The 288,358-nt window shown below is 52.0% G+C and overlaps 2 protein-coding genes across 4 annotated transcripts in view; both read right to left on the bottom strand.

Annotated features, from left to right (window-relative positions):
- LOC144723083 (NADH-cytochrome b5 reductase 3-like) overlaps positions 1-6,764 on the bottom strand; it is a 12,169-nt gene extending 5,405 nt beyond the window's left edge. Inside the window, exons 1-4 of the mRNA XM_078601661.1 lie at positions 6,531-6,764; positions 3,365-3,514; positions 2,681-2,753; positions 1,926-2,032 (exon numbers count right to left, since the gene is read on the bottom strand). Of these exons, the coding sequence (XP_078457787.1) occupies positions 1,926-2,032; positions 2,681-2,753; positions 3,365-3,514; positions 6,531-6,545 (345 nt within the window). The 5' untranslated portion in view covers positions 6,546-6,764. The remainder of the gene's footprint in view (positions 1-1,925; positions 2,033-2,680; positions 2,754-3,364; positions 3,515-6,530) is intronic.
- Positions 6,765-134,164: 127,400 nt separating this feature from the next.
- FBXO3 (F-box protein 3) lies at positions 134,165-255,668 on the bottom strand. 3 transcript variants are annotated; one of them, XM_078601659.1, is made up of 11 exons: positions 255,433-255,666; positions 248,710-248,799; positions 240,984-241,141; positions 228,493-228,607; positions 203,950-204,160; positions 187,090-187,129; positions 184,693-184,777; positions 171,052-171,174; positions 154,830-154,945; positions 139,260-139,450; positions 134,165-135,285 (listed from the first exon to the last, which is right to left on the bottom strand). In XM_078601659.1, exons 1-11 carry the CDS (start codon positions 255,609-255,611, stop codon positions 135,274-135,276), a joined length of 1,320 nt encoding a protein of 439 aa, XP_078457785.1. In that variant the 5' UTR covers positions 255,612-255,666; the 3' UTR covers positions 134,165-135,273. The 3 variants fall into 3 exon arrangements, with proteins under 3 accessions (XP_078457785.1, XP_078457786.1, XP_078457784.1); XM_078601658.1 differs by lacking the exon at positions 134,165-135,285 and adding an exon at positions 136,440-136,566 and having other exon boundaries at positions 255,433-255,667; XM_078601660.1 differs by lacking the exons at positions 134,165-135,285; positions 171,052-171,174 and adding an exon at positions 136,439-136,566 and having other exon boundaries at positions 255,433-255,668.
- Positions 255,669-288,358: the final 32,690 nt, after the last annotated feature.

Below are 288,358 nucleotides of genomic sequence, written 5' to 3'. Positions count from 1 at the left end.
GGTTTTCTTCATCTGGTTACCGTTAATTCAAAAACAACATTAACAAACCCAGCTTTATGTTCTGTGTAATCTGAAAAAAAGTGCTACAATTAAAGAGTTGCACGGAGAAAAGTAAAAGTGCTCCGGAAAACCTTTTGCCCTCTCTTTGGAAGACAGCGTCATCTTGTTAGCTGTTTGTGTTATTTATTTATTTGTTAAAAGGTAATGAGATACATCGTTTATTTATTTCTTTCAACATGGGTGCAATTATGCCTAGCTTGTGTAATGAAGCACATGCATTGGGATATACAGCGAGCAAAAGCTGGACTCTTAAAGTGGTTTGCATTTCGCTCGACCGCAGTTGAGAGATGTACGCTTTGCGGTGCCCAGGATGGTTGCGAGCGGCTCGCCAATCACGAAGGTTGCGACTTCAAATCCTGACTGGGGGGGGGGGGGGGGGGGGCAGTCGAAATAGTCCATCATCCCTTCGGGGGTCCAGAAAATGAATGCCACTTTGTGGAGAAGTCAGTGGTTTTCCTCCTATGGCAAGACCAGGGGTCGGCAACCAAAACAACAAGGGCAGACATCTTTTGTCGAATTCTGTACACGAAGCAGAGGTCGCAATCGGGTACCCGATACCCGTACCCTACCCGATACCCGGCTACCCGTTTGCAACCCTGGTGCGGCCGGGTACGGAATCAAAACCCGCTTGCGACCTCTGACACGAAGATCCTCAAAAAATAACATCACAAAGCAATCCTTAAAGAGCCGCATGCGGCTCCGAAACTACAGGTGGCCAACCCCTGCCCATGGTGAACTGGACTCCCATGGTCAGAGGTCAGCAATCAAAATAACAAGAAGAGCCATTCTTTTCGAATTTCAAGGGCCGCACTGCCATCCTTAAAGAGCCGCAGGTTGCGGACCCCCTGGGCTAGACTCACCCCCCCTACCCCCATAGGAATGTGGATTTCCCACCACTGGCTCATGGCAGTAAACAGGATATGAGCACTGCTTCGATGCTAATTTCAGCAGGAAATCACAGACTTTTGACACAGGAGCACACAAAATTAAAACCTGCAGGAGCCTACAAGCTCAAAACATGGGAGCCTGTATGCAAAACCTGAGAAGGCTTTGTGTAGAATCTACACAAATCTACACAGTAGATACTTCTAAGCATTTCATCGTTTCGTCAATTCAACAATTTTTAGTCAAATTTTTTGCCTTCCATACGTGTCACTTCTCTTTTCTTTCGCATCGCTTCATATATATGTTTTTTGCGCCTTTAGCCTAAATGTAACTTCAACATACCATTTACATTTAATCGTACATTATTGATCTAACAACGCAATAGGACACATGTATTGTAAAGCCGAAGAATCAACTTCAATCAATGCAATCAATGCATCTTTCCATGTCTCGCGTGAATCCAATATTGGTGTTTGCCCTCGAGTCATGTCATATTTTTTTCATTTTCAAACAGTTAGGACCTATAAATTAAATCTCAACACCTCCACTTTGGCTGTAATCTTGTTAATCGAATTGGGTCACATGCCTCACTTGAAACGTGGCTTATTGGATTTTAGGATAGATTTTTTTTATATACATGTATGTGGAGGCACTTTGATCAGGATGCAAGTTGTGCTTTCTAGAAATAATCATTTATTTATTCATTAACTGCACAGCACAAATAAACATTGATTCATAAATGATTGGGTTAAGCCTCAATGATGTGGCCCAATTTGTGTTGCAAGACCATCCCACCACCCAACATACTCAAACCAAATAAAACTTCCACGTTGACAGACGTTACATTTTTCTGGCTACGTCGGGTGGCGGAGGGTCTTACAACAAAGTTTGGCCAGATCATTACGTGGCCAAAACCAAAAAAAATCTATCATGAGCCATGACATTGCTTGCAAGTGCTCACAGGTTCACGTGACATTCACCTTGACGACGAGGTCAACGTAACCCTTGTTGTCGTCGCTCGTTACGGGCGTGTAAGGGCGCACCACCAGGTTCCCGTCGATCGTGGCCGACAGGTAGATGTGTTGACCTGTGAGTACAACAGACAAGCAGAGACACCAGCCAGAGTGGTCTTACTCCTCCTCCTGCAAGCATCCACACGACCGCAACCACTTGTAAATAAACTTGGCGAGGGCTTACCGAGTTGTAGCTCGGTAAGCCCTTACACAAACACCTCATCCTCGGCTCTAAATCTGAATACATACGCAAGGGCCCTGTAAAGCTTTCCAACATGCATTTGTGTCCCTCCAAATTAATGAATTAGCAACGATGACGTTACGTTTCAAGCCGCACAACATGATGACGTTGCACGTGATGCGGTCTCGCGAGGAGAGGGGGGGGACGCCCGTTCATGTCAGCCAAGAGCGCCGACACCGAGGCGGGTCGCTTAATGACTGGTTTTAGTCTCCAAAAGGTTGTGCAACCCTTTAAAGGGCTTTGGCCAGTGTTCAACAGAGTAAATCCCTGATCGTGAAGCCACTTTATACAACACCGGATAAACAGATGTTGGTGGACCCTCGCTTAATGTATTCGTGACGGACAGCGTTAATGCAATTTTTTCAATCTTAGTTTGGAGGGCATTAGCAAGTTTAAAGAAACTGTAAATCTTGATTGACAGAGAGAGTGAGAGAGACTTCTTGGTGGTGGCGGCGGTGAAACCACGAGTCTGTGTGCGTACCCACGGGCAGGCCCAGAATGTGCCGTGGAGTTGGCAGAGCGAAGCGGAAACGTCGCGTGTCATGGCTGATGATCTGCGGTGGAGGGGGGGGGGATGGAACATTTGACATTTACAGAAAATGCACGCGAATATCTGCACTCCAGCGCGGTTGGTTGACGGACACTTCTTGGGAACGGGAGAATATTTTTAGGCCAGCCGTCCAGCACCTCTATTAGACACTGGCTCCAGTGCTCGGCAGATTAATTTCGCTTGAGGGCGAGGGGGTGGTTAGTTTCCATAATCGCTGTATTCGGACTGTCCCAGGCTAGACATCTACAACCCAAACCGCCTTAAAGACTAATCTCATTATATCAGAAATTCTGAACAAGCTGCCCTGGCAATGTATCCAGCGCACCCTGAATGAATAACCAATGAAGTGTCCAAATCACCTTTCACTCTTCTGCAGGTACAACCAAATTAGAAATCAAAGCAGATAAGCGAAGTAACAATTGGCATGCTTTCGTCACAGTACCGATTACTGTTTTTGTGACCACCAAATTTCCATCAATTTTAAGAGCAAAAGTGCCACACACCATCCCTCCCGCGAGGCTACCAAGTGCCCAAGACAAGCGTGCAGCCAGTTTACGTCCGTTAGTTAGCTCCCCGCCAGCCACGAGCACGGTAACATCCGTGTGCAAGCTTCACCTCCTTGTCAACGAGACGCAGCGGGTACTTGATGGCCGGGTCTTTGAGGAGTACAGGCGACTTGCGCTTGCGAGCGTTCCACAGGGTGTAAGCCACCACGCCCGCGGTCGTCAGAGCGATCACCCCGAGGGCCACCACCACGCTCGTCGTCTGTGGGTGGCGGTTTGTGGGAAGCAGGAGGGGACGTTAAATGCAGGTGCATACCACCGCCCCGCGTACGTGGCACAGCCGCACTGAGGTGTACGTCACAAACACGTGCTTCCAGGGAATTTATGGTTACAATCACCCAAATTTGTTTGAAATGCATAGAGATAAAATAAATCAATCACCCAAAGCCAGCCTCTGGTAGGCAAGTGTAACTCAACTTTTCTCATAGCTTTGGGGTTCAGAAGGAGTTCAAACATTTTATAAAGCAAAAGCAAACTAAAGGCAGTTCAAACAGACCAAATATAAAAATCAATACCACACAGATAACCTCTCATACTGTTCGATGAAAAGGTCGTGAGAATCAGTCAGGTTAAATAATCCAAGGAATCCATGTCATTCCAAGCAATAAGCACCAACCGAAATCTTTACTCTTGTAGCACAATGGTAGAACGCTCGTCATTATAAACTTCACCCCTGGTGTGCATACCACCAATCAGCAAACCCTGAGGCTGTTGAAAGTCTTCAGGATGTGTGTGGAGATGAAGAGATGCCTCAACGAGACACAAGGCTGATTTTTTTAAAGAGGTGCAACTAAGATCATTATCAGTCGGCGATTCCACAATTTAGACGTCATTGTCAAAAGTTCTAAAATCACTCACAATACACACGAGTCATTGTGATGGTTATCTACAGATTTAGAAAACATGGCTTATTTACGTAATAAGTCAGCAGTTTGACACAACACAAAATGCACCAAAATAAATTAGCAAGCTAAATAAAGGCTCTGCTTTGACATTCGTCCATGCTCTGGTCCCCAACCAGACGAAAGTGCGAGGTATTCCTGTACCCGCAGGTTGGCATCCTGAACTAACAAATAATATCCGCTGGAGTGTAGTGGATACGAGAAGTTTCTGTTGCCGAGCCAGCCGAGTAAGAGTGTAACAACAGCAAGCGCCCGTCGGCGGAAAATCTGCAAACACACTGGTCCCAACAGACATCGACGAAATCAAATTCAAGTCCACGCCCAGACCACAAGGAGAGCACACGCCAAAGGGCGGGGTGGGAGGACGAATTCCTTTTAAATTGAGCATCTTCCTGTTACGAGATTTGCCAAGGGGCCTGAAAGGCAGGGGCGGTCCACTTTGGGTGGGAACTCAAACAAGCCACGAACATCGTTCCATATCCAAAACGCCTGCAGCGAGCTCCTTTCATTCACCGTGTGACAGTCACACCTCGAGAGAGAAAAAAGGGCTGCCACCTCCACAACTACCTCCATGTATTTAGCAAACTCATAGAACAGCGGCTAAACACAACTCCGATTAGCACGGTTGGTTACGCACCATGCGAAAGAAGTTCAACACACGTACAATTTAGTGATGGGCGATCCGATTATTTAAGTGGAAGATTATTCTCCGTTGTATTGCTTACTTGAATAATAACATGGAAATAACTGGGGGGGGGGGGGGGTCATCACAACAACGTTCCCACGTGTGTTGCTGGACGGGAGGTGATGGGCGGGGCTTGATGAACCCGCACTGCATAGTGGGCGTGGTCTGTGGGGGGGGGGGTTCCTGCCTTCGGGAGGCTTCCAATCCATCGACTCACCGTTCCAGTTATAAACATAAGCATCTGTAATTAGCTCAGCCTACTCCTCTTGCAGTGTTTAGATTATTGTGCCGCTATAAATATCCACGTGATAAGCCACATTCGTTGAGCTACCATTCTTGGCCAGCTTGCTCCTGGCTTTACCTGGTAAGACAACAAAAGTTTAATTGGTAGAATGTGAAGCGATTTGTTTACCTTTGTTGTTGGAACGTTCTGACCTGCCCCGACTGGATTTGTGAAAAAGGAGCTTTATCGCTCATCGCATTCCTCCAAAGACAAATACATATTCTGATTCTGAGATGGCTCCCTATGACACTGTACAAGCTAAATATCATCTGTCCGCACTCACGCCTGAGGGCAACTCTAAAAATACCGTAGCAAGACGTGCAGACCTTCCTTTTGAGGATAGATGCAGGCGTTTGTGAGTTGAAAAACACATTTCTTCTAAGGCACTGTCCTCGACGAATACGTCTGTTGTGCAACTGCTCTCTTACTAAACAGCGTGCCATTCAATTTACGAGGGGAATCAATACCCACTGAGTATTTATTTGTTTATATATCTGTATATTTACAGAATCCACTCCGAATGCAGTAGTCGAATGTGTACATCGTCTGCCTTGTTAATGGTTAAGCTCTGCCTCTATAAAGCATGACGATATTAATGTCCTGAAGGCGAATCTGCTCCAAAATGCGGACATTCATTCTCAATGACACCAACAATTTAAATTCAACGCCGCAGTAAGTTGTTACCGTACAAGGCATTATTATTATTATCATTTCCCACCAGCACCACCATCGACACAAGCATCTCCTCACCATCATCTCCCATCACCATCACGCACCCCATCGGCTCAGGCAACGCCTCATTGCCCCCCTGGCCCCCCAAACCATTGCGAGAGGAAAATGTGTGGACCAGAGCACTGGGCGTGGGCGCGCCGTCGCCGTAATTAAACACCAAGTGGAAACACAGAAGAAGGCGCGAGAGAGACGACGCGCATTGACCGTTTGCTATAAGTAAAACACAGCAAACAAAAGCAACTGTACAACAAGAACCACCACTACCACTACCACCACCAACCACACCTTCTCAAGAGGGCCCACCGTGGTCGGGCCTGACCGGCCCTGCCACCCCCACAGAGCACACGCGACAACCCGCCCCGGGATAAACTAAAATCAATAAAATAAGAACACATTTACGCCACAAGCCGCATGCGTACTCGCTTTAAAATGCACACGGGGGCGGGCAATTCGTGCGTCTCGTTAAAAGTAAAATACTCCTTTAAGAATGTGAGAGGGTTCTTAGGAAAAAAAACCGAGGACGGTGCCAGGCAAGGTCAAGTGAAGTTGGTGCCGAGACGCCCCAGCGATGGCGATGCGGACACCACCGAAAAGGGCCCTCAAATCGACGCCTTACCGTGCTGCTAATCATGGCTGGCGCCTGCCCTCTGCGTTACCCGTTGGGTGCCGAAGTTGAATGAACAGCGGCGTTAATGGAACCAAAGAGGCTGTTAACGGCAACCCAACGGCAGCCTTCAAACGACGACTACAACAACAAACACCACCAGCACCACCAGCACAACACTCTCGCTACAGCTGATGATGCTGCTGCTGCGCCTCCGTTTTTATGGCGCAATTCTGGAAGATGAATTCCGCTTCCGGAAGATGGATGTTCGCTTCCGGAAGATGTAAGATACCTTCTGGAAGATGGATGTTGCCTTCTGGAAGATGGATGTTGCCTTCTGGAAGATGGATGCTATTTCGAAGGGAAATAATAAAATAATACAAATAAAACATAATAAAATTCTCAAGCAGCTGCTTGTCGAAACGTCGTTGCCGAAAAGTCGTGAGAATTTTATTTTATTATGTTTTATTTTTATTCTTTTATTATTTCCCTTCTACGTGACTTTACCGAAAGAACCAAGAATTTGGCTGTTATCGTCCGAATGATGGTTGTTACCTTCCGGATGATTCTACCAAGCCAGAAGACGCTTATTTTATTTTGTGCCTCTACCGGTAGTCAATGTTGCGTCTTCCAGAAGCGGCAGTCTCTACCGGAGTGACCCCGAACTGCCCAGTTGAATCACAACAGATTCACAATCTTTATACTGGTAGGAACCTCCTGGTTACACCAGCCCACAGGGGATTATTGTGTCCGTCCGTCGTGCAGGGAGGGGCTGGGTGTGGAGGGAGGGGCTGGGTGGGGAGGGGCTGGTGGGGAGGGTGGGGAGGGGCTGGGTGGGTAGGGTGGGGCTGGGAGGGGAGGGTGGGGAGGGGCTGGGTGAAGGGTGGGAGGGGTGGGGCTGGGTGGGGGGAGGGGCTGGTCACCCCGTGGTGCCCTTATAAAACTCAACGTTTAACCTACTCACGCCGGCTTGTGCCCGCCCTCACAGTCGGGCATATTTGCGGAATACACCACGCCGCCGTTGACCCTGGCCATTGACCGAGCAACCCAACGTTCCTACCAGCTCCCTTCCCTCCGCAGGAGTGTGTTAGACTGCAGGAGAATCCGATGAGCTGTAAAGCTCTGTTTCACAGATGTTTAGAAGGGGCAGGTCATAACGTTATAATAACAAACAATCACAAAACACGATAGGAGTGAAAAGTATAGGAAATACATAACTAAATAAATATATACAAATAAATCTAAACTATGTTTTTAGCTAACCAGGTAGGGTCCACTGCCTCAGTAGCAGACCATGCTTTCCCACCTGATGACGGATGCTTGTGTTGCACCCGAAACGTCGTGATTTATTTTATTTAACATCTACGTGACTTTACCGAAAGAACCAAAGAGTACAGAAAAATAATCTAGACGCTGCCCCCTACTGGACATCTGTAGCAAAGAGCTTCACAGCTAATCAGATTCTGATCGTCCCAATGCTAATGAGATCTTCAAATCTTCCGGCGGCCGTAGAAGAAAACAAAAAAAATCCTACAAAACAACTGCGATTCTTCCAGAAGATCTTAGCTGCCGCCGTTGCCACGGTGACGAGGCCTACTCAATTACTCTTACAACAATTCGGCCCCTTAATTATAATTACGAGTAATTAGCAGAGCCCAGACACTTTGGCGGCTTATTTTGCAATTTGCAGTCCTAATGGCCGCCCTGGGCTTCTGAGGGTCACGTGAACAATTTTCATTAACTTTAAATCCGTGGCGTAGCTAATGGAGCATGCTCCAATGTACACAGTTTGTCATCTTTAATGCTAATGTATGATGCACCACTATATGGCATATTTAATACATTGCTAAGTGAGATTAAATCTCGTTGCCTGCTTGTAAAATGTTCATTCCACTTTTCACCACTTGGGAAATATGCAATTAATAACACTGCATTGCCCTGTACTTAATCCAGCAAAGGCTCACTTGAGTCTCAATACTGATTTCTTAGGATGGTCTTGCATTAGGATGTTTGGCAAATGACATTAAAGAGTAGTTTGATTTTCTTGCAGGAGTCACGGTTATTTATGTCTGAACTAGTTTGCACGTTCATTTGCTTGAAGCCATCTCCTGGCCACTTCGCAACCCAGGCTTACAACACACATAAATCTTACAGACCAACATAGACCCATAGTATCACACAGAGAGCCATAGTCTCACAGAAAAACCCATGGACACACAGTCGCCCACAACATCCCACATGGAGACCAACAGAGTCACAGAGACCGGCTTGCACAACGCCAGGCTCAAACCTGCTTAGCTTCCAAGGTCTGACTAAATTGAGCATATTCAAGTAATTTAGACACATACTCTTTGTAACTCAGTGGGCTGGGTAGTTTCACAAATGCACTGCGTGATCCACCAACCATTGCCATAGAAGGTGATGGCACCATCCATATGCACTTTGGCACAACAGATATCCGCCCACTTTTGGATATACTTAGAGAATTAAATCCCACTGATCTACCACCTGTAATGAATAAGTAGAGGGTCAAGCTACAAAACGTGTGTCCATGTCTTTCACCGCCACATCCTTGAAACCAGGGAACCACAGCCCCCTTTACAGGGGCCCCTGGGTCCACTAACCTCGGGCGACAGTCCCCCACTGATGAGGATCATGCGACATCTGTTGCCGAAGTTTCCGCCATCCTAGTGCCTCTTCCACAGCATCACTCCACATTTCATCGGGTCGCCTCGCTGCCTCTTGTTTGTCCTCTGTAATTCCACCGCACGAAATGAATTAATAATGTTGGATCGCTCCACTGGCGCTCATCCAATGCACGTCACCAAACACTGTTGTACCCTTGTGGATTTCAAAACTTAATTCGAGTTCTGATCAGCACGATCAGCATTGTGGACAGAGCCGCCTCGAGTCATGGCCAGTGCAGAGGCACCATCATTTATCGTATACAAAATCAAGATTTGGCCACAAATTCCTTGCCCTCCTCTGCAACCGTCACTTGGATTAAACGAGCTCCATCTCTCGTCACAGTTTGCGGATGGCTTTTTCGGGGAAACTGATGATAAGACTCGGTTGTGCCAGAGTTACGGGTTGAAACTTGAAAGCACACGATGAGTTTCCAGCTACGGATATTAATGATGCCGAGCTAGATGTTGATGTTACTGATCGCCCTTGTAGTTCGAGTTATCTCTCGTGTGACTTCATCCCTTGAAAGCCTTGCCAAAGGCCCTCAAAACACAAAGACACAAACATGGTTTCCATCCAGGCAGCAATTACCAGAAAGCCAAATTTTATCTCTCGTTTTTTTTCTTCTCTCCAAATGTTATCAAAATATGCTATCGGCGTAAAAATTTAAGAGGCGAAATGTTGAGCTGGTACTCCTGCAGGTCAGTGCCGTAGTGGTAGACAATGGCCTGCGGGTGTTTTTACGTACACATGAAAGTTGAACTTCTTTAGCACCGTACCTAGCCAACTATACCCTCTTTAATGCACATACCAGTGGTCGCTGCACATCCGCGCACACCCCGCGCACAGAGGGATGTCCATTGTGTGGAAGTCAAACAGTTTATTTTCAATTTTTCGAGCTGGAATGTTAGCGACACTAAGTAAAGAAGCGAACATAATGCACTGCAGTGGGTTTTAAGTGGTGACAGGGCTGACACCGTAACCTCACTAAACGTTAGAGCCTATGTTCATCGCGAGTGGCAGAAACACAGAGTTGAACCCAGGCTCTCGGTGGTTGCGGCCTCAGCATCTCTTGACAATCTGAGATACCCGACCATTTTCGGGAGTCATTTGATCTCCCTTGGTGGCACCTACGATAAAGATGAGGGAAAAATCAAAAAGTTAGAAACTATTTCATCTACCACAATGGCCCTTGAATATGGAATAATATTGCATTCCTTTTACATTTAGATGGATTGAAAATGATAACTTTGATTTAATGGAAAAATAATATTCGTTACTTTGTCAACGTAAATGTAAGTGCTATGCAGCTACGGCCGTGCACACAGAGGTGGAAACAAGCCGGAACGCCGTGGTGCGAGTCAACATTTGAATCCGAATTCATTCCGGAATGAAAAAGTGACAAGTGTAATGATGGGTCGTCTGAGATAGGAAAAAATCCGCAAACGTCCATACATCACGTTTTACATCTCCCAACATACACGCAATTGTGTGACAAGTCATCATGTATTCTTTGTTATCTTAACGAACTTGCTCAAACAGACAATATGAATGTGAATTTGTTCGTCATTGCAATTGGCGTTATGGGGATCTTTAACATCCATCATGAAGTGGACGGCGCAGACTGTCATTACGGTAAAATACTCCCCCAGTGATAACCAGGGTGGCCGATGGTGTAGAGAGTCATTACGGTAAAATACTCCGGCAGTGTTGACCAGGGTGGGCGATGGTGTAGAGAGTCATTACGGTAAAATACTCCCGCAGTGATGACCAGGGTGGCCGCTACATTCCACCCGTGAACGTCTGCAAGAAGCGCCACCGCCAAGGCCCCATTTACGCCCGATGTGCGCCAAAATGCGCGCACACACACAGAGAACGAAGCGTGAACGCGCAATCAACCCATGTCACCAAAACCCTAAAACAAAGCCCCGTTTATTAGTTATATTATTGATCTCTTTTCATCACACAAATTGGACAAAGCGAGCTCGTTGAGAAGTGCCCAGGGCTTCTGCGCTGTAGATGTCTGGTGCTGACACGCTGCGGTGATGTGAATGAAGGCTGCGAAACCCACATCTAAGGGGGTGGGGGTGTGTTTCTGTTGGCATGGGAAAACAGCTGTCGTGCCTTTTTGAGGCACGAGCTGCTTTTGGAGTCGCTTTGCCTGGAGGTGACATAAAACCCACAAAGGGGCGGATGATCTGAAAACTTGCATGCTAATTTAAGATTGATACGCTTTGGTTCTTTCGGTAAAGTCACGTAGGTATAAAATACAATAAATCACGACGTTTCGATGGCAACACAAGCAATCATCATCAGGTGGGAAAACCACAGCAATAATTAGTTTTTTTGCTGAAGTGGGAGAGAGATGCCGTGGTAAGAGGTTATGTAGGTAAGAAAGGGGGAGGGGCAAGGGGGGAGGGGGAGCGCTGCGTGGACGCCAGGAGAGGGACGTGAGGCAGTGGGGGGGGGGGGGGTAAGTGGGCGGGGCTGGAAGTGGGAGGCCGAGAGAGCTGGGGATGTAGAGGGGGGGGGGAAGTTATCTTGGAAAAATAGACGCGTAGTAGTACCCAGCAGATATGATAGACAACCATACAGCAGTTAGGGCTTTACCTGGTTAATAACATCCTTCCAATGGTATCCATGGATACACTTTGTATCCAGCAATTTGTATCCAGATTCCATGGTATCCATGGATACAAATTGTTGTCTATTATATCTGCCGGGTACTACTACTAGTCTGTATTTCCGAGTTACCCCCCCCCGCATCCCCCAGCTCTCTCGGCCTCCCACTTCCAGCCCCGCCCACTTACCCCCCCCCCCCCCCCACTGCCTCACGTCCCTCTCCTCGCGTCCACGCAGCGCTCCCCTACCCCCCCCCTCTCTCCCCCCTTGCCCCTCCCCCCTTTCTTACTTATATAACCTCTTACCACGGCATTTCTCTCCCACTTCAGCAAAAAAATAATCTTGCTGTGGTTTTCCCACTTGATGATGATTGCTTGTGTTGCAATCGAAACGTCGTGATTTATTTTATTTTCTACCTACGTGACTTTACCGAAAGAACAAAAGAGTATGGATTCCTGCAGTCACGAAAGCTTCAAGTTGAAATTAAAGGTTTGTTCCAAGATGTAAGCTGAACTATTTGAAAAATAAAGGAGGGAGGGGGTGAGCGCGGGTGATGCTGCAAGGTTTATTGTATCGATCAGTTGGCACAAACCAATCTGAAGCCACAACATCAAAATGAACGTCAAAGACTTGGGACTTCCTAAGCGCTGAGATTCCCGTGCCAATGCGTGGCGATGGTGACAGGAGGAGCCGCTGCTGTTGGCTGAACAGCAGTGGCAGCATTGCGATTATCGTGCCCCTTATTAGCATGATTTATTGGAAGGCAGCACAGACACCACAATTCCATGGGAGTTGTCGGGGTGCTGCAAAGGAGCCGCTTAAAATCTCAGCGACTCCTACACGAGGGAGAAATCTGACGAACGGGGCTCGACTCGACAGCCAAGGGACATCATCAACATTCGTATCATCATCAAAAGTATCAGCAACCGTGGTCCATCCACTGCTGCAACGAACGCCTCCACAAGCCGTCACAATATCTCACAACCCTTTGATGTAATAAAAAATCAGCATTATTAAAATAATAGAAACATTATTAAAATAATATAAACCGCCAATAAGTGGCGGTGACGTCAATCTGGATTTGAAGCTTTCGTGACTGCAGGAATCCATACTCTTTGGTTCTTTCGGTAAAGTCACGTAGGTATAAATTTTTATTTAAAAATATATAAATAAAGATTTTTATTTTATTCCTACGTGACTTTACCGAAAGAACCAAAGAGCATGGCGGTGACGTCACTACGGCGCTTTGACAGGTTAGGTGCACTTGGAGGCCACGTGAAGTTTCGAAGGTCCGCAGGCAGGAGGTCACGGGACAGACCCAGCAGGTGCCACGGGTTGACTGACTGAGACGACCGGCAGATGCACCAACTGTGCTCCCCCACTCTGCCAATTTGCCGCGTTTAAATCCGCGCGGCGCTCTGCTCGTTGTTATGAGCGTCGCGGTAATTGTAGTAATCCACCCAGTACAAGCGCTAGATATGTTTCCTCGCTCCACCTTTTTCGCGGAGGTGCTCTCGATACGGATTGCATTCCTCAGCTGCCGCTGCGTAATCATTCATGACCATCGTTCATCATAGCTTCGATCAACGCGTCTTGCCGAAGTCAACTTAACTTTTCTCAATACGTAGTTTAGAGTTTAACACGCAGGCTTTCGCGGCCAATATGCTATATGCTATGACCCCTTGTGCGTGCTCTAATCCGCGCGCGCTCCTCGTTCCGTTTCTCAATGTAATGTCAAGCGTCATATCTGCATGCTTTGGAGCTACAGGGTTCATTGTTGCTGAGAATGGTCTCATAGTCACAGTAAATGACCAAGGCTAAATTAATGACATTATCAGCTACCATAAATATACCTCCCCAATATACCGTGTCAATAACGGAATTAATGGTAGCAGGAATTGCCGTAGATTAATTGATACAAGTGAATGAATCCTAGACGATGTCATTAATTTTTAATTTAATATCAATTCTGCTTGACTTCCTCCATGTATCATTGCCCCGTTGCGTGGCAGGAGACAATGATAGACATTTTACGCTCGCACAGTGATTATTAATATAGGACATGCAGTCGTTGCAATATTAAACATGCCTCTCCCTGCCGAGAATGTAATATTTAATTAACAGGGCACTCAATACTCGTGAACAGATATTAATAATTCAGTGCAAGATCCATCAATTATTACTGTTGACAAAAAATATCTTGTCATCTTTTCAAGTGAGATTTAATGTAGCGTGTGTGTTTTCTTTCTCTCCAAAAGTTGAAGCGAGTTCAATTGATTGCTTATTTATTCTAGAGGCACAGCTCTCAATAAAAAAAAATCTCGCATCGATTTATTTGATTCTTTACACGCGTGTACATTCCAAAGAGAGGCTTTTAGGTCGAGACGTCAATGATAATCGTCGGCAATAGACGAGCCATTTCAGCGGTCATCCACGTTAACCTAAAAAGACATTCTCGACGTGTTCGTAAGCAACACCGTGTGTGAGTGTGGGTCGCCTTCAAAAGTGGCGAGCAGTAGCACAGCGGTGAGCGCGCTGCGCGTGGGCTGCCAACCCGGCATCCCGAGTTCGATTCCCGCTCACGGCCCGCACCAGTGACGATTATCTGAACCGGTCATGGGCCTCCCCGAGGTCGATTTATCCTTAATTGAGTGCCTGTGCGGTGTGTAAACATCGCCACTGGGGAGACAAATGCGGTCGGGCGTGGTGCTGTCCACCCCACCCCCTCGCTAACAGCCCTTGCTGCTACAGTCTGTGCAGGCGAAACGGCGGATATTTGAACCTCATGGCCGTACCCCGGGGTCCCGAATAAACGGAAGTAAAAATCGTAATTAACTGATTTATTTTTGGCGACTCCGTCCCACCGCGCACGTAAACGCCGCGACCCGCCTGGCGCAGGTCGTTCTGTTCTCGTGTCGTGTCCAAGCGCAGCAGCGGCGAGGACGAATGCGCACAAGAGCTGAACAAGCGAATGCGCTCCATGCTCGGGTATGGGCAGGATCATGAGTCTTACCCAAAGCTGCTCAAACTGCCTACACGACTTAAGTCCTTTATTTGTTATAACGGTATGTATAATACAGTGAAACTGCTCTCTTATCTTCATTATTATTTCTGACCTACTAATGTCTGCAGTGAGGATCAATCGATGACAATCCTATTACCTGCAGATATTTAACAGATGAGATGCGTCGCACCGTTAATTCATCCTGTTTGATAATACTTTCTTGTCCGTATGCATCTGTGCAGATAGGTTTTTTCTGCGGTTAAGCCATAGTCCCCTCATACCGCTCGTAGCAATGCTGATAAGAGGAGTGGCGACCCACTACTCTGTAAAGTAACATTGTTATAAACGCTTGTTACAATATCAACAGCGCATTGAAAACGCGTACTATTTTATGTACTGTTTACAAAATGTGTTCACAAATTATTCTTTCTATAGTGTATTTAAATAGAGGTACTGCAGGTAAGTAGCTTTCAGTTTTAAAGGCGACATAGTTTAACAAGACAACAAGTGCCACCATCATTCAAACCCATTGGTGAAAAAGAGCTAAGTGAGCCACTGGCTTCTGGGGCCCCGGGGTCCCGCCATAGGTTCAGTTGTTATCGTGGCCTTACAAGGAAAACAATCACGTGATAGGCGGCGTTTCAGGCGATAGCCCTTCTTCATGATCGTGCATCAACAGAGAGGCCTTAGGGATAGAGGGGACAGAGGGGATAATGAGTGTCGCGTTACCAAACGACGACACGTGTGTGTGTGCGTGTTAAACAAAAATTAAAACTAAATTAAATCCGCCGACTGGAAGCACATTGAATACGCGTTCGTGAAGTGTTACGAGGATTTCATTAAAAAATACGACAAAAAACGTCGCGATTTCGCGTCCCAAGCTCCGTTCTCCGCGCGTGTGCCGTGGACCACAATCGTGGGCCATGGGGTCAGCACAGCCATTAACGAGACGGCATTTCGTGAAATTGCTTCACCCGACTCCGCCGTGAAGTCACGTGGAGGCGCGTGAAGTCACGGCCGGTTTGTGCGGCGGGGCAGGCGGCGTGCGGCAGGCGGGAGAGCGTCCTGCGTGAAGGTTCGAGTCCAGGGACGCGGCCACGGTGGGTGTCGTGGGGGGTCCGGACACTCCACCCCCCCCCCCCCCCCGAACACTACAGTGTTAAGATGTGGCTATATGGCCCCTTCATCTTTCGTATTGCCGATGTAGATGCAGAGCCACAGCTACAATTTCACATCGAGGTGCTCAAGCTCAGACAACCGCGTCAGGAGCAGTAGCGGCGGAGTGTATCGCTGTGATGTCTCCCTCGTATCTGTGGATCGGGCACCGCGTCGTTGTACGATGTATGGTCTGTTCTAGATGACCACAGTCGCACACGACTGGAGAGTTTTGTGCATCCGGTATCATCCGCATCTACTGCCACTCTTTGTGCAGTGGATACGCTTCTGGGTGGACCATGAGCTTCGTCAAGAGGCAGCTGCAACATTGCGGACGAAGCTCGCGGTACGTTTAAGTATCCGACGCTTTCTCTCCCTCCCTCTCGCTCTCTCTCGTCCGATTGTGTACCACGAGCAGAGCACGCAAATAAACAAATCCGACGGACACTTTCTTGAGACATCGAGATCTCGCAGAGGCTCGAGCTTCGCACCGCTAAGGAGGTGCACGAGGCGGGCTGAGAGGCGACAGGACGTGCCCCGCATGGCGATGTGGGACGAGGCGGCGGGGAGGTTGCCCGGCTGCTCCCGCGAGCCGAGACGCGTCAAGCCAAGCAGCTAATGAGCGCTCCGTCAAGTCGCAGCGCTAATGGTGGCCCCATGTGCTGTGATTCAGGGCCGTTGCCCGAAACGTCGCCTATTCTATACTTGGTTCTTTATAAAGGGCACGCAGTGTTCATAGCGAATGTGTTGGGGTTTTTTGTGGATTTTTTTTCATGGAGGGAGGGCGAGATGCCGTCGAGTCAAGGAGGTTTATATATATATTTAAACGTATATATATTAACTTCTATATTTCAACTTTTACATATATGAACTTTTATATCTATAAGTTCGAATTCCCCTCCACCCCACGCCGTATTTAGCCGGGAGGTGGTGGTGGTGGCTACGCTGCACGTAGCTGCCTGTAATCCAGCGCTGTGGCGGCGGCAGCAGCGGCGGCGGCGGCGGCGGCGGCGGCGGCGGCGGCGGCGGCGGCGGCGGCGGCGGCGGCGGCGGCGGCGGCGGCGGCGGCGGCGGCGGCGGCGGCGGCGGCGGCGGCGGCGGCGGCGGCGGCGGCGGCGGCGGCGGCGGCGGCGGCGGCGGCGGCGGCGGCGGCGGCGGCGGCGGCGGCGGCGGCGGCGGCGGCGGCGGCGGCGGCGGCGGCGGCGGCGGCGGCGGCGGCGGCGGCGGCGGCGGCGGCGGCGGCGGCGGCGGCGGCGGCGGCGGCGGCGGCGGCGGCGGCGGCGGCGGCGGCGGCGGCGGCGGCGGCGGCGGCGGCGGCGGCGGCGGCGGCGCCCTCTCCTGGCTCTGCCAGGAGAGGGCGCCACAGCAAAGTGCGGACTGTTATCAATTGTCGCATCTGCATGATGGGGTTGAGTTGAGCATTGCCTCCCTCGCACGCGTGGGGTTTTCTACCCGCGCTCCGGTTTCCTGGCACACGTATAAACAACCTATTGCCTGAAAACAACTCAATATATTGAGAACCGCAGAGCTTGGAATTCGTTGGTAGCGCCGGCTACTCGCCGCCGCATGTCCGCTGCCTGCGAGGCTCTGTCCGTGGTTCCGCGGCGATTACGAGACGCACTTTACATGAGCGGCTAGGCAACACATAAACTAAAGAATTAAAATTGTGTTCTGTGGCGCTGTGCTCATATTTACGATCATACTCCACTGTGACTGCACATGCAATGCAATGTTCTGCACTAGAATGGAACGGAACGATAACGGCTCGCAGCCACGCATGTTTCTTTTGTCATGAGAACGAAATAAATGTAATATCATAATCATTATCAACCATGGTCAATCCTCTGCTCCCCAAGCCGTCGCCGCCCTGTCGCGATCTTGCTATGCAACAAACAGTCCTCTCTCAAACACGGTCCGTTCCTTAGCTTACTAAACATATAGTGAATGTAGTATTTTATCAGTTAAAAACTATTTTTTTTATTTTACCAGGTAAAGCCCACTGAGCTATATAGCTCCTTTTCAGAAGCATTAACAATTTGAGTAGAGCCGTGGCGCAGTGGTGAGTGCGCTATGAAATGATTCTGGCATCCTGAGTCCGATTCGGGCCACGGGTAACATCAGTGGCGAGTGATTTCAGAGCCGGTCCTGTGCACCCCCCTTCCCAACTCCTTCACCAACCCGCACTGACCGTGGTGGAGAAGTATGGTCGAAGGACCCCCGTGGGGAGACCAACAGTGGATCGACAAAGTTCTGTAAACAACGAATCGAAATATTGACCCAAATATCACAAACATTTAGCAATGCACTGCTCGATGAAGGACCGTCCACGCGACATGGGAGTTGCGTGAATTTATTGCCACACTGCTTAGTGCGTGTTGGCGAATGGAGGCAGCACTGGCCACCGATGATATCCGTGGCTGGGAATCGAACGTAGATGGCCAGGTGTTAACGGCGATAGCCATTGCACCACCGCTCCCCTATTAAACGTAGCAACCTCCTAACTCTGATGCGAGCGCAGTGTTCTAAGCCCATAAACATGCGCACAATATATGCGAACGTCTCTGCTGTTTGGTATCTCATTAGCAAAATATATTGAGCACCCATTGTTTACGCTAAATATTGATGCGCAACTGTTAAGGCCGAGCAAATTTAATGAGCTGATGAGAGCCAAAAGGTCGAAACGAGTAGAGAGTTGTTTTGTTTAAATTAACACTGTCTGGGTAATAGTGAGCGCTGCGAAATAGAGGAGGTGATATTGGTTGGAACCGCACTGCGCTATGAACCCGGCGACCTGAGTTTGTTTCGCTCTGGCGACGGCAAACATCAGTGGCGAGGGGTACACCCCTCCACCCCCCCTTCCCCCCCACACACACTTCCACCAAACCTCCCTGCCCAGCGTGGTGAAGTATAGTCAAACAACCCCACGACTGATACGGTGTGGGGAGGCATTCATCCAGCAGTAGATTGACAAGGGGGCTGCATATTATTACTCAGTTATACTTGTGGTATTGGTTCAGAGAACTCATAAGCTGCATAATTACGATATATCATAGATACGGAAGGAAGGTGTGTTTACACTGCGTCGCATATAGTTGTTCACATTTGTTCTGTGGGCCTATACAGCTCCGCCCGATGTACTTTCGAAGTGCACCACGTGTTGTTCGCCAACGATGTCCGACGTTTCGCTGCACGTCCTCGACAACTAGAAGGTCCCAGCAGTTTCCGCAGAAGCGCCCAGCACGTGCAGCGAAGCGTCGGACATTTAGGCTGAGAAACGCGCGGTGCCACCCAATGATGCAGAAGGCTACTCCGTGTTTATTTATTGAATGTAACGTAATCGCCATATAATGGATTTCCAAACTCAACATACAGCAGTTATAACCTCGTCCGCTGCTTCCCGGCAATCTTACGAGAGCAACACAATAATACTCTCATAATAAATATAAAACGTAATCAGTATTCACGAACTCGTGAAAGTGTTGCCCATTTAACGGAAACACGGGCCAACATTGCGCAGTCATCATAGCCAACAACAACAACAACAAATCCTCAACACAATTGACAATAACATCACTCATATGTGTAAAATGGCCCTTCTCCAATTACGCTCTCTCCATGTGCTACGCAGGATTATTGGTCCGAAACGTCGCACATTACACATATAATTATATTAAAGTCACACACGATTGTTGACGAGTGTGTTGATTTTAGGGTTTTTCTGTGCTGGGCAGCGCAAACTAAATCTCCGCATCAAATTATGAATTAATCCGTCTCTGGCAGCGTGCGATGAGAGGATGCGGTTTCAAATCTCCGTTGGGCATCGGCCGACTCAAAACTAAAACAGTTTCTATTTTATTTTACCAGAAAAGGCCCACTGAGCGATGTAGCTCTTATTCAGAAGAGACCTGGCCACAAGTGATAGCTCAACGAAGTGGCTTATCATGTGGACATTTATCGCGGCCAAATCCTCTAAGCGCACGTTTCCAAATGTGGAGGGGAAAACCGGAGGACCCGGAGAAAATTCCATGCGACCACAGTGAGAGAAACACGCAAACTCCAAATATACAGCAGCAGGCGTCAGAGTCGGGATCAAACACACGACCTCCTGCATACCAGGCGAAGGAGTTAACATCTCCTAGCCACGGCAGCGCCTTTCCTCAATCCTGCTGCAAGTTTCATATCCCAGTTTTCGATAGAACTCCCCCATCCCCCCGGTGCAGGACGTCAATCATTCATCACTTCAGAAGGCTCGCGGGACGGTCATCTCGGGCAAAGACACTGAAGTTTGACAGGCGTAAGTGGGTTAAAGGCACGGTTATAAATTAACAACAACACACACGCAACACACTCCTCTCTTTCTCTTCCTTGCGAGTCCCGGCCTGAAAGTGGGAGGCAATAAATAACACATAATACGGGAGACTAATTTATTGCCACCTTTCCCAAGAAATATAGAGAAATAACAAATAAAATATTCGGTCAGCCCACCTCCACCTCCCCCACCCCCCATATGCTGCTTGGTCCAATGTTCGCTGGCAGCATTTTGATAAAGCAGGCAGACGGAACGTACAAAAATAAAAATGTGAAAATTGCAAGGAGGCTTGTGTCCTTGTTTGTTGAGTGTTAACGCCAGCCAGAGACAGTCCGGAACACAGTTGTTCCGGGAACAATGTTTGGTTTCGCCAGCCAAATCCGACTCGCCCCGATCTGTCTCTTCTCTTGATCCTGCAGTATCAGAGGATTAAAGGAATCTATGGGGCACAATGGGCAGTGTCTTTTGGCTCCAGTGGTAGTGCCTTAGGCCAATAATCCCACTTCAGAGTCAGCTCAGCAGCGTTCCAGGAACTATCGAGTAAGAAATGAATCCTCGGTTATGATAACTATTAATGTCATTGTCTATAATCTTGATTTTGCACTCTAGCGGCAGAGTGCAAATATAAGACGACTGACAGAGGCATACTTTGTTCATGCACTTTGTGTGTGATTATTTGATGAAAGCAGGGCTCTATGGAGATATCATCATTTGTTTTACATCCGATAATCAACAACACAATCTCTTGACCAAATAACCCGCAGCGCAACCAACCCTAAGCCAAGCTAGCCAAGCTAAGCGGGGCTTGAGCCTGGATATTGTTGGGATGCCACCACCATTGCCGTGGAAAAACGAGGTTCATACCACAAAGTAGCCACGGGGGCTACTTTGTGGTGGGCAGCCAGAGGGCAGTACAGAAAAAGCCACTGTTGTACTGCATCTCTATGCTTCCACGTCCAGGCTCCTTCACTTTCACCAACCAGCATAGGCGAGCGTGGTGAAGTATGATCATATCACCATCACGACCTGCAAAAACACGGACATGCCTTCATGCTAGCAGCGGCTTGCGTCTGCTGTTATTCTAAATTCCCCACATGACAAACAAAGAAAAATATCCCCCATATAGCCTTAACAGATGGCGGGGCAAGTGCTGTTAGCGAGAACCTGTAAAGGCCGGAAACGGCATACGAGGGGAGGGGGTGGCCAGCACCACGCCCAGCCGCATTTGTCTCCCAAGTGGCGACGTTTACACATCATACCAGGTACTCATTTGAGGCTGAGTCGACCTAGGGGATGCCCAGGACCAGTTGAGATAATCGTCACTGGTGTTGGTGGCCGTGGGCGGGAATCGAACTCGCGCGCCGGGTTCGATGCGCAGCGTAGCGCTAACCACCACACCACCGCTCCCCACATGACAAACACACACGCACGACGCGCATGCGTGTTGTAGATATATGCGTGTGTATGGCATGTTGTTGTTGTTGTTATTATTTTTGCAGGAGCCGAGTGGTTACCGGCTAGATCACAACACTCCTCCCCCCCCCCTTGTCAATCAGAGAAGCGGGGCTCGCTGCCAAGTGACCGCTGACCTCTGTGCCTCCCTCGTGAAGGTCACCTGTGACCAGGTGTCGCCGATAGAGATGAGGCGCGTGCGGCAGCGGGCGGGGGGGGGGCAGTGGGGGGAGCGAGTGGGGAGGGGAGGGGCGGGCATCCGTCGACGCGCGGTGACCCACGGGGTCAGCCGTGCCACCTCGTGCCCTTATTTTCTCTCTCTCCACGGCATTTGATTGATTGCCGCGCTCCGCCAATAATAATCTCGACCGTGCGACGGCGGCGCACCTAATTAAAGCCACCCCTGGGCAGCGGCGAGTTGGGAATTGTGTGGCTTTTTGTTTTTTAAATGTTAGTAATGAAATTGTGTACGGCCACCCCCAACCCACAACTCCACTGCCCCCTCCTCTCCACCCCCACCCCGTCTATCTCCCTCCCACTTCTCCCTCTCCGACTCCCCCGTCCAACGATCCCAACAAGCGAGTGTGTAACGCAACGCGACGCGGTCGTGTGCGGTGGTGGGAAGGGAACGGTGGACGTGGGAAGACATTTGAGCGCAGGTGAAGCATGCGGCTGGGAATTATAAACAATCCGTGCAGTTTTTGTCAAATAACTATCACGTAAATATAAATGCGTCGTTAACCCGCCACCACTCGACACGGCCAATTACTAATGTTGGTCAACGTAAACAAAAGGTGCCATTGAGTTACTACTTCAGCACACCGGTGCGTTGGAGAGTAAACCCACGACCTCCTGTGTACCAGGCGAGGTAGTTAACAACTCGCCACCGAGATGCTCACGACCCTCTGCGCCCATCACGCGAGTGCGGGGCCGTTGCAGCCAAGTCGGCAATTGCTCCTCGCGCGACCAGGGGTGGGTGGTGGGCGAGAATATTCGCAGCGGTTCGGAATAGGCGGCAGTCAAATCAGTTAATGAGCAGAGCGAAGGCAGGCGTCAGGAAATCAATGGGGTGAAATGGAGAAGCGATAATCCTTTAGTCAAGAAGTGCGGCAGCCTTGGAAGAGAAAAACAGGTGACAGCCAGCCGATGATCGGCGGCTCGTTCCGGACACACGCCATCAATTGTTCAGCTCACGACGCAGGCATCGAATCGCGCGTGTGAGAATCAAATGGGTCACAATTCATGATAATCATACTATTTAATTAACACTAATTCTGGAATTAGTTTTTCGATCGTAACTTAACTACCCTTCTCATACCAGGTAGCTAAGTTGTGTAACTTCAGAGACAAAGTGTAAACATCGCCACTGGGGAGACAAAGGCGGTCGGGCGTTGTGCTGACCACCTATCCCTTCGTGTACCGTTCCGGCCTTTATCGGCGCTGCTCGCTAACAGCACTTGCCCCAACAGTCTGATAACGCTATACGGGGAGGGGAGTCGTTGTCTTAATGTAACTACTCAAGTAATCGTATCGCGCGCGTAAATTACACAGCCGAAGCTGATAGCGGCCGAAGCGAGCCGCCACCCTCCTCCCTCCGACCCTCCCCCCCTCCTCCTCCATCCACTTCGTAGGCCTCGCTCGGTCGGCGTGGGCTCACAAATGAGGCAGCAGCTAGCCCCAGGCACCGTCCACAGCCGTCGTGGTGGCCGCCGTGGGCGAGGGGAGGCGAGCCAGTAGGTGGCTCTGTGAATGCGCTGTCCGCTTTTCTGCGCGGGGCAATTCCGCGAAGAAAAAAAAACTTGCGGCCGCCGTTTTCATTCGCGGAGTCGGCGGGGCCGGTGGTGGCTCAATGCTGCTCCCACGGACAACATTGACAAATATAACAACAAATATTCCACGTGTCACTAATTTTCAATTGCCACGTGGTTGTGCTGGATACATGGGGTGCGGTGAGCGCGCTACTGCGCTACGAACCCGGCACGGCCGAGTTCGACTCCCGCTCACGGCCACCAACACCAGTGGCGATTGTCTGAACCGGTCATGGGTCTCCCCTTCCCCTATGTCGACTCAGCCTCAAAGGGATATCTGGTGCGGTGTGTAAACATGGCCACTAGGGGAGACAAAGGCGGCCGGGCATGGTGCTGACCACCTACCTCCTCGTGTGCCGTGCCGCCATTCATATGGACTACTCGCTAACATCACTTTCCCCAACTGCACGTTGTTAACGCGATGCGGGGGATATTTGTGTTTTATATTTGCGATATACTGCGCTACGGTTGGGTGTTCTGGTTATGCCGCGTGTTGTTCGACACGATGCCCGACGGTTTACTGCAGTTCCTGAAGAAACTCGCTCCAAAGACGTGAAGCGTAACGTCAGACAACCCTTGTTTTTACTCCCACAAAGCGGTACTCGTTTTATCGACCGACCATTGAGGAAATGATGATGGTCTGAGTCAACCCCCTCCAACAGAACTTGAACTTGCAACATCCCAAATTGCGAGCCACTCGCTCTTCTGCTGAGCCACCAAGGGTCCCTGTGTGGAATGTGGTAGCTGCTTTGGGCACTGGAGCGAAACGTCGGGCATAGTGCCGAACAACCCTCGATAACCACCACAACAAGCTGCCGTGACGTTCCCCGCGCTGATCTGAGTTGGCTCTTAAATGTCACTTCACCAGCACTAACAACTCCTAAATGTGCCCCCTCAGCCCCCTGCCACCCCCCGCTACGCCACCGCCCCCCCCGCCCCCCGCCCCCCACGGCCACTGCATCGCGAGACGTGGCGCTCAGCACGGACCGCCAGTTTTGACAAATCTGTTCGCTGTGTCTTGTGTCAACAGCTATTCACGGCACAGCGAACCCCGCGATTAAAATGCATGCGTGCGCATGCGCGATCGGGTCACAGCGTCGAGCAAGAACCAAGGTGTGTGTGTGTGTACGTGTGTGTGTGTGTACGTGTGTGTACGTGTGTGTGTGTGTACGTGTGTGTGTGTACGTGTGTGTGTGTGTCGGCTCAGCATCAAATGAGTACCTGGTGCGGTGTGTAGTAAACATCGTCACTGGTGAGACAAAGACGGTCGGGCGTGGTGCTGCCCACCCATCCCCTCGTGCGCTGAGGAGGCCTCCATAGGCAATGGCTAACATAACTTGCCCAAAAAGTCTGTTCAGGATATAATGGGGATGTGTTTGTTATTTCATTTGTCGGGAGCGGTGGCGCAATGATTAGCGCACTGCGCTAGGAGCCCCCCTGTGGCCAGAGCCGCAAGTTCGATTCCCGGCCACTTCTGACATCAGGGGTGAGTATTCGAACTAGTCTTGGGCCTCCGCTTGCTCAATACATCAACAAAAGAATAATATAACCCCACGTATGTAAACACACGTGTGTGCATTTGTGTGTACGCTTGGGGAGCGGTATTGTAGTGGTTAGCGTACAGCGCTCCGATCTCAGCGCGCCAAGTTTGATACCTGGCCACGGCTAATGTCAGTGATGATTATCCGCATCTGTTCTGGCCCTCCCCTAGATCGACTCAGCTTTAAAACGGGGAAGACAAAGGCAGCCGTGGTGGTGCTGACCCACATCTCGACCCTCGTGCCATCCTTCAATAAGTGTTCACCACCTGTGCTTGCCCCAACAGTCTGTATGTGCTATACCGGGGAGGATCTTTATAAACTAAACTATGTTTAAACATTTTAGCAGGTAAGGCCCACTGAGCTGTATAGCTCTTTTTCAAAAGCGACCTGGCCACAAATGATAGCCCAATAAAGTGGTTTATCATTTAGAAATTCATAACAGCAAAATAGTGTAAACGCATGCTACTAAATGTGAAGGGGAAAGCCTGAAGACCCAGAGAAAAAATCCACGCGACCACGAGGAGAGAGAGACACGCAAACTCCAAGTATACTGCAGGCGTCAGGGTCGAGATCGAACCCACGACCTCCTGTATACCAGGCGAGGAAGTTAACATCTCGCCACAGTGGCGACTTATCTTCATGTGGCAGAGGTGAGGGGAGTGTGTTTAGGGGACTACACACGGGAGGTAAATTGATGGCTATCGTGTGGACGGATGCTCAATCCACGACTGGCACAGAGGAATGTAGTCGGAGGAGCACTGACGGGGGGGGGGGGGCGGTGAGCGAGGCACGAGCTGGCAAATGCCAGCGCGCACGAACCACCACCTCCTCCTCCTCTGTGTTCTTTGGGTGACAGACGGAGCGAAGAGGAGGGGGGAGCCGTGCCTGCGTGAGAAATGGCTCTTGTCCCAGGGCAGCCCGACTCGCCAACCTGTCTCCCCGTGCCTCCCACTGCATTCTTCAGTCGCAGCTTGCGTAGAGGGAGGGTGGGAGAGAGAGAACGCGGTCTAATGTCAAGCCAAAGAACAGTCAAAGTGACTTCATGCTCAAGCAAGCGTGCGGACGAGTTCATCTCATTGATGTGTGTATGTATGTTGAACTTCGTTCGCACCGTACGCAGCCAACCGCACTCATCGGTGGAAATTCCACATTCGTATGCCAGGGATCGGGCATTCCATAGGATAACAAATGTTCTCGATCTACAATAGTCTCCTTATTGTATGGTCCCCCGATTTAATGTATGCCAGAAATACATAATAACAATTATTTAGTTAGAAAAGAATCACGTTAATTGTTGTTGTTGTTGTTCTGCTTAGTTTATTGATTTCCACTACCCTCCAATGTCGGGAAGCTGCCGCCACTGCCCACTTTCTTGGGCTGTGATCGATGAGCCTCAATGTGCCTCTGTGGCTCTCTTTGTAACTCTATGGATATCTACATAACCCTTTGCATCTCTATGTAACGCCACGAATCTCCATGCAACTATATGGATCTTTACGTTCTCTATGTAACTCTGTGCATCTCGATGTACTTGTGCATCATTATCTAACTCTATGCAACTCTAAGGATCCCTATGTAACTCTGTGGAATCGCGATATCCTGTGGTGACTCCTGCCGATAAATCTTGGACTGTGGCCGTCCTTGCAACAGAGCCGCTTTAGCTTCCATAAACCAACACGAACTCTCTCGCTCTCTCTCTCTTGAAGCCCTCTCGCTGTGGCCATCATCAGATCTCGACATTGGCGTTAAGCCCCTGAACCACATGGGTGGCGTCATGCGCGAGAATAGAACAGCAGAAACAATCACATTCGAGTCTGAATTTCGGATGATTTTGTCGAAGGAAAACTTTTAAAAAAACTGAGATAACCCTCGGTCCGGAATCGAACTCGCGATCCTCAAAACGATTGGTCACACTCCTTCCACCACTGCACTGCCGTGGCTGCGTGACCCTCACGGTAATAACCGTAAGAGTCACCGAGCCGTGGCTCTCCCGGGTTTATTTTTCATTGCGACGACGACGACGACGACGATGGTGATGGTGATGATGATGATTCTATCCACTTGAATTAAAGACCCTCGGCGGCTCACGCTCCGCGCGTGCGGGAGAGGGCGAAGGGGTTTTGTTGTTGTTGTTGTCGTCGTCGTTGAATTCGCACGTTTGGATGACTCTTTAGCCGTGACAAATGGTGCTTCAGACCTACACAATGGCCCATTGCCAAGGGACGCATCATTGGCTCTCACCGAGAGCCCCCTGTGGACTAACACCTCACACCCCCCCCCCCCCGCAACTCCCTTTACCAACCAGACGAGCAAACAATAGCGAGAGAGAGAGGGGGGGGGGCATTGAGAGGCAGGGCCCAAATGTTGCCAGTGACACCAGCGCCGAGCCGAACAATAGGTGGCCGTGACGTAATCGCGCCTTAAACCACACGACCGCCAAAGACAAAGGTTCCCCGTAAAGGGTGAACAGACTGTTGGGGCAAGTGCTGTTAGCGAGCACCTATGAAGGCCGGAAACGGATAGGGTGGGTGGCTAGCACCACGCGCGGCCGCATTTGTGTCCACAGTGGCGATGTTTACACACCGCACCAGGTACTCATTTGAGGCTGAATCGTTGTAGGGGAGGCCCAGGACCGGTTCGGATGATCGTCAACACTCCTGTTGGCCATGAGCGGGAATCGGATTCCGGCCGCCGGTTTCATAGCACAGCACGCGAACCGCTGCACCACCACCACCATCACCACCACGTGTCACTGAATCAGTGAACCTTGACTCCGATAATGAGTCATTATCTTTGAATAGTGAACACGGTTGCTATCATTAATACGGACCAGACGTGGATAATATTTAAATCAAAAGTCAAAGGCAAGATGACTTGTTGCTACATTTGGGAGCGGTATTGTAGTGGTTAGCGCGCTGCGCTACAAACCCCGGATTAAACGAGTTCGATTCCAGCTCACGGCCAACATCGGTGACGAACATATGAACAGCTCCTGGGCCTCCCCCTAGGTCGACTCAGCCTCAAATGAGTACCTGGTGCGTTGTGTAGTAAACATCGCCAACGGGGAGACAAAAGCGGCCGAGCGTGGTGCTGGGCCACCCTCCCCCTCGTGTGTCACGTGCCGGCCTTCATAGGTCCTTCTCGCGAGCAGCACTTACACCACGAAGTCAGCGAAGGCTAAACGGGGGATATTTGTCTTTGTTGTTTGTACGACGGTGCCACGTGTGATCATGATAAGTGAAAACATTTGCATCGGTGGCGAGCGCTGACGTGGCCGCCTCACGTCGGTCTCGGGTAATTCAGAACCTCCGGTCGAGGAAGAGAGAGAAAAAAAAACTGCGGCCGGGAAATATTTCTCACTTAGCCCTAATGGCTCCGTTACGCCACGGGCAAATTGATTCAGCATCTACACCCCCCACCCCACCCCCCAACCCCGCTCCCACACCGCCTTCATCCACATCCCTGCCATAACAACGTTAGGTTAAATTACACGCAACTTAGAGCTTTATAAATGCGGAGTACATGCGAGAAAAGTTGATTTTCCACCGGAGAGTTATGACGGCGCCGTGTGCGGTTTGCTTTTATTATCTCTGTGATTTATCGGATGGGGCACGTGCCGCGGGTGATGGAGATCGCTGCGGCGTTCGTAGCGACGTCAGCACGCGCGGAGATTACCGATCTCTCTCTCTCTCCCTCCCTCCCTCGCCATCTCTACATCGGGGTCGACCCAAGCATTTACAACCAATGTAAAACCCCTATAGAAAAACCCCATCACGGACCACTATGCATTAATAGCAATATATCTAGACATCTACGTAGATCAGCCCCAGCCTCCCCCATGATGCACGTGACCCACCCACCGTGAGCCCCTCCCCTCTCCCCGCCCTCTGTGGAAACAGACGCCGATGCAGCCACTTCCTCATCGTCCTCGTCTCTCGCGACCTCTTGCTCCCGTTTCTCGCTTCCTATTCCATCAATGGCCTCCTCTCATCTCCCCCCTTGCTCTCTATTTCCCCTGTGCATTGACATCCGCGACTCGACTACCCTTCCCGTCGTTTGTGTCACGGATGCGACGTCACTGTTATTGGCCATGCATCGCAATTATAAATGATAGCAGCACTTGAAAACTTCTCAATTGGGATGACGCACAGCACAAACAGCATGGCCCCCTTACTGCAGACATTTGTTAGGACACTCTTTAAGAATAAAAAACACTGAGACTCAGTGAGCCTTTCCAAGGTAAACAAAGCACAATAATAATAACTAAGATAAACTAAAGCTCATCAGCAGTAAGCAATGGCAGAAATACCCCGATTCGATCAGTAGCCTGCTGTGCTTGGTGAGTCACGAATAGATAGAAATGGTTGTGAAATCGGCAGAAAATGACCGTCGTTTTTCGTGAAAACAAATCCCATCTGCAACACATTTCGGGCAGACGACCTTCCCACCACGGCATTGCGGTACAGCAGCGGTCCACTAAGCCACAGGTTCGGATGCCCTGGTCTAGGCCACGAACCCCCCCCCCCTCCTCCTGGCCCCCCAACTCACCTACGTGGCAGTAATTGCAATCGCCTACAGCTGTATATTTGGGACCCCTTTTTTCCAGTATCAAGATGATGAGAAATAAAACAGAATAGGCTTCACCCTTTCCAGAAAAGATTGCAGGTGTCAAGACGTTCAGACACCAAATATCACCGAGAGGTGGCCAAACAACGGCGCGTTATTGTAGGGCCAGAGAGCTCGGGGTGAATGTTAGCAGGAGCCGGTTCTGGCTGTCCGTGGTGTATCCCCGCGCCTCCCGTGTGAAAATTGCGTGCGTTGCAAATTCGAGTACGTTTTGAGAAGTGCTCTGCACGAATGACAACGCAATCCGCGAAATAAATAGAACGTAAAACATCATCATCATTGTCATCACGTCTTCCGTCGACAACCTGGCTATCAACCAAGACCTCAAACCTCGCCACTGACTACTGAATTCCCCCATCTCCCTTCTGGGATCGCGCTGCTGCTGCTTCTGCTGCTGCTTCTGCTGCTGCTGCTGCTTCTGCTGCTGCTTCTGCTGCTGCTTCTGCTGCTGCTTCTGCTGCTGCTGCTTCTGCTGCTGCTGCTGCTGCTGCTGCTTCTGCTGCTGCTTCTGCTGCTGCTGCTGCTGCTGCTGCTTCTGCTGCTGCTGCTTCTGCTGCTGCTGCTTCTGCTGCTGCTGCTTCTGCTGCTGCTGCTTCTGCTGCTGCTGCTGCTGCTGCTTCTGCTGCTGCTGCTTCTGCTGCTGCTGCTTCTGCTGCTGCTGCTGCTGCTTCTGCTGCTGCTGCTTCTGCTGCTGCTGCTTCTGCTGCTGCTGCTTCTGCTGCTGCTGCTGCTTCTGCTGCTTCTGCTGCTGCTGCTGCTTCTGCTGCTGCTGCTTCTGCTGCTGCTGCTGCTTCTGCTGCTGCTGCTTCTGCTGCTGCTTCTGCTGCTGCTGCTTCTGCTGCTGCTGCTGCTTCTGCTGCTGCTGCTGCTTCTGCTGCTGCTGCTGCTGCTGCTTCTGCTGCTGCTGCTGCTGCTGCTTCTGCTGCTGCTGCTACTTCTGCTGCTGCTGCTTCTGCTGCTGCTGCTTCTGCTGCTGCTGCTTCTGCTGCTGCTGCTGCTTCTGCTGCTGCTGCTTCTGCTGCTGCTGCTTCTGCTGCTGCTGCTTCTGCTGCTGCTGCTTCTGCTGCTGCTGCTGCTGCTTCTGCTGCTGCTGCTTCTGCTGCTGCTGCTGCTTCTGCTGCTGCTGCTTCTGCTGCTGCTGCTGCTTCTGCTGCTTCTGCTGCTGCTTCTGCTGCTGCTGCTGCTTCTGCTGCTGCTGCTTCTGCTGCTGCTGCTTCTGCTGCTGCTGCTGCTTCTGCTGCTGCTGCTTCTGCTGCTGCTGCTTCTGCTGCTGCTGCTTCTGCTGCTGCTGCTGCTTCTGCTGCTGCTGCTTCTGCTGCTGCTGCTTCTGCTGCTGCTGCTGCTTCTGCTGCTGCTGCTTCTGCTGCTGCTGCTTCTGCTGCTGCTGCTTCTGCTGCTGCTGCTTCTGCTGCTGCTGCTGCTTCTGCTGCTGCTGCTTCTGCTGCTGCTGCTGCTTCTGCTGCTGCTTCTGCTGCTGCTGCTTCTGCTGCTGCTGCTGCTTCTGCTGCTGCTGCTTCTGCTGCTGCTTCTGCTGCTGCTGCTGCTTCTGCTGCTGCTGCTTCTGCTGCTGCTGCTTCTGCTGCTTCTGCTGCTGCTGCTTCTGCTGCTGCTGCTGCTTCTGCTGCTGCTTCTGCTGCTGCTGCTTCTGCTGCTGCTGCTTCTGCTGCTGCTGCTTCTGCTGCTGCTTCTGCTGCTGCTGCTTCTGCTGCTGCTGCTTCTGCTGCTGCTTCTGCTGCTGCTGCTTCTGCTGCTGCTTCTGCTGCTGCTTCTGCTGCTGCTGCTGCTGCTGCTTCTGCTGCTGCTTCTGCTGCTGCCACCGTCCGAGAATCTCTCCCAGCTCAGCAAGAACGCTGCTGCTGCTGCTGTGCGAACCACAGTGGCACAACGGGGGCGCCCAAAGTAATAAACACCTCCTCGGTCGAGACCCAAACATCATCGCTTTTCCTCGTCGAAGACACCGCTTGAACCATCATCACCCGCATCAGAAACATCATCAACAGCAGGCCGCTGCGCACAGCTCCATCATGAATAGAATAAAGACGCAACCACAGTGGTGCGATTGTGGCCATGCAAACCAATCTATGCACCATATAGTAAACCCACAGAGATCCATAAACTCATAGACTCAGAGACTCACTAGTGGATATATAGAGACACACGGGGACGCATAGAGACCCCCATACAGACACAGCGATATACATAGAGACCCACAGACTCATAGAGATACATAGAGATCCACAGACTCCTTGAAACACAGAGATCCACAGACTCATAGAGATACATAGAGATCCACAGACTCCTAGAGATACATAGAGATCAACAGACTCATAGAGATACATAGAGATCCACATACTCATAGAGATACATAGATATCCACAGACTCATAGAGATACATAGAGATCCACAGACTCATAGAGATACATAGAGATCCACAGACTCATAGAGATAGATAGAGATCCACAGACTCATAGAGATACATAGAGATCAACAGACTCATAGAGATACATAGAGATCCACAGACTCATAGAGATACATAGATATCCACAGACTCATAGAGATACATAGAGATCCACAGACTCATAGAGATACATAGAGATCCACAGACTCATAGAGATACATAGAGAGCCACAGACTCCTAGAGATACATAGAGATCAACAGACTCATAGAGATACATAGAGATCCACAGACTCATAGAGATACATAGATATCCACAGACTCATAGAGATACATAGATATCCACAGACTCATAGAGATACATAGAGATCCACAGACTCATAGAGATACATAGAGATCCACAGACTCATAGAGATACATAGAGATCCACAGAGATACATCAATGACGAGTCGTGGTAGTGCGCCTGTGGCCATGCGGCCCACACTTTGGGCCCGCACAGTGAACCCACTGTGGCCTGCGCTCCTTCAACGGAGGTCGAGGAACAGCGACACGACACCAACTCTCTCTCCTGAAGCCATCTCGACAACGGCATTCATCTCCTGAGCATATGCAAGAATATAAATTGTGATTACTTATTATTACTTATTATAATGACCTCTGTACGTCTATAATCACGAACATGATCATCGTGAGCCATGACTTAGGACTCGTCAAGCCATCGTAATCTTCGATATTAAACACATTACTTGGCGATGCTGCGAATCTCCAATATATAATCCTTAAAACCTTGATAATAATGAGAAAAGTAATTGACAGCCCCTCCGTAGGCGTCACGTCACGAGGACTCCGTTTGGATCTTCTCGCCGAGCAGGGCAGCAGCCCTTCGCGTTAGAGAACGACCCGCAGAAGAGGATATCACAGAGCCACCTTTGACATCCCATCATGTGACTTCTGTTCCACACGGTTAGGAGGCAGCGATTTGCCATTCCGCCTGTGCATACTGACTCATGTTCGTCCATGGGTGGTGGTGGTGGTTGTGGTAACGCTGCACGTGGTGGCCTTAAATCCACCACTGTGGATTGAAGGCTCACCGCACACACACACACATGTTGTGAAACTCCCTTCCCGTGGGTTTCGAGGAAGTGCCGTTCCCCCTGACTTGCCAGGAGAAGACGGTACAACAAAAATAGCACGGATGTATACGTACGGTGAGAAAAAAGTTCAAAATACGTGCATACGAAATATGGACTGCGCTTGTTCCATCTGTATGGGATATAGTGTTGCCCCGTCGCACGCGTGGGTCTTTTCGGGGTGCTCTGGTTTCCTCCCACATATATCAGCACGCATTAATTGGCTGAAAGCATCTCAGGAAATAGAGGACCGCAGAGCTTGGGCAATTGTTGTCTTCAGACAAAGTGTGGCCAAATGAAGCGCGAAGCATAATTGTACCAGATGTTTTTTGTGTGTTTTTTTGTGTTGGCCTTGGTGACCGGGCTGAGACTTAATCCACTCACTACTCGTGATTATCCAGGGCCTAGTGCCTGGCTTCGAACCTAGGCTTCTCATCAGTGCCAGCCACAGTGCTCTGACCTCTCAGCCAGCCAACCCGACAGGCCCTCCTCTCTCACTCGTGTTTCATTACTGCGGCTACGAGATGTTAACTACCTCGCTTGATATACAGGAGGTCGTGGGTTCGATCCCGAACCTGACGCCTGCTGCTGTATATTTGGAGTTTCCGTGTCTCCCTCCCCTTGGTCGCGTGGATTTTTCTCCGGGACCTCCGGTTTTTACATCCACATTTACAAACTTTAGAGTATTTGGCTCCAATACATTTCCACACGTTCATAAGCCACTTCGTTGAGCTAACAGTTGTGACCAGGTCGCTTCTAAAAATAGAGTAAAATGAAAAAAATAAGTAACTCGTAAACTTACTAGAATCCGCGCACATGCGCGCACGCGCGCCTCCTGTCCGCATTGTTTACACCGCACCTGACGAACGGGCGCAGGTGGCCGTCTGCCGCAACGTCGGACAATGTCTCACCTGCGTGGAAACCGCGGACGAATGTCCACGATCTGCTGGACCTCTGCGAAGACGGCTCAGCTGCGACCTCCGAAAACCAAGACGGACGCTCTCACCACACACTTCGACAAGTCCTGCCATTGGGGGGTGGGGGGGGAGGTTCTGAAAGCCACCGCCGATCTGACAGCAGCGCTAACTTAGCATCGTTAACTCTGCGGGTCACGGCAACCCGCCACCATAGCAACTGTTGAAGGGATCAGCTGAAAGTGAAGCTTCACACGGAGGAGGGGCGGGAGGAGGGGGCGAGGGGGGGTTGTGAGGGACCAACCTTCACAACATCCCTAGGCGCATACCGTGGTATCCATTTGAAGGTGATTATATTTATAGCAGTGATGATGATGGTGGCGATGTTGATGATCATAGCAGCACATGCATGGCTGCACCTTTGTAAATGTCTCGCTCAAGACACTCCTGGCAGGAAAGGCCTCCAACTAAACGGAGCTCTATTGAGAGCCCCCCACCCTCTCTTGGAAGAGGTGTAAATACCCAACACTTTAGCGCACCGCACGCGCGCGAAACTAATTGGGGTGTACACTTTTATATTTCTGTGTGGGAAGAGGTGCTGGGGGGGGGGGTAAAAACTGTTTTGACTGCGGCGCCGGGAGTTTGAAGCGGCGGAATTCAAGTCCAGCGTGCTGACCGCCAGACAGACCGCCGTGGTGGCATCATCGCGATGTATATTCTTAGGTTTTTCGGTAAAGTCACTTAGTTAAAATTATTATAATATCGATTCAAAGCTGTCGTGACTGCAGAGATTCATCTTCTTGGTTCTTTCGGTAAAGTCACGTAGAATGGAAATAATGAAATAATAAAACATAATAAAATAATTCTCACGACGTTTCGGCCACAACGCAAGCAGCCGTCCTCAAGCTCTTAAATACAAGTTGAGGACGGTTGCTTGCGTTGTGGCCGAAACGTCGTGAGAATTATTTTATTATGTTTTATTTTTATTATTTTATTATTTCCATTCTACGTGACTTTACCGAAAGAACCAAGAAGATTATTATAGTAAATAATATAATTGAAAAAATAATATAAATAAAATAATAAATCACGACGTTTCGGAGGACAAAAAAAATAAAAAAAATAAAAAAAATAATAGAAATAATAATAGAAATAAAATAATAAATCACGACGTTTTGGAGGCAACACAAGTCTCCGTCATCAGGTGGGACCGTCACAGCTAGATTTACTGTCTCAAGTGAGGCAAAATTCCAAGAGTCAAGCTCTTAAATACAAGTTAAGGGGGGGGAGGGGCTTATCTGAATGTGGTAGCCAGGAAATAATATTATTTATTTTTTACCTACTGACTTTTACCGAAAAACCTAAGAGTGTGAATCCTTGCAGTCACGAAAGCTTCAAATCTAGAATCATCGCGATGGTCAACTGATGGCATTTGCCTATCAAGAAAAGCCCTCGCCGAGTCTCAGGATTCGTTTTCAGGAGCGCCCTGCTGCCCTGCGCTGTGATGGTCGGGATAGTCTGTGCCAACGAGAGCTTGTCTGGCCTCCCGTGTGTCGCAGGTAACCGGAGAGCCCGGGAGAAACCCCCACAGTTGCAGACGAGGAGCGAAGGGGTGGGGGGGTAACGCTTAGAGAGATTCACGCAAGAATCAATTGCTGCAGAATCTCATATCTCCTGACCACTCCACAGCCCACGGCGCTTGGTATCCCAAGCGATCATCAGTCCAAGGATGGCAAGAGTGGACGTGGCATCGGAGGCATTTGGCGGTGATTGACAGCCTGACATCTTGACCCCGTGGTGACATCTCCGACACTGGAGCAGCGTGGTTAGCGCAACACTCCACGCACCCGCGACCTGAGATTTTATTTCTCGTTCACATAGAAAAAAGATTAAAAATAACAGTGGTGAGTGACATCTGCACGGGTCCTGAGCCGCTCCCTTCATAAACACGCACTGACCAGCGTGGTGAAGTATGGTCAAACAATCCCTTCCCCACCCATGATCGACACGGCATAGGGAGGCCTTCATCCAGCAGTGGATTGACACAGGGCTTAAAATCATGAACGCTGCCTTTGTAACCGGGGATTAATTTCAGCTTGGTCTCTCGGGGTGCGCGAAATATGTATGTGCCCGGCACCCCACATCAAGTATAGCTCTTGCTATGGCCGTGGCAACTTACTAGCCGTCTGTCCCCGTTAAGTCGATCAGCATTGCAAAAAATATTCCGCGAGAAACCAAGTCCTGCTTGAAGCTAAATAATCAACAAATACACACAACCTGTCAATACGCTTCCTTTATACATCCGTCCCTACGCATAAAAATACACATTCCATCAGCCACACAGCCTTCAAGCCTGACTGCTGATGAGCCACTGAATGTCGAAACCGGTCCCGATTTTGATTGTGTTAAATCAATGCTGCTGAAATGTATCACTCCCAGAAGGCCGTGTTGCTAATGTAACGCGTAAACAAAAAATACTTAGATGTTTCACATGGAATGACAGATTTGTGAAGCACACAGATTGTCTACTTCATTATTTTGTAAAGCATAACCTGACCAGTTCATTTACTTTCAGATCAATGTTTAGTTATTTTCATGTAACAAAAACATTCGTGTGGCACGGAGAGTCTCTGTTCCAGTCAGACAATTTCAACCGAATCCATTACGGGTTTTACTGATCTCCCAGCCAGGTGCATTTGGTGGAGTTAATTAAAATTGAAGCGCCGCTGATGAGTCAACACTCAACTGTTCCCCATTGTGTGCGTGCACCTGGTGGTGGCAATCACGACAGTCCGAATTGGATCACGGGCAACATGTGGACTGGACTTCAAAAATACAAAGATACCCGGCATAGCGTTGATAAACTTATTTTTACAAGTGCCGTTTGTGAGCACCTATCAAGGTCACCACGATGCACGAGGGAGTAGTGGGCCGGCACACCGCCCGACCGCCTTTGTCTTCCTAATTACGATGTTTACACACCGCACAGTTGCTCATTTGAGGCTGAGTCAACCTAGGGGAGGCCCAGGACCGGTTTAGATAATCGTCACTGGTGTTGGCCGTGAGCGGGAATCGAACCCGGGTCGCTAGGTTCATAGCGCAGCGCGCTAACCGCTACACTACCACTCACCCCATGTCGTAGCACGGACACACACACACAGACACACAAAATCCATGGCTATAAACAAGAAACAAATTAGAATCCGTTCAGTCAATTCGTTGAGAACGCCCTCCCTGCGGACGATGCAATGCGTTACCCGCTAATTAAGTAAGCGCTCCGAAGTCCATTTTTATAGACTCGCCCGAAATTGGGTCGGCCGAACACATAAGCAGATTGATTGTGTGCAGTGTTCTGTGACCTGGTTACGTGGTGAGCGTTCTCTCTTCTGTCGTGGGGGCTGGGAGTGGTGGGCTGGGAGGGGGGGCTGGGGGCTGGGAGGGGGGGGGGGGTTTGTCCGATTGTTTATTGTTGTTGCTGGGCACCGGTACAGGGTCTAGTCGACGCTAGTTCCCGTTGAATTCCGTCGCGTCCAATGAACTCGCCGTTGAAGCGGCCGGTTGAGGCCGAAGTGGGGAGTGGCGTGCTGCTGCGGTGTCACGATCCACAGGTCACCGGTTGGCTTTGTATACTGTAACGATAATAATATTTAGGGTTTTTTTTTATATAACGAGCGCTACGGTTTATGCAAACGGGATCTCTCACAATCGACTAGGAGCGAACAAAACACGTGCTGGAACGCAGCAGCATCAGCCAAGCTAAACTAAAAACTGATTTTATTTGAGCAGGTAAGGCCAGAAGCGACGTGGTCACAAATGATAGCTCAACGAAGGTGGCTCATCATCATCATCGTGTGGAAATGTCTCGCAGCCAACTAATCGAGCGGTGAGTCGTCGGCGCTCGCGTCAATCCCCGAAGCTCTGCGGTCCTCTATATATGCAGCTGGGGCTGCACTCTACTGGGGTACGTCTGTGGGGTTCCTCCCGCGTGAAGCGAAAGGGGCTACAACGCCGAACAGAGAGTAGGGGATCGTCCATAAATTACGTCACGCACCTAAGGGGGGGGGGTGGTCAGACATTTGTGACGATGTGTGACGAGGGGGGAGGTTTGAGAAATGTGACGTCACATCAAAATGCGCAACTTAAAATAAATATAGAATTGTTATGACAACACTAAATGTTATAACAACATTCCTACAACATCAGAGTACAGCAGCGCCACATTAAATACGCACGACAATGACAACAGTTAAACGCGATTTGAAGCATGTTTTATTTTCAAAATGGAAATATGGTTTGGGGGGGGTGGGCAGAGCTTTGTGACGTCACATTTGAGGGGGGGGGTCTGACTTTTTGTGACGCCGTGTGACGAGGGGGGGGGGTAAAAAATCGTCCAAAATCGCGTGACGTCATTTATGGACGGCCCCTAGCGCGTTCACCGCTTGGCAGTCAGAGGCTCGCGCAGTGAATTTACCCACAGATCGGAACGGGTAGGCCATTGTTTGTGTCGGCTTCACGCCCCGATAGCACGACACAGAGCGACCCACGCAGCAATCACGGCCACCTACTGCTGGCAGGCCGCTGCTCTGCTGTGGGCTCGAGCTGGTGAGCGGGCCAGTAGATGGCAGCAAATTAGTGGGTTATTGAAATATCTGTGTGGAGCTTTGAGTGTATGTCCCCCTAAAGAAACAATGCCATATAAAACAGGCGACGTTTCGTGCGACGGCCCTTCTTCGTGGCACATGAATAGAAAAAATCCGAATCTTGATTTATCCTCGAGGAATGCGATGAGCTATACAGCTTCTTTTCGCAGATGTCCAGTAGGGGCGGGTCCTGAAGCCACAACAACAAACAATGCACAAAAACAACCCCAATAGGAGGGACATGTACAAGAAATGTAAGCAAGTCACTATAAAAATCAATAAGTGAAAATAAACACGTGATATAAGCCACTAAAAATCAATAATTGAAAATAAACGTGGTATAAGTCACTATAAAAATCAATAAGTGAAAATAAACACGTGATATAAGCCACTAAAAATCAATAATTGAAAATAAACGTGGTATAAGTCACTATAAAAATCAATAAGTGAAAATAAACACGTGATATAAGCCACTAAAAATCAATAATTGAAAATAAACGTGGAATAAGTCACTATAAAAATCAATAAGTGAAAATAAACACGTGATATAAGTCACTAAAAATCAATAATTGAAAATAAACGTGGTATAAGTCACTAAAAATAAATAAGTGAAAATAAACACGTGATATAAGCCACTAAAAATCAATAAGTGAAAATAAACACGTGATATTCGTCACTAAAAACCAATAAGTGAAAATAAACACGTGATATCAGTCACACAAAGTAAATAAATTAAAATAAACACGTGATATAACCACTAAAAATCAATAAGTGAAAATAAACACGTGATATACGTCACTAAAAATCAATAAGTGAAAATAAACACGTGATATCAGTCACTAAAAACCAATAAGTGAAAATAAACACGTGATATCAGTCACAAAAAGTAAATAAATGAAAATAAACACGTGATATAAGCCACTAAAAATCAATAAGTGAAAATAAACACGTGATATACGTCACTAAAAATCAATAAGTGAAAATAAACACGTGATATCAGTCACTAAAAATCAATAAGTGAAAATAAACACGTGAAATAAGCCACTAAAAATCAATAAGTGAAAATAAACACGTGATATACGTCACTAAAAATCAATAAGCGACAATAAACACGTTATATGAGTCACTAAAAATCAATAAGTGATAATAAACACGCGATATAAGCCGCTAAAAATCAAAAATGTTAAATAAACACGTGATATAAGTCACAAAAAATCAACAAGTGAAAATAAACACGCGATATAAGCCACAAAAAATCAAAATGTAAAATAAACACGTGATATAAGTCACTAAAAATCAACAAGTGAAAATAAACACGCGATATAAGTTTTGCGTAGGAGCGCCGAGACTTTGCGGCGATTTATGATTTCCGGACAAAAGTGATGTAATTTAAGACAACAGTAGCACCTGTGCATCCCCAGGTGCTACTTTTCGATAATTACAATTCCCTACAATTGCTGCGGTTGAAAATGTCTAATTTGCGCAGATTAAACCGAAGTACTTTATAAACGTGTGTGTATATATATATAAAACAAATACAAAGTTTACCCGTATAGCCTTGAACAGACTGTTGGGGCGAGTGCTGTGAGCGAGCAATGCAACCGAACGACATCACAGATCGGCATTCGCGTGCGGCGAGGTAGAGTGTGGCTCCTCCCCCGCCCTCCAAAGAAGTCTAGCCAGCGTGGAAGAATGAGTCCAATTACATCGGGGCTCTAAGAGCTCCCTCTATTGCATGCATGTTGAACTTCTTTCGCGCCGTACGTAGCCAACCGCGCTCAATGGATTCCCCTTCCGCCCACAGGGACGTGAGCGAGCAGTGGGCAGGGCAGCCCTCCTCATCGTCCGGAGACTCCTTCGATGAGTCTCAACATTATGTTTCAGCAGGGCCCTGCACTCAGAAGTTTGGTCAATTCCATTGGGAATACGTTTGTCTTGGCAGGCAACCAGATAAAACGCATGCAGTACGTACGTCTGCACAGATGAGTTCATGAATCCATGTTAACTTCCTCGCCTGGTATACACGAGGTCATGGCTTCAATCCCGACCGTGACGCCTGCTGTATATTTGGAGTTTGCGTGTCTCTCTCTCTCTCCGTGGTCGCGTGGATTTTTCTCTGGGTCCTCCGATTCCACCCCCCCTCCCACCCCACATTTAGAATCAGAACGCGTTTAGAGTATTTGACTGCTATACATTTCCACGTGGTGATAAGCCGCTTCGTGGAGCCATCATTTGTGATAGCCAGGTCGCTTCTGAAAAAGAGCTACAAAGCCCAGTGGGCCTTACCTGCTAAAATAAAAAAAGTGACATTGTATCGGTGTTTATAGTTGCGAAGCCCAAACTCGACAAGACCAACCAACCCAACCATCCGTGCAAGCCAAGGCAAGCCATTCTCCGTCTGCTGCTGGCTGCCTCTCCACCTCCACCACCACCACCATCATCATCCTGCGCACGGTCCAGTGCATCTGTCATCCGTCTCGCTCCCTCGTGCTCTTTGATTACATCGCTCAACGTTTAGAGAGCGCTCGCTCGCTCGCTCTCCTCGGTGGCGTGCTCGCGACAGCCCCCCCGCCCCCACCCCGTCCTCCCTCGATGTCCCAGACGCACCGGAATCGAACGAGCATATGGCCGAGCGTCTCCTGCAGATGCTCGGGGTTAATGGCGAGAGAATGCTGCAACTAATTTGTTTCATCAGACAAATAGTCGGCGTGAATGAACAGCCACGATTTCCTTTTCATTCCTGCCATGCGTTTGATAAAGAAACAGCTCGTCCGAAATAACGTAAAAAAACACCCCCCCCCCCTCTCTCCTACAGCTGTCACACTCGCAAGGTTTTACGAGCGTATACATTGACGTACAAAGATTGCTGAACATAGGCCCAGAGAAACAACATGCCAAAGAGCCAACGATGACTTTCATCTTACTCACCATCATCTTTCTTTAGCAGCAGCCATGTTCAATCTGCCGCTCGATGTCGGCCTCCCCAAAGTCGCCGCCACCTCCTCGCGATCATGCGGTGCGATTCGTGTCCCGCTGCTTTATACTGCAAGGCCTCACTGAGTCTCAAGACTCTTATTCACGAGGGTCTTGCCAAGTTGTCGCAGTAGACGAGCGATGCTGCTGCTGCTGCTACTGCAGCTGCCTCTGCTACTGCTGAGTGTGATCCCAGTTGAGTAGATTTCGCGAGTGATGTTCCAGCAGCGGATTGTTTTGGTCAACATCAGAATCTGAATATGTATTTATACTGGAGGAATCCGATGAGCTATAAAGCTCACAGATATCCAGTAGGAATGTGTGAGAAAGTTACAACAACAAACAATATAAAAACATGATGGGAGATACACTGTATGTGGCGTTTTATATTGTTGTAGCTTTGGGAGGAAAGCGGATAACCCGGAGGATATCCTTGCAGAATAGCGAGAGAACTTACAAACCCCACACAGACAGGCGCCCGGGTCGGGAATCAAACCCAGCTGCGTTATTATTGATGTTCTAAGGCGGAAGCGCGGTGCGCTGCCACCACACTGCCGCCCGATAATAACAATAGCAATGCTGCTTGTGCCCGCAATCAAACTGAATGTATCGATCCATCTCCTCACCTGACGGCCCTCCCACGGAAGCAGTTCCATCCCTTGGTTCATGAATCGCGATTTCTGAGCACGGGCCGCCCTAAACAAAATACGTCGTCACATTTTGCGATGTCTCATGTCGGGGTGTTGCAAGTGATGCCCTGCGGCAGTTTAACCTGAGGCCCACCCCGTGCCGGCCTTCAAGGAGCAGTGGGTGATGGAGGAGGCCGTGTGCTCGGTGGCAGATGACGGGGAGCTCTGCATGCTGATATGAGCTACCCGTCGGAGGCCGTCGGACTGCGAGAAGGGCTGCGTGCAGAGCGAGAGAGAGCGAGAGAGTGAGCGAGAGGTGGGGGTTTACATAAAGCAAAGTAAAAAAAAAATTACGAAATGATGAACGAAGCAAAGTGCCGAATACACCGAGCATCTTCTTGTTTCCACTGATCGTAAACAAAAAAAAAGGAGATTGTCCTAACCCGTGCACCTCTAAGACGGACGGACGCTCAAATCGCATCGTGAACTGGCAACGCAACGCGTGAACGGCCTCAACGCAGCGCGCTATAAAACCCGCAGGGGCCACGTGCATCGCAACATGTATACAGACACAGATCCCCCCCGTATAGCCTGCAGAGACTGTTGGGGCAAGTGCTGTTAGCGAGCACGTAAGAAGGCCGGGACGGTGCACGAGGGGGTGGGTGGCCAGCACCACGCCCGGCCGCCTTTGTCTCCCCAGTGGCGATGTTTACTACGCACCGCACGAGGTCGTCACTTGATGCTGAGTCGACCAAGGGGAGGCCAAGGACCGGTTCAGATAATCGTCACTGGTGTCAGTGGCCGTGAGCGGGAATGGAACTCGGGTCCACACGCACACGCAACGCACACGGGGCGCAGCGCTGTAACACTTATATGGGACTATCGTTTTTAATGGAAAAAGAAGGGATAATACACGGTAACATGATAACGAATGTACGTTTATAGCTTCAAAAAGTCAAAGAGTCTCCACTTGTTCGCCATCGTTGTCAACAAATGCCTGTAGGCGGCACATTTCTCGTGGCATTGTTGCACATTCTCAAAAGTGTTCAAAACATCTCGAAGCACCCTGTATATAATACGTGTATTGTTGACCAATGGCTCTCTCTCCACGCGGCTGCTCTCCGGCAGAGTAATCCACTTCGCAGGAGGCAGGGCGCTGTGATCTGCGTGCGCGCCTTGGCCACGCAAGGAGCACGAGTCGTCGACCCCTCCTCGCTACGCAGGGCGCCTCCGCATCGCCGCCTGCGGATTTCATGTCTCGGTTGGATTCCGTTTGATTTGGCCCCGAGATGCCAGATCGCCTCCCTGCTTTCTCCAGTAGCCACCGCTTGACCGATGACCGGATGCACACAAACGCAGGCAGCCGGCGAGTGGAGGTGGTGGTGGTGGTGGTGGAGGTGGTAAGTAAGCGTGTTGAACTTCTTTCTCACCGTATGTAGCCAACCGCGCTAATCGGAGGCGGTGGTGGCAGCGCTGCACGTGGTTCTCTGTAAACCGCCGCTGTGCGTGCAGGCGGCGGCGAGGGTTGGTGGACCACCGCACTCATCGTTGTGACACTTCCTTTGCCGTGGGTGCCCTGCCTCTGCCTGCCAGGAGAAGGCGTTACGGCAAACAAAATGTCGACTCCACCTGTTCCGTCTGTATGGGATAGAGTGCTCCCCCTCGCACGTGTGGGCTATCTCATTAGTTGGTACGTTAACAAAACCTTCACAACATACAGAGGACAGCAGAGCTTGGGCAATCGTTGCTACTGCCGCCTTTCCGTGTGGATGCTGCTGCTGCTGCCTTCCCGATCGTAAGTGGTTGATCATCCCGGCGCCTCTGAGTCGTCCTCCCTCTCTCTCTCTCCGAGTCGTCTTCTCTCTCCGAGTCGTCCTCTCTCTCTGAGTCGTCCTCTCTCTTTGAGTCGTCCTCTCCCTCTCTCTCTCTGAGTCGTCCTCTCTCTCCGAGTCGCCCTCTCTCTCTGAGTCGTCCTCTCTCTCTGAGTCGTCCTCTCTCCCTCTCTCTCTGAGTCGTCCTCTCTCTCCGATTCGCCCTCTCTCTCTGAGTCGTCCTCTCTCTCTGAGTCGTCCTCTCCCACTCTCTCTCTGAGTCGTCCTCTCTCTCCGAGTCGCCCTCTCTCTCTGAGTCGTCCTCTCTCTCTGAGTCGTCCTCTCTCTCTGAGTCGTCCTCTCTCCCTCTCTCTCTCTCTGAGTCGTCCTCTCTCTCCGAGTCGCCCTCTCTCTCTGAGTCGTCCTCTCTCTCTGAGTCGTCCTCTCTCCCTCTCTGAGTCGTCTTCTCTCTCTCTACAAGAGCGAGCGTATACCGTTCAGTGGCGGCGCAGTTTTAATAAGTTGACATGATGTAACAAAAACACAAATATAACAACGCTCGCACAGCCCCAATGTTCCTGCGCGCACAGAACAGCAAACGCGATGCGCCAAGACAAGCAGCTTCCACTGGCACGCGAGTTGCAAAGAATCCCACTGGGGTGACTGTTGCGCCGAAACGGTTTCATTAATTGGCCTCGGTGGCCGCATCAGCCGAAGAGATGAGGGATCCCAACTTCAGCCAGCCGCCCGTCACCCCCGCTGGGTTGTACCCTCCCCCTGCCCTCGTTTGCTGCCCCCCTCCTCCTCCTCATCCACGGCGAGAGATGGCCCCTGGGTTGGCGACCCCGGAGGAGGCCACAAACCGAGAGACAAGACGGACATCACGCGGCGCTGCTGCTGCTTCTGCTTGAGGCCAACGCGGGCAGGCGCAGCGGCGGTGGTGCCGTAAGGGGGGGGGGTGGGGTGGAGGGGGAGCAGGCGGGCAGAGCAGGGAGCCGAAATACTGACAACGCTCGTTGGAAATTGTGGCATGTGCAGAACTTTTTGAAAAAAAAAGTGTCGGGTTTCAAGTGGGGGTGGAGGGGGGGGGGTGAAGTGTGGAACACGGCGGCGTCGTCCGTACAGATAATTAGGCGCACCACCATCAGCTCGCTGCGGGCTAAATGGGCCGCGGGACGCTGCCAATGACTCTGGGTCGCGCTTCACGCCCTCAGAGATGGCGACTGGCAAGTGGCCGCGTGGGTTGAAGCCTCCCCCCCCCCCCGCCGGCTGTGGGTGCCCGTGGCGTGTGCGAGACTCCGGGGCGCCGCGTCTCCACGCACCCGGCAGCTGAAGTGGCGCTCGAGGCCTTGACGTGAGCAGACACGCGGCCTCCTCTGCTTTGTTGACCGCTCGTGACCTTGCGTTCGTGTATGCCAAGGTCGCCTTTCAAACACAACAGACGTCTCGTATGAACCTCGCCTCACATTAAGTACGCGGACACATCTTCTGCGTCCTCCTCCTCTTCCTCCTCTTCCTCCTCCTCTTCTACCGAGTATTTGTCCCACGAAGTTGGGTTGCGAATTCCACGGTCTTCGTTCTGTCGCCAGCTCCACGGGAACTCTGCCACGCACTCTCAGCTCCTCCTTGACAACTCGTTCCGTCTCCCACCACCCTCTGTCTCTGTCCCGCGTCTTCTGGGCCACGCGTCCGAGCCGTCTCCGTCTCGTCTCACTCCACTTCTCCCTCTGGCGACGACGCTACCTTTTAACTCCTCGCGCGTTCCTCTTCGCTTCTCGAACGATCTTTCGCACCTCCGATTAGCACGGTTGGCTACGTACGGTGCGATAGAAATTCAAGATACTAAACATTGTTTATTTTTACATTTGATCAGGTAAGGTCCACCGAGCTATATAGATCTTTTTTTAGACCCGGCCTGGCCACAAATGATAGCTCAACAAAGTGGCTTGTGAAGTGGAAATGTCAATGTCCTCCAGTGTCGGCCCTTGAATAGTTGGTGAGATGTCATCAATGTGGCCCCACAGGTGATCAGGAAGTACTACCTAGAGTTGAATATGTTCGCATGAATTATAGTATTTACGTAAATTATTATAGATCATGTTAAACATATCCTTGTTCATGCTGCCAGTGAAAAGGTGTTGTGTTTTATGTCCAGTGCCGAATCTTTCCCCGCATATCTCTGCCAATTTCTCCGTGACTCGACCAGCGTGGTGAAGTATGGTCAAACAACCACGGTGATTAACGCGGCGTGGGGAGGGCCCTCAGTCTGATAGTTGTCATTACCGTGAGCGGCAATCGAACTCGGGTTGCCGGGGGTTCGTAGCGCAGCGCGCTCACCGCCACACTCCCGCTCCCACGCCCGCCACCGCCACCTCCTCCACCCTCGCCCCCGCGATGGGAGCACACGCACAGCCGCACCACGCGCGCACGTCCGCGCGTGCGTGTGCGCGTTCGGCGCACGATGTTTAATTGAGTCTGCATCCAACAGATTCATCTAATAACCGGATTAGATGACTGCCCCCGTGGGCCCTCTACTCGCTGTGCGCGTGGTTTACTTAAGTAGACGGCCGCCCAACGCCACGCACAGACTACGGAGTGAAGTTGGGAGCGAAGGCTGTGCCCACAGAGGTGTCATGGATGGACGATGTCTCTGGTCTTGCGTTCTCGAATAGCCCCCCTCCCATTACCCCTCTCCCACCGATCTCACCCACCCACACTCCCCGCCGCTTTCATTGCTGCATTATTGTTGCAATCCAGAGGTTGGCATTTTTTTAAGTTTTAATTCGAGGCAGTTGAAACAATGGGTTCAAGTTCATCAAATCCTTCTCTTCTAAACCCCACACCTCCCTCGCCTCCGTTCCCCCTGGATGCCAAACGTATTTCGGGACCCGTCCGTCAGCAGACAAGCGCTGAGCACAACACAGCTGGTGCCTCGAGAGGAGTTCGCGTTGTGGTGCGGTAAAGTGTGGGTGCTTCCATCTCTCCATAGACACATCTGCCCAGGGTGGAAGAGGAGGCCAATGTACCGCCTAGAGAGGCTCTCCTGAGCTTCCTCTAGAGCTGAGGTTCTCGTGTCCACGGTGGCGGGAGGCGAGCAATTGCGGAGCTTCGCCGTCTCAGCAAGAAACTACTTTTGACTCTGACGATTGAATACAATCTCATTTCCGCACTCCCAAAATATACCCAATGCATGCAGTGAGTGGCGCGTACAGGCAGTTGCAGGTCTGCGCCTTCAGCTTTACAGATACTCACGGAGGAGTCTCATCAGGATGGGCCCGGCACGAGTGTGTTGTGTGTACAGTATATATAGAGAGTATATGTATACTGTACAGAGTGTATACATACTGTGTATATGCTCGCATGTATATCCTCGCGCGTGCTAATAGCTGCTCACTCCTCGTCTACCCGCCGTGATGTATTACCCTGTCACGTCCGTGCATTGGCTAGGGAAGCCTTTGTCTTCCCTGAAGCTGCGTGAACGCAACATGCGCGTGTGTGTACGCGTGTACGCGTGTGTGCGCGTGTGTGTGCGCGTGTGTGCGCGTGTGTGTACGCGTGTACGCGTGTGTGTGTGCGCGTGTGTGTGCGCGTGTGTGCGCGTGTGTGTACGCGTGTGCGTGTGTGTGTAGCGGTTAGCGCGCTGCACTACGAAGCTGGCGACCCGGGCTCGATTTCCGATCACGAACAACACCAGTGATGATCATCTGAACCGGTCGTGGGCCTCCCCTAGGTAGACTCAGCCTCAAATAAGTATCTGTGCGGTGTGTAAATATCGCCACTAGGAAAACAAAGACGGCCGGGCGTGGCATTGGTCACCCAACCCCTCGTGTGCCGTGGCGGCCTTCATAGGTGCTCGCTAACAGCACTTGCCCCAACATTCTGTTAAGTCTACACGGGGGAATCTTTATAAGTGTGTGTGTGTGAGGAGCGGTAGTGTAGCGTTAGGAACCCGGCCTCCCGAGTTCGATTCCCTCTAACGGCCAACACCAGTGACGATTGTCTGAACGGGTCCTGGGCCTCCCCTAGGTCGACTCAGCCTCAAGTGAGTACGGGATTCTACCGTGGGATTCAGTCGTGGGAATCGGTCGAAAACCACCACCGCTTCCACCGAACGGCCAGTCCGTGAATGCGCACGTGTGGAAATAATTGCCGGTGAAAGAAACAAAAAAAATCCATTACATCATTACAAAATAAATCTTCACTTAGAATTCGAGCCGACCATGTAATTCACAGCCGAAAGACTTAAAACAGATTATGTGACTCGGACGCCATCAAATTACAAGGGTGTAATTGTATTACTTTGCTATTGCGAGTCGTGCTGTACTTCATATATTTCAGTGTAACAGATCAATTTGAATTTTAATTTGTACACACTCTCGCGCAGCCCAGCAGAGCCATGCCGAGCCGTCGCGGAAATCTAATTTGATGGGTTCGACAACGTGCGCCCCGCGTGGCTACATTGGTCATCAGCTGCCGAGCGCAAGAATTAGCGATTTATAATTAACGCTTCTTAGGCTTCGCGCGTTCCTCTCTATTCTTCTTCTTGCGTTGCCGCTGATGTAGGTGCAAACGTGCCGGGCCCTTCCTGATGAGACCCCCCCCCCCCCCCGCGAGTATCTTGACAGCGAAAAGCGCAGTTCTGCATTCGTTCACCCTCCCGCCACTGTTGGCAGAATGAACTTCGCTATCGAGCAAACTCGGGAGAGCCTAAATTTCGATTTAAAGCTTTCGTGACTGCAGGGATTCATCTTCTTGGTTCTTTCGGTAAAGTCACGTAGAAGGGAAGTAATAAAATCATAAAAATAAAACATAATAAAATAATTCTCACGACGTTTCGGCCACAACGCAAGCAGCCGTCCTCAGGTGAAGACCAGGTCTGTCGGGAAGACAGCGTCTGAATGAAACACCACCACGCTTGGAGCGTATATTTAAGCTGGGTTGGAAGGGGGGAAGGGCGCCTTGACAAAATAATTTGCATATCAAAAGGAATTTAGCATATTTATGGGAAATGCAGGTATGTGATTAGTACTACTAGATCGGGAGAGCCTCTCTAGGTGGTACGTTGGCCTCCTCTTGCACGCTGGCCAGAGATGTCTAGGAAGAGGTGATGCCAAATTCAGAGCGCGCGGGGGGCCTTAATGTCTCGCTGAATATCCGCAAGAGTTGCTGTTAGACTGGAGTAGGTCTCACCTGATGTGAACTACCTCGCCTGGTATACAGGAGGTCGAGGTTTCGACTCCAACCCTGACACCTGGATATTTGGAGCTTGCATGTTCTCCCCGTGGTCGTGTGGTTTTGTCTCCGGGTCCTCCGATTTTCCCCTCCACATTTAGAATCAACATCACGCGTTTAGAATATTTGGCTGCTATACATGTCCACACGATAAGCCACTTCGTTGAGCGATGATCTGTGGCCAGGTAGCTTCTGAATAAGAGCTATATAGCTTCGTGGGCCTTACCTTGTAAAATACAAATAGCAAATACTACTGGTCTCCCCGTAGGAAGACGTTTGTGGCATGCCCCGGATGTTAAAATGTGTCTGTGTTTTGCTGGCAAATTGGAGCACGTGGCCACAGCAGCCACGGCCATATCGAGATGTATACTAGATGTGGTGCACCGTGTGCAGAGCCAATGTAAAACACCAATTTTTCTCAATATTTTCCAGGTAGCTAAAGTAGACTGCTGGTCGGTGAAACGTGACGCAACAGTAGCCACAGCTTTGAAGGTGAAGTTAAAGGCGCAGCCCTGCAAATGCATGCTCACGCCACTGCTGGATTGAAAGGCCTCTAACAGAGGGAGCTCTTTAGAGCGTTCTAGCCATACGCATTTTTTTCTTACCATATACCTCACGGCATTGCGAACCCAGAACAGACCACGGAACCTATGATGACTCAAAAAATACGGAGGAGGAGGCATCATCACAGCGGTGCACCCCTCGGCTACTCCTGACGCAATCATCTGGCTCGTCCACCTCAATGTAAAAAATAAATATTATTTAAAATTACTTTTTTTTAAACACGCTTTAATGAAATGTACCCGACTAGTAATGGCAGAACTCCACGACTCCAGGAAGTGGCCGCAAAGCTTGCCATAACGTAAGGGGGCCGTGGTGATTTACAGCAAACGTCAGTTGAGCGTGGACAATTAGACCCAAGCCGAAACATAACATATAAAAATCAATTTTTTTTTTATAGTATATAGTATTGTCATCAGTATGCCATAAGTATACCAAGTTTGCAGTCGATACCCCATTGGGAAGTGGGTTAAAATTGAATTACAAGATTTGAGGATACGACAACAACAACAGACAGAGTTCATAAAAAGCATGTAAAAAGATAGTTAAACATTTTTTTGTTTATTTTTTATGATAGAATATAGTATTGTCATCAGTATGACATAAGTATACCAAGTTTGCAGGTGATACCACATTGAAAAGTTGGTTAGAATTGAGTTACAAGATTTGAGGATACGACAACAACAACAACAGACAGAGTGAGTTAAATAAAATCGTGTAATAACAGCTGTTGTTCTACATCCACATCAGCCGCACGAAGAAGACAGAGGTCTATAGATTAACACTCAGACTCCTAGACTCACACAGGTATCCATAGATTCACATACAGAACCTTCCACTCACACACAGACCCAGAGGCTCACACAGAGACCTCGAGATTCACATACAGCACCATAGACTCCCATAGAGAGAGACCCATACGAAGGAGGAGGCATTATCACAGCGATGCGCCACTCCGCTGCTCCTGACGCAATCATCTGGCACGACCACCGCGATTTAAAAGCACGGCCGTTGGCTCTGCATCAACATCGGTTAGTGCGAAAAATGTCTCGCCGGACACGTTCCGAGACTCGAACTCTGGTCGCCGAGCTCACATCTCAACGCCCTGACCGCTAGACGAGACCCCCGCCTCTCTCTCTCTCTCTCCCCCCCCCGCCCCCTCCACACCGCATGGGATTCGTACGCGCGAGTCAAAAAATAAAACAAAAGACGACGCGAGTCTGAAGTGACGAAGTGAGACGCATTGGAACGGCGTCAGATCAGAGGCCGCTCTGGTTGCCGCAATTAAACCATCTCACGTGCTGTTATTTCCGCGCAAGATTAATACAGCCGTACAACTATATATATATGCGTGTTTCGTTATTATTGTCAAGTAATTATTGCTTTTGTTGAGAGATGCAGGTCAATTCTGGCCCCATTCTTTTGCCACAAACATGTTAATATCCCTGGGAACACTTAACCGTAATGGCATGAAAACGGGCGCACTAATTTACTGAGTGGTCAGCTATTAAACTCGGACGCTACATTACACTGGGAACGTGCTCTGCAAGCTGTTCTGCGGTCATTTGAATTTATTGGGGGGTAGGTGGTGGGGGGGTAGATGGGGGGGGGACGTGGGTGGAGGGAGGGAGGGAGAGGGTGGTGTGACATAACGAAGTGTTAATTTCACTGTGTTAATAGCCCGAGCTTATTAATGCAATACGAGTTCAGTTAATTACGACAGCCTGTGTGCGCGCGTGTATGCGGTTGTGTTTTTGAAGGTGTTAGAGGAGCGACGCTCACAACAACGAGCGAAGTGCCGGGCGCATAAACAAAAAAAACACGCAGGCAGGTTGTTGCAGTGGGAGGCACAGGTGCTGCATCTGCCTGGTCATCTCGGTCAGTCAACCCACGGCACCTGGGTCTGTGCCGTGACCTCCTGCCAGCAGCGAGCCTTCCACACTTCACGTGACGGCCTCAATGTGCACCTGGCCTGGGATCGGCAGTGGTGGCGGTGGTAGTGGTGGTGGTGGCGGCGGTGGTGGTGGCGGTGGTGGTGGCGGTGGTGGTGGCGGTGGTGGTGGTGGCGGCGGTGGTAGTGGTGGTGGTGGCGGCGGTGGTGGTGGCGGCGGTGGTGGTGGTGGCGGCGGTGGTGGCGGTGGTGGTGGTAGTGGGGGTGGTGGGGTGGTGGTGGTGGGGGGGGGGGGGGGGTGGTGGTGGTGGTGGTGGTGGGGGGGGTGGTGGCGGCGGTGGTGGTGGCGGTGGTGGCGGTGGCGGTGGTGGTGCAATGGGATGGCAGCCGGCGCCACGTTCCGATAGCCGCACGATCCCCAACGGTTTTAAGGGAACACGCGCAACGACTTGGGTTAGATCGATGTGAAATAAAAACGTTAGTGGGGTTTCTGTGTATTTTAAAAATAAATATCTGCTCTTATTTCGATTTAATTCCTTGGGTGCAAAACAATTCCCCATTCCATGTTTTCTGTAGTAAACTGTAGAGAAAATATGAACTATAACATATTCTTTGGTTCTTTCGGTAAAGTCGCGTAGATACAAAAAAATTAATAAAAAATAATAAAAATCTATTTTTTAATAAAAAACAAAACTCACGATGTTTCGATCGCAACACAAGCGGTCATTTTCTTTCTTTTTTTCGACCGTTTGTGTTGCGATCGAAACGTCGTGAGTTTTAGTTTTTTGTAAATGTAATTTTTATATTATTTTTACTTTATTATTTTCTATGGCAGTACAGCAAGTGAATAAATTTCCATCTGTTTCCATCTGTACGGGGATAGTGTTTCCTGCCTCGTGACGCAAGGTGCGAGTTTTCTCTGGGTGCTCCAGTTTCCTCCTCCGCACGTGAATAATGACGACGATGATAAACCCGACTCAATGTTAATTGGGGCTGAAAAAACATAAAAAATAAACACCCCAATGCAGCAGCGGCAGCAGGACCCTCCTGAAACACAGCCCTACGACTCAGCGGGGCTCTCCTGGATAAATACGTAAAACAAGAAATCCTCATAGCATTAATTATAATAATGAATTTAATTAATTTTTGTTTGTGCGGTAATTGGTGACACGGCTGCTATGGTCACGTGACTATACTCGAGAACCCAGTTTAATCATGCGTGATTAGAAGTTGGATTTAAACCCAGATTCTCAGCGGTACCAGCTCAGTGCCTGTGACATGATTTTATCCCTCTCCACCTACTCCACCTCCTCCCGCAAGTCTGGGAGCAGTATTGAATGTTGGCAAACATGAATTGTAACTTGGTGAACTCATAAAATGCCGGTCATAAGGCCTTAACTACGTTCAAATTCGACATCAGGAACTTTCCCGTTTCGTAACTCAATATCAGCCGCGAAATCATTTACTCCCACCCACTGTTACCTTGCCGGCAAAGTGGTCGGCACCGTGTTCACACTGGGGGCTGTGGGGTGACAAGGGCTGTGGGTGGACATGGCGATGAGGATTTTACACGGGGTCAGCCCTTCCGATTGTGCTCCTAACACAGCGAGAGCTCCACCAGCACCGCGAGTGTACGAACTTCAAAACACTCCACCAACACCGCGAGTGCACGAACTTCAAAACACTCCACCAGCACCGCGAGTGTACGAACTTCAAAACACTCCACCAACACCGCGAGTGTACGAACTTCAAAACACTCCACCAGCACCGCGAGTGTACGAACTTCAAAACACTCCACCAACACCGCGAGTGTACGAACTTCAAAACACTCCACCAGCACCGCGAGTGTACGAACTTCAAAACACTCCACCAACACCGCGAGTGTACGAACTTCAAAACACTCCACCAGCACCGCGAGTGCACGAACTTCAAAACACTCCACCAGCACCGCGAGTGTACGAACTTCAAAACACTCCACCAGCACCGCGAGTGTACGAACTTCAAAACACTCCACCAGCACCGTGAGTGTACGAACTTCAAAACACTCCACCAGCACCGCGAGTGTACGAACTTCAAAACACTCCACCAGCACCGCGAGTGTACGAACTTCAAAACACTCCACCAGCACCGTGAGTGTACGAACTTCAAAACACTCCACCAGCACCGTGAGTGTACGAACTTCAAAACACTCCACCAACACCGCGAGTGTACGAACTTCAAAACACTCCACCAACACCGCGAGTGTACGAACTTCAAAACACTCCACCAACACCGCGAGTGTACGAACTTCAAAACACTCCACCAACACCGCGAGTGTACGAACTTCAAAACACTCCACCAACACCGCGAGTGTACGAACTTCAAAACACTCCACCAACACCGCGAGTGTACGAACTTCAAAACACTCCACCAACACCGCGAGTGTACGAACCTCAAAACACTCCACCAACACCGCGAGTGTACGAACTTCAAAACACTCCACCAACACCGCGAGTGTACGAACTTCAAAACACTCCACCAACACCGCGAGTGTACGAACTTCAAAACACTCCACCAGCACCGCGAGTGTACGAACTTCAAAACACTCCACCAACACCGCGAGTGTACGAACTTCAAAACACTCCACCAACACCGCGAGTGTACGAACTTCAAAACACTCCACCAACACCGCGAGTGCACGAACTTCAAAACACTCCACCAACACCGCGAGTGCACGAACTTCAAAACACTCCACCAGCACCGCGAGTGCACGAACTTCAAAACACTCCACCAACACCGCGAGTGTACGAACTTCAAAACACTCCACCAACACCGCGAGTGCACGAACTTCAAAACACTCCACCAACACCGCGAGTGCACGAACTTCAAAACACTCCACCAGCACCGCGAGTGCACGAACTTCAAAACACTCCACCAACACCGCGAGTGCACGAACTTCAAAACACTCCACCAGCACCGTGAGATCACGAACCTCAAAACACTCCACCAGCACCGTGAGAACACGAACCTCAAAACACTCCACCAGCACCGTGAGAACACGAACCTCAAAACACTCCACCAGCACCGTGAGATCACGAACCTCAAAACACTCCACCAGCACCGTGAGGTCACGAACCTCAAAACACTCCACCAGCACCGCGAGTGTACGAACTTCAAAACACTCCACCAGCACCGCGAGTGTACGAACTTCAAAACACTCCACCAGCACCGTGAGAACACGAACCTCAAAACACTCCACCAGCACCGTGAGAACACGAACCTCAAAACACTCCACCAGCACCGTGAGATCACGAACCTCAAAACACTCCACCAGCACCGTGAGAACACGAACCTCAAAACACTCCACCAGCACCGTGAGAACACGAACCTCAAAACACTCCACCAGCACCGTGAGATCACGAACCTCAAAACACTCCACCAGCACCGTGAGGTCACGAACCTCAAAACACTCCATCAGCACCGTGAGAACAGAAACTTCAAAACACTCCACCAGCACCGTGAGAACACGAACCTCAAAACACTCCACCAGCACCGTGAGATCACGAACCTCAAAACACTCCACCAGCACCGTGAGGTCACGAACCTCAAAACACTCCATCAGCACCGTGAGAACAGAAACTTCAAAACACTCCACCAGCACCGTGAGAACACGAACCTCAAAACACTCCACCAGCACCGTGAGATCACGAACCTCAAAACACTCCACCAGCACCGTGAGGTCACGAACCTCAAAACACTCCATCAGCACCGTGAGAACAGAAACTTCAAAACACTCCACCAGCACCGTGAGATCGCGAAACTCAAAACCTGGGCACGTTTTGCTGCCCGTGACTCAACGCAGTGATGACTCGGATATGCAACTGCAAGTGTCGTTACGTGTGAGCGCAGATCTAATATGTAGGGGATTCCACTTTTAAAATTATCAAATTATTATGCCAAATAGATAATGAAATCAGGCAATCAAAGTCTAAGTTCCCCCGATATTATCCCGTAAGTGTGCACTCTTATTCGCGGGGGTCAAATGCGGACGACGTGGGACGGGGTTCGTCATCGAATGGGATGTTTGTAGCGTGACAGAGGCCTTGAATGTTGTTGACATCGTGAGAAAGTGTGTAATTGAAAAATTAAGTGTATGATTTTATATGTAATTAAATAATAGATATTAAAAATGTTTATTTTGGCTCTGCAGTTAAAGACACCGAGCCAACGTCGCTGACAATCTGCTTTCGAAAACAGCTTCGAGCCGACTGATTTTCAGTCAAGTAATGATTAAAATGTAAGGGAGATAAAAGGGGAAAAACCCCGAGAGATGGAGAGATGAGAGAGCTGGAGACGAGAGATAAAGATGACGGAGAGATGAATGCGAGATAGACAGGAGAGAGATACCGATTAGGGGGTCGTGTACAGATGTCGTGACATGGCGTGTACCCACCAGCACACGCGTGTTGAACTATGCAGCTCGCTACAACGTAATAGTTCAAGATCCCGGATTTAAGTGAATCTTCGCCACTTCCATTAGACGGGCTGGTAACCCCCCACCCCCCTCCCCCCACGCTGAAGATGTTGAAACAGCACCCAACGAGGACGCGACAATTCTAGTAATGCCACCTGCAAGTTAATTGACATTTACAGAATTTACTCCATTAGGATGAAATGTATTTAGATATAAGAACAACAACCCTCCTCGCATTGTTTGGTAATTGTAGCACTCGAGCGAGTCGCGCCGGCTATCTGGGAGAGAGCGTTGAGGTTTTTTTTCCTCCTCCTCGTCTGCGAGATGAGTTCTGCCGACGCTCAGGTAGCCCGCCTCGCACCGCCACTCCGCCGCGCCGAGCGTAAAATCAGGCCCGCAGCTCGCCACGCCACTCACACTCAATGCGGCGGGGACATGACGATGTTAGAGCGGCACTCCGGTGAGAGAGAGCGGAGAGAGAGAGCGGAGAGATGGGGGCACAAACTTTTAATGTGGCGTCAGTGTTTGGGGAGTTGTAAGGAAGAGACGTGGAGGCCCCTTGCCATCGGCACTCATAAACGAGGGGCTGCGATGCGGGCTCACGGCCCCATCGCCCCACGGAGAACAGGCTGGTCTCCTCCCCGAGTCGCCCGGCTTTCGTTGAGCAGGTTCCTTGCAACCCCCACCCAACCCACCACCCATCCCCGCCCCCCCCCCCCCCCCCCAATACGAGACACGTTTGTCTCTTTTTTTTTTTTAGACTGCATGTTCATTTTATTTTCTAATGTATTCGAATGACCAGTTGGTTTTATGTGAATATCAGCGCATCAAGAGTTGCCGAACAGTAGCGCGTGAGTAACTATTCATATACCAATTTAAAATAAAAAAACTGGTCATCAGAAAACGTTTTGAAAATAAAATGCAGGCCCCATGGTGTAAAGTGCATTCTCAAACCTTTATAATCATGTACTTATCTTTCTGGCCTCTCCACTAATGGTTCATGAAGAAGCGCCATTGGCCACTTAAAAAAAATAAAATATATTTAAAGTTCGGTCCACGCAATGTGATTGTTTCTACCCTCGCATTGCGAGTGAAGAACGGACGACGCCTTGACGACCCAGAGGTCACCACCGAGGTGCTGGCTCCGAGTGACCCGTGAGTGAAGTCGCGGCTCAAGCTTAGCGAGTTCCTGAAACTCGACTTGCTCACAAAAGTACACACGCAAAAACACAGTTGATTAGATTTATTTTTGTCTCACTGCAGGCATCTGTCCGCATGTTCACCGTGAATGCATCACGGATCTCCGGTGTTCACTAAGACTTTCGGGGGTTTTTGTTGGTAGAGAAATTTTTTCCTTTGCGTGTTTCTGATGTATGTGCCATGAAGAAGGTCCCATTGCCAGAAACGTCGCCGACTTTCTACATCTCTCTCTGTCTCACTTAGTTTTAAGACCGCACAGTGTCATTGATTAATGTGTACTTTGTTTATTGCGGCGCAGCTAAAGTGTTTTGGTGTTGAGGTTCTGCGTTATACACGATCGCCAGTGCGATTGATATTTGGCTCCACGTGGCCGCTTGTAATTCTCCAGCACTGTGGAGGCAGCAGCAGGTGGTGGGGGGGGGTTGGTGGGTCACCGCGCATCACGGCTGGCCAGGAGCAGGCGGTGCAAACACACATGTGGAATCCCACGTGTTCCGCCTGCATGGGACACAGTGTTTCCCCCAAAACACGCGTGGGTTTTCTCAAAGGCTTTAAGGTTTCATCCCACATGTAAACACTCGTTGATTGGTCGAAAACACCTTCATCATATATAGAGGACCGCAGAGCTTGGACAATTGTTGGTAGCGCCAGCTCATCACCGCGTGGCTGCTGCAGCTGCCATCCTGCCCCTCGTCTGTGGTTCCTCCTCCTGGCGCCTCTGAGTCGTCCTCTTTCTCTGAATCGCCCCCTCTCTCTCTCTCTGAGTCATCCTCTCTCTCTGAGTCGTCATTTCTCTCTATCTGAGTTGTCCTCTCTCTCTGAGTTATCCTCTCTCCGAGTCGTCCTCTCTCTCTGAGTCGTCCTATCTCTCTCTCTTTGAGTCGTAATTTATCTCTCTCTGAGTCGCCCTTTCTCTCTCTCCGAGTCGTCCTCTCTCTCTCTCTCAACGAGAGCGATGAGCGGATACCGTGCAGCGGCGGTTGCGCAGTGTCACGAGTGTAAACGATCATGATTATAAATAGATGTGTGTGTGTGTGGGCGATAGCAGTGAAAGTAAACATGTAAAGATGCATCCCTGGTACAACGAGCAAAGCAACTGCGTTAGCACTTTCCCCGGGTTCCCTCTGAGCCCTGCTGATGACGACCGGAGAGAGAGAAAAACAAAACCCATAACAGGCGAGGGGACATCCGACGTTTTAGACGAGCAGCCTCGACTCCGCTGGAGCAGAGAGCCGGCACGCATTAGAGACAGACGTCATCATCACCATTATCATTGTTATCGATATCTTCTGAGATATTTCACCCAGATATTCACACTGACACGTGCATGGCAAGCGTGTAACGACGAGCGTATTAAAGCACGTTACATAAACAACTTAAACTGTATGGTGATGTAGCAGTCTACTTTCTCGACTGCCTCCAGTAATGAGATACTCGTGTGGGTGTGCGTGCGTCTGGCGGACGTAGTCTACGAGTGATCCACCTACCTGGATGCCACGTCACACGTGCCGGGCACACGCACGGCACACAAATATATATATCCCCCGTATAGCGCTAATAAACTGTAGGGGCAAGTGCTGTTAGCGAGCACGTATGAAGGCCGGCACGGCACACGATGGAGAGGGTAGCCAGCACCACGCCCGGCCGCCTTTGTCTCCCCAGTGGCGATGTTTACACACCGCACCAGTTACTCATTTGAGACTGAGTCGACCTAGGGGAGGCCCGGGACCGGTTCAGATAATCGTCACTGGTGTTGGCCGTGAGCTGGAATCGAACCCGTGTCGCCGAATTCGTAGCGCAGCGCGCTAACCGCTACACTACATCACACACACACGCAGTGTGTATCACACACACACACACAGTGTGTATCACACACACACAGTGTGTATCACACACACACAGTGTGTATCACACACACACACACAGTGTGTATCACACACACCACACAGTGTGTATGTGACACACACACAGTGTGTATGTGACACACACACACAGTGTGTATGTGACACACACACACAGTGTGTATGTGACACACACACACAGTGTGTATGTGACACACACACACAGTGTGTATGTGACACACACACACAGTGTGTATGTGACACACACACACAGTGTGTATGTGACACACACACACAGTGTGTATGTGACACACACACACAGTGTGTGTGTGACACACACACACAGTGTGTGTGTGACACACACACACAGTGTGTGTGTCACACACACACACAGTGTGTATCACACACACACAGTGTGTATCACACACACACACACAGTGTGTAACACACACACACACAGTGTGTATCACACACACACACACAGTGTGTATCACACACACACACACACAGTGTGCATCACACACACACAGTGTGTATCACACACACACACACACAGTGTGCATCACACACACAGTGTGTATCACACACACAGTACACATAGAGGCTGTGTGTGTGTGTAGTTCGCATGTACCTATCACAGTGGTCTTTGACGAGGGTGGTGGGGGCTGGCTGAGTGTGGGGGATGCGTGAGTGACGGGGCGGAGAGTGGTGGGAGGGTGGGGGGTGAGGTGGGGGGAGAGTGGGGGTGAGGTGGGGGAGGGTGGGGGTGAGGTGGGGAAAGGGTGGGGGTGAGGTGGGGGTGAGGTGGAGGGGTGAGGTGGAGGAGGCTGGGTGGTGAGGTGGGGGGAGGGTGGGGGTGTGGGGGGAGGGTGGGGGTGATGTGTGAGGTGGGGGAGGGTGGGGGAAGGATGGGGGTGTGGGGGGGTGAGGTGTGAGGTGGGGAAGGGTGGGCATAGGGAGTGGGTAAGGAGTTAAGTTGTTGTAGGGGGGGGGTGGAGGGATGTGGGGGGGGCGAGGTGGGGGGGGGGGCAGTTAATAAAAGGCAAAGAGTCACGCGACCTCGGCTGAGGCGTTCGTGATTTCTGCAGAAAATCCTCTTTTAAACATCAGGGGAGCGTGAGTGACATTCTGGAATCCATTTCTTATGGGGAAGGGGACTTAGGCGGTAATCTCGCGGGAGGGTTTTGGGGGAGAATGAAATGAGGCGGGCCGCGCTACACCACTTCAATCGAGCCCCGCCGAGTCGTCACGTGACGTGCCCCCCACAGACACCCCCCCCACCTCACCCCCCTCCTTCCCCCCAAATGGATGTCTTCCTTATCTTCAAAGCCACAGGTAAGCCGGTGCCCCCACCCACCATCCAGCCCCACCCAGCCACCAGTCAGTCTGTCTCCCCACCCATCCTCGTTCTCACCACGCCACAACAACACCACCATCACAACAACACCACCACCACGCCACAACACCACCACCACAACAACACCACCACCACCACAACACCACCACCACCACCACAACAACACCACCACCACTCGTGCCGCTGTCACCAAAAGCACAGCGCCCACTGCCAGTCTCACACCACAGACATCACCACCACCGCCACCATCATCACCGCTACCTTCACCACCGCCACAAGAATCATCATCATTACCGCCACCATCTCCACCCCCACACCCCACTATGCGCCCGCACAGGGTCAGGGGGCACCTATTGAGACCGAATCTCAAGAACAAGGCGCGGTGGGTGGCCAGCACCTCGCCCGGCCGCCTTTATCTCCCCAGTGGCGATGTTTACACACCGCCCCAAATACTCATCCAGGCTGACTCATGAAGGCTGAGTGACCAGATATCAGTCGCCATTGATGTGAGCTGTGGCCGGCAGTCAATCCCTGGGCGCTGGGTGCCTACATCACACACACGTGCGAACATCACACACACAGACACACGTGTGTACATCACACACACAGACACACGTTTGTACATCACACACACAGACACACGTGTGTACATCACACACACAGACACACGTGTGTACATCACACACACAGACACACGTGTGTACATCACACACACAGACACACGTGTGTACATCACACACACAGACACACGTGTGTACATCACACACACAGACACACGTGTGTACATCACACACACAGACACACGTGTGTACATCACACACACATACATCACACACAAGTGCGTACATCACACACACAGACACACACATCACACACGCGCGCGCGTGTGCGTACATCACACACGCATCACACACGCAGACACACGCAGACACACGCATCACACATCACACACACAGACACACACATCACACACACACAGACACACACACAGACACACACATCACACACAGACACACGTGTGTACATCACACACGCCAAACCCTGAGCCCCATCAATTCTTGTAAAGTGTTGCAGACACTCGCTATGAGCGCGCGCGCGTTCGCGCGGTGGGGGAGGAGAGGACGAGAGAGTGGAGAGAGAGAGAGCGAGCGAGAGAGAGAGAAAGAGAGCGACAGAGAGAGAAGCAAGGGAGGCGTGAAAATGGCACAATCGGGTGAGTGTCAGTGCCACACAAAAAAAAGCGCGCCCCTTTGTTTCAAAAGAGAGCCCCCGTCAGACAGAAAACAAAGCCACAAGATTACAACCTTGGCCGTCTGAATGCCTCTTCCATATGGTGCTCAGCTCAGCTCCATATTCAGCGACATGCACAAGTAAGCCGTATCGAGCTGCGGAGAGAGAGAGTCTGAGAGCGAGAGAGGCAGGCCCCTTGCCTCTCATTTCCTTTGTGTGTGTGTGAATATATATCTATCTATATATGTGCTCCCTCACACACAGACACACACGGGTGTACGTTAGATTAAATTTTTACAATGGATGAATTGTAGGGTGGGATATCTGGAAGGCTTGGGCTCTCTGCATAATTCATGGTGGGGGTGTGGGGTGCGGGGGGGGTAGCCAAACTGCGCATAATTCCATAACCATGCGAGCTCACGCGTCTAGAAGTGCTGGGGTAACTTTACCCCCCACCGCAACCACGTGGGAGGCAGTGGGAAGGGAAATTTAGAGCAACAGCTGTATAATAGATCAAGAGGTCATGACGGCAGATATTCATTGATGCCCGCCGCCACGATCCACCCCCACCCCTCACGGAGATTCCATCGCCTGCTCTTCTCCGAGCCCCGCCCGGCCGCTGCAAAGTGGACATCCGAAGTGTGGACAGATCATCGCAGTCAAGTGCAACACACACACACCGCGTGCCATCTCGTCCACCCGCTCGCTCGCTCGCTAGCTTGCCAGATCGCGCGCTGTCAGCCGCCGTTGTTCTCGAACTGGGGGATCCAAATATTGAAGGGGTGGGGGGGGGAGTCCGTAATCACCTGGGCAGTTCACCAGCCAGGCTCGCATGGTTCATGCGACCTCGGCTCGGCAGGTGTCGCGCTGAATGTCGACAACGGTTCCAGAGTGTTGCTCGTCTTGAACCAATGCTGCTGAATTTACGCACTCACGGAAGGCCGTGCGGTTGTTAAAATATATTCCGTAGAATCAAATATAATTTGTTGTTATTTACATGGAGAACCGGATATATGAAGGACACGTCCTGCTGACTACCTCCCTTGCCTCGCCGTACGTAGCCAACCGCGCTGATCGCGGAGGTGCGGGCGAAGGACAACAAGCTCAACACAAACAGCAGTTCTCAATAAATGCGTTTGTCAATCTAGATGATGATGATGATTTAAAAGTGCATAGCTCCAGTGGCTTCCTAATATCGACAGGAAGAGCGTTCCAGGCGGCCGCAGAAGCGTTCCTTCCTCAGCTCCTGAAACTCTTAATCGGTGGACATCAAAGACGTCAAGAGGTCAACACCACGCACATCCCACTCCATCGCTCCCCCCTCCCGCTCGGTCCTGTCACCCTCCTCGACCATCCAAACTCCGCTCACTTCAACTGCAGTGCTCCGCTGGGGGACAGCTGCTGGGCAGCAGCCACTCGGGCACGTCAATCTGCTGCTGGCTAACAATGAGATTGATACTTGAAACGTGTTTTTTGTGATAATTTATGGTACGGGTGCGCAGGTGATGTACGTGCCAGTCGTCGCAGTCAGTGAACCCCTGGCACCTGGGTCTGTTCCGTGACCTCCTTCTGCCAGCGAGCCTTCGACACTTCACGCGACCTCAAAGTGCACTTAGCCTGGCACGAAGCACAGTGGTGACTTCACAGCCACTTTGGTTTCGGGGGAATAATTTGTGTATGCTGGAAAGCCACACTAAGTTCAATTACTTGTTTTTTTAACGAGGATCCTCCTACATTGGGTTTTAGAGCTAAGATGTTGTCAGCCAATGGGAAGTGTTTATCTGCACGGAAGGAAACCGGAGTACCCGGAAAAAAAACACAACGCGTGCAAGGCGGCAACAACACTACGTCCCCGTACAGATGAAAACAGATGGAAACTAGTCAACTTAATTTCCTGCATTCTGCTGGCCTGCACTGTGCTGCATTATTCCAGTACTGTGCAGGCGTCAAGAAGGTGCCATACTCTGGCTCGCCAGGAGAAGGCAGTAGAGCAAAGTGCGGACTAATGTCATGGGTCCCTTCTGTATGGGATACAGTGTTGCTCCCTCGCATGTGTGAGCTCTTTTTTCCGGGCGCTCCGATTTCCTCCCACATGGATGTATACATGTTGAAGATCATTTGCACCGTACGTAGCCAACCGTGCTAATCCGAGGCGCGATGTATCATAAACGACTTGTTAATTGGCTAAAAACGTATTGAATATATAGAGGAGCGCAGAGCCTTTGCAATTGTTGGTAGTCTCGATTCCTCTTGCTGCTGCTGTCATCCCTGCTCCTCGTCTGTGGTTCCCCGGTGTTTGTGAGATGCACTTTGCGCGAACGCCGAGGTGATTTATACAACTAGATACACACAGCAAGAGCATTCGCCCACTGCTCCACCGCTCTGCAACCGCCGCTCCTGTATGAATATAAATATACATGTAATATATATGTGCGTGCACTTATATTAATAACCGAGCTGTCTCTAACAATACCAACACGTCTTTCCCCGGGCGGGGGGAGCGGGGGGCAAAATGCAAAGCCTGGCACTCGCCTCTCTGCTAACGTTGCCCTGTCGTATATGTGTCACAAAGTTTTATCGCTTTAACACGACTGGTAAACTTTGGAGTACTTTACCACATTCTAGATGCACTCTGGCTCACATCCTCCTCTTGCTGCTGCTGCTGCCAGCCGAATATACGATCCGCCAGCGTTAATAATAACTACCACTCGGGCAACACCTGCATATTCAGTATGCTCTCAATTTAAAAGTTGAGTGGCCGAAGATCCGTGCTTGCTCTTTAGCGCTTGCCGACTGCGAGGAATTTGCACGAAGAGACTGGCAGATGAAGAGCAACGTGTGGATTAGGGATTATTTTTAGCGCCGTTCAAGTTGTTAATGAAGGTGAGCGGGGGGGGGGGGGGCTTGGGCAGGAGAGGTCGAGGTTAGAAGGAATCTGAGATGGTCGATGGCGAAATATAACAATGACGGGAGTGGAGTGGAGGCCACGGCAAGGTGTGGAGTGCATCAACGGAGGAGATGGAGCGATTAAATCAATAAATTAATGTGCAGCGGGCCGGGGGGGGGGGGCTTACGTGAATAGGTCGATGAATCTCGAGAGTTGGCTGGCAATGGCTTGCCGGAGATTTTTTTTTTATTATCTCGCAGTGGATTGCTAAGCCAAGCTATTAAATGTTTTATTTTACCAGGTAAGGCTCACTGGGCAATGTAGCTCTTTTTCAAAGGCGACCTGATCGAAACTGATAACTCAACGAAGTGGCTTAGCATCGTCACGTGTAAATGTACAGCAGCCACATACTCTAAACGTGCTGATTCTAAATGGAGGAAAAAAACCGGAGGACCCGGAGAAAAATCCACGCGTCCACGGGGAAAGAGAGCGTGCAAACTCCACACACACACGCGTCAGGGTCGGGATCGAACCCACGACCTCCTCCTGTACACCGGGCGAGGTAGCGAACGTCTCGCCACCGTGACCCAGGTTGATGCCGATGGCAAACTACGTGTGAAGTTATTCATGCGCTAGCTCCGTGCATCCGTCTGCAACACGGAGATGACGATCGCTCCCGTCGAGAAGATCCGAAGCGAACGGAACTTGAGTGCAAGGCTCTGCTCGAGGGGCTTTGCACGAGAGACGCTTTGCAAAATATGCGCGTGAGAACGAAAACAAATGCACGCGGTTGGATCCGAGAGAACAGGGTAAACATCCCTAACGCAGTGCAATAACCACGTGAATAAGTAACGCGTGCATCTTCCTCCTCCTCCTCGTCTCCCTCCTCCCCGCGTGTAGAATTCTTCCAGCAGCTATCCGAGCGCGCAGCGTGCGATGGCTCACAGCAGGCCAGCACCGCGTTAGTGTCAGCACATTGCGGCGATGTGCTAGTTAAAAAAACAGACATGATACGTACGCGTCTGTGTTTATGTATGTAGGTCGACTCAACCTCAAATGACTACCTGGGTGTGATGCGTAAACATCGCCACCTGGGAGACAAAGGCGTCCGAGCGTGGTGCTGGCCAACTACCTCCAAATATGTCGTGCCGGCCTTCATAGGTGCTCGCTAACAGCATTTGCCCCTACAGTCTGTTCAAGGCTATGCGGTGAAATCTCTGCCTTTGCACGTGCGCGTGTGCACGCGCGTGTGCCTTGCGCTGTATATTCTCGAAGAAGAATCCGACGCTTGCCGAGGTCACGTGACTCGCGAGTCAATATGAAGGATTTGCTCCGGATTTCTGCTTGTTGTACTGTGTTCGGATCTAATGCGATTCTCTCCCCCCCGACCCCCTCCTCGTCTCTCGCGTCATTGGTTCCGATCGCGGTCACTTACCGCAGGTCGCATTGGGCGCGCTCGAAACGGCGCGCTCGGACCAGCCACGGGCAGCAGCAACAACAGTCGCAGAAGCAGCAGCAGCCCATTGATTTCCCATTTTACGTGGCAATGCGCGGTGCTCGAGGGCCCCTTTCCTTTGTGTGAGGCCCTGGGGCAGTAATTTGCCCCAGGGCTTCACACAAAAGAGGTTCCCCGCAACGGGAGTGTTAATTGTCGTGTGTGTGTGCGTGCCTAATGTGTGTGTGCGTGCGTAATGTGTGTGTGTGTAATGTGTGTGTGTGCGTAATGTGTGTGTGCGTAATGTGTGTGTGTGTAATGTGTGTGTGTGCGTAATGTGTGTGTGTGTGCGTAATGTGTGTGTGTGCGCGTAATGTATGTGTTTGTGTGCGTAATACGTGTGTGTGCGCGTAATGTGTGTGCGCGTAATGTGTGTGTACGCGTCCTGTGTGTGTGTAATGTGTGTGTGTGCGCGTAATGTGTGTGTACGCGTCCTGTGTGTGTGTAATGTGTGTGTGTGCGCGTCCTGTGTGTGTGTAATGTGTGTGTGTGCGCGTAATGTGTGTGTGCGCGTCCTGTGTGTGTGTAATGTGTGTGTGTGCGCGTAATGTGTGTGTGTAATGTGTGTGTGTGTAATGTGTGTGTGTGCGCGTCCTGTGTGTGTGTATACAGGTACAGTAGAGCCAAGAGGAGCGGGCGTGCAGTGGTTAGCGCGCTCCTCGACAAACCGAGTTCAATTTCCGCTCACGGCCTACACCAGTGGCGATCATCTGAATCTGTCCTGGGCCTCCCCTAGGTCGACTCAGCCTAAACACAAACACTAACTTTTGTGTTTAGTTTGTTGTCCTTCCCCCGCCCCTACGATTGGCACGGTTGGCTAGGTTCGGTGCGAAAGAAGTTCAGCAAACATTTAAAAAAAGAATGGTACCTGGTGTAAAACATCGCCACTAGGGAGATAAAGGCGGCCGGGCGTGGTGCTGACCACCCACCCTCTCGTGTGCCGTTCCCGCCTTCATAGGTGCTACTCGCTAGCAACACTTGCCCCAGTAGTCTAGCAAGGCTAGACGGGGGATCTTTGTCTTTGTATCGTCAAACACCTGCACCGGCGACGACGATGATGATGATGATGATGCTCGAGGTAATCTCTGGTGAAACGTCGTCAAACTTGACTCGCTCATCAACATTCCTCCCCCACCTGTGCTGTTGCTGATACATCAAGTCAATTGGAATATTTGCAACGTACGGCGCGAAAGAAGTCCTACATACATACATACATGACTTGATTAGCTCTGTCGGGTGGTGAGGATACATTTGTAAATTGGCATCATACCTACACAATTATGCAACCCAAATTAAACGAGTTTTGATGAATTCTACTTCTCTGGCCTGTCTATGTGGTGCATTGTCCAAAATGTCGCCAATCAATTCCAAGATGTTTCTTTTTTAATCCACAGTAATATTGACGAATGTTTAGAGTTTTATTTTTGTTGAACTGTACGTTTGTTTTGTCTTTTGTTCTTGAATCAAGTAAAGATGCAGGCCAACAAACCAAGATACAAAAATAAAGAACTAAAGAATGACTGCCGATGTCACGTGCGCTGACCTATTAGACGCGAGTATGGCGATTCGTTGGTGACAATAAAAAGAAAGACTTTAAAGTTATGGTTAGATGTGGAATCGTAGCGATCGAGTGTACTGGAATACGAAAAACATTGACATCACAAGTCACCCTTACATTGGTGGGAGGCTCAACCTAGTCACGTGGCTGAGCTGGCAGCCCCGCCCCTCTCCGTTAGCAACGCCCACTTTTACGTGACCACGCCCACTCCGTCACTAGCCCCCACGCGCACATTGAGTGGCCTGAACACTGCGAGTCAGTGGCACAGAATCACAATATTTATTTATACTGCACGAGGAATCCGATGAGCTCTAAAGCTCTTTTTCACAGAACGTTACAACAACAAACAATACAACACGATAGTTGTGCAAAGTACAAGAAAGGTAAACAAATCACCCAAACACAGACAAATACAGAACTACACCATCCACATCCTACCAGACAAAGCCCGCTGAGGCATTCACTTATTTCTCAGAAGCGACCCGGCTGCAAACGATAGCTCAACAAAGTGGCCCATCATTTGGACATTTATAGCACCGAAATAATCTGCACAATCTCATTGCATGTTTGTAAATGTGGAGGAGGAAAAGCGAAGCACCCGGATAAAAACAAATTCCACGCGACCACGAGGAGAGAGACACACGCAAACTCCAAATATACAGCAGGTGTCAGGGTCGGGATCGAACACCGACCTCCTGCATATCAGGCGAGGTAGTAAACATCTCATAGCCACCGTGGCGCGCCCCTTTAATAAATAAATAAAGTACATATATACGAACAAGACCGGTTAGATTCTATATTTGAAGTTTTCGTGACTGCAAGGATCTATACTCAGTTTTTTTGGGTAGAGTCACGTAGGTAATTTTGTATTTATTTAGTTGTTTTCATTTTTTATTCATTTCATTTTTGACCTACTTGACTTTACAGAAAAAAACCAAAGAGTAAAGACCGGTTAGAGGAAAACATATCACGGCTGGTATTTTGCTCGGATACGAGCTATGGGCGAGATGTGTGCGAATAAAATGGGGTTGCCACCTGTGATGAACAAAAACGCAGTTGCATATCATGAGAAGACCACTCAATGCCACCTACATATAAATATATAACGCGTGTCTTGTCTCGAGTGGTAAATTATCGTTATTATTATTACGACGCTAACAAGAAGTAGGACTTGTATTGTCCCGGGAAGAATTACAGATTGCCCACAGCAGCGACTGCAAAGCAGCGGCGTTCCAGAAAGAAAGAAACAAACAGGACACGAGGCAACGCATGAGGTGCCAGGGTGGCTCAGAGGTCAGAGTGATCAGCTGTGACCGCAGAGGGCCCTGAGTTCGAAGCCAGGCAGCTGCCAGTGTTTACACCGGTTCCTCGAGTGTAGTGAGTCTTGGTTGGTCTCGACCCAGTCGCAAATAACTGCACGGAAAAAAAAACCCCGTAACATTAAATTCGATTCTGCGGTTGATTCGGCTGAATTTCAGCTCTGAGAGTTCCGTGACCGATGCACGTTCCTCTCGCTTTGCAAAGCAGGTGGGAAAGTGATGCCCTCTACTGTGCGTGCACAAAAGTGTCACTCGAAGGAGGAGGAGGCCGGATCTCAGACGAAGCTCTGTGATATCCACTTCCGTGGGGCGTTCGCCGACACGAAGGGGTTTGTTTCGGGACTCTCGCGTGAGATCCAAATGGATTCCTCTCACACCGATGGCACAATTGTGGTAAATTCGGGTGGAAATATGACAACATAAAATAGTAATAATAACAAAGAGAGAGAGAGATAGCACGTGTGTGTGTGTGTTTCTGGTGTGCACACACGCGCCCATCAGCCGCTAGCCACAGCGCCGCACACAGCTGCAGCTGGGTCAAGGCAGATGCCTCCTCAATCATCTGCTTCCAGCACGGTTATGTGGCGGGGTGTTTTTTTTGCTCTTTCCCTCCCTCTCCGCGGCTCTGTTTTGTTTGTCTATGTTCCATCATTTATTACTCAATCAACTCATCCATTCTCATTCTCTGTTTGCGCGTCAACTCGATATATCTCCGGCTTATAGTTGTTGGGGCAAATCCCCTCCCCTTGCCTCTGTACCAACGCCATCAACACGCCCGCACCCATTCTACCTAGAATATTTACACACACGGCACTTTGTCAGTCCTCTGCAGGAGGGAAGTCTCCCCGCTGTAGGGATTGTTTGACCAAACTTCTCCACGCTCGTCATCATTGCGAGTTGGTGAAGCGGGATGGGCGCGGAAGCAGGGCCGCGATCAGATATCGCTCACCGCCGATGTTTAGCCGCGGTCAGGAATCTAACGCAGCGGCTAACGGCGCGCTAACTGCTGCGCCACCACTCCACGCGCACATCCCGAGCTGGTAAAAATTTAACTCTCATTCGAAGCCGAGATAATTTCTAAATTAAGGCCATTTGGACAAAAATTCAGATTTCTCCTCTCCTCTCGGTGACAGCAAAAAATATTGCTATTATTTTTAATTAACACGTTATACTGAGAGGCTATCTATATAACGGAATTTAATTACATACCCTCGTACGGCTGTAGGATATATTTAATTGCACGTAACGTAATAAATGTCATACAATGTAAAATGCATTTTTTAATGATAGAAGAAATAATTTCTATCACGTGATATTTTTCAAATGTATTTAATGCCAGGATGTGCATGCAGTAGGATAGGGCAAAGGGACTTGGAAGTTTGGAAATAAAATGTGTCTGGACGGCGTCGCGGGTGTGACTCGGAGGAGGTTATGACGGGTTCGACACGTGGTGTGCAGGGTAGTGGAGGGCAGGTTACCCCGCACCTCCGATGAGCACGCTTGGCTACGTACGGTGTGAAAGAAGTCCGACATATATACCCAGAGGTCTGCGACCAAGGGGTAGAAGAGACCCAAAGCCACACGGTGGTGGTGGTGGTGGTGAAACGTTAAGACGAACATTAACGGTGGTCAGGTGCCCGCATTGCAGAAACGATAATCTAGCAGAGTGGAGGAAGTGATGGCGAGGTTTGCCAGCACCACGCACATCCAATGAGCACGGTAGGCTACGTACGGTGCGAAAGAAGTTAAAAATACCCGTATGCATCAACACCGTTGTGAGAGATGACCTCTATGCTTTGACTTTGAAAATTAAAGTAACGACTTTGAATCTGTTGCTGCGTTATGAACGTCTCATTTTCTGCGGAGCTCAGACGATCGTTAAGACTTCCGCCGTGTGCATAATCAATCACAGAGTCTGGAACAATGACCGCTAAATCTCCCCCGACGGAACGACACTCCCGGCCACCTTTGTCTCTCCACTATCGATGTTGACACACCGCACCAGGTATTCGTCTTAGTCAGCTGCGGGGAAGGCCAGGGCAGGTGCGAACACAACCAAGTAACATTCCATGCACCTCATCTCGTTGTATCTCAGAAGCTAAGCAGTTGTTGAGCCTGGTTGGTACGTGGATGGGTGACCATCACCAGGGCTTGCTGGGTGTTGTAGGTCGAGGCGAGGATAGGGTCACGCCTCCTGGTATTCAGGATTCATCCTACAGCCAAACACTCATTGACAGCGGCAGGACCCTCCTGATCATTAGTCTTGAAATATTGAAATATAATTTGCTACCGACGTCATCTTGTGGCCGGGAATCGAACTCAGGTGAGTAAGGATCGTCACGGCGCACGATGGGGCGGTGTGGCCAGAACCACGCCCGGCCGCCTTTGTCTCCTCGCTATCGATGCTTACACATCGCACCAGGTACTCATTTGAGGCCGAGTCGGCCTAGGGGAGGCCCAGGACAGGTTCAGATAACCGTCACCGGTGTTGGCCGTGAGCGAGAATTGAACTCGGAACGCCGAGTTCGTAGCGTAGCGCGCTCACCGCTGCACTGCCGCTCCATACCCCACACACACAAACACGAGCATGTATATTTATAACGCTTTGATAATAGATGTGTGTGTGTGTGAGTGGAGTGTGTGTGGTGTTCACTCTCCGCCTGAAGATAACGCGCATCACCAGCCCGGGCTCCCACATTGGTTCTGCTCAACCCCTGGTGACCCCACCCGAACACCTGCTCAATAACCTCCCTCTAACGCATCCCCGTCTTCCCGTCCATCAATCACATTATCCTCTTGTTTCAAGCCCCGTGCTCTCTCGCTCTCTCTCTCTCTCCCTGCTCGCTGCTCTTTGACAGCCCACGCTGCACCGGAGGGAGAACGACGTGGAAATTTGGTGGGCGAAACTGCGGGTTACCTCTCTCGCCCGCCCGCCCGCTCGCTCTCCCCGTTCCCGTCTGTCGGGTCGTCGCATGGCGACTGCTGATGGTGAGGCTGGTCCATCTTCTTCCTTTCCTCTCCCTCTCCCTCTCTCTGGTCACGGTCATCGCTAATTCTCGACCCAAAGACAAGTTCCCCCGTACGGTCTTCACAGACTGTTGGGGCAAGTGCTGTTAGGGAGTAGCGCCAATGAAGGCCGGAACGGCACACGAGGGAGTGGGTGGCCAGCACCACCCCCTGCCACATTTGTCTCTCTAGTCGCAATGTTTACACATCGCACCAGCTACTCATTTGAGGCTGAGTCGCCCCGAAGTGAGGTTCAAGGACCGGTGTAGGTAATCGTCACAGGTCTTGGTGGCCGTGAGCGGGAATCGAACTCGGGTTGCTGGGTTCGTTGTACACACACTACGCTGGCAGTCCGTGGTTTCTGAAGGCGGGGAGGAGAGACGTGGGAGCAGAGATGTGCAGGGCACAATGACGCATTATCCACGCCGCAACAAAGCCCCGCAGACGCCTCCAGATGCGTGCGTCTTGAATCAATTCACCGCCCCGAATTTTGAATTTAATTACTGCGTGGAAGGGGCCCGGGGTGTAGTGGCCCGCACGCCGTGCAACACAATACCGGCGGGGTTGATTCATGGACGAGCGGCTCTTGAGTTGAGCTCGTCGCATGAATATAATGCCACACCACCCGGCACAGCGAATCACATCGAGGTGTCACGTCATGGGCAAATATTCGAATTGATTTGGTTCATCGGCGGAGGTGGGCGGAGCAGGAGAATGGTTGAGGAGTAAGAAAGATCTTCTTGGTTCTTTCGGTAAAGTCACGTAGAAGGGAAATAATACAATAATAAAAATAAAACATAATAAGATACAATTCTCACGACGTTTCGGCCACAACGCAAGCAGCCGAAACGTCGTGAGAATTGTACCTTATTATGTTTTATTTTTATTATTGTATTATTTCCCTTCTACGTGACTTTACAGAAAGAACCAAGAAGATGAATCCCTGCAGTCACGAAAGCTTTAAATCGAAATTTAAAGAGTAAGAAAGATCTTGACGATGATCACGATGATGATGATGATGCTGGATGTAATCCCCAGCGAAGCGTCAAACGTTGTCAAAAATGTTGCATGAGCTTTTAAACATTCCCTCCTCCTTATCCCCCTCCGCTGTTGCTGATCCACTAAACCAGTGGGAACATTTGCCCATTACGTGACACATTGATTCGATTGGCTCTGTCGGGTGGTGGAGGGTTACAGTAAAAAAAAACCTCATTATGCCCACACGACGATCTATATTCTGACCCAAAAGAAGGTCATTACGAATCATTATAGTGATCGAGAAATCCTACACACACATATATATAATTGTATTCACTAACAATCTCAAGACGATCCGCACGAAGCAGCCAAGCGAGATGGTGGCGACTTGGGGAGGCCTTCATCCAGCAGTGGATTGACCATGGCCACTGATGGTGCTGATGACAAACCAGTGATGGAATTGGCTACATTCCATATCAGCAGGACTCGCCTCTTCAAAGGAATCCCATTGAGGCTCTCCTGTACACATTAGCAAAAGTCAAGATCCATCATCATCTTCATCAGCCATGATCAACCCATTGCTGCATGAAGTCATCCCCAAAGCTTCCACCGCTGTCGGAACTTCTCATGATCCTGCGATGCAACAATCGACCATCAGCTCCGCGCAGACGAACTCTCTTCATCGCTCCATCTCCGCACGTCACGTGGTGAGAGCGTGCACCCCGCACGTCACGCGGGGCCACGCTGTCAGGTCTTGGTTGGGGTTGGAGTCTTGGTGGAGGGGTTCACAATCGGCGTGAGTGTGGAGGTGGGTAGGTAGGTGGGTATGTGGGGGTAAGATAATGCTAGGTAGTAATAATTATAATAATCATTTGTTATTGATACCGACGCCTTCCAGCAATACGCGGTGGCGTCACGTCGCCACAGCTCCTGTCCACACATTTTAAAGGGGCACCCCCATTGGCAACTGTCCGTAGGCGGGCACAAAGTGACTAAGAATTAATAATAAAACTGAGTCGTACGGCTGCTTGGAGGGTCATGCCGCTGCTGCTACCTCGAGGTTTTTGTCTTTAGATGTTTTCAGCTCAATTAATGACGAGTTGTGTTAATTATTATTATTATGATGATCATTCACGTGCGGAGGAAGAAACCGGAGCACCCGGAGAAAACGCACACCTTGCGCGAGGGGGCAACCCTCTATCCCCGCACAGATGGAAACAGATGGCGATTAGTCAACATTCAGTACCGCCTTCTCCTGGCGAGCCAGGGTACGGCACCTCCTCCTCGACTCCCACGAGTTAGGGAAGTTTCACAACATCTGTGTGTGTGTGTGTGACCCACCAACCCTCGCCGCTTGCCTCCCACAGCGCTGGATTGCAGGCAGCCACATGCAGCAGCGTCGCTACCGCCGCTGGGAGGCGAGAGGGGGCGATGATTGCCACGCCGAATCCAAATCGAGTCCCTTTCCGGGTTAATTGTTGGAATGTAAAAAAAAGTAGATCAAGGACTCCGGAACATAATGGCCTGCTCCTATCGAACGACGTCACGCGATCTTGAACAGCCAGCGCGTTAGCAAACGCCGCGTAGTAATTCCAATCGATGTATTTATGTATTTACTTATTCACGATTACTGTTGACGCAAAGCACCGCAGTGATAACCAGGCCGGCCCACCGGAATTCCAACCGCGAACCTCTTGCAACAGAACAACAACAACAACAAGCGGCGGAACGCAACAATTGATGAAGCTACGGGGGAAGGGGGTGATGCGAGAGAGGGTGAAGGGTGGGGGGTGGAGGAGGAGGCGATGGAGCGAGGGGGGCTGGGGGGGGGGGGTTGGAGGCGAGGGAGGTGGCGTGTGTCGGGCCAGGCACGTCGCGTAATGGATGGGAGAGGGTCACGCAGTCGCACCTGCGGCCTAATAAGATGGATTGCTCGTCCCCAGAGAGATTCCTCGCGTGCTCCCTCCTCCTCCTCCTCCTCCTCCGGCAGGGCTCGCCGTGCTGCCTCGCGCTCTAATTTTCGCCCTCGCTCTTTGTCTTAATTTCCCACCTGCGAGCGAGGAGCGAGGAGGAGCAGCAGGAGGAGGAGGAGGAAGCCTCCTTCACCCCTCGTGCGCAGTAAATAGCCACGCCGTCTCCACGTCGCAGCTAGGACCCGATCCGGTCCCGCGCCACGTGCGCGCGTGTGCGCGTGTGTGCGCGTGCACGTGTGTGTGCGCGTGCACGTGTGTGCGCGTGTGTGCGCGTGCACGTGTGTGCGTGTGTCCAAGGGTGGGGTGGGGGGGCGTAACGGTGAGCGCGCTGCGCTACGAACCCGGCTATCCGGGATCGATAGTCGCTCACGGCCAAAACCAGTGACGATTATCCGAACTGGTCATGGACACTCGCCTAGGTCGACTCAGTCTCAATTCAATACCTAGTGGCATTCGTAAAACGTATTGTCACTCGGGAGACAAAAGCGGCCAGGTGCGGTGCTCGCCACCCACCCCTCATGTGCCGTGCTGGCCTTCATCGATGCTCGCTAGCAGCACTTGCCCCAACCGCCTGTTTAAGGCTATACGGGTGATCTTAGTATATTGTGTGTATGTGCATGTACGTTTGTGAGTGCGTACGTGAGCGTGCGTGCGTGTGTGAGTGTGAGTGCGTGTGTGTATGTGTGTGTGTGTGTGAGTGCGTGTGTGAGTCCGTGCGTGTGTGAGTGCGTGTGTGAGTGCGTGTGCCGCGTTGGACTTCGAAGGTGGTCGCGAACAGCACCTGCCCCGACAGTCTGTAGAGGGCGATGGGGTAAATGCGCATGCGATGTCCGTCCCGAGACGCATCCTCAAACCGCGATTTTGAAAGTGATTCTCGCAGTTACAACAAACCGACATACTGATGCTCTATGCGCGCCGCTCGGGTTACCGGCAACAGCATTAGCTCTATTGCAAGGGCGACCTGAGTAGCAGACGTTCCGAAAGAATCAGAACATTTATATGATGTCCATTTGGGGTCACGGGCTCAGAGGTGGAAGTACCCACGCTTTACCGCACCAAACATCATCGTTACCATCGCCAGCCTCCGTCAATCAACTGCTGGATGAATGCCTCGCCCGGGCCGTCACCATCCACTCCGCACGATGCTGCGATGCGGCGATCCACGTTGCAAACGCACTCAGCTGATTCCATCGTTCCATCTCCACGGTATCGGACGACGTTTTGTCTATACTGGATGTGTGGCTAATTTGCTAAAGAGACAGAGAGACAATTTTTTCCCAAGTCGTGTCAAGTGCCTCCACGCTCTAACGAGCATTACACACACACGCGCGCGCATGTAATCTGCTCGCAGTGATATTACAGTGATTATACTGCACTCAGTCAAATTAATTAAAATCTATTTCGGGTTCTGCAGCCGTGAAGAAATGTTCGCTGTTATCTTACATTTTGAATGAATATGTGGCAATGTCGCTGGCGATGCGCGTGCGTGTGCGTGTTTTACGGGGGGGGGGGTTGTACGGAAATTATGTCCGACGGTTCGCTCCGCATGCTGGGAGCTGATTTAGCAGACAGCAAAATCAATTCCTGAGATTGCATTTTGTCGATCGTGTAATTAGCGGTCATGCAAATAAATTGTCACTTGATTTTTTTAAAATATGTATATATATATTTTTTTAGGTCCTGGAACCGGAGCGGAGCGTCGGACATCGTGCCGTTCATAGCGCCACTCGAAGACACAGCCGAGGGATGCGCAGCGAGGACGTGAGGCTGCGGAGAAAATACGGCAACGGAGTATTCAGCACCTACGCGCGCGCTCGTGTGTGTGTGTACACGTGTGTGTGTGTGTGCGTGTGTGTGTACACGTGTGTGTGTGTACACGTGTGTGTGTGCGTGTGTGTGTAGACGTGTGTGTGTGCGTGTGTGTGTGTGTACGACTCAGCCTCAAATGAATACCTGGTGCGATGTTTAAACACCGCTGCTAGAGAGACAAAGGCGGCCGGGCGTGGTGTTGGCCACACACCCCCTCACGTGCCGTGCCGGCCTTTCTAGGTGCTCGCTAACAGCACTTGCCACTACAGTCTGTTAAGGCTATACGGGGGATCTTTGTCTTTGTATGTGTGTACACGTGTGTGTGTGTGTGTATACGTGTGTGTGCGTGTGTGTGTACACGTGTGTGTGTGTGCGTGTGTGCGTACACGTGTGTGTGTGTGTACACGTGTGTGTGTGTACACGTGTGTGTGCGTGTGTGTGTGCGTGTGTGTGCGTGTGTGTGTACACGTGTGTGTGTGTACACATGTGTGTGTGTGTACACGTGTGTGTGTACACATGTGTGTGTGCGTGTGTGTGCGTGTGTGCGCGTGTGTGTACACGTGTGTGTGTGTACACGTGTGTGTGTACACATGTGTGTGTGCGTGTGTGTGCGTGTGTGTGTACACGTGTCTGTGTGTACACGTGTGTGTGTGTACACGTGTGTGTGCGTGTGTGTGTGCGTGTGTGTGCGTGTACACGTGTGTGTGTGTGTTTACACGTGTGTGTGTGTACATGTGTGTGTGTGTGTACACGTGTGTGTGTGTACATGTGTGTGTGACTGCATCGCAAGGAGTCGTAAGCGATGAGACGCGTGCACCGTGAGCACGCGGGGAAGCGGAAGGGGTTCACGAGGATAGGGAGGTGATAGAGGCGCCGTGGTGTCATTGTAAATACATCACGGATTCGTTAACTCGGGGGGTGAGAAGGCAGCCCAGAGGACGGCAGCTGCGGCAAGATCGTGGCAGGAGATGGCAACTTATTCTGAGAGGCCTTCATCCAGCAGTCTATTAATCACGGAGGAGGAGGATGCGAACACGTATATAATCTCGGAATTGCATAACTTTACGTAAAGTTTCTGCTGTGGTGAAACTTTTACAATGAGAAACAATAAACGGCAGAATCGTTTAGGGAATGTCTGTGTTGTTGTCAAACAAAATATGGATTTTGTGGGGACTCGCCTTCAGGATTCAATGAAGACAGCCAGAGGACAGGAATATATTTCGCATTGGTAGTAAAAGCCCAGATATTATTACGTCTAATTAACCTGCTATTCATGTCAGAATAATATTAAAATGTGCATACATAGTTACTGTGTGAGACACGTGGAAGGGATGCTGCCGCGTTCTCATGGGCATCACAACGGACTTCATCGGTTCGATTCAATCTCCCGGTGCGGCATAACAATAATTATTTTGTCAATTTCAACTTATAATACGCCGCGCCAAATTCGCTCGCTCTCGAAGAGACGGAGAGAGGGGGAACTGCCGACGAGCAGGAAGGCAACAGCCAGGTCGGCGACCAGGCGTCACCAACACTTACCCAAGCTCTGCCGTCCTTTATGCATTAAGATGTTTTCCGCCAGTCAATGACTGTTTACATGTGCGAGGGGTCAACAATCTATCCCGGACAGATGGAACAGGTGGAGTCCACATCTTTCGCTGGTACGGCGTTATTCTGGCGAGACAGAGCCATGCCTCCTACTCAACACCCACGCGGAGATGGAACAGATGGAGATTAAGCCCGCAATCGGCCGTACCGCCGTCGACTGGCGAGCCAGGGTATAGCACCTGCTCGACACCGACGGGCAAGAAGGGAGTTTCGGGACATCTCCGCTCCTGATTCACCAACCCACGCTGGCTGAAATTCCAGGCCACCACCATCCACCTCTACGCAGTAGGCGCGTGGTTCCCCCCTGAGCATAACTGCGGGTACCGTTTTGTTCAAAACCATTTGAACCCGTGGCGAGTGGGGCGCCCCTCCCCCCTTCACTCTACACCCCCCTCCCTCCCGCCCTCCCCCCCGCGCCGCAGAGATGAACAGCGCGGGGTCGCGTCCGTAGGCTCGAAGCGGCGTCCCCTGCTAAGCGCATCCCCCAACCCTCGCCGCCCTCTGCGTGACAAGGCCGGCCAAGCCGCCACTGCCGCCCATCTCGCATTCCCCAAAGCGCCCCCCTTCGTCGTCTTCGCCGCTTCATTAATGAACGGCCGCAGCAGAGCCGTGCGGAGAGGCAGGTGAGGGCGTGGGGAGGAATCGCACGGGAGAGAGGGGGCACGCCCAGCAGCCGCGTGCCAGCAACAATACACAAAGACAAAGATCCCTCCTCCCTAATCTTTGGTTATTTCGGTAAAGTCACGTGGGTATAAACTAAACTAAATCACGACGTTTCGGGCGCAACACAAGCGTCCGTCATCAGGTGAGAAAAAATGAAACGTCATGATTTATTTTATTTTATACCCACGTGACTTTACCGAAAGAACCAAATAGTGTGGATTCCTATAGTCACGAAAGCTTCAAATCAAGATTATCCCTCCTCCCGCATAGACTTTTCAGTCTGCTGGGGCAAAGTGCCGCACAGCAAGCACCGGATGAAGGCTGGCACAGTACACGAGGGGGGGGGGGGTGAGTAGCCAAGCCCACGCCTGCCCGGTCGCCCTTCTCACCGCAGTGGCGATGTTGACTCCACACCGCACCAGGGACTCGCTTGAGGCCGAGTCTACCTAGGGGAAGCGCAGGACCGGCTCAGATATTCGCCGCTGCGAGCGGGAATTGAGTCGACCTCGGTTCGCCGGGTTCGTATCGTAACAACTGCGCCACCACTCCCCACAAGCAATATATGCACACACCAACAGCAGCAGCCACAAACAAACGCACACACGGTGGATATGAAGTCAGCCCTGCACGGGCATTCCCCAAAGCAAGACGAGTTACCGGAGTGCTCATGCGTCCCGGGAGACGCTGTTACAGCAGTAGGAGCACGCAGCAATCTCAACCCCATTCTGTCCATGCTCCCACTACATCCATCCGTGTCTGTGTGGGGGAGGTGGAGAGAGAGAGAGAGCGAGGTGGTGAGGGGGGTGGGAGCGGTGGTAAAGTGGTGAGCGCTCTGCGCATCGAATCCATCGACCCCGCGTTCAATGCCCACTGACATCTGCACCGACCCTGAGCCTCCCCCAGGTCAACCCAGCCTTCACTGAGCCCTGGGAGAGGTTTGTAAACGTCAGGTGTGGGAAGACAAAGGCGGCCCGGCGTGGGGGTGACCGCGTCACCCCCTTGTGCGCCAATGCGTCTGGACATGCCAGTCGCCCGCTATCACCACTCACCCCGGCAGCTCGCACGGGACGTGTCGGGGGTCACGTGATGGTTGGGGAGCGGTGGTGCAGTGGTTTTGCCCAGGGTGCCCTGCGAACCGGGGGACCTTAGTTACAATTTCCCTGCCACAGCTGATGGCGTTATTGGCACGTTACATATCAATATTGTGCTGGGCCTCCTCTATGTCGACTCAGCCTTAAACGAATGAGTACTTTGTAAGGCGCGTAAACAAGCGTGAGAACTAAAAGCCAGGGATCGGCTTTAATAGGCACTCGCCAACAGCACATACACAGATATATATACACACATATATACACACACGGCGTGGTGGGTGGGTGAGTGGGGTGTTTGATTTCGGCATAATCCGAGCGAGTGCTTTGGCGCGCGGCAGTCACACACACATACACACAGTCACAAACACAGACACACACAGACACACACACATACACACAGTCACACACACACAGACACACACAGACACACACACAGACACACACACACCGCGTTACACACACACACACAGTCACACACACAGACACCCACACACACATACACACAGTCACACACACAGACACACACACCCACACACCACGTTACACCGCCCCCCCATTATCGAGGCACCACCGCGCCCGACACAGACACACACACAGACACACACACAGACACACACACAGACAGACACACAGACACACACCCACACAGAAACACACTCCACGTTACACCCCCCCCCCCCCCATTGTCGAGGCACCACCGCGCCCGACACGACGTGGATGTTTCTGGCGCTCCGACCGCCACGGCGCTCCTCCGCGTCACTTCGGAGTCGGAGTCGGAACTATTTGCAGCGCCGTTCCAGAAAATAATAAACGCCACCAAATTTGCAGCCGCGACGTCGTCCACGCGACGATATATTAAAGTGATCTCCGTATGATTCCATTAGGCGGTCGCTATTATAATGGAGCTCACCCTGGAAACCTCGGGTTAAGGATTTGGCGAGTGTCAACGCAACGCGTCAAGGTAATGGAATGATGCGGAGGTCTCGAGGTTGTCGCGCCGGTGCCGACCGGGTCACTGTCACGTGTGGGGCGAGCGAGCGGCCCGCCAATGGGAATGTTGCGAGTTCAAGACCCCGGTTGTGGTGGTGGTGGTTGTGGTGGTGGTGGTGGTTGTGTTGGTGGTGGTGGTTGTGGTGGTGGTTGTGGTGGTGGTTGTGGTGATGAGTGGTGGTTGTTGTTGTGGTGGTTGCGGTGATGGTAGTGGTGGTTGTGGTGATGGTGGTGGTTGTGGTGGTGATGGTTGTGATGGTTGGGTCGGCCAATAATTAATCCGGGGTCGATAAAAAAAATAAGCACCGATTTGTTGTAAAAGTCAACAGTGGTTGCTGGATCTACTCGCCCCCCACCATAGTAACGTGGATCTTCCACCACTGTTTCAGGGCTGTAAACAGGACACGAACAACACACCACCTCGCTGGGTGGTTGGAGCAGGACATCGCTTCGACTTATTGCGCGGGAGCTGTGCGCGTTGCTGTGAGTGCCGCGCTGTGACCTTGGCGACCCGAGTTCAGTTCCCGGAATTCGGAAATCTGCGCAGCAGCGGCGGCAGCGGCAGCGAGAGGGAGCGAGTCAAGTTTGGAAGAGTAGAACGACTCTTAATTTTGAAACAATCTCAGCGAGCGCGCTCCTATTGAGTCGCACCATCGCAGCCTCCACGGCACGCGCAAGGCACACGCAAAAAAAAAGTTCTCCACGTAATTGACCTGTACGAGCATGCTGGCACGCAAATCTCATCTTCTCTCATATTTGTCTCGTTTCTCCTTGAAGCTCGATAAGGAACGATGAGTAACTGTAATCTGCACTCACATCGGTGCTCTCTCGCTCTCTGTCGCTATATCAGCTGCGAGCACGATCGTGAGCACACCGCCGTGTTATCTCGGGTCCCAAGGCAGCTCGGCGAGATGTCGCGACGTTCCCGCAGTGGCGTCGTCACGACCCACGGCAGCTTCGTCTTACTCTGAGCCCCGAAATATTCTCGCTCGCCCGCCCGCCCGCTCACTCGCACATACAATCCACGTTGCCTACCGCAGTGCTTCTCTACTCTTTCTGGAGGAACCCCGAGGGGGGGATGGGGGGGGGAGGCGAGGGGGGGTGGGGTGGAGGGGGGAGTTCAGTGTTCTGACTCCGCCAAATAGGGTTTGGCCAGAAGACACCATAGACGCCTGTCCCCCCGGGGTCTCCGGCACAAGCTTATTTCTGTGCTTTCTCCCGTGATTCTTTCGTAATGTAATTAAGGCTGGGGAGGTGTTACCAGCCCCTCAAAGACAAAGGTCCCCCGTATAGCCTTTAACGGACCGTTGGGGCAAGTGCTGTTCGCGAGAACCCTATAAAAGCCAGCACGGCACGCACACGAGGGGGGGGGGGGGGGTGGCCAGCACCGCTCCCGGCCGCCTTTGTCTCCCCGGTGGCGATGTTTTACGCACCGCAGCAGGTTCTCATTGGAGGCTGAATCGACATGCAGAGCCACACGCACACACACGCACACACACGCACACACACACGCACACACGCACACACGCACACACGCACACACACACAAACGCGCACACACGCACACACACACACACACGCGCACACACACACGTACACACACGCACACACACACACACACGCACACACGCACACACACACACGCGCACACACACACGCACACACACGCGGGCTATAAACAGCCAGAAGCACACAGACTCCAAGATAACCACATTGAGTTTCATGCCAGGCGTGGGTTATATCCGGTACCCGTGTGCCTGCATGCAGCGTTATTGTTCTTGTTTTCTGGCGCCGCTGACTCTATTTTGCAGATAAAGAGATTCTGAGTTTCTCCGTTAGAGATAATTTGTGTTGATGCGCTCCCATTTTTGTTTTATCTCTTTTCTTCAACCCCCCCCCCAGACCAAGACTAAGCAACAACGAGCAGTGGGCCTCGGCGCTGAAACGCAGCGGAGGCTCTCACCATCACACGATCTCTTTCAACACCTTGAACAAAAACACAACAGCATTAAAACGTAAAGCCACCAAGCAAAGCCATCGAGCCACACGCACAGAGAGAGAGAGAGAGGGGACAGGCTGTACCGCAACGTGATGGCAGCAGCAATCAAACAAAGATAAAAGACCCCCCCCTCCCCGTATAGCCGCAACATCGATGTTCGGGCAAGTGCTGTGCGTGAGCACCTCTAAAGGCCGGCACGGCATACGAAAGGGGGAGTTGCCAGAACCACGCCCGACCGCTTTTGTCTCCCTAACAGTGACGTTTACACACCGCACACCAGGTACTATGTTAAGGCCGAGTCTACCTAGGAGAAGCCCAGTACCGGTTCAAATATTCGCCACTATTTATCGGTCGCGAGTGGGATTCGAACTCGGACTCGCCGGCTTGGTAGCGTGGCGGGCTAACCGCTGCGCCACCGCTCCCCCCTACACGCGCACACGCGCGCGCGCACACGCGCGTGTGCGCGCGCACAGGCAGAGCCACAGACCCATCCCTCATCTCCCTAGGGGGGCTGTTATAGTAGCAGGGTGCAGGTGCCGTAGCCTCAATCTGTCACCGCGGCGATCGGCCAGGCAATTAGTGCCGCTTGCTTCTGCCCCCCCCGCCTCGCCCGTACCTCTCCCCCCCCCCCCAAAACCAAGACCCCAATGAACCCCCCTCCCCCAGAACCCCCCCCCCCCTTTTCCACTCGCTCCACTTCCCCCTTCGAACCTCCCCGCCCCACCAGACCCATCCTCACTACATCCCTGTGATCCTTCCTAATGACCCCCCCCCCCCCCACAGTCTTTTCATTAATCAGTCGCTACCCAGTAGCTAAGGTCCACGGTGTCCGCTCGCCACGAGATACAATTTGCCCGGAGATTCGTCTCCACAGAGCCCCTCTCTCGCTCTCGCTCTGTCTGCGTCGATGATCCGGCATCACATTTGTTCACCCGGCATACCACATCCAGTCTACATCTTTCTGTGGCCCTGGTGGCTACTAGTCACGTGCCACATAATTGGTATCTTTTTTATTGACCCCCCCTCCCCCCGAGGGATGATGATGGGCTGAGTCAACACCACCCCCTCTCCAGACCACGACTTAAACACGTGAACCTTCCAATCGCGATGGGAAGCTACCTGGCCGGGCTACGATTTAAAGACACAGCAGAGTAACAGCAGTCGACTTGAGTCAGTAGCCAGTAGCTGAACTCCCCGTGGAGGGGGTGCGGCGGTGGGGGGTGGAAGCAGAACTCGGCCGATCCCATCTCTTAATGTAACTCATGACCACCGCGACCCATTGGCCGGCAGGGCACCCCCCCCCCCCTCCCCCAACGCGGTGGTACAGCCCGGGTGGGTCACAGAGCCCCGACCACCCGCCGGGTGCCCCGACTCCTCGCTCCGCGCGCCGCGAGTCGCTCACTCCGCCTGCGCGCGCGCGGTAATTGGTGGGCTCCACCTGCGGTTGCCACCTGTCCTGGTTTCCCAGCAGCATCGCGCTCTTCCTGACGAGCTCAAGCTGCCGCTGTCCGGGGAAATCTCGAATCCTTCCCCGGGATATTGAAAGTCCCGGGTTAGTTGTATCCCAAAAACAATAATAAAAATAATAATAATACTACTACTACTACTACAGTCATAATCCGCATCTCGAGAAAGTACCGAGCTTTTCCTCTGGCATTATGAGACACATTCCTTCTCAATCTCCCTCGATGTGTCCCGTTGTTTTATATCTCAGAGGTGGCAACGCCTGACTCCGCCTAGAAGGTCGGGCACGGCTGGGAGTGAATGCCGTGCGGGGTGACGCGCGGCGCACGGAGCTGGGCACGTTCTGACGAAGCGCGGGGAGCGGTGGTGCAGCGGTTAGCGCTGCGTTGCGAATCCGGCGACGCGAGAGGCCAACACCACGCTCCGGGCCGCCTTTGTCTCACCGAGTTCGATTTTCGCTCACGGCCAACACCAGTGACGATTATCTGAATCTGAACCTGCTCTAGGTGGACTCAAATGAGTACCTGGTGCGATGTGTCAACATCGCCAATGAGGAGTGCCGGACTTCATAGGTGCTCGCTAACAGCCCTTGCCCCACCAGTCTGTTGAGGCTATACGGGGCATCTTTGTCTTTGTGTGTGTGAGTGTATATGTTTGTGTGAGTGTGTATTAGGTGGCCTCGGGGTAATGGTAATTAGCAAGCTCTCTTCTCTCTCCCCACGCAATTCAGCACCTGCTGAGGTCATTTTCAAAATGCTGCCCGCATGCCGGACATCGCTTCCTAATATGGGCCTTCTCTCGTCCCTCTCGACGACGAGAAGCGACCACCGCCACCACCAACAACAACCAACGCCACCACCACCTCCACCTCGCCGCCATGGCCCAGAGGCGGCCTGGGCTTGAACGCCGCCGGTCGCCGCAGCAGCATCACCACTCCGCAGGTCCCAGGAGCGGCTCAGGCAATCGCCACTGATGGTGGCTACGCTGCTGCACGTGGCTGCCTGCAATCCTCCAGAACCGCGGAGGCAGCAGCAGCAGCAAGGGTTGGTGGATCACGGCACGGACGGTGTGAAACTTCCATTCTCGCGGGCGTCGAGAAAGAGCCGTGCCCTGGCAATTGAGGACTCCACCTGATTCTTAAGAGATAATATTGGTCTATTATAGAAAATATTGTACGCGAAAGCCTACGTGTTAAACTGGGATAAAGCGTAACAATACGTTTTATCCTTTCTGGCAATAAATATATGAATTGTCTTTGAAACTGATTGGTGTGTACCAATCAGTTTCAAAGACAATGCATATATAATTATCAGAGCATGGTTTTTTTTGTTTGCGTGTTCACTACAATTGCGTGTGGTTAATGCAGACAAGATTCCTTGAAAATTGATTATGTTTGGTGGTTTAACATCTTAACACAACTCCTGTTTTATTGCCATAAAGGGGCGAACCTATTGTTATATGTTGATACTGGCAACAAAAGCCCCATATTGGGATGGAGTGTTTTTTTTCCCTCGCACACACGCGTAGGCTTCCTCCGGGTGCTCCGGGTTTCCCCCACATGTTGTCCGATTCCACCTTAACATATATAGAGGACCGCAGAGCTTGGGGGGTGGGGTGGGGGGGGGGGAGATTTGCCACCGGCTCACGGCTTGGTGGCTGATGCTGCCTTGCTCCTCACGTCTGAGTCTCTCTCCGTACGAGAGCGAGCGGGCGCTGTGCGGCATTACAATTAAAACATCATTGTAATTTATAACCACGAGGTCGCCGATCGCCACACGCGAGCGCGCCGTCGACGAACCGACGTGCCAATAGGCTGCTCTCTCTTTTCAGAAGCACGGCTCCCTGCGATTCGTTGGAACCCCCCCCCCCCCCCCCCCCAGTAAACATGGCAACGTTGGCATGCGGACGGACCAACTTTGGCCCCACCGTTGGGCCAACGTTCCATGTTTGTTTGCTGGGACGTGCCCAATCCATTTACATCGCGACACACTGCACGCCATATGTGCACCCGAGCATGCCGCAGCCTACGGGGTGGAGCTAGTAGGGTTGCCACCTCCGGGACACGCACACACACACACGCACACAAAACGGGACACACACGCACACAAAACGGGACGCAGCATCGGCACCGTCGTATCAGCCCCGTGCCGAGAGGTGTGGAGATATCGCAGAGAGGTGGACACGTGGACGACACCCACCACCAAATCACCTTACATGCGCCCGGGTTAAGCCTGGAACACGTCCTGTAAATACCAGGTGCTGTAGGCGTGGGCTACAATGTGGCCAGGACACGGCACTACAACACTGGATTCTTGAATCCATCTGTGCGCAGGCTTTGAGTGTCACGCCCCTCGCGTGCGGTGCTGGGTTTTCTCGGCGACCGTCGTTCCGACACGAAACCGACCTGGGGCACGCCGAGCCACGCTCCGTCCCTTCCCATGCTGTGCGCGCGGAGCCCTCCCCACGAGCCGGCACCTGCGCGAGCGTGCTCATCGCGCAGTTGCACCGCCTGCACTCCCCGCCACCGGGGGCCTCGTGGCTGCGGCAATTCTTCCTCCGTGCGTTTCTGCGGCGTTTCCATCGCTCGCCCACGGTTTAATTTGGCTCGCCGCGTGTCCAGTCACCCAGGGAGGAGGAGGAGGAGGGGGGGTCATAATAGCTGGCGCTTTTGTTGCGATATTGCTCACGCCGCTCCGCGCACAGGTTAAACCAATCAGCTCCGCGCGTAATGAGCGCGGAGCGTGGGTACAAGACAAGACAAAGCTCCCCCGTGTAGCCTTCAGCAACAGACGATTGGGGCAATTGCTGTGAGCGAACATCCTTGTAAAGGAAGGCTGGAAATGGCACACGCGGGGGTGGGTGGCCATCACCACGCCGGGCCGCCTTCGTCTCCCCGGTGCTGATGTTAACTCACTCGAGGCTGAATCGACGTGAGTCGACCTATGGGAGACCAAAGCACCGGTTCAGATTGCCGTCACACGTGTTGGTGGCCGTGGGCGGGAATAGAAACTCGGAACGCCGGGCTCGTAGCGCAGCACGCAGACAGACTCCGCTGCTCCGACCCCCCCCCCCCCACCGAGCCAGGCCCACAACTATACAGGGGACGGACACAGCAGACACACCGCACGCGATGGGAAGAGCGAAGCGAAGAAGAGGAGGAAATTCGGGGTAGGCTAGGGTTTTTTGTTGTCTGCGGCGTTGGGACAGAAAACAGATGCACGTGAAAATTTTGAAATGCGTCGAGCGCAAGGCCCTCGGCTCCGCAGAGCGCAACGACGTCCGCTCGAGTGCACGACGCGCGCGGCGTGCAGCGCTCCGTCCGCTAGCGCGCGGCTTTTAAGCTCCATTGTAAATAACTCATGAGCCTTCTGCTGTTCTGGGTCTCAACATTCATTGCTGCCTCTCGTTAAGGTCCTGCATCCTATCGGTTGTCGCCAGTGCGAGTGCCGACAATGGAGCTGCAGTAAATGTGGCGTTTACTCTTTTCTGCTTATGAGTGGAGCGGTGGCACGGCGGTTAGCACGCTGCGCAATTAACCGGGCGACCCGAGTTCGCTTCCCCGCCACGGTGAACATCAGTGACAAGTGACATGTGAACGCGTCCCTCCCCCCCCCCACCCCCACGGCTTTCAGAAACCACACTGAACTGACCAGCATGGTGAAATATGGTCAAATACCCCCAATGACCAATGTTTGTGTGTGTGGTGGGGCAGTAAATGTGGATGAATATATTGGCAGTGGCTAATGTGTATCTGACTGGGGAGCGGCGTAAGTGTGTGTGGTGGGGGTATGTGTCTGTGTGTCTGTATGTCGCGGGGAGGGGTAGTGTAGTGGTTAGCGCGCTGCGCTACGAACCTGGCGACCCGAGTTCGATTCCCGCTCACGGCCAACACCAGTGAGGATTATCTAAACCGGCGCTGGGCCTCCCGTAGGTCGACTCAGCCTCAAATGAGTACATATTGCAATGTGTAAACATCGCAACTGGGGAGATAAAAGCGGCTGTCCGTGGTGCTGGCCACCGTCAGAGGTGCTGCTGCGACTCGCTACTAAGAGCACTTGCCCCAACAGTCTGGAACAGGCTCTTTGTCTCAACGTGACCATCCTATGTGCAAATGCACCGCGGAGGTGCCAACAGGAAGTCTGACCGACGCACATTTGCACATTTGTCACGAGTTCGCGGTAAAACAGAGCGGGGAAACCCAAAAAATGGGGGCAAATGTTTCGTTCAGCTCGGTTGCCTCCCAGGGGTGAGCGCGCCCACGTTAGCTCTGCTTGCCGAGGCTGCCCAGCGTCTAAAAATCATGATGCGAGCCCTGGGCTCGAGCAAGGCAAATTGGCATCCTTTAGAGAGAAAAAAAAACAAAAGGACGACTTGATGTTACTTTTGCATGATGTTGTTTTCGAGCGCAGTTGGGGGGAATATTTGAATTTAAATTCTTGGATGGTGAAGGGAACGATGCCGTGCATCGTATGCACGTTGTATTTGTACGTAGCTTGAACTTTCTTTCGCACCGTACGTAGCCATCCGTGCTAATCGTGATGGGTCGATTCGAGGCAGTTGACACAATGGGGCGAGTTTCTCAAATTCCTCCCCTCACCACCTCGTCCCCCGGCACTCCAACAGCCCATGCCCTCCACCTGCCAGCAGCTCTGAAGCAGTGTTCACCACGGTCAGTCGATCACGCAGGCCACGTCTGGTGGGGTAGAGCGTGGGCACTCCCACCTCTTCCACGACGTGCGGCCAGGTTGTAAGAGTAGGCCAAGTGATCTCTACAGCGCCATGCAGCCGTTCCAGCATCCTCGCACTCGCCGTGGATGCCACCAGGCCCCCCGCCATTGCTGCCTTCCTTCCGCCAGATCTCTCAAGTCGTTACTCCTCGACTTAAGACCGAGGCAGGAAGACGGCTTCACAATTCTGGCTGTCGCCTGACGAAGCTGGTTGTCGTTGCAATCACCGGCGAAACGTCACGGTACTAGACAACACAGTTGAACACACACGACCGGTGTGTTGAGGTAGTAACGTATTGGCACGTTTCGTTCACGTGACAAACCTTACTAGTTGGCTGTGTCGGGTGGTGGCGGGTTTAACGACACATTTATATATCTACGCGATCTAACCCGCACCCCCGCCCAAAAAAAACGTCATCGCGGATCGAGTCAGTCTCATCCGCGACCGCTGCCTTTGGCTCTTCCCGCCCGTTGCAAAGTCGCCACGGCCTTCGAGGACCACTCTGACGACGGATTGTAAATCACTTTTGCTTTTCGGCGCCGATGAAGCTTCCCACCTGCGCACGTCCCCTCGAGACGCCGGGCTCCGAGGCGCCCCCCTCCTCCAAGACGTTAATTCCACAAATCAAATCGCGAGTACGTTTGGGTACAAGGCCCGTCGTGAAGGGAAGGCGCTACGTGTTGCTCACAGTGGGCTGCCACCGTGGAGAGATGTTAACTACCTCGCCCGGTATACAGGAGGTCGTGGCTTCAATCCCGGCAACAGCGCATTCTATATGTTTGCAGTTTTCATGTCGCTCTCTCTCTCTCTCCCCGTGGTCGCGTGAAGAATTCTCCGGATCCTCCGATAACAGCACTTGCGCCTACAGTCTGTTAAGGCTATATGGGGGATATTGGTAATCGTTGGTGGCTTGTGGTGGTGGTGGTGGCGATCGTGGCAATTCTCCTGATGGCAGTCGTGGTGGCAGTGGTGACGAGGAGTTGAAGGTGATGGAGGCGAGGGGGGAAGGGCTCTAAATGTACTCAATGCTGAGTGCCCCAAATCGGCCAGCACCACCACTGACAGTGACGGCGATGTAAAGTAGCGATGTAATTATCACACGCACGTATCCATTGCCCGGCGTCGTGCACACAAACATTCCCCCGCGACTCGCGAGCTCAACGCGCAGCATCAGGGGAGACTCACGAGACGCACAGCGGATTTGTATCTCAGCGACAGTCGAGCGCGTTGCGCGATCGATCGCGTTTGCATCGCGGTCACGGGGGCGTCGTCACGTCCGCTTTGCGACGAGAGAGGAGCACGAGGGGACGATGTGACGTGAGCGCAGCGAGGGTGGCGCGGATTCTAAAACGAACTTCCCCTCTCTCTGTCTCTCTGTCTGTCTCGCGCGCACATCAAACGCGCCCGAGTTGCGGTGCCTCCCTCTCAGCGATCGGCAAGTGTTGACCCGCGGACGCCAAAGATGTCTCAACGGGAGAGGCGAAGGTCCCCTGCAGCTGGAAGCTGCGATTAACGAACACACATTTATGCGTATGTCTTATGCTACCCCCCCCCCCCACAACAATTAATTGTTACAGCTATTATTATTAGCTGCAGCAGCAACATCAGTCGAGGCGTGCAGAGTTTGTGTGTTCTCTCTCCTTCCTGCTCGTGATGGGTGTCCTCCGGGTTCTCCGGTTTCCTCCCATCACCAAAACAAACCCCAATGCAATGTCGCTGCTATTGTTCAACACATGCCAATGCTGAAACATTACTTGCAAATGAGTGACTCAATTTGGGATGACACGCAGCAGCAGCAGCAGCAGCAGCTTCATCCCCCTCCGACTGGCGAAAACTTGGCAGGACCATCCTGGAACTCAGTGAGGCTTCTCTGGCTAGACATGAACAAATGGGTTGTTGAGTTCATTTGATTTGTTACACGGATGGTCCCGTTTAGGCAGTCGCCCGGCTATTTTACAACGCAGATCGCTCTTGTAAAGAATGAGTACAGCAGAGTCCTTAAGGAATATTTCTGTGGTGGCTAGGATATGGTAATAGCCTCGCCTGGTACGAAATAGGTTCGTGGGTTCGATCCCGACCCTGACGCCTGTTGTATATTTGCACTTTGCGGTGTCTCTCTCGTCGTGGTCTCGTGATTGTTTTTCTCTGAGTCCTCCGATTTCCGCCCCCCCCCCCCCCACATGCGCTTCGAGTATTTGACCGCTGCTAAACATTCACACGGGATGATGATGACGATGAGACACTTCGTTGAGCGATCATTCGTGGCCAGATCGCTTCTGAAGATAGAGCTGTACAGCTCAGTAGGCCTCACGTGGTAAAAATAATAAAATATATATGATAGTTTAAATAGTTTCTAGTTTGAAGCGAACACACGCGAGTCAAAAACAATAGCTTCGGTACAGGTGCAAGTAAGATGTAAATTTAAGAGCGAGTATGAATAATAATGACGACACATGTGTATAATGCTATAAACGTATGACTATTGTTGTTATTTAACGGCAAGCACGGCAACAGCGGTGGTGGTGGCGGTGGTAATTTCGCATCAATGCGATCGTCGGCAATGCCAGGAGACCACGAAGGAACAGAGAGAGAACAGCAGCGCGCATTGCCAACGCCACTCTGTGTCAAGGGGGCCGAATGGGCCGTGCCTTGTCGCTTTACGAAGTCGCACTACAGCTGTTATTATAGATGGGGGGAAGGGGGCACACACACGCACACATAGACAATGATCCCCCGTGTAGTCTTAACAGACTGTTGGGGCAAGTGATTTTCGCCCGGCACGGCACACGAGGGGGTGAGTGGCCAGCATCGTGCGCGGCCGCCTTTGTCTCCCAGTAGCGATGTTTACACATTGCACGAGGTACTCATTTGAGGCTGAGTCGATATAGGAGAGGCTCAGGACCGGGTCAGAAGATCGTCAGCGGTGTTGACCGTGAGCGTGAATCGAACTCGGGTCGCCGGGTTCCTAGCGCAGTGCGCTAACCGCTACACCACCGCTCCCCCCACACACACACAGGGCACCTAGCCAGTCAACCACCCACCACCACCACCACCCTCCCACCGGCAGCTGCACCCTTCCGGGTGGCTGGGTGCATTGAAGGCGGACACCTCGGCGCGCCGGTAATTAATACACCGAGCCCAGAGACACACTCCTAATGACGCTGCCCCCGCTGGAGCGCGCTGATGCACGAGACGCGTTTATGAATCCGCTCCACCTCCAACTCCTCCACGTCACGGCGCACGCGGCCTTACGGTGCTTGTCAGGGAGGAGGAGGAGGGGGGAGTTTGGGGGGGGGGGGGTCTTAGTCGGGGGTGGAGGGCAGGTTTGGGGAGGTTGGGGTTTGGTGATGGGGGGACAGAGCCCATGGAGGGAGAGGGTAGGATGATGTAGGGGGCATGAGAGGGGTCGACTCATAGATGATTCTGCAAGACTGCTGGCAGTTAGTGAAGCCATCAGGCCAGGGTTTAGCTTTGGGAGGAGGGAGCGAGGGGGCGAGGGGGTGGGAGGGAGGGGGTGTGCGAGGGGGCGTGGAACAGTTCTGCCTGACAGAGCCTAAGCGAGCCTCTGGAGACTCGGGGGCAACTGGGGTCATCGCTCGAGAAGGATGAAGAAGGGGAGGGGGAGGCAGGAGGGGGGAGGCAGGAGGCGATCTCCCACAAGCGGGCGCCTCTCGTCGTCGTCGTCGTCTGCGGGGCTCGCGTTCTCTGCCACCAAGACGCGCGTTCGTCCTCCGACCCCCCCCCCCCGCCCCCCGCCCCCATGGGGGGCCATGTGAACTGTCCCCCAACCCCGCCCCGCAAAATAAGAGGCAGCTGTCCATCACCATGTTCTTGTCACGATCCTCCTGTACTCGGAGCACTAAAAGTAAATCTGGTTTCTTACGAAATAATAAGAGTAACAATATGCCAAGATAATGCGTATCGCGCGGTATTTATACACTGTGTGTATTCTCTAGAATTTACGGAATATCCTGGCGAAATTAATGACGGTAATGGGAGCACACATTGAAAAGTTACAGCGATGGCAAATGAGCCGTGGCCAGTTTTCTGTCTTGGTTACTCCCATCTCTTATTAATTATTGTTATAATTGTTATAATTGTTATTGTTGTTTGACGTCTTTCGAACTTCTTCTTCTTCCGCCGTTGAGAATTAAACTCAGTGTTTATTCGTTGCACGGAAGAATAAAAAAAATCACATTTAGCCAATTACCCGGCAAGCTTCGGTGTCTACGTCCCGCCGCAGCCACGGACAATCGAGTTACCGTTGCGGTCGACAGGCGCTGAGCCAGAAGCCAGCCAGGGCACTCGAGGCTTATAATAATAATATTATTAATGAGCACGGATTATAAATACAATTTATCGAACATGTCGACTCATCGGCTTTACAGACTCGTATAGCGCACTTGCACGTAACCGAAATTGCCCATGCCGATTCCCCCCCCCCTCTCTCCCGAGTTAATCACGCGGCCAATATGCGCACACGCTGCCGCCTTCTATTTGTGCTCTGAATCATCGGGATCCTCTCTCTCCGCCGTGTTCCCTTCCTCCTCCTCATCCTCCTCCTCCTCGTCCTCGTCCTGGCTCCGTGGGCCGCGGTCGCAAATCGCACAAAACAAACGTTATTACGCGGCGGGGTAATTTTGTAGCCCGCCAGCACCAAGACCCCCCCCCCCACCCACCCCCCCGGTCCAGAACCGTAAAGGTCAGCGAGATTTCTCTCTTGTGGTGTAATAAACCTCAGCGGTGTTGCGGTATGCGGCTGTTTACGGCTGTGCGTGTGCTGTGCGTGTGCTGTGCGTGTGCTGTGCGTGTGCTGTGCGTGTGCTGTGCGTGTGCTGTGCGTGTGCTGTGCGTGTGCTGTGCGTGTGCTGTGCGTGTGCTGTGCGTGTGCTGTGCGTGTGCTGTGCGTGTGCTGTGCGTGTGCTGTGCGTGTGCTGTGCGTGTGCTGTGCGTGTGTCGTGGGGAGCGGTGGCGTAGCGGTTAGCGCACTGCGCTACGAACTCGGCGACCCGAGTTCTATTCCCGCTCACGGCCAACACCGGTGACGAGTCACTGAACCGGTCCTGGGCATCCCCTAGGTCGATTCAGCCTCAAATGAGTACCTGGTGCGGTGTGTAAACATCGCCACTAGGGAGACAAAGGTAGTCAGGACTGGAGCTGGCCACCCACCCTGGCATGTGCCGTTCCGGCCTTCATAGGTGCTCGCTAACAGCACTCCACTTGCCCCAACAGTCTGTTAAGGCTACACGGGGGCCTGTGCCTGCGTAAGCTGTGGTTGTGTCCGTGTGTGTGTGCAGGCGCGTGTGAGCTTTAAAAGTTTGGAGTTTTTGCCTTCACTATCAGGGGTGTCGCCGTGTCTTTTTCTGATAAAGATAAAGTTCATGAAATATTGCTTCGATCAAATGAGTTTCAAAGTGCCGGGCCACTTTGCAAGCCGATGGCTGATGGATCACCGTACACAGATGCTGTGAAACTCGTTTCCCGGGGGCATCAATGAAGAGCTGTGTTTTGGCTCGCCAGAATAAGGCGGAAAACGTGGACCCCACCTGTTCCGTCTGCCTGGGATACAGTGATGCACCCTTACACACGCGGGCTTGCTTCGGGTGTTCTCCGATTTCCTCCCACACGTAAACACTCATTAATAGGACCAATAGCAATTCAATATAACGAGGATCGCAGAGCTTGGGGTGGGATGTGGCGCCGGCTCATTGCTTGGCGTGGCTTCCAACGAGACTTCCCAGAGGGAACTCATGGTGCCTACAAACAAAGGAATTATTACTCAAATGGGATCACACGCAGCTTCAAATATCGCCACCCCCCCCCTACTGCCAAAATAATGCTCCTTTGCAGGCCAGGTACTGAGTCTCCTTACGGCGCACAGGGACAGCTGCCACCGGGGGTGCCCTACGTTAGAGCACGCATCTGCAAACGTCGCTCCCCGAGTGGCAAAATTAGTCCTCTTCACAGGCCAGGTGCTGAGTCTCCTTGTGCCGCACAGGGACAGCTGACACTGAGGGTGCCATTTAACTCGCAAAGGGCTCTGCTCCATAATAGAGGTTTTTTTTGGTTAGATCGCGTAAATATATGAACGTGTCGTTAAGCCCGCCACCACCCGACACAGCCAACTAGTAAGGGTTGTCACGTAAACAGAACGTGCCAATTCGTCACCAGTATAGCACACCGGTGCGTTGGAGAGCCAAGCCACAACATTTACAATCTGAGTACGACGTTTCGCCAGTAATTACAACTAGCTTCATCAGGCGACACGTGTTGCGTTCCTTATCTAGAGGCGTAGATGTGGTGACCACGCTTCTGCGCTCTTGAGTCAACGTACATTATGCATGCGCATTATGCGGGCCCATTGATCTTGTCCAACCCGTCCATTGTGCGTATTAAAGGGCTCTGAGAAGCCTCGGCGTAATAAAAAAAGAAATGCACTCGATGGAACGCAGCTCACCGTCACGACAAATGGGTATCATTGCGCGGTTGGCTACGTACGGCGCGAAATAATCTCGACGTACATTCATACATCTGGCTTATTGGCCGCATGACATGCGGGGGCATGTGCCCGGCATCGACAAAGCGGCGGTCGCGTGGCTCCCTTTGAGCACCTGTTGGTGTGAACGCCAATCACGCGGGGAGCGCAAAGCTCTTCATGACGGGATGAGCGCGAGACCGCTCTGACATTTACGCGAAGTTAAAGCACCCCCGAATACACAAATGTCAATTGCATTTGCAACATTTCCAGCAACGCAACTCGGCCATAACTAATTGCACAAAGGTTATGTTTATCTATTAGACCTTAACATAGCTTGAAGTTAAATTAGTTCCACTCGGATAATCACGATTTACGGCCTCCCAGTGTCGATCCACTGCTGGATGTCCTGGTCACGATGGGGCAAGAAAGACGCGGCTTCACGGGCACGGAAGAGCGAGAGAGCGCGCCCGTCGAATTCGGGAAGACGAACGAGTCACAGGCGTGGCGCATGAAACGGGGCCCCAACGTTTGAGTATTAATGCGCGCGGATTATTCAATTACCTCGCCCACTTCATTTCCAATCAGGGCCGTACTTAATAATAATCGGACCTTGGCGATTAAAACGATGGATCCGGGTCTCTCTCGCAGAACGCGCATGGTCTGTCTACTTCCCGAATCCGCTTCCCGTGAAGGGGTGGGTGGGGCGGTGGGGATGGCCGCTACGTCTGTCCTGACGCATCCTATATAGGCCGTGGCCGCCCGTTGAAATTATGAATAATTAAGGGGGCAATTAGGCAATTACCGCGGTGCACATCACTCACAACGGCGCGCATTACTCACAGCGGCCGGGGCAGATGGGGGAAACAAGCAATGATAAGTTAAATAAAATAAAAACTACCTGACAGGCCAGTCCATCAAGAGAGCCTCGGTTTAGTGAGAGAAATTCTTTGGTGGTGATGCTGTTGCTGTTGCGTTGGCAGTGGTGCACAAATAACAACAACAACAAATCGGCACATTTGTCATGATCAACGAACATCAACTCGCGTCTTTAGAGCTGCTTGTTGTGCTTAGTTTGTTGTCTTTCCCCCGCATCTCCGATGAGCAAGGTTTGCTACGTACGGTGCATATAATAGGCGATGTGTCAGGCAATGGTCCCATGTGCAATGATTAAGGGCCATTGCCTGAAACGTTGATTCAACGTTGGGCCAACGTTAGTCCAACGGTTCAAGCGACGTTCCAACATTGGCCCAAACGTTGCGAGTTCGCTGGGAAGTCGCCTCGCAACTGCCTTAAAACAAAACAAAAACGACAGCGGCGTTTCACTGACCCAGGGGGCGTGCAGCGTTCTCCTGACGAGAGATTCCTGGCCTCTGGTTGTGGCTGAAGAAGTGCACACCTCCACACGAGCACGCGACTTAATGAATGCCCCCATCGCCGATAAGGTCGTAAGTATCACCCACATTTTTATTTCATGTTTTTTTTTTCTCTCTCTCTCTCTACATTTTTCTCGTGCGAAATTCTGCAAATTGTCAGCTCGAACAAAAAATCCTAACCTCCCCACCGTAGCTGTGTGGGTAGGGGTGTGGGTAGGGGTGTGGGTAGGTGTGTAGGAGGGGTGTGGGTAAGTGTGTGGGTAGGGCTGTGGGTAGGTGTGTGGGTAGGTGTGTGGTTAGGTGTGTGGGTAGGTGTATGGGTAGGTGTGTGGGTAGGTGTGTGGGTAGGTGTGTGGGTAAGGCACGGTGGGCGGAGGATAGTTTGTTGCGGAGTGGTGTGGGGTGGAAGACAGGACGACGGCATAGAGAATAATAAATAACGTAGCGGAGCGCACCTTCAAGAAAACTACCCCCACTCACCCCCACCCACCACCACGAGACCCAGCCGTCTTGCGTGCCACGTGATGTAAAGACAAGAGTTGCCTGCGTATCATTGGGTCATTAGCGGCACCCCTTGCGAATTCCGAGCCGAAATAATGCAGCATCGACAACGCAGCATCGCGCATTAATTCGCAAATGACTGGAATCGCGCGTAAATTACGTGGAGTCCCACCGTGGGATACCATCAGCGCGAGTGCACGCGCGGCGCACGCGCGCGCGCAACAAAGACAAAGATCCCCTGTGTAGCATCAGAGGCATTTGGGGCAAAGCGCTGTTAGCGAGTAGCAATTTGAGGCTGAGTGGCGGGGGTGGCGCCTTTGTCTCCCCAGTGATGATGTTTGACACGCTGCACTGGGTACTCATTTAAGGCTGAGTCGACCTAGGGGAGGCCCAAGACCGGTTATGATAATCGTCACTGGTGTTGGTGGCCTTGAGAGGGAATCGAAATCACAAACAGACTCTCTCAGCCATAAAGACTCACAAAATCACGTGCTTACAAACACACACACAAACGCACAGCACACACTCACGCATTCGCACAGCACACACTCACACACAAGCATAAAGGCGGGCTGCAGAGGGCTTCATCAAATTCAGATATCCTTTTGATTATCGCCAGAGGTTAATAATTGAATAGAGCAATTCAATAAACACACACACACACACAACACTAATAATAATAGGACTCTATCCACGCTACGTTTGGGCATGTGGCACCGCCTGTCTGCCCGGGTCGTGTTCTTACAAATTCTGGATTAAAAGGAGCTCGTGTTTGTTTAAACCTCTGGAGGGCTTAGGGGTGTTTTTTAGCTTTCAGAGCGCAAGATAAAAAAAAATTATATATGAGGAATCTACAGGTTCAACTGACGCGGCTCAATATCCCCTTGAAAAATCATCTGACAACACGCACCGCCACGCGTTACATGCAACCAGTCGCAAGATCGATAATCAGCAGCAGCGGCAACCGCAGCAGAACGTGATCTATCCACTGCTGGATGAGGGCCCTCCCCATCTCTCGCGGTTATTGCAATCCGTCCAGCTCCGGCACGCGAGCCGATTTCATCGCTCCATCTCCCCGCGGCAGGGCCGTCGTCCCGTACGTTCTGTCTCTCCAATGGCTGCCACTCCACCACGAATCTCGAGTGTTAGTCAGTCAACATCCCTTCTATGGACGCGTCCTCCTGCTCAAGCCCGCTCACATCCACGGTGCGTCCCACGCGCCTCCGCTACCTCTAACGCACGCGTTCCTCTCGCTGCCGTCACATTGATGAAGTCTTATCGGCGACAGTGACCCCCCCCCCCCGCCTCTGAAAACAAGTGAAGGACACTGCCACAGGTCGCTTTCGTCCGTGCGCAATGGAGACTCTGACTGGACGCGTGACGGCCGGGGTGTAGATCGAGGTCATCAGCCGCCCGCGATATCAACCGGAACAAGGCCGAGAGTTCAGCCAGCGGGCGACCCAACCATTCTTTCCGCGACTCAAAAGTTTTGCTGGCTGGCTGGAAGGGTTGGGAGGGTGGGAAGTTAGGGAAGGAGAGATGGGGAAAAAGGACGGACGGAGGCTGACGTCCAAATGACATTGCGGGCTGCTAGGTTTGAGCGACGAAGAGAATTAACAATGAACACGGAGCAAAATCATCGAAATCTACTCCGTGGCAGCATTCAGAGGTCCCCAGGGAGGGGCCTCCCTGCATCCACGCCGGTGAAGGGGCCCCGCTCCGCTCGCCGGGAGCTTGGCGCGGCCTCCCACCAGGGCCAAGGTGCGCGCTCAAGCGGCGCAATTAGCGGCGTTTAGACTCAGCCACCCGCAGAGTCACGCGCGACGCCCTTGAAATCACGGCAAATTCATTCCTCGACCCATCATCATCGTCATCACCATTGTCATCACCATCATCATTCTCAGCATCATCAGCACCATCATCCGACGTTTCGGTACACGTGCCTGGACCTTCATGCAGCAGTGGATCGATTGACAAAACGGCTGTGCGTGTACAGTGACCCACTGCGGTTGTTTTTGAGCTCAACATTTTCAAAGTATGAATATTGTATGGAATTAAACAAATGCAACAATATGTTTGTTAAATCTTGAATTAAAGCTGTCGTGACTGCAGGAATTTATACTCTTTGGGTCTTTCGGTAAAGTCACATAAATAGAAAAATAAAAAAATCACGACGTTTCGATCGCGACACAAGCAATCGTCCTCACCAGATTATTATTTTATTTTGTTACAGTATACAGTATTTATTTATATAATTATTGACTATTTATTACTGTTTATTGACTGTTTATAAGTTACAGATGAATACAATCGTAGCCTGAAATACATTCAATTTAATATCTGAGGTGGGCAGAAATTATATATATAGAATATGTTTGAAATATATAAAAAATATTACAAATATATAAAGAATATGAAATATTTTTTATTTAAAATATACATTAAAATATATATTAGTATAGAAAAAATGTATATGAATATATTTTTACATGTATATATACAAATATATTTATATAGTTTTTTCTCTTCGTTATAAAAAACATTCTGGGAGTTCGAGAGCAAATTGTGAAGCTGCACCACCCGCAATGGTTCACGTGGCGCCCGCACGAGGGGGGCCCACGGAGAGGAGGGGTGGGAGGGGAGGTAGGGGAAGAGGGAGGAAGGGGAGGGGTGGGAGGGGAGGGGGAGGGGTGGGAGGGGAGGGGGAGGGAGGGGAGGGTGGGAGGAAAGGTGAGGGGGAGGGAGGGGAGGGGAGGGGGAGGGAGGAGAGGGGAGGGGTAGGAGGTGGGAGGGGGTGGGAAGGGAAAGGGGTGGGAGGAGAGGGGAGGGGGAGGGAGGTGAGGGGGAGGAAAGGGGGAGGGAGGGGAGGGGTAGGAGATGGGAGGGAAGGGGTAGGAGATGGGAGGGGAGGGGATGGAGGTGGGAGGGGGTGGGAAGGGAGGGGAGGGGATGGAGGGGAGGGGTCCGTGCGGCACGGGGACCCAAATGAAGGGCGACTGCTGCACGGAGCGGCTTTATGAGCAATAAGAGCAGGGACACTGAGGCAATAACCCTCGCCAGCGCTCGCAGCCGCGGCCAATAAGCCCTCGGAAAATATGACCGGCCCTACGCTCTGCGTCAGGTGCGTCCACTTCTCTGCGACGCGGCGTTGTGTGTGGGGAGGGGGGGGGTTAGGAGGAAGGGGGGGGGGGGGTCAGCCATCCGGGCGCAATATTCCGTGTGCCATCTTGGGTGTCGGGGGATACGATTTAACAAACAAACGAAAAATTTGGTGGTGCAGAGCCAGCTAAGCCTGGCGGAGGATCTGCCCGCAATCGCTGTCGTGAAGTCAGAATAAAAATGAAGACGCCCCAGCGCGAGAGAGCGATCTGACGACGCAGGATGACACGACCACTCGCTGAAGTGTCCGTGGTGTTTGCTCCGAGCCGGTGCGGCGGATGCAGGCGGTGGGTCTCGAGTTGACGATTCGTCAAACTCCTGGATTGTGTCCGCGTTTCGGGCGGCTGCGATTAAAAACACGGCTCCTCCAACGTGGCCTCCTCAGCCCCCCCCCCCCCTGGTCGCCAACAATCGCTCAGGTGGAAGTCGCAATCTGCCCCCGGCAGCCTGGATGCTGATGAAGTGGAAGTACTTCTAGCTGGCACTCGCCGCTGGGATCCAGGGGCTTGGAGCTCGGTTTCCTGATGCCCTCGATCAACCCGGGTTCACCAGGTGTGGCGAGTTCATGGTCTCAGTCCTGTTCGCTAATGACGGCACAACCACACACACCTTTGTGCGCGTAGCTTCCTTGAAGAGCTTTGGATTCGACCTGAAAGGCTGGGAATCCCTAGCACAGGACCGACCTGCTTGGAGAAGAAAGTACAGGACGGTGCAGTCCTCTGTGAGAGCGGGAGAAGCTCCTGTGCCATCTTGAAGAGGCAGCAGCGCAAATCTACAAAGGAAGGACTTGTGACTGCACCTCAGAGCTCTACATCCTCCCTGACCTGTCCAGTGTGCCACAGGGAATTCCAGGCTCGGATTGGCCTCTTCAGCCATCTGCGCACTCATCAAAACCCAACAAAATGACAAACGTGCCATGGTCATCATCAACTATGATGGACGAACAAGAGAAGAGAGAGAGAGATGGTAAAGGTGCAGCTCTGGAATTTCTTGCACATGCGAAATGCTGGTGACAGGGCCTTCACTCCGGTGAGCGCTCGAGAGAGTCACTTTAGAGTGTTTGGCCGACTCTTTGAAGTTCGTCAGATGTCTAGGAATAGGTGGGAGTAACCCATACTACATGCATGGTATTTTACTTACATGCCCCATATGTTTGACGATCACGTAACAAACGTTGCTCTACAGCAGGGCATGTGGCGTATGGGTAGGGATCTTAGAAGTAGTTCTGTTGCATCTGCTTCAGCGGGCCATTCTCTAACACGGCGAGATGCGCTGCTACGCGAGAGTTTGTGGCGGACCCCTCGTCTCTGTCGCCAAGTGAACCGATCATCCCGAGAAGCGAGTGACGCAGCAGAGACACAGCCAACGTATTACAGCCACTGCAGAGCCAGCGGTGCAAACTCCACGTTCCTACGTCGGGGTCGAGTCTGCCCACCGGAGAACCGCCATGTTTGTGGATTGCCCAGCGTTGCGTGATGCAGTCGCGTACATAACTCTGCTATTAAACAAATACAAATTATGTAATAATGTCTATTTATAAGCACCTTTCATGAATCATCTCAATGCGCTGCACAAGACACAGCAGCAGGCACTCAGCATGGCGGTAACTCGTGAAACTAAAAACCAACAACGGTAAAAAATATTAGTACAATAAATGCTTAACTCCACTGACTGAATTAGCGAAGAGTTGAATACACAGAAGTGTCTGGATGAGATTCAAGATGCGCTTGACGCGTGTTCACAGGTTCGGGGAGAGATCCTGAGACGTCTTGTGAGAGTGGTCCAGAGTGTGGGGGGCTCCTCCACGGAGCAACTTCGCCCGGTCGCCCCACGGACCACACAGACTCGCCCACACGAAGCAAAGAGTGGCTCTAACCGCTGCGCCACTCATCACCCCCCTCCCCCCCACCCCCGCTTACCCAACCCCAGCATTAAGTAATGACGACGACATCCACTTTTCCACAGGCCTCTCTCTCTCTCTCCCTCGACCGTCTGCAATTTGAGAGAGCGAGCGAGTGGGAGCGAGCGAGTGGGAGCGAGCGAGTGGGAGCGAGCGAGTGGGAGCGAGCGAGTGGGAGCGAGCGAGTGGGAGCGAGCGAGTGGGAGCGAGCGAGTGGGAGCGAGCGAGTGGGAGCGAGCGAGTGGGAGCGAGCGAGTGGGAGCGAGCGAGTGGGAGCGAGCGAGTGGGAGCGAGCGAGTGGGAGCGAGCGAGTGGGAGCGAGCGAGTGGGAGCGAGCGAGTGGGAGCGAGCGAGTGGGAGCGAGCGAGTGGGAGCGAGCGAGTGGGAGCGAGCGAGTGGGAGCGAGCGAGTGGGAGCGAGCGAGTGGGAGCGAGCGAGTGGGAGCGAGCGAGTGGGAGCGAGCGAGTGGGAGCGAGCGAGTGGGAGCGAGCGAGTGGGAGCGAGCGAGTGGGAGCGAGCGAGTGGGAGCGAGCGAGTGGGAGCGAGCGAGTGGGAGCGAGCGAGTGGGAGCGAGCGAGTGGGAGCGAGCGAGTGGGAGCGAGCGAGTGGGAGCGAGCGAGTGGGAGCGAGCGAGTGGGAGCGAGCGAGTGGGAGCGAGCGAGTGGGAGCGAGCGAGTGGGAGCGAGCGAGTGGGAGCGAGCGAGTGGGAGCGAGCGAGTGGGAGCGAGCGAGTGGGAGCGAGCGAGTGGGAGCGAGCGAGTGGGAGCGAGCGAGTGGGAGCGAGCGAGTGGGAGCGAGCGAGTGGGAGCGAGCGAGTGGGAGCGAGCGAGTGGGAGCGAGCGAGTGGGAGCGAGCGAGTGGGAGCGAGCGAGTGGGAGCGAGCGAGTGGGAGCGAGCGAGTGGGAGCGAGCGAGTGGGAGCGAGCGAGTGGGAGCGAGCGAGTGGGAGCGAGCGAGTGGGAGCGAGCGAGTGGGAGCGAGCGAGTGGGAGCGAGCGAGTGGGAGCGAGCGAGTGGGAGCGAGCGAGTGGGAGCGAGCGAGTGGGAGCGAGCGAGTGGGAGCGAGCGAGTGGGAGCGAGCGAGTGGGAGCGAGCGAGTGGGAGCGAGCGAGTGGGAGCGAGCGAGTGGGAGCGAGCGAGTGGGAGCGAGTGGGAGCGAGCGAGTGGGAGCGAGTGGGAGCGAGCGAGAGCAAGTGGGAGCGAGCGAGAGCAAGAACACACAAGAAAGTATTGGTGAGAGAAAGCTCACAGATGCAGCAGTAATCGAGTGGGGGGGGAGGGAGGAAGCGGTCGCGTGTATAAAATAAATAATAAAACCGCCGAGGCACATCGCGAGGGCCGTATGAGCAGAGACAACACTGTCGGGCACGGCAGGGAGAGATGCGGCGAGATAATTAGAATTCTTGTTCTTGGAAAATCGCCAACTCCTCTCTCACTCCTCACTCAATGCCAGCGCCCAGAGATGCCGCGAGGGGGTTCGGTTGGGGAAGGGGAGGGGGGGCGGTTCTTTGTGGATTGTGGGGAGGGGGGACAAGGAGGGGTGGAGGAGTTGGAGTGGCGGTGTTTGGTTGTGGTTGGTTGGTGTTGGTTGGGTGGTGGTGGTGGTGGCCATGAGCCGGTGGGAGGGGAAAAAAACTCTTCGAGCTGAAAATGGAACTCAAAATTAAATCTCGGCACCGAGTGAGGAGGAGGAGAGGGGAGGCTGCTGTGAAACGTAAAGCGAGAACAGCAATTGAGATTCCACCCCGTTATTTAGCCGCAGTGTCGCAGTCAATCACGTCAAGCGGACGCAGAGCAGGTGGATTTTTTAACGCGACTAAGCCAAAGACAAAGATCCCGCCGTATAGCCTTAACAGGCTTTTGGGGCAAGTGCTGTTAGCGAGCACCTATGAAGGCCGGCACGGTTCGCGTGGGGGTGGGTGGCCAGCAGCACACGCGACCGTGTACTCATTCGAGGCTGAGTCAATCTAGGGGAGGCACAGGATCGGTTCAGTGAATCGTCACTGGTTAATGGCCGTGACCAGGAATAGTACTCGGATCGGCAGGTTCCTAGCGCAGCGCGCTAACCGCTGCGCCACCGTTCTCCACAGTCGCGTGCGCGCACACACACACACTGCTGATGAGACCCAAAACAAGTCGAAACCAACCCAGGGCGTTTGCTCGCTTAAACGAGCATTGCTCAAGAAGGCCTCGGTGCCGATGGAACGAAATGTATTTTTTTTCATTGGTGAAACAGTCGCTTGTCTGGTTCATCATCATCAGCGGCGGCAGCTGCGGTTTATCCACTGCTGGACGCAGGCCTCGCTCACGCTGCCACCATCCGTCACGGCCATCTGATGCGACCACCCATCCCACCCGTGTCGCGCGAGACGATGTCGGCGCTCCGTCTCCGCGGTGCTGGCGTTCCGTCCTTTGGCTGCCGTTCCCTCCGCCGCCTGTCTCGTCCGTCCAGAGCCATCGTGTCGTGGTGGCTGCACAAAGCCCCCTTTGACTCTCTCCTCGGCGCTCCGATACGACGCGACCGACTGGCGTTTGTTCTCTGGCCCACGTTGAGATTCTCCCTCTCGTCTCCCGCGCTCACTTACAGCCAGAAATCTCTCCATAGTTCTCTGCGCACTTTTCAACCTTTGTTTTTAAAAAAAAAAATCCCTTTGCGAGCAGCCACGTTTTCTGATTGAACGTTCTCAATTACCCGGAGCGTAGCGGCTCGCACAATTACACCAAACGGAAACCCATTTGCTCTAAATGGCCAGTTTTTAACAGAACCAACGCTCTCTCTACATCCTGATGAATGTATACGAGTGATGAATGTTTGCTATCGTTGTGAAAGAGGATTAGGGCGTTAGGGTTACACTCATCAATGAGACTAAAAAAGAATCATACAAAACGTATACGGAGATATAACGGCATAACCTCGGTAACGAGAACTACCAATTGGGACTCGGTGTGCCTCACATTGACTTATATAGCTAATCAGAGCCTTGACACCCATACAGACATCCACAGGCTCACGCGTTACCTGCGGAGATATGGTGTCCGACTCGTTCTCGCCGGCCATATTTCTTGAAAGAGGTTTTTGTTGCGAAAGGGCAAGGGGTGAGCATTGTAACGAATTTAAATGCAGCGGCGGCAATTAAGCATCGCCTCGAGGCGAGTGTCTCCCTGTCGGAGACCCCAGAGTATCACGCATCGGGGTTGCCGCGACGCGGGTGAAGGCGCAGCCCTGCAATGCCTTGCTCACGCCACCGCTAGCGGAAGGGCGTCCACTCTCGTAGCCCCCACCCTCCTCTCCCCCCCAACACCCAAAGGCGTACACACACTGCCCTTACATATATATGTTTGTTTGCCTACTCTTCCACGTCTGACAAGACATCTTCGAAGAAGGTAGGCGTACCCACACTTTACCCCACCACACGTGACCTGCCGATCGACTGAACTGTGGTCAACCCATTGATACCACTGGGTGGACAGCCGACGGTGGGGTAAGTGGGGAGGGTTAATAAACTCGCTCCCATTGTTTGAACTGAAGGAGCATAAACCATCATCGCGCGAGCTCCGCTCGTCATCCCCGCAGCAGCAACAGCAACAGCGGCGGATGTTGCCTCGCCATCGAACAAAGACGTCGCGCGGCGCTTTCAGATGCGCTTCTGCGGCCGTCTGGAACGCTCTTCCTTCCTATGTTAGGATGCCACAGGAGCTGCGCACTTTGAAATGATCAAGATTGAAAAGTCACTTCTCTAAAACTGCTTGTTGTGTTTAGTTCGTTGTCCTTCCCCCGCACCTTCGCGATCAGCACGGTTGGCTACGGCGTGCGAACGAAGTTCAACGCACGTGCGTAAAGATCGCCTTAACTAAATCTCGGCAGAGATGTTATACGAGAGGGAACTGTGGGTCCAGACGCGACACTGCACAGTTGTTACGGCCAGAGAGCGTTGGACACGTGTGCAGTTAGCCGAAGATGAAACGCTGCTGCACCAGGTGCTCATTTCAGGCTGAGTCGACCTAAGGGAGGCCACAGATTACGTTCAAACGCCAAGTGCCGCAGGTGTGGCTGTGAGTCACGGCTCTTGTTTCGAAGCTGCGTTGCCGGAATCGCAGAGCGGGGAATGAGCCACATTGGCACAGCTGCCCCTGAAGACTGTTGGGGCGGGGTTGCTGTTGGCGAGCACCTATTGCAGGGTTCAGATAATCGTCAAGTAAATGAACAAGAAGGGCTATTCTTTTAGAATTCCGTAAAAAAAATACCCTCCATATTTCAAGAGCCGCAATGCACTGTGCGGTGAATATGAGACGGTGTTGGTCCTAAATAAGTAACGGCACAAAGCAGTCCGGAAAGAGCCACATGCGGCTCCAGAGGTGGAAGACTCCCATGTTACACTGAACGCCCATGGTAAACTGGACTCCCATGGTAAACTGGACTCCCATGGTAAACTGGACTCCCATGGTGAACTGGACTCCCATGGTAAACTGGACTCCCATGGTAAACTGGACTCCCATGGTAAACTGGACTCCCATGTTACACTGAACGCCCATGGTGAACTGGACTCCCATGGTAAACTGGACTCCCATGGTGAACTGGACTCCCATGGTAAACTGGACTCCCATGGTAAACTGGACTCCCGTGGTAAACTGGACTCCCATGGTAAACTGGATTCCCATGGTAAACTGAATTCCCATGGTAAACTGGACTCCCGTGGTAAACTGGACTCCCATGGTGAACTGGACTCAGCGTGTGCATAATAATCGCTGAGCCATTCGGGCACAGACACTGTCTACATATTCCGTATACCACTTGTCACTGATGTTCGTCGTAGTCATGAATCAAAGTCACCATAGTTCTCCAATGTTGCGTGAACAGACCAGGTGAGCGAGTATTGTAAGCGAACACCTATGAAGGGCAGCACGATACACCAAGGTAGCCAACACTCCAGGCCGCCTTTGTCTCTCCAGTGGCGATGTTTACCGTCACCTACACATTTGAAGCTGAGTCGACCTAGGGGATGCTTGGGACCGGTTCAGATGATCGTCACTGCTGTGAGCGCTGTTAGCGAGCACCTGGGAAGACCGGCACGGCACGCGAGGGGGTGGGTGGCCAACACCACGCCCGGCCGCCTTTGTCTCCCCAGTGGCGATGTTTACACATCCCACCAGGTACTAATTGGGGGCTGAGTCGACTTAGCACAGGCCCAAGGCCGGGTTCAGATAATCGTCATTGGTGTTGGCCGTGAGAGGGAATCGAACTCGGGTTGCCGGGTTCGAAGCGCAGCGCGCTAATCGCTACACTACCGCTCCCTCCTCAGGGACACAAGACAAAGACAAATATCCCCCGTATAGCCTTAACAGACTGTAAGGGCAAGTGCTGTTAGCGAGCACCTATGAAGGCCGGGAAGGTACATAAGGGGTGGGTGGCCAGCACCACGTCCGACCGCCTTTGTCTCCCTAGTGGCACTGTGTACTCATTTGAGGCTGAGTCTACCTAGGGGAGGCCCCGGACCGTTTCAGATAATCGTCACTGGTGTTGGCCGTGGGAATCGAACTCAGGTCGCTGAGTTCATAGCGCAGCGCGCTAACCGCTACACTACCGCTCTCCACAAGAGAGACACACCCACGCACGGACATACACACATGCACGGACAAACACACACGCACGGACATACACACACGCACGCGTGCAATAGAACGGAACGCCGCTAATTACAGCCGTGCCTGACCTCAAAGCGTATGGCAATAAGTAGGACCGTCATTAAAAAAATGACAATATTAATAAGGATAATAAATTATATAGTGAAAAAAAAAGGATCCGCACACTTCCATCACACAACCCTCTCGCGTGCGACAGTGGCCGGAGGGGGGCCATGGTATAAGCCAGACCGATAATGGGACAATTTGGGTCATATTCCAGCTCCACCACCTCTTCCTCAATTTTCTAGAAAACTCAATTGCCGCCTCGGCGCCAGTAAATAAATAACACGCATCGATGTATTATTATTATTGGTGTTGCAATGCGCGCAGGCCAACACTGCCCAGGGCACGGCCGCACAGGTTACCGTTAGATCCACCGCGCCGGTTAATTGGGAGCCCAGGGCTCAGCTTTATTGGCTGATATTTGTGCGGGGGGGGGGGGGGGGGTGCCGTGGCACGAGGCAGAGGGCACCGGCTTCAGTATCGATCTCCTGGCGCGGCAGCCGAAGAGTAAAAAACGACGCCCATGTTTTTTTTTTTTTTAATCACCCGAAGCGTTCGCGCTGGACTCACGGATTCAGTGTGAACGTGCATGGCCGTGTTCGAGCGGGCAGGTGTTGGGGTAAGTGTGGAGCGGTGGCGTAGCGTGCTCGCCGCTGCGCCACCGCTCCACACTTACCCCAACACCTACCCCGGCTATCCGAGCTCGATTACCGGTACTGAGGCCTCCCCGAGGTCAACTCAGCCTGAAATGAGTACCTGGTACGGAGTGTAAACATCGCCACGAGGGAGACGAAGGCGGCCGAGTTTGGGAGTATCTCTGTCCTTGGGGTTAAAGTGTGGGTAGCTCCCCACTTCTTCCAAGACATCTGACGGGCGTGAAAGGTGGAAGCGCAGCCCTGCAATTGCTTTGCTCGCGCCACTGCTGCCGGAAGGACAGAGGCGGCGCCCACGGGGGGCGGGGGAGGGGGGTTAACAAATAAAGAAAGACGTCGTTCGTCTGCCGTGCCGGGAGATCTCGCGTTCACCGGGCATGTGACCCATTAACGAGGGGGCTTCCAGAGAGCATCACTGAGTTGGGGAGGGGCCTCTTCCACCCGCAGTGGCATGGGCGAGCAATTGCAGGGCCGCGCCTTTACCCCCCCCCGCCCTCCACCTGATATTTGCTCAATTCCTGCTGCAAGGTAGCGGTGAGGCATTGGGGATGGGGTCGAGTATTGGAAATTACACCCCGCGCACCCCACCACAAGCTGATGGGGTGGAGGGGGGGGGGTGGCCCGAATGGCTGTAGACGATTGTTGGCTGGGCCGCGTATTAAAAGCGGTCGTTAGCAGGGCCAAAGGAGCGTCAGCGAAGTGCCACAGAAAGGCCCCTGCTGGAACATAATGCGGCTCTTAGGGTGACAGAGTGCCACTCTTAACATGATGAAGCCAGTTGCGGCCAAAATAGGAATTTAAATTGCAGTGAGTTTTTTTTTATCTCGCACAAAGCCGCACCTCCCCCCACACTCAAATAATAGAACTGGGTAGTGGTTAAATTGGAAAAAAGGGTTTATAAGCCCGGCACTAATATGGTGAAGTATGGTTTACAAAAAAACAACGACGACCACGTGACCAATATGGAACCGGGAGACGTTCATCCAGCATCGGACGAATCAATGGGATGTAAATTATTGATTAAGAGATTATTTTTTTGTCCCTCTCTGTCGAAATTACCAGCGAGGTGAAGTATGGTCAAGCGGATGCCCGCGATCGATATACTGACGGGACACGGAGAGGTTTTCGTCCAGCGGTTGATTGACAAAGAGGGGCTGTAAATTGAATCTTGATTTGAAGCTTTCGTGACTGCAGGGATCCATACTCTTAGGTTCTTTCGGTAAAGTCACGTGGGTAGAAAATTAATAGATCACGACGTTTCGATCGCAACACAAGCAACCGTCATCAGGTGAGACAAACACAGCAGCAGGAGAACTGCCGACGCGTCAGCTCGTGTTGCGATCGAAACGTCGTGATCTATTAATTTTCTACCGAAAGAACCAAAGAGCTGTAAATTATTCGGCGTTGTTATTATTGTTGTTATTATTATTGTTGTTGTCCTGTAATCGAATGCTTGCAGGGAGTTTTTGTTGTTGTTGTTTCAGCTAAAGGGCAAGGGGTGAGCATTGTAACGAATTTAAATGCAGCGACGGCAATTAAGCATCGCCTCGAGGCGAGTGTCTCCCTGTCGGAGACCCCAGAGTATCACGCATCGGGGTTGCCGCGACGTGGGTGAAGGCGCAGCCCTGCAACGCCTTGCTCACGCCACCGCTAGCGGAAGGGCGTCCACTCTCGATGCCCCCCGCACCACCACCTCTCTAGAAGGTGATTGCCCTACACCCGCCTGATGATGCTAGTTGTAGTTACTGGCGAAACGTCGTACTTGATTTGTAAATGTTGTGGGTTGACTCTTCCAACACACCGGTGTGCGGAACTAGATTCGAAATGGCACGTTTTTGTTTACGTGGCGGGTGGTGGCGGGTTTCACGGTGGATTGATGTTCACGCGATCTCACCCAAACATCTCCGTGATGGATGCATGGATATGCTTCCCTACTCTCCCACGCTGGCCAAACATCTTCGAAGAGTTACTACCACCACGATGTGAGCTTACAGCTGATGCTGCTGCTGATGATGCTGCTGATGCGTTTGCTCAGCATCAGCATCAGCCACGCGAAGACCTATCGAGGGGGGTGAGGCAGATTTCTAAACTAGCGGGGCATCCTTAAGTGCATCACCCTGTGCACACGGGCCGTGTTAAATCGAGGCAACCGTTTAATAGCCGACGAAGATAAACGCCGCTTACATTCGCGCCAAACTTGTGCATTTATGTACATCTAGATATTTATACACATCTAGATATTCATATTAATTTCCCACTCTACCCCCAAAGTCTCAACGACGGAGGTGCCAGGATAAGAGTGGTCACAGCTGATGGTGGTGGGGGGGGGGGGTGTACCGTGGGGGGGTGGGGGCTGGGTGCTTATGTCACGCGCGATATTAGCCCCCCCCCCACAACCCACGGAGACAGCGGTGATGTCGCCAGCGTCGTCTTTTCATTGTCTCTGTCCAGCCGCTGCGGTGACACCGTGCAGGGTGTCTGGGCGTAGGAGGGGATGTTGAGAAATAAATAAATAAATAATCATGTAACTCGATTTCATTCTTGCTCTCTCTCTCTCTCCGTCTTTCACCATTACCCAACCCTCGCTCTCCCCCTACTTCATTATGTGTAACTTATATAACGAGCCAGACGAGCCATGCGTGTGCGTTGATTGCGTGACGCTTCCAAGCCCGTGCCGCGTGAGGCCTCCAGCCGCGCCGCGCGTGCCCACGTCGTGCTCGTGGCTTGCGAGCGGAATCCTTGAGCGCTGTTTGTCTTCGCTTGTCGTTTCCACGTTTTGGGGAGATCCATCGACGACAAGAAAACAAATCAACGCGTCCGTCAATACTACAGCGCGGCCTTAAAGTGAAAAAATAATAACAGGCGACGTTTCGGGCGATGGTCTTTCGTAGCTTGTAAAACATTTGATACATTAGGATGGTTTTCACTCAATAGGGCCAGTCCCCAGATGAAACACAAAACCTAATTGTCACATGTTGTTGTTCGCATTAGATCTGCACTACCGGAGGTGCACCCACCCCCACCCCCCACCCCCACTGCGTCAACGGAGAGGCAGAGCTACCACAATAAACGCTCTCAGCCCTCATTGGCAAAGAGGTGAAGAGAAACACGCGCAGGGAATGAGCTGGGCCGGTGGACGGTTGGGTTGGTGGGAGGTTGGGTCGGTGGACGGTTGGGTCGGTGGACGGTTGGGTCGGTGGGAGGTTGGGTCGGTGGACGGTTGGGTTGGTGGGAGGTTGGGTCGGTGGGAGGTTGGGTCGGTGGGAGGTTGGGTCGGTGGACGGTTGGGTTGGTGGGAGGTTGGGTCGGTGGACGGTTGGGTTGGTGGGAGGTTGGGTCGGTGGGAGGTTGGGTCGGTGGGAGGTTGGGTCGGTGGACGGTTGGGTCGGTGGGAGGTTGGGCCGATGGGAGGTTGGGTCGGTGGGAGGTTGGGTCGGTGGGAGGTTGGGCCGATGGGAGGTTGGGTCGGTGGGAGGTTGAGTCGGTGGGAGGTTGGGTCGGTGGGAGGTTGGGTCTGTGGGAGGTTGGGTCGGTGGGAGGTTGGGCCGGTGGGAGGTTGGGTCGGTGGGAGGTTGGGTCGGTGGGAGGTTGGGTCGGTGGGAGGTTGGGTCGGTGGGAGGTTGGGTCGGTGGGAGGTTGGGCCGGTGAGAGGTTGGGTCGGTGGGAGGTTGGGTCGGTGGGAGGTTGGGTCGGTGGGAGGTTGGGTCGGTGGGAGGTTGGGTCGGTGGGAGGTTGGGTCGGTGGGAGGTTGGGTCGGTGGGAGGTTGGGTCGGTGGGAGGTTGGGCCGGTGAGAGGTTGGGTCGGTGGGAGGTTGGGTCGGTGGGAGGTTGGGTCGGTGGGAGGTTGGGTCGGTGGGAGGTTGGGTCGGTGGGAGGTTGGGTCGGTGGGAGGTTGGGTCGGTGGGAGGTTGGGTCGGTGGGAGGTTGGGTCGGTGGGAGGTTGGGCCGGTGGGAGTTTGGGCCGGTGGGCTGCTGCTGGGCCAGTGGTGGCGTTAGTTGGGGCTCCCTGCTGCGTCTCTCGCCGTGACCCCCTCCCCCTCCCCTCGCGTCGCCTCTCACGCCGCTTCGTTGCCGCGCCGCTCCCCTGCCACTCGGCGGCACAACAACAACAATTACAACAACAACTAAAACAACAACAAAACCCCCAAACCAAATTTGTCACCAACCGACGCTGCCAGAGCTGCGCGAGCCGGAATCGGCGCCGGGTGACCGCCAAACGGGGCAAATGAAAAGAGACAAATTAAATAAAGCCTCCATAACGCTGCCAGAAAAGTAATATATATAGCAGGGGACGTTTCGGGTAATGGTCCTACTTCATGGCAGAGAAGTGCAACGACCCTTTTCTATGAAGAAGGGGACCATTGCTCACAACATCGTCTGTTATGTATTTGTTTAATTTAATGTTCAGGGCGTCTAAGTGTTCTTGACGAAGAGGGATGCTGCCGTGTCGTGTCGTGGGTAGCGCGGTGGACACCAGATCTCCCGTCGCGGCAGTCGGAACATTGGGGGGCAGCTTCATCAAATCTCGCAACGCACCGCCGCCTCCGTCCAGAGCGGGCAACGTAAAGCGGTGCCACTACGGTCGGTCGAGCAGAAGGTCGCGGGCGGTGGGGTAAAGTGTGGGTATTCCCACCCTCTTCCAAGACGTCGGGCCAGCGCGTGAAGAGTAGGCCGAGCACACGCACACTCCTTCTTTTGGAGCTCCCTTTGTTGCGAGGCTTGCGGCTTTTTGCCTTCCATCGACCGGCATGCGTAGAGCTCTCGCTATTTGTGAACGTGCATCGCTGCCAAGCCCAGGGGGACGCACGCACGCACGCGGAGTCGCGCTCTCGCCTTCTGCTTTTAGACGAGCGACGGAACTTGGTGCGGAGGAGGCGGCGAGCGGCCCGTGAGAACGAGCCGGGCACACGGGGAGCGCGCAGCGCCACGCGGCCGATCGATGCCGTGGCGGAGTTGTTATGAAATCGTTTCGGATTTTGCGGAGCCAGAATCACCACCGACACTCGTGGAGGAGTTTGAGGACAACTGGAATTCCCCGCGCGGGGGGACGCCGGTTGCAGAGACTTCGCGAGACGGAGCGTCGCGAAAACTGAACGCGTTAGAAAATAACTGCTAAAAAAATGTGTTGTTTATTATCGCTCTTATCGATGTAAAAGTTGTAAGCCACTTTGAAGTCCTCCGCGTTCTTGGGGGAGTTATGTGGCCTGTAACCGTCAGGGGTAGTGGTGGTGGTGCTGTGTGTTTGATCCACGCCCTCTACAAATCCCAAGCCAGGATCATGCCCCCCAGAACCCGCGGTCGAGCTGATTTCTGTCTGAATGCGCAGCGCAGCAGAGCACACGAGGCGGACTCCACTCACGCTCAAAGGACTACGCGATAAACGCCTCGAATCCAGAGAGCGTCAAAGTCTGACTGCAACTCAAGACCTTCCAAACATTTGAGAAACGTGCCCATCGAGCAGTGGAAGATCGCCCCCCCCCACCCCAATCCCCACTTCTATTGAGACCCCTCCCCCTTGCTTGGAAAGTGCCGAGATCCGCCTCTGCTGTCTCGAGAGCTTAGCCACGAAGTCCCTGCGTCCAAGAGAAGCGAGAGGTTGACTTCACGTGGCAGGAGGAATCCGGACAACCCGGAGACAATGCAGCGGTGCGCTGCCGTGCACGAGGAAGGGGGACACTCGGCACTGTCACCTCCTGGCTCCACCACGGCCACAACCCGAGTGGTGGTGCCAACCCATCCATGTAATCGACCAGGCTCCACCACCGGCTTAGCTTCTGAGGTCCAATGAGATCGGGTCCATTTCAAGTTATTTTGTATTATCTGCACTTGCGCTGGCCCTCCTGAAATTGATCGAGCCTTTATCGAGTACCTGGTGCCGTGTATAGACATATGAAATTGGGGAGACAAAGACGGCCCCGAGTGGTACTGGCCACACCACCACCAACTCAACGTTGTGCCGCCTAACCGACGAGGTCAAACGAGGCTCAAACTGCCCTTAGCTCCCGAGATCTGACGAGACTGGGCACATCCAGCTGAAATTATCGGGGGGGGAAAAATAACTATAGACAGACTGCGAGGAAGACAAGACACATGCGTCCACATTCATCACTCGCTGCATGAAGTCCTCTAATATATGTGTGAGTTTAAACACTTTTTTTTTTACTGCCGATCAAAAAAAAACCCATCACCAGTTACGTCGAAAAAAATTGTTCAGACAGAAATCACGCCAAATCACGCGTATCGGCAACGTGTGTGCGTGAGTGCGTGTGTGTGTGCGTGCGTGTGTGTCTTGGTGTGCAACTGCACAATTTTACGGCTCCAATTTTTTTTTTCAGAAGTTCGCATTAACTTCATTATAGACACGCCGGCTGACATTTCAAATCTGCCACCCGTGGCAATTATGGCTGCGCGTCATACACGGATTACACGGGGAGCTGAGGGCCGCGGAAATGCTGATGAGACACACGGGAGATGGGATGAAGCGAACAGAGTGAGCGAGCGAGAGAGAAATCAGAGATTGGGTCACACGCACGCACACAGCCACCAGCCGCCGCCGTTCGCCACGAAGTGGCGGTGACGTCGCCACAGCGCTTGTGCCAGGCTGGGTGCACTTTTTGGCCACGTGGAGGTGTCCAAGGCTCGCTGACAGGAGGTCACCGGACAGGTGCCAGGTGCGCGCACGCACACTGACGCACACTGACGCACGACGCTCCACGTGTACAATGATGCCCCATTTAGTTGTTGAGACCAGAGGGTGTAGAGTGCCGTTAGCGAGCGCCTATTGAGTCTGGCACGGCACGTGAAGAGGTGATGTGGCCAGCACCGCACACACACACAGACACACAAAAGTTCAGACGCCAGGGATCAGCCTGGGAGGCCAGAACCGGGCCCGGCCTCCTTTGCGTTCCCGGCAGTGATGAGTACACACCGCACCAGGAACTCATTTGAGCCTACGTCGACCTCGGGGAGACCCAGAGCCGGTTCAGATAATCGTCACCGGTGTTGGCCATGAGATGGAATCGAACCCGGGTCGCCAGGTTCGTAACGCAGCGTGCTAACCGCTACGCTACCGCTCCCCACACACGCACGTGTACACACACACGCACGGACACACACACGTACACACACACGTACACACGTGTACTTGTGAAACAGTGGCAAGACCACAGTCGTCCCTGTGACCCCTCGCTGCCCCCCTACCTTTCGCAACCTCTGAGGCTCGGATATTCCGTTCCCGCAGACTCTCACACGCGAGACGACACACACAGACGCACGCTCCCGTCAGCACTTGCAACTTACAGACGGACAGACGGACACACACACGCGCGCACACACACGCGCGCACACACACGCGCGCACACACACGCGCGCACACACACGCGCGCGCACACACACACACACGCGTGCACACACACACGCGCACACATACGCACACAAACGGGCACACACACGCACACGCAAACTTGCGACAGACGCAGCATTAATTACCGGTCGGGGCCGGTGAAATAAAGAAAACGAACGTTATCGCTCCTCATTCTGTCCCAATTAGTTACACGGCCCGTTTCTAATCACAGGCGGCATTATCGTGCGACTCTCACGGGACATCATTAGTTGGCAAACACGGGGAGGCTGAGCCCTTGCGTGAATTGCTATCGATTTGGCTGCCTTGCATCGGCTGATAGCGCGGATCCCAGCCTCTAACGACCACGCCACCACCACTACCACAGCACTGGTGCTGCTGCTGCTGGTGGTGCTGCTGCTGCTGGTGCTGCTGCTGGTGCTGCTGCTGCTGCTGGTGGTGGTGGCGGGCGTGGATGTTGCGGTTAGAACTGCGAACCCGGCACGCCGAGTTCGATTCCCGCTCACGGCCAACACCAGTGGCGATTGTCTGAACGTGGTCCTCAGCCTCAAACGAGTAGCCGGCACCGGGCGTGGTGCTGGCCACCCACCCCCTCGTGTGCCGTGCCGGCCTTCGTAGGTGCTGCTCGCTAACAGCACCTGCCCCAACAATCTGTGAAGGCTACAAGGGGGGCATTTGTCTTTGGTGCCCGTGTAATCATTTGGGGAGTGGTGGCGCGGTGGTCAGCGTGCTGCGCTACGAACACGGCGTTACCCGAGTTTGATAAGTTCACGCCGACGACCAATACAGCTGACGAATATCGGAAGCGGCCCTGGACCACAACCCTAGATCGACTCGGCCTTAATTGGCGAGGCGTTAAAAACTCACCATTGTGGAGACAAAAGCCGTCGGGCGTGGTGCTTTGCCACATGGCCACATTATGTGCCGGGCCGGCATTCACGGGTGTTCGCTACCAGCACTTGGCCCAACGAGTCTGATAAAGGCTATCCGGGGGATCTTTGTCTTTGCACGTGTCAGCACGACCAGGGCAAATGTGGACCTCGGAGGTTGCGAAAGGAAGGAGGGAAGGGAGGGGTCACAGGGACGACTCCGGTCGAGTCACTGTTTCACAAGTACACGTGTGTACACGTGTGTGTGTGTGTACACGTGTGTGTCTGTACACGTGTGTGTGTGTACACGTGTGTGTGTACGTGCGTGTGTCGGGAATGGTAGTGTAGCAGTTGGCGCGCTGCGCTACGAACCGAGCGACTCGGGTTCGATTCCCGCTCACGGCCAACACCAGTGACGATTATCTGAACCGGTCCTGGGCCTCCCCTAGGTCGACCAAGCCTCAAATGAGTACCTGGTGTGATGTGCAAACATCGCCACTAGGGAGATAAAGGCGGCCGGGTGTGGTGTTGGCCACACACCCCCTCGTGTACCGTGCCGGCCTTTATAGGTGCTCGCTAACAGCACTTGCCCCTAGTCTGTTAAGGCTATGAGGGGGATCTTTGTCTTTGTACTTGATGTGTTTGCATACTTGTACTCGTATGTGTGCGCGTGTGTGTATCATGCTTCTGAGTGTACACGTGTCTGTGGGTGTATGCGTATTCTGGGGTATATGGAAATGATCCATATACAGACAGACGCATGACCGTGTTGGTTCATCATACACCTTCAGATACCAACATACAAGAGTACACGTCCAAGAACGCGTGTGAAATTAGAACCTGTCCTGCCCCCCCCCCCCTTAAAATCGGTATAAAATAAATCTGCGCATAAAAAAGAAGCAATAGCAGTGGGGAGACAAAGGCGGCCGAGGCGTTGCGCTGCGAACACACCACCGCGTGCTCTTCTGGTTAGTGCGGTGCCATTAATAGGCGCTCGCTAACGACACCTTTGCAAAGCAACTCCCTCCCCTTCCTCCCTCTCCTCCATCCCCTCCCTCTCATCCCTCTCTCCCTCCCTCTCCTCCCTCTCGTCCCTCTCTCCCCTCCATCTCATCCCTCTCATCCCTCTCTCTCCTCCCTCTCCTCCCTCTCCTCCCTCTCTCCCCTCCATCTCATCCCTCTCATCCCTCTCTCTCTCCCTTCCCTCCCTCCCCTCCCCTCCCCGGCCAGGCGATGCGCAGGGACGAGGCGAATCCGTCCGGCATTGTCTCGCCTCCTCCATCCTGGGGGACCCGGCGGTGCCATTTCCCAAACATTTCATTACTTGCGGAGGTTGTTGTTGTGTGTGTGGGGGGGGGGGGGTGCATGGGGAGGCGTGGGGGGGAGGGGATATGCCCGCACGCGCAGTTACTTCTACACCGACATCACGCAAATATAAAGATCCCCGTGTAGTCTTAACAGACTGTTGGGGCAAGTGGTATGGAAGGCCGGCACGGCGCACGAGGGGTAGTGGGGTTTAATACGCACCACACCAGGTACTCATTTGATGCCGAGTCGACCGACGGGCGGCCCGGAACCCGTCGAGGTAATCGCCACTGATGTTGGCCGTGAGTGCCGCGCCACCGCTCCCCACGCACAACGACAACGACCGTCGATCACCGCGAGGTGGCGGCGGTGGTGACGTCACCGCGACGGTAGTGCCAGGCTGGGTGCACTTTGAGCCAACGCGAAGTGTCAAAGGCCCGCTGGCAGAAGGTCACGGAACAGACCCAGCAGGTGCCACGGCGTGACTGACTCAGACGACTGTCAGATGCACCAACTGTGCTCCCCCACTGTGCCAACTTTCTGCTTTTTAGCCACCCGGCGCTCTGCTCACGCACACACGAAATCACTAAGACACACACACGAAATCACTAAGACACACACACACACGAAATCACTAAGACACACACACACACGAAATCACTAAGACACACACACACACGAAATCACTAAGACACACACACACACGAAATCACTAAGACACACACACACACGAAATCACTAAGACACACACACACACGAAATCACTAAGACACACACACACACGAAATCACTAAGACACACACACACACGAAATCACTAAGACACACACACACACGAAATCACTAAGACACACACACACACGAAATCACTAAGACACACACACACACGAAATCACTAAGACACACACACACACGAAATCACTAAGACACACACACACACGAAATCACTAAGACACACACACACACGAAATCACTAAGACACACACACACACGAAATCACTAAGACACACACACACACACGAAATCACTAAGACACATACACACACGAAATCACTAAGACACACACACACACGAAATCACTAAGACACACACACACACGAAATCACTAAGACACACACACGAAATCACTAAGACACACACACACACGAAATCACTAAGACACACACACACACGAAATCACTAAGACACACACACACACGAAATCACTAAGACACACACACACACGAAATAACTAAGACACACACACACACACGAAATCACTAAGACACACACACACACGAAATCACTAAGACACACACACACACGAAATCACTAAGACACACACACACACGAAATCACTAAGACACACACACACACGAAATCACTAAGACACACACACACACACGAAATCACTAAGACACACACACACACGAAATCACTAAGACACACACACACACGAAATCACTAAGACACACACACACACGAAATCACTAAGACACACACACACACGAAATCACTAAGACACACACACGAAATCACTAAGACACACACACACACGAAATCACTAGGACACACACACACACGAAATCACTAAGACACACACACACACACGAAATCACTAAGACACACACACGAAATCACTAAGACACACACACACACGAAATCACTAAGACACACACACACACGAAATCACTAAGACACACACACACGAAATCACTAAGACACACACACACACGCACGATCATTCTCACAAACACACAAAGCACGGTTACCAGCTTTTTGGTCATTTGTGTAAATTTCTGGAGTGGCGTGGACTAGGGTGAAGGAGAGATCTGGACGCTTGCTCTGCAAGAGGCAGCAACACACTTAGCGCACGGGGGGGGGGGGGGGGTGCATCGGCGTGTCCTCCTCCGGAGAAGGATGCACCTGCGAACGGCCCTTGACTCGCTTTGTAATGACAGCGGAAACAATTACAACCATGGGGGGCGGGGGCTAACAGAGATGACTGCGAGGAAGAATCTTGACTTCTACCCCCGTAGGTGTGAGGAGCGTTGTTGCGCAGAACCGAACGGAAAGGCAGCGGAGGATGCTCAGGCGAGCACGATGAGAGGGATTGTGATGGATTGAAGCCGCGTGGAGCTAAGAACCCGACGATCTAGGCCGAGTTCAATTCCTGGCCACGGCGTGATGTGTGGCGAGCGATGTCGGTGGTTGTGGATGAGGGTGGGCGGGGTGGTGGTGGTTGCGGGTTCAGGACCAGTTCAGAGATTAATTTTGGTGGCCGGAGTTCATGTGGTAATTCGCTAACCACTCGTCACCGCTCCGTACAGCTTTTCATTCATTCATTCCAAATATCACGCGCCACTGTTGTTGGCTGTGGATTTGTGTTCTTATATCTGGCTGTGTGAGTCAGAAGTTAAGGCCCGACTGTGAATGAGTGACCCTATCACTTACGGGGGGACTATGCAGAGGTTCTGGAACGCGCCCTTCTCACTTTCGACGGTGGCCGGGTGTGACAGATCACCGCCACCAGGCAATTAACGTGACTTCACAAAGGGGCTCGAGATGAAATGTGCCAGATATTAATTTTCTTGTATCTGGCTGCCTTCGTAAAATAAAAAAAATAAAACGCTTTTTCCTTTGGTAAAATGACCCCGTTCAATATCTTCGCTGTGAGCTGGCTTGCCACTTTCTATCACAAGCTATCAATTCCATTGCACACACACACACACAAAACGATTTAAAAAGACAATTAAACATTTTGTACTGTGCAAGGAACACACGTCTCTCCGAAATTCCATTACACACACATAATATCCATGACACACACACGTAATATCCATGACACACACGTAATATCCATGATACACACACACATAATATCCATGACACACACACATTATATCCATGACACGCACACACACATAATATTAATGACACACACACACGTAATATCCATGACACACACGTAATATCCATGACACACACACACATTATATCCATGACACGCACACACACATAATATTAATGACACACACACGTAATATCCATGACACACACACACATACAGTGAGGGAAACAAGTATTTGATCCCCTGCTGATTTTGTACGTTTGCCCACTGACAAAGAAATTATCAGTCTATAATTTTAATGGTAGGTTTATTTGAACAGTGAGAGACAGAATAACAACAAAATCCAGAAAAACGCATGTCAAAATGTTATAAATTGATTTGCATTTTAATGAGGGAAATAAGTAATTGATCCCCTCTCAATCAGAAAGATTTCTGGCTCCCAGGTGTCTTTTATACAGGTAACGAGCTGAGATTAGGAGCACACTATTAAAGAGAGTGCTCCTAATCTCAGCTTGTTACCTGTATAAAAGACACCTGTTCACAGAAGCAATCAATCAATCAGATTCCAAACTCTCCACCATGGCCAAGACCAAAGAGCTATCCAAGGATGTCAGGGAAAAGATTGTAGACCTACACAAGGCTGGAATGGGCTACACGACCATTGCCAAGCAGCTTGGTGAGAAGGTGACAACAGTTGGTGCGATTATTCGCAAATGGAAGAAACACAAAAGAACTGTCAATCTCCCTCGGCCTGGGACTCCATGCAAGATCTCACCTCGTGGAGTTGCAATGATCATGAGAACGGTGAGGAATCAGCCCAGAACTACACGGGAGGATCTTGTCAATGATCTCAAGGCAGCTGGGACCATAGTCACCAAGAAAACAGTTGGTAACACACTACGCCGTGAAGGACTGAAATCCTGCAGCGCCCGCAAGGCCCCCTGCTCAAGAAAGCACATATACATGCCCGTCCGAAGTTTGCCAATGAACATCGGAATGATTCAGAGGACAACTGGGTGAAAGTGTTGTTGTCAGATGAGACCAAAATTGAGCTCTTTGGCATCAACTCAACTCGCCGTGTTTGGAGGAGGAGGAATGCTGCCTATGACCCCAAAAACACCATCCCCACCGTCAAACATGGCGGTGGAAACATTATGCTTTGGGGGTGTTTTTCTGCTAAGGGGACAGGACAACTTCACCGCATCAAAGGGACGATGGACGGGGCCATGTACCGTTAAATATTGGGTAAGAACCTCCTTCCCTCAGCCAGGGCATTGAAAATGGATCGTGGATGGGTATTCCAGCATGACAATGACCCAAAACACACGGCCAAGGCAACAAAGGAGTGGCTCAAGAAGAAGCACATTAAGGTCCTGGAGTGGCCTAGCCAGTCTCCAGACCTTAATCCCATAGACAATCTGTGGAGGGAGCTGAAGGTTCGAGTTGCCAAACGTCAGCCTCGAAACCTTAATGACTTGGAGAAGATCTGCAAAGAGGAGTGGGACAAAATCCCTCCTGAGATGTGTGCAAACCTGGTGGCCAACTACAAGAAACGTCTGACCTCTGTGATTGCCAACAAGGGTTTCGCCACCAAGTACTAAGTCATGTTTTGCAGAGGGGCAAATACTTATTTCCCTCATTAAAATGCAAATCAATTTATAACATTTTGACATGCGTTTTTCTGGATTTAGTTTTGTTATTCTGTCTCTCACTGTTCAAATAAACCTACCATTAAAATTATAAACTGATCATTTCTTTGTCAGTGGGCAAACGTACAAAATCAGCAGGGGATCAAATACTTTTTTCCCTCACTGTAATATCCATGACACACACACGTAATATCCATGACACACATAATATCCATGACACACACACACACACATAATATCCATAACACACACACACACATAATATCCATGACACACACACACATAATATCCATGACACACACACACATAATATCCATGACACACACACATAATATACATTACATACACACATAATAATAATCCCTTTGACAATCCACTGCTGGATGAGGCTATCTCTACATCGTGTCCGTCAGGTCGTGGGGGAGGGAAAGGGGGGGGGGCTGGGCCATACTTCGCCGTGCTGGTCAGCGCGCCTTGATGAGCAGCAGGCTTCAGCCGCCAGGTGCAATGCGCTAACCACTGCACCCACCGCTCCCGCCGATTTGTACGGTCCTTCTATCGATCCACTGCTGGATGAGGGGTCTCCGCACGTCTGCTGCGGGTCGGTGAAGGCGGGGAGCCACGGACGTGGGAGCATAGAAGTGCAGTACAATGGTGGACTTTGCCGCACAGCCGTCTTCATGTCCGCCAAGTAGCCCCGCAGCGTGTTTGTGAATGGTGGTCACCCATCGATGCACCATCCGAGCCATATCTATCCTACATTCACATTAGCTGCCCTTCCCATCTCTAAACCTTTATAAACAGCTTGCCCTCAGATGACGACCGCTTGTGTTACAATCGAAAGGTCGTGATATTTTCATTATTTTATTGTTCTTTTTTCTATCTACGTGACTTTCCCGAAAGAACCATAGAATATAAATATCCAGGTTCAAACACTGCTCAGTTCTCGAAGAAAAAAACAGACAACAGAGATACGCAGGCCGTACGTCTCCTTCACATAGCCGCCTCCCCACACACAATAAAATGAACGCGTTCTTTCCACAACCCACCATCCCCAGGATCGTCTTGGAGTGCGCAATTCCAACAGCGTTGATTCAAACGCAAGCAAACTCCCGAGTTGGTGTCAACATCCAGGGTCTCATCAGCAGAGACAGGCTCGCCTGACGATCTGCCGAGATCCGGGGCACTCTGGGTAGTTCGGCCACATTGAGGAATGTATCAGCATCAGAAGTTAAAGCCCGAGTGAGGCCCATTGAGCTGCAGAGGTCTTATTCAACCAGCAATCGCGCGACACGCTGCACATGTAATGCTACGAATACAGTGTACGGTAAACATATACATACAGGGAACTACACAGATCCACTGTGTAGTCTTCAACAGACTCTTGGGGCAAGGGCTGCTAGCGAAGAGCACCCATGAAGGCCGGCACAGCACACGGAGGGGTGGGTAGCCATGTGGTGATGTGTACACACCGCACAAGGTACTCATTTGAGGCTGAGTCAACCTATGAGAGGTCCAAAACCGGCTCAGATATTCGCTGTCATCGTTATTGGTCGTGAGCCGGAATCGAACTCGTGTCGCTGGTTTCGTAGCGCAGCGCACTAACCACTGCACCACTGTTCCAATACACATACAAACACATACAAGAAAAAGATCCCCAAATATAGCCTAAACAGACTATTGGGGCAAGTGCTGTTAGCGATCACTTATGAAGGCCAGAACGGCACACGACAGAGTGGGTGGCCAGCGCCACACCCGACCGCCTCTATCTCCCCAATGCCGATGTTTAGACACTGCAACAGGTACTCATATAATGCTGAGTTGACCTAGGGGATGTCCATGACCGGTTCAGATAATCGTCATTGGTGTTGGCGGTGAGCATAAATCAAACTCAGGTCGCCGGGTTCGTAGCGCAGCGCGCTAACCGATACACCACCGCTCCAAACACACACACACGTCACCATAAACTCATAGCCAGGTTTGAAAGTGAATGCATTTGAGTCCCTTTTCAAAGACAATGTCAGCCTTGAGCTCGGCAATATCTGCCAATCCCAACGGGAGCTCTTCTTTCATGAACACCATACCTCTGCATGGATTCCGTAACACTTTCCGTAGATAAGCCCCTGCTAGTGACACAACTTTACCCTTGACGAACGGACGGGGCTTAATTAATTATAAACGCTTTCAACCCGTGGACGTAAAAAAAAATCCTCCACTCAATCGAAGGCGTTATCGTCCACGGGCGTCCCAAAAGTATCTTCATTAGGGCGTCAGGCCGCCGGGCCATTGGAGCCCCCATCCGCACAATTTGAAACCCGCAACACGAACATAATATAAATAATAAAGCGAAATAGCATGCCACTTTGTCCCAACTTTACACAAAAGTCTACAGCCTACCTCGCTCCCTTTGTGGTGCGAAGTTGCTTCACACGATGGGTCACAACGCAATTGCCAGTACAACCACCCGCTCCGCGCTATTAATACCACCCGCGTGTTTATATGTGAACGAGCGAGGTGCGTAAAAGTCGCTTTGCGGAGACACGGAGCGGCGCAGCGGGCCTCGCTGGCACGCGCTCCGGCGGGGCCGCGTCGCTGCAGCTCGTGGCGGGGGCTATCGTAATTGGATGAGTTCTTGAGAAGTTTTATACTGGGGGGAGGGGGTGGGGGGATGGGGGTGGGGGGGGGCCCCCTCCACACTCCCTCGCCTCCCCTAGCCCAGCACGGCGAGGGAGGGAAGGGTGAGAATGAGATAACAAAGAGCGTTCCGCGGGCCCCGCTGTTGCGATCATTCATCAGCGGAGACGCCGCGTGTGGGAGCGGCGCGCGCGCGTGTGGGTGGCAGGTGTGTGTGTGTGTGCGTTCGTGTGTGTCTGTGAGTGTAGGGAGCGGTGGCGCCGTGGTTAGCGCACTGCGCTACGAACACGGCGACCCTAGTTCCATTCCCGCTCACGGACAATACCGGTGACGATCATCTGAACGGGTCCTAGGCGTCCCCTAGGTCGGCTCAGCCTCAAATGAGTACCTGGTGCGGTGTGTAAACATTGCCACCGGGGAGATAAAGGCGCCAGAACTGGATGTGGTGCTACCCGCCCATCCCTCGTGTCTCGTTCCGGCCTTCATAGGGGCTCGCTAACAGCCTGGGAGAACGCAGTGAGCGTGTGTACATGCATACATATCTCAGTACGTGTGTGTACAGGAATGTCCACGCACGCTTGCTGGCATGTATGTTTTGGCATGTCTGCACATATGTTCGGGGTCATGTCTATCCGTACGCGTGTTCAGCATGTCCGCAACATGTACCCACGCATATTAATACGTATCCCGTGCACATGTATGTATGTTGAACTTCTTTCGCACCGTACGCAGCCAACCGTGCTCACCAGAGGTCCATGTATGCGTACACACAAACTAGGGTTGCCGACTCTGACTGTAGCTATTCAGGCATATATTTTAGTTAAAATTAATGTCTTTTCTTAAAATATCGTATTATTATTATAATAAAAATCTCCTGGACTGCTTTCAATAGCCACCGCGAGATGGATGCCAAATTCCGGTAGAGACTCCCGGCCAATCCGGAATTGTTGGCAACCCGAGTCCACACATACACACACGTATACACACATACACACACGTGTACACACATACACACACGTGTACACACACGTGTACACACACGTGTACACACATACACACACGTGTACACACACATACACACACGTGTCCACACACATACACACACGTGTCCACACATACACACACGTGTACACACACGTGTACACACATACACACACATACACACACGTGTACACACATACACATACATACACACACGTGTACACACATACACACACGTGTACACACATACACACACGTGTACACACATACACACATACACACACGTGTACACACACGTGTACACACATACACACACGTGTACACACACATACACACACGTGTCCACACATACACACACATACACACACGTGTACACACACACGTGTACACACACGTGTACACACATACACACACGTGTACACACATACACACACGTGTACACACATACACATACATACACACACGTGTACACACATACACACACGTGTACACACATACACACACGTGTACACATACACACACGAGTCCACACATACACACACGAGTCCACACATACACACACGTGTACACACCTGGATGTGTGAGTGTGAATCGTTATGAAGTGGCTGCGTGGCCGAGTGAGTCTCGTGGTGTGTGGGGGGGGGGTACGAAGAAACGTGCCGCGTATCGCTCGCGGCAAGCGAGTGATGCTGACGCTTTGTGGCATGGCAATAGTCCCGCTCTGAGCAGGAGCAGCCATGGAAACGGAGGGGGGTTGGATGCGAATGCGGCACTCGCGGGAGAGAGGCGAGTGCGTGAGTGAGTGGGTGTCTGTGCACGTGCGTGTCTACGGGGAGCGGTGGGGCAGCGGTTAGCGCGCTGCGCGCTGCGCGAACCGCTTAAAAGGCCGGCACACGTGACGGATATCTGAACCGGTCCTGGGTTTCCTCTAGGTCGACTCAGCCTCAAATGAGTACCTGGTGCCGTGTGTAAAGATCGTCACCTAAGGAGACAAAGGCGGCTGGACAACGTTACAATGGGCTTCAACGGAGTGGACAAGAACACACAGCACTAGAAAACGAGCAAAAAAGGATATCCATCAATCTGTGACATTTCATCCGAATAGCCAACAGGAAGAGGATCACTCCGTAGCCTCGTTAACATGCAGCCAAAACAATTAATCACTTCTTGAATCTAATCGCGAGATCGAACCTTGATCATTGATTGAAAACCCTGAAAGTGTGACTCATTAGACAAACAAGGTTCGTGAGCAGCCTTGAAATTGCTTACTCACGCCACTGCTGTCAGAAGAACACGGAGGGCTTTCGTGATCAACATCGTCTGTAATTCAAATCTGGCTGTCGCCTGATGATGCCGGTTGTAATTACTGGTGAAACGTCGTACTCAGATTGTAAACGTTGCGTGGCTTTGCCCTGAACACACCGGTGTGCTGTACTAGTGACGAATTGGCACGTTCTGTTCACGCGACAAACCTTACTAATCGGTTGTGTCGGGTGGTGGCGGGGTTGACGACACATCTATATATTTATGCACGTTCAACGTTTTTCGCACCGAACGTAGCCAACCGTGCTAATCGGAGGCGCTTGCTAATAATCGGAGGCGTCTACTGTCGAGATGTCTAGATAGCCCTGCGCTCTTCGTGGTGTTTTGGCCTACTCTTCTACGATTGTCAAACGTCCCGGTAGGTGTGGGGAGCGATAAAGACATTTTTTTTAATGTTTTACCAGGTAAGGCCCGCTGAGCTATGTAACTCTTTTTCAGAAGTGTCTGGCCATAAATTATAGCCCAATTACGTGGATTGTCACGTATACATTTATAGCAGCCAAATACTCTAAACGCGTGACGTTGATTCTAAATGTGAAGGGGGGAAAGCAGAGGACGAGGAGTAAAATAATATCCACGCGACCACGGGGAGAGCAGAGAAAACAGAGACAGCATGCAAAGTTCAAAAACACAGCAGCAGGCGTCAGGGTCGGCATCGAACCCACAACCTCCTGCATCACAGGCGAGGGAGTTAACATCTCCTAGCCACCGCGTGCGATCCGCTGATCAACGCAACTGCGCTGTACAGAACTGTGCAGCTGGGCGGACGGAGGCGGGCGGGAGGATTGGAGAGGGGCGGGGGCTGCGGTGGATTTAAGAAACTTGCAGCATTGTTTCATTAAACGCCCTTTGATTCATCCCAAGTCTGCCTTCGTTGTGTGTGTTGTGTACCGGGCGACTCATTAAGCAGTCTGGCCGGGCTTCGTGACGGGGACAATCACCGCTCGCCGAGTGAGGAACGAGCGAGTGGAGGGATGGCAGTGGACAAACGTGGGCTGGGGGGAGGCGGGGCGCAGAGCGAGCGCCGGATCAGACCGCGCGTTACAAAGGCTGAGCAATAACGATCCGCAACTTCCCGTCCGCCCTCTACGGTGGTGCTGGCGGCTCGGTCTCTCAAGCAGACCTCCCGGTTTCCCAATCATCTCTCTCTCTCTCTCTCCGAGAACACGAAAGCTGTCTTTTATAGCGTATATCCCCCCGCGAGCGATGGAATGTATCTCCGTCGGTGTAGTTCATCTCATCTTACCTTGCCGGACACGCGAGTGACTCACTGATGTACACCCTAATGATGTTCTAGAAGGGCACAGAAAGATGGGGTTTTGGCACAAATAAGGCCGAGTCTCGTGCTTGTTACGAGACAGCGGCTCATCATGAAAGCCGAACAGCCGAGCTGCTCGCTGTAGGCCCCCCGACAATGATGGCCAAGAGGCAGCGTTATTGACGGATGTGTTGAGATTGTTGTTATTTGTCCTTGTGCACCACTGTCAATAAATAGCAGCATCGCCAGATAATTCACGGAGAGGTTTCGATTGGTTGCACGCAAGGGTCACTCGAAAATTGGAAACTGCGACGGCTCTTCCGCCTGAACACTTCCCAATTACAACAACACCATTCATTGACACGGCACATGTCTGTGTGTTGAATTTCTTTCGCACCGTACGTAGCCAACAGCGCTAATCGGAGGTGCGGGTTTTGTCTTTGTGTTTAATTTAATTATTCATGCAAGAGAGCCACGCGGAGTCGTACGATTCTTTTTCAGGAGGGCCCTGCATTGTTTTGCTCTTTGTATTTGTAAGATGTCAGACAATCAGTGATGAGTTTCGTTCATGGCACACAGTTTGAGCCAACCGGAGCACGCGGAGAAAACCCACGCATGCAAGGGGGCAACGCTCGATCCCCGCGCGGATAGAAACGGATGGGGGTGAGTCCGCTTGCTGAACTGCCGTCTGGACAGCCAGGGCACGGCACGTCCTGGACGCCCACGGGAAGGGAGTTATTTATTTATGTATTAAGATGCGTGGGCAGTACGTTTATCGAGAGTTTGGCTTGCAGCTAGTAGGTAACCTGGTGTACCATCATCAAACCCATCATTACACACGAGGGGATAACGCCGAGCGCCGCACACTGATAGATTCAATGTGTGCACTGCTATCTCCTGGCCGCAACAACTGGCATTCCCAGGCAGTTTCCCATCTACATACAAATCAGACTCAACCCTGCCTAGCTTCCGTGAGCTGATGAGATCAGGCACATCTATGGAAATGTGTCCACAGTAAAAAAACAAATGTCTGACCCCCATCATCACTCAACTGAGTCATTTGCCTCCCGTGGATCTGTGACACTCAAGAGCAGGCAAACCCACCGAGTTACCACCACCAGCACACACACACACACACAAAGATGCCCTGCGTCGTCCACGCAGACTGTTGGGGAAAGGCCTGCAAGCGAGCACCTATTAAGGCTGGCACGGCTCACAAGGGGGTGTGTGTAGTTAGCACCACGCCCGGCCGCCTTTGTCTTCCCAATGCTGATGTTTACACATGGCAACAGGTATTTAAGGCCGAGTCCATCCAGGGGTAGCCCAGGACCGGTTCAGATACTCGTCGCAGATATTGGCCGTGAGCGGGAATGGAACTTTGGTCGCCGGGTTCATAGCGCATTGCGCTAACCACCACATTAAGGCTCCCCACTATGTACACACAAAGACAAAGATCCCTCGTACGGCCGTAACAGTCTTTTGGGGCCAGTGCTGTTAGCGAGCACCTATGAATGCCAGCACAGTACATGAGGTGGGTGGTCAGCACGACGCCCGACCGCCTTTGTCTCCCCAGCGGCGACGTTTCCACACCGCACCAGGTACTTATTTGAGGCTGAGTCGACATAGGGGAGGACTAGGACCGGTTCAAATATTTTCCACTTATTAGTCGAAGTCGCCGAGTGTATAGCGCAGCGCGTTAACCACTGCGCCACCGCTTTTATTTTGTAAAATGTGATGTATAATAATTATATCGGAGCGCTTCGAAGCCCCGGGAATAAATACATGTGCGGAAGTAAAATCCACACGCACACGTGTTGTTGAGGTCGCCACGTGTGTTTCTCGTACAGCCATCGCTGGGGCTGGTAACATGGGCACGAGGTCCGTGGAAACAAACACCAACCACCGACAGCGACCGTCATTACCACCTCGCGTGCCACCCCCACCCCGCGGGCAACCCCCACCCCGCGTGCCACCCCCACCCCGCGTGCCACCCCCACGCCCCCCCCCCCCACCTGCACAACCGAGCGGCTGGCTCTAAATTCCACTTCGAGACTCGAGCAGCAATCGGACTGCATCGAAACCTTCTGCACCCCCCCCCCGCCCGCCAAACATGCACATGGCAGCTCCACGTGCCGCACGCACTTTGTGTGCCGGCTCCGGTAGCACCTCCCTGTACAGCCAGGGCCGGCCCCCAGGGTACGGCGAATCAGAGCGACCGCCCCGGGCCCCGCGCTTTGGCAGAGGGGGGGGGGGCATTTTGACGTCATGGTGTCAGATGTAAGAATTCTGGTTTGGTTTGAAGGCGTCAGGGGGCCCACACGGAGCGAGTCGCCCTGCACCCCCGCCTGCCCCCAACCCATGGACTGCCCTGTGCACAGCCCTCAGATCCCCAGGTAATCATTCATTCCACTGGCACATCCGAGCCGAGCCAGTACGATGGGGGGGGGGGGGGGGGGGGCTCACACGGTATGGGTGGTTTAACCACCGGGAGCTATTTGTAGTGCCGAGCCGAAAGCCAAAACCGTCACAAGAAGACGTCCGAATCCGGCCCCTGGACAAACACAGCCGGGGAGCTGCGCTAATGACGCGCTCGTTGCGAGCGACATCAGCCATCATCTAGACGCGACTCGCTCGCTGCGTGTGTCATGAACGGCACGGCTCGGCTTCTCCCGTGGGTGGAGGGTAAACAAATGAAACCGGCACCGGCTCTGTACGGCCACGGCCGCTGCTCGTCGGTTGTTCAGCGGACAAAGAGGCGACGGAGAGAGCCCCTGAAGCAAAGTGAGCCCGAGGGCTTTTGCCAGAAAGCCTGAGGGCAGCATTTGGCATGGCCTGGGAGCCCCCCAGATGGAAGCTTTGATAGGGCCCTCATTTTCCAAAACGTGCACCGCCCTCCGACCCCCCCCCCTCCATCCCGGCTTGAGCTACTTAATGGGAGACACATCGCGACGGAGCCGCCTGTGGTTAAGTCGGCTCCTCGTTGCTCCGTGCTGCGTCCGGTACCCCCCCCCCGAAGCTGCAGGGGGTCCCCGGCGGATGAGACGTTTTGCTGACGGCAGGAAAAGCTGCAGGCGCTGTACCGCCCCGGACGCACGCCGTGGAAACTGTCGCTGTGGCGGAGACGGAATTAACGCCCCAGTCCCCCGCCGAAATTAAGGTCGCCGCCCGGTGTGCTCAGCAATAACCCCAGCACCTGCCGGGCGGGCGCAACCAAACGCAGGCGGCTCGCGTCGCCACCCGCGCTCACCGTTTGTTTGTTAATCCCGTCGAGGGCAACGGGGGGGAAAAAAACAACAATCTCCCCGTTCCGGTAGCGAAAGCGTGACCCCCCCCCCCCGCGCACGCCGCATTGCGGTGGAGCGACGGGGGCCGGCAGCGGGAGGGCCGGGGTTCGCGCAGCACGGCGAGAGCGTGGGTGTGGAACGTCGGCGCGGCGTCGTCGTCGTAGACGAAGAAGCGCCGGCGGTGGATGAAATTAAATTAGCGCACACGCACACAAAAAATGAAATAAATTCCGTTGGCCTTCCCAATTAAAACGCACAAACGAGAACGCTTTCCGAGAAACGCCCAAGCGCTCCATCTCTCACCCCAGGGGGGGACGCGTTAACGCGCGAAAATGTTGACGTTTCAGTATCCACGGCTGCGGGGTTTTTTTCTCTCTCTCTCCCTTTCCTTTACCCATTCGTTCATTTGCGTGTTTATTCTTCCCTCCCAGGGACGCAAGCACCGACTTGTGGGCACAGTCATTATTTTCGCGTAATTACGCGGATAAGCACATTCATTCTGCCGCAGGGACTTTACAATTCACCTGCACGAGGGTCAGAGGAAGGGGCGGCGTTCATTGCACGCGTCCGGGGCGTTGTGTGTTTTGATTACTTGGTTCAGCGAGAGGGGAGAGGGATTTCGGTGCTGTAGTTAATAGCCCCCGATGCCTCGTTTTTACGGCCAGTGGGAAGTGTACCGGCCACGCGCCGATTCCGTGCCGCCAGTCACGAGCAGCGTAGCTTCGAGAGCTCGTAGGGGACGCGGCCCCAGCGCCTGGCGCTGTCCGTAGTGCTGATCTTGGGGCCTTTCCTTGGCCAGCGAAGACGGATTCCCATCGGTCACGGCAAGCAAGGCACGAGTTGAAACGGAGGACGATCGGTAGATGAGCTCTTGGCAACTGATAAGAGCCAGGTGTTGAGCACCACCTAGCACTGACCAGCGTGGTGAGGTATGGTCAAATAACCCTCGTGACCTAAAGGCATGAGGATGTCTTCATGCAGCAACGAGGATGTAAAGGATGCTACATTACATTATTCCAATCAAAAAGTCAAACTGATTTCCTGCTCAAATGAGAACCGAGGCATTGGTGTTCATCTTCTGTTCACAGCCCTGAGCCACTGGTGGAAATTCCACATTCCCATGGCAGGGGCAAGTCTATCGAGAGGACAACCACCGTTGACTTCCCGAGAACAAGGGGTACTCGTGTTATCAACCCCACAGGGATGATGAAGAGACAAGTCAACCGCTAATCAGGACTTTAACCCGCTCTATTATTCCAAACCACGCAGTGGTGTCGTGGAAACATTTGTTTTCGAGAATGTTCAGTGTTTTTAAAACGTCGTCTGTAGACCGAACGTTTCATTGCCCACAGAAAACACGACGCACGCACTCGCCGACAAACAGCTGACACGCAATTTTATTCCGTTTTGAAACCTTTGAACATTCTCGTTCCGTTAATTAAAATAACCACGGCGATATTACTCCACGCGCCGTCAAGATACATTGCAGAGGTTGGAAAGCGTATTAGTATTTTCCACCGCCGTCACAATACAATATCAAAGTGTAAATCTTCACCGTTAGCGGCAAGTAGTTACGCTAAACCTGTTAATCTAATTGCCTTTTTTTCTTTTGCTCGCAACGAGAATTAATGCTTCACCGTTCTTCCAGTCGCAGCCACTGTGAACACGCAATCATTTCTCCATCAAATTACGCAAAGGAAGGTTGGCCTCGGATTGCAAATTCGTAAGCGGCTAATTTGGAGCGCGTTCCACATTTAAAGTCGTCAAACAGCCACACGTTGACGAGCGACACAGCCCATGAGCCAGAGCAGAATTCGGTACCAACTAAGGCGGACAAAGACCTTCGTCGTACCAATTTATTTACACGGCTAATCGGAACGAATTAATTGAGAGGACACTCATTTCAGATGGCTATTGCCATCGGTCACTGTCAATGGGCCACGGAAAGAAATTAGAACCGCTAAATTTACGTGGGCTGCGCTGGTACTGACAAGAGAACGATACCTGCGAACAAAAATAACGAAAACCGCGCTATCAACATGAGAAAGTTACAAAAAAAGAAGATGACGCAAGCAGCGATCGCCGCTGCGCCGTTACAATCGGGCCGGCGAGACAAACGGCCTTTTCCCAAAGCACGCACCCCGAGCCTTGTGCCGCAAAGACCTCCGCAGACGCGGCAAGGCAGCACCAACAGGGAAAAGTAGATAAAGAAAGAACAACTCCCGAAAATAAACCGCAAGGCCATCTCCGGTTATCGCCGTTGGCTGGCGGCTCACGGTGAAACGCGGGGCGCTGCGTGGGTATCGGCGACTCGAGCACCCGCGCGCGTCGCTTGACATCGGCGTGCGGCAAAACACCGCGGCCCGATCGTCGTCCGCACCCTCCCCCCACCGTCCCTTGCTCGATGGCTGCGGTGTCCTCGCAACGATGATGTCGAGGTCAGCGATGGGGTCATCGACTCCTCTTGCTCCTCCTCCTCCTCCGACAGTTACTCCTTCAGCTGCGGGCAGAATGACATCGTCATGGTCTGTCCGCTGCTGGATGAAGGCCTCACAACCAAGCCACTGCGCAGTGCCACTGCAGCGACAGCAACTAGGCACTACCCGTAGGCGAGTGTTTCTCTATCGGGGAGCAGTGGTAGATCCAAGGGGGGTGGGATGGGGGGGGGGCGATTCATCCCCACCCCCTACCCCCCCCCCCCCACCCCACCCCCTTGAGACCCAGAAATGTTTTAATTTTATTGATATTTGGCAGTGAAAACACACGGAGTGTTATTCTTTTAATATTTATTAATGCAGAGCTCTATTTAAACGGCTTAAAATTTCAGGGCTGTCCCCCTCCCTCACCCTCCCCCTAGTGCCCGCCCATCCCCCCGCCCCAGGGCAGATTCTAGACCAGTCTGCTACGTAGCTGAGTATATACCTGGAAAGCATCGTGCTTAAAAGATTGCGATTTAACATAACACCAAGTTGCTGTGGTGCCAACCGTCGCGAACTACCAAAGCAGCTTTCCCATCAAACGTTCGTCTTCAAATCATCGCCATTCCCACCGCTCCCAGCCCTCCCGTTTCGCCTCCACGTGGAGACAACGCCGGCGTTCTGGGGACGCGGGAAGGGAGGCAGCGTGGCGGTGAGGCTCGTGTCTCGCAGACTAGCAGCCTGGGTTCGATTCCCGACTCTAGCCGTTCTGTGTGCCAGGTTGTGTGGTTCCCCTCCCCACTGTTATGCATGGGGTTGCCTCCAGATTCTCTGGTTTCCTCCTCCCATCGCTAAAACAAAAAACCAGACGCACAATGTAACTCGTATTTAGATGCGCTTCTGCGGCCGTCTGGAACGCTCTTCCTTCCGATATTAAGAAGTCACTGGAGCTGTGCGCTTTTAAATCATCTAGATTGAATACTAATTTCTTCAGAACTGCTTTGGGTGTGTTGTCCTTCCCCACACCTCCGATTTGCACGGGATGGCATCGTACTGTGCCAATGATTTTCAACAGACATACAAACAACATCCCGATGCCGCAAAATTTACCTGCACATTACTAGATTGGGATTGCACTTAGCGGCAATTCCGTCCCCAAATGCCAAACAGCTGGCAATGCTTCGGGGTTAAAACAGCGGAATAATAAAAACGCAACAATCTCAACAGTTGTCTTGAAATAAATTTCGCCCTTCAGCGTCTTCGCGACTCCCTTCACGCAGGACGGACGCCGACGATCCTGAGAGGCCGCACGGCGAGCGACGAGCGACCGTTCTTCCTTAACCAACTGCCCCGTTTGAATTCCTCTGTGCAAAAAACGCAACAACAAAAAAAGCAAAGCTGCAGCTATTTCCTCTCCGACACTTCTTTGATATTTCCACGCTGATACGTCAAACGCCTCGTTATTTAATCACTCTGCCGCGATTAAAAATTCTCCGGCGGTTTTTATTTAGCCACGGCATGCTAATGACGGATGTATTTCACGCGGTAATGCCTCCAACGCCCTTGTTTTTGCAAAATACCACTTTCTGGCTCTAATCTTAAACATTATGAATGCCCACTTAGAGTTTCTTTATCGCTACACTTAATCTCGCACGCGGCGAGCGACGGCACGATCCTTCCCGGGGCAAAAAGTTTCCCATCGCTCATGCACACAATGACAAACTACGCCAGGTGCTCACATAGCTCGATAAGCAGATTATAATCGTCAACGGGGCGTGGATGACGATCACATTAATGACGCGAGCAGTTTGCTGTAGGGGTTCAACAGCATTTCGAATCGGGCAGGCCAACCCTGGTTAATACTGCGGGAACGTTAACCGTACTACAGAAGGATACTGCTGCATCTAAGCCCAAAGGGTGACCGACGTAGGAATAAGAAACAGGTTTCCTACAGAAGAAGACGGCCTGATGATGATGATGATGCAGGCAGTGATGAAAAGAAAACTGGCACTCTTTGAAAACATATGCAGAAGGATGGCCAACAACAGGAAAATTAAGTGTGTTGTTGTTCAGAAAAACGTAAGGAACCGGAAATGAAGGAAGACCGAACAGAGAATGGCATGGCCATGACATCATAAGACATTGGTACCAGAAAGATCAATTTCAAGATCACACTCAGCATCGGCACGACCCTCCATGGACCTGCCCCTGCCTACCTCTCATCTCACTCTACTCCCCTCCACGCACTCTCCTACCTCTCCCTTCTCATCTCACTCTACTGCCCTCCACGCACTCTCCTACCTCTCCCCTCTCATCTCACTCGACTCCCCTCTACGCACTCTCCTACCTCTTCCCTCTCATCTCACTCGACTCCCCTCTACGCACTCTCCTACCTCTTCCCTCTCATCTCACTCGACTCCCCTCTACGCACTCTCCTACCTCTTCCCTCTCATCTCACTCGACTCCCCTCTACGCACTCTCCTACCTCTCGCTCGACTCCCCCCATGCTCTCTCTCTTCTCCAGCAACGAATGCTATCTGTTGAAGCCGCCCACGAATAAACCTTCTCTCTGTGGGAGGTCTCTGCTTCTCCTCTGTTGCCCCCACAGTCTGGAACTCCCTTCCCCCAGCTATCCGTGCTGTCGACTCCCTGCCCCTGTTCAAGTTCGGGCTCAAGGCCTCACTGATCTCCTCCTCTGCCTGTGGCCTACCGCCCCTCTACGTAATAAGCGCGGCCCCGCTGTTTCTGTCTGGCACCTTGAGATGCCCGTTGCATGCAGACGCTAGTTATATAAATCTACGTTGCATCGTTTGTCATACACAGAACTTTGCTCTTTAGGCACACTGCTCTGTTGCTTTTCATTATCGAGTTAAGAATTATTCATTATTGAGCCCAAGTGCACTCCCACACGCCCTCATATGCCGCTATTTCAGTCTAATTCAGTCTGTTTTCCCCTTTTCAGCGATTCGGCCGACGTTCGATATCAGTTCAAGGCACACACATTCCAGTCGCGTCCCTCCAAACCACATTTCCACTCGTCGGGCGACCTTGTCATACGCCACTCGTAAATCGATCTTCAGCCTAACTCTGCAAATTTCTAAATTGGGCTCTTTTGAGCGGCCAAGGAGACGGAATGCGGACATCCGTACGGACGTCCCCCACGGAGACGGAGCCATGGAATCGGCTCCTCGTGTGTGGCGGGCGCCGGGAGGACTGTCCCATTGCGCGATCGTGAGAGATCACGGTGGACTGAGGGTGTCCTTCATCCAGCAGTGGATGGACCATGGCTGACGATGATTTCCCGCAGTCAATTTCATCACATATTTGAAACGGTTATAATTTTCTCGCTCATATTTATGCCCCTGATTCTCCAATCCGATTGCTGGAAGGGATAATGGTTGTCGGTTGAGACGTGTCAGAATAGCAATTGGATTTATCACACCTGATGATGACGATGTTAACGATATAACAACAAGAACAAAAGCAGTCAACGTTGCATGAACAAAGCGATTAAAAGCCTCGACAATTCACAGCAACACATTTGCCCGGCATCTCATCTCAAACTTTCGAAGAGTGCCCCCCCCACCCTACCAAGTGGCAGCTGACCCTGTGTGACACAGGGTGTCATTATCCTCCAGCAAGTTTCAATACAAGAAGAGGTTTTCCTCTTCTTTCTGGCAACAAAACAGCTGTGTTAAGATGTTAAAACACCAAACTGAAACCTTTTACAAGGAATCATGTCTGCATTAACCACAATGCTTGTGGTCAGAATGCAAACAAAAAACACTCTGATAATATATGCACTGTCTTTGAAACTGATTGGTCCACACCAGAGACAGCTTTCTTTGGAGCCTAGTCTCAAAACGCTGTTAGACCAGAGGACGCCAAAAGGCCAAAAACCGATTCTCATACTTTGTTACTGGCAAAGGAGGTCCCAGGAAGTAACAATACAATAACTACTTTGAGGGGGGGGTTTCACGGCAGAGGGGTGCAGGAGCGGGTGGCGATCGCTCCCCACACCCCAATGGGCACGTCGCAAAAATTGTCGTCATCCCACCTGTCCGTCCTGCGCCAGGCGCAGCGGCGGGCACACCATGTGGAAGCGTGGCACGGTGGCGGTGAACACGGCCTCGGGGTTGCCGAGCTGGTGGAAGGTGTAGTAGCCCTCCATGTCGCCGGAGCTCGTCGTGAAAGTGGTGCAGCTCGTGTACTCGTGCCGGCTGCCCGGCCGCAGCGTCGGAAACTCGCCTGTGGGTGGGGCGGGGTGGGGGGCAGGGGGAGAGAGGATGCGGCATCAGCTGGTGCAACATCAGCTGGTGCAACATCAGGTGGTGCAACATCAGTGGTGCAACATCAGCTGGTGCAACATCAGTGGTGCAACATCAGCTGGTGCAACATCAGGTGGTGCAACATCAGGTGGTGCAACATCAGCTGGTGCAACATCAGCTGGTGCAACATCAGCTGGTGCAACATCAGCTGGTGTAACATCAGCTGGTGCAACATCAGCTGGTGCAACATCAGCTGGTGTAACATCAGCTGGTGTAACATCAGCTGGTGCAACATCAGCTGGTGCAACATCCGCTGGTGTAACATCAGCTGGTGCAACATCAGTGGTGCAACATCAGTGGTGCAACATCAGCTGGTGCAACATCAGCTGGTGCAACATCAGTGGTGCAACATCCGCTGGTGTAACATCAGTGGTGCAACATCAGCTGGTGCAACATCAGCTGATGCAACATCAGTGGTGCAACATCAGCTGGTGCAACATCAGTGGTGCAACATCAGTGGTGCAACATCAGCTGGTGCAACATCAGCTGGTGCAACATCAGCTGGTGCAACATCCGCTGGTGTAACATCAGCTGGTGCAACATCAGTGGTGCAACATCAGCTGGTGCAACATCAGCTGGTGCAACATCAGCTGGTGTAACATCAGCTGGTGCAACATCAGCTGGTGCAACATCAGCTGGTGTAACATCAGCTGGTGTAACATCAGCTGGTGCAACATCAGCTGGTGCAATATCAGCTGGTGCAACATCAGCTGGTGTAACATCAGCTGGTGCAACATCAGTGGTGCAACATCAGCTGGTGCAACATCAGCTGGTGCAACATCAGCTGGTGCAACATCAGTGGTGCAACATCAGTGGTGCAACATCAGTGGTGCAACATCAGCTGGTGCAACATCAGCTGGTGCAACATCAGTGGTGCAACATCAGCTGGTGCAACATCAGCTGGTGCAACATCAGTGGTGCAACATCAGCTGGTGCAACATCAGCTGGTGCAACATCAGTGGTGCAACATCAGCTGGTGCAACATCAGCTGGTGCAACATCAGTGGTGCAACATCAGCTGGTGCAACATCAGCTGGTGCAACATCAGCTGGTACAACATCAGCTGGTGCAACATCAGCTGGTGCAACATCAGTGATGCAACATCAGCTGGTGCAACATCAGCTGGTGCAACATCAGCTGGTGCAACATCAGCTGGTGCAACATCAGTGGTGCAACATCAGCTGGTGCAACATCAGCTGGTGCAACATCAGTGGTGCAACATCAGCTGGTGCAACATCAGTGATGCAACATCAGCTGGTGCAACATCAGCTGGTGCAATATCAGCTGGTGCAACATCAGTGGTGCAACATCAGCTGGTGCAACATCAGCTGGTGCAACATCAGCTGGTGCAACATCAGCTGGTGCAACATCAGTGATGCAACATCAGCTGGTGCAACATCAGCTGGTGCAACATCAGCTGGTGCAACATCAGCTGGCCTCTATGCAGGCGCCGAGTTCGATTCCCGGCCACAGCTACCATCAGCTTGTGTTGGTGGAGTTTGCGTGTCTCTCTCCCCGTGGTCGCGTGGATATTTCGCTGGGTCCTCTGGTTTTCTCCTCCGCATTTAGAATGAACGTCACGTGTTGAGAGTATTTGGCTGCTATAAATGTCCACTTTGATAAGCCACTTTGTTGCACTATCATTTGTGGCCAGGTCGGTTCTAAAGCTATATAGCTCAGTGGGCCTAATCTGGCAAAATAAAAAATAGCTTAATAGTTTAAGTGACGTTGGAACTGGGCCTGTTGGCTGGGATCTGGCTGCACTGGACGGCGTGGTGATCGTGGTCCAATGGGGAAAATAATCCCGTCACATTTTTCATTAAAAAAGTACGTTCATTTATTTACGATTGTTTTAATATGAAAGATGTAAACAATACTGGCCTTACTACTACCAATACCAGTTGACGTAGGATTTGGCAAGGGGGACTACTCATTGGTCTGGTGCAGCGGAGGCAATGATACATAGAGAAGCCGGGTCCACGGTAACAACGAGAGTAATTCATTATTTGAATCAATCGATCTGCAGTTCGCTTTATGCCTCGACTGAATCCGTCGTGCGCCGGCTGACAACGAGTCGTTTTTTTTTCTGCGTTCCGACTTTTGTTCTGCGACTCGAGCGACGACGCTCGGCGCGGCGGTGATCGGCACGTGGGTCTCACGCAGCGTCCTGAGCACCGCCGCACTTTTTGCCGGCGACTGTTTCTCCCTCTTCGCCGCTGGTGCGTGAAACACAACAAAAAACCAAGCTGCAGAAAGCGCCCAGTGGGAAGGCCGAGCGGCGATGTTCAATTAATTTAGAGCTCCGCTTTGTAACGTGCACGTACAAGGAATTGGGCCGCGGCCCGGGCGAGTGGTAAACATTCGTTTCAGCCGAACGGTATTATTTTACTTATTTACGGGAATCATAGGAGAGAATGATCCAATTAATGACGTGGCCGCTATGGCTTTTTGTTACTTACGTTGTGCGGATTTGGCACGCGAGTTTTCAGGTGTGAGCAAAATGTAGAGGTTCAGGTCAGAATGCGGTTTGCTGGATAATAGTGGGTGGGTCGATGCGTAGATTCAACGATCAATATCGAATCTTATGCTCGTAATACACGCATCGAGCAGCAAGCGTAAGAACGTTCGCACGCGCAGTCGCTAAATGGGTTCACGTGGCTCCTACGGCCAGTTGAGGCTGCTGCAATACATCATCATCAGCCACCATCGGTCCACTGCTGGATGAAGGCCTCCCTCCTCACACCACGCCTAAAAATCCTGTGATGCACCGATCAATCTGCCTCCAGCATTCACGCTGATATCATCGCTCCATCTTCCCGACAGACGTTCCTGTCTCGCATGCGTTCCATAGCTATGCCGCCACTCCGCTATTATTCCTGACCATCGTCCATTCCCCCTTCTCGCCATGGGATGTGTCCTGCCCAAGCCTCGCTCTTTGTAAACGTATTGCAAGTCATGCGATATTTTTACTTTCCTCCGTGCCATGTTGCTTGACGACTCTCCGATGTGCTCTCCGGTCGCGCCGCGCGCAAGCCCTTCGTCTAGCTCCACGGGTTGGGAAGGTCGACTCGGCAGCTGCCAGCGCGTGTACGCAAGTACGTACGTACGTACGTTCAAACTTATTTTGCACCGCACGTAGCCAACTGTGTTAACCGGAGGCACGTGGCAGCCAAACGTCGGATCGACGGCACTGCGGAACGAACCGAAACCACGGCGGGAGAGCAGCGGCGGTAAGACCCGACGCGGCAGTGGCGTCGTTGAAGATGATCCGCGCATCGTGGTGACGCACGGATCATCAGGCGCTGACGCGACTCGCGTGACTTTCGCAGCCCAACGGCGGCGCGTGGCGTCGTCCCCTCGTTGATCTTGACGTGTGCCATCCGCCACTCGTTGTGAATTCGTCTGCCTCGACCACAGACGGTCGCCCCCTGCACTGCCCGCCGCGTAAATAAACGCAGCGAGCCGGTTAATCACCAGTTGATTACGGAGTAAACCAGGAGCGATTTCAAAATACCAAGCTAAAATATGATACCCATGGAGAGCGAGTTCATTGCTTCGACTTTTCTTGCTAGGACCATATTTGCCCTGGACTCCCATCCGAGTTAATTATTTTTCTTTCTCCCCAATCAGTCGCACAGATTTGCAAGTAGAGCATGATAATAAAATAAAGTGAGAAAGATATAAAGAAAAAAAAGGCTGGTCTCAAGATGTAGGCGAGCTGCAACCGATCGCCGTGAAAGACGACGAATGAAAGGAACAAAGCGCGACAAAGTGAAACCGAGAGCTCAAAGGGGCCAGGACGGGTGGCAAAAACCCACACGGCTTCCTGACAGCGTCACGTCGGCGGGCGTGCCAACGCCCGCGTGAACACAAGCGTAGCTTCGGGGGCTTCGCTCTGAAATGAACACACAAAAGGAGATTTTTCTTGTTTACTTCACGGCACATCGCCCTGAATCCCTGGCTCCCCCCACGCGGCTCGTAAAAGTGGGGGAGGGGGAGGCAGCGGCGGTGCATCAGGTTGCAATGACGACGATGATCACAATAGTAATAAAAAAAAGAATATATTGGGTTATCAAAAAAAGCACTTTAAAATTTCATGCGTTGGAGGGCATTGTTTTCCACAGTGTTTCATGTCCCCCCCTTGTTGATCTTGCACCGGGGTGGTGTGCAGAGAGGACCCCGTGCCCTACCACCAAACAAAGGCCCCCATGAAAGAAAGAGCACGGGAAACGCGCGGAGAGAAGCATCTGCTCAACATCAAATGAAACGAGTGTCTGTGTGAAACTAATAATTTTCATTACATGGCCTCGGGATCGCAAGTCTTTGCACAAAGCGAGAGAGACAAAGAAAGACAGACAGAGGCGTGCACGCGTGAGAGAGTGGGGGAGAGCGAGAGAGAGGGCGGGAGAGCGAGAGAGAGGGCGGGAGAGCGAGAGAGAGAGCGGGAGAGCGACAGAGAGAGAGAGCGAAAGAGAGAGTGGGAGAGCGACAGAGAGAGTGGGAGAGGAAGAGAGAGATGGGGAGTGCAAGAGAGAGAGAGGGTGAGAGAGAGGGTGGCAGAGCGACAGAGAGAGCGGGAGAGGAAGAGAGAGATGGGGAGTGCGAGAGAGAGAGAGTGAGAGAGAGGGTGGCAAAGCGATAGAGAGAGCGGGAGCGGAAGAGAGAGATGGGGAGAGAGAGGGCGGCAGAGTGACAGAGAGAGCAGGAGAGCGAGAGAGAGAGAGGGTGAGAGAGAGGGTGAGAGAGAGGGCGGGAGAGCGACAGAGAGAGGGGGAGAGCGACAGAGAGGGCGGGAGAGCGACAGAGAGAGGGGGAGAGCGACAGAGAGAGAGAGAGAGGGCGGGAGAGCGACAGAGAGAGTGGGAGAGGAAGAGAGAGATGGGGAGAGCGAGAGAGAGAGGGTGAGAGAGAATGAGGCAGCGCTCACCCAACTTCTCAATGTCAGTGCATATGTTTGTTATTTTATTTGGAATATAAAAAAAAATTCTTACAAATAAAAATAAATAAAGCAACACTGCCAGGGCGCACCAGCTGTGAAGTGACATCTCGTTCCAACGTGCCCCTCACGGTGCTCGGCGCTGTTCGCACAACCGGCACCTTCACGATGTTGTTGCTGCCGCTGCTGCCGCTGCTGCTGCTGCTGCTGCTGCGGCGTGCCCGGGATTTTGTTATTTCGTCTTGTCACGCCGGTCCCCTCCACGTCTCTCCCCTTCCTTTCCCCTTTAAACTACGCGGGGTCGAGAGCGTGCACGCTGCATGCCGACGTAAGGACCCAGCGTGTTCCGCGTTAACCCACTCAACGGGCAAATCCCCACGTGGAACAGGGGGCGGGAATGTTTTTGGTCCTTTATAACTTCAGCTCGTGACGGGATGTGAAACTTCAGCTTGTGACGGGCAAAGACGCGAGCCCGAGAGACCCCCCCCAAGGGAAGAAGCGTGCCGATGTGATGGCACGCTGGTATTATTATTGTATATTTATTCCGTCCGTATTGAGCACAATTTGCAACGTGACATGCTCCAGAGCCATCGCCCCCACCCCCCCTCCCCGGGGATGAAATTACGCAATTTATTTTAACCCCGCGCGACCCGCTCTTCGATTGTCCGGAACCATCAGCAGGTAAAACGCCGGCTAAAAAAACGAAGCCGAAAGCTCAGCCGTTAGCGAAATGGTTAAAAAAATTCCACAGCTTATTCCCATCATCATCATCGCCACCACCACCTCGTAAAAAATATACTCTGGTGGCGGCTTCTTGCCGTCATCTCCTTGAAGAAACAATAGAGAATAGCAACGTAAAAGAAAAATCTCCGAGCGATCGGTTGCGATTGTTACGGCTTCTCGGAAGGAAGACTGCAACGGAGGAGGGGGGGGTATATAAAAAAATAAATACATTTTGCGCCGGGGGTCACGACTGGATCATTATGTGTGTGCGTGCCTGTGTGGGTGGATGAGTGGATTAATTTGCGGGCGTGCGCCTGGGAGGTAGCGGGGTGCAGTTATTCCATGAGAGCGCTACTCTCGCTGACCCCCGTGCCGATCGCTCACTATTTAAGCCGAAGGAAATTACGCTATTTTATTCCCTTAATTGCTCCGTGTATTAAAACTCTTTTGGACAATTACATAAATCAAATTAGGAGCTGCGTTTAAGACAAGATCATTCTCCCAAGGACCGCGATCGGCAGTCCCCCTGATTTTTTTTTTTATATTCACGGACGCCGGTCGCGGAGAGGTTTTAGCGAGAAACAATTACGACCGAGTCAGCGCTCTGTAAATTAACATCGCCGTGCGAAAATAATGCCGTGTGGGTATCGTATTTTAACTTTGTATTTTTAAATCGCTCCTGGTTTACTCCGTAATCAAACGGTAATTAACCGGCTCGCTGCGTTTATTTACGCGGCTGGGAATGCCGGACGGCAAAAATAATGTGACGCCGGTTATTATTATTACAAGAGGTTAAGAAGCACCCACACCAATTAACGCGGAGGCCGCCGTCGGCTGTAATGAATCGCGCTAACCTTCCCCGTTATCGTAAATGTCTGTCTCTGTGGGCAGAAGATGTAACAAAACACCACACGGCTGGATTTTATAATTTCATCACAACTGGAACAACGCATTCAAGGTAGCGGGGGGCCACAAAAATACATGAGTATTTTTATTACGATGTGAAATAATATTTCTGGCCTTTAAAAAAAGAAAAGCATAAACACGTCCAAATAATATTCAACCATAACCGGGCCACAAGGAACCAAAAATGTGACTTGAAATTTACAGCCGGCTTCAGCGAGCCCATCGGTTTAACGACATCACCGCGGCACGAGCCGGCGAGAAACACGGTGCTCCGGACGGTGGGAGCGGCAGCAGTGAGAGGCCACGGCGGCGGACATGCGGCGACAACGCGCGGCGCTGCGTGTCTCGACGACCCCGCACACAACTCGGTAAATGAGGCAGGGCGGGCCCGATCGGTACCACCCGGGCCTGCCGCGGGGAATTTTACCAGCGTTCACCCACCGCGGGCAGTGTCCGCCCACCGTGGTGGTGGTACCGTCCGCCCACCGTGGGCAAAAAGCTTGGCGTATGTACGGTCCGCTTCATATACGCATGCTTCCAATGTTTTTCCACATTCCGTCGATGTTTCATTATCCCATTATGTATTTTTGTCCCAAATTATATTATCTGTCAAACATTCTTGTAAAATATAATGTACGATAGCAAGGTCACCGTGGTAGCTATTAATTTAAACAACTTTTTAGAGGATGGAAGTAATACGAATACTCTTATTTAATGACCTTTTTCTGTCTCGAAAAAGCTATCAAGGTGACCTTACTATCATACTTATTTGCTATCTGGAGATGAAATGCTCCAAAAAATAATCATTAGCATCTGCCACCCTGTGTGGTACTGATAAGCCATTTTTGGGCCTACGGCACAAGGGCTTAGGACTATACTCTTAGGTTTTTTTTCGGGAAAGTCACGTAGGTAAAAATAAATAATAAAAATTTAATAATAGAAATAATAATAGGACTGCCAAACTTCCTCTCCTGTTCAGGACGAGGCTCCAGATCTCCTCTGCTTATCACCGAATCGAATCGCGACGATTCTGAAACGTGTAAAAATGTTTAGTTTTTTGGGAGTTTGCACGTTCCCCCTCCACCATGCGATGTCCGTGGGCTCTGATCTATGGGTCTGTTTGTAACTCTATGGGTCTCTCTGTAATCTATAAGTCTGTCTGTAACTCTATGGGTCTCTCTCTAAATCTATGGACCTCTTTGTAACTCTATAGATATCCTTGCAACGCTATGCATCTCTATGTAACTCTATGGGTCTCTCTGTAATTCTATAAGTCTGTCTGTAACTCTATGGGTCTCTATGTAACTCTGGATCTCTGTAAAACGCTATGCGTCTTCAAACTTCTGCCACTGGACAACGGTCTTGGGCTGTGGTCGTGCTTCCAAAAGAGCTGCTTGGTTCAGTTGGGGCCTCCTTAGCAGCTGTAATAATAAAGTCTGATTCCCGAGTCTGGATGAGAAAGCTTTGCCCCATGTCATTAAAAATTAACACTGTCCCGGAGGCTGAAAAATATGCGATATGTTTTGAGCAAAGGGTGTTCGACGAGCAGAAACAAAAGAGCAAGGTTTATTGTATCGTTGATGTAGGTTTGTTAGCCATGTATGCATGTTCGTTTTTATTAGCAATCTAAATGTCAACTATTTAAAATTCAAATGTCAGTCCCGATGCCACCACACTTTTCTGTCTTTCTTCTCGGCAGCAGCGCCACCGTCGAAACTGTTTGCCCGCTAATTACCGTAAACTTTTCCTCTTGGAGGGGCAACGAGTGTCCGTTAATGACGGGGACGGTAAAATATTCTCAGGCCGTGCGTCGCGTCTGACCGTCGGGAGGTCTCGTCGCGAGCGTCGATCCGCACTCCGCGCGCTGGCTCCGCGACGCGCACGCCCCGCGAGCGAGCGCGGACGCCGGATGCGGACCTGGCGTGCAAAATCATCCACGCTTGCTCGCTCGCTCACTCGCTCACTCGCTTTCTCTCTCCCTCTCCCGCGCGACGACCTCGTGGCGTCGCGATCGCGCCGGGTGGTCGTCGCCATCGCTCTCGGCTATCGCTAAAGCGGAGCTCGCGAGCGCGGCGGTAATTATTCACGGCGCCGCTCGTTGTGATAGCGGACGGTGATCTGGATTGAGCGGCTCTCTCGTACGAGGTCACGGTGGGGGTGGGGGGCGGGGGGGGAGCCTGACGGCACATCGCGCACCGGGTATCGCTCAACGGTTTATTTCCACCGCTTGCGAAACAAACTACAACAGCGGCAACGACGTGACTACAGTGAGAAATTTAAAAAGGTGAGCGCCAACGGTGGCTCGCTTGTGAGCAACCGGCTATGAGTATGACCCCATCCCTCCCCCCACCTCCAGCCTCCCCACCCCCCCCCACCCCCACACTTATATTTGTCATCATCGTTGTGATTAACGCGCTCCCCCGTCCCCGAGCTGCACGCGCCGTACGACGGGATAGAAGATTATAAACGTTGATCGGCGGGCGGGGGGGGATGGGAATGAGAAAAAAATAGAAAGAAAACCGCGAGCAAATGCGCTCGCGAGAGGTGCGGGAATGCGGAGCGAGGCTGCACAAGGAGGGGCACGAATGCCCTCGGCTGAAATTACATCCGTTCCAACGACAATTCTCCCTGCAGTGTTTCGATTCAACACGAGACGACAGGTAAGAGTTTTGCGTTCCTTATCACCCGCAATTACGCCAACGGATTACCGGCGGCGCCGCCGCAGCGCTCGGCATTTCAATCGGGTCTCCGGCGGAGCCCCGATGTTCGGTGTCCGGAGCGTTCCGAAAGCGCCGCGGCACAACGGGGCGTAGCTGTCAGCGCTGTTCTTTGGCAGCTCGGCGGGGGGCCCCTTCACCCCCCCCCCTCACCAACCAACGCCCCCCAGCCTGCCGCCCCTCTTTCAACCGGAGCCACCGACGATTGCTCGGGCCAGTGTCCTGCGGCTACGGCCCTTCTGTCCTCGCCGCGCCGGGCGCCACGTCGTGCCGTCCTCCACGCGCTGCGTTTGAAGGAGCTGGCATGGCGCAAGCACAACGCACATGCCCCCCCCCTCGCCCTCCTTGCGCCTGTCCGTGCCGCACACACCACCCCGGCACAAACCACGCAGCAAGCGAGGCGGCACACACTAACGCGGCACGCGCCACACCAGACGGAAGACACCAAAAGCAAAGACCGCTTCCCCCCTGCGCCACCCAACCCCCCCGACCAATAGCCTCCAACAGGCTGTTGGGGAGAGGCACTATCATGGCCGGCACGGCACGCGAGGGGGTGGCGTAGCCAGCACCGACGCCTGCCGCTTTTGTTTTCCCAAGGGGTTTGAGTCTGAGTCGACCTAGGGGGGCGGCCAAGGACCGATTCAGATAATCGTCACTGGTGTTGTCTGTGAGCGGGAATCGAACTCGGATCGCCGGGGTCGTAGCGCCAACCGCCGTTGGTGTGTGCGCTGACCCACGCATCACACACGCATCACACACGCATCACACACGCATCACACACGCATCACACACGCATCACACACGCATCACACACGCTCGCACACATCGTACGCCACCTCGTCGTCATCCTGGCTGTCGTGGACAAACACGCACGGACGCAGGCAAACGCACGCGGACCTGCATGTCCCCCCCCCCCACACAGCAGCACTTAGCAGGCAAGCTGAACAAACGGCTTTTTGAGGGGTCTGTTGACGCGGCCGTGACGAACGTAAACAGCAGCGGACAAGGCGGCGATATCGTTGCTTTTTTAAAATTAAATTTTTTTAAACAAGGGGGCCACGTTTTGTTACGCGCATCCAACCCCTCTCCCTCCGCCACCAGTGAATACGTAAATATATAAATAATGCAGGGGGAGAGAGGGAGGAGAGAAGAATGGTGGCAGGTGAGTTTATATTTAGATGAATTGCCGGGGCGACGGTAGGAGCCATTTTATTACCACCGTAGGCACTGCCTAATTTTCATTCGCACACATGAAATTCATTAATGCGGCCGCGCGGTCCGGGAACCACATAATTTGTCCCTGGTGACAGGCTCCGGTATAAAAAAAAGAAAGGGAACGAAACTACGGCAAAGGGAGGTGGGCTGGGGGGGGAATCAGGAGCTCGAGGGGAGGGAGGGGAGGGAGGGGAGGGGGCTCGTTTCGTTCGACTGTCACGCACGTCAGAGCTGCCGCCCGGCTTCTTCCGAGTCCACCCTCTTAATGAGGAACAAATTAAACTGCGGCCGCCCAGCGGAATTGCCTCTCCACCCGTCGGCACGCGCACACAGAGCCCTCGCTCCTCGCGCCGTGGGTCCACGAGAAGCACCGCCACCGCCGCCACAACCAAAACTATCACCGCCACTACCACCACCACTGCCACCACTACCACCACCACTACCACCACTACTACCATCACCATCATCATCACTACCATCGGTCTCACCATCAGCACCACCACCTGCTTGTTGTCTGGGCAGGGGGCTGCAGTGGTGGAGGGCGGTGCTATGGATTGATGCGATGGTTCCCTTACGCAATTAGACACCGCGTTCTTGGAGTCAATTCATTCTCCCCCCCCCCCATAACCCTGCCACCACCTGGTAGTCGAATTCATAAATGTCCATTAGCTTCTCCTTTACGGGCAGTATGTCTGCAGTGGCCCTGACATTATTACATTGAACATTCGTGTCTCCAACCCTTCTGCATGTGTAGGTGTACAGCTTTATACACACACGCGTGTGGGAATGTGTGTGGGAATGTGTGTGGGAATGTGTGTGGGAATGTGTGCGAGTGTGGCGCAGTGGTTAGTGCTCTGTGCTACGAATCCGCCGACCCCGAGGCCGATTCCCGTTTACGGCGATACACCAGTGACGGTTATCTGAACAATTCCTGGAAATTCTCTAGGTCGACTCAGCCTCAAATGAGCACCCGGTGCGGTTCGCAAAACGTCAGAACTGGAGAGACAAAGGCGGTCGGGTGTGGTAAACTCACGTGTGCGGTGGCGGCCTTCGTAGGTGCTCGCTGACAGCACTTGCCCCAACAGTCTGTTGAGGCTATACGGGGGATCTTTGTCAATATATGTGCGCGCAAGAGAGGGAGGCGGTAGGGAAGTGGTTGACGCAACCACCCGCCCGGTTTTTGAAACCGGTCCGGGGCCTCCCCTAGGTCGACTCAGCCTCGAACGAGCACCTGGTGCGGTGTGCAGTGAACATCAACCGCAGGGGACTAAAGCGGTGGACGGAGTGGCTCTGGCCTCGACACTCCATTGGAGGCTGGGCCGCCGTCAATAGGTGCTCGCTAACCACACTCACTAACAACGACAACCGTCGATACGAACTCAAGCGATCTAAATACTCCTAAATAAATAAATATTTACACTAAATAAAGCGATCTTCGCGCGCCGCTGCTCTTTCCTTATTGCATTTGCGCACGAGAAATTATTATTTATGTCTCCGTAAGTGTTTGAGTTACATATATATATGGGGATTATTAACACTAATGTTTAAATGAAATTCCAATCCAAGTGTTGAGTTGTTGGCAGTCAATAGCCGCATTTTTTTCTCTCTTCCCAAAGCAATCTGATTTTAAAACGATCTCTCTCCGCTCTACCTCTCTCCGCTCAACGCGGCCGTGCAAGGGATAGAGGGGAAAAAAAAACAATCGGCTCCTTGCTCCGGCTCACAATTTTCTGCCAATTTCCAAATGAAAACCCATTAGTTCCTTACCCACTCGCTCATTAAGTCCCGGTTAGAAACGCACTGCAGCTCTTCATTACGTCCGATTTCTACAGAGATATATTTATCGCGCACGCGTGTGTGCGAGCATGCGTCGCACGTAGGGCATTTAGAACGAGGGTTGATACCATACCAGGTTGAACAGCTGATTGCCAGAGTGAACGGCCACACACATACACAAAGATAAAGACAAAGATCCCCCGTATAGCCTTAACAGACTGTAGGGGCAAGTGCTGTTAGCGAGCACCTATGAAGGCCGGAACGGTACACGAACGAGGGGGTGGGTGGCCAGCACCACGCCCGACCGCCTTTGTCTCCCCAGTGGCGATGTTTACACACCGCACCAGGCACTCATTTAAGGCTGAGTCGACCTAGGGGAGGCCCAGGACCGGTTCAGATAATCGTCACTGGTGTTAGCCGTGAGCGGGAATCGAACCCGGGTCGCCAGGTTCGTAGTGCAGCGCGCTAAACACTACACTACCGCTCCCCATACACATACACACGCACTCACACACACACATTCACACACTCTTACACTCGCACAACCGTAGCGCAGTGCGCTAACCACTACACAACGGATCCCCACAAAACAAGCGCACACCACTCACTCGCACACACACACACACATTCACGTCAGCATCACCACCGTCACACCGCTCCGACGACTGACGGCAGAGTGCAGCGCAAACCCGAGAAGTGGAAAACGGGCGGCGCGAAAACGCCGGCAACGTTATCGAGCGCGCAAGTCAAACTGAGGGCATTGGGGGAAGCAAGGGTGATGGAGGGTCAAGCTCAGCACCGGCGCCCACCTGCACGAGTTGACAGATGAAGGACTCCGGCTATCGGGCGCTCGCGGTAGGGAAGGCACCTAACCCTCACTCCACCCCGCGCGGCAAAGTTACGTTCAAACGGCGGCGATTCTTTCACTGAAATTTCCCCTGCGTCTCAAACCCCCCCCCCCCGCCAACGCCCCCACCACCAGGCCGACGCGGCTCGTCAAAACATCCTCGATCTCTTGGCGGAGTGCCACATATTCACACCCTATTCACACCCTATTCACGGACGGTATCCGGGTGGAGGAACCTAACGCTCAACAACAAGGCAGGGAGGCAGGCAGTCACGCAGGCAGCCAGAGGCAGTTTCTCCCGACTGCCGCCCTGCTGCGTTGTACGATTCGGTGCAAACGTCGAAGCCTCGCAAAGCTAAAACGATCGCAGCCTGACTACCACTGAAACGTCACATTGAGCAACGTGTACATGCGGTGATGTCACTAAACGTCAGGGCAGGAATTATCTGGCAGGTTCGATGGGGTAAGGCAAATGGCTGTACGTTAATAAATTAAACTGAATCTGACTCCGCGGAAATTAAAAGGTTACGTTTCGGTGAGCGAGCAATGGTTCGTCTCATCACAGGCGTTGAGTGAGTAGGAACACTCTGAACTGGATTCCACTTCCCTGAGTCGCATCAGCAGGCCGAATCCTGTTAAGCAGATGCTGCTGCTGAAGGCAGGCATGGCCCGTTTCCTGAATATTCCACAAATTATAAATTCCTCGGCATGGTTGGTTACGTACGCTGCCACCAACTCCCTACCACCCCCAGCAGCATCACACCCCTTACGGACGACCTTTGTCCGCGAAGGGGCTAAACCACCGAAGAGCGGCTCTACACCAATAGAGCGAGACCAGCTGCGCTTGGCCCGCGACTGGAAAATGCTAGCTGACATTGGCCGGCAACTTGTGTTTCCTCCGGAGATCGCAACCACCACCCTAAGACCTGACATGGTGCTCTGGTCCCGTTCGCTCAAGAAGGTTTTCATCATTGAGCTCACAGTACCCTGGGAGGACTCAGTAGATGAGGCTTATGAGCGAAAACATCTGCGCTATGCCGATCTAGCTGCCGAAGCACGGCATCATGGCTGGAACACAGAAGTCCGACCAGTGGAGGTGGGCTGCAGAGGTTTTGTGGCAACATCTACAACCAGGCTGCTTAGAGACCTGGGAATTAAGGGCCAGAGCCAGCGTTCGGCAATCAGAGCTGTATCGGAGGCGGCAGAAGGCAGCAGTCAGTGGCTCTGGATGAAGAGGAAAGACCCCAGCTGGGCCCCAAAGTGAGAGGGCCAGGAGGTATGCAGTCAACAATACTTGACTCAGGGAGGAGGACGCCCCTGCCATGCATAGTCCCATGGGATGTTGGCTATCAACAACAAGGCAACTCCTATGACTAATTGGGAATGGGACGCAAGCGTAGGATTGATCACCCTGTCGCTGGCCGCCTTTGGGGAGGGTGTATAGTATGAAAGGCCGAAACACCCTAGGAACCAAAGGGTCACTACTGACGATGCGCTCCCCAAATTTCACCAGGCTCACTGTTCATGAACTCTTGGAAGTGCTTGCACAAAGGATACTAACATCTCATCCTGTGTTCTTTGGAATCAACATACATACGAGGATGTTTCCTTTGGCTCAAAACCAGTTGTGGAAATGCCACATTGCTATGGCAGGGGGCGGCGATTCTTTCCATCGGACAACCGTTGCTGACCTCCTCTCAAAGCGGTATTTATTTTATCAGTCCTGTAGAGATAATGGGCTTAGTCAAGTCCAGACCGGGATATTAACTCGCAAGCTTGCGAGAGCGATCCACGCACTCTAACCACAGCGCTACCCAGCAAGATAGAAGCAGGCTTCCACAGAAACACGAGCAACATCATTGGTGACACGAGCAGCAATTATTCATTGCGTTGTGGTCTAAACACTGAGCGGAGAGGCTGACACACAGATACCTGCTACATGTGGGTGGTGCACGGTGCATGTTGATTCAAGCGAACTGACAGAGGCCTGGGCCTGTAAAACAGAGGTGTGAATTTACGGGCAGAGGGTCCCATGCGGCCTGCGACTTCACTTCACACGGCACTGCGACTTCACTTCACGCTTGCCCGTAGCGTCCCCACGCTGTGTTTTAGACTTTAACCTACAGACGTTTCTCAACCATCCCCCACACACACGGGGCAACTTACAGGCATCCACTTACCGACAACACCGGGACCTTCCACCTCCTCCTTGCTGCCGTTGGCATCCGTGATGATCCAGAAGCGGCGGATGAGCTTGCACGCGTTCTCCGGAAGGGCGTCCGCGGCCATCTCAATCCTGCGGAGAGACGCGGTGTGCAAATGACCGATGTAAATTAAATCGTCGACGGCGATAATTTGCGCTTTGCTTCGGTTAACAGTCTGGATTTCTCGAGAGAGGCGCCCTTTGCGCTGGTTGCGTACGCGCCCAACCATCGGCGACTTGCGTCTTCGTCACAAACGTCTCAGGGAGCACCCCTGGCAGCAGCCGCCTCTGTGTGGCACAAGGTGGCTTCGTCAGCTGGCCTGCATGTTGGCGCGAGTTTGCGAGTAGCGGGGCGATGACCGCTGCGGTGTGCAGTTCAAATTGGATCCTATGCGGGTGATTTTGTATTTATTTAAAGTTGACATCCATGCCAATGAAGATCTTCACCGGGGGGGGGGGGCCCTCCGTGTGGATAGGATGTCCCTTGAACGTAGCTCGGAAGTAGTTTGGCGACAGCTGCTTCTGCGGTCTGTTCTCTGCAGCGGGGTCATTCTCCGATAGCCGTTAAAGAGTTCTGAATGGACTAGGCGTCCTCGGGTCATTACGCCAAGAAAGAAAATGTAATAAAACTGGGGGGAGGGGGGGAGGGATGACTTTAAACGTTTAAAGGACATGCAATTGGACTGGTGAATAAGCAGAAGTTAAGGACTCAAACGTGTCCATACGCGCCGCCTTGCAGCGTGCAACCGTAGAGTCGGCGAGTTCATTTGGCAACAATTACTCATTCCGTCCCTGACTGTTCTTCTCTTCTAAGTGTGAGTCGGTGGCCAATACTGCATCCAATTACTTGCTGTATTGTTCTGTTACAAGGCGGTGTTAATGATGAAAATAATTAGTTTTGTTTGAATTCAGGGGTTACAATGGTTTGCGTAAGAAGGCGTGGCAATGCCTTTATGAAAATAAACTTAATTATTTTCGAGTGAATTTAAGGCACGGAGCCGTCGTGGCAGGTTCTGTTTCGACCGTCTTTGACGATCTGTGGACGGTGGCGAGGTGCGGAGTAACACGTCGAATAGCGCTCGTAATAATAGATTATATCACAAAAATAAATATTGTCTGTAATGGGTTTAATGTGACCCCTGCTGCGCCTGTATATTTAGAATGGAGGATTCCGCAGTGTTATATCACGAAAAATAATCAGTGCTTTAAAATTGTCGTCATTTAGATCCGACCAAGAGTATTGCCAGTTGCGCGATCGGCGTTGCGTCGAGTGACTAAGGGACCGCTCAGTGGAGTGCCCACTATTCGCGTTGGCCAATGGCCCACATAAAGCGGATACCACAGAAGTAGTTCCGAGACCACCTCTTCAAGTGACAGAATATTAAGGTCGTGTTTTTTTCTTCTTATTGTGCGGTCATTGGGCGAGCAAGCAAGAGGCCGTCAACTCGCTACACACGTACACTCTTGCATTGAATTGTGAATCGTGAAAACGAATCAAATCGCGAGTCAGCCAGAATTGTCACGGGCTTATACAAATCCCAAACCTACTCGACACATTCGTCAATAACACCGTGGGCTTAAAATAATATATAACAGGCGATATTTCTGGGCAATGGTCCTTCCACATGGCAGATTATATATTTTTCCTTTTAAGCTCACGGTGTTATTGACGAACGTATTGAGGGTTATTTCTCATTCACCGTGCGTCGTTGCACCACTGCCAATACAGAGGCGGTGCCAAATCATTTGTGTTACATAAATACAAAATATATTCGGAATATATTTTTTTCACAGGTTCGGTTGAGTAAAAAAGGTGGAAGTAGCAGCAACAGAAAAAACAAACTTCTCTACTCTTATAACGACGGTAATTTCATCGCACGCGCGGGGAAAAAAAAAAAATCCCTCTGACTTGCCATGCCAGTGGCAAGTCAGCAACAGGCACGAGTGCAAATTAACTTTCTGTGCCGCTAATAAGATAGCGCACAATGAGATCCGCTCACTGACAAAATAAAGGCAGCCATTAACCCCGCCGATTATAATACCCCAACACAGGGGCAACATTTAATTAAGGAAGGAGGCAGGTTGTGTGTAATTATTTCCTGACAAAAATCTGTCTCGTTGTGAACAGCTAAGGAATAACGTGGGGTTTTGTAGCTTGAAGGATTAGGGAATGATCAAACGGGAGCCATCGCCTAATCTTGTTTTACAGGGCATATAAATGTGTGTGTGCACGCGCGTGCATGTACACGTGTGTGCATGTGTGCGTGCGCACGTATACACGTGTGTGTGTGCGCGCGTGCGTGTACACGTGTGTGTGTGCGCGTGCGTGCGTGTACACGTGGGGAGCGGTAGTGTAGTGGTTCGCGCGCCACGCTACGAAGCCTGCGATCCAAGTTCGATGACAGCTCACGGTCAACACCAATGAACATTATCTGAACTGGTCATGGGGCCTCCCCTAGGTCGACTCAGCCTCCAATGAGTGTCCTGGTGCGGTGTGTAAACATCGCCACTGAAGATAACAAAGGCGGCCGGGCGTGGTGCTGGCCACCCACCCACCACCTCGTGTGCCGTGCCGGCCTTCATAGGTGCAGGACTTGCGCCAAAAGTCTGTTAAAGGCTGTATGGGTGATTTTTTTGCCTCCGTACGAACGCATGTGTTTATAGGTAAAGGCGCAGCCCTGCAATTGCTCACTCACGGAAGGAGCCTCCACTAAAGGGAGCTCTAGCGATCACCTCGCGAGGCTATATGGCCCTCCCCTCTTCCACGTTGGGGCAGACGCCTTGGGAGAGGTGGGAGTTACCCACGCTTTACAACCCACCGCACCCTTTAAGAGCCTTGCACCGCTGCTTAAACTGTCGTGCCACGCAATCGAACGAATACCCGGCGACCCTTCGACCCGCAAGCGCAGCGCGCTCACCCCTACGGCACGGCGGTATCCTTGCACGCGCGAGTGCGCGTTGAGGCTGTACGGGGGATCTTTGTCGACTTGTTTGGTGTGTGCATACACACACACATACATGACATAAATCATATATGTGCTGTCTATAGAAACGCAAGTAATGAGTCGTAATAATAAGAGGAACCACAGCCACAAATTGTTGAAAATAAAAACAGGAACGGTGCAAATGCACGAGCTGACAGGCCACGCTCGTTTGGCGAGCATGGACTGGCTGATTATACCCGGGAGGGGGCGGGGGGTGGGGCGGGGGCAGGGTGGGGTGGCAAAGGAAGATCCCTGTTGCGGCTTACTCCACCACCGCCATCGCCACCGCCACCCCGTTGCGTGAGAGCGGATCATCAGCCGGCTAACCCCCAAGCCTACCTGCCAAGCCTGGGGGATCTTCAGCACCAACTTTGGTGAGTTTGGCTCCCTGGGTGCGTGCGCGTGTGTACGCGCGTGTGTTTTGTTTAATGCCAGGAGCCAGTTTGAAATTTCTTTTGTTATAAAAAAAAGAGTGACAGTGGAACAAAAACAAATTCGACCAAGGTCAAAAAGTTGTTTTCCCATCTTCCAATTCTCTCTCCGATTCTCTCCGTGTGTGTCTCTGGTGAAGCAGAAAAGCGATCGTCAGTACCTGCAGTTTAATCGCCAAAGGCGCCCAACTTTGTCAGGCGCTGGCTCCTAATGACGAGTTAGTCTGGCTCGACAAATGCTCACAAAGCCCACACTGGTTTTTCCCACTCCCACCCGCAAATCTGCTGCTTCCAATCGTTGCCCCTACGGTGGGTTGGAGGGCAGTGAGCCTCAGGTGCTCTTGAAACCATCTCTGTGAGTCTCAGGCATTAACACTGAACCATAGCAATCCTGAGTCTGGCTCTGAGCCTCAGGCATTAACACTGAACCATAGCAATCCTCAGTCTGGCTCTGAGCCTCACGCATTAACGGTGAACCATTAAAATCCTCAAAGGGTTTGGTCTGTCCGAGAGCAACGGTCATTAATACTGAGCCTTAAGAATCATAACGGAAGCCTTAGTGTGGCCCTCAGTGTATTACGATAGCCGGTGGTGAATATAAAGCATACGCAGGGTGGAGCACGGATCGGCGGTTAGCACAACGCCCTACGAGCGCCGCAACCCGACTTCGATTCCCAGCCGTGGCCTACTTCAGCGGCGTGTGACATCTGAACCATCTCAGGGCTCCTGAGCGTCGCACTGCCCAGTGCAGGGTGCAGTACGATCGAACGAGCCTCGCGCGGGCCGGGTGCCGCCTGCCTCGCGTGCCAACGTTCTGACCCGCCCCTACTGGACATCTGTGAGAAAGAGCTTTGCAGCTCAGCGGATTCCTCCTGCATAAATGAACATTCTGATTCCGATTCTGAAATCGTGGGCCTTACCCACCCGGCGAGGCCGTAGGTTTCTACACGGCCCGCCCGGCGCGTCCTGGTAAAGGCTCAGCCAGTCGTGGAGCGAGCAGGCCTCACCACCTGTCAGCCCATAGCCGGGGGTGGGGGGGGGGGGGTCACCCTCGCCTCTACCTCCACCCAAAGCCGGCCGGCCGTGATGCCAAAAGGATGGCGAGCCATCCCAATAACAGATTTCCTGCCCGGATGAGCTTCGAGGCCCTGGTGCTCATCTCCCCGATTGACAACCCCGAGGCAGCGGTGGAAAATTCCACACTTTTATGATGTGAGGGTGTAGGGGTGCGGGGCTGGGGGGGTTGGGTCTATCCACGGGACGACCGCTGTCGACTTCCCCGCGAAGTGGCACCTATTTTATTGACCGCCCCCGCCCCCACTCCCGTAGCCCCCCACCCCCCTCCGGAGGGACGATACACGGGTCGAACCAACCCGCGAGGAGTCGAACTCGGCCTTCTGCCGCCGCGCCGAGCCACCTGTGCCGGGCGGGCGGCTCGCGAGCGGCGTCCCGACGGCGTGAAGGGTTCGGCGAAAGCGGAGGGCGTCAGCTGACGGTCCCCGACTCTCCGCTTGCCCTTGATTGGCAAGCGATAAGGGACACCGGCTGACACGCAGCACGAGTTTTTGCAACAGCTCCCCGCGCGTGCTTATCTCGGAATAGATTGATTTCTTTTTTAATTCTTTCATACTTTTTATTTTACTTACTCGTTCTGGTGGGGGGAGCCACGGAGTGATAGCGTGGTGTGATGTGGAATTGGAAAAATTGGGAAGAAGTCTTGGGCGCATCGCAGGGGGTTGGGTTAAGTGGGGTTGGTGCGGGTGGGTGGGGGGGCAAACAGGCAGGAAGGTTTAAGATAGAATCCTGGCTCCTGACAGCGCTGACACAGCGACGTGACGAGGGGTGGGGGTCGGAAGGGAACGGGAGGGCGGGGGGCCCGGGCGGAGCGGGCAGAGGGAGGACGGTGCAGGCGGTTTGTGCTTCAGATTAAAGAGGAAGGGTATTAACCCCCACGGAGCCTTTCACGCCGACGGGGCAATGCGCGCGTCCGCGGCACTTTCGTTGGCGACAGCGGCCGCCCCCCCCCCTCCCCCCGGCGTGTCACGCTCTCTCTCGCCCTCTCCCACTCTCTCTCCGCCCGACTTTCACGACCAGCGACGCGGGGGGCCGCGTGCCAACCCGCGCGCGGGAAGCGCCGCGGCCGTCCCTCGTAGTCGGGGTGCGGCGGTTTTAAATCCGGCGCTCGCGACGCGCCGGAGGGTTAACCCTTCCGACGACGGCGCCGTTCGTGCCTCGTGGCGTTCCCGGGCCGTCCGGGATGGCGCCGTCGCGGGGGGGGCGGGGGCCGGAGCGCCGCGGTGGCGGGAGGCCGCCGGCGGCCCCTTCCCCACGGTGGCGGCACGCCGGACCCCGCGCCCGGCAAAGTTCGGCGAGCGCGGGGGGGGCGCGCGGCGACCGCCGCGGAGGGCGGCACGCGAGTTGGCGGGGGGTGGGGGGGGGGGCGATGGGTTAAAAAATCTCTTGGGAGCCATCAGGCAGACAGGACACTGATGGGAATTACAGGAGACGTCAGCCTTGCGTTTCTAACGAGCTTTTGAAAAGGTCTCGGGGCAAAGAAAGGGGGGGTGGAGGTGGAGGGGAGAAAGGAGGGGGGAGAGGAGCAAAAAAAAAAGCCCAGCACGACGTAGGAAGCGTTAAGCTCCCATGCTGTCATCCTCGCTCGCATGATCTGAACCGTGTGATACTCAAAGGTTATTAACGGTTTAGCTTTTTTAATTCGGATGAATCCCTTCTTTTCCCCGTGAAAACGACTCTCAAGTCGAGGCAGAAATACCCCCCCCCCCGCCCCGTGAGTACCGCGTACCGTGCTGGAACATCAAGTGCCGCTAAGCGTACGGGGGGGGGGGGGGGGGCGGGGTAAGGGAGGGGGTGAGGCTGTTTCCGCGAGGCTCTGGGACGAGGTGCGCCGTCGCCCGCGCGGCCCAAACGGCGCGACGGAAGTGTCGCTCCGCTCGCTCGTGCTTCAAGTGTGGCCGTTTAACAGAACGCGGATCGGCGGCAGCGGCGGATGAACCACTCGATACGACGACGGATAAAAATAAAACACGCGACAAGAATGGGTGGCACTGACATTCAGAGGCATTAAAATCAACGTGGACACCCGACCGGAGTGCCCCGATCTCTCTCCCCGATAGCCCACGCGGGAGGGAGGGACATTCAAATCGGAGTGACATTAAGAGGCTTGCGCCACGAGAGGTGCGAGCCGGCGCCAGGGTGCAATTGTCAAGTCGGCGTCGGGAAAGCCCGGACCTCTGCACGACGCTCGGGCGACTTACGGAACCGACGCCGCCGGAACACCGCGAGCCGTCTTAGCCGACGAAGAACTCAATCGCGCGGTGGCGTGCGGGCACGCGGGGCACCCTGCGTGGAGCCGTACTTCGCCACGCTCGCAGGGTGCCGGTGAAGGCGGGCAGCGACAGACGCCCTTCTCTTGGGGGCTGCCGCTCAGCCGTCATCCTCGACCGCAGGCCACCGACCCTCCTGGCCGTGACGCGTCCGGCCCGAGGCCCCGCAACGTACCGTTCTTAACGTTCGGCGTGGCGTCGTCAACTTAACGCACGTTCTCTCCGAGCCTCTCCAAACCTCGTCTGCCTCTCGGCAACACGCAGCAAAGAGAATCGCTCGGGATGGGGGACACGCTGCCCAGGTTACCCAGAGGTCACCAGTTTGATTCCGTCTCCCGGCGGCGGCAGTTGAAGCGAGCAGCGTGATTGGCTTCAACTAGAGTTGGTGGGAAACCTGGCCAAGGTGGGAGAGAGCCAACCAAAATATCCTCCTGAGGAGGAGCGGCTCATCAGAGCTGCTCCCTTCAGTGGAGGCCCTGCTGCCAGCTGTGGCATCAACCAGGACACTGCAGGGCCGCCATGTCCTTGCGCAACAGGGAAACCACTCGCTCGTACGACCGTACGCGCAAGCAAAGTCGGAGATGCGAACCGCCCAGCCATCTGCGAACGACGCAGGCCGACGCGTCGCGGAGTTAACGACAGGCGCACGACAGCTCCCGGCGTGCAGTCGCGGGGCAGATGGGCGGCGCGGCCACCGACGGGGGCGTGGATCAGCCACGGCGCGGACAGCTCCTTGTACTCACGAGAGATTTGGGCCGGGTGACAGGGTCTCAACTGAGTATTTTGCACCTCTCTCCCCGTCGCCTCTCCGCTGGCCTCTGTTGACAACCCAAAGCGAGGATGCGATCTGAGTCGCAGGCGGCTCTTGTCGCGTAGACTCGCAAGTGAAGCTGGTCCCCAGATGGCCTCAATCATAGAATGTTCAGTCGACGTCACTTCCTTGTTTTCCTCGGTTACGTTATGTGGAGCATCCACACTTCCCTTCCTCCCTGTAGTGAAACTATTAAACCGTTTTTATGTTATTAGGTAAGGTCCACGGAGCTATTAAGCTACTTTTCAGATGATAACTCAACGAGGTGGATTACCGCTTGGAAATTTATATGGGTCAAATACTTTGAACGCACGTTGATTCTAAATGTGTAGTGAAAACCGTAGGACCTGGAGAAAAATCCACGCGACCACAGGGAGAGACACACGCAAACTCTAAATATGCAGCAGTCAGGGTCGGGATAAAACCCACGACCTCCTGCATACCAGGCGAGGGAGTTAACACCTCGCCACCACGGCACCCCTCGACAAAGACAAAAAGTTCAATGCAGGCCCAGCCGAACGAAGATCCGGAAACTCGCCGATTCCCTCAATGGCGCTCAGTCGCCTGCTTGTACACTTCCAAGTCCGCTACGATGGTCACTGTCCCCGCGAGATTCACTCTGCTCCCTCCACCCGCGCTGAGGACTCAGCCGACCAGAGCGACGGCATGCCCTTGTCGCACGCAGGAGGAGGAGGAGGAGAAGAAAACACGAAAAGTAAGAAATGGAAAAGCGGATCCGTTCTTTAACCAGACGGGCTGGTACACCGACGGGGCAGGCAGGAGCGGAAATGTCTAAACGCTGCTTAACCCAACGATGTAATTTTTCTTCGCGGCTGCGAGCGATCAAACGAATTGCAAATGGGAGATCGGAAGGGATGAGGACGAGAAGGCGCGCGGCTGTAAAAAAAAAAAGAAAAATTGCGACGCGAGAGCGAAGATGGAAAGTGAGAGGAAGCGAGAGGGCCGACGGCACGATTGACAAAAGGGAGCGGAGAAAGGAACAATAATGAGAAATCGCTAAAACGTAAAGGATAAGGAAGAGATAAAAGGTGAAATATATATATCTGCTCGATGGAGGGGACTCGATATCCTCGGAAATTACACGGTTTGGGGGAGTGAGGTCAATTTCGTTCGAGTGGCGCTTAACCCGGCAGCGGCCAAGGCTCTCGCAGCAAGGCTTGCTGGCAGTGCGGCTTCCGCTACGGCACCGCGACAGCACCAGGACACTCCGCACACACGCACGTATCCTTTCAAATATTCCCATTCAAGTTCCACTTAATTGATAATTAATTGAGCCGCTCTCTGTACCGCAAGTCGAGGGTGTGTGCAACACGTGCGATAAATAGCGCGCGCCTGCCTGCCTGCCTGCACATGACGCCGAAAGCGTTAATGCCCTGCAGTTATAAAAGTGACCCCCGGTGGAACCCAGCAATTCCTCTTCATGCCAGGAGACATCTCACACACCATCATCTTTTTGTTTTATATTTAATTATTTTCTGGTGGATCGGGGAGGTAGGGGGGCAGGGGCAGAGGGGGGTGGCTGCCACTTCGAGGTTGCTCTGATGTTGTTTTTTTGCTTTTTAGGCCAGTGGGGTGGTGCACAGCTGCAGTCCAATACTTTTGAGGTCAAGCGTTGGTGGATCACGGACAGATTTGCAGGACACCTGATGTGCTCCGAGTTGGCCACCAGCGGTCATTTCCTTCCTCACGCCCGTGTGATTGAGCGCTCGACGGAAGGAGCTGGGTGGATCGCACAGAGAGCTGTGGGACTACAAAAACCTGCTAGGCCTTGAGTTGGCCCAGCGGCATTCTTCCCCACAAGTGTGATGCGTGGGTGCTCTCCGGGCAGCCTGAGATCCAATGAGCAAATCACCCAGGCGGTGCCCGAACCTCGCCAGGTCTCTCAAGTCAAGCAGCGTAGAGCCCGGGGCCATGGTGCGATGGGCGACCAGCATGCACCCCAAGATGTTATCGGCTCCTGCTACGCTGTGCCTCCTCCAAGGGAGGAGAGCACCTACGGTCACGCGACTACTCCCCCCCACGACCCCCGCATCGTGGTGGAGGCGAGGGGGGGGGGGGCGACGCTCAGCAGTGGATTGACGGAAGGGCCATCCACGCGCTCCCTGAAAGCGTCTCGAGACCCGGGAGAGGCTTTTCCTTCAAGAATGAATTGCGCTCTCGCATCGGTATGACACTTTTTTTGGAGCGGCCACACAGGCGGGCGAGCCACCCGCAGATCACCCGGTAGCCACAAGGAGGTGTGCGGGGCATGTCAACCGCGCCGCGGACGAGTGCCAGAATTTCCGGCAAAGAGTCTCCCGCGGAGCCGAACAGCCGCCACGGCGCCATGCTGCCACGTCGCCTTGTATTCGAATGATGCGTGGCGGCGCGCACCAAAGCAGTGGGGATAGAGAGCGGCTTATTTTTTTGGCATTTGTTGTCATTCCCCCAAATCCCCCCCCCCCCCGCCCGCAAACACCCCCCCCTCCCCCCCCGATTTTACCCTGATCGTGGGATCGGCGTCACTCCACGACAATAACTAAAAGCCCGTTTCGGAACGCCCCCCCCCCCCCCGCAGAGGAGCGCAACCCACCGTGATGTTAGAGAATGACCCACGGAAGGGGACTTCACGGAGCTACCTCTGAGACCGATTCGAGCGAACCCCCGCTCGTCGCGTGAAAGGCAAACAAAGGTTTGGAGCTGGAATTTAGTTAGCCAAAGTGTAGAACCAGATTCATCGTGATGGGTTCATTGATTTATTTCAAGTGCAGTACATTGGCGGCGGGGGCTCACAGATCACCGTCTCAATGCTCTTAACCCTTTCACGTTCCAATGGTGTACAACGTGCACGTCCATCAGTTTTTCATTCCGATTAAGTTCGGATGATGGAATCGATTCCGAACGAAATCATAAGTAAAACGCCACGTGGGACGGCGTGTGGCACAGCTTGACGCGAGCTACCACAGAGTTCGGCGGTCGTGTCGCGACAGTTCTCTGCGTTGAATACGGTACAGCGTCTTTATAAACAGCAGTGCTACGCCTCTCTAAATAAAATCAACGCTGAACCGCTTGTGCGTTCCGAGATCCGGAACACCGACCCTACAACTTGCAGAATATCTCGGAACGGGATAGGGTTAAGAGCCCAGTTTATTGAAAGGCTGGCTGCGTGGCTTTTTCTTTACCGCTACACAGAATAGTTTGGTTTCTCGCTTGGAGCTTTCGTGGAAGATTTCTGTAAAAAGACAAAAAAATCTAAACCGAGGCTGGTAGCAGAGCGCGAACAGGCAACGTGGGGATATGCGCGAAAATTCATCTTTTGGTAATTATGAGGCTTGCTAAGTGGATGCGTGATAATTTATCACTAATCAGCACAACCGATGTAAGTGCGCGTGATGATGAATTAGAAATTATTACAGAACCAGCACTGCCATCACGCCGCATTTGCGAGCCCAGATCAGTCAAGGGTGCGTGATGAAATATCCACATTTCCCGTATATATCAAACCAATAATCCTTTTAGGTATAGCATTTTTTTTTAAAACGTATGAAATATTTCACATTTTATTTGAGCTCCTTCAACATTCCCTCCGTTAGAACTGGCAACGCATTAAATGCCGTGCAATAAGTGTGTGGTGGTTCTCGCCTTAAATCCGTGAATCAAGTATCAGGTCGATGAAACCGTCTGAACAACCTTGGCGTCCCTAAACTGTTTTTTTTCTTTTGACATGGAGGAGAAATGGTTCATACCCAAAATAGATTTAGCAAAAATGCGTTGAGATCAGTTTAACACGTAGGCTTTCGCGACCATTATGAATGCGCTAAGATGGTTCCTAAAACGAATGAAAGAAATATGTGGTACATTACAAGCTGGAATTTATTGACGCATCCATTCATTGATAACAGGGAACTCTTAGGATCAAGATACACGGCATCAAATCCCACAGGCCCGGATCTATTCGTCGCGATTTTGGCAAATTACGTGCGAACGTCGTTTTTGGCAGAAGGAAGGAAAAAAGCCCCCCACGAAAATAAGAAATGCAATTGTACTCCATGCTGTTATGCCATTTTAAATGTAATATGTGAATTCATCTCACTCTTGTCATGCGTAATGCTATTTTGTATCGCACACTAGATTTCCATTGTACATACTTACGCCTGTTTATTGGTCATAAATCGAAAATGTTCCCCTGATTTTTGTTCCATGCAGCCCCTGTAAACCCTCCCTTCTCCCACGTAACCTGCCCACTACCGTGGCATCAGCCACTCACGACGGGTGGACACTGAAAAAAGAGGCTTCCGAGCTGAATGGGCCTCAACAGAAATAAACCGATTGATATGACAATCTTGGCTCATGTTACGTTCAGGAAAATGGGACAAAAAAACAATTATTTAATCAAATCACCAATCTGACCGGTGACAGTTAATCGAATCACAGGGAGGGGACATGGGGGGGGGGGGGCGGTGGTGGTGGATGTGAATCGTTACACACCTACCGAATGAGCTACTTGCATTGGCAGATTTAATCACAGATAATCAAGGAGATTAATTTATGATGGGAGGGACGCGTGGCGTGCAGGGGTGGAGGAGGAGGAGGAGGGACGATGATCGAGACGGGCAGTCGAGTGGCACCCAGAGGTCGGAGGAGACCACGGGGAAGAGAAGACCCGGAGCCAGACGGTGGCGGTGATCGAGAGCCCAGAGACCCCATCGCTGGTGATCGCGCGTCGCACAGCGCGACCCGACACGCGCAACTAAGAGGGGGGGGGGGCAAGCGATGGCGAGGATAAGCCGCATCGACATGGTTGGTCACAACGACCTCTCGACCTCGGGATCATCATCAGCCCTGCGGCGATCGCTCTCGGCGCTCGCTGGCGGCATCTCATCGAGCGAGGCTGAAGCGCCGCCGCACGGCGCTGCGCGCGGCGCTGCGCACGCGGAGAGAGAACAGGGTCGCACTCGGAGAGGAGAGGCGAAAAATAAATATCACAGGGGTTGGCAGGTTGAGCAAAATAAGGCAAAGTCAAACAATATAAAATATAACGGAGAGGATAAAGATGGAGCCATCTGGGGAAATTATAGCTTTATAAATCAAAAAGGAGAAAGGTTAGCCCGTTTTATTTTTATTTTTGGGGGGAGGTGGTGGTTTGGACCGAGTTGGTGCGGCGGGGGAAATGACAGGAAGAAAAGACAAACTTGCCGTTATCGTTTAGATTTTGCGAACAAAATCTAAACGATAACGTCCTGTCATCTCACAGCGTTTTGGTACGGTAATTGTAAAAACTGCAATCGGCACCTTCCTTCGCAGGGACCGCCTGTCCCTGCGCGTCCATTTAATGCGGCGAAACAGGCGCACGGCCATCCGCCGGAGAGGTGTGAACGATCACAGCCAGAGGAGTGTGACGACCCCTACTCGCCCCCCCGCACTCGCAACGCGCGCAGTCGCGTGCCGTCACGTGCCGTCGCAACAAACGCGCGCATGGAACAGTCAGACGGACGGACGGACAGGGGAGACAGAGGAGCGAGTGCACGAGCTGAGACGCGGAACAGAGGCAGAACGAGCGAGACGCAGGGATTCTGCTACTGCTGCCGCCCCTCCAAGTGTGCGTGCCGCTGATTAGAGCCGCCTGCTGCTGCTAAAAGCGAGCACCCATATTATAGCGAGGGCACACAGGGAGAGCCAGAAGCACAGCGCCCGTTTGCCAATAATCACATGCGTGCGTGTCGTTAGAAAGGCAGCTCAGCCTGCCTCTGGCGAGACGCAATTTGACAAAATCGCAGCGGAGAGAGAGAGGTGAAAACGCAGACTCCGGGGCTTTTTTTTTACTTGCACACGGCCGGTAACGCGCCACGAAAACACATTTGCGCGCGTTCCGCGCGTTTCATCTCCATTCTTTCCTTTTTAAAGACGGCAAATAGGCTGCTCCAAGTGTCCTTTCATACGGTGCGACAGGCGTTTTGGACATATCGGTGGCAGCTTTAAATTTTTAATACATCACCTGGTTCCCCCTTTTATTCGCGGGCGAACCCGCGCGAAGCGAGACTATCAACGCTCGCACGGAAACGCCGCGCGCGGCCGCTTATCGTCCTGCCTTGTTTGGGAGGATGAGGAGGAGGCGACAGTTGTAGGCTGCTTGCGTGAGCAGCAAACCGCATTTCCTTGCCCGTTATTCGCTACTTTTCTATTTCTCGATTTCTCCACCACTCAAGTCTTGTTTACCGCACGCCGGCGCGAATGCATCAGGGTTATCCCAAGGTATGGCTGCAATAGCACGAGCATGAATAATTCCTGTAAATGTTTACTGGCAGGACGGAATGCACTCCGTCGTGACCAATGATGAAGGATTTACAATGCCCATTGGAACGAGTGCGCGCACACACATGCGCGCATGTTCTCGAAAAAAGTGATTTTGTCACCAGCCTCTACAGAGTGCCGTCTTGGCAAGAACCCGTAAAGCGCACGCCGCCAAATTTAAATGGCAAGCGCGGCGTCTTCCAACCCCCCCCCCCCCCCCATACTTATTGTGAACAGGCGAACAGGTTTTAATATTTTTTTTTATTTTTCTCGCGTCCCATTCTCTCGGCAGGCACCCGCGCGCCGTGCAGGCGTAAGTCAGCTGGCCTCTTTGTCCTCGGGGCCGGGGGGGGGAGGAGCCAGGGGGGGGGGAGGCGATGGGGGGGGGGGAGAACCTCTGCGGGAACGGATCCGAATAAGTCGCGCGAACACGACATATGGACGCGCTCTCCTCGCTTCGTGGGGCTTATTGTGCCATCTCTGATTAATGCGGAAAATCCTCCGGCGTTCGTCACAAAGTTATAGAGCCGGGGGTCCCGCGTGGATTGGCACTGGTGCGTCGGGGGCAGGTCGCGTGCGACACGGTTTGGCGCGGTGAAGGCGGGAGAGGGGATGGAGTTTTACCAAATTTTGCGAGAGAGTGCCACGGGGAAAAATCAAATGAAGGGTTTGGGCGTTATTTAAATTTAAAAAAGGCAAATTACGAGAGCAAAGGTGCAGCCCTGCAATTTCCTGCCCGCGCCACCGCTCCTGGCAGAAGAACCGCAACTAGGGGGAGCACTGGAGGGCATTTTGGCCAAGTCTGTCACAAGGCGGGAAACACCCACACTTTACCCCACCAGAAGCGACCAGCCGATCGACTGACTGTGGCGTGCCCATTGAAACTGCCGGGTGGACAGAGGCAGAGCCATTTAAGAAACCCCATGACATTGTTTCCACTGCCAGGCCGGGGACATCAAACCTCAATCCAGTGTGCCTGGTCCAAATTACAAGCCTTTACTGCTATATGATACATTATGACTTATCTTTCTTTAAACTAAAGAATCTGTACATCTACAGAGAGAGTGATTTCAAACGCGTGCTGGTTTCATTATTGGCTGCTCCTTGCCAAGTGTTACTTCAAATTTGTTGTTTGCGCAGGAAAACTATTTACCAAAGGCGTTTCTATTTCTATTTTTGCAATATTTTAAAGAATCTTATTCCTCACTCAAGATGCACTATTTTGAAATATATTTCTCTCCTCTTAATGTTCACTGACGTTAAATATTTTATTTCTAATAAAGTAATGTATTGTAAAAAAGATTAATTGGTTGACTTTTTTCATTGCTGTATTTATTGCATTCATAATTTTTACATGACCTGTTGCAAGCGTTGTGTTTTTAATTTGACAGGTTTTTTTGTTTTGTTGATGAACCCCGATTCAAGAGCTTCTTATCTCACAGGGCGATTCTAAATCAACTGTATAGTAAACTGTATAAAACTCATCGTGGGCCTATGACCGCATAAGCGCAGACTCCTCACGGAAGCAACAAAAACAGATGTATGTATGTTGAACTTCTTTCACACCGTACGTAGCCACCCGTGCTAATCGTGGAGGTGGGGGGGAAGGACAACAAACTAATCACAAACAAAGCAGTTCTAAAGAAATTAATTTTCAATCTCGATGATTTTAAAGTGCATAGCTCCGGTGGCTTCCACATATCGGAAGGAAGAGCGTTCCAGACGGCCGCAGAAGCGCATCTGAAAGCACCGCGCGATGCTGTGGTCACCACCGTCTTTGTTCCATGGCTAGCCAAAAGCAGCCGCTGCGAGGATGACCGGAGTATCGCGTGATGGTGGTTTACGCTCCTTGACGAGATCGGCGAGGAAAAAAAAACAGATGACGCATTCTGTGTCTTCACTGCCGCTGTCCTCCGTAGGTGAACGATAAAATACATCGTTCTGGCCGAATTCAGCCACGGTCCATATGATCCATCCCTTATATGATCCATCCCTTATATGATCCATCCCTAATATGATCCATCCCTTATATGATCCATGCCCTATCCGTATGATCCATCCCTCATATGACCCCCCCCCATGCCTAAACTGCGTGACCCCTACCCACCCCATCACAATGCCTAATTGTGAGCTGATGAGACGTTCATGAGTGTACGTGCAAATGTGTGCACACCGCCCTCTATGTTACATTTTCAAACGCAAGACAACGAATAAAACAAGACAAATCCGTGCGAATGGAGACATAATTATGTATCGTCGAGGTGTGTGTGTGTGTGTGTTTTTGGATTATTTGACAGAATTCACGCGGGGGGCATGGGGGGAGGGTGGGGGACGTCACCTTATTCTGTAGGTGAAGAAGTAGTGAGGAGGATTCACCGAACTGAATTCTGGGAGGAAGGAGGTTACCACGGAGACGGTGATGTCACCGGTGTGTGCGACACAGTCCTTGTCACACGTGTACCTGATAAACACATGGCGGGGGAGAGAGATAAAGAAAGCAGTAATTGGAGCACACGCTGGAAACAAATATATAATTTATTTTTAATTGGTAACTAAACATGGCTGTTAATTTTTCTTGACATGCCACATAGCTGCCAATTGCATCCGGGATAATTCAGAAAACATACACTCGTGGGCGTGCGTGTGTATGAACGTGGGGAGCAGTAGTGCAGTGCTTAGCACGCTGCGCTACAAACCCAGTCACACCAGTTCAATTCCAGGCCATGGTTAACATTCATGGCAAGTGCTACATTAATCAGACTTCAAACACTCCACCAGCCCCCACCCCCCAGGTCAACTCAGCCTTAATATGCACCCAGCGCAATGGTCAGGCAATGTGCTTCATCAAAATAATGGCGCAGTCAGAATTATTGCAGGATGCTATGTGTAGAAGACAGATTCCCCGCGTAGCTTACAAAAGCCAGTTGAGGAAAGTGCAGCTCGCGAGCGCATATGAAGGCCTTGACAGCACACGAGGGGGTGGGTGGACAGCACCACGCCCGGCTGCCTTCGTCTCCTGAGTGGCGATGTTTACACGCCGCACCAGGTACACATTTGAGGCTGAATCGACCTAGGGGCGGCCCGAGGACCAGATAAGACAATCTTCACTGGTTTTGGCAGTCGTGAGCGGGAATCAAACTCGGATCGCCGGGATCGTAGCGCAGCACGCTGACCGCTACACTACCGCTCACACGCTGCGTATAAACGAGCGTAAACACAGACACACACGTGCATTATTTTAAGCACACACGCAATTAAAATCGAGAAAAATAATTACACTGATTCCTACTTTGATAATGTTAAGTGATGCATCCGAACCTTATTAAAAGTTAATGTTTGTGCATTGATTCTTTGCTTGTGTTTGACAATCCTTATAATGCGGGAGTGTGATTTCTCATTAGTCGAAATGAGTCAGCCCAATAATTAACTGCTGGATTAACCCACCGCACGCGCTGGAAGGGCAGGCCACACTGCTCCACCCAACCATTCCTTCGGAAACCGACACACTGGCCCGAGCGGGGTGCGACGGGGTAGGGGTGGGGCAGGAGGTGGGCGTGCGCACAATGAACATTTCAATTCGGGATCCGTCGCGTCATTTGTGTGCCCGGTCGCCGGTGCTACGAGGTGAGAGAAGAAATAAAAACTTACTCTGACGGAGACCGCCCCTGTGCCACGCGCACGAAACTCGGGTCACAGCGGCTCAATGTCACGCGACGCCACGTTGGGCGAGTCGCGAACTAAACGGGTTAACCACACACACACACTTCTGTGTGCTCAGTGACAGACCCTCGGTCTATTTTCTATTGCGATACGGCGGCGCACAACACGTGCGAATATTTCTCCCAATCCCCAAGTGTGAAATTCATTACGGAGCGGTCAAATCAACTGACAAACACGTAATTGCATTTCTGCTTAAATATAAAGTACACACTGTTCTTCGCGTGCGATGGCGAGGCCGCGAGAAGAGTTAAGAGAAATACTTTTAACTTAACTAATGAAAGGCATTTCGTAACTCAAACATGACTCGGTACAAGCCGTTAATGAAAAAGAAAACCCAGGCTTCCATTCGTAATTGTGTCCTCGCTGAGCACCGTTGCTTTGTTTAAGTACATTTAAAAACTGTTTAAGTTTTCAGACGAGCAATTCTTTCCTTGGATGCATCTTCTTTTTTCTGGGATTGTGCTCAAAGAAAGTTGGGCAGCGGCGGGGGCAGTGGTGGGGGCGGGGGGGGGGTGGCTGGGGGATGGAATCGCGGTGGTTGTTGGCAGACGAAGTTTTGTGGGTTTTTCATTTCCAGCCGTGGCCCGGGAGGGACAGGTGTGGAAACTTGGGCAAAAAAAGGTGTCGAAAAGTGCTGGCGGGCGACGGGGGCGGTAGCAGGGGCACAGGGGAGGGGGGTGCAAGAGGGGGAAGGGAGGGGGGGAGAGTGGGCCGCTGAGAATATTTGCGGAGAAGGGCCGACGTCACGCGCTCGCGCTCGACCGGACGGCGGGCTCAGAGGCAGCTCCGCTCTGTGGCAGAGTAATCTCATTTTAATTAGGTTCATGTGCGCCGAGATGCTGCTAACACGCAAAAGCTTTTAAAAAAAGCAGACTTTTTGGGTGAATTCTGCTTGAAAAATGTATTTGTTTCACCACGAATTTCTTTTTCTTCTTCCCCCTTTTCATTCTTTCACGCACCGAAGTAAAAAAAAACGCGACGAAAAATAACTTCCCATTTACCGGGGACAAAAACAATTCTAACAATAACAACGATGACGACGAACGACGACGTGGGTGTAACGTGGCCGAGATGGCACGGCGCTTCGAGGAAGCCTTCATCTCTCGCGCCGTTTTGACGCCGGGCGGAGTTAGGAAGAAAAAAACGCGGATGTGGATTTTTCGCGGCGAGAGCGCACGTGGCGTGACTGCCGAGGCGGCCTTGTAATTGTTGATAAAGCCGGAGCCATTCCAAAGCTGACGAGACAGGCAATCCTGCAGCACTAACACAACGCGCAACGGTGCACGGTTGCCATCTGTCCGTATCCATTTGAACAAACAGATCTGCAGCAGCGGTAAGTTAAACGTAAGTGATACGACTCCGAACCAAAAAAAAAACGCAATCGCCATTGATCAGAAGAAAACAATTAACTCGCGAAGGTGCGGTATAGATCTACAAAGTAGCGCTAAAATAATTAGGCGGGTCGGAAACCAAACAGGCTGCGCGTTCAAATGACCAATCGCCAAATAGATAATTCGCGAGCAAAAACAAGACAAACAGCATTAATACGGGGAAGAGGGTCACGCCTGAAATGACTTTGGGCCAGAGGCTAACGAGATTTGCGGTAACGATACGGTCGCCGTCGGAAACAACGCAATCTACTCTCTCCATTCCGCGCGACGTGTATCCGCGGCGGCTCGTTTATATGCGACGTGTGCTCGCTCACACCCGGGGGGCGGGGGGACGCCTGGGCTTCTCCCTCTGGTTCGTCGCTGACTTCTCATTCAGCCGGCTTCTCGGCTTCGGCCGACACCTCCGCCAAACAACACCGAAGTTTTCTGCAGCTTCTTGTTGTTGTTGTAGTTGTCGTCGTTATTGATGTCACTGCTGTTTTGTTAGTGTTCACTCGCTCTCTCTCTCTCTCTGTCCGCGTACGCACACAGTTGTTCTTGCCTAATGTGTGACCGGACGCTCGGGAGTCGGGGAAAAAGCCGGAGGGGTGGTTTTTACACAAGTGACACCCAACCGCAGGAGGAGCGGGGGACGGGAGGGGGGAGGGACGGGGGGGGGGGGGCCGTTGCCACCGCTCGTAGATTTATCCCTGCGACGCTCGCGCGAGATTTATCGCGGTCCGCGGACGGTCGCTCCGAGCACGGTGACACCCGGAGCGACTCTGCTCGTTGCAGAATCGGCGTGAGACGAGCGCAAGCGTCCGAGACCGAGAGAGGGGAGTGGAGTCACCGGCTGCACAGACACGGGCGGTCGCGGTGTGCAGAGTGGCGTGTACATCACACACACAACGGTGTGCCACGTCTGACCGCATAGCCGCTTGTAGGTGCATTCAAACCTCATAATATAGCGAATTTTGGGTTCAAAAAGGTCAGCCGCGTGAACGGGGCACGCGCAGAGCGACGGGAACCTGTAGCCGGCGACGTTGTGGGCCATGGTCCTTTATCACAGCACATGAGTGGGTGGGTTTGAGAACATGTTTGTGAGTAGTATTGTGGTAATATTTGTGAGTAGTATTGTGGTAAAAAAAATTTACCACCATACTAATACGCAGCTCTCTGTCGATCCGCATGCCGTACCAGTCACGGGGGTTGCTTGACCATACTTCACCGCGCTGGTCAGCGGGGCGCCAGGACTGGTTTGTGTACGAGTAAGCCGTGGTCGAAAATCGAACCCAGGTTACCGGACTTACGAGGGCAATGAACGAACCAACAAGGCCCACACCCCCCTCTCTCCTCCAACCTACCCTACACCCCACCCACCTCTCCCGTACACATACTAGAACACACGTTCGCTCACCAACCAGTAAAGCCCACGGAGAAGCAGAGAACCTCTGCTTCATTTCACACCTCGTCAGACGCTAATGATCTGCAGTCAGGTTTCAACTTCACACAAGGCAACGGCTCATTTGACTTAACGGTGGGCACTGCCCCGGTCACTTGTTTAATTTTCTTTCCCTACGCCGCATTTCTCCGATCAGGTTTGAATTTAAAACGGGCTTCCGTAAAAATAAAAAGGTTTACGTTCGTAGATTTAAAACAAAGGAAACAAAAGTGTTACCCGTTGGAGCAGCACAGGGGGCGGCAGCAGCGACGGAGTCAGGCAGCAGCCAGGGTGGTGGCACGATGAGCGGGGGAAAGGCACGGATGCCAAGACCAAACTCAACCAATCTAAGACTTTTAAATTTCGATTTAAAGCTTTCGTGACTGCAGGGATTCATCTTCTTTGTTCTTTCGGTAAAGTCACATAGAAGGGAAATAATACAATAATAAAAATAAAACATAATAAAATAATTCTCACGACGTTATGGCCACAACGCAAGCAGCCGTCCTCAGGTGAAGAACAGGTCTGTCAGAAAGACAGCGTCTGAATGAAACACCACCAGGCTTGGAGCGTATATTTAAGCTGCTGGGTTGGAGAGCTTAAAATATACGCTCCAAGCCTGGTGGTGTTTCATTCAGATGCTGTCTTTCCGACAGACCTGTTCTTCACCTGAGGACGGCTGCTTGCGTTGTGGCCAAAACGTCGTGAGAATAATTTTATTATGTTTTATTTTTATTATTTCCCTTCTACGTGACTTAATCTAAGACTCTAAAAATTGTTATTTTACCAGGTCGAGGCCCACCGAGCTATATAGCCGCTTCTTCAGAAGCGACTTGCCCATCGCAGTTGGCAGCTCGACGAGGCAGAAGGCTTATCATCACAATCGTGTGGACATTTCTAGCAGCCGAATACTCTAAATGCGTGATGTTGATTTTCGAAATGAAGAGGGGAAAACCGGAGGGCCCGGAGAAAATTCCACGTGACCGCGGGGAGAGAGAGAGACGCGCAAACTCCAAATATCCAGCAGGAGTCCGGGTCGGAATTTAACTCACAACCTCTTGTATGCCAGGCGAGGGAGGTAAGTTCTCGCCACCGCAGACAGAAATTGACATCTAGGGCGACCCGATGCCTCTCCATACGCTCACCCTGCATTGGACACGTGACTGAAAGTGGCCATATGAAAGTGGATAGAAAGGAGCAGGTGGAAAAATGTCGATAGAAACACATGGATGGACACAACTGGGCCTGACCGGCATAGTGGACAACCGTAGAGTCGCACTATTTGATGTTCCCCGTGGAGATGGGGCGGATCAGTTTGGCTCGTTTTCTGGGAGCTGGGCGAATCGTCTGTTGCGTCGCAAAGAGATGGCGACGGCTGGGGGTGGTGGCTTTCATCCAGCAGTGGATTATTGATCATGGCTGACGACGAGGACGATGAGGTTAATACGGAGGAACCAACGCCGGCACGTCGGCTGCGCACACGCGCAGTCACTCGCAGTGCAGCGGGGCTCGCTTCCATCTCTGCGACGAACCAATAAAAGGGAACAAGAAACCGATGTCGCGTAATTTGCACCTCAAAATACAACAACATCCACGGGAAGGGGAGGAGGGGGAGGAGGGCCCAGATTAAAGAAATACATTTTGCGTGGGCTCCGAGGCGGAGGGAACGGCAATTAAATGGGCGCAGGTTTGACCCGAATTTGCAGTCAACGTTTCTCCATGGCGCGAGACGCGTTTTGTAAATAACGGATTTACTTGTGAACGTTGGCCCCGTCGCAACGGCATGGGGGGGTGGGGGTGTACTGGGGGGGGGGGTGCTTTAATCAGCACCGCTGCCCTTGTTCCGCCGTGACAACGCAATCGCATTTCCAAGTCGAAAAACTATGAAACCGAAACGGAATAAAACGGCCACTCGTCTTTGAAAACCCGAAGAGATTTCCGCAGACAAATTCAAAGAAATGAAAGCGTCTTCCCTGTTATGATTTTTTTTGGTATTTTTTTTTCCACCTCTCCCATCTGTTTTTAAAGAAAGGAGATTGGCTTGGCACGAGCATTAATAACATTCTGCTTTGCAGAAGAAGCAAAACGAAAAAAAACGAGAGACGGCAATTTCGCCTTTCAGCAAACATTAAAAGAGCAAGTCCAAAGAATCCACGAAAAGCAATTCACGTGTGATGGTTGCGAGCTGGATCTAAATTCGCATCAAGGTAAGCTGTACACGTTGTACGTTTCATCGGCTTTCGCATGCGTCGAACGTTTCTTCCTCCACAGCTCATTTGGCCCCGGCGCGAACACGCGCCTCCTCGCAGGACGGGGCGAGGGTGTCGATCGCGCGCTGCCACGGTCGCACGCGCGCGTGGCGAGCAACGCCGTTCGCACGGCCGTGGCGACGCCGGCGAAGGCGAAAGCTCAGCGGGGCCTCCGCAGCGGCTGCCCGCCAGCACAATGCCGACGTAACGGGATCCCCCCCCCCCACCTGCCCCGTCGCTGACTTGCCCACTGAGTTGCGAACCTGTGGATCGGTGGAGGATGCGAAATCTTGATATTCCAATCTCGAAACAACCGCGAAAAACGGAGTTCCCCTCTCCACCCCTTACTTCCTACGGTCCCGGCCAGCGATGGGCAACCTGCGGCGTCCCGTGGAGTCCCCCCTCGTGGTGGGCTGGTCTAGGTGTCTCTAGGGTGATGCGTGAGGGGCTCACGGCTTCACTCCTGCGGCCCACTAACTCGTCTGCGTCGCCCATCGTTGCTGCAGACCAACGTTTCTCTCAATTCGGTTCGCCGACTGCTGTCCTGCCAAACCACCTCTTGCGAGGGACTGTTCTCTACATCGCGCTCCTTCCACATGGCAGCGCAAGACCACCGATGGTCATTTGTTCGCTCTCCTCCACTCGATTCACATTTGACACGTCCAAAATCCTCCCCCAGACTCTTTTGACCTGGCTCAATCAACGTTACCTCCTTATCTTCGACGACGCCGACAGCGCCGTTTGGTTCTTGCCGCTTAACGCTCTGGGGCCTCTCCGCCCGTGCTCAGCCAGCTGCGTTTAAACAAAAAAAAGATGAGAAGTCTGCGTCTTTATGGCTTTGTACCAAAGATTCCGTCTGGCCAGGCTGTTTGGTCACGGTCTCAATTCTTAGTTGATGCGGTCTCAACAATCCCAGGCTCCTTCGACCATCTGGTTCATTTCTGATCGCGCCCGACATCCGAGCGTCTGGAGGCTTTCCGTACGCGCTGCCAACGGCGACATCCTTGGCGGTTCAGGTGGTCTGGCTTCAAAAGAAACGTCACCGCACCGGTCTCGCCAACATAGAGCGGAGGTTTCATGCGACACCGCCGTCGGGGCCTGTTCAGGGCGTGTAGCAGCTCGTCCCCAACAACCGGACGTTCCGGCTCGCCTTGCCCGGGCGGTCGAGTGTCGAAAAAAGATCCGGAACAAAGGCCCGAGCAACGGGACGCCCACGGTCGACCCGGCGTCGCGCTCAGTGATGGCATGCGGGCACAAAGCCTAGATCCAGGAGGCCCGTCTTGGCGGCGACAGATCGCGACGACACTCGGAGGAACATTCAGCGAATGCTGCGAAGACGCCGACCCCCCACCCCCCCCAATTGGCAACAACAACAACAACCCCCCGAGGGATTTTGCTGGCAGTGTGGTGCGTGGCCACGCATGGAGCACGGCCTCACAACCGTCGCCCAACAACGACGACGACGTCATCTTGTGATGCGTACGGCAAGTTAACTGGGATGGCAGGCCAGCATCGGTGGCCCACGTGGTGAAGTATGGTCATGACAGACATGGCACGGGGAGGCCTTCATCCAGCAGTGGATTGACAAAGGGGTGTAGGCTAAAGCGAGTTAAGCAACGCAAGAGAATTTAACACAACAAATTGTGGTCAAACGAGTGTGGGGAGGTATTCCGTCTCCTGTCTGCAGCCTCGACATTACTATGACGGCAGCAAGTCCATCCACAGGACAACCATAGCCAGCTTCTCACAAAGGGCGGGGTCGGTCTTCGCAGCGTCTCGAGAGCGTGGAGTGACGACCGGCTGAGTCGAACCCCGACCGGGATTCGAACGCGCAACCCTCCCGATCGCGGGCTGCGCTAACCGCCGTCCGCGGCCTGGGCCGGATGAGAGTTTCGCCCGACGCTGAAAAGAAAGCTCCCGTGACCGAGTCGCCCTTATTAGGGGGTAACACCGATAAAAAAAAAACCTGACCCTCCCTTCACGGTTCGTGATGAATGAAAGGGTTAAGTGTATTTCTTGCTGCTAGCCGAGGTGGAGGGAGGGGGGGGGCTAAATCCAAATCCACATACTTAAGCGGAGGAATATCCATGCCCACGTTCCACGGATAAAACTGTTATTGCCTTGCTCTATTCTGCATACGGCTGACAAAAATGGACCAGATTAAAAGATTGCATCGGCGATATCCTCGGTAGGACAGGCCATCCAAATGGCTCATTATAAAACTCCGCCCCAAGCTGTCACCCTCTCTAAAGCCTCTTTGGGTTTAATGCCTAAAACAAACTCAACTTTCCTTTCTCCCCCCCTCCTCTTTGTGTCATCGCAGCGGACATAACTGGATACAGAGAGTCATACATGACCAAGCAGCTGCTACAGCGGGGGCTGACGGTTAGCGCACCGGGCTTTCGACTCTCGAGCCGGCTCGACACCATCTCATCCGAGCGGCAGTTTGGGACGGCAATGCGAGTTTCCCCGAATCCGCCAACCGCCCGCCTCTGTCCACCCGGCAGAAGAAATGGGTTCACACCACAGTAGCACGGTAAAGCGCGGGTCCAGTCCCGCCTCTCCCAACACTCGGGCTCGGCGCGGAAGAGTAGGCCAAGCACACCGAAGAACTTCCTTCCAGCGGATGTGGCGTGAGCGGAGCGATTGCGGGGTGGGGCTTGCGCCTTTAGCTCTTCAAGTGGCTGACGAGGGGACCTTGCCGGGGAGCTACAGGGAGGGAAAAAAGTATTTGATCCCCTGCTGATTTTGTACGTTTGCCCACTGACAAAGAAATGATCAGTTTATAATTTTAATGGTAGGTTTATTTGAACAGTGAGACAGAATAACAACAACAAAATCCAGAGAAACGCATGTCAAAATGTTATAAATTGATTTGCCTTTTAATGAGGGAAATAAGTAATTGACCCCCTCTCAATCAGAAAGATTTCTGGCTCCCAGGTGTCTTTTATACAGGTAACGAGCTGAGATTAGGAGCACACTCTTAAAGGGAGTGCTCCTAATCTCACCTTGTTATCTGTATAAAAGACACCTGATCACAGAAGCAATCAATCAATCAGATTCCAAACTCTCCACCATGGCCAAGAGCAAAGAGCTCTCCAAGGATGTCAGGGACAAGATTGTAGACCTACACAATGCTGGAATGGGCTACACGACCATTGCCAAGCAGCTTGGTGAGAAGGTGACAACAGTTGGTGCGATTATTCGCAAATGGAAGAAACACAAAATAACTGTCAATCTCCCTCGGCCTGGGGCTTCATGCAAGATCTCACCTCGTGGAGTTGCAATGATCATGAGAACGGTGAGGAATCAGCCCAGAACTACACGGGAGGATCTTGTCAATGATCTCAAGGCAGCTGGGACCATAGTCAGCAAGAAAACAGTTGGTAACACACTACGCCGTGAAGGAATGAAATCCTGCAGCGCCCGCAAGGTCCCCCTGCTCAAGAAAGCACATATACATGCCAGTCTGAAGTTTGCCAATGAACATCTGAATGATTCAGAGGACAACTGGGTGAAAGTGTTGTGGTCAGATGAGACCAAAATGGAGCTCTTTGGCATCAACTCAACTCGCCGTGTTTGGAGGAGGAAGAATGCTGCCTATGACCCCAAGAACACCATCCCCACCGTCAAACATGGAGGTGGAAACATTATGCTTTGGGGGTGTTTTTCTGCTAAGGGGACAGGACAACTTCACCGCATCAAAGGGACAATGGATGGGGCCATGTACCGTCAAATCTTGGGTGAGAATCTCCTTCCCTCAGCCAGGGCATTGAAAATGGGTCGTGGATGGGTATTCCAGCATGACAATGACCCAAAACACACGGCCAAGGCAACAAAGAAGTGGCTCAAGAAAAAGCACATTAAGGTCCTGGAGTGGCCTAGCCAGTCTCCAGACCTTAATCCCATAGAAAATCTATGGAGGGAGCTGAAGGTTCGAGTTGCCAAACGTCAGCCTTGAAACCTTAATGACTTGGAGAAGATCTGCAAAGAGGAGTGGGACAAAATCCCTCCTGAGATGTGTGCAAACCTGGTGGCCAACTACAAGAAACGTCTGACCTCTGTGATTGCCAACAAGGGTTTCGCCACCAAGTACTAAGTCATGTTTTGCAGAGGGGTCAAATACTTATTTCCCTCATTAAAATGCAAATCAATTTATAACATTTTTGACATGCGTTTTTATGGATTTTTTGTTGTTTCTTCGTCAGTGGGCAAACGTACAAAATCAGCAGGGGATCAAATACTTTTTCCCCTCACTGTATCGCACGCGAGCAGCAACGTGTTTAATTCATGGCAGAGAGGGGGGGGGGACTCGGGCTCACCCCTCTGAGCCACCCTGTAAGCAGCCGGATTAGATTTCCATGTAAATGAGCAGGGCAGAGTAATCGGAGAGAGGGCCACCGCATCGTCACAGGTAGGGCACCAACACCCCCTACTCCACCCACGCCCCCCCCCCCCCGGCACCGCCCCCACCCCCCCGCGACACGGCAATTTGTCCCTTCGCTGCAACCGCACTCGGACGGAACTCGCCAAGGTTGGAGGAGACCTTTGCGATAAACGTCTACAAAGGTTACACGTCAATTCGAGACAGCCCCCCCCCCACCTCCGACATGGCGCCCCCCCCCCCCTGCCCCCCCCCCCCAATTTACCACCACCGACCGGTGAATTCCGCCGCCGCTGAGATGCACGCCGGCGACTGGGTCCCCTGCGCACGAATTCACCGGCCTGAGTGCGGCTGCTCCTGATCGACTCGCGCGCCTCTGCTTTATGAATCGTGACGACAAAGCGCGTAATTTTCGCCGCAAAAAACACCGAGCGTAATTGCGGCACCTCGCCCCCCCCCCCGTCCAGGCACCAGGGCCCCATAAATCACGGGCGTCACAGCGCGTCGCACCGGGGCGCGGGCACGCACGCGAGAGAGACGCGCGGTGGCCGACCCGCCCACTCGCTAGCCGCGCCGCTAGCGAGTGGGTAACCAAGCGGACCGCAGCGTGAATCCCGGCTCGAGCCAAGCTCAGCCGAGAGCTTCAGCGACGGGCTACGGGGGGGTCGCGAGGTCACCGCGGGGCAACCTCCATCGCTACTGCTCCCCGGACGCGTTGTCGAGGGCCGTGCCGCGTTGTCCGACGTTTCGCCCCACGTGCCTTTACCTCTTCAAGTGGCTGACGAGAGCCCTACGTGCCGGGAGCTTGTGGAGAAACTCAATTGGGCAGCTCGCATTCTCCCATTGCAGCTGCTGTCGGCGTTTCAGGTTTTGGGTGCTGATCGCAGCTCTGCCCTTTTGACGTCGGGACAAAGCTCGCCCCGCAGCAGCGAGTTTGAGCATTATTGCGATCCGCCAACCCTGACGCCTTCAAAACTCCAATCTCCACCGCCGCTCTGAGCAGGCCTTCGCGCACGACTTGAGCCGGAACGCAGATTTGGAGGCGTGGGAGCTAAGAATATGAACTATAAACTATTTTGTATTTTACCAGGTAAGTCCCACTGAGCTATATAGGTATTTTCAGAAGCAACCTGGCGACAAAAGATGGCTCAACGAAGTGGCTTATCGCCATGTGGAAATTTATAGCAGCCAAATACTCACACACGTTTCTAAATGTGGAGGCAAAAACTGGAGGACCCGGATAAAAATCCATGGGGAGACACACATACAAACACCAAATATACAGCAGGCGTCACGGTCGGGATCGGACCCACGACTCCCTGCATACCAGGCGAGGGAGTTAGCATCTCGCCACCGCGGCACCCTATCACAACAGCGACGACGTTCACTCAGACTCAACCCTCCCCCGACGCCCCCCCCACCCGCCTCAGCTCCCGTCCTTCGTACGCGGCCAGCTCCGCAAGTCCACGAGAAACACGCGGGGGAGCGAGCGATTGGTGCGACCGCCCTGCGTGATTCACGCGCGCCCCGGCTCCGCACGTCACAACGCATCGCCGTGTGCTATTTCACGAGGCCGGGTGGCCGGCCGGCAAATCCGGCCGGCCCGGGGTGAGCGCCACTCACAGACGCCGCCAACAAATTTCACCGCATCGAATAACCGGGGCCAAAGGGTGGTAAACGAGCAATGTTTTTTCAAATGTTTTTTCCTCTCTCCCACAGCGTAGGCTCACGTGAGAGGCATGCGGAATGGTCACAGCTCACCCGACGTGTGTTCTTTAGATCGTGACGTGCGATGTCCGACGTTTCGTTCCACGTGCCGGGGGAGCTTTTTCGCCAACAGAATTCGCTTCGTCGCGAACGTCTTAAAGACGTTCTGGGTCCCCTACATGCCCCGGGAGCTTCTTGGGTTCTTGAAGAAGCTCCCAGAGCACGCGGGTGCAAAACGTCGGGCATCGTGCTGAACAACACGCGGCACAAGCTGAGAAGACGGGAGAGGGCTGCGGCAGTTCTGCGGCTGAAAACCCACACGATGCTGTGTGTGTCTGGAATAGTCACTTAATTGGTCACATCAGGAATTCAAATGGCTGTTACATGAATTGGTAATGCCAGGGATCAGCAAGTCTAACTTTTTGATCACGCGTGAGTTACACAAATTGGCCATTCAATTTTTGATAAAGGGAAAGGTAATAAAAAAAAAAGTGGAAAAGTGCCCCATAAATCTGGGCCCCCCTCTCTCAGACTCGAAAGCCACAATGGCTGAAATCATCCACCCTTCTCGCCAACGAAAATGCAAATCACCGCACGAAGGCATCATTCGTCAATTTTTTTTATGATAAACGGTGAAATGAACTTCCAAAATGGTGAATTGTGGTTTCAAATGTGAGTAGACCGCCCACAGTTTTGCACGAAAAAACCGACCCCCACCCATCTAGGAATTAAGAACGCCACACACTGCTCAATAACTCTGTGGCTTTAAAAGGAAACGTTCTAATAGGCGACATTTTGGGCAATGTGCCATGAAGAAGGTCCATTACCCGAAACATCGCCTCTTTAATGTTTTTCCTGTTAAGGTCACACACACACACACAGGTGGTGTTGTTGACACACGGAACGTGTCGAGTGATTGCCCTGACTGTGCCTGTCCACCGCTGCCAAGGCAGCAGCAGCAGCATCCCCAGAGTAACTCCTCTGAAGAATCATCGCTTTTTTAGAATCAGACTCAGAATTTGTATCCGTGCCGGAGGAATCCGATGAACTACAAAGCTCTTTTTCACAGATGCCCCCCCCCGCCCGCCCCCGTGACCACGGAACTTACTTGTAGATCTCGTTGTTCAGGATGGGGTACTGGCCAGTGACGACGTTGTTCACGTACGAGGTGAACCAGTCGGTGAACGAAGATCCTGAGGCAGACACGAGCGAGAGAGGGAGGCAGGCGTGGGAGATTGTCCCCCATGTCCGTCTAGCGTGGGTGTCTCTGCTCAAATGACCACAGAGAGGCATCGCCGCTCATCTCATCCTCACATTCCTGAGCCAGTGATGTAAATTCCACATTCCTATGACGCGGGTCGAGGCACTCTAGAGGACAAGCACTTCCTACAAAGTGCCACTCGTATCGACTGCGGAGGGATGATAGGCCGAGTTAACCCCTCTCCCCGCTCTGCCGCTGACAGGGTGCACAATCTACTTGTAAAGCCCCTTTGTCAATCCACTGCTGGATAAGGGCCTGCCCATGCTGTACGGGTCCGTGGGAGTTGTTTAACCATACTTGACCGCACTCGTCAGCGCGGGTTGGGGAATACCGACGTGGGTGCATAGAGGTGCAGTACAGCAGCAGATTTTGCTGCGGTGCCCTCTGCTGTACACCGCGTATCTCCGCAGCAGCAGCAGCAGCAGCAGCCTATAGCAACCTGTTATACATAGCGGCAGTCGCCCGTCCAAGTGCTGTCCAGGCTCCAACCTGCTTTGCTTCCAATATCTGGTTAAATCAGGAGGGTTACGTGTGACTGAGTCACAGGGATTGAGGCCCGTGGGAAGAATTTACTAAAAACGAATTATTAAAAAATTACTTTTACATTTAATGAAGCATTCAATTGATGTAAACAAAGTTAAACTTCCAGTAATCATTGTGAAAACAACCGAAGAGGTGACCAAAAACACGTCACCACCATTACGAGAGTGCTGCTTTACAGCAGAGGAGGGATCTCGGCAGTAGTTCTGTGATATCCGCTTACATGCTTTCCATCGTCTTAACGCAGGGCAGCGCTGCACTGCTTCACCGCGGCAAATATAAAACAGATCGCGATGCGGCGTCGACAGCTCAATCGAAATAAACTCACGTGAAAATGTATTTTTATTTTTTTACAGAAAATAAAAATAAATAGAAACCCCGACAGCTCTGCTACCGTGCATTTTCAACAGAGGCTAGAGATGAACCCAGGGCTTCCCTTAATTCGTGGCAGAAACCCTAAGCACCGGTCCCCGGGGTCAGCCTCCCTCGACGAGCGCAGTCCGATCATTGTCTCGCAAGACGAATCACTTTCCATAAGCAGCTCGTTAGGGCCCGCGCCTGCACCACCGACACCCGACGCGGATTAGAATTTATACCGTTAATAAGAAAAGTTTGCTTAAACAAATCGTATCCGCGTCGTGACGAAGCTATCGGCTTACCCGTGCCGCTAATTCCTGCGGCGGAATTACGGCGGGGAACCGCTAAGGATGGATCGGCGTTTTCCAAACTGGTTAGGTTTTACGTCCGTTATAAATATCTATTACCCGCGTATCTACTCCCCGTGCCCGCACTTTTTTCGCAAAGCGAACAACTTGGCACCGCACGCCGCCCACTCCGAGCGGCGTGCTCCGTCGGAGGCTTCCCGGTTTGCGGGGTTATTTATGTGCGGCATTAAACCTCCTCCTGAACTCCCATGTAATGGAGGAATGGGTGCCATAAAAACTGATAAATTATAAATGCTTCGGTTTTTTAAACTTTAATGCAAAGCTGAAAACGCGCGGCGGGCGTGCGGGCGGGCGTGCTTTCTCTGCGCCCGTTGCAAGCCGCGGCAGCCACCCCGCGGTTCCGTTCACGTCAGCCAGCCAGAAACGATGACGAAGAGCGCGGCCAGAAGCCGCTGCGGTCTTCGACGCAATCTGGGGATTTCGGCCCTAATAGATGGCAAAAGTGTGGCCCCCACGTAACGGATTGGACACGGCCTGACGTTCTGCCAGGGCCCCCGAGACGAAGCCGCGAAAGGGCCCCCGGCGCGGCGAGAAACATTCGAATCGTTGGGCTTTCTCAATGGAGGCGGCGATGAAGGTTAACATCATTAACCGGTGATAAAAAAAAAAGCAAACGGCACAGCTCTCTCGGGAGGCAGACGCTAACACAATATTGTTCCCATAACAACGGCGACGTTACTGCGTACCCCCCCCTCCCCGATTCTTCCTGGCACACGTACGATAATTGGCGATGCCCTTTACGCTAAATCTCCCCTCCCCTGCCCCCCTCCTTACGAGCACAATAAATGGGGAATGTGCCTGCCGCGCAGATTCTCACCTGCGGGGGAGAGAAGAGAGAGACAGGAAGATAGAAGGGATAAAATAAATAAAAGAAACCAGGAAGCTTCAGTTCCCAGTGGGGGGAAAAGGCAAGACAGATGTTGCTTTCTCACCCAACACCCCCCAAACAACACAGCACAGAAGCCCCAACCCATCTTACCCATCAAGAAGAGATCAAAGACTCCATAGTCCGTCTGATCCTGCAGGGGAAAGGGGGGCGGGGGGGTCGGGAGAACGACACAGGAAGAGGCTTTAATTATTACGCACGCTTGCGGAGAGCAATCACGGACGGGCGGCGCACGCTAAACCTCGCGCGACGCGGCGGCGCTGGAACGACGAAGCCGCAGCGTCGTGAAGGAGCGTTGGGGAAAGTTTGGGGGTGGGGGGTTGGAGGGAGACGACTCCAGGAGACGGGGGCCGGCTAACGGCGTCTTCCTCCCGACGGGGCCGTGCGTCAACCGGCGAGGCTGACGCAGGCGCCACGCGCACGCACGCAGAGGCGCCGACAGGAAGAGCGACACGCAAAAGACGATGCACAACAACACCGGCAGACGCAGCGACGACGACAACAACAATGGAATGTAAAATAAATAAAAACCCAAAAAATCCCTTGGTTCTAAATCACCGGCATGTGAGATATATCGGATATGAAATATTTATTGAGAATTTGAATATCAAATAAGGCAAGTGTATATTTTGTTTTGAAGATTTCGTATACTGAGCTTCTCTGTTAATTTGCTCCCCAGTGTTTGAGTGAAGGCTCCCAAAGGGGCACAAAATGGTTCATTCCACTTTAATTTATCTCCCGAAATCATATCAATTATCCTCAGCGGGATCCGTATCGCAGTCACATCACATCACTTTCAGACGTCCAATATATACGGCATTCCACATCAGTGAATTTTTTTGCAGGCTTAGAGCTTAACATTAATTCAAGCTCTCTCTTTCTCCCAGACTCAACAGAAGCCACAGTCATTTTGTCCCGGTCTCGGGTGAAATCAGAAAATTTTACAGTGAATATCTTTAACCGTGGCGAATGCAATGAAGCAGCCTAATCAACTCTTAAACTTAAGCATTTTTAGAATGAAAGTGTGGAATTTTAAATTCGGCTCCGTGACAGGCCCGCAGCATTAACGCACCACAGATAATCCCGACTCCCGTACACAAGAAGAAATCATTAACGAGACGTCGTAATTGCCAGCGTGCTTTTCAATATCACCCAGCCCAGCAAGCGGTCTCATCGTTCAGAATCGTATGAAGATAGCGCACAACTCTACGGGGCCCCTCTGTCGAGTGACAGCGAACCGTCATAGGGAAACCAAAATGCGCGAGCGAACGGTGTGAGCGAGCGGTGCGAGTGACGCCGCCATCGCGCGCCCGGCCGGTGCGCACGAAGCGCCGGGTTCAATCCCTGCTCCTGCCCCTTACTTGGCAAAGCTCGCGATCGCCCCGCGATGCAAGCCGAAGAAGAGCGCCCGCTTTGAAAATTATTCACGGGCCCAGCGCCGTTCCGTCGATGCCACCCCGTTGGAATTTGCGAAAAGTGACAACGGACAATAATCAAGTTGTTATATGAAAGTCGCGCGCTGGCATTGAGCACGTTCTGAGGATTGCAGGGATTGAGGCACCACGACCACGAGGATTACCGACGATAACCAGCCTCGATAAACATGCACAAAGAAGGCCTCGTTATAATCTGTTCATAGGAAGAAGCTAAACATTCAAAAATGTGTACGATTTCGTACAACATCCGGGGCACAGGTTGACAGCGTTAACGCGTTAGCTCTGCCCGTCTGTCTGTCTGTAATGGGGGCAGGAGGGAGAGAGGGGATACACGATCATCCAACTACATTTTAGCCGTGAGTGCTGCCGCTATCGGGGGGGGACTTAACGAAGAGAGGACCGGCTACCATAAACTAACAGGCTTGCCCACCAAGAATATGGCGATAAAAAAACTGCACTAACAATATTATTTGTCTTGTCCACTAGAGCGAAGACGACGACGGCAACCATCGCACATGCCGCGTGACCTCACTTCCTCGAGCGGCTTGAAGCCTTACAGATTATCATCGCTAATTAAATACTGCGCTAATTAAATATGGGGGAGGGGGGGGGCAGTGTGGGCAGGAGAAATGTCATTTTTGGAAAGGGGTTACAGAAGCCGTTGCATATGCGTGACTATTTCTTTCTTGTTTAAAGTAACCCAACCGGAAAAGAGATAACTGCTGCCGCTCAGTAGCCAGGCTGTTGAGGATAATTACCCGACATGTAAAACCGTCTCCGACGATATAATCTACTCAGCTACAGGCAATTTTCGCAACTCCCTAAAATAACCCCGTAATGTTACGGGACAACTGTATATTGCCAGCTTTCAGCAGTGATTAAAGGTTTCCGGACAAAGCCAGTACGTTCAGCGACGTGGCAGCGATTCATTGCGGGATTCATCAGAATTTCCTGCCGTAAAGAGATAACAGCGCCGCGGCGTAATTAAAAAGGTGCCGCCCGGAGGAAAAAAAGATACAAACGGCAATCCGGTGAGCGCTTTGGCGGTTGGGCTTCACCGTGACCATTTGGTGTCGGCGTTGCCGGTTAATAATAGGGACGTGTCGTCTGCTCGATCATTTTCATCACCGTCCCCCGGCGCACGGCCAATTGCATCGCGTCGTGCCCAGCTAGGCCACAACTGGCAGCGGAAGCCAACACGGAGCCGTTGTTTTTTTTTGTAGCTCGACGCTCGGTGAGTTATAGGTGAATGAGTTAACGGGGCACTGGTTCAGTGTAATACCCCGACGCGTCACGCTAAATTTGGCGCGAGATAAACGGCAGATTTGGAATGCGCTGGCTGCTGTTAGCGGAAGCAAGAAAAGAGAGATGGTGGTGGGAGGGGGGATGGTGGGAGGGGGCCTTGGCAGGGGGCGGGGTGGGGGAGAGTATGGATGGGTATAATCAAACACGAGCGATGGAGAAGTTTGTATTTTCTCTAAATCCACACAAGCAGCGCACACACATGTGCGGCCATGAATTACGTAGGGCAAATAAAACCATCACGAACACGCCATCGTCGGGAAACACTGGAGCCACTCCAAATGTCATCGTAAACGGCTTACCAATTCAATGGTGGCTTCACTCTTGTCTGGGCCACGAGGATTATGCCTGTAAATGCAGAGTACTTAACAAAAATTAATCCGTGCGTGCATGCTCTGCAAGTGTGCAGCGCGCACGTGTGTTTGTGAATATAGCATGGCAACCGGTGGGCTGGGGCAGCGGCGAATGCACCGCAGTACGACGCCAGTGACCTGGCAATGGACATAGGCAGCGAGTGGAATCTCAACAGCTCGTTGGCCTCCCCTAGGCCATACTCCGCCTGAAATGATTGTGTGGTGCGGTATATAAAACATTAAGCACCGGTGCAGACAGAGGCAGCTGTCCATGGTGCTGACCACACTGCTCCCCCGCCACCCCCCACTGCGGTATGCTGGACGTTAATAGGCGCTCACTAACAGCGCTTGCTCCACCAGTCTGTAAGAATACTCTTAGGGGTGTGGGGGCGGGGGGGGGGCAGGGGTGAAATCTTTGTCTTTGCTTACAGGCGCCGCGTTTTTTTTCTTTCTCCCAGCGTACGCAAATAAATCACCCCAATTAAATTTTCATCGACTTGGTTAACTTTTATTTAAGCCATTACTTTCCGTTATTAACTGCCATCTGTATTTACAAATTACGCGGCGGAATCCGTGAGAAAAATTAATTATGGACGAGTCGAAGCGACGGCCGTTGGCGGAGCGGCGTTTGGGAGCGACGGCAATTGGAACGACGCTGCGGGGTGAAGCGGGATCAGCACGCGCCTGTCAAGAAGGTCTCCTCATCTCCACCTCCACCACCACCACCACCATCATCATCCTCCTCACCACCAAAGCCTTACAGGTAAAGCAATTAAGACTTACTCCTGTTGTTAATAGGTTAAGGCAAAACGTTCTTTTGTCCACGGAGCAGTTGCGTAAGTGGTTTCTGTGCCATCGTGCCTATTCTGTAAAGAAAACGCCTTATTACGGATGACCTCTTGCGGGGACTTGTGTTATAATGGCATTATGATATTTCCCGCAAGCTGTCAATCAGTGGGAGGCCCAATGGACTCAATTACTTTGACGTGTCACTTGGTGATACAGGGGCAAGGTTCCATAATATTCCTCAACAAAAACTGGGAGAGCACATGCCTCAATTTTATTAAAATGTCTACTCAATTGAAATCTCTCGAACATTCTACAAAGGTTAACCCCTTTTCAGCTGCTTAACTTTACTTCTGGAAAAGTGCCGCAATTTTAAACTTTTCAATCAATATGCAGCATCCTTTAAAAATGCCAAACACACAATTTTACCGCGATATTGATCAGAAGATTTATCCTCTTTTTATTTTCGATCTGTCCATCTTTTTTTTTTAAAGAAACCTGCAATATCGAGATGTGCTGCTATTTGAAAAAAAAAAAAAAATAAGAAGCATTGACGATCCTAAAAAAAGCAACAACGACAAAAAATCCAGCATCCTCGATACACCAGCAGCGGCCAGCCACGGCCTACAAGGCAGTAATTGGACACGGCAATGTACGGCCGGGTTTCCAGCAATCATTCAAGCCTGCCTCCGCAAAAGGCTATGGGTTCAAATGTGCCAGTCATTTCCATCTCCCTCCACCCCACCACCCCCAACCACCCTCCCTGCTGCTTCCCCCCCCCCCCCGAGCTCCCCCCCCCCCCTGTGTAATCCCATGTTAGGTTTTCATTAGAGCGGCTGTGGAGGAGCAGACAGTGTCGACTGTCAGACGATTAGAAATTAGCTCAACCCTTGGCGGATTTCGGCACTGGTAATTAACCCGAGAGTCTGCGACACGGCTTTCACTTCCTCCGGCAGGCGACACCACCACCCGCCCGTCCGCTCTCCCGCTCTCCCGCCCGCCCCCCGGTTTGGCCGTTCTTGTCGAAAAGGAAGCGAGGCCTCGCCTTTTTTTTGCTCAATAATTTTCATTAGGCCGCAAGGTGTGCGCGCCGCTGCGGTAATTAGCTGCAGGTAATACAAGAGGTTCGGTTTAAAATCAAGTCGATCGACGGAGCACTCTATCTAATGGGGAGTGCGCATTCACGTCGCAAAGTGTTTAACGGTTAAAAAGGGAGCCAGAATCAAGAGCAGACAAGACAGCCATGGGCAAATCCTGGGCTACGATCGCTGACCAGAATAATATTGGACGCAATATATACTGTTTAATTCCTTTATTAAATTATCAATTTACTTTCATTACCAGCTCGCAGCTGTGGCTGGTGCGTGTGGCAGCGATTGCGAACGCACCGTTCAAAAAGAGTGGCATTTTCCAACGACATTTTAAATTGCTGCGAAATAGCGTACATATTTTTTTGTACGTCTTCCTAACACCACATCATCGTCGTCGGCCACGATCGATCCACTGCTGGATGAAGGCCTCCCGACGGTGTCACTACCTCTCACGGTCGCGTGACGAAACGGCGATCGATCAATCGAGCTCCCCGCACGTACGCACGCGCCAAACTCGTCGGTCCGTGCCCCCCGCGGCAGACGGGCCCGCAAGCCAAGGTCCACCTTCTGGCTGCCACTGCCGTCAGACTCAACCGTGACCTCCTCCGGCGGCGTGCTCTGCACTGGCCCAGGCACCATTCCTCAGCAGACCGTATGACGTCCCTAACAAGGGATCGTTCTCTCATCAATGTGAAGCCTCTTCCTGTCTCCCGAGCGTAAATCTAAGCGTGCACTTCGCCCCTGCTTGTTTGCGCACTTCTCAGCTCCCGGAGTCCGATTGCCTTTGTCAATGTCCACGTTTCTAATTCCGCGACCGTGTAACTAAGGCGTTCAGCGTTTAACAATTCTCCGTGTCGTCGTTTACACTTTACATAAAATAAAGTCTTGGTTTCCGCATCGGCGGCAACTGCAGGTGCTAGCAGAAGACATCACGGTGACGTTAATGGCTTTGACCTCGATGACTTCTCGACCTTAACCTACGAACGGCATCGCCGTGCGTAGCGACATTGCGGTCCGCACGTCGAGGCCTCGATGACGCGGCCAACTGCTACGAAGCGGCCGTTTATCATTCCAAACCAATTGTTCTCAATTCAATCATTCCAATCCACCTCACGAGGCGGCGCCAGCTGGCGGGCATCAGCGACGTGGCAACGCACCGACGCTCAGACTACGGAGCGATGTTTAAGCTCGCGACATTGCAGGAGCTCGTACCGATCTCTTTCGCCTCGTATTTGCTGCGGTTGTTTCTTCGTCGTGTCCTCTGCAGCCACCAGAGGCCGCTACAATCACGATAACAAAAAATGTTATCGTTGAGGCGAATCGCGAGACTGAATCGTGAAGATTAATTGAATTGCGAGGCAGGGATGAGTCCTTCCACTGCCAGTGGGGATGTACTCTTCATTCTTTTGACAACCGGCGCCTTCTATAAGCACGCGGAATTTCACTTACGTTCAAAGCCTGTGTGCGAAAAACCAACCAGTGATCAATCCTTTTTGAAAATCTCGTCCCCCTGCCACAGGAATGTGGAATCTCACGCATAGATCAAGGCCGGCGCAAGGGAGGCGAGCGCCGTTGTCGGTCGCAGGCTCGTTTGAGCGAGGAGGGAAAAAAAAAAAGTCAGGGACGTCACTCTCGCCTTTGAATTCCCGATTGATCCACTGCGGAGTCAGGGGCTCACGCGAGCGAGCGAATTCGGCGCTGGGCGCGGGAGCGAGCGCACGGCACCTGCCTCTGACATGGACACAAAGGGGGGGGGGGGGGGGCAAGTCTGGAAGGTCACGACAGCGCTGACATTTTTCCCTGGCAGGCCCCCGTGAAAAAGCATAAAAAGGACGTTGCGTGACACCCTTTCTCCCTCGAAGGCTTTTGTTGCAATTTAGCGGCCCGGGGGAGATGCTCGCGGGCAGGTGCCAAGGGGGAAGCGGGGGATGGTGTGGGGGGGGGGGTTGGAGGGGGCGTAAGGGGTACTGGGGTGGTAAGCGAGGTAAGGGAGGTGGCAGCGATGGGCACAGCGTCTGTCCCCTCCCCGCGTCTCAAGGCAATGCAATGACCCACGCCAAAAAGCCCCAGCGATAATTCTGTCAACCCTGAATTAATGTGCATGCCCAAGTTTAACTAGCGGCCAGCTGCACCACCACCACCTCTTCTGCAACGGCGTGGCAAGGCAGGGGGCACCCTGCAGCAACCCGCGGCCCCCACGCTGCAAGGCATCCGGACGAACATTCCCAGTGGCTTTATTTTTATTTATTTCAACCGCCACCCCCCCTCACCCCCTCCACCATCTTCTTGCGACGGCAGCAAAAATAAATACTCTGCCGGAAATCAACGAGAGGACAAAAACGGCAAACGGGCGAACGCATCTGAGCAATCGGAGCGCGCTCGCTCCGAGCCAAGGTTTGATTTAAGGAGCGGCGGTTGACTCGGCGGCCTTTTCGGCAAAAACGGAAACAATTCCCCAACGGGCGACGGCGTTGGGGCGCGCGGCAGAGCTAACGAACTGTGCCACGTTGAGCAGGCAGCGTCACGCACGCCGGTCTCTTCGCTTCTCTTTCCGTCTACGTCTTTGAGCAGCTCGCGGAGTGTTTAAGGGTTAACGCGCAGCGAACCGCGTATAGCGGGCGAGAGACACTTTGATGAATGCCGCAAGCCACTAGGAAAAAAATCAATTTGGCGCAGTTAAGGAGGGACAAAGAAAAAAAAAATCTATTTATAACGCCCTGCTTTGAAAAAAAAAACAATGGGGAGTCACTTTCGGAATACGGAAAATTATTGGCCACGTTTGAAATATTACGGCGGAGCAGTGGTCTCTCTACGAGCCGTAACCATTTGATTGTGCGAGCGAGCGAGCGTTTAAGCGGATTCGGAAGCGTCCCCTCGCTCTCTGACGAGCACGCCTACGCGCAACCGTGCGTCCCGTCTGCGCGAATTTTCGTAACGCCGCGACAGGTCGCAAAAATGTACCCGTTGACTCGTGTTTTTTTGTTCCCGCCGTCGCCCGTACGGCTGTCCCAACAGTTGCTGTCAACGCCGCGTGTTTTCGCTTAAGTGAAAGAAAAAATAAATAAAACTGGACGTACATTTTCACTCAAATACTTTTTTTCCTGTTCTTCCGTGCACTGGCCAAATTAACGGAAAATTTGCCAAGCAGAAACTTTTTTCCCTTTTGAAACGCGAGCAAAACATAACGCCAAAAACGTGGGAGAACTTCCCATTACAGCCGCGCTGCATCGCAGAGCCCACAGAAATATAATCACTGCCAAGATTCAAACGAAAGTGCTGCACGCTAGAAGCTAATTAAAGAGCACAAGTGACACGATAGGGTTCAATACCACACCTGGTATTTCGCTGCGCAACAAAGCAATAACTGTGTGCCGTTATACAAGACGTGGATGCTGCCACAGTGGTGGAACGGTCAGCGCACTGGACTGCCGAGGTTGCCGGTTCGATTCCATCTCCCCCACCTCCCCCCGCCCCTCCAACACCACCGGCAGGTGCCGTGTGGTGGGGTAAAGTGTCGGCAACTCCAACCTCTTCCAAAAGGCTGCGTCAATTAATTGGCCAAAAAATTACCCACGAGTGCAGGCAAACTTTCCGCCAGCATTGGCGTGTGCAAGACATTGCAGGGGCTGCTCCTTTGTCTCGGTCACCTACAGAAGCGATGCGAGCTCTCCGGGCTCAGGCACAATTAAATAACCCCCCAGCGGCCAGCTGTCAAAGCAAGCAAAGCCATGTCCCCCCTTGCCTCAAGTCGCTATTGCTTCCCCGCCCCCCCACCCCCCCACCAATGCGAGATGCACATGATCAGCCCTCACAGCTTGGTTTTACGCAATTATTCCAAACCGGACAGGAGACATTTCGAACTTCGATAGTAGGCGTGTAGCAGTTCAATCGCGACCCCCTCCACCCCCCTGGCCACCCCCGCCCACGCCCCAGCACGCCCCACCCACCCACCCAGCAATTTGATCAATTGTCACAATTCAGGGGTGAACAATTCGATGGCAGAGTCAATTCTCTCGCTCGTTTCGCGACATCTCGTTTGCACCGTTTTTTCCGTGCGTTTTTGTTGTTATTTTCTTGAGAATCCAGTTCCGTAACGTTTCGTTCACCCGCACCGAGCCGAAACGAAGCGGTGACCGGTGCAGATCTGCAGCCTTCGGCTCACTCTACCACACTGGCAATATGTCTTGGAAGAGAAGGAGGGAGCACCCACACTTCACCCCACCACGCACGACCCGCCAATCGACTAACTGCGGCGTAAACATTTATACCGCTGGGAGGGACAGACGGACAAACGGACAGACGGACGGACGCACGGACGGACGGAGGCAGTGAAGAGGATTTAAGAACGTAACTAATTTGCACGAGGTTCCAATTGCCGTGCGGGCGGATCGAACCGGCGACCTCTGACCTCTCGAGTACGGTGCCCTGACCGCCACACCGCCGTCGCAGCGCCGAATGTATTTGTAGATATTGGAAACGATTGGCTATCTCGCACGGACAATTAGCGCACCTGATTAATGATCGTAATTGACGAATCGATGCGTCGCTAACATTTATATTATTTACGCGCTTGGAGCGAGTCGCGAGTGCATGCTACGCCCAATTAAAGCTGCTGAACGCAACATTAGTGTTGGGGCGTAAGTGTTCTCGAGTCTTAACGATGATTCATGCAGAAAACGTCAGAACAAGCCACAAACCCTACCAAACTCCAACAACTGCAAATACATCATTTGTTTGTACATATTATATACTCTCTCACATATTTCCCGCAAATTACACAGGCCGACAGCCAGCGAACGCCGAGCAATGAGCGCGTTCGGCAAAAAACTTAATAGATTACGCGACGGAGATGCGGAGAGCGAGCAAGTGGAGCAAGATTTATCAAATGTAGCACGCGGCGGCAGCAGCGGCAGCAACAGCAACAATAATATATATTTATTTTTAAATCGCAGATCCACTTGGGAGCTGGAAATCATAATGCGCCGTGATTAATCACCCGTTCCTACAGGCGTCACCATCTGCAACTGTTCGGATCGCACTTCCGTCGGCGACGCCACCGCTGTTCGGGGCAAATCCCCGATCGGGAAGCTAATGCGGAGGCTGCGCGAGCACGGGCGCGCGGGCATGCGCGTAAGAGTGATTGGCAGAAATTCCTCTCGGCACTCGGCGCAGAGCACACACCGTTCTCGTTTGTTGTGCTGCTCCGCATTACGACCGTGCCACTCGGAGCAAACTTGTCATTGCCGTCGCCGCCGCCACCGCCGCCGCTCAAATGACCCGGAGATTTATTTTGTTAACCCTTAACCCCGTTCGCGAACGGTAGGGGTGACCAGGGGGAGGACAGGGTGGGGATGGAGGGGGGGAAGCGGGCCACAAGCGGTCGGCGCTTGCTCTGTGAACCCACCATCCCGAGTTCGATTCCCGCTCGCAGCACTACATCGGTGACAAATAGCTCAACCAGTCGTGGGCCTCTCCTAGGTCGACTCTGCCTGAAACGAGTAGCTGGTGCGATGCGGTGTGTGAACATCAGCAACTGGTGAGACAAAGGCGGCCGGGTGAGATGTTGGCCACCCGCCCACTTGCGTGCTCGTTTTGCGAAACGGGTATAAAACATGCGTCTGCAAAAGAAGGTTTTTTGCTTCTCGATGGATTATCATGACCTGATATGTTACTATTGTCATCAATCGTTTTCAAATTATCGATCCCACAGTCCAGATGGGGCAGTCGTGATGCAACGGTTTGAGCGCTATGCTGATGACGTCTGGAGATCTAATTTTGATTCCCAGCCACGGCTGACATCAGCGGCGAGCGGCAACCACAGCGGTCTTGATTCAGCGTGGCGCAATATGGTCAAACACAACCCCAATAGCTTGGCATGACATCAGCATGCCGTCAAGCAGCAGTGGATTGACCGATAACTTAAAATTATTTTAAGTTGCATTTTTATTAATTTACTTACAAGGGACATTTCAACCCAAATGCCACCCATGCATTATTAAAATCCATGTTAATATTAGCAAGCCGACAAACCGTTTACTGTAATACAGACATTTAAATGTAACGCAGGCTGACAATACCACTTAGCACTGGGAGAGCCAAGCTATGTGTGTGTGTGAGAAAAAAAGAATCGACATTGGGAATACAGGTGTGGAGAATCGTCGTCAACAGGTAAGGGATGATGGGACCAGGCGTTGACACTCACGACACAACGGTAGCCGCCAAAAGAGGGGAGAACGTGCCCGAGAGAGAGAGAGCACGTCCAGCGCAGAGACGGAGCGATGCCATCCGCTCACATCCTCGCTCCTACGATGAGGCGACTCCTTCCCCCCCGCACCTCCGGTTAGCACGGTCGGCTACGTACGGTGCGAAAGAAGTTCAACGCACGGACGTGCAATCCGTTGCCTATCGCTCATCTACAAACACGGACGCAAGGATGTGAAAATCCCAGCGAGGCTGCGGCGACAAGACAAGTGGGAACTAATTCTTGAATATAACCGGGGCCACGCTAGCGGTGGGGTAATAATTAAATGTATAACATAATAAAATAAAAATATGGTGAGAGTAAATATATAGAGATATAAACTGAGTTAATGAGGCTCCGTTTATGCTTTTTAATATCCCATCCCTTGACTTTTACAGCCCTCCTACTGCATGCACACGCACACACACACATATATAAAAAAATACATATTTACCAAAATGACAGCTCAATTCTGTCTCCAACATAACACTTAACGGAAGTAAACGCGAGCTGATAGATAGCGGCTTAATTTTCCCGGCGGCCGGCGCACGTACATTTTAATTCGGCGTTCTCCTCCACGAAATAAAATATAATTTTTTTACGTCTCGACGCCAGAAAACGACGGCAAGTGCTGCTGCAGAGAACATCCTCTCTCGGCAAAGCTTCCTTGACAGCATGGCATCGTGCCACGTAAACAGCCAGGGGGAAACAAAATCAGAATTAACATATTCCTCTGCCTCTCCCTATGGCCCAACTGGTATTTGCAAGATGTTACCTCCGAGCGAAATAGGCACGTCCCTTGTGGTAAAGTTTGCACGGTTTTATTTATTTATTTCTTGCGGGGGGGGGGGGGGGGGAGAGTTGTATTTTTTTGCGGAGAGAATTAGATTTCTTTAATTTGCCAACCGGCACGGCTGTACGTGGCGAGTGCTGCCTGTCCCCGTAAGATAAATCAGCGGTGGTATTTGCGGCGGTGGACTCCGCTTCCCAACGGTGTCGCCCGGCGATTATAAATAAACCCGCCTCCACACAATAGGTGAACAGAGCCCCGTGGCAACGAACGGTGAGGGGTGGGGGATGGGGGGGGATGGGGATGGGGCGGTGGAAGGGGGGGTTTGCGTCAGCACCGCATGCATTTTTATCTAAAGGTCTGCCCAGTGATGAACTTGCTGGCCCCCGCTTAATTATTAAGTTGCACTAAAACGTTCCTTCCCTCTGAACCAAACGCGCTGGAGGTAACGCTCCGTGTAAATCGGTGCAACGAACGACATCACAGCCGCCACCGCTCTCCCGCCACGGCAAGGGATCGGGGGGGGGGGCGATGCGGCACCGAGCTACGACCGATGCCACGCGAATTATCATCCGCGGGCACCGCGCCGTCGCGACGCTCCGCGTGGGCACGGCGGGGGCGGGGGACGGCGGCTGGGCGCCCCGTGCGGTCGGCACGTCCGACGGGGAGGCGGAGAGCGCCGCCGACGCTGCCGTGCTCTTCCCGCCGTCGCCGCTCGTTGCCGACGACGACGCCGTCCGCCGCGGCGGCGTTGCGAGACCCCCGCGCGGCGCGTCGCAAGAGGAGGCGGCGGCAATCGCCGCGCTGGCGTCGTAGTGGCCCGATGGTGCAGCAGTTGGCGTGGTGCGGCGATGAGTATCGCGGTTCATCGGGATCCCCCCCCTTGCAAAAACAGGCGACGCAGTCAGCTTTCTCTCGCTTGCGCTCGGAGAAGCGACGGCGGCGTTTGTTGCTCTCCTGGCACCGTTTTGTTTTAATGCAGCTCGTTTGCAGGTCTCAGATGAACTACGGTCACGGCTTGGGGAAGCTTTCTTCCAGCAGTGTATTGATCATGGCTGACGATGTTGCTTTTATAATTTAAATTTTCCTACAATTTATATTTCTACCGAGCCTTTGGAATGCTCACAGTAAGCAGTGCATCACCCTGTGTCAGAGAACGGCGCGTTAGATAACGTTACGTATACTCTGCAAGTGACTTTCACCAATTAGAGTGTTCATCACACGGCAAAACCAAAGTGTTATTTCGTCTTATTTTATCTCCACTGAAATAAGCGGTGTAAATCCACATCTTTACGATGGCTTGTTCGTGCGGCCATGATTACCGACGCGCTGAGATCATCGACTCGAGACCCTCACTGAACCACCTGATACTCAACACAATCACCAGCGACACCTCGGCGTCTTTAACAATATATATATTAAGACTCGTCTTTTACCCGTCCAAGGACGGGTGTATTGCAGTAAATCTGAAACTCACAAGCGAAAAGCAGACCGCGACGTGATCTTCATTGCATCAATGCGTGTGCAATTAGTAAGGCTGCGGTGACACAGACCTATTTCATTTAAATGTTATAATCCCTTGTTCATCATGACGTCCTTTTTACGTCTATGTCTCAATAGCGTTATGGAGATCACGTGACGTGAGGGTCCTGCCTTTGTAGTAGTGAGGGTTGTAAGGTGATGCTGAGGAGGGGGGAGCAGGCGCCCCCCCCCCCCCCCCATGTGGAGTGACGTCACCCACATATTAATATTAATGTCTGGGGGGGGGTGTCCATTTGGAAGACGTCACCTCCTCATGATTATTAATGAGGGGGGCTGCTCGATGTGGAGTGACGTCACCTGTTCATGATTATTAATGAGGGGGGCTGGTCGACGTGGGAGTGACGTCACTTTGCGGGACATTCTTGGCTCATTACAGTAGAGTATATGTGAAAAATATGGATGATCGGTGACGTTACGGGCAATCGCCCCTTCTGCATAGCAGGTGAATGCATTATTTTATACATATAAACAGGATTCTTCAAAAGAATGTTAACACTTATATGGGACTATCGTTTTTAATGGAAAAAGAACGGATAATACACTGTAACATGATAACAAATGTATGTTAATAGCTTCAAAAAGTCATCATTGTCAACGTGCGCCTGGAATCTTCTCCAGGTAGTCTCCAGAGCCTGGAGGGCTTGTTGCAAATTCTCAGAAGCGTTAACATGTTTTAAGCACCCTGGACTTACATGAAAGAGAAAGCGCCCTGTACTTAAAGCCCGAAATGTTGGCGTGGCAGAAACGAGGATTTGAAGGCAGGATCTCAACCACGTTGGCTCCCCACGCGCCCCCTGCATCACACAGCCACCTTTCACATTACAGCCTAATAGGATGTTACCCGGTTAATTAAAATACATTTGGGCGTGTAAGTTTGAATAAAGTGCATTATTATTATTTAATACCGCCGTATACGCACAAGCATACCAAATAATTAATCACATTTGTAACTGAAAATGAACAAAGCGCCAAACGGCTTAATTAACAATGAGATGCAACAGAAAAGGCTAGGTTTTTGTTCTAATCGTTATATAGATGTAAATAAAATAAACAATCTGTTTCAAGAGTTGAATTGTTAAAAATAAACGGGTCTCAGAATATTAAACATCGCAGAGCACGAACGAAGTGTGCGTGAAAATATGCATCCAGTATTGTGAGTAATGACGGCAAACAGCAGCGACGAGTGCTTTTTAATTACTACGGTAATAACGATGATTATCATTATCGGTCTTCTTTGTCACATCACTGCTGGAGAAAGGTCACCCCCCCCCCCTCGTGTTGAGGGTTGTTTGACCATACTTCACCACCCAACGCGTCAAATGGTTTTGCTTTTCTTTACGCAGGCGGGTCGTGAAAAAAAACGCGACAATTCCATGCGACGCTTCACTGGAGATAACAAACGGCATTGTGGGGCGTTGGTAACGAGCCATCGCGAGCGGAAAGAGCTACGTGAAACATTGAAGACACAGTCACAGTCGTCGTAGTAGTGCGATCGAGGCCATGCAACCTGAACCATGGATCATACAAATAGAGCCATAGAGACCCATCCAGATAAATAAAGACACGTAAGAAATACAACGAGAGACATTAAAGACAAGCCACAGTAGTGCGCTTGTGGCCGTGCAGCCCAAACTTGTAGACCATATCGTGAACCACTGTAGCCTGCGCTCCTTCAATGGAGGAGAATTACAAAACTACACAAATTATCTGCTGAAGCCCTCTCGTCATGGCCAGCAGACCGCAACATCGGCATCTTGTGCTCCTGAACACCACGCTGCTTCCATACGCGAGAAAATATAGCGAGGGCTTGAGATCCGAGCTCTTGCTGATGGCTGACGTATGCGCTGGAGGGTCATGGTGCTCATCAACGTCGCAACTACGGCTTGGTGAAGAAGTGGGGGGGGCCATGACCGGTTTAGACCGGTCATCGACGTCACAGTCGTAGCGCCATCACCGTTACAGTCGTAGAAGTACCCCGCAAATCGAGCCCAAGCTGCTGGGTTGGCCGACAAGGTGGGCAAACCACTGCACCAACGCTCCACTCCCAATACAAATGAACATGATGATATCGATTTTTTTACGTGCAATGTAATTAGAGTACCGTGTGTTGTTGTCTTTCTTTGGGACTGTTGTTGTTTTTCTGCCTTGACAAAGCTTGCATTTGGTGTTGAAAAATCGGCACAAATTGATCAATTGTACTTCTGTACTTTATTTATGGATATTTATAAAATTATTTATATTGACTTGCTTACATTTTCTCTATCTTGCTCTTCTCATATCGTTGTTCGTGTTTATTTGTTTGTTGATGTAACTGGCCGACCCCATGCCCCAACTGGACATCGTTGAAAAAGAGCTTCATAGCTCATCGGATTTCTCCTCCTGTTCCAGTCTAAGTAAAGATTCTGAACGTGATTCTGAAGGAACATGGACCGGCGTTACGTAATGCGAGTAGAGGAACAAAAAAATAAATAAAAAATCCCGACTCCCCAGCGCAATCGTTAAATAATACCGGTAAGTTAAACACCCTGAGAGTGCAATGGCAGATAAGTAGCCTTTAAAAAGGAGGAAAAACGTAATCGCTTGATTTTATTTTTATTTCTTCAACCGTATCGCTGTGACCTACATCCCATCCGTTTGTTAATCTCCGCGAGCGCGCGGGCGCACGCGGAGATGGATTGGAATTGAAAGCAGCAGTCACTCACTCACTCATCCACCGCCGCACGTCGTCGCATTTAAGGGTTTTAATTTCCCACCCCCCGAGCAACGCGCCGGTGATTCGGCAACGGTGGCTCGAGCTGGAGGCCCAGCTCCCAAAGAGAGATGATCCACACTGTTATCATTGTCTATTTTTTTTTTAATAAATGATAACGGAGTGGCTGCCGAGGATTTTAATGCATCAGCCAGGGTGTACACTTGTAGAGATGGAGTGATGAAATCCGTCCGTGTGCGGGTGCTGGATACGTTTGCTGCATCGCAGGATCATGAGATGTGGAGGCGGCGGCTTGGGGAGTGATTACGGCTGATTATTTACGATGACGATGATGATGACGATAATGATGACGATGATGATGACGATGAAAAAAGAAACCATGACGCAACCCACTCCTTCGTCGGCGCGGCCAGGAGCGGGAATCGAACTCGGGTCGCCGGTTTCGTAGCGCAGCGCACTTACCGCTGTGCCACCGCTCACACACACACACACGCACACGCACGCACACACGCAACAACAACCGCTGTTCGCCACTAAGTGGCAGTGACGCCAATACGGCGCTTATGCCAGGTCAGGTGTCGAAGGCCCACTGGCAGGACGTCACGGAACAGACCCATGTGCCATGGGTTTGGCTAACTTGAGACGACTGGCAGATGCACCACGCGCGCACCCACGCATGCACTCACCCACGCATGCACTCACCCGCACTGCGGACGGGTAGAAGACCTCGTTCTTGTGGAGACCCCCGTGGTCCGACATGTCCAGGTACTGGCTGAGGGCGGTGCGCGTGCAGAAGGTGAGCGGCAGGCAGCCCTTGAGGCTGCGGCGCGTCGTGTAGCCCATCACGGCCGTCTCCACGTCCAGGAGGTGCTCCGAGCGGTGGTGGTTCGAGATCTTCATGCTGCCCATCAGCCTGGACACGCGGTCGCACGTACATCGCCGGATGTCACCGTCCTGAGCGGGTCTCACTTCACCGCGGCGGTGGCGAGTCTATTGCGTCGAAGGAGCACGGCCGACTTCCCCGCGTTGTTTGTCTCACAGCGACGATGGGCCGAGTCAACCCCCAGCCAGAACTTGAACCCGTAACCTTCGCATTGCGAGCCGCCCACTCAAATGCCGAGCCACCTGGCCAGTCAAAGGCGCAGCCCTGCAAGTGCTCGCTGACACCACTGCTGGCGGATAGGCCTCCAGCGACAGGAAGGCTCGGTGTATTTTGGTCTACTCTTCCGCACTGGCAAGGCGTCTAGTGCAGGGTGGGGTTGGCGGGGGCTTGGTAATCATTCCTCGTCAGAACGGAAAAGGTTAAGGGATGGGCGTGCGCAACGAGGCAAGTTTAAGGCTGTTTATACGACCGCGTAAATATCTGCACGGTGCCGCACCTCGTTCGGATTAGCCAGCGGAGCTGGGAGTGAGAATTGCAAAATATAAATATATATATAAATGCAAGAGATTATCCCATTTCGTCGGCTGTAACGAGAGCCTAAAGAATACAGCCCGTGCCAAAATAAAATTGACTAGTGAAAGCCCGGTTAAAAATTTATGTATATGAAAGTGGCAAGGTGGCTTAGGGAACTAAATCCAGGGCAGTGTCACTAAGCCGGTGCCTCTCTCTGACATCGCCGGTTTAACCGCGAGACGGGGGGAGAAGAGAAAAATATCCACGGCAGTAGCCGCCCCCCTCCCCTCCCGACCCTCCTTTCTCTCTTTGTCCAGGGGTTTTGTGTCAACACTTGGGCAGCGGTGGCCTTAGCCGGGGCCAGCGACGACAGCGACGCGACCACACGAGAGAGAGATGGAGAGAGAAATATGCCTCGGGGCGACGCGCGCGGCGCTTCAGGATTCCGCGTCGCCGGTGGACGGGATCACGACAGCGCGCGATCGGCGTGGTGCCAAACCGTGACCCGCCCCGGGTGGCAGGCGCGTGCCGTCGGCGTGCTGGCGCTCGCGAGGAGAATCCGAGCATACTCGGCTTCAAGTCCCAACGTTGGGGTCGCCAGAGCGAGGCGTGAAATTTGGAAATTATTTCACACGGAGGCTTTGGCGACCGGTATATTATCCGGGTGGTGGCGGGTTAACGACACATTTACATTCATGCCATCTAAACCCCAAAATAACTTTATTTTGGGAACGGTTATTGTCGTCGCGATGCTCCTGGGTAGGTGGTGGAATAACGCCGCCACGGACGTCATCGGCAGGGGCCCCAGCCGCCAGGGTGAACAAGCACCGAGGAGAAAACTTTTAAAGACTGATTTTAATCTCCACGGTTTGGGCAGAGCATTGATCAGCTTAGCTGTTCTTTTACGGGCTAAGTCCATCGTAGAGAATCACGACGTAATACTGAAGTTTAATTCGTACCGGGACAATCTTTGCAAGTTCAAATCCCGTTTCCGGGTGGGCACTCGCTCCATCTTTCCCCTGGGGTGACAAAACGATGACCGCTTTGTGGGGTAAGTCAACTGCGGCTGTCCTCCGGATAGGACTCGCCCCTGACGTGGGAAAGCAGAATCTCCACTGCCGGCTCGGCGGGGCTGCTCACAGGTAGACAGCGGCACCGCCTCGATGATCATTTAAGCAGGAAATCACTTTGAGTCCGAGACAGCTGGAAGGAAATAAAACCGCAGGTATTATTAACAGGTGAGGGCGACCGCTTTCTCATCCCTGTGCAGCGGTCCACGACCAATACCACGGGCAGCGGTGCATGTCAAAAACTATAAACACGCATCAAGCAGGCCGGGGCCGGTTGACCTACACGCGTTACCGCGCCGACGCGCGCACGCAAAGCGTGCGATTTTCCTTGCTGAACGATCGCCCACCCCCCCCAACCCCCCCACCCCTCTCCTCACTTTGCCACCGACCGAGCCGGCCGCTCGATCTGCGCCGCAGCCCGTTATACTTTGCGTGACGTTATTTCCGATAACGCGATTCGCCCGACACGAGCGCGCCCCTCGGCCGTGAAGTGCCGGCGGTTTGAAGATCCCCGCGCCGCCGGCGTCTGAGAGCGGCAGCGGCCGACCGCGAGCTCGCCGCCCCGACTCCATACAGAACGCGTACTTGCTAGGTAGAGGCCTTCGTCTCTCCACTGCTGGATGAAGGCCTCGAGCCCACCCTCTACACCCCCCCCCACCAGCCACCCAAAGCCATGTCGGTCGTGTGGGTCGTTTGACCATACTTCACCGTGTGTATCGGTGTGGATTGGGGAAGGCAAAGGGGGGGGGGGGAGGGGGTGCCAGGACTGGGTTTCAGATCTCGCTTGCAACTTGACGTTAGCCGTGGATGGCAATTAACAATTAAGGTCAGCGGGCTCACGGTGCAGTGCGCTCACCACTCCTCCTGAGGTACGGTCAAACAATCACATGTGACCAAAATTATATCAATCAGCCATGAACAATCCACTGCTGCACGAAGGCCTACTTTGACCATCGCCATCTCTCATGGTGCTGCGATGCATCAAATCTCCCAAGCGGGGTCCCCGCCGCTTGCTTTTGCTCAACGGCTGACGCACCCACCCCCCCCTCCCCCCCCCCCAATTCCGCGCGTCATCGTCGCTCTCTTGCGTACGAAACCTCGCCGCGCCACGACGATGACAACGGAACCGCGACGTCGACGACGGAAACCGGATGCCGATGATCCAAGAACGGGGCTAATCCAAAAGTTTTCCCCGTCACGGATTGTTTAAAGATCCGATTCGATGCCCTGCGATCACGGCGGCCCGCGGCGAGAGTGGCCCGGCCACGTAATTAAGTCCTAATCCCGGCCCCTGTCCCTTGGCCGGGTTCTCGCCGCCAGCTGCTCCGTATTCGAAATAGCGTCGCGCGCCCGAGACTTCCCGCAACCCTCTCTCCTCTCGACTCCCCCAGGTCCCTCACCTCTCCTAAAACATAATAATCCAGTAAGCCGCCATGACCGCCGCCACCGCAAGACTGCTCGCTACGCGGCTGTGAGCGAGACCACGTCACCTCGATCCTCAGACCCCGTCGGCGGCTCCCGATGCAGTCCCAGATTAACAACAAGATCGCACTCACCATCTTCAAAATCCTGTTTGGACTCACCCCTGCTTACTTTTCCTCCCCTCTCATCTCACTCTACTCCCCTCCACGCACTCTCCTGCCTCTCCCCTCTCATCTCACTCCCCTCCACGCACTCTCCTGCCTCTCCCCTCTCATCTCACTCCACTCTCCTCCACGCACTCTCCCCTCTCATCTCACTCCACTCCCCTCCACGCACTCTCCTGCCTCTCCCCTCTCATCTCACTCTACTCCCCTCCACACACTCTCCTGCCTCTCATCTCACTCTACTCCCCTCCACGTACTCTCCTACCTCTCCCCTCTCATCTCAATCTACTCCACTCCACGCACTCTCCTACCTCTCATCTCAATCTATTCCCCTCCACACACTCTCCTGCCTCTCATCTCAATCTACTCCCCTCCACGCACTCTCCTGCCTCTCCCCTCTCATCTCAATCTATTCCCCTCCACACACTCTCCTGCCTCTCATCTCACTCCACTCCCCTCCACGCACTCTCCTACCTCTCCCCTCTCATCTCACTCCACTCCCCTCCACGCACTCTCCTGCCTCTCATCTCACTCCACTCCCCTCCACGCACTCTCCTGCCTCTCCCCTCATCTCACTCTTCTCTCTACGCACTCTCCTGCCTCTCCCCTCTCATCTCACTCTACTCCACTCCAGGCACTCTCCTGCCTCTCTCCTCTCATCTCACTCTACTCCCCTCCACGCACTCTCCTGCCTCTCCCCTCATCTCACTCTTCTCTCTACGCACTCTCCTGCCTCTCCCCTCTCATCTCACTCTATTCACCTCCACGCACTCTCCTGCCTCTCTCCTCTCATCTCACTCTACTCCACTCCAGGCACTCTCCTGCCTCTCTCCTCTCATCTCACTCTACTCCCCTCCACGCACTCTCCTACCTCTCCCCTCATCTCACTCTTCTCTCTACGCACTCTCCTACCTCTCCCTTCTACACGCACTCTCCCACCTACTGGTCATGGGCAGGAATCGAATTGGGGTGGTCGGGTCCATAGCGCAGTGCGCTCACCACTACGCCACCGCTCCCCAGGCGACAAACTGCTTACGTTAATTACAACCTTTGAAAACAGCCTTCATTGCAGATCAGCCTTTTTTTACCTGTCACCATTAGCATTTTGGCATGCACTTGGATTCCAAAGTTAACTGTTGAAGAGAAGACGTGAGTGTCATCCCGCTAGCGACGGTGCATAAATAAGGCATGAGCTCCGCGTATAAACGAGCTCGCTAATGGCACGATGTACAGAGGGGGGGTGGCGGGGGGGGGGATTTGCGATTATGAACGTGTGATTATTAATCAAGTGATGTCGGGAGCAGCAGTGCAGTGGTTAGAGCACAATACATCATCATCAGACGTCGCAAGACAAGCAAGGGTTGGGCCTGGACGGTGTCTTGGCTGGACGACTACCGTGCATAACAGATGCTACGGGCATCGTGGTCAACCGCTCGCTACCGGTTGCAGAAATGTCCAACGTGGAAGCGATTCACTCGAGTTGCGACGAAGCCGAGTCGCGCAGCTGAGCTCGCTAAGATCTTCGCGGCGAAAGGTACGATGCAAAATAGATGCTTGTGTTAGGTCACCATGTGATGATCCGGCCAAACCTATGTCGCAAGACCCTCCACCGTCGCAAGACGGCTAAACAAATGAAAACTGTCATGCTGGCGGTGCCCAAATATTTATCGGGCCGATTTGTTATCTTTTCACAACATATTAAGAAGTTGCCCGACATTAGTCGAGTGAAACAGCGCCTTCTCCGATTGCTGCTGAACGAGGTTGTGAGAATCGTTCAACACGTGAGTTTAAATTATAAAATAATAATAGTAATAAAAAATAATCGGCCCGTCACGATGGCTCTGTCAGATGCTACAATAGGGTCCTTCCCGACAGAAATCTGGCTGGATCTTTAAGTTGCCGAGCTCAAAAAACATCATTTTGACGAATCTGCAACACAATACTATTTGGCGCGATGGTCATCCCTGTGCGTTTAAGGTCACCGACCAATGCGACACCATCTTTAAAAACCACTGGAATTAAACCGCAACGTTCGCCTTCCTGCCAAACGCCGTCGTGCCGTCTGAAAGCACCTCCGCTTGCTCGCAAAAGTCCCACGTTTCGCGTGCCATCCCGTCGTCGGTCTAATTATTCTGCTTCATGCCAATTCAACTTTTATTCCCACGCACCGCTGCAATCCTAACGGCGCTTTGTTAACGGGGGGCTCGACTGTGCCGTACGGCTGCCAAAGCCGATACGGCGAGCGCCCTATTAGCATCCATTACACCACGGGAAGCCGCTGGGCTGTAATGGTGAAGCCACACTGGGATTGCAATCCAGGGCTCGCCGCGTGGGATCGATTCGATTTCCCGGCGTGACAGTTGAAACAACGCCCCCCCACGACCGTGTCCACCGGGCAGTATGAATCGGGTTCGTCACGGCCAGTTGGTCAGCAGGCCTGGTGCGGAGGGGCACATTGTGGCTTGGTGGCAGTTCTTAATTTGTTTGTTCATTTTTTTATTTACCTGGGAGTAGAGTTTTCACTTGCTTGGTAGTGGCTGCATATGGGAGTTGGTCCTTATATAGAATTAACAGACAGCGTTGCGGGATGCTATTAGCACGAATGGCGCAATATGAAATTAAAGTAATATTAAAATGAAGGTATTGTATTACTCCAACCTCCGTCCAGAACATCTGGCGAGCACGGAAGCGTAGGCCCTCTCTCTCTCCCTCTCGCAGGAGCAGCAGCAGGAGGCACTCCTTAGCGGCGACAGTGCGAGCATCGCAAGTCTACACCTTCACCCTCACCTGCTCGCCATTGTCGGTCGATACGAGCGGCGAGTTTATTTCCGTAAACGTTAAAAACCGACGCGCGCGAAGCACGCCGCTGAATGTAAAGCGAGCGATCGAGAGGCAGCGGCGGGGGGGGGGGCGACGGCAAATTGACCCCCGCGTTGCGCCGAAGCTCGATCTGGGCTTCGTCTGTCGGTTCGCTGAGCTCGCAGCGCTGATAGAGAGACGCGGGGAAAACCTCGCTCGCTCACTCGCTCGCGTTAAGAGGCTCCGAGCGGGTTCACGCGAGGTCAACGATCCGGCGCGCGGCGAGGTTATTCCAGCGCCGCCGTCGCCGCACATTCGCTCTCGTCGTGGGGGGGGGGGGGGGGAACCTTCACGCGCTATCCTGCAGTGTGGCTCCGTTGGTTAAATGCCTTCTAATGCCACCGCCACTCATTGTCACGCATCGAATTACCCAAACATCACGCCGCAACGCTGCTGCCCCACCCCCTCCACCGTCCCCACCTCCTCCCCATCTTCGGCTCGCTGAGGGGAACCGCTTCCCATCTCGCCGGCAAGACACCTCATTCGCGTGAGCAAACGTCCTAAAAAATAACAACCTTCCCGCTCGCGTTGTAACGCTGCACGGTGAGTGTGTGTGAGTGCATGCATGCGGGTGCATGCGGGCGCACGCGCGCGCCTGTGTGTGTGTGTGTGTTTGAGTGCGCGTGTGCGGGCGTGCAAGTGCGTGGGCGTGTGTGTGTGCTAGCGTGCGTACGCGTGGTACGGGCCACACCATCCCCCCTCGTGTGCCGTGTCGGCGGCCTTCACAGTCCGTTGAGGCTACACGGAGGATCGTTGTGCTCGCCTTTGTGCGCAGGTGGGGAAGTGCAAGCGGTGAACGCTGCACTACGCTACAAATCCAGGGACCCGAGTTCGATTCCCACTCACGACGGGCAACAGTGACGATTAACTGAACCGGTCCAGGGCCTTCCCCCAATTCGAGTCGGGCTCAAACGGGTACCCGGTGCCGTGCGTGAACATCAGTATTGGGGAGACAAAGGTGGCCGGGCATCTCCCTTCATAGGTGCTCACCGACAGCCCCTTGTAGCTCCACGCGATGTCTCCAGCACACATCTCCTCCTCCTGCCTCTCCCGCGTGAATTCCGAGCGTGCGGAATCAGACGTAGATTTCGTTTCTTTTTTCGGATTGAACGTTAAACGCAGTCGATTAATAAGAGTGTTATTAATATTATGATTGTTTCAGAGTTTTGTTCTACAGTGCGGGCAAGGCGGATTCATTACTTTGGGTTTGCTTAAGAATAATTACAGTAATTAGCACGACGGGTACAACATTTATACAAGTGCCCACGAGGCGTCAGCGCGTAACCCCGATCGCGCCCGTCGCAATGCGTAAAAAAAACAACAACGCCGGGCGGAAATAAATCCGATAGATCGCTACGGACAAGCTGCCTTCTCTCGACAACACGGCCACCAAAATATTCGACAACAAACGCCCAAGACAACGATGGGGTCGGGGGAGGGGGGTGGAGTGAGGTGGTGGGGGGGGGAAGGTGAAAATACTGGCAGAGACGCAAAATCACGAAGGCCCCCAAAACGAACGACAAAACTCAAGGCAAGACGACAAACTGTCGCTTCGGGTAACGCGTCACGGGGCTGACAGTTATTAGATTAGGACGTGTTTGTCCATACGTCGCCTGTCAGCTATGCCACGAGCGCAGGGGGGGGGGTGGAAAATTAATAGAAATTGATTTCAATAAAGCGGTAAAAACAACATACCTCCCCGAACAAACACGCCGCTGACGGACAGGTTTAATCGTTTCCCCATTTTGAAGGTGTTTTTTTTAGTTCTCTTTTTGATATCGGGTGCCACGCGTGCATGCGTGTGTGTACACGTGTGTGTACACGTGTGTGCGTGTGAGCGGTGGTGTCGCGGTTTGCGCACTGCGGTACAAATCCGGCGATCAGAGTTCGATTCCCGCTCACGACCAACACAGGTGGCGATTTTATGAACGAGTCCTGGGCCCTCCCTAGGTCTACTCAGCCTCAAATGAGCACCTGATGCGGTGTGTAAACATCGCCACTGGGGAGACAAAGGCGGCCAGGCGTGTTGCTAGCCACCCACCCCCTCGTGTGCCGTTCCGGCTTTCAGCACTTGCTCCAACAGTCTGTTAAGGTTTTACGGGGAATCTTTGCCTTTGTGCGTGTGTGAATAAAAATGTACATATTGGGAGCGGTGGGGTCAGTGGTCGGCGCACTGTACTACGGACCCGGCGATCTGCGTTCGATAATGGTGGCGAAAATCTGAACGGGTCCAGGTCTTCCCCTAGGTTGACTCAACCTCAAATGAATTCCTGGTGCTACGGGAAACATCGCCACTCGCGAGACAAAGGCAGCCATGCATGGTGCTGGCCACCCAACCCCTTGTGTACGGTGCTTGTCTTAATAGGTGCTCGCTAACAGCACTTGCCCTAATATTCTGTTTAGCCTTTCCGAGGGATTAATTGTGTTTGTTACACGTACATACAAAGACAACAATCATCCCGCTGTATGCGTACAGAACTGTGGGTCAACAGCTGTTAGCAGGCACCTGTGATGGCCGGCATGGTGCACGAGGGGGTCGGTGTGGTAAGTACCACACCCGGCCGCCTTTGTCTCCCCAGTTCTGATGTTTAAAGCCGGGTTTCCGGGTTCAAGGAGCAGTGCACTCATCTCTACGCCACAGCTCCACCCAAATCACATGCAATATCCTCAACCCCTTCAGCTCCAGGAAGCCACGCAGGATTTGAGCCTGGCTAGAGCTCGGACGGGCGACCACCGCCACGCATAAACTTGCTATTTTAGGCACGGTGCTCCAACAAATGGCCGCGCGTGTTTGTACGGGAACACATTCACACCATTCATAATAACGTCGGATTCACACGGTCCGGCTCTATTCAGATTGCCACTCCGTACCGACGCTCGTCTTGTTTTGAGCGGCGGTATCACGCCTCCCCCACTTCATGTGCCGACCCCCCACGAATGTTGTGGCTGCGGTGGTGGCGGCGGCGGCGGCGGTTTGTGGTGGTGGTCGCGTTGGCGGCGCAGGTGGGGGTGATGGTGGCGGTGATGGCAGCGGCCAGTTATGGCGCGGGTGATGGTTGTGGCTGTGGCAATTGGCAGCGACGCCGGTGGTGGTGATGGTGATGGCAGTGGCAGTGATGGTGCTCATCACGGTGGTGGTGCGGGGAGGATTTGGCTTATATCGGTTCACAGCTACAGGTACGGTGTGTCGCCACACAGCGAAAGGGGGGGGGGGGCAGGGGGGTTGTCTGGGTGGCGAGAAAGGTGATAGAATTGAAACCTTGGTAGGATCAATTCCAATCATTGCATTTCATCTCTCCGCCGCTCGCTTCATTACACGTGCCCCTAAACGGAAGCCAAAATCCATTCTGACCCTGTTTATCTTGTGCTGTTATCTGCAGCCGGTTTTTTTTTACATGCTGGGCCCCTGACAGACCCCCACCCCACCTCCGATTACCTTCCCTAAGCCACGTATCTAACGAACGCACGACCAGACGGCAAGCCAGATAATTTCCTCCCCGTCTCGTCGTTTGCTTCGGACGCTGCGGATGTTGGCAGCGTCGTTTTTTTTACTCACTCCTGGTTTTTTTTGTCTTCTCCTTTTAACGCTTTCCAACGAAGGGTGAAAAGGCGTGGAACGCGTTCACCCCCTCGCCGGTCCGTCGGTGCTGCCGACGCATGATGGCGTCTCGTGAAAAAAAACCATCAAAAAAGGAATGACGCTGGAGAAATGAGAACCTGCGTTGCTTGCTGGGACTTGCCCCCCCCCTCTCCGTGCAAGAGAAAACTGGGCGATTTGATGGAAGCACGGCCTGAAAGTTGACGATAATAAACCGGCAAGAGAACGGCGTCTATCGACGCACGAATAACTTCCCGCGTGACGTGTCACGCGTCACGTATCACGAGCGCATCTCGCCTTCCCTCCCGGTTACGTCGTCACGCGCCTCGTCGCGCGCCTCGTAATGTCGGAAAGCGTCCGGGGCATCCACGCGTGCGAGTAATTTTTCTTTACCCCGGGTTTTGTCGACGTCGACGCTCGAGAGCTCGTTTGCAGCCAATGCGGCTGCCCCCTCTCTCCCTTCGGTGACCGTCACACGAAAGTCTCCCCGCCGTGCCGCCAACGTGCAGCCTCGGCGGAAGACCACGTCGAAGGCGCGGGAGCCGCCCCCGACGCCGCTCGCGAGTTTCAAACCGCGACGATTATTTTCATTTGTTTTGGGAATCCCGGCTGAGATTTCACGGGGCCCGTTGTGCGAAGACACGGGCGGGTGGGCGAGCGGGATTTGTTGCTCGGAGCGGCGGGCGTAAACGTTCCTTCGACTGAACAAAGCGGCGACAGACATCAAGCCCCGGCTGTCAAAGCGTCCGCGCTAATTATCGGCAGAGGCGGTGGCCGCGTGCCGACGTTTTTTATTTCTCCTCTGGCCATGCGCCGAAAAACTTTCCCGCGGTTCTCCACGTCGGCCCCTTTTCACGAGCTCTGACAATCGTAACCATTACTTTTTGATATTGAGCCATTTTTTTTCTAAGGGTATATTTGCCCAATCTCTTTTCAGAGACACATTTTATGGTGTTCTCATCTTTTTTTTTATGAAGGTGCTTTGTCTTGAATATGAGAATTATATTCCGATTCAAAAACCCCAAAGCTGAGTAATGCTTCTAAGATTCGGAAGTCGGGAGAGAGAGGAAAAAAGAATTACGGACAATTAGAGCTGTGAAATGGTAAAACAGAGGCTCGCTTCTTCCTTCACCCATTGGCCAAGTTTTAATGAAGCTCCATTAGGCTTCGAATTAATTAGCGTAAACGTACGGCGTACACAATTCGCTAATTTTTCCAAAATGCTAAAACACATGTCCGCCGCCGATAATGCACAACGGTATCTCACGCTGAATTATTCATGACAAATAGTTAATAATAGATTTTCCCAGTGTTTATAACAAGGACATTCATTTGGGGTAGAATGGTATCCCCCCCCGTTACAAATCACCACGTCACCTTCATTCGCTCCGACGCGCGCCTGAAATATTGCGCCTCTTCGTTCCGGGGGAATTTCTCCCCGACCTTTAGTTATTTCAGATTAAGAGAAATAAACCGAGGTGGGCGCGTAAAGCATGGCGTAATAAAAGAACAGAGATGTGTTTAAGGCAACGCAATAAAATAAAAATAAATAATACTACCGACGGAATTGAAAACAGAGCACGGGGGGCAGCAGTGGAGGAGGAGGAGGAGGTGGTGGGGATGGGGGAAGGGGGGCACGCGCAGAAAGGTGAATAGATGACTGTGCCGACACCGATTCTCATCAGCTGCTCCTCGACAGTCACGGCGCTGGATATTAAAACAAAATAAAAAAAGCGCCTCTCATTCATTCATTTTTATTCAGCGCGCCCTCCCCTTCATTAGCGCTGTCCGTCTCTCGGCCTCGTCGCACCACGCCGATTCTCACGACGGCAGGAGGCGACGAGCGCTTCAGGGGCTCGCGAAACGCACGGGGGGCCCACTAGCGCCACCGCCGCCACCATGAATGAGCCATCAGAACGAGCGACCTCGCCGGCGTCGCGACCTCGCCGACGTCGCGACCTCGTCGGTGGCGCGACGGTGGCGGCGGGCGTCAGATCCACGTCCCTTTGCCTTGCCTCGCCCGTCCCATCGCCCGTGCTGGCGGACGGGCGAGCGGGCGGCGGCGACCGGTGCGATCGCGCCGGAAATTTCCATCGCTCTGGTCGTCAAGCCTCCGAGAGACAGCGCAGGCAATTCGTACCCCCCCACAACCCCCACCGCCCCCGCCCCCCACCCTGCCGGGCCTCCAGACCAGAACCAGCGTGTTTGTCATCGTCAGCGGTGCGCACATTATTGAGCTCAAAAGTCCATCGCGCAACGAACTGCTCCTTAGCCGTTTCAAGAGCATTGTGTTCGGCTCACGGCGAGCGGTGCCTGCCGCCCAAGATTAATCAGCCAAGGGTCGCTCCACAATTGGGCGATTAATAACGCGTCCACTCATAGGCGTTGATGTGTTCCCCACACGCCGACCCGCAAATGCCTCCCTCTCCAATTCCCGTTGGGAGAAAATGAAATCCTCATTTCTGCCTCCAGACAAGATGAGAACAATGATTGGTAAACCTGCGCTGTCAGACTTCAAAAGGAGCACAAACCTCCGGTCATTTTATTTTGAAAATTGCGGCAAGGTTCAATCATAGCTTCGGCCCTCCAACCCTCCGCACACTCCTCTCGTGCCACCCCTAAAACCCGCAGCCCCCCCCCGCCCTCCCCCCACTCGGAGGGCATCGCAAACGCCACACTGCTTTGTGCGGCACTCGAAGCTGGCAACGGACGCCCCACAAAGGCTGATCCACTTAATTTATCTTTCCGCGGTGCTTTTTGAGATGAGTTATTTATAAACTCATCTCCCCCAAGCCTTCGTACAAAAAGTATAAACGACGACGACGCCGTCTAAATGACGGTAACCGTTTAGTGGCTTTGGTATCGGCGGCGCGGTCGTTCTCACAGCGCGGCGCTCTCGCGACGGAAGGCGCGCGTGTGGTTTTGCAGACGCGGTCTCCACGACGTCTGAGTAACCGGCGGATATTTTCCAAAATTTATATCGGGACGACGGTGCGCAGGATGTCCCTGCTCTGTTCGAATGACGTCACGAGGGCAAGGTCTTACTGCGAAGCTGACGGCGGCGTATTTGCACGGCTAATGGCGCACGCCGCGATTATGACCGGGGCGGCCTGCCGCGGTTGGAACCACGGAAACCTCGGAGGCGAGCGGCGCCGCCGCCCCAAACGCGGCGGGCTTTCGCCGCGTGAGATCCGCATTTATCGCGGCACGTCCGCTCCGCTGAGCGTTGCGATGTACAAGCCCAATATCATAAGCGGGGGGAGAAGGGGGGGTGGGGGCGGTGGGGGGTGGAATTGAAGAAGAAAAAACGCAGCGCGGCTAATTCCGGAAGAGAGAACAATTTCACCATCTCGCACACTCTTCAAGGCAGCATCGCTTCCCTTTTTCTGTCAAAGCCCTTAATTAAAAGCTAATGTAAGTGTCATCGATTTAGAACCACATGACTAAATATCTGAAGGGCAAAAGAAATAATACGTCACGTTGCGGGTGTGCGGGTGTGCGTGCGTGCACGCGTGCGTGGATGCGCACGGGCGGGGGGTATTATTTTTGTAACACTTTTTTTCTTGGTGGCGTATTGTTTTTTTGCTTGACGGGCCGTTACGCTTTGCCGCATTATAATAGCGCGACCGCGTTCCAAAAAAACACCGGCGGTTCCACACGCCCCCAACGGTGGCGACGCCCCACCCCCCCCAACCAACAAATAAGTAAACAAAATAATTTTTACACGGAGGTTCGGGGAGACAGCCGATAATGGAAATTTTTACGTCGGATTTTCTGGCACTGTTTGTTTTCCTTACGGGGGCGAATCAATTCAAAGTCATCCGTGATGACAAATATGGGGAATGCACGTGCCCTTTGTGCTTGAACACGAGATGAGAGAAGAGAGACAGGAGGGCGGCAACGGTAGGGCCAGCAGAGTCGTTACGCCTGCTGTGTCGGTGGTGGTGGTGGGGAGGGTGGGGGCAAGGGGGGGGAGGGTGGGGGCAAGGGGGGGAGGGTGGGGGCAAGGGGGGGAGGGTGGGGGCAAGGGGGGGGGGCACGTGGCAGGGGGTGGAGGGGAGACCGTTAATGCTGTCCCTAATAAGTTGCTAAGCACATGCATCACGGGCAGGTAAATATCATCACGCATGTGCAAATGAAAAATGCTGGCCAGTGTGCAGTGGCATTACATTCTAACCTCCCTGCGGCCTCCTATTTACCCCCGAGAAGACGACGGAACGAACGAACGAAGAAAAAATGTAAAAGGAAAAAGATACGAGAGGCGAGAGCTCTGACCGAGAAAATGCTAAATCCTGAGGTGGGAAGGAAGGCGCGGAGACGTCGGGAGAGAGAGCGAGAGCGGCAGGCGTGACCGTCCGAAAACTGCCGCTATAAAATTCACGAGCGCGCGATACGAACACATCTTTTTGGTGAACATCGTAGCCGAGGTATTCGCACGAAACGAAGAAATGCTGCCGGTTCTGCGTGGGGGTGCGTCAGCCGCAGCCTCGGAGACGGCGTTTGTCTGTATAGCCGAGCGAAACGCAGGAACAGATTAAGCACCGAATTACCCCGTAATGCAACGTTTTAAAAATAAGAAAAATCGGGCTGTGATGTTTAAATTTGAAAATTTGCTTAATCCCAGCTGGAAAATATATATATAACACAATAATTTCGAGAAAATAAATGAACAAATCTATTTCTATTCATCGGAACTCTTGACTCAAACGCAGCTACTGTACCCACACAATTCCTTACGGCCTCGTGACCAATAGCAAGCCTTTTAATTTTTCCCCGGGTGAAGCGAGAGGGATTTTAATCAGGATCTCAAGGCAGTATTTTTAGCGGAGTAATGTGCATATTTTCACAGCTCCAAACATCTGCCGGTGTCACGCAGCAAGTTATTTTGGCCCCGATTTCACACCTTTTTTAACATCCGTTAAAACTGTAAATTGCCTTCACCCGTTTCATCACTCGAAGATAGAAGAGAGAGAATGAAAGAAACCACCCCCACCACGACCGCAAGGCTATAATAATAATAAGAAGAATAAGGCAGAGTCAATCAAAGACCACGCGAGTGCGAGCCCCGCACGCACGTTATATTTTAAACGAAAGTAGAAAGAAAAAAGAACACCTTACGGTCCAATGTTATTTCCGTAAATTATGCCGCGGTAATTTTACAGCGGGGTCGTCGAGTAAAACTGGTTTACACTCAAGGCGTGATTCACTGGGGCGCGCGCGCGAAATCACGGCAACTCCAGCCGCTCGATACGCGGAGCACAAAAAAAACAATGGAGAGGTTTTTGCGGTTTAATTGGCGAGCGGAATATTGGGAGAGCTTCCGTATTGAGTGCGCTTTATCACTTAGCCGTTTCCAGAGTGTACGCTAATGCAGTGAGCTGCGATAAAGCATTTACCGGATCTATCGAATTGACCGCGCGGAGGATCGGATGGGCATTCAGCCCTGGGACAGACGCGCGCGTGTGCGGTGTGGGTTTTTTTGTTTGTTGCCAATTCAGAATATTGAAGAAAACCCCAAGCACAACCGCGACGAGACGATGCCGCCTTTTCTTCAGGCCCCACACTCCTTTCAAAGTGTACGCGCAGATGCTCAGACACATCACGCCCTGGGAAATCAAGGTTTTTTTTTGTAAGACGGGGAGGGTAGCGGTGGAAAGAGCCTAAAGTAGCCGGACCACAGCCATTAGATGCAAAATGGCCCTCCTCTGAACAAGGCAATTACCATAATGAAGACACCCACCACGCGAGCGCTTGTAATCATAGTAATTAAGCTAATTACAGAAGTGCTTCTGACAAGGCCCCGAGGAAGGGAAGAGAGAGGATGCACCACTCGCTGGCAGATGCAGCCGGCACTTGATCCTGGTCAACAGGTACCTGGGTTTGTGAAGGAGTGTGGCGAGTAGGGGAGCGAGCTGTGAGCACGTGGGGAGCAGGGAGCGAGCTGTGAGCTCGACGCAGCCAGGATCCCCCCCCCCCACTTCTCTAAGCACTGCAGTCGCCTGCTCGCTGGTGGTCAGTCTACTTCTCGTCACTGTTCTACCGCTACAGCGATGGGGACTGTTCCCGTGAACTTCACTTGTCGATCCCTCCTCCTACTCTTTGGGTCTTTCGGTAAAGTCACGTGGAGAGAACAATAATACAAAAGTCACGACGTTTCGATCGCAACAAAAGCAATCGTCTTGGTTTATTTTTATTTTCCTATCTACGTGACTTTACCGAAAGACCCAAAGCGTATGATTTCCTGCAGTCACGAAAGCTTTAAGTCAAGATTCCTCCTCCTCTCATGTTGTGGACTCAGGCTCTACCAGACACTGACTGTTTCGTTTCATCCACCACACTGCAGGCCACAACCACCACACTGTAGGCCACAGAAACACTCAACCACTCATCTACTCACTCACCCACCCAAACTCACTTACCATTGCAGGTCAAAACAACATTCACTCACCCAGTCACTCACCACACAACAACACTCGCCACACTGCAAGTGACAACAACACTCACTCAATCACCCCACTGCAGTTCAGGACACACTCACCCACTCACTCACTATGATGCAGATAACAACACACTCACTCACCACACTGCAGGTCACAACACACTCACCCACTCACCACACTGCAGGTCACAACAACTCACTCACCACACCGCAGGTCACAACAACACACTCACCCACTCACCACACTGCAGGTCACCCACTCACTCACCACACCGCAGGTCACATCAACACACTCACCCAATCACCACACTGCAGATCACAACAACACACTCACTCACTCACCACACTGCAGGTCACCCACTCACTCACCACACCGCAGGTCACATCAACACACTCACCCAATCACCACACTGCAGATCACAACAACACACTCACTCACTCACCACACTGCAGGTCACCCACTCACTCACCACACCGCAGGTCACATCAACACACTCACCCAATCACCACACTGCAGATCACAACAACACCCTCACCCACTCACCACACTGCAGGTCACAACAACACACTCACCCACTCACCACACCGTAGGTCACATCAACACACTCACCCACTCATCACACTGTAGGTCACATCAACACACTCACTCACCACACTGCAGGTCACAACAACACACTCACCCACTCACTCACCACACTGCAGGTCTCAACAACACTCACCCAATCACCACACCGCAGGTCACAACAACACACTCACCCAGTCACCACACCGCAGGTCACATCAACACACTCACCCACTCACCACACTGCAGGTCACATCACACTCACCCACTCACCACACCGTAGGTCACATCAACACACTCACCCAGTCACCACACCGCAGGTCACATCAACACACTCACCCACTCACCACACTGCAGGTCACAACAACACACTCACTCACCACACTGCAGGTCTCAACAACACTCACCCAGTCACCACACCGCAGGTCACATCAACACACTCACCCACTCACCACACTGCAGGTCACAACAACACACTCACCCACTCACCACACTGCAGGTCACAACAACACACTCACTCACTCACCACACTGCAGGTCACCCACTCACTCACCACACCGCAGGTCACATCAACACACTCACCCAATCACCACACTGCAGATCACAACAACACCCTCACCCACTCACCACACTGCAGGTCACAACAACACACTCACCCACTCACCACACCGTAGGTCACATCAACACACTCACCCACTCATCACACTGTAGGTCACATCAACACACTCACTCACCACACTGCAGGTCACAACAACACACTCACCCACTCACTCACCACACTGCAGGTCTCAACAACACTCACCCAATCACCACACCGCAGGTCACAACAACACACTCACCCAGTCACCACACCGCAGGTCACATCAACACACTCACCCACTCACCACACTGCAGGTCACAACAACACACTCACCCACTCACTCACCACACTGCAGGTCTCAACAACACTCACCCAATCACCACACCGCAGGTCACAACAACACACTCACCCAGTCACCACACCGCAGGTCACATCAACACACTCACCCACTCACCACACTGCAGGTCACATCACACTCACCCACTCACCACACCGTAGGTCACATCAACACACTCACCCAGTCACCACACCGCAGGTCACATCAACACACTCACCCACTCACCACACTGCAGGTCACAACAACACACTCACCCACTCACTCACCACACTGCAGGTCTCAACAACACTCACCCAGTCACCACACCGCAGGTCACATCAACACACTCACCCACTCACCACACTGCAGGTCACAACAACACACTCACCCACTCACCACACTGCAGGTCACAACAACACACTCACACACTCACCACACTGCAGGTCACATCAACACACTCACCCACTCATCACACTGTAGGTCACATCAACACACTCACTCACCACACTGCAGGTCACAACAACACACTCACCCACTCACTCACCACACTGCAGGTCTCAACAACACTCACCCAATCACCACACCGCAGGTCACAACAACACACTCACCCAGTCACCACACCGCAGGTCACATCAACACACTCACCCACTCACCACACTGCAGGTCACATCACACTCACCCACTCACCACACCGTAGGTCACATCAACACACTCACCCAGTCACCACACCGCAGGTCACATCAACACACTCACCCACTCACCACACTGCAGGTCACAACAACACACTCACCCACTCACTCACCACACTGCAGGTCTCAACAACACTCACCCAGTCACCACACCGCAGGTCACATCAACACACTCACCCACTCACCACACTGCAGGTCACAACAACACACTCACCCACTCACCACACTGCAGGTCACAACAACACACTCACACACTCACCACACTGCAGGTCACAACCCGTACATTTCTGCTTCTACCCTCGCTGACTGCTTCACTCTTGAACTCCCTCCCATCGCCCCCCTGCATCCTAAATCTATTTAATAGCCTCGCTCAATGTCAAGAAACAGATGTGACAGTGTTGCATGTTGGTGGCCGCTTGATGTTGTTGGTCTATGTATTGTTTTACTAAAAAAAAAAAACTTGGTGTTGCGACGCGATCGAGCGGCAGCAACAGACGATCCATTTATAGACACCCGACGAAATATATTGGGCCCAAGTTTGAGAGAATCCCACAGTCTATGCTACACGTCTCCCAACAACCTCAGTGCACTTATTAAATCGTTCACCTCTCTCCTGGCACTACACTTCGTCCTACACAGCAGGCGTAATTTGCTTCCAGCAATCAATGATACCTAAGCCGGAGTCATTGATATCTTGCGATTTTTGTCGCGTACTGAGACAAAGACCCCCCCCCCCCACGTAGCCTTTGGGAGGCTGTTGGGGAAAGTGGCGTTCACGAGCACCTACGAATGCCCAGCACGGCACACGAGGGGGTGGGTGGGCAGGCAACATCACGCCAGGCCACCTTTGTCTTCCCAGTGCTGACGCTTACACAACATCACACCAGGAGCTCGTCTAAGTCTGAGTCGACTTAGGGGAGGGCCCAGCATCAGTTCGGACATTCGTCACCGGTGTTGGCTGCGAGCGGGATTCGAACCCGGGTCACCGGGGTTCGTAGCGCGGCGCTCTAACTGCCACGCTGCCGTTCCCAACACACACACACACAACCCTTACATGCGCGTGCACTAGCACGCGCGATCTTCCATGTAAACACTCAGTCGGGGGGCCATGTCAGGTGAATGTGGGGGCCACATGACTGTTCCACCTCGGCTCGATCCAACACAGAGAGGCCCCCCCCTGTAACCAATCACGCGCCGCACGTGCCCACGGACATTATAAATCACTGGGGTATCTATAATTGGATCACCATGCACTATTACAATGCAGTTGACTCTCGATTCTCCGTGGGCAGATCACCGGGCTTGCGGGTTTAAATGTGCTTGCAAAAAAGTTAATAAAGTATCTCTACGTGCAGGCTGGTGACAATGAGTCGCGTCACTAATCACTTGTCCAGGTCGGTGACTGTGCAATGTATCGGCAACAAACACAAAGACTATAGCAGCTGTTATGCACAGTGGTGGTGGTTGGCCATCCAAACACTCTCCAGGCTCGACCTTGCTTAGCTTCCCAAGCCTGACGAGGCTGAGCACATTCCGGATGATATGGTCAATGGTGCTGAACTATATCATCATAAAGCGTTATGTGAACAAGCATGTTGTCCGTGTTATGTACGTATGCTGAACTTCTTTCACACCGTACGTAGCCAGCTGTGGTAAAAATGATCGCAGGTGCGGAATCAAACTTGGGTCACTGGGTTCGTAGTGCAGCGCGCTAACCACTGCGCCACCGCTCCCCGCAAAGACAAAGCTCTCCCGTATAGATTTAACAAACTGTTGGGGCAAGTGCTATTAGCGAGCACGTATGAAGGCCGGCACGGCACACATGGGGGTGGGGGTAGCTGAGTCGACCTAGGGGAGGCCAGGACCGGTTCAGATAATTGTCACTGGTGTTGGCCGTGAGCGGGAATCGAACTCGGGTGGCCAGGTTCGTAGCGCAGCGTGCCAACCGCTGCGCCGCCGCTCCCCACACACGCGCACACGTGCACAGGCAGCGCGCGCGCGTATGTCGTAACAAATTAAACATTTATCTTTTTAATGACGGGCCAGATATTTTATCTCAGCGTGACAACATGACTACAGGCCCCTAGCATAATGCATCGTCTCTTATTAAACTAAACACACAAATAATTAATTATTTCCTTAAATTGCACCGTTAAACACACAAGAAAACCACGCACACACACGCACACCACCAGCACCGCTGCCGCCACCATCGGCGCCGCGCGATTTCCGCCCTCCCCGCGATGACAGATTATGAATGAGTAATGATAACAACCCGCGCAATATCTGCGGTATCGAGGGGGTTAACCTCCCTCATTGTGAGACTTCCGAACTGCAAAATTAAAGCTGTCAGGTTATCATAAAGTTGCAAATGTTTAAATTGAACAAAGCGCAATTGGAATAAAGAGTGTCACCTGGCCTGTCAGAGTGCCGGGAGACAGCACTCTGTCACAATAACGACCCGAGGGCTGTCACGCGGTGGCTGTTAACGCGAGACCCAGCGCGGCGCGCCAACCCATCGCCCGGCTTCTTTAGTTCATCGGCGGCACGCCGCCTTTAACCAGCGGCGGCTGCCGCTGTCCGCACGCGCGCCTCAACCTCCTCGTTAGGAGCTGTGACTGGGAAAATTGTGGAACGGAAAAAATGAATAGATTCTTTCAACAAACGAGCCACGAGTTTCAAAAGCGTCTTCATTCGTTTGCCGAATTTATACATTTCTGTTTGTTTCTTTTGAAGTCCGTGGGGGAGATCAAAACAAGTATCGCGAGTGACGCGCTGGGGAAAAACAAAAAAACACGAATCGTCCTAACGTACGACACACGTTGTAAAGGTACGATGATGTGGTGGAAAGGTGGCGTGGTGATTAGCTCGCTGTACCTAGTTACCCGTTTTCAAATGGGCTTTGCCCCCCCCCCCCCCGCTCCCCACCAAACCACACGAACTAGTGTGGTGGAGTGATTGAGACCTGGAACCTATTAAGTTATATCATGTACACTATAACAAAACAATGACAGCGATGTATCGGAATACACTTCCAAGGAAGCTCATATCCTGTGTACAGCTCTATGCGCTTTAAATTAATGTCAGAAAACAGGAATAGGGTAAAACTAAACTATTTTAATTTGACCAGCTAAGGCCCGATGAGCTTTACCTGGTCACAAATGATAGCTCAACGAAGTAGCTTATACTCAAAACACTTGTTGATTCTACATGTGGAGGGAAAAACCAGTGGACCCGCGGAAAAATCCACGCGACCGCAGGGAGAACACGCATCCTCCAAATATACAGGCGACATGGTCGAAAATCTAATCGACGACCTCCTGTATACCACGTGAGGTAGTCAACATCTTGCGACCCTGGCGAGATGTTCAAATCTGATACCTGTTGCCTAAAACAACACGCGCCACAAACAGCGGCGGTACGCGATGCACACCTTCAGCAGATGGAATTTTCACAGCGAGTTATCGGGGCAGATGCTCCACGCAGTCCGGGAGTCTCGGTTAAAGCGCTTCCGCGAGTGGCCTGTTCTGGATTGCCTTTTTTTTTACGGTTGCAAACCATCGAGTTAAATAGGCATTAATTGACAGGATAAGCTCCGCTGGATCCTGCGTTAAGCTTAATTACACTCACGCGTGAATAATTAAGTCACCTGCCATACCGCTGAACCCACTGGCACATTGTGCAGTCGGGCGAAAATTCATCATACTCGACACGGCTAATCCGGCTAAAGAGGCATCCAAGAAGCTTGAGCCCATCGGTCTCACGCCAAAGCCTTCTTCACCTCCGATCGGTCACGACCGCAGAACAGAGCAGTCCAGCCGATGCAGAAGCACCGGGGTCGCATCGCCAGGGCGGAGGTTCAATCTTGCGACACGACGCTGCTCAACGGCATCCCGAACTCTACGCAGTTTTGCTTCACCGCTGCTCGCTTGCTCGCTCCTCCGCTCACCGATTTCCTGCAGTTGCTCTCTCGCCACACCGTACAGCCGCTCCACCCTCACTCTTTTATGGCTACTATGAATGTGAACGTTGCTATGAGCTTCGTGATAACTGATACCGTCACCGATAGCCAAAGGTCTCGTTGTACCGGAATTGACTGTGTCCTGCCGGACACAATTCTGCTCAGCCAGCACACTTGCAGGACACTTAACTAAACTAACATAGTTTGTATTTTACCAGGTAAGGCCCGCTGCGCTATATAACCCTTTTTCATAATCGACCTGGCCACAAATGATAGCTCAACGAAGTGGCTGATCACGTGGAAATGTCATACAGCCAAATACTATAAAAAGCGTGACGTTGACTCTAAATATAGAGGGAACAACCGGAGGACCCAGAGTAAAATCCACGCGACCGCGGGGAGAACACGCAAACTCCAAATATACAGCAGCAGGCATCAGGGTCGGGATCGAACCCACGACCTCCTGTATACCAGGCGAGGTAGTTAACATCTCATAGCCACCGTGATGATGATGATGATGATGATGGTGAGAGAGGGAGAGACACGCAAACTCCAAATATACAGCAGGCGTCAGGGTCGGGATCGAACCCATGACCTCCTGTATACCAGGCGATGTAGTTAACATCTCATAGCCACCATGATGATGATGATGAGAGAGGGAGAGACACGCAAACTCCAAATATACAGCAGGCGTCAGGGTCGGGATCGAACCCACGACCTCCTGTATACCAGGCGAGGTAGTTAACATCTCATAGCCACCGAAGCACCCTAATAGTTTGCATCCTCCTCCTTGCTTCGCAGGCTGTGGAGTTTTTTTTTTATATCAACTTACTCTAATTGCAATCCCGGTCTCCGTGTAAATGAGAAACCGCTATCTCAATAGACTCTTGACTCGGTTAAATGAAGGGCAACATGGAACTGATAATCACGTGCGCTCGGTGTGACATGACAGAGGACCCCTGGTGGATTATTAGGGTGATAGAACCGGGCATTCCGTCTAAATGTCGCTCGTTCAGGGTCTCCGCCTGGTCACATAATTGAAGCCCTAAATTCAGTTCTTGCACTTAATTTTGTAATTTTACAGCTCCGAGATTTCAAAATTTCGGTTTAATGATAATAGTATTAATGATAGGAATAACTTCAACTTGTAACGGTCCGCCGTGAAGTACTCGCTCACTCCCAAAGAGGTGCGGGGAACCACAGGCAGCGGTCAGGTGGCCGAGTTGATGGCAAATTTCCCCAAAGTTCTGCGATCCTCTACACGTGGTGTTTTTTTTATGACAATTACTTCATGTTTATACTCGTGTGGGAGGGAAACCGGAGCAACCGGGGAAAGCCCACACGTGCGAGGGGAAAACACTCGATCCCATGCAGCCGACATTCGCTGTACCGCCTCCTCCTGGCAAGTCGTAGTGCGGCTCACCAGGAGGAGGGAGCTTCACACAGCATTCGCCAAACCCTCGCCCGCTGCCTCCACAGCGGCCGATGACAAGAGGCAGCCACATGCAACGGAGCCACCGCCGGCCAGGTTCGAGTATCACGCGAAAAACGATCTCGCAGCGGAGCGTATGGGAGGGCGCGCCCCCCACCGTGTAGAGGCCCGGACGGGCACTTGGAAGGATTTCTTCAGGAAAGGTGCCGCAGCGAGATTATTTCGGATGCAACAGGGATTTCAAAAGAATGCAAAAAAATGTTTTTGAAGAACAGCCGTCCTTCAAAATTTCCGAATGGCACGATGTTGTGCGCGCATTCGAAAATTGCTAGCAAAAAACCGCATGCCGCATGGCAAGAGAGCACAGCTGCGAGCGGGTACGAGATAATATCTTTGCCCCTAGGACTCTGTACAGAAATGCGTTTCCACCCATTCAAATATAAATCACCTCCGTTGTTTTCCAATGAAGCCAATTATGCAAATTAGATAATTCCGTTGTATCCAAACGAGCCCTAATGAGGTGAAATACGGATTATATATATAAATAAAATTATATTTACTATGTGTGCACCGCACTGCGTCCGGCTCTCTGTTGCATGAGGGATTGGTGGGAGGGGGGGGTACAGAAGAGAGGAATTGTAGAGAAGGAATGCATAAGAGAGGTGGGGAGGAGGGAGAGGAGAGAAGAGAAAGACGGGAAAGGAGGAGGGATGATCGAGATGGAGAGAGTTGAGACAGAGCGCGTGTTGAGATTTACCCGTGTCCCAAAAATTTCTCCCCGTCGTGGATGCGCAGCGAGCAGCGGAAGTCGTTCGGGAACTGTATCCCGACCTGAGCCTCCAGCGAATCCAGCACGCTCTCCAAAATCCCATCTGCGGAGGCACCACACAGCGCCGGCTCGTCAGCAGCGCACAGGGTCACGTGACAAAACTGGCGGCGGCAACAGCAACGATGTTCAGCGAGATGATCCAACCAGTTGAGTGTCAACGCTGTCTTTCTGACAGACCTGTTCTTCACCTGAGGATGGCTGCTTGCGTTGTGGCCGAAACGTCGTGAGAATAATTTTATTATGTTTTATTTTTATTATTTTATTATTTCCATTCTACGTGACTTTACCGAAAGAACCAAGAAGACAGAGAGGCAGTTAAGAAGACCAATCGACAGATCGAAAGGCACGGATGGTAAAGGCAGCTACGTGCACAGACAAACAGATCAGCGATGCATAGATAGCGAGACAGGCAGGCAGAGAGACAGGTTTGGTGGAAAACCACCCAAATGGAGAGACGCAATAAGACAGATAGATAACAAGACTGATAGAGGCAGAACGAGAGACAGAGACAGATAATCTTCTATAAAAAAAAGAGACAGATAAACCGATAGAGGCAGATATACACAAAGATAAATATGGATAGCCAGGAGACAGAGAGACAGATAAATTAGACTAAGAAAAGGTCGGATAGTAAGAGACGACATAAATTAAAAGAGAGACAGGATGGAAGGAAGCCAGACAGGGAGAGTTTCTTAATTTGCAAGGCAATGAGAACAATTGTTGGTTAAGCCTCGCTTATCTACATTGCACCTGAAAAATTTCATCACCATTACTATATTGCCAGAATCAAGAACTCCGAGTGAGACATTGTTAATCAGTTTAAATATTCAAGAGATGCTCCAAAAGGCGCATTTTTTTGTTGTTGCCCTCAATTACTTTTTTTCTCGAACCAATACAAAAGTTTTTAGGCGTTAATTTGTTGAAATGTCACGAACTATTTGGCCGGTTTTCAATGCAGCCTGCATCGTTTTTGCCACGTGTCACCAGGGCCAGAATCACATCCCCAGCCTGACGAGATGTGAACTTCCTCGCCTAGTATACAGGAGCGGATTGACACAAATTACGCAAATTATTACCGTCATCACAATTATACGATTAAGGGCATACGTGTTCGTACAGGCCACACACAAAGCGCGAGAGACACGCTCCACATCGGCGTGTCTCTCGCGGGATTTCAAAACGAAAATAAACGTTAAAAATAAAACGCCGTGCAGTGAGGCAGCGTGCTGCACAGAGGGTGGGCGAAGCACCCAATGCAATGTACAGGAGCTCAGCAGCGGGCACCGCTATTTATTGTTTGATTCTTTATTTTTGCTTAGAAATTTCATCCCGTAATTCTGCTGCTGGATGAAGGCCTTCTTCCGACACCGTACTAGTCATGGGGGATGCCTGACCATACTTCACCAGGCTCGTCAATGAGTTGTGGTGGACCAAAACCCGCAATAACCAAGGATTAATTTCAACCGGCTCCATCTGGGCCAGCGATCCGAAAATATGTCTGCGCCCGGCAAACCACATCCAGTATGCCTCTCGCTATGGCGACTACTAGTGGGTCACGTGCCACCTACTCCAATCTGCCAGCGACCCAGAAAATATGCGCACTCCCGGCACACCACATCCAGTATGGGCTGCGGCCCACGAGCACACGCGCCAGCCACCGCACGCACGACTACAGCGCGCCAGCGACTCGGACCGTACTCTCTGACAAAATCAAGCGTCGCTCGCGACAACTGGACCACCTCCCCGGACGATCCGACCCATCGGCACCTTCCTCGGGCGGGGGTGGCGTGGCGCTGCCTGCTGCTGCTGCCATGAATGCGCGGGGGGAGACGACCCGAGGGATTAAACAGCGACGCTGGAAGCAGGAGCAGCAGCAGCAGCGGAGGCAGAAGGAAACCGACACGAGGCAGCAACAGCGTCCGACCTGTTTAGTCTCACGGCGCGCGTCGGTAAGCTCATCGCCGGTTCAATTTAACCGGGACAAGGGGATGGGGGTTCCCACCCAGCTCTCCCACCACCACCGCCACCGCCCCGCCCCGCCGTAACCCACGCCACCATCCGCCGGCCACGGGTTTGTCCGCTGAACCCGGGATGTCAGAGCCGTCCAATACGGTTAATTGAATGACCGATCGTTTTCCACTGGATTCGCATTAAATCTATCGTCGGCCGTCCGCGGCGTGTCGGCGCCTTTGGAAAACGAAGAGCCGGCTCGTCGCGCGGAGCGGTTTACCGTTCTAATCGAGCGGCGAAATTACCGGTGAGAGACAGGAGATTCGACGCCCGGCTGCCGCTCGTCCAACCATCGCCCCCCCCACTCCCACTCCCTCCCCCACTCCACCCCCCACTCCCCTCCCCCCACCCTGGCCCCCCGCCCCCTTTCAGAGAAAGGACGATGATTTTACGCGCCCCGCGTTCTATTTTCGCGCGCACAGCGCGCTGCGGTTTGTAAATGAGCAGCGAAATTAGCGGTGAGCGACAGGGCAGGGTTGCTCAACGAGTGGCCGCCTTAGAAGTGCGACTGTTCCCGCAAATAGAAGTTTGTTTGGTTTTACCGGGTGAGAAGGCAGGAGACTGGAGATAAGTCTCATTGGCAGGAGCCACCTGGGTCACCCAAACGACGAAAGCAATCGCATGCAAGCAACTTCCCAACAACGGAGCAGATACGAATCGTAAATAAAAACAACGGCGTTACGCACGAAATCTAACGCAGCGATTTTTTAAAAGAGGGAGCATGCAGAACAATCACCAGGAGGTGGGGGCGCGTCACGGTCAACGGTAAACGTTCAACGAACGCTGAGCGCGGAACGAGTGACGATGCGATCCGCTCGCGCCTCTCGCACTGCTCTCGCTCCCGCTCCCACCCTCTGTGAAAAACGAAATTCTGCCAAGCCCGTCGCTTAATTGTCCTCATTGTTGCACCGTTTGTTGACTTGAGTACCACACATTGACGGTGGGAGTGCGGGGGGGGGGGCTTCATCTCATGCCGCTGCAGGTCCACCCCGACCGCGGTCGCTCGTGCGAGCCGCGTTGGAGAGAAGGCGACTCGCGCCGCCCGCTATCGCCGTGCGCGAGCTGCAAGTGGCCGACTCGCCAATAGGTGGCAGCAGTTTGGGGCGGCCGTCTGGCAAACCGCGCGCGCTATACGGCACCCCCCGTGCATGTGCCGTATTTCAACGGGTAGGTTTCAAGGAGGTTCCAACCGTCCCCCCCAAAACCTTCCAATGAATCCCGCACCATCACACACGCCGCAACGGGGTGACACGCGCCGACGGTTTTGCCGAGCGCGTTCCCAGCGCACGCCATATACACAAACACGCATGCAAACACACACGCACGCCACGCACACACGCACGTCGCTCCTGCACGTCAACTCCAGTCGCGCGCGTTTATTACGCAAACCGCGGGCGGAGTGCCTCGCGCGCTACACACGTTCTCATCTCAACGGTAACAACCGTCGCAATAAATACAATGACGACCTCAGGTGAAATGTTAACCGTGTAAATAATTTCCGCTCCTGTTAGTTTCCACTCTCGCTCCACCCTGCGATGTCCCGTGACTTTCGCCCCTCCAGGTGTACGTGAACTTTGGTCAATGAGTCTCTTTGTAACTCTTTGGATCTCAGAAAATCCATGGAACTCCACGTAAACTTGTATATCTGTTTATCTCTATGTAACTCTATGGATCTCTTTGTAACTCTCTAAATCTCGATCAACACTTCTTGTACAAGCTGCTGCTTTTGATGCTGCTGCTGCTGCTTCTTGTTATTTTGCTGCTTCTGATATTATTGCTGCGACTGTTGATTTTCTTATTTTGCTGTTGCTCCTACTCCCACTGCTGCTGCTACTTAGGCCGCTTCTCCTCCTGCTCCTCCTGCTATCGCAGCTCTCATCCTCACAATCGCACCCACACGGGCGATCAGCAGGACTACGCTAAATGAGCCTCGCACCAAGCTCGAACTCACGGTGATATCAAAGTGAACCTGGCGGGCAAACAAAACGGAAGCCGCGACGGCCGGAGCGCCTGGCGCGCTCGCGCAACGCGGATATCTTTTGGAGAGGGGGGGCAATAAAAACCCCGAAAATCCCAGCGACTGCCGGAGAGGCATTGGTGTCGCGGGAGCGCTTGTGTCCCGCGAGCAGATGGAAAAGCCAGTTTTAAACCTTCCACTACACCCCTCCGCCCCGCGCCCCCCGCGACCCCCCACCCACTCCCACAGCGAGCCACGCGCTTCCTCGTCCTGCCGTCTGCCACATGGCACACGCAGCCGGGATCGGCGCCCCGCGCGCGTTCAAAGTGGGGGGGGGGGGGGAGTGACGGCGAGTTCATCAGTTATCGTTTATTTTTTTCTTAAATAATATTCGCCGTTCGGAATCCGTGACCCGGAATCCGCGTTCACCTGCCATCTATCTGCCTTAACCATCGATCCGATCCATCGAGCTGACCCTCCTTAAGTAAAAAAAAAATCTAAAAATATCAACGCGTGGCCTTTGCCGGCGATCGGTGCAATATTTATATACGAGCCGGTGCACACGTGCCATATCGATAGGCCGGCGAACGCTGATTTATAGCTGATAAGTGATTGATTATTGATTGCTGATGGATGACGATGGCGGAACCATAAGCGTGAATGTGCAGAGGAGCGGTAAAACACTCTGAATTTTTATCTGAATTTGCATTAAAAACAATATATAACGCTCACAAAGACAAAGAACCCTCCCCTTCACAGTATAGCCTTCGATGACTCTTTGGGCAAGTGCTGTAAGCGAGCAGCTATTAAGGCCAGCACGGCGCACGAGTCGAGTGCTATGGCCAGAACCATGCGCTGCAGGCCTTCACCTTCACAGCCGTGATGTTCACTCAGCGTACCTTGTAAGCACTTAAGTCTAAGTTGACCTAGGGGAGGCTCACGAGTTCAGATGTCCGTCACTGACGTTGGGAATCGAACTGAGGGCGCCGTGTTCAGTAGTGCGGTGCGCGACCCACTGCGCTACCGCTCCACACATGCGGCACACGTCTGTGCACATTCACACACACACCGAATCAAACAAAATGGCAGAATGAGCAAATATGAAAACACTGCAGCTACTACCCAGGCAATAACCACTTAAAAAAAAATCAACAAAGAATGCCGCCGAATCGTTTTAAACATACAGCACCGGTATCTCCCAACACAAATAGCTTTTAGAGTTTCCTCCGTGCACACTGTGCATAACACATCACAATTACCAAGTCCGTGCAATTATTAACAATGCAATTTCCATGAACCAGCGATTAGAAAACAAATTAAAGTAATTTTTTTTACAAGCACAAAACAAGTTTTTTTTTTTTGGGTGGGGGGGGGTGAGAGGGTGGGGGTAGCGGTATGTTTCTGTCTTCCTTCGCCCCATTGTCCACCTTCCTTTAACACGAAGTGGATTCCGATTGGCCGGCGACGCCGCGGCGCTATTTAGTCGCACGGCAAAGCCCGGGTTTTTGTAATTTACATGTGGGCGCGTGTGATTAGCGCCGTATACCTTGCAAGCGAGATAAAGCAGCCAATTACAGGCTTGCACCGTCCGGTATAAAGGCGACAATGGAGGCCTGCTCAGGCTCGCTGACCCTCCCTTCCACGAGCGCCCGACCGCCCTGCAGCCCGGAAAGGGCATTTTATTATATTTTTATTTAGCGCAAGACAGTCCCGCGAGCGCGCAAAGATAAGGAATGAAGGAAGCGCGTTTCATGCCAATGCGGTTGTCTCTTCACCGCACCCGCCATCGCCACCGAATTAGCAGCCGTCGGGGAGATGGGGCAGGTGAAACAATTACGGTACGGCAGGGTTTGGAAAGTGACCTCACGGTCCGTGGGTTTGTCCGGAGGCGGGTGGGTGGGTGGGTGTGTGGGGGGGAACTTTTTGGACAGCGACGTTGAAGACCGACGGTACCGCGGCTCGCAGGGGTTCACGGTTCGAATCTGACAGGCCGCCCTGGTTATTACTCCGGCGTGGCATGAACCGCAATGGTACACGGCGCCCGCTTCACGCCATACGCTTGGAGATCGCCTGATGTCCTGAAAAACGAGCGGGGCACCGTTCAGGTCCAAATTTTCCAAAAAATGTATGAAATTGCCTTTTGCCGCGGCGCACGGACAGCTGCCACCGGGGGCGCCCTTTGAATGTCTGAGATGAGACGTGGCACGGCTGGCTCACCACCGCGTGTAACGCGCTGTGAACATGCTCCGGCGACAAGGGGCGCGCTTTAAAAAACAAACGCTTGCTCGTCTTATTTTTAGCGCTCGGCTGAGTGGACCCACAGTGAGTGAGCACTCTCAAGGCTCGGAGGCAGCCTGCTTGAACAGCCGCTTGGACATTTCCAGGAGGATTTGCCAAAGTATGCCATCCTGCCCGAGCGTAGAGCAAGCGGTTGCCTACCCTGTGGTACGCAAACCCCATACCCCCCAAGGAGCACCCGCAATGTCTCCAGGGCCTACGCAAGACAAATCACGCGCTGGCAGATCTCTCCATCGTTTCACGTCCAGCGAACCTCACCATACCCCCCCTGCTGTTGCACGGCGATGATGAGCGACCGAGCCTCTACTCTCCAGCAGAAATTGCCTTTATAACAATTTAAGTGGCAATAATGAATTGCACTTTGTCGTTATTAAGTCATTCATTTGATTGCAGAAAGCAACAACCCCAGTGTGCCTCAAGAAAAAGAGTTCAAGTCCAATGTTTTTCAATCGGCGCCCGTAACCTGCAATGAAACGTCGATCACAAACCCAGGAACTGAATCAAATGTCATTGTGCCAAAAGCTTAAAAGTGTGCAAAGCAGCACGCTGAGAGGCAGTCAGAGGAACACACACGCATCACATTGGCTGTTAAGAAGAGTGAACTAGTCTCTGGGTAGATCATACCACGAGAAGAAACGGTGGCCAGTGGTCGAGATGAACAACAGAAGGGCATTCAACGGAGGGAACGCGCCTCAGAGTAACGCAACCGCAGCAGTGATGGATTGACTGGAGAGGGGTTTCACCCAGCGGTGGATAGACCATGGCTGATATTGGCGTAATGAAAGATTACGATGAAACAACAAAAGTCCCGGCGGACCCACTTCATAGACGAGATAATGAAACGAAAACGGCTCCCATCCGATGAGATAAAAGACGCTGATTTTAATGCGCAATCTCTGCTTTATCGTTTGTGAATGCCGGCGTTGTAAATGACGCACGGACCGAGCACCGGGCGAGAGGGGTGGGGACGACGTCGCCCTGAGGTTGTCGCGCACAGCCACGTCGTAGCCCGGATTCGCCAAACTGCGGAAGTGGCCGACCGGCCAAACGAGACGCGGGGCAAAAAAATAATAAAACAAACTAAAGAACAAACACGACCGACCGTTCACCCGTCCGCACCGCCGCACCGCGCTCCGTCGTCGTCAACAGTGTCTGTCATGCTTATAGGTCACGCGGCGGCGGCGGCGTCGGCAGCAGCAACAACTCCTAAGTGCAGCTGTGGCAGCTCTGGTTGTCACTGCCAAAAGGAGGTAAAGGAGGGGGGGGTGTGGAGTTAAAAAAAAAAATCCGGCATGTTTGAGCGTTTGTTACACGTCTCGATGTATCTCCGTCGCGCTCTATGTTCGGCATGACAGCCTTGTTATTTTGTCTCATTAGGGCCTCCTTAGTTTGCCTCTCCGTGGCAAACCTCGAGCAGAGGGGACGTCGGGCCACGGAGCGCAGGGCTATTTCTTTCTCACATTTAAAAACCTTCCTCCGCCAGCCTCGGCCACCCCCACCCCCACGGCCCCCCGACCCCTCCCCCCATCCCCCCGGCACCCCCCAGCACCCCCAGCTCGAAAGCGGCAGCGAGAACCGCCCTGCTCCGAGGGCCAAATTGACGTTAAATTGTCAGGATGGGCAAACAAGCGGCCGCACGTTCCCCGCTGTCCGACCAATTCAAAAAGCACCTCGGCCCCTGCCCAACAACACAATCAGACCACGAGCCGCATCTGTCACACGCCGCTTGCTCCGCTCGCTTTATTTACCGAGTGAACATCCTCCACGCCGATAAAAAGGAAGAGAAGTATTTTAGCGTTGGCGGAGGCGGCCCGGAAGCAAAGCGGGCTGGCTAAGCTCAACCGGAATACCTCAAATAATTTGTGGTGAAAATGAACCCCATTACGCGGTACCGTTATAGCGGACCTGTCACGTGATAGCGGAAGGGTAACGTGATAACAGACTGGTAACGTGATAGCGATCTTTCTTGGACCCGATGTGAAGAATGGCTCTAAAGCGGCAACTCAAGAGAATGAAGTGATTCTCTTAAAAGTATAAGAAAATATATATTGCAAATAGGATATTTTGAATGTTAGAAAATCAATAATGGGGTGCATAAAACAGTAGCAGCTGCTGTTATAACCATCATGTTCACAATCACAGAGTTTTAAATCACAGTGGTATACAGTTGGGTCGTGGGCGAATGTGCACATTCAATTAAATCATGGGGAATTAATCCGTAATATAACTGTATTTTTAAAATAGGCGACTCTCCAGATAACAGGCCCTTCTTGTTGCACGGAGGATTTGTTAAAGGCTTTCTCTTTTGGCGTTAATGACGAATCTGTTGAGTGTATGTCATTTCGTGATTGTGGACCACTGCCAGTGCAGCAGCAGCAGCAGCGTCACAAAAACATCCAACACAAGTACGACGAGAATTGTCATTGCGCGGCAGCCGACTCAAGCACAGCGGAGTTTCCTCATCGTGTGGGCGGACCTCAGCAGTTTAAACACCTCCCAATGAACGGCGAGCCCCCCAACTGCGAAGAATTCTGCTGCGAACCAAAAAAAAATCCGGCATGAGCAAAGGCGTCGGAAATTCCTGCACGGATGTGTAAATGAGCTACATAGAACGCCGACTACCGATTTGTGTGTGTGTGCGCGCGTGCCGCTTCCGAGCATCGATGGGGCATCGTAGTGCTACGAGGCGGCCCCGCTGTGTGAATGCACGGAGCAGGAGACCGTGGCTCGGACATCGTCTCCGGGTGTGAAGTCAGTCAGAGCGTGCCGGACGCTACTGGTTGTTGTAGCTGGAGGAGGAGTAGGAGGAGGCCGTCACATGGCTCTGTGGCTATGTGGGGGGGGGGGGGGGGGCTGACGTCCACTCACGGAACATCGACATAGATGTGAAGCTAATTATTTAATTATTTAGTTATTTCCCCTGTGTATTTGGTGTTCTGTGTAAAAAGTCACGTGTGAAAGCCTTCGCTAAATAAACAATAATCCCCCAGTGTTTTTTCACACGAATTTTTACTCATTTTTATTTAAACACAAGCGGCCACTAATTGAGTGTAACATTCTACAGCAGGGGTGAAGAAAACATTTCTATTCTCCACCCACCGCTACAATACTTTGTTCTGCCAGTGATCCTAAAAACTCTATTAGTGGCACACATTTACAAATGCCACAGTTTAAACAGGGGATGTTTTTTTCTACCTTCTAGTGAAAGAAATAGGGTAATAAAATAATCATAAATATTGTAAGGCGTTCATTAAGAAGAAAAAACGCGGAATTGAAAGTGAAATTTACATTTTTCATCGAGGAATCTAATTTAGCTAAAGTTAAATTCACAATAAATGTTTCGTAACGTCTTAGCTTTGTATCAAGCTGCTTAAGCGCAGTGACTCCGCGGAGCTGTGCGAACCGAGCGGGCAGCTCCCGTTTATTTGGCGACCGCTGATATCTGAACTTGGCTGGGCAATCTGAGAGTTAAGGTACAAAAAAAAATCACAGCACTTGGGCACAACATCTTAACGGTCAATTTATGGAACGTTAGCAATTTCATTCAAAAATGGACCGCGGCTGTTAACGGGTTCTCCTCTCTCCCTCTCTGGAATTTTATGGCATCTTAGCACGCTCAACTGGAAATCAGAGGGCCTAACTACGCGCCACCGCGTAAAGCAGTTTACGGACGTAAAACTAACGGCGTGTGCGGCGCGCTTTGCCGTGCGGTTGTTTGCGGACTCCCGCGGGGAGCGTCCTGGTAGGACCCGGACACCGCTGGCGCGACCGTGCCACTTGCCAAGCTCCCCCGCGGCCAGCGATCCTCCGTCACGTCCGTCGCGGCCGTCGCAAGCCAAACCCCAATCAGCCGTCACGAAGGAAAATCTGCGGCTCTAAATATTAAGTGATCCCTTGCCAAACGCGAGGGTTAGGTTCCTGAAAACTGCCGCGGTTGGAACTTCAGACCTCGTGGTGAAAACAGGGTTGGGGGGACCGAGATCACGAGCGAACCTACGTCTTGCGGGAGTCCGCGAGAGATCACGGCGGACGCCACGCGGCAGCGCCAATTTTAATTTCACGACTCGCGCATGAAAAAACTAGATGCTCGCGACTGATAAACAGAAGTCAATCCGCGTATACTCGAATGTGGAGGTTGGTAGATTCGTGGTTAGCAAGGGATTATTGTACTTGCTGGCGCAAGGCCCTCCCCCATCAGAGACAGGATCTAGAGAGCCTCTGAAGCTCTTGCCACTCTTCCGGAATGGCGATACATCTTGGACAGTGTGGGAGCACCTCGCACTTTACCCCACCGCACACAACCTGCCGCATTGCTGGGTGGATAGAGGCTGAGTGGGGGGAGGGGGTAATTTAAGGAACCTACCCCCCCCCACTGTTTTAACTCAAGTGACGCGCGGGACAGAATACGAACCGGCGACCTCTCGGATTGCAAAGTCGAGCGAGCGTGCCGCTAACCGACACACCGCGGCAGCCTCCCCGAAGCTTTCACGGCGGCCACACAAACGTCGCGGCAGCCTGCAAAGGGCATCTTGACGAATGAACGCGGGCGGGGCATTAGGAATGAGCGCGCGTACCCGGACGGCTTTAAAACATGTATCTTTACAACCGGCTACAAAATATTATTCCTGAACAACGCCGAGACCGAGATTTATTATCGACCAGGACGTCAGCGTTTTATACTTTGGCCTCCCCTCGATTTCACACCGCGCTTTAAGCACCGAGCACCGCAACTCGGCAGCGCCGCGGCATTTTCAATTCATCGCCGCGAGGACGAGAAAGTAGCCCTGACTCAACGCCGCCAACCCTCTCGCAAGTAGATGCTAATGTTGCCATAGTTACGAATCTATTTCAAATATGGATGAACGGAGCTTTCTGCCATCACACCGTCATCTCCGTGCCACTCTCACCCCCACCCCCCAACCCCTCCCCCACCCCCCGACACGGATTGTCCCCTGCCCGTCGAGATCCAGCAGTGCGCACCGGCGGTGCAGGGAGCATTAATTCCGCGACCGTGCACCTCCGGGGGGGGGGGGGGGGGCGGGAACCAAATTTCACAATTTGAGTGTGAATGAATTGTACATCGATTTTAAACTATTTTAATGGATTCCGAGCTATTACGGCCAATTGCAATTGATTGCACCGGAGCCTCTCTTTGGGTGCGTGCATTTGCTAAGTGTGATTTGAATGAGGCACCCCGATCACTCGTATTACCGCATTTGAAAAGGGGAGAGATATTTCGATAAATTGAGATTTTTTCTGTAGGCGAAATTAAAACATTCCGTTTGCGGTCAAGCAGTGGGGGGGGGTGGGGGGGGTGGGGGGGGGTGTGGTTTTTCTTTTTTATTTCTGGCCACGCGCGAGAGAGCTTGGTGATTTTTCAGTGTTAAGCCTGCTCCCCGGCAATTGGGTGTTAAAGGAAGGGCCCTCGCACACAGATCAATTAACGCACACCTGACCGTTCAATAAGACGCAAAAGGGCAAAGCGTTCGCCTCGAGATGAATCAACTCCCACTGTGAGCACGGACACTGGGATGCACTATTTAGTTTCCCAAACGTTTGATGAAAAAGCGACAATGCGACGCGGTTAATTTCGTTAATTACTTTAATTGCCATTCCGCGCACCAATCGGAAAAAGGGAACGTTCCGTGGAGCATTTTGCGGTCCGGTAGATTTTTTTATTCGTAAAGTTGTGCGTAATTTAAACGTGTTATTTTACGACGGCCCTGTTGTCAGTCTCAACGCCGTTTGACCATACTTCACCACCCAGGGTTCAGCGTGGGATGGCCAAGCGAGGAGGGCCCAACACCGGCGTGAGATACGGCACCGGCCGCCGACGCTAGCCGTGGCCACGAGTCGAACGAGGTCGCTCGGTTCATCACGCAGAATGCACCAACCAATGAAACCTAACCCTCCGGGCACATGTTATTTGGAAAACTTAAAAAAAACACAAACACATTCTGTCTGTATCCGAGTATGACATTCCTTAGTTCTGGCCACAAATACCTGACCTTTTCGTCCACGCTCGAAATAAAAAAATAAAGAATAAAAAAAACCCGACCCCCAAATGCAAGAAAGGAGCGAGCAGGAACGGGAACAAAGGCATCCATCACGGTGCGCAAAACAAGACGGTGTGTGGCGCGGCGCGATCCATCACCTCTCACGTTGCCGAGGAGCGCCGGGCAGTTCTCGCCGAGGAATTTCTCCAGGTCATTCCAGGCCCCCTTAATCTCGGCGTAGCAGCCGACGTAGCGGCCCAAGTCGCGGAACATCTCGCGGAAGCACTCCCTCCACGACGCCACGCCCGCGGGGAGCCTGCGTCGCCGTCGGATTGCAGGGTGCGGGCGAGAGCACAACACATCAGGGCAGCGAATGTTAACCTGCTCCCTGTGACGTACATATGCGTACATCATCGGTTTTGCTCTTGCGGTTGCATTCCGATGGCGTACATGTACGGTAGGTGTGTGACATACGTGTATGTAAGTGCACGTACGTGTACGCCGTCGGAGCAAAACTGCAAGAAAAACTGAAATACAATAACTTTGTGGATACTGAAGCTCCCACAAGGCCATGCGGGAGGGCGTGTGGCACAATTTGGCGCTGGCTATCGTAGAGTGCAGCGGTCTTGTCACTACGGTTCTCTGCGGTGAGAACGTCTTTAAAAAGAACGGCGCTGCTACGTCTCTCTAAATACAATTAACGCCGAACCGCTTGCGTGTTCCGAGAATCAGCGGTGAACGGGGAACACCCACTCCGCAACTTGCAGGCGTCTCGGGAAGGGAAAGGGTTAATCCGGTCGGTGCGTTTAAAGTCTTGATTCGTAATTGATTTTTGGTTTGGTGCCACGTTAACGATCTGTAAAATGTTTAGCGGCACGACCCTTCCCACCGACGCGACACAACCGAACAAACCGAGCTGTGGCCTGGGCAGACGCGCCGATCGGCACAAAAAAAAAACCGTGGTTTTGTTACGAAAAGCAAGCTGAAACGTTGGCGATTTCATGCGGAATTTCGCCGGAGGTCAAGGCCGACATCGGGCGAGGTTCTTGGTAAAAGAGCACCAAATTAAATTGTCTCGACCGAATTTTGTTTCCGATTGCTGAAATCCGGTCGTGAGAATTGTCCTCCGAGTTACCGGCAAGCTGAGATGGCGATAATCGGTGCGTTAAAACGTTTCGTTGAGCGGCTGGTTAGGGGGGGGTTACAAAACCATAAATTTGGCCAGATCGTGACGTCGCCTAATCCAGTAATGTCGTCTCAGGCCACCTGAGCACATTTTAATTCTTCGTGGTCTTAAGTCTACACGTCGGCAACCTGCGGAATTTTAGTCGACTCTTATTCCATTGATTTCATTTAGCGATCAAAATATTAGCAAAAATTTAATCTGCAAAGACTTGTGGTAGATTAGACGACAACAAAATAAACAACAATTATGGGGGGAAGAGGGGGGGTTAAACAATAATTCTTCATGTATATTTAATTTATAGTCATTTATTATGCATTTAATATGTAAAATGACATTTAATATTACAGAATGAGAAAGTGATCCGAGTCCGATTCCTGGACACCACGGCCAGCATGGTGAGGAATGGATGAAAAAAATACCCCTGAAAAGCCTTCATCCACTGGCTGATTGAGAATGGTTGAGAGGGTGATTTTATGCTAATTTACGATAACTTCATTTGTACAAAATCTATTTCATTTGCCGAAATGATTTGTCCTCCTGCCAAGATTTGTTATCCGGGCGAGCCACCGAGTCTGTAACCGGGAAAAAAGAAAAAAAATTGGCTGTAATTTATTTATATTTTAAACCAGGTGAAGCCCACTGAGCTACGAGCTTTTTTTTTTCAGAGGCGACCTGGCCACACACGATAGCTCATCGAAGTGGCTGATATCATCGTCACCTGCGGGAATTTATATTACCGTTCAAAATAATCTAAATACATGCTTACAAACGTGCGAGGGGGGGTGCGAAACCGGAGGAATCTGGAAAAAAAATTCACGACCACCACGGGGAGAGAGAGAGGGAGGGAGGGAGAGAACGCGTCTGCTCCAAATACATGCCAGGCATTGTCAGGGTTCGGGATCGAACCCACGACCTCCTGCGTACCAGGCGCGGGAGAAAAGCGTTGCTTGGATTTTTTTGTTCACGTATATAAATGAAAAAAATCCGGCGACCATTTGCCCAACTGACCCGGTGTTAAACGCCGATGTTAATCACGTATGAACCTCAGAATTGCGAGTGGGTTATTACGAATTATTGCGCAGGACTTGCGCTTTGATGAACATTTTATGAATTAAGCAAAGCAGAGCCCACACAAGGGGTCCCTCGCATAAAAATATATTATTATTATTCCAAGCCTCGTTTATAGTCGGGAGGGGGAAGATTTAAAAACCCCCACGGAGCCGTGTGAGAATACGAGCAAAGTCTTCGGCTGCCAAGCCGAGTGAGCATCACCGGCTACGGCAAAGTGTCGGCCCCGTGTCACTTGTGAACCGGGCCAAACGCTTATCCTAATGAATAAATAATCGGCCCGTTGCTACCAAGGGAGGGAGATCAGTGCTACACTGTACAGCGTACGTTCACAATCTGCGGGGTGAGAACGCGCACAACTAAAAAACACGCGTACAGCCCCTCGTGCTCAATCCGCAGCTGGATAAGGGCGGCCCCCCCACCCCCCTACGGCGTCGTGCGGGTGGCGGTAAGGTTGTGACCATACTTCACCACGCTGGCGAGCGAAGGTGGGGAAAGGAAAGAACATTGCAAGTTGCTGCGCTGCCCTCTATCATTCACGACATCCACAACACCTGGCTTGCGCGCACAGTGGTCGCCCAGAGGAGCGCGACCCAGGCCCAGCCCCTGCTTGGCTTCCAAAGTCGGGATGATAAAAATATGTTCGTCTTGTAACGCAATGCCGCGAGGCATTTGCTCGCTCTCGAAGAAAGAAAATTACTCGGAGGCGTGCGGGAAAAAAAGCCAATTTCCCACCAAGGTGCATCGCCCAATTTTCATCTGGGAGGATACTGGATCACCCGGAGATAACCCACCCAGATGTAACAGATGGAGTTGACCATTCGCTGTACTTCCATCTCCTGTCGCACCATGGTATGGCATCTCGTTAATGCCCACGGGGGGTCTGAGATCTGTGTGCGTGATCCACCAACCCACGCTGCTGCCTCCACAGCGCCGGAGTGCAGGCAGCTACGTGCAGCGGAGCCACCACGATCTAGGATCAGGCGCAAACGATGGCCTGGCGTGTGTGTGGTCATACGAGGGGAGCGGTAGTGTAGCGGTTAGCGCGCTGCGCTATGAACCCGGCGACCCGAGTTCGATTCCCGCTCACGGCCAACACCAGTGACGATTATCTGAACCGGTCCAGTGCCTCCCCTAGGTCGACTCAGCCTCGAATGAGTACCTGGTGCGGTGTGTAAACATCACCACGAGAGAGACAAAGGCGGTCGGGCGTGGTGCTGGCCACCCACCCCCTCGTGTGCCGTTGCGGCCTTCATAGGTGCTCGCTAACAGCACTTGCCCCTACAGTCTGTTAAGGCTATACGGGGGATCTTTGTCTTTTGTGGTCATACGAGCGTGATGCTTTATATACGTGGGTTCTGGCTGGGAGCGCTGATTATTTTACAACATCAAAAACACTCCCGGAAAAGGAAATGGTCATATATGCTCACGTAGGATCGATCAAATCCATCTAAACTTCATTTCTTTAACGGCGCCTTTCTTAAACCAAGGCACCCAAACGTAAATTATCATTCTCCAATAAAACCTTTCAAACCATGCAATAATAATGATCAGGTTAATCGAAACAGTAACTTTGGAGACACTGTTCATCCTCGTCTATATGTGCCAGGCTGAACATGGAATGGTTTCAGTAATGTGTCCAATCTTGCCAAATCTGGGAAGCTAAGCAGAGTTGAGTCTGGATTTTGCTTGGATGGCGGTGACTCCCATGCCCACCAGGCTGCCACGGGTGACTCGAAGGCTCTTGCTACGTCACGGTCATCTGCAGACAAATCCCTCGATTCTACGCTCCCACGTCCGTGGCTCGTCACTTTGAGTGACCCGCCCTGCGCTGACCAGCGTGGTGAAGTATGGTGAAACAACGGCCAGGACCCACGCAGTGCGGGGGAGGGGCCCACATGCAGCAGTGGATCGGCAAAAGAGGCTCATACTATACATGCTAATGTGCAAATAATTCACGACATGACCGCATGTTTCGAGTTCTGTTAGATAAAACCTGCACAAAAGACTGTAATTTCACATGTGTATGCACGGTGTTCAGGTCTTATTGATTACGTGAAATTGCTGAATAATTGCGAAGCGGTATTGGGTCTTTGTGAACGTGACGATAATAAGTAAACAAACAGACACGAGTTATTATTATTACGACGATAACAATATTTATATAACATTTCCGAATTAAATTCACACCGCTCTTTCCCCAAATACATTTGCAAAAACACTGGCTTACTAACGCAAAAACACTGGCTTACTAACGCAAAAACACTGGCTTACTCACGGGGAAAAAATTACCGTAAAAAAATACATGGGCCTGCTCCGGCAAATACAGGACGCTGCCTGAAACACGGGCTCAGAATTTTGTTATGAACGCGACGAGAGTATAGGCGCTTTTGATGCTGCGATGGAAGCACGACGATGCCGAGACTAGGATGCAGCACCAGAAAGATTATGAACAAAGAAGTTTTAAAAACCACGGGATTGCAAGAGAACGACGCTGGATTGAGTGGGACAGAGGAATGTGGGATGCACTGTGGAACACGCCGTGTTAAAATCCTCCTACTGCCATGCCGCACTCCTTGGGAACAATGGAAGTTAGCTAGGGGACAAGAGGAAAACAAAGACTGACGTGGTGGTGGTGGTGATGGTGATATCAAGCAGTGGGGCCAGCTCAGTGAACGTCGTGTGCAGCAAGGAAGCGCTGGTGTACGTGACAGTCGACCTTCGAAAAAATCCAGAGTTGACACCGGTGGAGAAAAAATACCATCACAGACTCCCTTCTGTTTCACCAGCGACACGGCAAGCAGTGCCTGGACAGGTGGCTCAGCGGCAGAGCGAGAGGTTCGCAATCCGAAGGTCGCGAGTTCAAATCCCGCTTGGGGGTCGACTCAGCCTATCAGTTGATAATCGAGTACCGCTTTGTGGGAAAGCCAACAGCGGTAGTAATATGGATAGACTCGCCACCGTCATAGGAATGTGGAATTTCTACAACTAGCTCTGCAGGGCTGTGAACAAGAGATGAGCACCAGCGCCTCAATGTTCCTTTGAGAAGGCAATCACTTTGCCTTCTCGCTGAGCAACTGTTTAAGCAGGCAACCCTCTGAACCAGTTTTGACTTTCTGGGTCTCGCCAGCAGTCAGGCCTGTTAAACAATCCCTGCTGGGTTGTCAGGCACCTTCGTCTTTAGGATGGGGGCCTATAACATTCAGCGTAAAACCGAAAGATGGTAAAGTGGGGAGACCCAGTTGCCGTTTGGATATCGCTTGCCACTGGTGTTAGCCGTGGCCGGGAATCGAACTCGGATCGCCTGGCTCATAGGGCAGTCTGCTTTCGCCACACATTCCATTCTATTCTTGCGCACGATGGTAATACGTTCTGGAGCTAAACGCTAATGTTGAGGTCTGCTGGCCACGACGGGAGGGATTCAGGAGAGAGCTCGGATAGTCTTGCTGTTGCTCCATTGAAGAAGTGCAGAATGCTCCCGCTTTATACGTAATCAGTATGAATAAATGTACATATTCATAAAGACTCATGAAGCAGTGTTTTTTTTCTTGACATTGATGATCCAATAACGGTGCACCCTCCCCCATTACAGGTCGCTGGGTGGGTAACTACGCATTGTTAAAGTAAGAAGAAAAAGAAGCGCTTTTACTACCTTGTTATAAAGTGAGATCTTTCCAGCTCCGATTACGATCAAGGATCATCGTTCACAGAGCTAAGCCCACGCCCCCCCCCCATACTCCACATCTTAGCGTCTCGGAAAATCTCTACGAAAATCAATGTAATGCAAAGGTTGGGGGAAATCGATAGCAAATTCACTGACTTTAAAAACAAACAGCGCAATGAACTTAACAACGTATGACAAGCTCAAACCCTAACAAACAACCCGGCTGAATAATTAGCATGAGTCTGTGTGGTTGATTTATCTTTAGGGATTTGTTTTCCCTTACATTGCATCAGATTTTTTTTATATTTTAATAATTCTGTAATATTGCTTTTGCAAAAACTAAAGGGAGATAAATAAGTCACCCCTGAAACCCATGCAAAGCTCTCGGATTCTTTACAAGCTGCCCCCTTTCCCACAAATACACAGGTCCCCCGTGTAGCCCACACAAGCTACCGAGGCAAGAGCTGTTAAGCGATCACCTATGAAGGCGGACACGGCGCCCGAGATGGTTTGGCCAGCACCACTCCCAGGCCGCCTTTGTCCCGCCGAGTGCTACCGTTTACTACACACCGCACCAGGTATTCATTAAGGCAGAGTCAACCTAGGTGATAATTACATGAACAAAGGAATGGTATCAGAGAATCACCACCGATGTTAACCGAGGCCGGGAATGGAACTCGGGCTGCCGGGTTTGTAGCGTGGTACGCTAACCGCTGTATACCGCTCGCTACTTTCCCACACGTGCGCACACACACACAGGGGTTGATTAAAGCAATTATTAAAAAACAAGCACACCGTTTGTGTTAACGCAACCGTGGTTTATCACTCGGAGAGAGTTGTGGACATTTGCAACGGGCTAATGATTGCACGGTCGTCGATCTCTCAGATTTACGACTCTGATTAACTTTAATGAGCACTAGGGTCTGGCGGTTATTTTAAATCCGAGGCTAAAATCCACCTTCCGTTTTGATGGTGGCAGCAACAACAAAAAACTGAACACAGCTCTGTGGGGCCACTTAATTATAATATCGCCGCCTCTGCCGAATGTGGCATTTATGAAGTTAATTATCACGTTCATTGTGATATCAAGAGAAAAAAAAAAGATTTGTCCAGGCATCTAATATGTCTTTGTGCACGTATTAAAGCTGTCCTCGGGGCCAAATGCTCCGACTCCTACACAAATGTCACATGCCAAATGTTTTGGTTTTCATTAAACTTGAGAAGGTGGCAAGCTCCTCCTCCTCCTCCTCAATATTATGAAATATTTATACCCCGCACGCGAAGTCACGTAGGTGTGCAGCATGTTAAAATGACAAAGCCTATAATTGCACAGTCAATATTTTCTCGAAATTAATTCGCAGGTAAACTTTGGGTGCGAATGAGGGCTATTTGAATAAAAGACACACACTATAAAAAGACCCCGGGTGTATAGGTCTCAAAAGATTGTAGGAGCATGTCCTGTTAGCGGAGTAGCACCTCTCTCGTGTGCCGGTACAGCGCACGAATGGGTGGCCAACAACACGCCCGGCCGCCTTTGTCTCTCCAGTGTTGATATTTACACACTGCACCAGGAAGTCATTGAAGTGGACCTAGGGGAGGCCCAGTTTAAATGTTTGCCACTGTTGTTGGTCGTGAGAGGGAATCTAACTCGGGTAGACATAAGCGTGGTGGGGTTTAATAAACTTGGACTATTGCTTGAACCGCCACGCATTCAGGGTCCTGGGTGCGATCACTCCACGGCAAGCATCGCTTTTGTATATTTAACTTGCGGGGAAAAAAAAAAAACACTCGCTCGCGAAAAGAGTGCACGTTCAAGCCAAAACCTCTCCGAGCGTGCCGCACACAACAGACTCTCGGCGATACCGACGGGACATGAGCGAGCGGCCGCACGGTCGAGGGGGGGACGGGTAGGGGCCGGTGGGGAGGGCGGGTGGTGGAGGGGGGGTAGTGCCAGTTGGCGGCTCACCGTCGCACGAGCCAGTAGCGGCGACACTGCGCCTTCCACAGTGCGTCGTGTTCCACCAGTTGCCGCAGCCGCCTGCACACCATGCCGCAGCTGAGACGCACAAACGACACGGCCACGGGGGGGGGGGGGGGGGGGTTGCGGGGGTTAACGGAGATAACGACGCTAACGTTACAGACAATTAAAGATAATAGCGACGCGCCCGCCCCGCCCCCCTCCCCGACATTTTGGGGCAGTGCTCGTTTTGCCAAAGCGTCGGTGCGCTTGGCAGCCCGCTAATTGTCTAACGGTACCGCGGGGGGGGGAGTGGAGGGGGGGGATCCGTCGTTGTTCGAGCCAGGATAAGCGGAGGCGGTCGGATGAGCGGCTCGCAAACTACCGGCCACGCCACCAAGAAGACAGCCACCCACCCCACCTCCCACCGGCCAGCCGGCAACGGGGTCGTTGATAATTGCCGTAATTTTCACTTGTGGGGCCGAGAGCGGGTGGCGTGGAACGGGGAGGTCGCCCGTAATTCACAACGTGTCACGTGCCGCGTTTATAAAGGGAGATAAAACGGTGACACCGTGACACGCAATTTTGTCATATTTTACGGAGACGACCATCGCATGAAGTGGGATCGATGAGCCGCGAGATTAGTCTTCGTAAGGATGTGACAACTATCGCGATGCACTTTGCTCGTGACTACAATCGGATTTCTAAAAAAAAATACAACTCAATTTTACCAGTTCACTTTTCCAAAATGCAATTAGTGGCACAATTAATGTACAAAAAAATTTAGGAAAAAATATATTAAACAAATTTCATTTTATACACATATACACACATAGTCATTGTCTGAGGTTTTTGCTCTCACACACTGCCATTGCTCCCTTCCTTCTGCCAGATATTACTCCATGCAATGAAAAACGACATACAATATAATGGGAATGCTGTGAGATATTAACTAAAATAGAAGATGATACCAAATGGAAATTCATGCAGCGCACCATAAAAGTAAGTTACCTCGCAAAATTTTTTAAATGCCAGGTGGTTTTATTATCACCTAAAAAAAACTTCTCAATAAGGCTGCGGTTGGAGGCTATTATTCCTGTGTCAGCAATAGTTACAGAAGAGATTAATTAGTTTTCAATTACAATGTTACAACTTCAACGACCAGGCCCGCATGTACGCGCCTGAACTTTATTTCTAAGTGGGTAGAGAACTCGCAAAGATGAAAGTCTCTTTGAGCACGGGAAATGCAAAATGGTGCAAGAAGCATACGGTTACCAATATCTCGGTGGGGAAAAAACGAGCGCTAAAATTTCAGATGTGAAAAAAATGTCCCCAAGTTTGAGTGTTGAGTTTTTTTTAATTTGTTAAATTGATGATGGTCCCGTGTAGCCAGCTGCTTGGCTGTTTTACACAGGAGATCTAAAATAGACGCTAGAAAAAACAAACATATGATACAAAGAAACGTAATTTCAGCTTTATATTGCTGCACGAAACTTTCAAACCCTTTTTCTGTTCAATGTTTATATAACTTAAATTCTAATATCGTATGATCAGTGTAAACAAATATCTGCACAAGCCGCCTCGTGCCACAGGGAATGTATTACTGAACATTGATGAATGTTTGTGAAAAATGTATATTTCCAATGCGACACAGTTCTTTTTTAATGGATTGCTATTCGCTTCAGTACTGTCCTTTAGTTTCTTTAGCTTTAGTCATTTTGATCACCCCGGGGTCACTATTGCAAACGAGACCCATCCTGGATCTCTCGTTTTCTCACTTGGTGAAAATAAACTTGACTTGACGGGACCAGATACAGATTTGGTACAGGTGAAATGCGTCAATGTAGTCTCCAGGTTATAAGACGCTCCAACAGAGAAAGATGCAATCCCAAAACCTGGGGCGAGTGTCAATCATGTTCGACAGGCCTGGTCGCGCACGCTAATCTTCGGTCCTATGTTGGTAGTGGGAGTAATGTGAATTCCTTACAATGTTTGAAGCTCAACGGGTGTTGACGTGTAAAGAATAGCGCATGTGGCAGAGGTAAATTGACGTGCGCTGTTAAATATTCATGTGAACTTATATCGCCCAACACTACACTTTTACTTCCAATCAGCTTTGTTTTGCACATCTCCTTACACTTACCAAAAAGAAATTGCTATTTTTTATCTCAAAAAGTAGTTTAAAATGCATTAGAAATTAAAGGAAAACGTACCATAACGTGTGCCGCATTGCTTTTGATTTATATTTTTAATACAATTTTTTAAATGCGAAAAACACATTGGCAGGCTTATGAATACGTAAACAGAAGGGCCATATGCTACACCAACTGGGGCCAGGTCTACGATACCAAAAATAAATCGGGCCTGGTACAAAGTGCCGCTCATCGCGATGACGCATACATTTTTGTCTGGCAACGTAAAACGTTTTCTCTTAAATTAAGCGTGCGGAAATTAACAGGCGGCGTGAATGTGCACTTGTTAATTGCAACTTCAAATTAAAGTCGAACGTTTCCTTGCGCCCGTAGATGCAGACAAAACTTATTTGTTTAATGCTAAACAGCTGAGGTGGGAGCATTGGCACTGTGGTTTGCTCGTGCCGATTCTGACACTAACCTTATTATAAACGATGCCTATGCAATCAGCGGCAAGTCTGTTTATTGCCGATGAGACACCGTCATTTCGAAACCGGTCCAGAGTTTGCTTGTATCTGAACAAACGCTGCTGAAATGTTATACTCCCATGAAGCAAGTGCGCCCGATAGGATGCGTAAGAAATGCTTTTCTTTTTTGTTGTGGAGAGACGGATTTGTGAAGGACAGTTGTCTGCCAAATTATTGTATTTATATTCTCCCCAAAACCAATGGTTACATTATGTAACACAATTTTTGTTCCTGGGTAATAAGCGTTATTTCGTTCTTGCATTATTGCTTATGCCTAAAAAGTAAAGAAAATGGCTATTATGCCCCACAAACTTTGCTTTTGTGACCAGGGCAGTGATATTTTGCAATGTACCTATTTTCAATGAGAAAAAAGGAGAATTTGTTAATTTTCGTTCACATAAAGGCAGAAAAACAACAACATATGAATACAAATAAACAGGTATTTAGGTAGAAGTAATACAAAAATGACTACAAAAGGTTTAGAAGTGAGTAGTTTTTTGAGATTTACGACTATACCGTAAATCAATTTCACGAATCAGCCCCCATCATGTTCTAGTTATACTGTCCTTGGTAGCGGCATTCAAAGTCCAGTATATCCTGGTGGAAGCGCTCGCATTGCTCCTCCGAGTACGCTCCCATGTTCTCCTTGAATTGATCAAAATGGGCAACAAGGATATGGACTTTGAGGGGCATCCTACAGCCAATTGTGCCGTAGTTCTTCACCAGAGTCTCAACCAGCTCCACAAAGTTTCGTGATTGCCCAGGAAGCCATGAACCACTGCGACAAAGCTGTCCCAAGCCGTTTTCTCCTTACAAGTGAGTTTCTTGGGGAATTCATTGCACTCCAGGATCTTCTTTATCTGTAGTCCGACGAAGACACCGGCTTTGACCTTTGCCTCAGACAGCTTAGGGAAGCCTTGAACGTACTCGACTCCTTATCTACAGATCTGACAAATTGTTTCATAAGGCCCAATTTGATGTGCAGTGGTGGCATCAGCACCTTCCGGGGGTCCACCAGTGGCTCCCAATTGACGTTGTTCCTCCCCACAGAGAACTCGGTCCACTGTGGCCAGTCCCGCCTGTGGTAATGCGCCTTGGTGTCCCTGCTGTTCCAAGGACAAAGATAGCAGGGAAACTTGGTAAAACCACCTTGGAGACCCATCAGGAATTCCACCATTTTGAAGTCTCCGATGACCTCCCAGCCGTACTCATCAAACTTCAAGGCATCCAGCAAGGTCTTGATGCTGTTGTAATCCTCTTTGAGGTGCACCGAGTGAGCCAGGGGAAGAGATGGGTACTTGTTACCATTATGGAGCAGCACGGCTTTGAGGCTCCTGGATGAGCTGTCAATGAATAGGCGCCACTCATTCTGGTTACAGGCAATTCCGATTGCCTCGAACAGACTAGTCACATTGTGGCAGAAGCAGAACCCATATTGACGGGTGAAGAAGCTGCAAAAAGGTTAGTGACGCTTTCTCTGATCTGCAACTTGCACACTTTCATCCAACAAGTTCCACTGCTTGAGCCTAGACGTCAAAAGCTCAGCAATGGACTTGGTGAGACCAAGATCTCTGATCAAGTCATTGAGGTACTTTGGTTGGGGTAGTATGGGTTTCTCTCCTCAGCTCCACCTCTGAAATTGTCATCTGGATCTACGTCTTCCTCGCTCTCTGACTTGCTGCTCTCTTCTAAAGATGGCTGCACTCTCTGCGGAGGAGTGGGTATGGGGAACTCATGGCAGTGTGGCACGATGGATGAAGGAAGGTCCGGATACGTGACAGCAGGTGCATTCTTGCCAGTCCGACGTTTGGAAGGGTCCACCAAGCAGAAGTAGCAGTTGCTTGAGTGGTCAGTGGGTTTCCACCAAATTCTTGGGATAGCTCTCTTTCAGCCTCTTAATGCCATCTCAGCAAAATGCAGATATGTATCCACTTAGGCAGCTGGAACTAAACTGAACTGGTGGGCGGGACACAGCCAAGAATGTCTGTCCCCCGCACGTGATGTCACTACACGTCGACCACCCCCCCTCATCAATAATCATGAACAGGTGACGTCCCCAACATGGACCACCCCCCCTCATCAATAATCATGAAGAGGCGACGTCCTCCAATGGACACCCCCCACCATTAACAATAATTAGCGGCTGACGTCACTCCACATGGGGGGGGGCGAGGCGCCTCCTTCCCCCTCCTCAGCGTCAACTTACAACCCTCACTACGCGTCACGTGATCTCCGTAACGCTATTGAGACATAGAAGTAAAAAGGACGTCATGATGAACAAGGGATTATAACATTTAAATGAAATAGGTCTGTGTCACCGCGGCATTACAAACTGCACACGAATTGTTGCAATGAATATATCACGTCGATGTCTGCTTTTTTTGCTTGCAAGTTTCAGATTTATCGAAATACACCCGTCCTTGGACGGGCAAAAGGCTAGTTTGTAATGTTTAAATCACTAAAATCCCTGTTATTGGAAATACGAATGATTGAGAATATTACTTCATGATTGAAGTATTAATTGCAGCAAAAACTATTTAGCAAATGGGTCAGATAATTTCGTTCCAACAATTGGTGCTACTTATGTGACAATTTCGATTTAAAGCTTTCGTGACTGCAGGAATTCATATTCTTGGTTATTTCGGTAAAGTCACGTAGAAGAGAAATAATAAAATAAAAATAATAAAATAATTAAAATAAAACAATTAATTATCACGATGATTGCTTGTGTCGCAATCGAAACGTCGTGAGAATTGTATTGTTTTATTTTTATTATTTCCCTTCTACGTGATTTTACCGAAAGAACCAATAATATTATTTGACAATGTGCAGTTATTATTCCATCTGCCCTGGAAGAGTTTCCCTTTGCCTACTGCGAAGGGCAGAGTTTAACGCATCAAGTGTGACATCTGGACATTGCATCGCTGCATCTGAAACACGGTTAGATTCCTGAGTCATGGAATACATTTCGCCCTAGATAACTGTACAATATTCCTGCACGAACATAACAATTCCATGTCTGTGTATATTATGATTGTGCCTTTCTCACTAGATAAAAAATTATCATTTAGGTGCATTGTGTTGCTCTCCATTATCAATATAACAGATGGGTATCATATGCATACATACAAACATACATACAAACATGCACACAAAACAAAGATCCCCCGTGTAGCCTTAGCAGACTGTAGGAGCAAGTGCTGTTGGCGAGTACATATAAAGCCCGGCACGGCACACGAGGAGGTGGGTGGCCAGCACCACGCCCGGCCGCCTTTGTCTCCCCAGTGGCGATGTTTACACACCGCACCGGTTCAGATAATCGTCACCGGTGTTGGCCGTGAGCGGGAATCGAACTTGGGTCGCCGGGTTCGAAGCGCAGCGTTAATCGAACCGTACCTCGCAGACACACAACACTTTCAAAATCACTCGCAAACAACCCCCCCTCGACTCACACGTGAAGTGTCAAAGGCTCGCTGACAAGAGGTAAACACACAGAGCTGATAGTGTGCACAGGTAGGGTGAGTGCGTGCAGTCCCATACACTCGGGGACACTGGTAACCGCTTGCACAGACGGGCACAACAAACTCAAGACACACACACAATATGCTCACAAATACAACCATGCCACAGCATCACTCAGACTTTTGGGGCGTCTCGCACCTACGAAGGCCGGCACGGTACACGCGGAAGTGGTGGGTAGCACCACACGCGACCGCCTTTGTCTCCCCAAATTGCACACCGCATCACAGTTTACTCGTTTCAGGAGACTAGTACGCGGACTCGCTCTTACACAGCAAAGATCCCCCGTGTAGTCTACACATACTGTTTGGGGCAAGTGCTGTTAGCTACACGCACACTCTCGCAGTCATCATGAACCCCACAACAGCGACATTCACACACACACACCATGGGCCGTGCAGTGTGACACCAATGATGATGGTGCTGTTCATCGGTGACTCTACGATCACTCTCAATGTATGCCGATGACAACATCAACATCGGCCACAACAACAACAACAAGAACGTGAAACGACACCAGCCACGCGAGGCTTGTAAACTACAAGTGGGCAGACCGCAGCAGATCCGTGTAGTCCAGCATCCCGAGCACGAGAAGGAGCGGGTCTCCGGGCATCGCGTCCAGTCGCCTCCACCCCCCGCCATCACCTCCATCGCCTCCTTCTCCACCCCCTTCATCACAAACATCACCACCATCATCACCACCTCCTGCTGCTATAACATCCTGGGAAGCCATGCTACCCGGCCGCACGCACTGCGCATGCGCCAACCGAACCCCCCTCTCCCACCAACACCACCGCGGCGGCGGCGATGGGCGAACGAGCCGCGATCCCATTGGTCGTGGCTGCAATCACGAGAAAGTTGCAGCCAATCGCGTCGCGACCTCTCCCCCCCCCCCCCGTGATGCAGGGCGGGGTATTGTGCTTATGTGGATTGGGGAATGTAAAGGCTATCTTAAGCCAGGCTTATCAAGTGTACTGAATATAAATATGGGTATTTAACAGTTGCCGATGTGAACTATGAAATATAAATTCAACTTTAAATATGCCTATGTGAACTTTTAAATGTAAAAAGTGTGTGTATGTATACCCACTTGTGAATTTTTACATATAAATGCATCACGTGAAGTCACGGTGGTATAATTTATTTTATTTTATACCTACGTGACTTTACCGAAAGAACCAAAGAGTATGGATTTCAGTTTCATTTTCATTTATTTGGTATAGCTCTGTGAGCAATTCGGCTCTTGAATGGGTTGCAACCGCAACAAACAAAAAACAAAAACATGAACAAGAAAACATCTTAAAGTGACTATGTGCAAACAGAAAATCCAGGAAAAAACAGCAAAAAAATATTCCAGAAAAAGCACCGTACACCAACGCTGTGTGCAAAAATCCCAGTGGGATGCAAGTCAAACAACAACAACCACAAGACAACTTAGATTAAGGCCATCAGTCTAACTCCGTACTACAACAAACAAACATGGCCAAACCAAAAAACTTTCAAAATCACCAAAATAAAACCATAAAAGCAATGTAACAGTGATCATAGGAACTGTGACCGAATTTTCACAATAAAATGGATTCCTGCAGTCACGAAAGCTCCAAATCAAGATTGCATCATGCACTTTTAACATTCCATATGCACTGGGCAATGTAAATGTGGGCTTGAAAACACATCCATCCCATGTTACACTAAACATGTGATTTGGTGATGCTGCTGCTGCAGTGGAAATAGCTCACTGGCACAATTTGTTTTAGATTTAATATTAATTTCTTAAGAACTGCTGTTTGTCTTTAGTTTGTTGTTCTTACCCCGCTCCTCCGATCAGCATGGTTGGTTACGTACGGTGCGAAAGAATTTCAACATACATTAACAAAAACACCCAATATTCGTCAATAAAACTACATCTTTGGCCTCTCTGTGTGCTGTGAAGAAGGGCCGTTGCCCGAAACGTCGCCTATCATATACGATATGAACTAAGATATGTGAAGTGCTCGTGTCGTTGTACCAAGAACAAAAAACTACTTATATTGGTCTACATCATTCTCTGTTAATACCCCAAACTTCTGGAATTATATCTCTTCAAGTAGACTATTAGAGAGACCATAGACTCACATGTATACACATTAATACAAGTCAGATATATATTCGTACAATCGTCACCCTACAACTGTTTAATGTTTCTATAACCTAATTTGTAATTGTGTTATGATCAAATTTCGATTTAAAGCTTTCGTGACTGCAGGGATTCATCTTCTTGGTTCTTTCGGTAAAGTCACGTAGAAGGGAAATAATAAATTAATAAAAATAAAACAATAAAATTCTCACGACGTTTCGATTGCAAGACAAGCAATCATCATCAGGTGTGAAAACCACAGCAAGATGATTGCTTGTGTTGCAATCGAAACATCGTGATAATTGTATTGTTTATTATTATTTTATTATTTCCCTTCTACGTGACTTTATCAAAATTAACTTAACTTAATATAAATTTGCCCACGTGGACTAGGAGTGGAAACGTGTATTTAAATCACTTCATATGGAATCAGAGTTATTGATTTGCTTAAAAGAGCATTCATTACTGCTATTTTTATTTTATCATATAGAACCCACGAATAATTAGCTCTTTTTCAGTAGCGACTTGGCCACAAATAATAGCTTAACAAAGTGGCTTATCAAGTGGAAATTTATAGAAGCCAAATACTGTAAACGCACCTTTCGAAATGTGGAGTGAAAATCCGGAGGACCCAGAGAAAAATCCACGTGACCACGGGGAAAACATGCAAACTCCAAATATACAAGTGTCAGGGTCGGGATCGAACCCACGGTCTCCTGTATGCCACGTGAGGAAGTGAACATCTCGCCACCGCGGCGCCGCTGCGCCCTTTTTCGTGGTGATTGTCGCCTGTTTAAAGCCAAGGGCCAGTTGCCGAAATTCCACCTTCATCTATAAGACAACCACCGTTGGCTTGAGGGATGACGGGCTGAGTCAACCCCCAACCAAGATTTGAACTTCTAACCTTCTAATTGCGAGTTACTCGCTGTACCGCTGAGCCACTTGGCAAGATTTGATGTTGGAAAGCTGTAAACGTGCGTTTGTGAACTCCGGGGCTATACTGTGAGCAACAGCAGGGGGCAGTGCGGCAAAATCAATTGTTGTACTGTGCTATGCTCCGACGTCTATGCTCCCAGCTTTCACCGATCCGAACTGCCCAGCGTGATTAAGTATGATCAATCAATGCCCCCCCCCCCCAATCTACACGGTGTGAGGAGAGGCCTTCATCCAGCCGTGAATTGACAAAGAGGACAGCGTGTCTACACTTCGCTGATGAATCCTGATCAGTGTGTGACCCGCTTTAATACAGCTGTATCACGGGTTGTCGTTGTTTTGGGTGTGATTAGCCTTCTTAACGATTCTTGCCTTGCTCTCATCGCAATTAGCAACGTTGCGATTTAACCAATGGACTCATTAAATATTTATATCACCAAATGAGAAGCGCCAAAACCCGTCTCTCTCGCACTGGAAAACACGTGTGGAGAAAACCGAATTGGTGAACAACAATAAATGATTATACAAATTTAAACCCCAGCATAGGAATGTGGAAAATCCACCACTGGCTGGAGGACGGTGAACAGGAGATTGATTAACATCGCTCCACACTCATTGGAGCAAAACTCTATTTTGACTCGTTTGACTTTTATTCAATATATTATTGGCACTGCGCAATCACATGAGGCCGAGGCTACGCCAAGCTAAGTAATAGAACACCCATATTTTTTCTATCATGTTCGAAGAGTCGTGTTCATACGTCTACAGGAGTTGTTGGTTAAGCGGGGTGCTGAATTGGACAGCTCCTCTGCTCGACATCGAGCCGCGTGCAAATTAGCGATCAAAGGCAAAGATTCCCCCTATAGCCTTCACAGACGTTTGAGGCATGTGCTGTTAGCGACCACTTTTGAAAGCCGGTACGGAACACGAGGGGGTTTTGTGGACAGCCCTAGTCCCGGCAGCCTTTGTCTCCCAAATGCTGAATATTTACACACCGCACCAGGTACTTGGCCTAGGTATGGGCCTGGGACCGGTTCAGCTTTCACTCATAGAACTCGGGTTGGTAGCACAGTGCGCTAACCACTGTGCCACCCCCCCCCCCCCATTAAACACACATAAACAGACACTCGCACATATAGATGTCTGGTTTACAAGTCACGTTATTATTCGCATGCATACCCACACCTGCTCACATGATCTATTATAACATTCCACGTGTGCGCAGACATACACACACAGTAGCGCGGTCAATACGGGCTCAATAATGATAATAACGATAAATTAACCGAAATGCAGCACGGCGCTACAAACAGGGACAGATGTAACTAATATTAATGGCAAACTTTAAAATCGATACACTATTATGAGGGCAGCAATGGAAAATAGATGCTCTGTGTAAAAACACAGTATACTAATGCGGCGATAACATATGGGCTGCTGTATGTGTGCGTGATGAATACATCACCTTCACTTCTCGTATCTGCACATAAAGCAAAACTAATAGTTTGAAGAAAATCAGTACGTACATCGGTTGGTTAGCCATTCTGCAGCAGCATTAAAACTGGCCGAATCGAGACCGGTTTCGCCTTTACTGTGGCTCATCAGCAGACAGTTGGTTTATCAGATGTTATTGGTAAGTGGCTTCCATATACGCCATGGGTTGTCAGCGCAAAAACAGGAATGTTTCATAATAGTGCCATAGAGGACCATTTTGTGCAATTAATAATTATCCACCATCCGTTCCTGATTTCAATATATATCTTTTCAACATATTTTAGGCTATTGGCCTTCCAAAAATATTCTACGCAACAGAATGCTTTAAAACATCAAGATTTTGGATGAGCCACAGAATGGCGGATGGGTTCCGTCTTTCTGTCACTCATCAGCAGTGGCATGCGTGCTATATAAATATTGATGGTTTATCAGCTGTTATTGATACAATAATTCCATCTCGACCATATATGGTCGACTGAATACTGGCTCCGTGCAATTTACCAAAGCTTCCTTCACTAATCCATCACTAACCCCGATTTAATCATCTGTCGTGGTTGTTGGCACGAAGAAACTCATTCACATTACAAAATACATAAACACACAACATCTTTTGGCGTCATCTGGTCCAATCCATGTGAGACTAGGCTCTAAGGAAAGCTGTCTCGGGTGTGGACCAATCAACTTCACGGACAGTGCACATTATCAGAGTTATGTCTTTTGTTTGTATTATGACTGCAGGTATTGCGGTCTATGCAAACATGACTCCTTGTAAAAAGGTGTCAGTTTTGTTGCCAGATAGAAGGGTAAAAAACCAATTATCACACAACATCTTGTTTTCATCTTACTCAGTAAATCGCTAAATGCAAGACCCGCTTTTGTCCGTGTGCAACAGCATCATTGCGTGTGTGGTGTGAATCGTGTGTGTGTCGTGTGCGTGTGCTGATATTAATTAGCCGATAACAAGCAATTGGGCTGCAGCCCCAAGTCTTAATGTCTCCACAAGGAGCACTTGTATGGGCTACTGCATGTAGCACCAGAACAAGATTTACACAAACATGCAGATAAACGTCGACATACACTTACATCATGACAAAGACAAAGATCACCCGTATTGCCTTAACACACTGTCGGGGCAAGTGCTGTTAGCGAGCGCCAATGAAGGCCGGCACGAAACACGAGGGGGTGGGTGGTCAGCACCACGCACACATGCACCTAAAGATAAGCCGCCTATTCTAAACTCAGTGGGCTTTACCTGGTAAAATACAACAAATATATAGTTTAGTTTTAGATTAAGTCTTCAGTCACCAATCACAATGTGTATGCCATTGAATATGGTGAGGCACGATTCTGCTTTTGTTTCAATATATAATAGACGACGTTTTAGGCAATGACCCTTCTTCATGAAGTGCAATTTTAAGGTCACAATGTTATTGGCAAATGTTGAGGGTTATTTATGTTGATTGTGCTTGTGTGCATCACTACCAACGCAGCATCACCACGTCTAGAGCCATGCCCCATTCTTCTTAGAGAGACGTCAGCCTATTAACGATGACAGAATCGTTGTGATTGTTGGCTGAAGACAGCATCCCTGACGGATGAATCATATATACACACACACACACATTGCACACTCAAATAACGAAACACAATTAAACCGCTAACTTTCAATGGGATGTTTTCGTTAACCTGCCAACAAACGTCCCTTCAGCCTCAGTTAGAATGACGTTGAAGGGCAATTATCTGAAATAATCTTCACATATTTTTTGCAGCATGCTACTGCTGCTGCTGCTATCTTTCCAATAAAACACAACTTTTTTGGCAGGTTAACACTTGAGAAGTGACGCTTTTTTATGTACTTGGAATGTTAAAATGACATCTGCCAGAAGGGGGATACAGAACGAATCTCAACAAGCGGCCAAGGCCACTGACCGCGGGCGTGCACATTCACGCTGCTGGAGTGGACTGAGCTAGGGCTGTGGGACCTGCGGAGCTTGCCCATGTATGTCCGTGTGTTCGACTTCTCTCGCACCGTACGTAGCCAACCGTGCTGATCGATTGAAATCGGTGACGTCTGTATTATAAGCCCAGTGTGGCTTATCCATTTACACACCACGGCAGCATCTGTGGGATGTAATACTAATAATTATTATTGTTAACTCTGGCCAACTGACTCGCTAATGGCAGCACAGGCGTGGATGTCATTTGAAGGCAAGACTGGTTACCGTTGTTGTTTTTGTTGTTGTCAATACGTCGTGGCGTTCTCGTTTAAACACGCGATTTTAACACAAGCAGTGACCACGCCACTACGAAGGGCTGCCCTTCTGTGCTATTCGGTCACGTTCATTTGACCCTGCTCGCACGCAAGGCGTGGGGGATGTTGTCTTCCCGTGCTCCGCTTTCCTCCTCCCCACGTGAATAATAATAATGAACACAACTCATCACTAATTGGGGCTGAAAACGTCTTACAAATAAACACTGCATAATGTAGCAGAAGCAGCAGAAGTACTCTCCGGAAATAAAAAAATAAAATCCGATTACTCAGTGTGGCTCTCTTGGATAGTTAAATAGACTTCGTTCAAATGTGTGAAACCAATGTGTTCTTTAAAAGTGTTATTTGCGATGTCACCTCTTTGCCGACGGAAATCTCGCCGAATTTCAAGGCTTCGTTTTACGGAAGGGCCCTGCTACATTGCCATGTTTGACCAATTCATTTTGAATCAATAATTATTATAAAATGACTTAATTAAGCACGAAAACCTCACTGCGTTTCAATTCCTTTCTGATCAATTTCTAATTAATGTTTTGCACGTGGGAGTAAAAAAACCAGAGTGTCCGGAGAAAGCTCCGCGAGTGGGTGATGGAGCTGCACACACAAACGGATTCACGAACCAACTTGCTGTGCTGCCATCATTCAGCCACCTCGCAGACGAGCACGTTTATTGCTTAATGTAATAATATAAATGTGAACACGTAATATCAACTAGGCAACATGTATCCTGCACATCTGTGTCTCCACGTGAACATGAAAGTGATTCTCAGACGGCCTTCTGGGAGTGCATTATTTCGGCAGCATTGATTCAAGGCAAGCAAAGCCTGCTCCGGTTTCGACACGCCGTGTCTCATCGCAGAGTCAGGCTCGCTTGAATCAATGCTGGTGAACTGCCAGATGTTATTGTCAAGGACCTTCTCTCCAAGATACGGGTCCTCATGTATTTTACGACAAAAGTAATGTGCAGCCATTTTCAATCCACTGCTGGATGACGGGGAATTCTTACGCCGAGTCGGGCATAGGCGTTGCCTGACCATACTTCACCACGCTGGTCAGTGCGGGTTGGTGAAGGCGATCGGGGAAGGGGAGGGTCCCAGGATCCGTTCAAATGAATCCGGACGCAATATTTCCCGGAGCTCCGGCATGAAATAAACCCCTGCAGACAACCCCGGCACAAATCAAATAAAGTTCTTAGTTCGGCCCAGTTTGTTTTTCTACTAATTAATTGTTGCTAGACGTAGCTGCCTGTGTGTGTGTGCGTGCGTGCGCTCCACGCGCCTTGTACAAACAGTAAAGGCGAATTCTTCAGCGGTGCAAATTGGTGCCGATGCGATGACGGTACAGCGAGCAAGGTGATGTTTACAGCGAAGCAATTATTCTCCTGGATAGTACGCGGATACCCCCCCCCCCCCCACCACAGGAGACACACACAGTGTGGGCATGTGCTCTGCTCGTGCCCTTACAGAGAGCAGACGTGCCCTTGCACGCAATCGCCAATGTGTTTTTTTAAGTCGTTATTTTGTATTTGTTCACAACTAGCACGGCCCTCCCTCCCTCCGTTGTTTTCGATCAGAAGGAACAAAAAGAAATGCTCGGTTATTCGGCAAAATTTGTGTCTGCTACAGTATGATACTACTGCCGCTCACAGGGTAAGTCTTGGCACGCCACGTGGAGGCGGGATATGTCAGTACACATTGCTCAGGTCGAGGGAAGTCAGCGCTGCTCCCCTCTCCCCGTCCGCCTTTGCCTTCCCTCCTTTTATCTCCTCTCTCGTCTCGCGTTACCCTCCGCTGTCATCGCTCGCCGCTCTTCTCGCTCTCTTCGTCTCTCTCCCTCTCTCGCTTTCCCCTGTTCGTGCTCCCCTCTCCGCGTCTCCCTTAACGTTGTTTGCTGTTGCCCTCTCTAACCTCACCGCCTGCCTATGCCCACACCTCTCCCAGCCCACCCCATATCCATGCTCACCCCTCACCCCCACAACACTCGCCTAGCTCCAGACCTCACCGCCCGTGCCCGACGCACTTTCACCAACCTCACTCCGTCGACAGCGGTGTGCACGCGGACTCCCCGCTGAGTCTCCTCGCCTCCGTTATTGCGCTATTTTTTGTTATTTACTCTTTAAAAAAAGCAACGTTGAGTGCCAGCCCCGCGGTGATGGATGCCTCCGACTGCCGCCCGCTCCGCGCATACCGCTGGCCCCGGGGCGCGACTCCCGGGGGATGAGAGTAGCCTCGACCCTCCTGCCTACCTCCCTCTCTCGGTCTCTCTCTCTCTACAACTACCTCTCTCTATCTCGCCCCCCCCCCCCCCATCCGTCCGTCTCTCTCAACTGCTCTCTCCTCATCTTCCCATCCTCACGTCTTCCCCCTTTCTCCCACTCTCTCTCTCTCCCATCTGCCCATCCTTCTCTCTCGCCTCATTTCGTTTCAGTTCATTTATTTACTTATTTTGCCCATCAGGCTGAAACTTCGTTTGTAATTTTTTCAACATTAAATCGTTCACCGTATATCACCTGGAGTTGTTGTTGTTGTTGTGTTGAATGGCTGCACCATGACATACACAAACCGTGATGTCGGATTGACGACAATGCATGTCTGTCCGCCGGGCCGACACGAGATAAGGCTATGGGGGTTTTTTTTCCCGACGGGATAGGCTTGGGTGTTTTTGGGTTTGGGATCGAGTGATGGTTTTGATGAGGACTCGTTTAGAGTCAGGGTTACGGTCGCGTCAGGGATACAGTTACGAGCCATAGGACTGAAGTTTAAAATGTGGATTAGGGTTGGAACGAAGGTTAGAGTCAGAATATGGTTAGAGTTAGGTCCGGGTTAGGGTTAGAGTTAGGTCCGCATTAGAGTAGCATTAGATTGAGGTCCGTGTTAGCGTTAGGGTTCGTGTAAGGTCCGGGTTAGGACCGGGTTCCGAGGCTCATTATGAATAGAGCGCCCGCATATCCACGGAGCGCGTGGCCTCCTCCTCCGCCTCCTCCTCTCCCGCACGCTGCTCCCGAAACGCCGCGACGTCTCCCGCTCGTTGAGCGAGCGGAACTCGATCCTCTCTCTCTCTATCATCCTCCTCCCCTAACATCATCTCTCCCGATCCCTCTCCCATCTCTTCCCCCCCCTGTCTCCCCCCGTCTCCCCCTGTCTCTCGCCGCCTCCCCCTGTCTCTCGCTGTCTCTCTCTGTCTCTCGCTGTCTCTCTCTGTCCGTCTCTCGTCCGCGTGCCTCTGCGCCCTCGCGTCCCTGCGCGCTTCTTCCTCCATCATCGCAGTCCTGGAATCTGCGCGCGCGCGCATTTTGTTTCGGCTTCCATGGCAACGCTGAGAACAGCAGCAGCAGGAGGAGGAGGAGGTGATGCGAGAGGGGAGGGGAGAGGCGGTGGGTGGGAGTCGGGGGAGTGTGTGGTGGGGAGGAGGGTGGTGGGGTGCACGGGAGGTGGTTGCAGGACGTGAATGAGCGGTGGGTGGGGGAGTGGGGGTGCGGTGAGGTGACGGCGCGTAGCGGACCCCGTGTGCATATCCATGGCAACATGAGCGCCTCTGTTTGATAATGATGATGATGCAGATGATGGTGATGATGATGATGACAAGAACGACGATGACACCACGTGTGAAGAAGCCCTTTTACGCACTCCTCTGATCTCTCCTCTGCCATCTTCCACGGCTCATCCGCACGTCTCTATTGCTCGACTCGTCCATCCTCCTCTTCCCCGCTCTCTCTCTTTTCTATTCTCCCTCCTCCCACCACCACCACATGCCCGCCTCGCCGCCATCTTTCGGGGCGGGTCCCACGGATGCGCCGTCACCACGCTGCCCGCTCCCCGCTCCGTCTCCCGCGCAGCGAGCGCCGCGCACTTCTCACGCAGCGCGCACGCACAGCCACACACGCACGCGCACACACAGCCAGCCAGCCAGCCAGCACCGCGCCGCCCTTTCTTAGCCTCCTGTCTCTTTGCCTGTCACACGAGCGAGGCCGGTCCCGGCGCAACTCCATCAGCACTTCCCAGCCCAGCCACATCCCAGCCCAGCCACATCCCAGCCCAGCCCGGTCCGGCACCCTCGTAGCAGCCACCCGAGCCGGTTTGGCGTGGCGTCAAAACCCAGCCCGTGCCATCTCCCCCCCCACCCCGAGTCGCCACCGCCGTCGCCGCGAGCACCGCGCGCTGCGCGCGTTCACACGGAACAGCTCCCGGCAGTCGCTGGTTTTTTGTTGTGGTGCCTCCTGCGGTCCCCCCCGGGCGTCGGGAAGAGAACAACAACAACAACAACAAAACCACCCGGAACGGGCGCACACGCCAACGTTACTACTCCTGCTGCTGCTGCAGCTGCAAGTGAGTGTCTCGTCCGCCGCACTGTGTGTGCACATCTCCGTTCGCGTGCGCGCTCTCTCTCTCTCCCCGTGCGCACTGAGAACGCGCGCGCGCGATCTGCGAGGTTTGATTTTGCCGGTTTCATTGTTTAGCCGGTCGCTCTTTCGCCAGACAGGTTGATCATGCTGCTGCTGCTGCTGCTGTTATTGTTGTGTGTGTGCGTGTTTAGGTGCTACTCGCTAACAGCACTTGCCCCAACAGTCTGTTAAGGCTATCCAGGGGGCGGGGTGGGGGCGTCTTTGTCTTTGTGTGCAGCATCGCTCTCGTGCGTGGTGCCGGCCTTCGTAGGTTGCTACTCGCTAACAGCACTTGGCCCCAACAGTCTGTTTCAGCCGACAGGCGGACTGGTCCGCGTGCTGCGCGCTGCGTGGCGAGAGATTCGTCCGCGTCGCTCCTCGGCGTGGCGTGCGTCGCAAGCGTCCGCTCCTCCTTTGCCCGTGTTTAGCGAGCTCGTGAAGCGAGCATTTGCATTGGTGGAGAGGGGGGGGGTACCTGCTTTGTGGGGTTGGGTTGGTGGGGGCGGCGGTAGAGTGTGGATGAAGTGGTGACATCTGTGAAACTACTGGACGTCTGTGGAAAAAGAGCTTTATAGCTCATCGGATTCCTCCAGTAGAGCAAAAAAATTATCATTTTGTTGGGAGGGTTAGGGTTGCGGCGTTGTTTGGAGAATGAAATTGACGGACAGCGATCGCAGCGAGCGGAGGAGCTGAGCGCTCCCCGTCCCTTCATTGATGCCCCGGCCACCACTCACTCATTCACTAATTCATTCACTCACTCACTCATCCACTCATTCACTCACTCACGCATTCACTCATTCACTCACCAGTTCACTCACTTATTCATTCATGCACTCACTCATTCACTCACTCATTTACTTACTCATTCACTCAATCATTCACTCACTCACTCTCTCGTTCACTCGCTCATTAACGCCCCAACGGTCACTCACTCACTCTTTGACGCCCCGAAGACCACTCACTCATTCACTAATTCATTCACTCACTCACTCATCCACTCACTCACTCACGCATTCACTCGCCAGTTCACTCACTCATTCAATCACTCACTCGTTCACTCGCTCATTAACGCCCCGACGGTCACTCACTCGCTCTTTGACGCCCCGAAGACCACTCACTCATTCACTCTCTCACTCACTTACTCATTCACTCATTCATTCATTGACCAGTCTCGAGGCCGGGTCGCTTCCCGAGTTGTCAATTGCGCACGTGTGGGACAGCCATTAAATGTAGAGAGTAGCAGCAGCAGTAGCAGCAACGTCGCCAGTAAAAAACACAAGCAGCAGTACCAGCAGCAGTAGCAAACAGCACGAGCAGTAGCAGTAACCTCACCTTTAGTTTGTTGTCGTTGCCCCGCACCTCCAATGAGCGCGGATGGCTACGTACGGTGCGAAAGAAGTTCAACAGACATACAAGTAGCAGCGGCACCGACAACAGCACCAGTAGTAGCAGCAGTAGTAGCACCCGCAGCTGCAGCACAAGCAGCAGCAACACCAGCAGAAGTAGCACAAGCAGCAGCAGCAGCAGTAGACGTGGCAACACCAGTAGACGTGGCACAAGCAGCAACAGCAGCAGTAGACGTGGCACAAGAAGCAGCAACAGTAAAAGTGGCACAAGCAGTAGTAGAAGTGGCACAAGTAGCAGCAATAGCAGTAGACGTGGCACAAGAAGCAGCACCAGTAGAAGTGGCACAAGCAGCAGCAGCAGTAGATTTGGCAACACCAGTAAAAGTGGCACCAGCAGCAGTAAAAGTGGCGCAAGCAGCAGCAGTAGACGTAGCACAAGCACCAGTAGAAGTAGCACAAGCAGCAGTAGAAGTGGCACAAGCAGGGGCAGCAGCAGTCGAGTTGGCAGCGAGGGAGTTTGCCGCGTGCCCCGTCAGATTGTGATCCCATCTCTGTCGCTTCTTCACCAGACGTGTTCTGCCCTTCCGAACTCGCGTTGTGAAGGCCACGAGTTCCGGGACCAGAGGTGCTTCGCGCGCGTCTCCGCACCACGAGAGGCGAAGCGGCGCCAATTTCCCGACGTGGTCAAATAAGCGGCGATCGTGCGATAACCATTTGCAATGAGTACGGGTTATTATCTGGTAATTCACTGCCAATGGTCGCGCTGATAAATCGGTACGAATAAAGTTTGGCTACCTTGGGTGGTACTGATTTGTGGCCAGTGGATTATGCGCGGGACACGTGTCTGTGTGTGTTCGTGTGTGTGCGTTCGTGTGTGTTCGTGTGTGTGTGTTCGTGTGTGCGTATGTGCGGTCATTGTGTGTGTGTGTTCGATTCAGTGCGTGTACAAATGTATTGAACTATGTGTGTGTGTGTGTTCGTGTGTGTTTGTGTTCGTGTGTGCGTAGTGTGGAGCGGTAGAGGTGCTCGCTAACAGCACTTGCCCCTACAGTCTGTTAAGGCTATACGGTGGATCTTCGTCTTTATCTATGATCTTTGTTTGTGTTCATGTGTGTGTGTTCGTGTGTGCGTAGTGGGGAGCGGTAGTGTAGCGGTTAGCGCGCTGCGCTATGAACCCAACGACCGGGGATCGATTCCCACTCACGGCCAACACGAGTGACAATTATCTGAACCGGTCCTCGGCATCCCCTAGGTCGACTCAGCCTCAAATGAGTTCCTGGTGCGGTGTGTAAACATCGCCACTGGGGAGACAAAGGCGGCCGGGCGTGGTGCTGGCCACCCACTCCCTCGTGCACGGCGCCGCCTTTCATTGGAGGTGCTCGCTAACGGCGCTTGCCCCAACAGTCTGTGCAATGCTTTTGTTATCACCCATCGTGTGTTATCGCGGTTCAATTTCCACCTCGACCTTGTAAGTTTCCTAGCCCTGATTTTGGGCACTTGAATGCGGACTTTGCATGAGAAGTCAATGTGCTGGGAGCGACATGGCCTTCTCACGCCGTGTGGGTTGTATCCTGGGGGCAGGGAGGTGGGGGGGGGGATTGGGGTGTTGACCATACTTCACCACTTTGGTCAGTGCGGGTATCCGGGTGACCCAGGGCGGTTGTGTGGACTCGCCAGCTTCGGAACGCGAGCGTGCTAACCGCTACGCTACTGCTCCTGCTTTGATGTCTTATGCGTATTTTATTGTGTGTGTGTGTGTACGCGTGTATGTGTGTGTGTACGCGTGTATGTGTGTGTGTGTGCGCGTGTATGTGTGTGTGTGCGTGTGTGTGTGTACGCGTGTATGTGTGTGTATGTGTGTGTGTGCGCGTGTGTGTGTACGCGTGTATGTGTGTGTGTGCGCGTGTATGTGAGGTGTGTAAACATCGTCACTGGGGAGACAAAGGCGGTCGGGCGTGGTGCTGGCCACCCACCCCCTCGTGTACCGTTCTGGCCTTCATAGGTGCTCGCTAACAGCACTTGCCCCTACAGTCTGTTAAGGCTATACGGGGGATCTTTGTCTTGATCTTTGTGTATGTGTGTGTGTACGCGTGTATGTGTGTGTGTATGTGTGTGTGTGTGCGTGTATGTGTTTGTGTGTGTGTGCGTGTATGTGTGTGTGTATGTGTGTGTGTGTATGTGTGTGTATGTGTGTGTGGTACAGCGCTTCTATTATGAGCTCGATTCATCTCTTGAGTTTACAAATCTCAGTTGTGAAACATCGTGTTCTCGTGTTCCTGCGGCGTTTTTTGTATGTGTGACTCGCGTGAGTGCGTGTTTTACGTGTGTGTCTGTGCATGTATGATGTGTGCATGTGTTTGTGTGTGTGTCTATGCATGTATGATGTGTGCATGTGTTTGTGTGTGTGTTTATGCGTGGGATTCTGTGTTCCTGTTTAATTTGTATGATGCTGTGTGTGTTGTTTGTGCATGTACGCATTTGTCTTTTGTGTGTATGTTTGTAGTTTTGTTTTTGTCTATGTGTCTGATTATGTGTGTATGTGTGTGTATGATGCTGTGTGTATGATTCTGTGTGTATGTGTGTGTGTGATTCTGTGGGTGCGTGTGTGTGATTCTGTGTGTGCGTGTGTCTGATTCTGTATGTGTGTGTGTCTGATTCTGTATGTGTGTGTGTATGATTATGTGTGTATGTGTGTGTATGATGCTGTGTGTATGTGTGTGCGTTAGTTGGCTTTTAGTGCTTGCTCCATAAAGCAATCAGTGATGTGCGCCTTATGATGTTTCATGTGAGAATGTGTGTCTGCAAGCATGTATGCGTGTGTGTATCTGAATTTGTCTCTATGTATGTGTCTCTGTGTTGTATGTGCCTGTGTATGTGTGTGTGTTGTATGTGTGTTGTATGTGTCTGCATGTATGCATGTGTGTGTTGTATGTGTCTGTGTGTATGTGTGGTGCTAGCCACTCACCCTCACGTGTGCCGTGCCGGCCTTCATAGGTCCTCCTCACTAACAGCACTTGCCCCAACACTCTGTTAAAGCTATACGGGGGATCTTTGTATTTTATATGTGCGTGTATGTATGTTGTGTGTATGTATATTTGAGTGTGTGTGTGTGTATATATATATTTTGTGTATTTTTCATTGTGGCTATTACTAGCGCAAGATCACTCTCCACCGAACATCATCATCATCATCGCAATATCACGCAGAGATCCTAATGAACACCGCTTCCCATATAACGTATACGAATAACTTACAACTCACATCCTATATAGACTCCTGCGCACTCAATTACAACTAACATCTCAACACAGCCGGCAATAACACCCGTGGCCTTGGAAGGACAACAAAACATAGCATAGGCGACGTTTCGGGCAACGGCCCTTGTTCAGATCACATCAATAGCCCCGTATTAATTTCAATTGCCCTTCATGCAAATGTAGCGTATTTTATTCGTCATAGCGCATCAGTGTGAATACAATTCACATTATCATCATCATCATCTACACTACAACGCAGATGCCCCCTCTACCGATACCGTGCACGTTTCTATAAGACACCGTGATAAGTGCGTTTGCCGACTCATCCACCCACGAGGAAGCTTAGCGGCAGATCAAACACTCGGGGCTGCACCGTGATAAACACACACGCACACACACGCACACAAACACACACGCACACAAACACACACGCACACAAACACACACGCACACATACGCACACACACACACGCACACAAACACACACGCACACATATACACACACACGCACACACGCACGCACACACATACGTACACACACACGCACACACACACACGCGCGCGGCACATTTAGACGCGAATGCTTTGGTTTGCCGAGCGGCGCTGTAAAGGCGACTCGCGGTGATGGTGATGTCCTAACAAACTCTCGTTGACTCTAACGTGCGAATTAAGTGCGAAATTATATTGACTGTTGTTTTTATTCATTCCGAATGTAAAGTTCCCCCCCCCGCCCGCCCACCAACCATACATATGACGGCGTGGAGGGTAATTTGGTTTCACGCGACAGGCATGCTCAGACTAAAGTTCTATCATTGCTGCAAAGTCTCGTGGTACACCCTGACGAACAGCACGCCCTTCCTCGTCGTCGTCATCATCGTCACCGGCGATACAATCCGCAGCGTCGTCATCATCGTCACCGGTGGAGTGTGACGCTGAGGCGCGTAAAAAGCGCACCCAGCCACCCCGCTTGAGTGTGACATTCGTGGCCGTATCCTCTGCTGCTGCTGCTGTGATGATGATGGGGTCCTTTGATGTAACGCGACAATGCGCGGTGTCCGATGGAGAGAGAGAGAGAGAGAGGCAGAGCCAACGAGTGTCACACTGGGCTGCTGGCGACAGTTGCCGACGATTGTACGAATAGATCAATGAATGGGTGAATGGGCTGGCGAGTTAATTAATTCGTGAGTGAGTGAGCGAGTGAATGGGCCAGTGAATTAATACGTGAGCGAATGAGTGAATGGGTGAGCGGTCGCGTGAGTGAATGAATCAACGAGTAAAATGAGTTCGTGAACGAGTGAACGCATTCAATCAGTGAGCGACTGAATGAGCTAACGATTGAATGAGCGAGCGAGTATATGAATGAGTGAGGGACTAAATTAGAGCGATTGAATGAATGAATAAAGATGCGAGGGTATGGGGGGTGGGGGGGTGTGCCGCCAGCCTGCCTTCCCTGCTGCCGCTGCACGATCTCCAGGCGCGCGCCCTCGCAAAGGCGACGTCAAAGTGTGTGGGTGGGGGATGAGTTCATTTCGTGGCCAGGGCGACAGAGCGAGTGAGTTAGTGAATGATCCCTCTCGCTCATTACGGCCGCGCTCGCTGTGATCGTGCGCCTGTGTCTGCGTGTGTGTCTGCGTGTGTGTTTGCGTGTGTGTCTGCGTGTGTGTTTGCGTGTATCGGCTCAGCTTTAAATGAGTACCTGGTGCGGTGTGTAAACATCGCCACTCGGGAGACAAAGGCGGCTCGGCGCGGAGCTGGCCACCCCCTCCCCGACCCGTGTGCCGTGTCGGCCTTCATAGGTGCTCGCCAACAGCACTTGCCCTATCAGTTTGTTACGGCTATACGGGGGATCTTTGTCTTCATGTGTGTATGTGCGCGCGTGTGTATGTATGTGTGTGCATGTGTTTGTGTGGGGAGCGGTGGTGTAGCGGTTAGCGCCCTGCGCTACGAACCCGGCGACCTGGGTTCGATTACCGCTCACGACCACCAACGGCAGTGACGATTATTTGAACCGGCCCTGAGCCTCGCCTAAGTCGACTCAGCCTCAAATGAGTACCTGGTGCAGCATATAAACCTCGGCATTGGGAAGACAAAGATGACCGGGCGTGGTGCTGGCCACACACCCCCTCATGTATTGTCCTTGCCTTCATAAGGTACTCGCTCACAGCACTTGCCCCAACAGACTGCTGAAGCCTACACGGGGGATCTTTGTCTGTAGCTCGCGGGAAGCGGTGGCGCATTCCGTTCGCTCACTGCGCTATGAACCCGGCGACCTGTGTTCAATTTCCGGCCACGGCTACCATCAGTGGCGAAGGATAATCTCTACATCGACCCAAGCCTTGCGCGGTTCGTAAACAATCAGCACTGGGTTGATAACCAAACCACCTCCTCGTGCGCCGTGCCGACATTAATAGGTGCTCGCTAACAGAACATTCCCCAATTGTCTATACGGGGAGGGTGTGTGGGGGGGGTGAGTGTGAGATTGCAAGTGTTATATTTGTTGATCAATGCAACTAAAAGTTTATTATTCGCGTCGGTCAAACTTTTTTGTTCGTGTTTATTTGAGACGTGGCCAGGGCAGAGATATTCTCGTCCGTTGATTGACGCACGCACACTGCACTGCTGTTTACATGGCCCTGCGAGTGTGAGTTTGTGTGTGCGAGTTTGTGTGTGCGCGTGTGAGCGAATGTGAGTTTGTGTCTCCGTGTGTGCGCGAGTGTGAGTTTGTGTGTGCGTGTGTGCGCGAGTGTGAGTTTGTGTGGGCGAGTGTGAGCGAATGTTAGTTTGTGTGGGCGAGTGCGTGAGCGAGTGTGAGCATGAGTGTGAGTGAACCTGAGTGTGTGAGTGTGGATTCCGAGTGTGAGTATGTGTGTGTGAAGATATTGCAGTATGTGTGTGATCTCTGGCCAAATTAGCACGCCATGCGCCGTACTCTCACTTACCCCAACGGTCTATTGGAAAAGCGACACGGGGGCTGGGTTATCCAGGGGTCTTTGTCTTTGTATGTGTGAGTGTCACAATGGGGCCAGTGTGTGTGTGTTCATTTGTGTGTCCGTGTGTTTGGTCGCGTGTGTATGTGTATGATATATGTCAGTGCGTGTCCACGTGTACACGTTGGAGTGTGCTTGTATGTAGGTATGTATGGGTATCTGAATAGGTGAGCGTTGGTGTAGCGGTGAGCGTGCTGCAATCCCAACCTGACGACCCGCGTTCGATACCTACACACAGGCAAACACCGGCCCTGGGCCTCCCTCACGTCGGCTCAGTCTCAAATGAGTGCCTGGTGTGGTGTGTAAACATATGGGGAGACAAAGGCGGCCGGGCATGGCGCTGGCCACCCACTCCATATTGTGCCGTAACGGAATTCATGGGTGCTCGCTAACATCACTTGCCCCAAAAGTCTGTTAAGGCTACACGGGGGGTGGGTCTTTGTCTTTATATGTATGTGTCAGTGTGTGTCCTAACGGGAGTGTGTTTGTGCGTATCTGTGGGTGTATATGGCAGTCCGTATGTGAGTCTGTGTGTGGGTGGGTGAGTGTGCATGCCTATGCATGTCATATACGGTGCATTGGAAAAGCTGCGCACATCATCATCAGCAGCAGCAGGAGCTAAGCTTCCCTCTCTCTTCGGAAGCTCGCTGGCCAATATTCTTTTCCCGACGGCTCGAAATGAGCCTGAGAATGTAAGCGCCGCTCGTGACATATCATCAGATAACCCTTAATCAGCCGTGATTCAGGAATACAGATAGTGCGTGTACAAAGACGCATGCAAAGGTGCCCCGTGTAGCCTCCGTAAATAATTGCTGGGGGAGGCAAGCAGGCGCTATGAGCACTCTAACGTGGTTGGCCAGCAAAGAGCCCGGCCGCCTTTGTTTCCCGTGGAGTAGCAATTACACTCAGGGATCGGTTCCGAGGATCGCCATTGACGTTAGCCGTGGCCGGGAATCGAACTCAAGTGGCCGGGGTTGGTGGCACAGTGCTCGGAGCCGCGACGTCACTCGGCATGCGTGTACCTGGACAATTACAAAATTATCTCGTGAAGCCTTCAACAGATTGTTGGGGCAAGTGCTGTGAGCGGGCACCTATTACGCACCATCTACACACAGACACTCACATAATACGCACGCACACACATATGCACAGACGTACACGGAATCATATATTGACACACGTACACAACGTATACATCAACACACGAACGGTATACTTATACAACGTTATTACCATTACCACCGCCCTATATAGACAGAAGAAAAAAAAACTTCAAAGGCTAAAGTTTCGGGTAACGACCCTTCTTCAATGACTGAGTTTCCAACCAATGAATATAGGTAATTGCAACAGGGCAATCAATGCCTGTGATGCATGTCCGGGGTTACAACAACACGCATGGTACATGTGCTAGACCACCGCTGCCAAACTCAGTTGTCTGAATCTTAGTTGTAAACATTCGATTTTGAACCACATATCTTCTTCATCACCGCTGTCATTTCTTCCGAACGCGCCGCGGTCAACGGACGAGTTGCATGCAACGCAATCGCAATTACACGTGGACCTTTCTGCAATCGGTTACGAGCAGTTGCGGGAGGAGTTGCGCGCAATCCGGTTGCTTCGCAGGCAGGAGATTTGTTTGCGCGGACAGGTCGGGCAGCACTTGGAGCCGAGGTCACGTGCACAGCTGCCTCGCTCGCCTTCCGAGCCGTGGGCTCAAAGCCACGCGACCGACATCATCGCAATGTTCGATACTTCTCACGCAGCGGGTTCCTCGCGACCTCCGATTGTTGTGATCACTCGCCCAGAGGCTGCGAACGCACGAGAGAGAGAGAGAGAGAGGGGGTGGGGGGGCTATGAACGCACGAGAGAGAGAGAGAGGGGTGGGGGGGCTATGAACGCACGAGAAAGAGAGAGGGGGGGTGGGGGGGCTATGAACGCACGAGAGAGAGAGGGGGTGGGGGGGCTGTGAACGCACGAGAGAGAGAGAGGGGGGGTGGGGGGGCTGCGAACGCACGAGAGAGAGAGAGGGGGGGCTATGAACGCACGAGAGAGAGAGAGAGGGGTGGGGGGGCTATGAACGCACGAGAAAGAGAGAGGGGGGGTGGGGGGGCTATGAACGCACGAGAGAGAGAGGGGGTGGGGGGGCTGTGAACGCACGAGAGAGAGAGAGGGGGGGGTGGGGGGGCTGCGAACGCACGAGAGAGAGAGAGGGGGGGCTATGAACGCACGAGAGAGAGAGAGAGGGGGTGGGGGGGCTGTGAACGCACGAGAGAGAGAGAGAGGGGGGGTGGGGGGGCTGCGAACGCACGAGAGAGAGAGAGAGGGGGGGTGGGGGGGGCTGCGAACGCACGAGAGAGAGAGAGAGGGGGGGTGGGGGGGCTGCGAACGCACGAGAGAGAGAGAGGGGGGGCTATGAACGCACGAGAGAGAGAGAGAGAGAGGGGGCTATGAACACACGAGAGAGAGAGAGGGGGTGGGGGGGCTATGAACGCACGAGAGAGAGAGGGGGGGGTGTGGACGCGCTGCGCTACTAACCCGGCGTAGAGTCGAGTTCGATTGCCGCTCGAGGCCACCAACAGCAGTGACGATTATCTGAACCATTTGTGGGCCTCCCCTAAGTCGACTCAGCCTTAAACGCGTATCTGTTGCTGTGCGTAGTAAACATCAGCATTGGGGAGACAAAGGCGGCCGGGAGTGGTCTATGGCAACTCATCCCCTCGTCGTGTGCCGTGCCGGCCTTCGTAGGTTGCTCACGAACAGCACTTGCCCCCAATAGTCTGTTAAGGCTGTTGGGGGAATCTTTGTCTTGTGTGTGTGTGTGTGTTGGCGCTCGTCAATAGCACTCCCCCCAACCGCCTGTGTCGGCTACGCGGGGGGCGTTTGTCTTTTGTGCGTGGAATTATAACAGCGGCGCAGTGGTTCGCGCAAGATGTCACGAACCCGCAGGCGATCCGGGTTCGATATCCCGGCCACGCAGAGCATCGGCGGTGAACGTCTGAAGCGGTTCCCCTGCGTCTCCCCGGGTTCCACTCGGCCTTAACTCAGCAACCGATCGGGGTGTTTAAGGCTCACCAGACAAAGGAAACAAAGGCTGGCGGGCGTAGTGTTGGCCCACCGCAAGGCTCGTGATAAGGTGCTCGCTGACAGAAGGGGACTTTGCTCCCAACAGTCTAGAAATGGGCTACACGGGGATTGGTCCTTGTCTGTATCTGCGCGTGTAATGCCAGAAATATGCACGCGAACACACGCACGTTGTGGGGTTTTTTTTCGGCGCAAAGAATGAATGGATATTTATGAGCGGGTGATAGAATCGAGGATGTGTCACACGCCACGCATGATGTATGGGGCGGTCCCCATTCAAAATTGCCACCGTAGATCGATCCTCCTCGGCGAGCGTAAGCCCATCCACCCAGCAAAGACAAAGATCCCCCGTGTAGCCTTCACAGGCGGTTGGGGCAAGTGCTGTTAGCCAGCACCTATGAACGCCGGCACGGTACACGATGGGGTGGGTGGGTGGCCACCACCACCAAGCCCGCCCGCCCGCCTTTGTTTCCCCGCTGGCGACGCTTCCACACCGCACCAGGTACCTACTCGAGGCTCAATCGACCCAGGGGAAGCCCACGAGGTGCGGACAATCGTCACTGGTGTTGGTGGCCCTGAGCGAGAATCGAACTCGGTTCGTCGGGTTCGCAGCGCAGCGCTAACCACTCTGCCACCGCTGTTTGGTACACAAGCGCACGGGGCCTTTGATGTAAGAGGGGGGGGCGGGGGGGCTACACAACACATCAACCTCGGCACACGCACGCCCCCTGCAACCAATCACGAAGGTGCGCGGGACTGGGGCCGTCGAGCCGGTACCCCCACCCCGAGCGATCGATCAATCGGTCGCGCACACAACCAAATCGCGAAACTTTGACGATCGCCTGCAACTGCTTTGTCCGCCTCCTAGCGAGCGGTTGCGCAACGATGGGGATATCACGCCGCGTGCTGTTCAGGATCGTGCCGACCAATCAGGGTCGCGCACGTGCGGTCAAGCACGTGGCGACGAAACGCGTGGCGACAAATCGCCGTGCGGATTGCGCAACCGCTCGCAATCGGTTGCGGAGACGCCGGCGTTTGCGCGCGGTTTTGGGTCGCAACGCGCAACCAAGCGCGCCTGGGATCAATTGCTCGGGCTTGGAGGCGGCGCTAAGACATCGGTGGGAATTCTCTGAATGGATCGGCCACCGTCGTCGGGAGCGATATTCACATTCCGCGTGGTCACCCCGCGGGGAGCGACGTCACGCGACCAGGGCCGTGCCTCTGACCGCACATCTTGCCAGCAGCGCCTCGTCCTATACGCATCGGTCACGTTAGGGTCGTTTGACCATACTTCACCATTTCATGGGTGCTCGCGAACTTGCCGCCCAGCAGTCTGATAGACTATTACACAGGGAGATCTTCATCCGGACGGGTGGTGGGGACGGTGGTGATGGCGGTGGTGGCGGTGGTGGTGGCGGTGGTGGTGGTGGTGGTGGTGGTGGCGGTGGTGGTGGTGGTGGCTACATTGCACGTGGCCTGCAATTCAGCGCTGCGAAGGCAGCAGCGAGGGTTGGTGGGTCACACACAGATGGTTGTGAAACTCCCGTCGACGTCGGGGAGATGTCGTACCCCTAAGCTCGCCAGGTGAATGCGGCACAGCAAAGTGTGGACTAATCGCCGTATTTTTCCATCTCTACGGGGATAGTGTGTTTCGCCCTCGCGCCAGGCGTGGGGTTTACTCCAGATGCGCTGGTTTTCTCCTCCGACGTGAATAATAATAATAATAAACGCGACTCATCACTAATTGGGCTGAACACATAACAAATAAAACGCCAATGTAGCAGCGGCAGGACCCTCCTGAACAGTACTGTTCCAGTGCGTCTTTCCTGGATATATTTTGTGTGTTTTAAAGAGGTCTTTATATTGGTGCCTAGCTTAACACGTAGACTTTCGCGAGCAACATTATTCATAAAATAATTTGCTCGATGATCCACCACCCTCGCGTAAATCGCCCGAGTGAAGGCAAGCGAGAGACAGAGAGAGACAGAGAGGTTTAGAGACAGAGAGAGACAGACAGAGAGACAGTGAGACAGAGAGACAGTGAGACAGAGAGAGAGAGACAGAGATACAGTGAGACAGAGAGAGACAGAGAGACAGAGAGACAGAGAGACAGTAAGACAGAGAGACAGAGAGACAGAGAAACAGAGAGACAGTGAGACAGAGAGAGAGAGAGACGGACAGAGAGACAGAACAACGGAGAGACAGAGAGACAGAGAGACAGAACAACGGAGAGACAGAGAGACAGAGAGACAGAACAACGGAGAGACAGAGAGACAGAGAAACCGAGCAACGGAGAGTCTTGACTCCTCCTCGTGTCTTTGTGCCGTGGTCGCGACCGTGGTAGTCGAAGCGGCTGCGGGTTTAGTTGTTGCCGTTGTCGCGGTGCGCCTGAAGGTGCTGCAGTTTGCTCCCCACGACCAGAGACACCTTCTTACGGGCAAGAAACACGGCGCGTGCGCACGCAGCGTGCTGCCGTCAGATTCCCCGGGAAGGCAAAGCAGTAGCAGGGGGGGTTGGGGGTGTGGGTTGGGGGGGGGGGGTTAGTGAACCGGGTTGGTACTTGAATATTAGGACACCTGCTTGGGGAATCGCGTTAAAGTAACACGCATGAAACGGCAAAAAAATAACAATTAAAGTTCTAAATGAATGCAGTCACACAGGGCATCATATCTCCGCGTCAGCCCACGCTCGCTCCGAATTGAATTGAAGAAGCAGCAGAAGGGAAAAAAACCCGCCAGGAGGCCGTAATTGACTTGAAACGCGGGCGCCTCTGTCACGGCTCTGGGCTCGTTATGCGCCTCTAATTGGACATGGGGGGTGCGAGGCAGGGCACAGAGGACTCTCACCTGAACGGGCCCGCACCACCCCCCACCCACCCCCCACCCACCACCTCCCCACCGGCTCTCACTGACTCAACTCGCGATGCCGCGGCTCGCGCCGATGACGGCGACGATACGGAGTCACGGATTGTTGCAGTTGTTGTTGTTGCTGCTTCCTTCAAATACTCGTCACACGCACCCACGCAACCCGTGCCAGCTGCAGCGCCTACTGCTGGCTCGTTTGCTCGATCCACCGCTGGATGAGCGAGGCCCTTCCGTCCCACCACGCCGTGCGTGAGTGGATTTCGTGACCGTTGTTTTTGTTGTTGTTGTTTTGAGTAAAGACTTGAGCGCTCTGGGAAGAGTGCGGTATGATTGAAAAATGACGGCACAGGGCGGCCTCGGGGGTTCAGATGTCAAATCGCCCCTCGTGTTAGCCGTGGACGGGACTCGAACTCAGGTCGGGCTGTGTGTGTGGGGGTGTGTTGATAACCACCACGCCACAACCCCCACGTGCATGCGATGGCCGTGTTTATAGATATACGGGGTGAATGCATTCGATTGTTAAGTAGCAAGCGTAATGTTGGCTCGTGTTATCATCATCATCAGCTATGTTCTATCTAGCGATATACGAAGGCGTCCTTGTAACATACCTTGTGCATTGACGCTTCGCTGAAGTCTCGATATATAAATGAAAGGGTGTATTATCTTAACGAAATATAAAGTCACTGAAATTAATGCTTAGACCTTTTCTCCTTTATAAAACATGAACAATGTTAAGGTCAAGTTGTTATGAGTTTTTTTAACTTTCATAGATTGACGCAACCTTTACTGAGAGCTAAAACGATTAAATATCTCTATTTGAGATTTTTGTAATTTACTAGGTAAGCAGTAGTTCTCGAGAGCCTATTACCGTTCACCTGGCACACACGTGGTGGTGGTGGTGGGGGGGGGGGTGGTGGTGGTGGGGGTGGTGGTGGTGGGGGTGGTGGTGGTGGTGGTGGGGGGGGGGGGGTGGTGGTGGTGGGGGTGGTGGTGGTGGGGTGGGGGGGGGTGGTGGTGGTGGGGGTGGTGGTGGTGGGGTGGTGGGGGTGGTGGTGGTGGTGGTGGGGTGGTGGGGGTGGTGGTGGTGGGGGGGGGGGGTGGTAGTGGTGGTGGGGGTGGTGGTTGTGGTGGTGGTGGTGGGGGGGGGGGTGGTGGGGGTGGTGGTGGTGGTGGTGGGGGTGGTGGTGGGGGTGGTGGTGGTGGTGGTGGTGGGGGGGGGTGGTGGTGGTGGTGGTGGGGGGGGGGTGGTGGTGGTGGGGTGGTGGTGGTGGGGGGGGGGGGGTGGTGGTGGTGGTGGTGGGGGTGGTGGGGTGGTGGTGGGGTGGTGGGGGTGGTGGGGTGGTGGTGGTGGTGGTGGTGGGGGTGGTGGTGGTGGTGGTGGTGGGGGTGGTGGTGGGGGTGGTGGTGGTGGTGGGGGGGGGGGTGGTGGTGGTGGTGGTGGGGGTGGTGGTGGTGGTGGGGGTGGTGGTGGTGGGGGTGATGGTGGTGGGGGTGGTGGGGGTGGTGGTGGTGGTGGTGGGGGTGGTGGTGGGGGTGGTGGTGGTGGTGGTGGGGGTGGTGGTGGTGGGGTGGTGGGGGTGGTGGTGGTGGTGGTGGGGGGGGTGTGGTGGTGGTGGGGGGGAGGGTGGTGGTGGTGGTGGGGGTGGTGGTGTTGGTGGGGGTGGTGGTGGTGGTGGTGGTGGGGGTGGTGGTGGTGGGGGGGGGGATGGTGATATTGTGCCGACGCACGCCCGGCCGTCTTTGTCTCTCTATTAGTGACCATCCATTAAGGTCGGCGCTGCACATACGCGGGTGGAGTGGCTCTCACTCCACTGCAGCGCCTTCAGTGTCCCAAGCGCTGTTCAACATCGCGCCGCGGTTAGCTCATTACGCAGTGAACCCTGCCAGCTGAGTTCGATTCTCGGCCACGGCTGCCACTCGACCGACCTGGTTGCACCTTCCCCTCCCCGAAGAGCGCTGACCAGCATGCTGATGTGTGCTCAAATGACCGCCAACGACTGACACGGCATGTGGAGGTCTTCATTCATCAGTGGCTTGACAGAGTATTGCATTGTTACGTTTTGTTTGTGCGTGTGTTTATGTAGCCTCAAATGAGTACCTGGTGCGGTGTGTAAACATCACCACCGGGGAGGATCTTTGTCTTGTGTTTGTATCAGCGTGTACGCGTGCGTTTTTGTGTAAGTGTGTGTTCAATATTGGTGAATGTATTACGCTACAAACCGGGCCAATACGAGTCCGAATCCCGCTCGAAGACAATCAATAACAGTCGCAGCGGATATCTGAACCGATCCTGTGCCTCCCTTAGGGTAGACTCGGCCTTAAATAAGTACCTGGTGCGGCGTGTAAGAATCAGCACTGGGGAGACGAAGGCGGCCGAACGTGGCGGTGCTGGCCACCCACCTCCACGTGCGCCGTGGCGGCCTCAATAGGTGCTCGCTAACAGCACTTGCCCCAACAGCCTGTTAAGGCCACAGGGAGAGGAGGGGGATCTTTACCTGAACCTTTGTCTTTGTATCGACTAAAGGGTTGCACATATAATAATATTATTGTCCTAACTGCCGATGCAGTATTGTGTAGTCTGTTGTATTATATAATGGTCCTTTGTAAAAAAAAAAAATTATGTGGGGTGAATCTTAAGGGCACGTGACGCACATGGCTGAACATTTCCTTTAGGGCCAATTGTCAAGACGGATTAATGCCCCGTCTCTCGTGCACGCGCGCGCGTGTGTGAGTGTGTGTATATCTGGGTGTGTGCTGTGTGTGTGTGTAGTGGGGAGCGGTAGTGTAGCGGTTAGCGCGCTGCGCTACGAACCTGGCGACCCGGGTTCGATTCCATGCTCACGAACAATTGCAGTGACGCCGAACATATGAACCGGTCCTGTGCCTCCCCTAGGTCGACTCGGCCTGAAATGAGTCCCTGGTGATACGGTGTGCTGGCCACCTCCCCCTCGTGTGCCATGCCGGCCTTCATCGGCGTTACTCGTTACCAGCACTTTCCCCAACAGTCTGGTTAAGGCGAGACGAGAGATATTTTGCCATTGTTAAAGCGTAAGGGTCTGCGTTAGTTTTACGCACACACACACAGGTGCAGCCCCTGCAATTACCCGCCCCCCACACTCCTGGCGAAGGAGCCCCTCTAGACTCGAGAGGATGCATCGTGGAAGAAACCCGGGGAGTAGCGCAGCGCCCTCACCGCTACACGGCCGCTCCCCACCTCTACGCAAGCGTGGCCGCACACACAAAGACAAATATCCCCCTTATAGCCTTAACAGACTTTTGGGGCAAGTGCTGTTAGCGAGGACGTTAATTAGATAGAAATTCCCTCCCTCTTGAAGGCCAGTGTTGTTGACGATGTGTGACGAGGTATTTGATACCTGTGCACCACAGCCACCGCAGTATAGCGCTTGTCTCTGTTAACCCGGGGATCACAGGTGTTCATTTACCCACGATGATGGGTGGTGATGATGATGATGATGGGTGGTGATGATGATGATGGGTGGTGATGCGTGAGGATGATGGGTGGTGATTATGGGTGACGATGGGTGGTGATGATAGTTGATGATCGGTGATGATGGGTGATGATGGGTGGTGATGATAGTTGATGATAGTTGGTGATAGGTGATTATGGGTGTATGTGACCTTTATTGGCATTTGTCAGTGGTGCTCCCAGACCACGGGACAACGCTTTGCCTTTGCTAATAAGACAATCAGAGTCGTGAGAGCTATTTAAGTCTGTCTTGAAAACTCACCTCTTTAAAGTGGCCTTTACCACCCACTCGTCCTGGCCGTGTGCCCTGCAGGTCACATCTATAACCCGCTTTACAGACACGGTGGCGCATTGGGATGTCAGGATGAAATGCGCCTTTAAAATTTTAATTATTATTCTTAACCTTGCATGATACTAGTCACAAGTCAAAGTGATTTTCGGCTCAAATGAGCATCGAGGCACTGCTTCTCCTCTCCTGTTTAACAGCCCCACAGAGCCACTAGCGGTGACTTCACGTTCGTGTGGCGGCAGCGAGTCAACGCGTAAGCAAGCCAGCATTAACTCTCCCCACACGGTGGTATCCACTTTATCGACCCTCCCTCCTCCCCGGGAGGAATGATGGGCCGAGAGTGAGCCACCAAGCCAAGTGTAAAATTCGCAAGGCTCCAATTCTAAGCCGCTGGCTCTGCCCGCTGAGCCAAGCGGCCCAATTGTATGGCCGTTGGGAACGCGGGACTCCCGTGTAAGATCGTGATGATGTGATGATGATGGATAAATGGATGCCTTTTATAAAACGGTAACCACATCAGAGCCCCTTTTGAGGCCAGTTATTTTTTTCTTTTGCTTGCCTTAAGGGAGACCAAGATGACGATGGGACTGCTGTCAACCTTGATGATGGATAAATCGAGATATAAATGGAGGTGACCTGTGCAATCCGGGCAGGTCAGGTCAGAGACCTTGAAAGGGAAGTCATCGTTGTTCAAGGAGCAGGTGATAATGGTGTGAATATGTTAGATTGACAGATAGGTGGTCTCTATGACCACGTGAGCACCAATTGAGATTGAAACCAGCCGTCTCTTATTTAAGAGAAAATACGACGTTTGTTGATGGTGCAGATGATGGATTGACAGGTTACCCTTTCTTTCAATGAGGTAGGAGCCGATTAAGATCAGAAGTTTATTTCTGAATAGAAACATGATGACAGATTGATAGATAGGTGACCACAAAGGCTGATTGATGGTTTTTATAAGCAGAAAACAACCCATTGATATATGAAGACCATGATGATTGTGATGGTGATTGAAGTGAATTGATGATGGTGATGGATTGATAGACGACCTCGTGCATAGATTGACTGGTCTTCTTTATAACCGGTCAAGAGCCAATTGTGACCTTGGAAATCGGATGAGAATGATGATTCAAGGGAGATACGAGATGATGAGATGATGAAGATGGATTCATAGTTGGCCAGATAGATTGGCAGATGTAATTTGAGCCTAATGAGACCACAGAGCCATGCTATGAGTGATGATTGATGATGACAGATTATCAGACCAATAGTGATTCTTTAGAAAATGGTAAGATGGCAATATAATGGTGATGTTATGATAATTCACTGTGTAACAAAAAAATATATTTTTTTTGTTCCTGGGTAGTAAATATTATTTTCTAATTTCTTATGCCTCAAAAGTACAGAAAATTGCTATTATTCCCCACAAACTTAGCTTTTGTGACCAGGACATTGATATTTTTAAACTTACCTATTTTCAATGAGAAAACGTGTGCATTTGTGTCATTCCTTCACATAAAGTCATCGTCATCATCATTTAATCATTATAATGATTACATGATGATGACGATGATTCAAAGGAGATGATGATGACCAGATATACGTATTGATTGATAGACATGCCTTAAACACAATTAAACATTCAGACCATGGAGACCTAATGCTATTAATAACGATGATTCAAGTGAAATATGAGACGATGGTGATGATGATAATTTAAAGGAGATACGAGATGTCATTGCTGATGCTGATGATGATTTAGTTGTGATTTTGTGGGATGGATGGGATGGGCGTGGTGTTGGCCACCCACCTTTTGCGGGCATTCATAGGTGTTCGCTAACAGCACTTGCCCCAATAGTCTGTTAAAGGCCACACGGGGTATCTTTGTATTTCTTTGTCTGGTATGTGTGTGTCCGCCCTGACACGGTTCTGCCACTGATTTCCTTCGGCCACAGCTGACAGCATAATTAATTCAGCTCAGTGTGCCAGGTCGCTGAATGCGATGTTAATTTGTTTAAGTAAGATGGACAGGCAAGGAGGCAGGGAGGCATGCAGGCACACATAGACACACAAACTCGCATGCGTTCTTAAACACACACAAGACATATATGGATACCTCCATTTCAACATTTTACAGCTGGGGCAAGTGCTGTTGGCGAGCACCTGTTAAGGCTGGCAAGGCGACCGAGGAGGTAGTTTGACCAACACCACGTCCGGCCACCTTTGTCTTCCCAAGCGCTAATGTTTCAGATATCACTGGCTACTAATGTTAGCTGTGACCCGTAATCTAGCTCTTTGCGGCCTCGTTCGAAGCGCATGATGTGGGCTAACCAACGATAGCTCGCGCCGTTAGGGAGCACCTAATAAGGCCGCACGAACGCCTCACAGGAGTCGTGGCCTCGTCCCCGTGTCCGCGTGATCCGCAGACGCTGCGCTCCGCGGATTCCGAGCCCCGGTTGAGGGTGAATGGCCGTGGGGCGGACGCAATTAGCGGAAATTACAAGCGACGGGATTGATGCCCTGAACTATCGGCCGCGTCAGAGCGGGGAAGGGGGGCTGCTACCGCCCCCCCCCAGGCCCTCTCGGCACTGTTAGAGGGGGGTAGCACCCGCTCCCCCCCCTCTCTCTAACCAGGGACTCCCTCTATAGGCATGTTATGGGGGTAACGCCCGCTCCCCTTTCTAACCAGGGACCACCTCTCCTCGCCGCCCCCCCCACCCCATCAACACCCCAACACAGTGGAGCACAAAGCCCATCGTACGTCAGTCGTGTCGATTGAACCCCCCCCCCCCCCCCCCGCTAGTCCCACCTTACCCCGGGCCGTAGTAGGGGGGGCGGTTACTGGACGATACTTTTCAGCACCTTGGACAGCGCGCGAGGGGCAGGTGGGGGGGAAGAGGAGGGGTTGACGTCGTCTCGCGTTCACAGCTCACGCGCCCTCCTCCCCACCCCCCACACCCCACCCCCCACACCCCCCCCCCCCCCCAGAGTGCGCCCATCAGCACACACGGCGCGCGCTCTTTCCTTGCATGCGATTTGCATCGATCGAAAAGACCGTGGCTCGTTCTCACGCGCGCCCGCGGTTCTGGCGAGCGCTCCACAATCCAATGTTAGTCGATAGCTTCAATGCTTCGTAACAAGCTGGGATTAATTTCCCGCCGAGTTTCCTTGTGGTGTCGTAATTTATATGCGGATATTAACCCTCCCCACCACCCACCCACCCACCTCTGGACTTCGCACGTGATTGGCTCACAAGTGACGGCATCACATTTATTTTAGAACGGGGCAGGAGGATTTCTCTACCAATCTGGCTGATGATGGTAGTTGTAATTACTGGCGAAACGTCGTACTCGAATTGTACATTTTGTGGGTTTACTCTCCAACACACCGGTGTGCTGAACTAGTAACGAATTGGCCCGTTTAGTTGACGTGTCGGGTGGTGACGGGTTTAACGACACATTTATGTATTCTTGGTTCTTTCGGTAAAGTCACGTAGAAAGGAAATAATAAAATAATACAAATATAAAACAATAAGAATATGTTTTTCTTGCTGTGGATTTCACACCTGATGATGATTGCTTGTGTTGCAGTCGAAACGTCGTGAGAATTTTTATTGTTTAATATTTTTATTATTTCATTATTTCCCTTCTACGTGACTTTACCGAAAGAACCAAGAATATGAATCCCTGCAGTCACGAAAGCTTTAAATCAAGACACATTTATGCTTACGCAATCTGACCCATATCTCCCGCCGCCCTTAGACTGGAGTTTAAGCTACGAACGTGGGTTTATGTAGCCACAGCGAAAGGTGCACTTAGGTGCGCCGTTCCGGATGGTGGAAATATTTTCTGGATCACGAGTGGCCTGAACAGCAGGCGGCGTGTTACCAGTAGCCACAGCGATCGCGAAAGGTATACTGGATGCGGTGTGCCGGCTGAAGCGATGCCCCCTGGCTTTCCCGTCGGATGTGACGTCTGCTCACAGAGCTGTGGCCGTGGGTGCAGCTCTCGGCATTTCGGGTTGGAGGCGAGCTTCATCCAAGGCGAGTCTGTTGCTTCTTATGAATTGTATGCACTTAATGTTGTGTTTGCGTATCTTTCTTAAACACGACATCAAATCAACCTCGGCTGGTAGAGAGCAGCCCCCGCCCCCTCCCACCCCACACAAAAATCTCCGAATGCATTCGCCGTGGCTAATGAGGTGGTTTCAGCAGTCGCTGCTGTCACCGACTCTTGTAATCATCTCGGCGCCACTGAGAGGAGGAGGCTGACACACACACACACACACCCTCTCAGCTGTAGGAGTAATAACCACACGGCGCTTCTCCCCGTTGATGTCCTCCTCTGTAGAGGGCTTGGCGACACGACGCGATGATCGTTCACACCGCTTCCAATAGTCTTGCTCCTCTTGAATCAATGGCTGCTGAAGTTGCGCCCCCTACCAAAAGCGAGGTCATGGTGGTGCAGGCGAGATGTCAAATAAACACTTTCATTGGTTTTCATCTGGAGAGACGGAATTGGCTACTTTTTTTTCCTCGATTAAATTATTTATTCTATTCTTCTTTTAAACGTTCTGTGTGATGTAGCGGCCTCTAGTGGCTGCAGGGATCACATCAATGCAACGGCTTCGCCTAATTCATGTACGGGCTACACGACTGACAATACAGTCACCTACAGCCACATTGTCAATCCACTGCTGGATGAAGGCCTCCCTACGCCATATCCGACGTAGGGGGTTATCTGATCATACTTCACCATGCTGGTATGTGCGGGTTGTCTGGCCATACTTCACCATGCTGGTACGTGGGGGTTTGTGAAGAGGGTCACGTCGATGGCGAGTAATATCCCCAACCGGTTTTTATTAATCTGAAAAAAAAGGGATATTTTTGTGTGTAAATATTGGGCCTAGATATGAAATGTTCGATGGTCGTGACGTTATTTTCTGATACGTGACGTCGCTTATGCTTAAGGCCTTAA

Source organism: Lampetra planeri, chromosome 16, assembly GCF_965212315.1.
Source record: "Lampetra planeri chromosome 16, kcLamPlan1.2.h2, whole genome shotgun sequence".
Classification (NCBI taxonomy): domain Eukaryota; kingdom Metazoa; phylum Chordata; class Hyperoartia; order Petromyzontiformes; family Petromyzontidae; genus Lampetra; species Lampetra planeri.
The sequence above is the reverse complement of the archived record's forward strand: the minus strand, read 5'-3'. Positions and strand labels throughout refer to the sequence as shown.

Bases quoted from the DNA above. Each gene is read 5' to 3' on its own strand.
- FBXO3 (XM_078601658.1), bottom strand. From the start codon at position 255,611: ATGGCTTCCCAGGATGTTATAGCAGCAGGAGGTGGTGATGATGGTGGT. The intron at 184,778-187,089 runs GTAAGATGGGTT...TGTCTGCCTCAG, and splicing joins CTTTGATCTCTTCTTGATGG to GATCTTCGTTCACCGACTGG. The intron at 139,451-154,829 runs GTAAGTGGATGC...CCCCACCCACAG, and splicing joins GGAAGGTCCCGGTGTTGTCG to GCGAGTTTCCGACGCTGCGG.